Below are 288,358 nucleotides of genomic sequence, written 5' to 3' on the forward strand. Positions count from 1 at the left end.
GAGAACGAGCACCATAACATGCTGAGTCTGTGGGTAAGCAAAGATGCCCAATCTTGGTGTGTCTGTGGATAGGTTGCAGGGGGAGGGTGAAGCCCAGCAAAGTTTTCAGGGCTGGCACCTTCCTTGTGGGAGTAGAATCCAAAAGTTTGCCTTTTCAGAAAAAGGCTCTGCTGAGAACGAGCACCATGAGATGCTGAGTCTTTGGTTAAGCAAAGATGCCCAATGTTGTTTTGCTTGTGGATGTCCTGCAGGTGGCGGTGAAGCACAGCAAGAGTTTTCAGGCCTGGCACCTTCCATATGGAGAATTAGCAGTATGATTGCCTTTTCAGATAAAGGCTCTGCCGACAGCAAGCACGATGAGATGTACAGTCTGTAGGATAGCAGAGATGCCCTGTGCTGTTCTGCCTGTGATAGGCTGCAGAGAGACGGTGAAGCCCAGCAAGAGTTTTCAGGGCTGGCACCTTCCTTGTGGGAGAAGGAGCCGGATGTTTGCTTTTTCAGAAAAAGGCTCTGCAGAGAAAGAACACCGGGAGATGCTGAGTCTCTGTGTAAGCAAAGATGCCCAGCTTGTTGTGCCTGTGGATAGCCTGCGGGGGGGGTGGTTGAAGCTTATCAAGAGTTTTCAGGGCTGCCACCTTCCTTGTGGGAGGAGTAACCAGATGTTTGCCAATTTTGATAGAGGCTCTGCCGAGAAGGACGACGATGAGATGTACCGTCTGTTGGAAAGCATAGATGCCAAATGTTGATGTACCTGTGGATACGGTGCAGGGGGACAGTGAAGCCCAGCAAGGGTATTTATGGCTGGCACCTTCCTTGTGGGAGAAGGAGCCGGACGTTTGCCTTTTCAGAAAAAGAATCTTCCGAGAACGAGCACCGTAAGATGCTGAGTCTGTTGGTAAGCAAAGATGCCAAATCCTGTTGTGCGTGTGCATAGGCTGCAGGGGGAAGGTGAAGACCATCAACGTCTCTCATGTCTGCCACCTTCCGTGGGGGACAATGAGCCCAGTGTGTGCCTTTTCAGAAACATCTCTTACAAGGACTAGCACCATGAGTTATTCCTTCTCTGGTCAAGCATAGATCCCAAATCCTGTTGTGCCTGTGAATAGGCTGCACGGGGAAGGTGAAGACCAGCCACAGCTTTCAGGGCTGCCACCTTCCGTCGGGGATAAGGAGCCGGACGTGTGCTTTTTTGGAAATATCTCTGCCAAGGACGAGCACCATGAGATATTACTTGTTTTCGCAAGCACAGATCCCAAATCCTGTTGTGCCTGTGAATAGGCTGCACCGTTAAAGTGAAGACCAGCAACAGCTTTCACGGCTGCCACCTTCTGTGGGGGATAAGGAGCCGGAAGGGTGCCTTTTTGGAAACAGGTTCTGCCAAAGACTAGCAACAAGAATTATTCCTTCTCTTGGCAAGAACAGATCCCAAATCCTGTTCTCCCTGTGAATAGGCTGCACGGGGAAGGTGAAGACCAGCAACAGTTTTCAAGGCTGCCACATTCTGTGGGTGACAAGGAGCCGGACCTGTGCCTTTTCGGAAACAAGCTCTGCCGAGGATGAGAGCCATGAGATATTCCTTCTCTGGCCAAGCACAAATCCCAAATCCTGTTGTGCCTGTGAATAGGCTTCACGGGGAACATGAAGACCAGCAATAGTTTTCAGGGCTGCCACCTTCTGTGTGGGACAGGGAGCCGGACGTGTGCCTTTTCGGAAACATGTCTGCCAAGCACTAGCACCATGAGTTATTGTTTATCTGGTCAAGCACAAATTCTAATTCCTTTTGTGCCTGTGAATAGGCTGCACGAGGACGGTGAATACCAGCAAGATTTTTCATAGCTGCCACCTTCCTTGGGGGAAAAGGAGCCGGATACGTGCCTTTTCGGAAACAGGCTATGCCGAGGACGAGCACCATGAGATAGTGCTTCTCTGTGCAAGCACAGATCCCAATTCCTGTTGTGCCTGTGAATAGGCTGCACGGGGAACGTGAAGACCAGCAATAGTTTTCAGGTCTGCCACCTTCTTTGTTGGACAAGGACACGGTTATGTGCCTTTTCGGTAACAGGCTCTGCCGAGGACGAGAACCAAGACGTGTTCCTTCACTGGGCAAGAACAGATAGCAAATCCTGTTGTGCCTGTGAATAGGCTGCACGGGGAAGGTGAAGACCAGCAACAGCATTCAGGGCTGCCACCTTCCGTGGGGGACAAGGAGCCGGACCTGTGCCTTTTCAGAAACAACTCTGACGAGGACAATAGCCATGAGATGTTCCTTCTCTGGTCAAGCACAGATCCCAAATCCTGTTGTGCTTCTGAATAGGCTGCACGGGGAAGGTGAAGACCAGCCACAGCTTTCAGGGCTGCCACCTTCCGTGGGGGACAAGGATCCGGACGTGTGCCTTTTCGGAAACAGGCTCTGCCAAGGACCAGAGCCATATGTTCCTTCTCTGGTCAAGCACAGAACCGAATTCCTGTTCTGCCTGTGAATCGGCTGCACGGGGAAGGTGAAGACCAGCAACAGCGTTCAGGGCTGCCACCTTCCATGGGGGAGAAGGATCCGGAAGTGTGTGTTTCTGTAAACAGGCTCTGCTGAGGACAAGAGAAATGCGATGTTCCTTCTCTGGGAAAGCACAGATCCCAAATCCTATTGTGCCTGTGAATAGGCTGCACGGGGAAGGTGAAGACCAGCAACAGCTTTCAGGGCTGCCACCTTCCGTGGGGGACAATGAGCCTGGCGTCTGCCTTTTCAGAAGCATCTCTGCCAAGGACTAGCACCATGAGTTATTGCTTATCTGGTCAAGCAGAAATCCTAATTCCTTTTGTGCCTGTGGATAGGCTGCAAAGGGAATGTGAAAACCAGCAAGATTTTTCATGGCTGCCACCTTCCTTGGGGGAAAAGGAGCTGGACGTGTGCCTTTTCGGAAACAAGCTCTGCAGAGGTCGAGAGCAATGAGATGTTCCTTCTCTGAGCAAGTATAGATGCCAAATCCTGTTGTGCCTTTGAATAAGCTGCATGGGGAAGGTGAAGACCAGCAACAGCTTTCAGGGCTGCCACCTTCCGTGTGGGACAAGGAACTAGACGTGTGCCTTTTCGGAAACAGGCTCTGGCGGGGACGAGAGCCATGAGATGTTCCTTCTCCAGATAAGCACAGACCCCAAATCCTGTCGTGCCTGTGAGTAGGCAGCATGGGGAAGGTGAAGACCTGCAACAGCTTTCAGGGCTGCCACCTTCCGTGGGGGACAAGGAGCCGGACATGTGCCTTTTTCGAAATATCTCTGCCAATGACCAGCACCATGAGATATTGCTTGTTTTCGCAAGCACAGATCCCAACTCCTGTTGTGCCTGTGAATAGGCTGCACGGTTAAAGTGAAGACCAGCAACAGCTTTCAGGGGTGCCACCTTCCGTGGGGGACAAGGAGCCGGAAGGGTGCCTTTTCGGAAACAGGTATTGCCAAAGACTAGCAACAAGAGTTATTCCTTCTCTACGCAAGAACAGATCCCAAATCCTGTTCTGCCTGTGAATAGGCTGCACGGGGAAGGTGAAGACCAGCAACAGCTTTCAAGGCTGCCACATTCTGTGGGTGACAAGGAGCCGGACCTGTGCCTTTTCGGAAACAAGCTCTGCCGAGGATGAGAGCCATGAGATATTCCTTCTCTGGCCAAGCACAAATCCCAAATCCTGTTGTGCCTGTGAATAGGCTTCACGGGGAACATGAAGACCAGCAATAGTTTTCAGGGCTGCCACCTTCTGTGTGGGACAGGGAGCCGGACGTGTGCCTTTTCGGAAACATGTCTGCCAAGCACTAGCACCATGAGTTATTGTTTATCTGGTCAAGCACAAATTCTAATTCCTTTTGTGCCTGTGGATAGGCTGCACGAGGATGGTGAATACCAGCAAGATTTTTCATGGCTGCCACCTTCCTTGGGGGAAAAGGAGCCGGATATGTGCCTTTTCAAAAACAGGCTCTGCCGAGGACGAGAGCCATGAGATGTTCCTTCTCTGGCCAAGCACAGATCCCAAAATCCTGTTGTGCCTGCGAATAGGCTGCATGGGGAAGGTGAAGACCAGCAACAGCTTTCAGGTCTGCCACATTCTGTGGGGGACAAGGAGCCGGACGTGTGCCTTTTCGGAAACAGGCTCTGCCGAGGACGATAGCCATGAGATGTTCCTTCTCTGGTCAAGCACAGATCCCAAATCCTGTTGTGCCTGTGAATAGGCTGCACGGGGAAGGTGAAGACCAGCCACAGCTTTCAGGGCTGCCACCTTCCGTGGGGGACAAGGAGCCGGACATGTGCCTTTTTGGAAACATCTGTGCCAAGGACAAGAACCATAAGATATTGCTTGTTTTCGCAAGCACAGGTCCCAATTCCTGATCTGCCTGTGAATAGGCTGCATGGGGAAGGTTAAGGCCAGAAACAGCTTGCAAGGCTGCCACCTTCCGAGTGGGAGAAGAATCCGGACATGTGCCTTTTCTGAAACAGGATCTGCCGAGGATGAGAACCACGAGATGTTCCTTCTCTAGGCAAGTACAGATCCCAAATCCTGTTGTGCCTGTGAATAGGCTGCACGGGGAAGGTGAAGACCAGCAACAGCGTTCAGGGCTGCCACCTTCCATGGGGGAGAAGGATCCGGAAGTGTGTGTTTCTGTAAACAGGCTCTGCTGAGGACAAGAGAAATGCGATGTTCCTTCTCTGGGAAAGCACAGATCCCAAATCCTATTGTGCCTGTGAATAGGCTGCACGGGGAAGGTGAAGACCAGCAACAGCTTTCAGGGCTGCCACCTTCCGTGGGGGACAACGAGCCTGGCATCTGCCTTTTCAGAAGCATCTCTGCCAAGGACTAGCACCATGAGTTATTCCTTCTCGGGTCAAGCACAAATCCCAAATCTTGTTCTGCCTGTGAATAGGCTGCATGGGGAAGGTGAAGACCAGCAACAGCTTTCAGGGCTGCCACCTTCCATGGGGGACACGGAACCGGACGTGTGCCTTTTCGGAAACATGTCTGCCATGGACTAGCACCATGAGTTATTGCTTATCTGGTCAAGCAGAAATCCTAATTCCTTTTGTGCCTGTGGATAGGCTGCAAAGGGAATGTGAAAACCAGCAAGATTTTTCATGGCTGCCACCTTCCTTGGGGGAAAAGGAGCTGGACGTGTGCCTTTTCGGAAACAAGCTCTGCAGAGGTTGAGAGCAATGAGATGTTCCTTCTCTGAGCAAGTATAGATGCCAAATCCTGTTGTGCCTTTGAATAGGCTGCACGGGGAAGGTGAAGACCAGCAACAGCTTTCAGGGCTGCCACCTTCCATGTGGGACAAGGAACTAGACGTGTGCCTTTTCGGAAACAGGCTCTGGCGGGGACGAAAGCCATGAGATGTTCCTTCTCGGATCAAGCACAGATCCCAAATCCTGTTGTGCCTGTGAATAGGCTGCACAGAGAAGGTGAAGACCTGCAACAGCTTTCAGGGCTGCCACCTTTCCATTGGGGACAACGAGCCGGACCTGTGCCTTTTCGGAAACAAGCTCTGCCGAGGACGAGAGCCATGAGATGTTCCTTCTCTGTGGAAGCACAGATCCCAATTCCTGTTGTGCCTCTGAACAGGCTGCACGGGGAATGTGAAGACCAGCAACAGCTTTCATGGCTGCCACCTTTCCATGGGGGACAAGGAGCCGGACGTGTGCCTTTTCGGAAACAGGCTCTGCTGAGGACGAGAGCCATGAGATGTTCCTTCTCTGGGCAAGCACAGATGCCAAATCCTGTTGTGCCTGTGAATAGGCTGCACGGGGAAGGTGAAGACCTGCAACAGCTTTCAGGGCTGCCACCTTCCTCGTGGTTGAATTGGCCGGATATTTGCCAATAATGATGTGTTGTTTCATCTCTGTGAAAGCATATATCGTCCGTGCTCCTCTGGCTGTGAATAGGCTGCCATGGGAATGTATAGATCTGCAACAGCTTTCAAGGCTGGTACCTTCCTTCTCAGAGACCTAGCCTGATATCTGCAATATCGAAAGTGTCTCTGCTGAGACCTGTGTGCTGTCAGGTCTCTAGGAAAGCATGGATCCACAATGCCCTTGTGCCTGTCAGTAGGATGCCAAGGCAAGGTAAAGGACAGCAACAGCTTTCCTGGCTGACACCTTCCTTGTAGGAGAACGACCTGGAAGTGTGCAATTTCCGAAACAGGCTCTGGTGAGAATGGTGAGCTGTTCGGTCTCTGGCCCTTCTCCGCTAGTCCTTGCCAGGTGCAATCAGTTCTCTTGCCATCTTCTGGGGTTTTGCCTTTGTGTGAACCACCCAATGGAGAACACTCAGCATCCTATTATAATTCTAGAGCATAAAATGATGAGAATTTAGAAAAGTCTTCTCTTTTGTTACGTTTATTGCTCTGTGTGTAGAGCCACAGTGTGTTTTAAGCAGCTGATGAAGACCCAGTCCTTTGAGACTGGTTGTAGTATCAATTTCTTTAAACCTTGGTCTTTTTTAGGAGGAACTGCAACATTTTTCAATTTGCAATCACTATGATAGTTTTCAGTGAAACCAGTGTGAATATATTTTTTACTTTTCCTAAGTCTGCCTTCACTCCTCCTTTAGTATACACATGCCAAGAGAAGCTCTGGATGGGTTTGATACAACATTTGTTTTTCTTCTATTTACCTGTAACAGGACCAACTGATCCAACAGCCTTGATCTGCATTATTGCCAACATACGGTCTGCGAAAGGAAAGATCTGGCCAAATGATACCCTTGCACCTTCCCACTGGCAAGCTTGGTCACCAAATAACTGCTTGTTATGCCAGGTTAATTTGTTATAGATCTATGACTTTGCTTCAAAATCCTGACAAAATCCCAGTTTCTTTTACTAAACAGGCATAATTCTGTCATGCTTCAGCCTCATCCTTAGGCTAGTTGCTAAATAAATAAATAATTTAGAAAAACATGCAGAAAATTAAGCAGCATAGTAATGGTTGACATTCCCCAGCAATCTTAAATTTTTCATACCACACAGACTTTTTTGTCTTTTTTTCCCAAAGTCATCTGCCAGAACTATTTCAGACAGATGCCCCAGTAACCTTGATATTACCTACAGTTCTTTCCTTGTCATAAAGAATCCAAAAGCAGTACTCTCAGAGAAATCAGAAGCTTTGTTTTCTGTAAACGCTCACTTCTTGACCTTCTCTAAGGGAATAGAGTATAACTATGTCTCTATTCCAGATACAGCAAAGAGCAGCCACTGTGACTAGAAGGTACCAGATAAAAGAAACTTATTTTCTGCAGCACCTAATTTTATTTCTATATCTGTATATTTATAAATCCTCCCTTGTTAGTATCTGCACAATGTAAAAAGTGAATAAAAGGCATATGAGCTATATCTTGTTCTTGTCAGATTCAGTTCTGAGAAAAATGTGAGAGAGATGACACTTCACTCAATAAAAGATGAACAAGAGGCTCAAAGAAGACATTCCCTTGGATGTCTGCTGGTGGGTATCGGCTGATTCACATTGGACAACTCACCTGTGTGAACAACTTCCTTCTTGCAGCAAGTGCTTTGAGACTGTTGGTACCCACAAAGTGATCAGGAACTCAACTGTGCACCTCTTCTGAAGGATGGTCTCTTGTGTGGCATTGTAACTTCAAATGCTCTATGGAAGCATTGGTTCATAGTGCCACCTACAGAATCAATACTTCCACCTGATGGTGAATTAAGGGGACAACAAGTGAATTGCCTCTCTTTCCTTTCTCTTTTAGGACCTGTAACTTCATTTAATATTATCAAGAAATTGAGAAACAAAAGATTTTCAAGAGAGCAATGATACAATGCACCTGGGTATTTTTAAGCATCTTCCTTTAATCTGTGATGAGAACATTCCTACCCTGGAAAGCAGAATAATATTGAAAATTGAAGGTGTAAGGAAGAAAGATCGGGGACATTAATAAAAGGATAACCCTTTAAGAGTGATGTGCAGACATTGAATGACATAGGAAAACATATGTAACTTATTAGGCCTGAAAATATGGAATTATCTTTCCATATTGAAGGCAATCTTTTCTTTTAAAGACATAAATCTGATTAATATACTACATTGTTTTCAAAAAATGAAAGCAGACCTTCTATGGATGGAATCTTATCTGTACCAGTTGCTGTACACTTGGAGAGCTGCAGTCTAAAGCTACAGTCTAAACGATATCCATGACAAAAACTTCAGGAACCAGATTAGTCCTTGAAGGAGTGTGAACTGGCATTGGCATATATAACAATGAAAGCTGTAGTGGAGAAAGCTATCCAAGCAACATATTGATATGAAGATAGCCTTTTGCATGGCTTACTTTCCTTAAGGCTAATATATATAAGTGTGTGTGTATATATATATATGAAAAACAAATTAAGAGAAGTAGAGTGGACAATAAGGGGAAGTTTGGACTTCAGACATGTCTCTGGCTTCCTCTTTTATTAATGTATGCTTGCAAAATTGATGACTCTGTGGGCCACTGCTAGCAATATCAAGATCCATTAGCTGAGTCTGAGACTCACTGGCATCACGAACAGGACAGTTGTATTTATCCCTTACGTGACCTGTTTATTATGTCAAGTGGGAAAGAGATGTGGCTTTTTCAGAAGTGAGGCTAATGCATGTTAGAGAATGATTTCAGTTTCAGGCATGATCTCACAGTGGTTCTGTTTTCAGTAAAAACTTAAACCACAGGTAACTGCACAACAACAAGCACATAGAAATGATGTACAGTGAGACAACAAAAATTGCTTCTTGTTTCAGGCCAGGCCAGGTGCTGGAAAAGGGATAAGCTCTGGTTTAGCTTTATTTGCTCTTTACTTCCACACTGCACACCACATTATGGAGTTAGTCCATGTGTTGGAGAAGTCCCAGGTATCTGTCCCAAGGACATTTGCCAACTTCTAGCACCTATGAACCTACAAAACCCTGGGAAAACTGACCACCTCTAAAGAGGATTAATTGAAAACAACTACTTGTGGAGTCATAGCATACAAGAATTTGAGAGTCCCTGTTCCACCAAATGTTAGAGTTGAAGAACATTTTAAACTAATTGTGGAAGCTCTACTGGTGAATAAATCCGTGTACGATTCCTTCCCCCATAGAGACTAGTACTTTTGTGGGAAATTATTTTAAACAGGCAGATTATGTAGATGTTATCAGCCTGACTGTCATTCTGTTCAGTTTGGGGAATCTTACTAGTAGCTAAGGAAAGAGAAATCACATTCCTTGACTCGCTCTGTGCTGGTAAAGGGTGATATGTTCAAATTACTGGGAATATGTGTTGTATTGAGTAGAGAGCAGGGAGAAGGAAGAGCTCTCTTAACTAGCATCCCACTTGCTGAAGTAGGTATTGGTGCAAACTGGGCTGAAAATTTCTGAAATAGGAAGCAAAGAACAACGAACTGGGAGAGATAACATTCTCACCCCCTGCTGGGAGTAGCTACAAGCTACACTTCTACCGGGTTATGTATTCTTGCACCTTTTATGTGTGACTTTTGTAATAATAAAGGCCAAGATCAATTCCTTTGGGTTGAACTACTTGGCTTAATATATGACAAAGTGTAAAATCAAAACACAGAAGGAAAGGCTGAATTAAAAATACCCTTTTGTTGCTATAAAACAGAGCAAAGTTGTACATCTCTTCTCATGTTTGCCCTTTATTTTTTGATGCTCTTTATGTTTATGGTGGAGTTCTGAGTGAAAATGATAAATGAGATACACATACTGGAGAATGGAAATGTTGCTTGTCAGCCTGGATAATATAAGCAGCCACTGAGTCAGTGGAAATTATTCCAGTTTTAAATGTACTTTCTGATGCTTCTTCTACCCCTATACTTTTCTTGTATGCCTCTTTCTGAAATACTATCTTACTGTGGGATACGTGCTATGTATTTATGTCTATCTTTGTTGAAGGAAAAAATCTGACTGCCTGGTAGTAAGGTCTGTTGATTTCGCTTTTGACTCAATATGAAAACACTCTGTGTGACCTTTCACCAAGGAAAGTGGCACCTTTCTTTTAGTCTAACTTTCTTAACAGAACTGCAAAAAGAGTTTAAAAGAGCCTTTTCATACTAAAAGGGTGTTCTGAGGTATATAAAGGATCTCAGTTTTGTCTTGGCTAACAATGTGGCATTATACTGTGGGAAATGTCACCCAAATATGTTTGAAGCGTTCATATGTTTGAAACCTGTCAGTCATCTTGTTCTCATCACTACGGGCTAACAAACACAAACACACTTAAGCAGTGTATATTCTTCCTAATAGTATATGGGATAGATCAGAGAGAAGTTGCTGAACTATTCTGCTTTGATTTTGGATTGTAACTTTTTCTCTGCTTCTTAGCATGTAATCCAACAAATGTAGAAAGAGATCTAACTGTGATATTTTTCTTGGCCACCCATATATTGGGTGGAATTCATCTGATCAGAGGTTCATTTCTATGGGACAGGAATCTACATTTAAGTCTGAAGTATAGATTGCCTTTACTGTCAAGGGGGAAGAATGGACACCAATTTTATATAGTTTGAGTGTAACTGAGCACAATAGATGTCTAGCACCACTGGAGACACCCTAAGCAAACCTCTGTGGCCTCCAGGTGCCAGTTCATCAGGATATGTGTCCCACAGATCCTACAACACATGTGGCAGCCTATCCTGGAACATCTACAATGGTAGTAGGCATCTAGATGTAGGTCTTTATCTCATTTGATTTTAGGGAGAGCATGAAGTGGCTAAGTAGAAACGGACATTTTTAGTGAGAACAGCCTTTAATGTGATCGCCCTTGACTTATGTGAAAAGTCCAAACACATGGAGTTTCTTTCTTGTCATTTCAGTGACTGTTTACAACACTGATCCTTTCTCCTGATTATCTCTATTTGCTAGACCAGGTAACATGTGCTGGTCTTGATACTGAAATGAAAAACTGATTGCTCTTGTTGAGATGGAGCCTGTTATATAAAGTGTGCTGAGGAGAAGATATGAGCTGTGTTGCATTGTGGACAGCCAGTAAAGTGGAACAGCTTGTCAACGTTATGTGGAAAGGTACCTGGGAGAGCTCGAGAAGACAGCTTTATTCCCTGTCAAAAAGTGGTAGAGACCCAACTGCCAAGGGCCAGAGAAGAGTGACTTAAGCCAAGTGCGTGGGTAAACTTAAGTCTGAACATGGGTACAGCAATGGTAGAGGCATAGAAGTGATATAGAAGATCCTTAGTTTGATTTCCCTAAGAGGCTCAGTTTATCAAGATTTTCAGACCATGTCATTATAGATCACATCTATCAACATCATCATCCTTGCATCCTATATAAAATTCAGCAGCAGACAATATTTCCTTCTGGATCAAGGAATGGCTTTCACTTATGCAATTGCTTTCTGAATAGATCTTTTGCTCATGGTGGGGAAAGCAGAAGGGATCTCCCTGAGAGGAGTGCAATCTGCATTTTCTCCTTTGCAGGAGACTGCTCTAACTACCAGACTATACGCTCAGTTGCAGAAATTACTTTCCATTACTCCCTGCAGATGTGTACCTCCCTATAGGAAAGAACCGCAGCTTAATTGGATCAAAAGTGTGGAGCATGAAAGTAAGGATGGGTTTGTTGCTAAATAGTCAGATCATTAACAGAGAGAGGAGTCTTGAGTTATGGGTTTTTTGCACTAAGGCATGTTTGTGCCACTTACCCAGTAACTGGATATTTATTGTTGTTTACCCAGTAACTGGGTAAATGCATCATAATGTAATGTAAACTAAGAACTCCCTGATGCAAAGATTAGCACTCGCATCCCTCCAGTCCTAGGTTAACTCCCATGAAACTTTGGAGCCATGGAAATAAAATTTAGAAATTAAATTCAAACACACATCATGTAAGAACAGAGTGCCCTGATATGGCAAGGATGGCCATGGCTTCGAGTGAGGAAGCCTGGGCTCAAGTCTCTTTTCTGCTTGAGCCAGAACCCAGTTGCAGTGAAGGTCAACCACATCCTTAAGACATTTCAGTGTCAGAACTGGGGGTGGATTTTTCTCATCTGTCCTAGTGAAGCTGTTCCAATTTATGATGTCAGCACTTAAATGCTTCTGGGGCCAGAGAACAAACAAGAATATCCAACTTGCTAAACTTCATAGACAAGGTACTCAGACTGGGGGAAAGGGAATAATAACTTCTATTTACCCTGTATTCCAAGGGATCTGCCTATATACAAGACAGAACATCCCATAACATCTGTGGTTGAACATCCCATAATGTCTGTCTTCAGAAAGCTGATTCTCAGTGAAGCTGTTTCTCACAATTCATGAAGGAAGGAGTCTGGTGCTAATCTCAGCCAACAAAAAAGAGTGGGATCTGTTGTGTGAAATTCAGATAATTATACCCCAAACTTCCTGTGTATTCTAGATCCCAAAAGTCCTGAAATGTGAGGCTGTTTGTGAAAGAAAAGGGATTCTAAAAGGTTTTGTTTTGGTTTTTGGTTTGGGTTATTTTTTAAGTATTAAATCTCAACTGGTGCTCAGTTACTTACACACTCCTGGAAACCTGAAATATTTCATTTTAAAAATGCCATTTCCAAAATACGAACATTTTCAAACCATTTTGCTTCTTTTGGAGGAAAAGAGGGCATGCAGAGGGATGGAAATGTGAAGAAAATTCCACCACAACCATCCCTCAGTTTGGATATAATTCTATGTTAATGAAACCACAAAACTGCAATTTTGGTAAGTAACCTACTTATAGCCCTCCTTCTTCCCTCCCCTCCCCGCTGAATTTAAAGAATTGCACAAACTTATAGATAATATTAGAAGATAATAATCAGGAATGCCAAAGTAGGCCTAAAAATAATGACTTGACTTGCAATTAGTGCTTGATGGATTCCTCTTATTTGCCTTCAGGTTTTCTTTTGCGAGTTTCTTTACAAAGAACTTGTCTTTGCTGGGACCAAGTTGACCAATGGCTCTTCAGATCCCATAAGAGCAGCCCCAACAGCTTAAGTGAATGGAGAATTTTCATTATGTATCTCTCAAAATACCATGGTGATGAGCACTGGGGAAATGACTATTAATCATTTGTCAGCAGCAGCAACAGAATTTTTTTTCTTTTCAGGTATTTAACCATATGAGGACAAGAACACCAAAGTACAAACTTTACCTGTGTAGACTGCTCAGTCTTTTATATTGTTTCTCACACAAATGTCTTAGGTGGTCACTGCTCTGACAGAGGAGAATTTGCTTTGGGGACTCACTGGTGATGGTTGTGCCCATGTGCAAGGTGGGTTAGGAGTGAGCAGTGTCAGTGATGGAGTGAGGATGGTGGCTGGGGAACATGAGTCTTACCAGCAGGAGGGTAGCAATGACCTCTGCTTTCCAGGGGAAGGCAGGAGGAGACCAGCTGGATGGTAGGATGAATGGACAATAAGGATGAATTGTTTGGGAAACCATTGGCTTAAATGCCCTCTGAAGAAAAGGACAAAAAGAGGCAATTTGGATGTCAGTGTGTCCCAATCCAATATTGGGGAGGGTTCTTAAATGATTCCAAGAGCGAGATTAAGACACAAATGAGGTCAGATGCTGTACAACCTTCCAAGTTTTATTTCCTATAACAACTGATAACTGCGATAGGACAGAGGGAAGAAGAAAGGAAAAAGAGGCAGACCTAAGCAAGAAAATGGAAGAGAGATAGCAAGACTAGTTACCACCACCACGAAGCCAGCAACATCCCACTGAGTCGGTCCTGATGCAGGTGATGGAGGGTCGGGTTCTTCTTCTGCTGACAGTCAGGTGCCTTTCCTTCAGGTTCAGGTGTTACAGTCCTTCAGATGTCTTCCAGGTTCGGGTCTTCAGCTCTCCCTGCTTTTCAGCTTTTTGAGAGGGGAGTACGCAATTCTTTTATTGTCCTGGTCCCCATGATTTCTCTGAAAAGTCCACCCATTTCCACAGAACTCATTACCATATGTGCCGCCCCGAGTCCCTCCATGGGTGCATGCCCAGGTGTTCATGCTGGTTTCTTCACCTTGCTCGTGGGCAAGCACAGCTCGGTAGGCACGGATATGGTGGTTTCCTCAGGGACATATTGTGTGTACTCCTCCACAACAACAGGATGTTGAGGCAGCAGCAATGTCAAGACAACCAGCCAACACAGTCTCTCACATCCACCCCGTGGCTCGACATTGCTGTCCTTGTGGTGGCGTGGAAAGTAAAGGTAGAGAGAGAGAAAGAGGGGAAAAATGCATACTACAATATAATCAAGTTAACAACTTTCCATCAAAATGACTTAACATAATGCAGCAAAACAAAATCCAAAGCTCCAAATAAGATGATTTGGCTTTTCAAGGCTTATTCTATGTTACTGCAATACTTCTACATTAGGCAACAACATGGACGAACATCAGTATCATAACAATTATCTTAATCATAACATTTCTAAATAGGTTAAACAACAGCATCTAATAACTAACAACATCTACTTAACATCAACTAACCATTATAAATTTAACTAACTCTACAATGTTAAAGCATATTTCAAGGTTACAAAGAGTCAATAAAAGAACACGATGGCTGTTTACATGGTGAACAGCTACAAGGACAAATGAGAAGTATTAAAAGAACTATTAAGATAACCGTTATCAAAGCAAAGGCTATATAATAAATTGGAAACAATGCGAACACATAGTCATACTCCATCATTTTGCCGGCACTATGCCAGAAAATGGTCACAGCCCTAATGGTCCGCGCAGTCTGCCAGTGTTGGAGTCTGTATGCGCGGCAGGAAAGCTGCTATCTGTGCCCCTTTATCCTAAGGTACATGTGCCGTTTGGGCCTAGAAGCTTTTCTCCCAGATTTGAACAAAGGTAAATAAACAATAATCCTATATAACAATGATTAACCACTATTCTACCCAAACACATAATAAGATAGCAATAATGATAACAATATCTACTAAAATGTGTCCCAGGCCGGGCCTAGGAAGGTGCTCCTGGTCTTCCAGAATGGGAAGGGGAGAAGGTGGTTGTTCACATGAACAACTACAATTACAAGATGGTTTACACGGACCCTTACAAGACCAACACATGCATACCACAAAGAAAAATATAGCAAAGACCAGCAAAACAGCTGCCACGAAATTCCAAAGCCATGCATTACACTTACAAGACAAACACATACATATAACAAAAGTCAACAAAACAGCTGCCGCAAAGTTAAGTATAAAAAGGGTATACATTCTGGCTGATTGCGGAGCTAAAGATGGTGGTCTGACTAACCTGAGTGAGAGGGGGTGCCTATGCAGTTCCACGCCCCCAGCCCAGAGCGCATGTGCCTAAATAATTGATACAGTTGTGCGCCTTGATTGGTGAATGATACGAATCTGTTTTACACCATCAGGCGAGGCAGTAGATACAAATTGCATGTTCGATACGACATGTTGGATTAATTGAATAAAACAAGGAATAATACACGGCACAAACATCAAAGCAACAAATGCACAAAACAGGTAAAACAGAAGCTGTTTTACCCATGGTGCTCTGGGTAACCAAGACCATAGATCGCCGTTCCATCCATTCCATGTTTGAACGGGGACATGGGCTAGTTTCCTGATATCTGTGGTCAGTTGAAGAACTACTTCACCTACATCTTCTATTTCCAAACAACAATTAGAAACATTTAATTTCCCACATACTCCTCCCTCCCTCTTCAGCTAGTAAGTAATCCAAAACCATGCAGTGTTGAAGGATTGCAGTACACATCTGTCAAGACTGTTGAGTTAAAAGGTCTATAGCATTAGCAGTTTTATTAGTAATAATTTCTAAACCTGCTTCCAATCGAATTATGCGGTTCAAATTATAAATCGGTTCTCGTGCCCCTGCTATTGGTTCACTGGGATTCCAAGTGGCAGGCCCATAATGCTCAATTATTCTTTCGGGGGGCCACTCATTTTCCCCCCACCTTTGTGTTCCACCTATTTTAACGCCAACAGCTTGCTTGCTACGTGCAATCCTTTTGTTCCCTAAATTACCATATAGTCTCACTCCCAATCGAGGACCTCTGGAAGAAGGAAAAACAGAGGTCGGATAATCCCTATATAACAAATCCCTGACCAATTCGCTGGTAGTTTTTTGTAGGCAGTATGTCCACAAATCCAATAATGGCCCTTTCTGGCTTTGTCACTGTTGGCAAATGGTCCATCTGCAGTCTTTGGGAATTGGAAATAAGTTGTGTTCTCATTTCCCAAAGGGCTGTAAAATTCAGTTGGTCCATTGCTGTTTGTCTGGCCGGTAAAATACCAGGCACCAGTATTGTTCTTCCGCTCACATATTTGATGATAAACATGGTTTCTAGACCATCGGAAAAAGAAGGTTTCATTTTTGTTTGACCAAAACCCTTTGAATGCTTTGCTGTGTCTGGCTTCACCAAGCCACATCCGTAGGTAAACCCCTGTCTCTTCATTAACCAATCGAAGTGTGAGTGTCTTTGACACCTGCTTTCTCCGACGTTGACCCCTCTCTTCTGGGTGCGATATAAACAATATCTACCCACAGTAGGAAATTGAATTGGCCATGTTTTGCTGTTGTCCCAGGTGGTACTATCAGTTTCACTATAATTGCTTACAATTTGTGCTGCAGTGAGGGACATGGAGGTCCATGGCCAGCTTGACAACCCTAAAGGTCCTCCACACACCCAACAGTGACTCAGGTTAAAGGCTTGGCTTACAGCTTTTGCTAACAGAACAAATTCGTTATCCTTAAAGGAATCATATGGGATAAGGGGAGGTGGGGGAATTGGCTTCCCTTCACCCTCATAGGTAATTCCCCAACATAACATAAGTAAAAATAACATTGCGTCTGCTTCTCTTCTTCTGTGGGTACATCTGTGTCGCTTGCTTCTTCCTGAAAGTGAAACAAAACCAAATTCGCTTCTCGGGTTAGAAAGAGGGAACAATCCACGTAGTATGAATCTTATGAATTTTTCCACAGGCATCTTTTGCCTTCCAGGTATATTTGTTAAGGGGTGTGTCCATCACCAGTGGCACTGTGCCCACTGTGGGAAGTTTGACCAGGACAGGTTGTCCTGGGAAATGAGATGGGTTGGTGGGGTGGTCAGGACCATGCGGGGCTGGCATGATTGTTGGAGCTTTTGGACAGAATGCTGTGATCTTTGGACATCCATTTACTCTCCAGCAACTATTAACGCTGGTCACTGCATCCCACATTCTCTCAGCCGATCCTGGCTTGTGTGGTTTGAGGAAGAGTTTTAGCAGACCATTTGTTCTTTCCACAATTCCATTTGCTTGTGGGTAATACGGAGTATGAAACACCCACGAAATTCCCTCCTGGGCTGGCCATTCCTGGACCACTTTCCTCTCACATAGAGGAACCCATTAGTGAAGACTGATGTTAATGTGATAACTCTTAGTAAATGTGAAAGAAGTATGAGGGGAAGAAAAAGCAAAAATTCAAGAAAAATGAACAATTGTGTCCTACAACAGTTATCTCCATGACTTGCAGTTTGGAGGGCTGGCACCCCTACAGCCTTGCCCAAATCCCTGGCTGGACTCCATCTCCCATGGCACAGCACAGTCTTCTCCCTCACTCATGAGAGTAGCCAAGTTCCTTGCAATTTGTGACCTCCCTGGTCTACCTGTATTTACTACACCTGAAAATAAGGCTGAGCTGGTGATATTTTTCATTATATCTTCCACCATGGAGCCATCAGAAACATTCATAAATAACATGTTTCTTGTGTGACTTGATTTTCATCAAACCTCCATGGAGAAGATTGAGGTAGAAGTGCACTGAGTACAACCACATGCTCTGTCCAGCCTACATAATTGATAGGAGCAGGGATTTCTGCAGCGGTAGTTCACTGAGTTAATGAGAAGAAAGTGTGACCAAACTGTTCTGATAAGGTATTTTTGGCCACTTGGAGCATCAAGCTGAGACATTTCTTGAATATGGCCTTTTTGTACAGCAGTAATTATTTCATACAGGCAGGGTAGCAACTCTTTTTAGTAGCAGCCCTTACTGTTATTTCACAGGGATGCTCTTGTGCTCATATTCCCTTGAGGGCCTGCAGAGCTCTAAGCATCTGTGTGAGATATTTTTCTGAGTGGGATGCAATACCTCTCATGTTTTCTGAGCAGCAGCACTGTGACACAGTCAGAAAAAATACTGCTCTAAGGAAAGCTAAGAGGTCATCTGCTCCAGCCTCCTGCCTGAATGCACATCTAGCTGTGCCTAAACCCTGCCTGGCTGCTGGACATCCAACCTACCCTTAAAAATCCTCCTTGATGGAGACCCTGGAGTCTCCCTAGACAACCTATTCCAGTGCTTAAATAGAATTAGGCATTTCCTACCTTGCTTCAGCAATGGGGTCTCCGTACTCTCCCATCTGCCCCAGGTATGGTGGAGCAGCCCTCGGTGCTGGCACTCAGCCCTGTGTCTCCAGCCATAGCTCACAGACCAGTTGTGGCTTTGTGATACAGGAGTGTAAGTCTTTTTAAATGACACCTAAAAGACTCCTAATCTTCCTCTCTGAACAAATGAGTGGTTCAAGTGAGTTGCTTAGTTGCTGTGAGCTCTGTCACCTCATTCCAGCATGGATGACTAAAGAAAGAGTAAGGCAAAAATTTATACATATTAGAACATACTTGTACCCTAACGTAGGCATGAGCTCACTGTAACTCCTAGCCTGTGAGTAGCTGCTCATGTTGGGTCAAAGCACAGCAGTACTATTATTAACTGTGGTGCTGTCATTTCTGCGTTTGCATGGGAATGATCTGCAGGTTTAATGACAGACCCTCTCTCTCCCATGGGCTGAATTCACCTTGTTGCAGACCTGACTAATGCAAGGCTTGTTGGTGACTGCAGGGTGTTACCTTTTTCCTTTTCTCAGCTGCTTGTTGTCTTTAAACTTCATCCTTACAGTGAACCATGCACTTATCCTAAATTACCAGTAAATTAATTTATATGCAGACATCATAAATCACCTTTTACAGTATTTTATTAGTCAAAATATGATTAATTAGGTTTGAGTTCTTTTATTTCTGAACAGTTTAAATACTTATGAACTAAAATTTAAATAATTATAGCCTTCTCAGAATATTTTAAAGAAAGATCTATCAAGTCTAAAGTTGAATTTTCAATGCTTCACTTAGCATGCTGCAAAAAAAAAAAGAAAAAGAAAGATATTAAAATATTTTGTACTGGAGGTTTAGAATTGAAAAGAGAGACCTAGAATTCTGATTACTAATTAAGTTCACTTTTAACACAGATAAAACACGTAGGGTTATAAGAAAGTTTGACCCCCCAAAAAACCGTACAGAGATCCGTACTTTTTGTGCTATAATTATGTTAGTATTTTTATATTATTATAGTTATTATCTTGCCAATATCCATGACAAAAAATCACTATTGAATCCTCTGAAGTTGATAGTGGTTGCATCAGTAGGTCCATGTGTGTGTAAAAATGTGAAGAGTTGTAAAAATATTGAACCAGGTTCTGATTTTACGTAGTCCCAAATCCTTCAACCACTTAACCGTAGCTACTGCAGCACAAATTTCACCTTGTGTCTGTGAGCAGTTCAACAGAAGTCAACTTGAGAAAAACCTCACTCAATTAGTACCATGGCTACTTACCCTTCAGCTTGCAGGATGTCCACTGAAGTCATCTGCCAAGAGCAGGGAGGCGAATTATTGGTTGCAAATGCAAAGCCTGATACAGATATTGAATATTGTAGTTCCGTAAGGACATTGGCTTGGCTTACAGCCCTCCACCCACTGACTGTCAGCAATGTGTCTCCTAACAGATTGTTCAGCATTGCTCTTGGTTGCAGGAAATGAACAAGAGAGAATGAGGCTGGCAGAGCAAACTCCGATATTGCTCACTGTTCCTTGCTTGCAAAATGTGTCCCATCATGGGTAGGTGAAGCCTGGGGACTGCAGAAACAACCCAGTCATAACCTAGCTAGTTCCAACAGGGGTGTTCCAAGGTTACTTTCATTCAGCTGAGGTGAGAACTGATCCCAGTGTATCTTATGTGTTGCTGTTCAACAGTCTCCATCATTCTTGTTATTGTTGATTTTTGTCAGTGCAGAAATGTTTAATTTACTGAAGAGGATAAAATTGATTCTGAGGCAAAGCATGTCACCATTTTTCAGAATGGACTAACAGGAATTGTTAACAAATACACTTGGATTTTCCTAGAAAGGTCATTTTTCTATTCACATTTAGATGGTGGTATTAAAGTTCTTATTGAGAACATCACCGTGCATTTACAAAGATGCAATGACATGAATTAGGGATGAGGAACACTTTAACTGCATTAGTTGGATAGTGTTGATCAATTATTTGAACTGAAGTTAAAGGCCAACTGGAGTCCAGAAATTAATTTGGAAGTGGTCTATGTATTCTATTTCCAGGCACCTTTATGCATTTAAAGTGTGAATAAACATAGGTCAATCAAGAGGAAAAGCAGTGGTTTGGGGAAGACAATTCTTTATGATATTAAATTATAATATTAGCATTATGCTTTCAGAATGAGGCTCCTGCAGGGTGTATGCAAACCTGGTTTGTGCATTCAGGTCAAGCCAGGTTTCATTTACAGAAGATGTCCCACAGTTGCAGGCTTCATTTATTATAATTGCAGGCAGGACTCCCCCTTTGCAATCCTGCTCTATCTATCTATCATGAAGAAGGCAGCCAAGCTCTGCTGGCCTTGCTGCATATCAGGAGAGCAGGGAAGGCCTGTAATGAGGAGCCGATCAGAGTTAAAGGACCACAATACCTGTTCAATAGCTTCTGTTGCTTTAAAATATAGCTTCTTGGCAGCGAGTCTCTATAAGTAACACGCAAAATAAGTGAGACTATGTTAATGAACAGTAGTATTTTGGTTCTTTCAGTAATGGGGGCTGTCTGTTTCAGCCTGCACTTACTTCTATGCCTGTTTTGCAAACAAAAAGCAGAAAGTTCAGAAAGATCTAAGTAAGCAATGGGAGAAGCAGTGCCTACAGCAGTGCATTTGCCTGGTCTGCTTTTCACTAATGGCCCAGAAATAGCAGTTCAGACTGTCTTGGAAATAATCCTTTTATGGGAAATGGGAAAAGACAAATTTTAAAGTATATCAGCACTTTCTTACCTACGGCTTCCTGCAAATCTTCTATCCTCCATGCTCATGCCTTTCCCTGCTTGACTCTGGGGCTTACAGTTTGGTGAGACAAGGAAGCGCCTGGAAGATGCTGAGCCAGTTGGTTGGGTAGGTTGGAGTTGCAGTGATGTGGTAGCCACATATGTGTTTGCCTGGGCTGTTTTTGACAGCTCAAGGAATTGGGATTGACTTTGGGAGGGCTTTGTGGCCATGCACTAGTCCTGGTGAGCATGGAGAGAGTGGTCTAGACCACAGCTGTAAGGTTACAGACACTCAAAATTGGATTAGTTTCCAGATAAAAGTGTCTAAATGCATCTCAGCTGGCACTAGGTGTCTATATTTGGATTAATAAATTGACCTAGAGTGATATAGAGTGTGATTCAGTTCCCTAAACATAGGCAATTCAGGTAACTTAAGGTATCAGAGATATCCACGAGGCTGACAGGTTCATCATACCCTTGTAGCAATGAGCAGCGAAGGGGTAACTTTCACTCCAAACAAGCAGGTCTTGTCTGGTTCTCAGGGAACCAGCAAAGACTCCCTCCTCTACCAAATTGCCTTCTTCATGAAATCTTTGTGCCCTTTCCATTTCCTGTTTGTCTAAAATTGGCCGTTGGGTTCAGAGGTCATTGGGGAGCTCTAGGGAGGCTCACACCTTCACACAGACAGTGCAATAGTCTTGCCACACCTTCCTTGAAAATCAGGCTAACAAAATGCTATTGCTGTAACAAGCAAAGCACTCAGGCAGGTTTCCAGAGGGAAGATTCTAGTTTAAGACTTTTTCTTCCTTAGTGCTCAAATTATTGATTTTGGCAGCATGGTCTCTTTCCCAAGGTGTGAGAAGTCTGGGCAGCTCATTGGTCTAAATGTGTTTGCTACAGACTAGAACCTGCCTGCTATTAAGATTTACTCAGGAGGAGACACCAGCCCTGGTATCGCCTCTGCTCACCCATCCATCTATTCCAAACACAGCTCAGGGCATGAAGTCTTGAGGTGTTGGGCCTTTTGGTCTTGGGAAACCCAGAACAAATTCTCTTTGGCCAAGTAATGTGCTTGGAAACAACGTTCCTGTTTTTGCAGAAGTATCTCCACTTTGAAATCCACAGCATCTGCCTTCTAGTCTGATTTCATTAATCCTCTCAAAGAACCAGTGCCTGCCTGTCTGTGTGGGCAGGTAACCTTCTGTTGCAACACCACTATGGTCTGTGCTTTCTTCGCTCCTCTCTCTAAGCACCTCCTGCCCCGAGACTTGCTTTATAAAATGTTATTGAAGGGTGAATTAGCTCCAGAGCAGTTTCCATACTGGTACCAGAGCTTATGCCAGCCACAGCCCTGTGGCACCATTTGAGGTCTCTTCAGCAGAGGAAATGTGTTGTCATCCATGTTTTGCTGATGTGTCAGCACAAAAGTCAGGTAACAGCAGATGTTCAGGCACTTAAAACATCCAGAGAGAGGTGCCATTCTGGAGACTAATCCATAGCTTCATAAAAGAAAAATTAGACTGAGAGGTGAATGGTGGGCCTCAAATGCCTGGTTCCATGCTGACACAAACCACATTTTCCATCTAAAGGCCTCCTGGAGGGATCTTTGCCAAAGCCATTAGCAGCAGAAGGATACTGGCATTGCTTTGTTTCACCGAGACTGTCAGTACTTTTCATGGTGGGGGGCTTCCCTCTCGCCTTGCAGCCCTTGACAGGCAGAGTCCTCCTTCCTCCCCCTCACCAGCCTCTCTGCCCCAGCAGGCAGGGGAGAAGAGCCTGGGGTAACAGCAGGGAGTAGGGGAGCGACAGCAGGATTTTGAACAGGCAGCAGCAGCATCTCACTGCAAGGGGAGTCTGAGGTGGGAAGAGAGGGCAGGAGTGAGGGAGACAGAAAATGAGCACAGAGGAGCCTGGGGGGATCTGACAGTGAAGAGGAATTGCACAAGAGGAGGGGAAAGTGAAGAGCTGGAAGGGAAAACCACGGTGGAGAAAACATTTCATTGATTTTTGCCCAGGGAAGAAGAATTCCCCCAGCACAGAGCAAAACTGGAACAAGTGTGATGAGGAGCAGCTCATGCATGGTGGCTGGTGGGGCTGACCCAGCCTGCGGCACAGCAGTGACCACCTGCCAGCTGACCCCCGTTTAGTCTCATACTCTGTGAAATGGTACTTTAAATGTTTAGAGCAAGCCAGTGAATTATTAAAGGTTACGTGGGGGCTTTTCACACTCGGCTATGTGTACCGCAGGGGGAAGAGCTCTGCTTTCACCTGGCATACCCTTTGTCAAAAGCATGGCATCAACCTAATGCATGGTTATGAGCTGCAGGACGTCTGCCTCAATATTAGTACATTTGCTCACCTTAGCTCATTGCCAGTGTAGTTTGCTGATTGCTGGTGATGGCTGGATGGCTTTTTTTTTTTAGTAATTCTGTGACAAAAAAACAGAGAGAGGTGAAAGCTGCTGTGCAAAAAGGGGGGGGGAAAAATTGCATCTCTGCCTGGTGTCAGGGAGTTTCACTGTGATTCATTGTGCTGCTGCTGGGCTCACAGCTCTTTGCTGTTTTTTTAACTGCTGCAGGCAAAAGCAAGATCAATCTGGTTTAGATGTTTGTTTCGTTGTCGGTATTCTGCGCTCTGTCAGTCACAAAGGCAGGGAACACTCACCTAGAGACAAACAGTTGATGGCAATTTATGGTGTGTCAGATGGGAGGGTGTGATTCAAGATGGAGTGAAACCGCTAAGTAGAAAGGCCATCAGACAACACAGTATCTACATTTTCCAGATGTCAGATTTCTCCCAGCCACAGATATCCACAAGCATGCCATCACTTGCATTTTGGAGCTCTTATCTGCCCAAAGATGTACCATTTTAGACCTGAGCATTTCTTGGAGACCAGCACATGTGTTATCTGCCTGACTGAAGCATGGGGGAAAACCCAGCAGGATTTTGGCACATGTGAACAATACCTCCTGTTTTCTCCAGGAAATCATAGCTGACTAGGACAAATTAAATTTACTTCTTTATTGCAGGAATTTATGAAGTTAAAAATTACCCTTCATCTTTAAAACACTCACATACTTTGGCAAAATATTTTTTTTTACATCATAATCCTACAGTGTAAAAGTCAATCTGATTTCCTTCTAATATAGATATAATGGACTTGATTCGGTCTTCACACTATCATACAAGAGCAAGCCTACTGTTATAGAGAGATTGCCCCCAGACAACACTTGTGGAAAGGTGAAACATCTATGCCCAAAGGGTTGGAGTCAATGGGCTGCCATCATCTGAATCCTGCAAAAGACAGATCCCTTTGGTATGCCCCAACACTAAAGATGGGACGTCCTTGGTAGGGACCAGTTCTCAAGTTCTTCCACCATTATGACTGCATGACCATGACCTTCTGTGCCCTTATTGGGTCTTAGTCCAGCAGCTTTCCAGTCCAGGAAGGTGACAGGAACATGTGGTGGCTTCCACACAGCCATGGAAGCAGGTCTGGCCCTAGCATGTGTTTGAGTTGTAGCTGGGGTTTCCATCAAGTAGGAAATACTTTCAGATCTGTTAATATGAATATTATGCCACTCGCCATGGTTGTCCATGAAGGTACTTGCACTGTGTTCTATGATGCTGGAATGACAGTCTGACCAAACCTTGACTACCTTTCTACTTTTCTCATGGCAGTGGTCCCTTTGGACAATGGTTACATTATTACTTACATTAATAAGGTTTGAACCTTATGCTTGTTGGTTTGGTTTTAATTAGCCCGCAATACTGAAAGCTCTGTCTGAAGCTCTGAGATGCATCTTGGAACCTTAAATGGAAAGACATGATATATAGGTGCAAAATATTTATTTATTCTAATTCCTTTTTCATACACACTGCAAAATCGCAGATTTTAAACCTATTACTAGATTGTGGGAGTAGAAAAGAAAACCTGTGGCTCCCTCCCTGTCGTCGTCCTCCACTTGCTTCTTTGTGGCTGTTCAATTATATCACAAAATCACTCCACTGTTCAGCTTTGATGCTCACAACACTCCCGTGATCAGGTTCCTTTTGCAAACATGCTTATTTCTGGCATCGCTTTGTCTTCCACAACTCACTTTATATACATGGAGTCTGATCCAGAAGACCAGTCAAATCCATGGGAATCTTTGCTTTGGATAAATTTCTGATCAAGCTTATATCTGAGGTGGCCCAAAATGTAATGACTTCAGAGTAGAAAAGACATCGTGCCATGTGCTTATGTCATTCTAAGTGTGATGGTACAATAAAGTACCAAGGCAATAAAGCCTTGGTTAGGAACCTTACCTGGCACAACGACGGGAATCACAATAGATACACTAAGACAAAAACCCAGAAAAATATTATTTGCCCCTTCCAGTTCCCTTGAAGTTCTGTGGAAATAAAAGCATTGCTGTCAATCAGTGGCTGTGGTTTTGTTTCTGATTCTTCCCTGCCCCTGGTTTGGAAAGCAAGACTCTTCTTTCCTCCTGAGGAATAGCACTTCTATTTCCAGGGGATTCTTACTCTCTTTTTCTCCTTCTCCTGCCACCCATCTCCATTGATTTAATCTTACACGATTTGTCATGCAGCTAAATACTCCCATAGTGGAATTTTTCCTCTTGCTCACAAACCCTGCTTTCCCTTGTCTGTAAGTATTCCCTTGTTCCCACTGACATGAAGGCTGTTGCAGAACCAAGGCTTGCTTCTTTAGCTGTTTCTCTCTTTTTCTGCAGCTCCATGAGGGCTCCTTTGTGTGAGGCGAAATACCTGGCCAGAACGTTAATGTGAGCCAAGGATAAGGAATGTCCCTGACTTCAACTCAGCTGCTGGCATTGACCTGTGCTGAAGAAAGGGAGAGGAGGACCCTTTTTCCCCTTTCTTTGCCTGCTGATTCTTTGCTTGTATCCTTACCTGATATTACCTGATATACCCTGTGTTACTAGGACAAAAGAGTAAATGGGTCTTTCTCAGCCTGGGGGAAAACCTAGCAAAGAGCATCTCCACTCCAGAGAGCTCTGTGGAGCCACCTGGGAGAAGGGGAAGAGGCCAGGACACTGTGGAATGACCTGGTTTGCCAGGCTGTGGAGGTCACAGGGCTGGGGGCTACCCCAGCCTCAGCTGGCTGTCCCCAGTGTCCCCAGTGCTTGCACCACAGTGGGAGTCTGGCTGAGCGGAGCTCCTGGTGACTATCCATCCTCCTGTCCACCTGCCCTTGGGTAGCTGTGAGGGGCAGCATCAGCAACGTGATGTGGAAGTCTCTGACTCCTCGAGAGCTCCTTTTTGCCAAAGGAAGGAACTTGTGCTGTGTCCTTTCAAAGCACAAGAAAGCAGCAGAAGGGAGCAGGCAAGCTTCTCCCAGTAGCTGGCTGTGGCACCCTGACCTTTCCAAAACAAGCTGTGTGGACCTCAGACTGGCAAGGCTGAATGGTGATGATGGTATTTTGCTCCAGAGATGCTGCTTCCCACCATTTATTATCTAATGGCAAAGCAGCCTTAGATCAGTTACTGATTTGCTTTAAACGATAGGCAATACTGTCATTACCAAGTGGTATTATTTGGACAAAAGTTTTTTCCCTAGTGGTTGTTAGAACTAGAAAACAGTGGGGCTGCTGCTGTTTGAGTACTGGGCACTTCAGTAAGCACAAACTGTAGCCAAGCTTGGGAGAACCCTGGCAGCCTTCCCTTTCATACTGCTCATTGGTCTCTATATTCAAGTGTTGCTGTTAAAATGCAACATATGCCAATGGTCAAAATATTTTTCAATATTTGGTATTCTTACAAAATGTCATTGTTTTCACTTACATAGAAATTTTAAATAGGATTGTGCCACAAATCTTATCCTCTCTCAATATTGACCACGATAATTCTGTGCATTTGTAATGCTTACATTCAACTCATTACAGGTGAATTATGGGGCTTGGGTAGCTATATTTGGATTGATCTATAACATCTTCTTAGGCATTATACTCATTTTTAGATTCAATTTTAGTATCTGACTGCAGTAAATATAACTTTGTATTACCTAATAAACATACTTAATACAATCTATTTGGTAGAGGGGACAAAAAAATCAGTCTGTGAGCTGCAATAAGAATCCACAAAGGAGCTCTCACTGTCTTCATGAGTGTTGCATATAAAGATGAAGAGAAGGATCTTGTCTTTGCATAGTGGTTGGGTAGGATCATCTCATCTAATTATAGCTATCTATGGTATAAGCATTTATAATGAAACGAGTCACCTGAGGTTCCTTTCAGAGTCGATCAAGAGAAGTAGGTATTTTCAAGAAGTGATTCACTTGACCTATTTGTAGCCATCTATTTTAGGATTAAATGATTCCTCTCCCCACCCCCATTCCCTGCCAAAAGTACCTCTTTCTGTGCATTGACTGTAAAGAGCAGTGAAGGTACTAGCTGAAAGGTAAATGCCTACATTGCAGGCTTTTTCTTTTGGCCAAATGAATCAGTGGATATTTGGATTTTACCTTTACTTATTATTGTCTCAGACCCTCACATTGTAGCAAGAGGTGGTTTGGGGGCAATGCACTCATACCAAGGACTGCTCTGTTTCCGCCCATTTTATCTCTTCTGCCTGTATTTTCATTTTCTGTTTCTCTTTTCTCTTCCCTGTCTTTTTATGTCTCTTCCCTTTCTCTGCAGCAATTTCCAGTCCTTTCTTATTTCATTTCCTGAAATTATTTTAAATAAAATAACTAATATGAGTCCTTAAAATATTATTAAGACTTTGAAGGTCGTATGCCAGTAGGAGTAATGGGAAGTGGGGGAGTTCATAAGTTTCGGAACTCCTGTGTTGGTCAGGATTCAAGGTTATCTTCACAGCAGGAGGAATGGAAGTATGCATTGTAAAATAAAAACCTAAACTGTTCAGAACCTGAATGAGTCCTGTACATTACACTGAATGTGCTACATTCAGACAAATGTATTCCAGGGAAGAGCTGCTTGGTGTGTTTTCTTGTTAATGTCAATATTCTCAGTTGTAGACCATCGTATTTTACTTTTGTGTTTTTACAGTTGCTATAGTTTTTGTATGTTTCTTCATTTGCCCTTTGTTGACCTGACTGATGAGGTTATATCTTGGTCTTGCTGAAACCCCTGGGAGTTGACTCTGGACCTAGATTTTACCTGTTCTCTGCTTAGAGGAGCATATGTTTTTTAAACTCTATGGCTATGGGCTACATCGTGCCTTTTGCTGTCGTCCTCTGTGCTGAAGATTCTTGTCTGTGTGCTAAATAAGAGAGGACAGAGGACACAGCCGAGGGAAGAGGATTTAGTGGGAATGTATTTCATAGGGTAACCACGGTGTGCTGCAGCTGTGGCTCCCCCAGCCAGCGCGGGTCTTTTTTACTAACGTAACTTGCAATCTCTTTCTCTTCTCAGAAGAAAAGGTGAGGTTTGAAAAGGAGATCTCCTTTTCTGTCCAAATTAATAATGCTATCACTATAGGATCACATACAGACGTGAAAGCTGTGGGTCTCACACTGGTAGGCAGCCCTCCTGGAAGAGGTGTACAATGTACAGTGTGTGAAATTCATTTGATAGCCACGAAGGCACAAAAAAGCTACTGAGCAGGGACAGGCAGAAATCCTGATGTTTTCCCTACCCCCCCCCCCCCCCCCCCCCCGCAGAGTCAAAGTGATATCCTCTCTTTCTCTGCAGCACTGAGCCTGGCAGTGTGAACCAGCCAGCAGGACATCTGGGGCTGCTGCACCTGTGAGGGTGCTGGGTGGGTGGCTGGTGGTCACTGGGTGCTGGATGCTGGGGCAGGCAGGGATGAGTTTGCATCCCAGGAGCCCCATGAAAGCAGGAACAGCCCTGCTTCTCCCACTGAGACCTCGGTCCAAACTAGATCCCTAGACCTGGGCTGTGATGCTGAGGTGAGCAGTCCTGCTCCCTGACATTTTGGGAGAGGGATCTCCTCTCTCCACTAAGTCTACTCACTTGTCCAGGATTGAAGATGAATATTGCTGCCTCTGACTTTTTTCTTGCAAGCATAGGGGCTTGTTGCTCTTCCCATTTCCACCAAGATTATGCAAAACCTCCATAGCATTAAGATCTTTATCACCTCACCTTTTAAAATCCTGTTGCTTTCATGTTTATGGTTCAGCTGTTCCCCGTAGAGCCCGATTTTCCTTCTGTTAGTCATCTTCGTTTTCCTAACCAGAAAAAAACCCCACTCAAACCTCATAAATTCCAGTCCTCTAAAATAATAAAATTGTATTATTAGTGTTGTCTTCAATATAGAGTCTTATGCATGTATTATGCACATTGCTCTCTTATCAACAGTAAAAGAACCCAAAAGAGTTCAGAAGAAGAAATGAAGAGCACAAATCTTGTGGCCCTTCCTAAGTCAAATTTCCTTTTTAAGTCAAAGTTGATCGAAGTTTACTGTGACCCAGTTCTTTCCCAGAATTTGCTAGCAAAGTTAAGTTTATACTGTTAAATTTCTTAATGTGGAATTATATAAACAGCTACTCAGTTTCTGGTTGGGCCCATAAAAGATGATGTGTTGTTTACAGGAAGTAGAGATTTCCTTGGAGTGACTTCTCATTTCATGTAAAATCAGAATCTGGCATCTTCCAATAAAATCCAAAGAAGAGAGAAGTTAACCCGAGATTGGAAAGTTTTAACTGGCAGAACTTTCAGCTTTGATAAGTCATATCTATATTTGAATCCTTTACCTATCCATTTCTACTTTGCCCCTTGTAACATCAAATCTGTCTCTACGCCTGTCTCTAACACCTATATTTGTGTTCTACCAAATCTGAAACTTTGCTCAATACAGAGACCGCTCACAAGAACTTTCATACTATTTAAAGTCCAATCACCCTGAAAATTCTTCTTTTCTCAGATATGTTTCAAGTGTTCAGATTATGATGAAACTGCTTTGCTTGATAATAACAGGTACGCTTACCTTACTAATAGGACAATAAGACCTTTTGCTTCAGTTTTATATATCTGTACACTTATACGAGCCTGCTTGAACTGAAATTTTACTGTTTTTAATATCTAATGAGCTATATGTTGACTTTTTTTATAAATAAGGGTGAGCAGAACAGGACAGGAAAGGAAGGGAAAGAAGAAGAGAAGAAAGAATTTTGAAACTTGAGATATTTAAGAATTACTGGCAGCAGTGGACAGGAAGGAAGATAGCCCAGACAGTACCATAGTACTTTCATTACTTATTTCCCTGATTTCCTTAAAAAGTTGTTTATTTAGGAACTTATTTGGCAGTAAGATCAGTGTTTCTTATTCATGTCCCTACAATTTGCCTTAGTGTAATTTCACATTTTGTCGGGGGATGCAACAAGTCTACGGAATTCCTGACAGTTCGAGAACAGTGCGACCTTGTGCAGCTTGTAGTATATCCTTGAGAAGTCTGGAAAGATCCGAGAAGACCAGTATGAAAACAAGATAGTGATAAGAAGAACCGTCCTGACAAACTCACCAATCATGAATTGTTAGTTACTAACTAAGCCAATCATATACTAACACATACTCTGAAGAAGGGGATAAAAAGGTGTGTTAGAACAATAAAGTAGCCATTTTGCGTGATCTATTACTTGTCGTGTCTGTCTCTACCGCGACAAATGGTGACCCCGATGCGCCTGAGCGAACAGATCATCTAACGGCGATAAATCCAGCACTAGAGAGAAGTATACCAGCGGCAACGAGAGCTGCGAAAGAGTATACCGGCAGCGAGAAAAGCTGCGGAGACGGAGCCCGGTGAAGCTGAGAGCAGTGTAATCTGCCTGGTCCGGACCTGAGTCTAGACACCTAATAAGGTGAGCCACCGGGGACTAAACTGTTAGAATGGGACAGAAATTAACAAAAGAAAAGGAGATGATTTTGTCTACCTGGAAAGCCCTATTAAAAAGAAAAGGGGTTAAAACCCCAGAACAAAGCCTGAAACAGATTTTAATACGGTGTAAGGTGCAAGGCTTTACAGCCACAACAGTTACTGCATTCAGTGTGGATGCATGGCAAGCAGTGGGCTGGAAAATGTTTGATGAGATCTCTAAAGGACAGAAAGAGCTCTGTAAGTTGGCGATCGTATGGTGTCTATTACGTGAGACCCTGAAGGAATGGAAAGCAGAATGTGATGCGAAAGATCAGCAAAAGAAAGATGAGAAATCAGAAAATGTTATCAATGAAAAAGTTTCTGCTCAAGTAACAGCTGCGGCTGATGCTGCGATATCAGCAGTTGCGGGCAGAAAACCCCTCATGAGCAAAATCAGATCATACCCTTATTCACCTCCTCCTCCTACGCCATTAATTACTTTACCGGGCGATGAGGGACCCTCCTCACCTACTGGTGCAGCAGCAGAAGGGGTGACTCCATCAGCCCCCTCCGAAGAGAAAAATGTGGCGATTAACACTGAGCTGGAAAGCCAGGGCTGTAACGAAAGCCAGGGCCGTACCGAAAGTGAGGGCCGAAAGGATGGTGAGACTCAAACCGAATGTGAGGGCCGCACGGAAAATGAGAGCAAAAATGAAACTGAGGCAGAAAAATCTCTAATTGACACTATGCGATCCCTGCAGCTCGCAGATAAAACCATACCAAAAGAACCCTTGCCATGCACTCTCCCTCCGTCCACAGTAACTGTGGTCCCGAGATCCCCTGATCAATTTTGGGAGGGAGTTAGAAGATATGCTGCCAACTCTGGCAACTGGGATCTAGTAGAACGCCTCAGCCCGTGCTCTCTAACACCTGCATTTCTAAAGCCTCTAGATAACGCAGCAGAGGCTCCTGGTACATTTCCTGTTTTCAAAGCTACTGCAGGCACAAACCGGCACGATAAGCACAATCCCATAAGCTGGAGAGTAGTGCAGGGTTTGCAGAATAAAGTACAAAAATTTGGAATCAATTCTCCTGAGGTAATGCAACTTATTCGTATAATTAGCACAGATCTGCTGTGTCCATATGATATTATGCATCTAGCACAAGTGCTGTTTCAGCCCGTACAATTGCAAGTATTTCAATCCACCTGGAGGCAGATGGCACGCGTGGCAGCGCTGCATAATTCACGACTGCCACAGGGTGACCCGAGATTAGGCCTTGGAGAGGATGCTTTGCTTGGTGAAGGGCAGTATAGTAACCCTCAGCTACAGGCTACATGGCCTCTGCTGGCTCTCGAACAAGCACGAAATATAGGCCTTATGGCAATAAAGCGAACCATGGATATGGCAGCTCCGAAGCAAAAATACATCACTATCCGCCAAGGCCCCACAGAACCCTTTTTACAATTTGTAGAAAAAATATCTGCTGCCCTGGAAAAACGGGTAGAAGATGAGGTCTTAAGACAAATGCTATGCAAACAGTTGGTAAAAGATAATGCTAATGAGGACTGTCAAAAGATCATACAGGCTCTGCCAGGAGATCCTTCTGTCCCTGACATGGTAGCTGCATGTTCTAAAGTTGGGACACTGGCACACACAGTGACCACCATAGCCAATGCTATGAGAAATTCTGGAAAGTGCTCTGGGTGTGGCAGCGAAGGGCACATCATGGTAACTTCTCCACACAAAACATCACCAGGTAAACAACCAGTGCACCACTCACCGGAGATTACTTGCAAGAAATGTGGGAAATCAGGACACTTTGCAAAACAATGTCATTCCAAATTTCATGCTAATGGACAGCCGCTACAGGAAAACCACAAAATGAGTGTGAGAGGGCACGCAAGGAGAACAAATCCCCTCCCGACAGCCGGCCAATTCCTCTCTGCGAACAATTGTCAGCTGCGACAGCTGGCTTAGCAAGGTTGGATGTATCCACCGCCGACACAGTAACTCTAGCCACGAAAACCATCGTTAAGGTCCCTTTTAATGCAAGGGGTCCTATAGGACGGGGACTGAGTGCATTGCTACCGGGAAGATCAGGTAGCACGTTGAATGGAATAATCGTGCATGTGGGAGTTATTGATGCTGCTTTAACAGGTCAAATTTGCGTGATGATTTCGACCCCCTACACACCAGTACCAATCCGTAAAGGTACTCGCATTGCTCAACTTGTTCCTTTTTTGAGTTCTATTTCAAAAGCAGAACAGCAACTGCGATGCACTGGAGGCTTCAGCTCCACGGGACCCCCTCAGGTCTGCTGGTCTCAGACTGTCTCATCATCCTGACCACATATGATGTGCACACTGTCGAATCACAGAAGATCTCCGACTACAGTAAGGCTTGCAGGGCTCCTGGACACCGGAGCTGATGTGACTATTATTGCTGATTATCTGTGGCCGTCTACCTGGCCAACAGAGGAGGCTGGTATGGGAGTAGTGGGGCTGGGAGGATCCACACGTGCAAAGATAGCAGCCACTCCAGTTCCGATTGCCAATCCTGAGGGCCAACAAGCAGTTATTAAACCATATGTGATGGCAGCTCCCCTCAATTTATGGGGGAGGGATTGCTTGTCGCAGTGGGGGGTGAGAATTATCACAGATTTTTAACGGGCACCACTGTGCTGCAGGGTGTTAGAAAACCCATGCTTGTTTTAACTTGGTTAACAAATAACCCTGTGTGGGTGGATCAGTGGCCTCTACCAATTGAAAAAATTAAAGGCCCTGCAAGAATTGGTAGCAGAACAACTAGCTGCCGGACACATTGAACCATCTCACAGTCTGTGGAATGATCCAGTGTTTGTGAAAAAAAAAAAAGAAAAAAAAAAATCAGGAAAATGGCGATTTTTGCATGACCTGTGGCAAGTCAATGCTGTCATGGCCACGATGGGGGTTCTGCAACCAGGCATGCCTTCACCTGCCATGATCCCTCAAGATTGGGAAATCATTGTCATGGACCTTAAGGGTTGGGTTTTTTTACAATTCCACTAGCTTCCCAAGACAAAAAAAAAAAAAAAAAAATTAAAAAATTTTTGCATTCTCTGTGCCTTCTATCAATCATGCAGAACCAGCAAAAAGATATCAATGGAGAGTTCTGCCGCAGGGCATGAAAAATTCACCAACCACTTGTCAATCGTTTGTTGCACAAACTCTGTCACCTGTACGGGAAAAATTCACTACTAGTTATAGTTATCACTATATGGATGACATTCTGTTAGTGTCAGACAACAAGGAGCAGTTGAATGGCATGAACAATTTGGCCACAAATTTGCTACAACAATATGAGTTAGTTATTGCCCCTGAAAAAGAGCAAAAAATAGCACCCTGGAAATATTTGGGAATGACAATTACAAATAAGCAGGTTGTGCCCCAACCTGTGAAACTTAACCCTGAAGTTAAGACACTCAGTGATGTACAGAAATTAATGGGATCCTTGAACTGGATCAGGCCCTATCTTGGACTGACCAATTCGCAGTTACAACCTCTATTAGACTTATTAAAAAATTCCAATGATCCAACAGAACCCAGAATATTGAATAAGGAAGTGTTAAATGTAATTCACAGGGTGGAACAATGTATACACAAGAAATTTGTTTCTCAAATTGATCTGTCTCAATTGGTACAATTCTTTGTATTAATTGACAAAACTGTGCCATTTGGTGCTTTGGTGCAGTGGAATTCTGAGTGGGATGACCCATTACATATTTTAGAATGGATGTTTTTGTCATTTCTGGCCATGAAAAACTGCTCCTGGCTTGTTTGAACTTATTGCTGATGTAATCATAAAAGCCAGAAAATGATGTGTAGAACTAACATGACGTGATCCAGCTACTATTGTTTTACCTGTTCAAAATTGGTACTTTGAATGGTGTCTGGCAAACAATTACAAGCTGCAAGTGGCTATGGCGGGTTTTCAAGGACAGGTCTCGTATCATCTACCGTCGCACCCGCTCCTGAAATTTGCTCGAGAAATACCATTTGGTCAGAAAAGCTTAAGCCAGCCGGAACCTGTGAAAGGCCCTACTGTCTTCATAGATGGTTCTGGCAAAACAGGTAAAGCAGCAGTAGTATGGTATGAAAACAACAACTGGAACAGCAAAGTAGTGTATCAAAATGGTTCTCCACAAATAGTAGAGCTGCGTGCACGTGGCACGCTGAAGCAGCAGCTTCAAAAACAAAAAGGGGGAATGATTGGGGAACCACCACAGGCATGTTTAGATAACGTGGTTTATGTTCTTAGCTTTCTCTATTATGGGGATAATTCTTCTCTACCTCCTTTTTTCAACACTTCTCTTTTTTCAACACAGAATTTACAAAGAGGCATCAAAGTACATGTTAAAGATTTAGTTACTGGTCAGTGGAGTGGACCATGTGAGCTGTTAACCTGGGGGTGAGGTTATGCTTGTGTTTCTACAGATACAGGCCCACAATGGACTCCCGCTTGATTTGTATGACCATCATCATCTGGAACATCCCAGAGGGTGCGGCAATATGAATACCACCTCAACCAAAAACTAAGTGTAGGTCACCTTTGCCTTGACCAATATAACAGGTCAAGATTCTCTGTGCATTGCAACCGCATCACAAAGTCCATGAACCAATAGAGAGGATGACTATGACTCATGCAGCGTGCCTGGCCAGCGAGCGCATGCATCATAGGTTGCAAATGAGGCGGATTTTTGGCACCCGCTGGCCACGTGTGCTGAAATCCGTTCCTCTACAAATGTATAAATACCGGGATTTTCCGAAGAGCATCGGACTGGTGTATGGTAAGGCCATCGTTGCCTCCGTGGGGACGCCCACATAAAGCTGGCACCTACCGATTGCTGGGCTGAATTTGCGGAGCAAGACAGCACGAGAATGTACAGATGGTTCATCTACCTCACAGTCCTCGGATGGATGTAGGCATGGATACCACCGCAAACCAAAGAAAACATCGGGATGACCCTGGCTGACGTGACTGGACAAGATTTCTTATACCTTAGTACAACAACACCAAGCTATCCCTTTTTCACAGGTTTAATAGGGGGTTACACTGACATCGACAAAGTTTAAGAACTTATTGATGGAGACCCCTGTGCAGCAGGTCATGGACTCAATGGATGGGAATGCCTGGTTTTCATGGATCGGGCATTAACCCTCATTGCCACCCCAGGAATCACAAATTCTGGGGTCCCTGAATACAGACTGGTGTAGTATTATCAGATTTACTGCTAGACATTGATAGTGTCAGACATGCTACGCTATAAAATAGAGCTGCAATTGATTTCTTGCTTTTAGCACAAGGACAAAGATATTTGAGGGTTGGGGATTGTCTGGATGGTTGATATCTCTGCTCAAGACTGTGGGGGTAGTGATCTTGATTGTGATAACTATGCTTCTAATGTTGCCCTGTCTTTTCGGCCTTCTGCAAAGGGCCCTGCAGAGGGCAACCGGGATGATATTTTTTAGCACAAATACAAAAAGGGGGAATTGTCGGGGGATGCAACAAGTCTACGGAATTCCTGACAGTTCAAGAGCAGTGCGACCTTGAGCAGCTTGTAGTATATCCTTGAGAAGTCTGGAAAGATCCGAGAAGACCAGTACGAAAACAAGATAGTGATAAGAAGAACCGTCCTGACAAACTCACCAATCATGAATTGTTAGTTACTAACAAAGCCAATCATATACTAACACATACTCTGAAGAAGGGGATAAAAAGGTGTGTTAGAACAATAAAGTAGCCGTTTTGCGTGATCTATTACTTGTCGTGTCCGTCTCTACCGCGACAACGTTTTTCTCTTTCATTTTCAAATCTTGTCTGCAGTAAGCCATTTTAATGCATTTATGGTAGGCAAAAATTAATTTCAGCTATATGATGAACTGCATTGGTTAACACTGCAATGTCATAGGCTTTCTCCTACTTTTCACCTGCAATGAGTTCAAAGAGCTTCTCAAAATCTAGGCAAGTGTTCAGCATTTGAGGTAGTATGGATGTTTTCAATGTTAACCTGCCTCTTTCTGCTGCAATGCATTTGCATTGCATTGCATTTGTATCCAGCTAACAAAGAAATTTCTTTTTAACATTTTTGACACCCTGTTCATGCTGAGTCATGTAAAGCATTAAACTATTGTCAGTGAATGGAAAATATGACACTATTTGAAGACCAACCACATGCATTAAGAAAAAAGTGTGGTCAATTCAAGATGCTATAGCAGTCATACATTTCACTTCATGGTAAAAACAGGGCATGATATTTTACAGGAGCTTTGGATTGTGCACAGATTAGTACTAAAAATAGTTCAAGCCAACTATATTAGCACTTTGACTTTTCTGGAATCAAATTCTCATTGCTTTACAGAAGTTATTTTTAACTTCTGTGGTTTAGCTTTAGCTGAATCTTATTATTGGAGAGCAAAGTGAAAACCTGATATTATAGAAAACTTTACTAGTGAGTAATCTGAACTGCAGTGTTCACTCTCTTTGCAAACCCGGCACTTGGTGGCACCACTGCAGTGAGAGCTTAGATCTACCTTGTCAAGAGAAATATTCCATAAATCTAGTTTACCTATCAGCTTTAACTGCAAAATCTTAAATAACATTCTCTTAAGACTCAGTTCCATTGTTTCAGGATCTTGATGGTACTTTTCTGTAAAAATACCTTACACATCTGTTAGATTTATCTAAATAGACCAGTTTTTTAAAACACTGTTCCTTTAGCAGTGAACGTTTTCAGTAGCTAGAATTTATTTTTGCATTGCTACATGCAGTTATATTTCTATTATAGCTGTATGTTCCTTGCCTGTGGATTTTTTTTCTTGTAAAAGATTTTGAGACTGACTCACCATGGGCCTGATTCAGATATGTCCTAAGCATTTCCTGCAAGGTGCTGAGCACCCAGGCCAATATCAGTAGGGATGAAAACTACTGGATTTGGCCCACAGTGCTTTTAAATCCACCATTAAATCAAGGTTGTTTGTTCAAGCTTATTCACACTACGGACATTTGCTCTGTAATTGCTTGCAAATCGCCTGAGAAGTTTGGAATGAAACATGCTACAAAAGTGAAATATTGATGTTACGGCAAACACATTGCAACCCCCCCAAGATGTGTGATTCCCTCACAGTAACCTACTTTTGTCAGACATTTTTGCATAATATATGTTGACATGAAAGAGGACTTGAGAATCAATTAGGAGTTTTTCATAGAGAAAAGGATTGGGCTTTTTTCCCTCTATTTTCCTTTTTTTGTTTGTTTGTCCCACCCATTCTCCCCCAGACAGAACATTTTAGACAGGTTCCAACTCAAATTCTGAAGCTGAAATTACATATATATATAGATGTTTGTTTCCAGTTGTGTGACCATTATAAAACATATTTATTTAAACACCCTCAGTGCACAGCTTTCCCATTAGTATTCACAGTACTCTCTGCATAAAAATATTCCCCCAGGAAGCGATGTTCTGTTTTGCAAAGAACACAAGAAACCTTGGAATATGAAATTGTGGTATCCTGATGTGGGAACAGCAGCAAGAGTGACAGTGCTCTGAGTAACACAAGTGCTCATATTTGAAAGTTGTATTCCTTCACCAAAACAAAATGACAGTGTAGGGTTCAGTTATATGGAAGTTAGTTATTGGACCTGAAAATAGCTCATGGTCACAAGATTGTTCCAGGCGCCTTTTAGAAGGCCTTGAACAGAATAAATAAGAAGATAGAAGAAGAAAGATCCCAATTAGGAAAACACAGGTGCACATTCCACGATAAAGGGAACTTGGCACAAACAACCTCAATTCAGGGGCTTATCTTGACCAATTGGACTAAGACAAGTCTTGTATGCTCTAATTAACACAACCAATTATGTCTTATGTTTGTGCGTGTGGACAGTACCGATGTAACCAATCACCGCTTATGCTTATGCGCGTGGACAGTACCGATGTAACCAATCACCGCTTATGCTTGTGCGTGTGGACACCAAGTGCTTGCATGTAGCAGCCAATCAAAGTCTCTCAACAACTTAGAGAATTGTATAAAAATGATTAGCTAAGCTCAATAAACTGGCGACTTTAATCATCACATTGGTGTTCCGTCGTCCGGGCCCCGCACGGATTAATCCCTAAACCCTACATGACAGGAACTAAATGACAGGAAAATAATTTACCTTGGTATTTACCTGTAGCCTTGTTCTAAGGAGCCAAGTGAAAGTGAAGAATGAGGCAAAAAGAGCAATTAAGTTTCTGAGGACTAAAGATGCAAGGGAAAAATGGAAGGAACAGAGAAGTGGATTCTGAACTAATTCTAAAACTTAATGTGAGAGACTGAATTGTTATCTTGAGCTGTTTGTCTCAAAGATTGTTAGGTGTGAGAGACTGAACTGTCATCTGAAGCCATTCATCTCAAGAATTGTGAACTGCTTATCTTGAGCCCTTTGTCTCTGAGATGGCCTGTCTAAGCAGGACATTCCTCTGTCAATAAGGACAATTACTAGGCCACTGAGGCATCCAGGAGGCTGAAGCTGACAAGAATGCAAGAATGTGGAGACCACCATTCTCATGGAAACTGTAGTCTTTGAGATAAGATACTGGTTTCTGGTGTTGATCACACAAAGGTTGTAGTGTGATAGATGAAACCTGTAGCGTGTGAACAGTACGTATGTGCATGCATCATCAAAATATGCCCTATAAAAAACTGTGGAGACAAGCCGTGGTGTGCACCCTCCACTGAAGAATTGAAGACTGAGGACCAACGGGATGCTGCTGGATCCATGGTGGTGACTATCCTTGCAACTCTATCCTGACTGCTTTCTTGATTTCTGCCTTTTCTTCTATTCTATCCTATCGCTACTATTTTTTACTTTTGATACTTTTGATAATAAAAGCTCTTTTGGGTATACGGCATTTGACCTCGTTTGTGTCTTAATCTTGCTCTTGGGATCATATCGAAACCTTCCCCAACATTGGATCGGGACACTTAAGTCACTATATTTTGCAACTCCTGTAAAAATTTCTCTAGAATATGAGGGTTCTTTTTACACAAGTAGCCACAACATCAGCAGGTTAGATAGCTGAATATCTGGAAAGGTTCCTGAACACTACTAAGTACTTAAAACTGCTATGCACTACCAAGCAGAGACAGACTGAAGTTCACTTTGAAGATACATCTAGTGACGGAGGCCAGGACAGTCATACCAGCATTGCAAGGAGCTATGTACATTACATTTTCCTGCTTGCAGAAATTGCTTTCATGACAGGATCATTTGCCATCTCTGGGTGAAATAGAGTAGATTTTATTACAATAGATTTTATCTAGAAGCTCAACAGGATCTTTCATTTGGACAACATTTTGGCTGACTGTGTTCAGTGAATAATATCCTGTAGGTAGATGTTTTAGATATTTTTTATTTGTTCAGGTACTATCTTAATGGTTTCTTATTACCTATATCTGCAGGTATGAGCACACTCTCTCTCTTCTCCCCTCCCCTCTCCTGTTGCTGAAACTATATATAAGTAAAACCTTTTTATTCCTTTTTGTGCTTCAGGGCAGCACATCATTGCAGACAATTTGTTAATTAGTTAATCCATTATAGGGCGCAAAGAAGCTTCCAAGAGAAAGTGCTCCCAGTCCTTATATAATACGAGGTCTCACTTTTTAAAAAGTGTGATTTCCTGGCATTAAGATAAGAAAGATAAAGCTAACCTAATCAGACAAGACACCAGTGTGAGTTAATCTTAGGCCACTTTGCGAGAGAGCATGAATGACAATGATTTACATTTTGGATTTTTTAAATTGGAAAACATCTGGTAGAACATGTCAATTTGTGAAGACATGAACTGTAATAAAAGTGTAATGTTTGTGGAAAGAACCAGCTTGCTCAGATGACACCAAAGAAGATGCAGTACAACACTATGTAGTATGTACGCTGGCTTGACGTCCTTTGGTAGAACCTGCTGTCACACTCCCAGCCAGATTCGGGATAAGCTAGTCAAGAAAATCCTCCTCATACAAGCTCTGCTGCAGGCTGGTCATTTCCCAGATGCTGCGCAGCACTGCTTGCCTTGGCAAACTACTCCTCCATCAGGTCAGGTTCAAACCTGGTAAAACACTGTCAGTATTTTGTCACTACACTAATTTTCTCAGGACCTACGTGCTAACTCCTTGCCTTTGCTTCCAGAACTGCTTTGATGCTCTCCTGGCCCATTCCCAGCCCAGTGAACACAGCAGTGCAGCCTGGAAAATGTTATGTGCCATGTGAGAGACCACCCAGAGGTATTCCTACAAGCAAACCAGAGCACTGGGACATGAGGGGTACCCTGTCTCATGGGCATCAGCTCTGCCTTCCCTCAGGAGATGAGGCAGTCTTAGTGGCCATTTGAGAAAATGTGGGGGTCCTGGTTTAATTCAGCCTCTGCCTAGGACACAAGAAGCTCTTAAAGTCCTTGCCATCTTGGATTGATGAAAGGTGCAGGGACCTGCTCCAGAAGCCTAGAGAAATGTCTTTTTGAATGGCCACAATACAGAGAATGCTTGAAAGCAAATTGGCTTTGATATCATATGTAGCTACCATTGTATTTTCTTTGGATTAGCCTGATTCATGACATAGATATCCTTACAAAAGCTGTTCATAGCAGGAAGTCTTTCTGGGATAAATATGGTTGCAAGAGTGAAAACAAAGTGGCCTCTGCAGGGAGCTGTTCTGTATATAGTGGCTTGACTAAGCTGCAAAGAGTGCTAGGGTGAGGTAGTTCTAGACCATTTAAGATGCCCATCAGCATGTTCTTGTTTGGGTGTTTTAGATGAATCCAGATGGGGTTGACAGGGAACTCTGAGGCAGAACTCATGGGACCTCTGTTACTTGCTGTCCTCAGAGTAAAATACTCAGGATACAGAAGTGCTGATCAAGAAAAAGTTCAATTTACCTCACCCAGTGTTGAATTCAGCAAATCTGTCTCTCTGTGCAAGCCAAATGGAAATAAGAGGTTTTGAATGCTGTGTTATATTATTTCTTTTACAATTTATAATTTTTAAGTCTGAATGTTTAGCCAGCTGTGTGCTCCTTCTAGACAATTAGTTGAAGCTGTATGCCTTCAGAAGTTCTCCCTGAGATTTGCAGTCTCGGTTTGACCTAATCATCTGAGTCAAAGCACTGTTATTTGGGCATTCTTACTGTTTTTTCACTCTTCCAGCAGCTTCCTCCACCATTTTTTTATATTTTTTTTTTTTTGGTGGAATACTGATGATGTCAATATAATGTATCTCCTTCCACAGCCTTGACATCTTGTTTTGATCCTTCTTTGGCAAGCTGGTATAGTGAAATCCCTGAAATTACGAATGGATCTGATGCTGGCCATTCATGTTTCAAGCCAATTGATTCTGAATAAAGTTGTCTTGAAGTTAGATTAGTGTATTGGGTCTGGCTGAGATGGAGTTAGTACTCCCTATAGCAGCCCTCATAGCACTGTGCTCTGCATCAGTAGCTAGAAAGGTGTTGATAGCACACCAGTGTTTTGGCTACTGCTGAGCAGTGCTGGCACAGCATCAAGGCTGTCTCTCCAACATTTTTGCCCTCCCCTCAATGGCAGGCTGGGGCAGGGCAAGATCTTGGGACAGGACATAACAAGGACAGCTGACCTAAACTAACCAAACAGATATTCCATACCATATGACGTCAGCTCAGATATAAAAGCTAAGTGAAGGGAGACGGAAGGGGGGGCATTTTTGTCTTCCGGAGCAACCACTACGTGTACTGGAGCCCTGCTTCCCGAGAAGTGGCTAGACATCGCCTGCTGATGGGAAGTAGAGAGTAACATCATTTGTTTTTTTCTTTGCTTTCGCGCGCGACCTTTGCTATCATTTTATTAAACTGCCCTTATCTTGACCCACGAGCCTTTTGTTATATTTTTCTCTCCCCCGTCCAGCTGAGGAGGGGGAGTGATAGAGTGGCTTTGGTGGGCACCTGGCATCCAACCAGGGTCAACCCACCACAGTCCTTTTTTTGGCGCCCAACGTGGAGCACGACAATGGCAGTTTTGCATTAAGCATTCTATAGCTAGTTATTAAGTGGCAAGCTCCTGTGCAGGTCACAGAGCTTGTTAGCTGCTTGCTTATCTCTAGCTTGCTGAGTTTGGGAACATGTTAATGCAAATAATGGCTGTGTGCTTTGTCCTGGCACTGATGGCTTTGTTGTGCTGTGGGAGCTATCTTGTGGGGAGAATGAAGGAACGCGGGAACGTGCTAATACAAATAGTGTCTATGTGCTTTGTCCTGGCAGTGATGGCTTTGCTGTGTTGTGGGAGCTATCTTGTGGAGGAGATGAGGTAACACATCTCTCTCTCCCTACCAGGCATTGATGTGAATGGTTTTATTATGCAGGCTCCCGAGGTCCTTGTTCACCCTTATGTGAGCTGTTTAATACTAATAATTAATACTGGTGGCATATTATGGGTATTGTGGAACCTGGTCTTGTCCTGGTATAAGAGGAGGAAAGTTTTAGGTGAGGCAATATTGAAATGTGCCCTCAAGCGACCAGTCCCTGGGTGGCAGGGTATATGGAAGGATTTGGGCAGATTCCTAGGACGGTTATCACCTCCCATAATCTGGGATTTTACATCCGAACAGGCAAGTAACCCTGGCAAACTGACACGTCACCTGATAGAAGGGTGCCTTGCCTATCCCAATGAAAACCAGCAGCTTCTCGCACTGTACTGGGGCCTGGCCTATGCGTACCGAGCCACAGTTCAACACTCTCAGAGGACCATGGTTGAGGCAGGGACCCAGACTGCATCTAAGGACACGATGCTCGAGATAGGGACCCAAACAACAACAACTACAGTAATTGCCCCAATAGTGAAACGGAAACAGGGGACAAGGAGATCAACGGGCCCATACCATCGATTAGTGAGAGAAGAAGAAGAAGAGGAAAGGCTTGATTTAGAAGCTGGTCCTTCAATAAAGAAATTGGAGGAAGGAGTGAGGGAACTTAAACAATTAGGCAACAAGGAATTCCTGATTCTGCTATTGATCTGCTATGTAGTGTGAAACTCATGATATCAGTCACCGGTGTTTGCTTTTCTCATCCATGAGAACAAAACTCTTAAAAGTATGCTGAGGGTCACAGATAAATGACATTTTATGAGCATTAAGACCCAGATTCTGCTGCTTTCATTATGTAATATCTCATCTCCCTGTGCAAAGTAGATTCATTACTCCTTCGGTAATACACAGTGCAACATGATGGACTCAAACATAACCTGATTACTAGATCATCAACTTTGGCCAATGTGAATCTGCTGTATCTTGCACATAAACTTTATTTCTGAGTAGCTGAAATGTAAAATTGATCTGTTCTTTAAGCTAGTCCTAATTCAACAGATCATTAACGACAAATGGCAGAACTCCCCAGCCATACTTCCAGGCAATACTCCAGATAGAAGTCATTGGATAAAGAACAGGAAGGTTTGGCTGAATGTGAAAAAAAGAATACATTTTCTACACATCACTCATTTTGCCTGACTGCAATAAAGTAATTGTAATAAAATGTTGTCACAGGATAATGGTTTCCTGCTGCTTTAGAAATGCTTTGCAAAACAGATGTTTACTTTCTCTGTGGGAGATACTGATCCCTGGACAACAATCTTTTCTATTAAAGGAAAATTAAGTATTATAGGTTCAGCAGCACTATAAAAAGATCATTATAAAAAGCCATATAATGTAATAGGTGAAATGATATGAAATATATATATATATGTGATGTATGGGATACATGCGACTAATCCCTAAGAGGGATTAATACAAATAGTTCGTTCCAGCAGCTCTGCAACTAACATTTTCTCTACAAATGCAGATAGGAAAATGCAATGCACTATGATGAAGTTGTTTTTGTTATTTTAATCTTGCAAGGCTCTCTGAACTGCAGAAAAATAGCATTTGTAAATAAAAACAATAACATCAAAGCTCCAGCATATAATGCCTGATGAGAAATGCTTAGTTAATAACAAATGGATAAATATCATGAATAAATAACAATAAAGTGACACAAAATGAATGGAAATTAAAGACCATGCATATTCTGTCAGGGCTGAACTCTGTATTGTGAGTTTTGCTTACTAGAACCAAGACAAAAATTCAAAAACAGATAAAAATTTATAAAGCATTTGTGCATCTCAAAGTACTTTTCTTAGAAGAGCAATTATACATTAGAGATTGTAAAAGAATTTAAAATATTCATATTTTTCTCTGAACTGTCTGCAGTGCCCATGGGACACATACATAGCACTCTGTTGTAGTACGATAGAAAAGTTACATAGCCACTCTTTTGGTGAACCTTACACATTTTACAGACACTTCTACTATTCATCCAATAATGCGCAAACTGCAAATTTGGGCTGATAAGACATGTACAAAAGAAGAACATTTGCTCTCTTATGTACCATAACTGTTTATGTCTATGTGCTGTCAAAAGCATTTGACTGTCAGATGAAGCAACCCTCTGTGATATTTAGCTTTTGCCAAGGTTGTATCTGGATCAGGAGGAATAAAATGAGAAAAATTAACCACGTACTGAATGACTTGTTGGCTTACCAGGCTCACTTCCAGGACCTGCATCATCTTGGATCTTCTTCTGTCTGTTTCTCTTTAGCTCAAGACATCTTGTGGTGGTGTTTGGTACTTTTCCAGGTGGTGCCTTTATCCAATTTCATGTATTTTACATCATGAATCCCAAATAGAGTTGCAGTATGCAGACTACCGACATCTTTGTAACCAGACCAGGCAGATATCAGGCTTGCTTCCACAAGTTTTAAAGGTCACAGCTGACAGAATAGCCAGTGAACAGTGACACTGACTCCAGGTTTACTCAAGCTGCTGCTTCAGTTGGAGCAATAGAAGACTTGAAGCCCTAATTGCATTTTTTTACTCTTGAGTGGTGAACTTCACTATCTAGATGCTGAAAGAAAAATGTCTTTTACGTTCTTGAGAAAGTTGGCTTGGTATACGAGTTCATTCAGTTATGATAATCCTGACCTCAGGAAGAGTCACTGAAGCAAAGAACTTCCCTTCCCATTTCAGGGTCACCACATTACAGACATAAAAGGAGTATGGCCATGAGGGGCATGAAGAAAGTAACCTTTAATGCTGTAAGGGTAAGAGAAGAGTGCTGTTAAATGCTAATGATAAGTTGCATTGGGAAGTGCAACTTTAAACTTTAAGAAAAAGAGGAAAACGAAGACTTAAAAAGTGTCAGTTTTGTCATCTTGAAACCATTTTTCCCTAGTGCTGAACAAAATGCAAATATGCCCACAAGCAAGTTGCTTACCCTACAGCTGAAGTGCTGCATGTGGAACCAGTTGGCACTTCGGTAGTTTAGCAGTTTAGACTCATAAATATGTATTTGTATTTTCAACACTGAACTGTGTTCCTCTTACCCAGTTGTCACTGTCATTGCATCAGCTAGGAAACCAGTGGAAGTTTGCTTCACTGAGGACTGTACAATAAGGTCTACGAGAAGGAAGTAAGTTTAAAGGAAACTGAAGCATGTGAAGAAAGCTAACATCTTAACACAGAGTACCCTGTGCTAGGGATAGTGTTTAGCACCAAAGGACACCTTCCAGACCCCTTAATTTCTGAATCCCCTCAATGGCAGGAGCTTGGCCTGAGGGCAGGCAGGGGCTTGTGCAGCAAGTCTCAAAGAATCTTTTAAAATGAGGATCTCTTCAGAGGGAAGAAGGAAAAGGTAGAGTAACTGTTTCACAGCTCTGCATTCAGGTTCTGATGAATATTGTTATTCCCTAGTGGAGGAAAGACAGAGGAGGACGACGGATCTGGAGGTTCACATGTGAATTAACTTTCAGGTGAAGTCATGTCTGATTCCTGTCCTACGGCTGCTGAGGTCATCACCAGGACTGCAAAAAGCAAGTCTCTGCATCCCAAGTGCAATATTTAATAAGGCAACAGAAGGTAGTATGGACCACTCCAGCTTTATTACACATCATTTCAAGCCACAGGCTTCAAGCCACAGAAATTTAAAAAGTATGGCAAGACAAAAGGAGATTCATGGCTTCTCTTACTCCATGTATATTTCTATAGGGGACCCCCCCCCCCCCCCCAAACCCCAAAGAAATAGAAACTGGGTGAGCCAAGAGAAACAGGGATGATGACACTCAAAGCAATGCCCTGAGCAAGGGCTGGCATGCCCTAGTCAAAAGCAGCACTGGCAGCCACAGACCTGTGCCCCTTCTGAAAGCAGACACATGGTTTGTGCTGCTTAGAGCCACGCTCAAAAGCTCCTTTGTACCCGTGGAAATCTTCCCACTGTCTCTGGTTCATTCTTGTTTAGGCTGCACTCAGACATTTACCAGATAAGGTCGTGAAATCTATGTCATCACACGGGGGAAAGGTGGAGTAAAAACTATCTTAAAATCGTTGCCTTTTAAAATAAGTTTTGTTTGAACAAAGATAAAGTAATGACAAGCTGTCTTCCTTGGTGGTAGGACGAACCACTACAGCTAAGATTACATCTCCTTGGAGCCTTTCTGCCTAGAAGGACTATGTGGGGTTATCACTATTGCTGTGAAACTCTCAAGGTGTCTTTAAACTGACTGCATGGGTAGGGAAAGTTGGGAAGGAGACACCTTGTATTGTCTTCAAGGGTGTCATCCTGTGTCCAAGCTCCTCTGCTTTGTGTCCTCCACCTCCCTTCTTTCTCCTTTTGCAAGGCTGTAGCACAGGGCTGCAACAGGGGAATGAATTTAGTTTCTTCTTTTCTGGATGTGACCCGCAACGTTAGCGCGAGCAATGCTGGCACAAAGGTGAGAAGAACTTTTGCCTCTGAAAACTGATGGCAGCATCCAGCCTCCCCAGCTTTTTAAAATGCTTTCTTTCCGAAGCTTCAGCTTCCCGAATGCCATTCCGAAAAGCTCGCTGCCTGTAACCGGCTGGTGGGGAATGAGGACCCACTGCCCCCGCCGCTCTCCCCGGCCTACAGGCGCAGGGAGCTGTCCAGCACCGCAGCGGGCCGGGGGGCGGTGGCGGCGGCTGCGGCGGCGGCGGCGGCGGCGCGGGGCGGGGACGGCCGCACCGAGAGGGCCCAGGGCGCCCCCCGACCCTGCGCGGCCACGGCCGCTCCCCGCGGAGGCTTGCGGGGGGGTATGGGCCCGCTCCCCCTCCGCCTGGCTCCAAAGCGCAGGGACGAGAGCCGAGCGCCCTGCGCGCCCTCCCAGCAGCCGGCAGCGGCGGCAGCGCGGGCTGCGCGCCGGCTCCGGCCCTCGGCCCTCGGCCCGCCCGCCGGTGCTGCCGGCCGCCGGAGGCCGCGCGGGGCGGTGGCAGCGTCCCCCGCCTCCACGGCGCGAGGGAGCGGGGCCAGGCGGCGGCTGCGGGCGGCGGCGAGCGGGGCCGAGCGCCACAGGCGGCAAGCGGGGCGGGGGGAGGCGGCGAGCGGGAGGAGGAGGGGGAAAGGGCTCCGAACAACACGTGATTCCCGCGGAGCAGCGAGGGAGCCGGGGGAGGGGAGAGCGAGGGCGGGCGGCCGAGGCAGAGGAGGGCAGCCGCAGCCGCCGCCGCCGCCGCCGCCGCCGCTTTAAAGGCTCCCGGCGCCGCGCCGCGCAGCACGCCTACTCCCCCGTCCGGGCGCGGCGAAGCGCGGAGCCGGGCAGCCGCGCCGAGGGGCGCGGGCTGCCCCGGCCCCGGCCCCGGCGCGGCGCCTCCGCCGCCGCCTCCCGCCCAGGGGCACCCGCGGCCATGCGAGGCGGCCGCCCCCGCGGCCGCGCGGCTCGGCGCTGCCCGCCGCGGCTGCACACCGCCCCGCGCTGAGCCGAGCCGCCGCCGCCGCCGCCGCCGCCGCCGCCGCCGCCGCCCCGCGACACCATGTCCCGGCGCAAGATCTCCTCGGAGTCCTTCAGCTCGCTGGGGTCGGACTGCCCGGAGACCAGCCCCGAGGAGGAGGGCGAGTGTCCCCTGTCCCGCCTCTGCTGGAACGGCAGCCGCAGCCCCCCCGGCCCCGCCGACGCCCCCTTCGCCGCCGCCGCCGCGGCCAGCGCCGGGGCGCGCCGCGCGCCGCGCCGCCGGCGGGTCAACCTGGACTCGCTGGGCGAGAGCATCCGCCGCCTGACCGCCCCCGCGGTGAGTGCCCCACGGCCGCGGAGCGCCGCGCTCGGCCCCGGCCCTTCCGCCCCACGGCCGCTCCGCGGGGTCGGGTCTGTGTCGGGAAGGAGGCGGCGGTGCCCGCGCCCGCCTCCCTGTCTCCCGGGCGTCCCCTGCCTCCCGGGCGTCCCCTGCCCCCGCCGTGCCCGCCTCTGCTGCGGGTTGCCGGCCCCTCAAACCGGCGTGAGTGAAGGTCTCGGCAGCCCGGCGCTGGAGATCGGGTCGGGTGGCAGAAAGGCGCGCTGCTGCCGGTTTAGCTGGGTTTGTCGTCTCCGCCGAGTCCCTTTCTGAATTAAAAGAAAATGGTAAAATCATAAAGCGCTTATCACTGTCTCGTACTAGCAACACCTTTTCAGAAAAAGTTACTTCTGTTTGATGCTTGGCATGCACATACTTCCTTCATCGCGGAGACGATGGGAACTTCTTACATTTATAGGGCTTCTCTGTACTGAGCAAGGTAAAAAAAAAAAGTTTCGACTTTGTGTTAAGAAATATTTCGGCAACAGATTTCGCCCTGCCTCCCAGATGCACTGGCATTCCTGACAGATCAGTTTCTTTAACGTGCACTTTGAAATCCATGATTTAGGATTATCTGGATAGCTGCACCTGTAGTTGAGAATCATTGAAGCACTGAGTATGCTAAAATAAGGAGTGAATTTGGGTAGAACCTGTAACGTACGCTGCTATCGCTTTGTAAGACTGAAATCAATGTCTCAGGAGTTCTGGTAGATTCATGTAAAACAGAAGGTTCTTCTCCAGCCTTTCTGTTATGATTGTGCTATGCTCCTATAAATACCTCTGTGACCATCACTAAATTTTCCTCATAAAGTTTTAGCTGCAACTGAATGCTTTTTTGGTCTCCAAGATGTTTTAATGTGTTAAGGTATAAAACATTAATTGCAACAAGTAGCCTTAATCAGTAAGACAACTGTATCTGCTATTGTGGCATTGGATCATCTTTTTGCATATTGTTATCCAGCTTTGGAAATGACGGGTCTCAGCACCATCAGCTATGCATTTGCTTTGCTTTTAATATACTCTTTGGCGTTTCTTGAACTGGCTAGAGAGGAGTAGACAAGCTGTTTTATGGGACAATTTAGCAGTGCATTACATAGCTAATAGTCATCCAGTTTCAGTTAAGACTTTTCTTTCCCATTGATTTTTTCCCTCTCCACTGGGAATCTGGTCTTGTAATGCTGATATTAATAGATGGTATCTCAGGTGACCTGTCTTGTTTTAGTACAAAAAAGAAATGAAGCTATTTAATTTGGTAATAATGCAATGGTATAATTAGAGCATCTGTTACCCAAAATATTTGAAGTATTCTGAAGTAGCTCAGTGAATATTTTTAGATAACCTTAGTATTTGTATTTTCCCAGCTTTGATGATTACCTCCTGTACTGAGTTACTATAAAAGACAATTACAGTTTTACAGCTTTGATGAATTGTTGAATTTGTTTTCAAAATAAACACATTCTTTATGAAGATATGAGGAAAACTTTGATAGATCTTATAGTCCTCTTTCCTTCCTGCTCTCACACAAATTTCAGTTAAGAATGCAAAAATTTCATGCAGTCTGGTTCTGATGTCCCAAACAACAGCTTCCATGGTTTCCTTGGGAGATAATTATAGCAACCCTTATTGCTGAAAAACTGTGTTATTTTTAAATTTTGATATGTGATACATATTGCTTAACATTTCCCTTTTTATCTTGGCATCGTAACTAGTGCTTCACTCCCATCTTACACATTTCGGCATAAATTGATGTAATTAAATCTAAAAAGTCACGTTGTCACAATCACAGTATAAGAAAGGAATCAAGTCCCCTGTCTTTTTGTTTTTCACTCTGAGAAATCACTGTTCAGGTGCATTGTTATTTTGGTGCATTTTTTTCTTATTGAGAATCTGTTCTGTGATACTGAATATATGCTTTCTTGTAACAAGTCAAGTTACCATGTGTGTAATGCTTTGAATCTGATTATTTTTGCACATCTGCTAATATAAACCAGGAACAACTTTAATTAGAAGTAAAAAAAAAATAATACTTTGCCTATAAAATTAGTGTCAAATGGGACTAATTTCCATTATTTGTAAAATTAAAAGGCAAGTCTGAAGGGTGCATTGACATGTGTTCTTTCTTAACAAAAAGCTTTAATACATTTACTTTAGATGTACATATAACTTCATTCCATGATACTATAGCTATGTGTCTCTGTTAAGTATATAAACATGTATTTATATACATACGAGTGTGGTGAATGTATATACTGTATATATTGCCTGCAATGGTTTAATGTTTTCCTTTCCAACATGAAGGCAGCAGCAATTTGTTCCCATCCCAGTGCTGAACACTTTCAAAGTTGAAGGATGCTACAGGTTCCTGATGTTTATTTTATACTTAGCCTTAACTTTGTGCTTTCCTTCAGCAATGCCTAGGATTGAAATACCGAGTAAAATATTTTTGTGTGTTTTCACTGAGGAAAAATTCTGTGTATGTGTTTAATACTACTGTGGAATGCAGAGACATCTCTGGGGTGATGTTGTTTCAATGTGGCAGTAGCAGGGGCTACCGAGAGCTGCTCTGGGGATGTGGAGAGCCTCAAACTGAGCAAGAAGGAGCATCCAAGGGGTGAAGGAGCTGAGCAAGAGCTCTGTCTGTGGGGCAGAGCAGCAAGAAGGCTGTGCAAGCAGGCTAGGTCTTAGGAGCAGTAGCGCAAAAATGTGTGTGAAAATATTACTGTCTCCTGTGCAATGTATTTATGAGTTAGTACAACTGTACTGTCAGTGGAAAGAGATTCTGTAGAGTAAAATGCAGTAATGAAGTATTTGAGACACTTTATACTAAAATATAGTGAAAAGAGGTTAGTGCATAGTATCACTTGTAATCTTGGTCTCAAGTTTAGCTGAGTGTGACTTTGTACAAATATTACTTTTTTGTAATATTTGTGTGAACTGTGGGAAAAACTAAAAGGTGAACCGTCCTGTGTTGCAGCACTTAATCCAACCCATTCTGCTTGCTCCTGGAGAACAGCTTCTAGCGCTTTCCGGCACACATGATTTTCCAACTTTTCTCTTAAAACCAGGGTCTGATCCTCAATCGGCACAGGGCCATTTTATGTTCCTGTGGGTTCCTAAATGTTTGCTGACATGCCTGGATTGCTGAGGGATGGACGCTGTTCATCTGAAACTTCCTTAACCAAAAGCCTCTATTTTTTAACAGCCAGAACTAGGAGAATGATAGGGCTTACCTCCCACCAAAACAGCTGCGTATTTTGAAGAAAAGTATGTGGTGATGAGGAAGATGAGCAGACCTCCAAATGTACCCTACTGTTGGCATTCATGAATGGAGTGTGCTGGGGCAGGCCAGGGAAGCAGGGTGTACCAGGGAGAAAGAGAAGCAGCAATGCAAGAAAGGAGGCAGCTTTCTGTCACAGCTGTACTCAACAAACTAACTGTGCATATACTGAACATCACATCAAGTTGCTGCCCTGTTGCCCCCCGAAGTACTGTTTTGCTGAGTAAGCAGGAGCACTGACAGCAGGAGAGCTGAGGCTCTCCCAGCACTCAGGCACAGCTGGATGCTGCACCCCAAAGGGTTGGGAGAACTGTGCCCATCCGGGACTGTGCTCAGCACCTGAGTGTGAAAATGCTGTTTTGTGGGACCAAACTTAGCTGCTCTGTGCAATAAGGCCTGGGTGTTGCACACACTCAGCTCTTGTGACTCCTTTATCTTTGTGGCCAACAGTGCTCCATGATTATGGCCCCATGTCTGGCTCTGCCCTCTCACAGCCTCTGTGCCTGTGATGTCCCTGCAAAGCTGAGCCTGTAATTGTGTAGGCAGCTCCCATCCACTCTAACATGTTCCTAAATGATGTTCCTGACTGGGCAAAGATGTCCCTTCTGTCCTTCATCTGAACCACCATCAGAGGATCTTTGGTTACCTGCTCTATCAGAGAACTTTTGAGCTAGATCCAGCTGCTGTCAAACCTAATAGTGCCCTGCTCACTGGGCTGAGTTCAGGTTTTTGGAGATAAATAATAAAATGCTGGGAACCTAGTAGGGACATTGATTTAATACTTTGTTTTTAAGAAATCAACTGCAATAATTATATGTATATCACAAGCAAATTTAATGATATATTTTTCTTGTGATTCCAGCTTTGTTGTTGTGTCCCATTTTAAAGGATGAACTTTACACCCACAATGACATAAATTTTGATTAATTATAACTAGAGATGATGGTACTATGTGCTATTCATTATCAACATGATTTTTGCTGCCTTTAAGAGTTCTGCTATATGGGAATGATGTCCTGGCATCAGTAGACACAGTTTTATTCTGTAGAAATGCCATTTAGTATCTTACTGAATTCGAGTTCCTTGCAGCAGTTTTCACATTTGCTCCAGTTCTTTCTTGAGTTGTATCCAATAACAGGCTGAAAATAGAATCAAAATCAGAAAAAAAATAATTTGTCACTGATTTGAAAAGTCAAATACTCTGCTCCCATTTAAGGGGCATGGACTACCCTGAAGGAGCTGAGAGTGACTGGGTATGCATTCAGAGGAGACTGTGTACCCCAAAGCGCTGTACTGATCTATCTGGAAAGAGAATTACAGCATGACACAGCATTAAACCGACTTACATTTCCATTTGATTTTATTTTCTGAATGGCCTATGTAACACATCTCTTGAACTATAAACATTATTAAGTGAAAATCACTTCTGATATACTTTTCTGTTCATTCAGAATTATTCCTGCTAGTCTTTAAAGGCCCAGTTGAAGACACATTGAAATGAGAACATTTTTTTCCTGTTTAAGTTAGGAACCTGCTACTGGCCAAAATAGTTTGAATTTAAGAAGTGCCTTTTTGAATACGCCTTTCTCCCCAATAGTGGGAGAAAAGTGAACCTAAAGACAGTCTTTTAGGTTAGTGTACATCACAGAATTGCTGTAACCTCAAATTACTTAATTGCAAGTGTATCCTCCAGTGAGTGGAGCTGGGGTTTTGGTGGAGAAGTTGCAATACAGCAGCTCAGATTGAACATGGCTCCATCGTAAACCTCTACCACTTACTCTCAAGGAATAACTACTATTTTTAGTAGCAATAACAAGTTGTTGCTGCTAGCAAGAAAAGTAACAAATTGATTTTTACATGAGATTTTGAAAAAATTTTGCACGAGTATTCTGAGCTCCTTATGATTCCCATTAACCCATCAAGTGTATCTAAGCTCTACTGTTGCAGGAGTAACTTCTGCCTGTCTTTCTGAATGAAGTAAAGTAATGTCAAATTATAACCATATCAGCAGTGTGATGAGCTTATTCATTTAATAGCCCAGCTGGATGAGCTTTACTTGAGTAACATCCTTCTCAGGAATGAAGCTGTGAAGGAAAAAAAAGCATGAAAATGGTGAAGAAAGGCACATCCCCCGAGAGACTCCTAATTTCTAATTCCAACAGGAAAATAGGATTATTTTTTTTTTAAAGTATGATAAAATCAGACTTTTTCCTGGTATCTTTCAACTTAACAGAGAGAAAAGCCATTTATACACAAGGTCATATGAGCAGTCTGTAGCCAGTCAAACTGCTATTTCATAGCATGGAACAGAGCTGTGGTGGCTTAAACAGGAATATTCTGGAAAACCTTATCAATATGAGCATCACGGTGGGTTTTGTTTGTTTGTCTTGTCCAGTAGTTTAACATCTCATTCAAGGGAACTTCAGGCCCAGCAAATAAAATATTAAAAAAATCACTTTAGCTGCACTGGAGTGCCTGCAGCATTGTATTGATCTTGATGAAATTTTATTTTGGGTGAGTTTGAATATTTGACATCTATCTAGTGCTTAGACCGATCACAGTAATTGTTGATTTCTTAGTGTTTGTATAGTTCCAGGCTGAAACCTTGACTTACCTACAGTGCTTGGAAAAAAACGTGTCTCGGAAACATTGATACATTGCAGGCATCTTTGCTGCTTGGAAGCAGAGAGCATATCCCCGCTGGGGATCAGGCCTGCCCACAGGCAGATCTCAACCGCTGGCCGACAAACCAGAGCGTGGCAGCACCAGTGTTAATCCCACAAAATTGATCTCTGTTGTTTTGTGCTTCTCTGCCTCTCCCCAGGCCAAAGTGTCCAGGTGCATATAATAGAGAAAGACATTGCAAAGTAGAAGGGAATGTTATGATCATCAGTATATGCCCCTAAGTAGCAGTGTGCAGTCATGGCTACATCAAAATGATGGTGAACGTCTTTCATTTGCAACTGCTTGAGCAGAGACAGTTACCACTTCACAGTTGTCCAATGTACTCCTGGTGAAGCATACAATGTTAACACAGAGAAAAGCCCTCTTTCCTTCTACCTCTTGTGCTAATGTTAAAGGCTGTTACAAAACTCTTTGAGTAAAAGAAAAGATTCCATCTCATACCCAAATTCTTTCTAGATGTGTCTGCTTGCTAACTCTCAAACTAAGTTTCAAAATGAAGTCAAGAAAAATCTGTGGTTTGTCTATAGGTCTCAAAGGGATAAGCATCTTTGCAGCTCTGCATATAAAATCATGTCCAGTTATACTGAAGAAAGTGGGTTTGTTCTATCCTGGCAGAAGAAATTCCTTGAGAAGCACTGACATGAAAAGCCTTTCATTTCCTATCTGTCTGCTAGAGTAGCACTGATGATTTTATGTAGTAGATGTGAGTTGCATTAAAAGATGAAGAGGTAGCATTAGCAGTAGATCATCTATTATATTCTCACCTACTGAATACATTCTTTCTGCAGCACAGAACAGATCTGCTATCCATTCCAGACATGGCTGAAATTCAAAGATGAACAAAGTGATCCCAGCCGGTATTATAATGGATAGCATCCTGAGATATTTATCCTTCACTGTCAAGGAGTTAGACTAGATGATCTAATAGGCAATTTCCATCCATAGTGCCTGTGATTCTTCTAGTTGAAAGGCAGCTGGGGATGCAGGAGCTATATTTTCTAATTATTATTTAGCTCTGCTTTATTTCTTCAGAGTGTTTGCATTGTTATTGACATGAAATAGTACGGGGTAAAATTCTTATTCTCAAGGTTATTTATTAGATTAAGACATTTTCTCTGATGTGCACAAGTGTTTCTCTGTGAAGAGTACCCCAGTTTGCATGAACTGAGGAGCAGAATGGTCTCAGGTTTAGGTGCCAGGTGGTAGTGAGCTCAGGCGCTGCACCCTCACCCGGTCGTGTCCAGATCATCGTGGACTGTTGTAGGGCAGCTTGTTTTGCCTCCATCTGTTAGTCAGCCTGCTCTGGATCCCCAAACAGTCCTCTCCTGGGGATTCTGCACCTTCCTGTCTTGATACCAAATCTGGTGCTAGTCATCTGGTCTGCAAGCAGTTGGTGCTTTTATCTAAAACACAAACCTCTGGAATCAGGGAGCTGGTTTTCATGAAGAAAAAACACGCTTTTAGCTTGTATAGTTACAAAGAAAAAAATAAGTGCATCCTAAAGGTTCAGAAACTAGAGAGTAAAAATTTTTTTTTTTTCCTGATTATATTTTCAAAAGCACTATTAAACCCCCAATGATGATTTTTTTTAAATTTTCAAATGATTGCTTATGTTTGGTCTCTACTTCTCCATTTCTGATTTCTGTCTGTGCCCTTTCATTCTGTTCTTCAGGGAAGGGGACAGGGAGGGATCCTGGCTGTGCAGGACCTGCAAGGACCTGGTAGGGAGCTTTACTCCTTTTTCCATGATCAGAAAATCGTCAGATGCCAAAGGAGCCTTCCTTTTCTTTTTCAGCTCTTCTTTTCCCAAGTTGCAGCAATTTCAATGCTTATCTCCCCACTCCCAGCATTTGGGGATGTTGATAAATGTTTGTCTTCAGCTGGAGCCTTGATTCTTTGTTTATGGCCTCTTTAACATCAGTATTTTGGTGACCAGAAGGACAGGGAAGGAACAGTTTTCCACTTCTTTCATGATGATGGGGTAAATATTAAAAAAAAACCCCAGACTGGATGTGAGAATGACTATTTTGCCGTTTATTTCCTTCCGGATGGGCCACGTGCATACCTACATGTGTGCTTAGAGATCTATAATCACCTATGCACAAAGACTTGACTAAAATTGGTTCTGAAATACGCAAAAAGAAATGTTTTTCCATTAATGAACAGTCACCAGCAGTGAAGCTGGCAATTAAAGTCTTGCCCATCTGCTGAGTTAGTGATTGAACACTACAAATTTGAAGCATGTAAAACTTCCAACACCAAAGTGCTGATTTGGCTGCGATCTGTGGTAGCTTGCCTCTCCTGTGTGCAGAAGTGTGGATTCCTCTAGGAAGGACTTAGCAGCTCCCCAGGGCACAAGAGTCTGGAGGAGCCCCCTGACCCGATGGTCTTCCTCAAAGAAATTCTGATAGAAGCAAAGTGGTTTCTAGCTGAGCCTATTATGCTCTTCAGTGCTTCAACTTTCATGTCTAAAATTTTAAGCACTCAAGTTTTTAAGAGCATGACTGCTTGAAGCACTTCTGAGGCTCAGCTAGGAGCCACTTAGCTTTTACCAGGAAAAATCTTTGAAGCCTTGTTAGGGTTAAGGAGAAACTGCCTGTGTACCGGCTGCTCTCTTGGCTCGGACCTCCCTGTTCCATACAGTCCCTTTCTTCTCTGATTCTATGTGGTTATCTTAGGGTGCAAAAGGAATGGGATGCAGAATTTGAAACTGCATTTATGTAAATTTAGACTGAGTCATCTGGGATACTGTGTGCAGTTCTGTCATCTCAGGGTGGGGTTTGTCTGTCCTTACTTAAACATTTAAAAGATGTCTAAGTCTAAAGCAATCACTTAACATCTTTTCTAGACAAAAGGAAAAATGGGTGTTTCTAAAGGCTGAGTCCTCAGGCATGTATTTGATGCTAACTGGAGGATGAAGTGAATCACTTTGGGTGCCTGCAGTTGGGCAGATGAGCCATACTGTTTATTTCCGAAGGTGTTGCAATCAAATGAAAGACATTTTAGAGGCAACAGAAAATGGGTAAGGAATAGGCTAAAGTAACTGCCCTCTGAGAAGATTGGAAAGCTTACATTTGATTGCCTTAGGAAAGACATTTATAACAAGGGATGCAATTAAAGTGGAAGTCCTTTCCCTTTTGTCTCCAAGACTGGAGTCAATGAAGTTAGAAGAAGGGAAAATAAAATAAAAAAAAAATAAAAAAAATTGTACACAGTGTTTAAACTGCAATCCTCTTTCAAATTTGTCTGAGTTAAAAAACCTGGAATACATCAAGTTCATTTAGACAAGCATCTTCATCAGTATTTTCTCCAGTTTGTCATAAAAGTGCTTTTGAAGAGCTATTACTCCTCTAGCTTCAGGTCTTGAACCAGTTTCACACTAGTGCAGAGCAGGGTGATATCTAGCAAGAATGACAGATTTCTCTATGAGTGCATCCTGCAAACAGTGGCAGCTGGTGGAGTTACAGTGGCTGTCATGGCAGGGCTGCCACGGTCAGGATTGCTGCCTGCTGGTGTGCAACAGCAGTGTGCTCTGGTTATAGCACTGAGGTCCCAGGTGGAAGAGCTGTAGTAGATAGTGGGCAGGCTATATGCATCAGGGAGGATGGACAGGTCTTTCCAGAGGCCTTGCAGAGCCAAGAACCTGAGCCCTGTGTTGAAAGGAAGGAGGGAAAAATAGCAATAACCCTTGAGGGTCAAGGGTAGAAACTCCTGAGAAGGAGGAGGCTGGAGGTTGGTTACTTCTGACAACACAACTAAGGCCCCTTTTCCACCTGTGGTTCAGGAGTTACAGAGCAGGTACCGTGCCCTGGGAAGAGGTGGGAAAGATGACCTTCCTTGGGATGAGGCATCAGAGCCAGCTGAGCCACAACCCTTAGAGCCTTCAAGAAAAGGTGGGTGGTAGGTATCAGAAACTGTCTCCTGAGGAGACAGAGGCAGTCATCTGCCAGCCTGCCTTGCTGCCTCAGGAGGTTTGCTGCTTGCAAAGAGCTTGGACATAGTGTTGCAAAGAGGCTACCAAAGCTTGTTTACCTCTTGGACTATGACCACTGCTGCTCATCCGTGTGGGCACCAGTGATACAGCCAGGGGAGACCTTGAATATATCAGGAGTGACTACATGGCTTTGAGTGCAAGGGAAAAGGGTGTGGGTGCCCAGCTGGTGTCTCCTCGATCCTGCTGGTGAGGGGGAAAGGCTCTGGTTGGAGTAGACAAATCTAGTAAGGCAGTCTCTGACTGTGTGGCTGGTGTTGCTGGCAGGGCTTTGGTCTCCATGGGCATGGGGCTATCAGAGGAGCCAGGCCAGCTGAGCAAGAATGACATTCATCTGACAAAGTGAGGTGAGGGTATCTTTGCCAACAGGCTTCAGAACCTTGTGAGGAGGGCTTTAATGTATGCTTGTTGGGGAAGGGGTTTCATTCTCTGAAGAGAAGGGAGAGCTGTGAAGAAGTATCAGGGGATCAACAGGGTGGAAGAGGCTCTTATGCTTACCTCATGAAAGCAGCATGACTGGGAGCCCATCTCAAGTGCCTGTGCCCAAATGCAGGCAGCATGGGGAGCAAACAGGTGGTATTAGACATCCCCATGCTGCCACTGAGCTTGGACTTCCTGTGGAATTGCACACATCCTTGTGTGGAATGGCTCTCAGGACAGGAGTGCTGCAGGAGTTGCACACAGGCTCTTCAGGAAGGATGGGCTGGGACGGTGAGGAGCAGGAGCTGTGCTCTACGCAAAGAGGTGGCAGCAGTGCATGGGAAGTTCTCTTTGGACAGAGCAAGCTGGCCCAGAGTGTGAGGGTCAGGAACAGAGGACAGATGAGCAGGGGTGATGTGGTGGTATGTCTGCTACACACTGGCTGGTCAAGAAGTGAAAGCAGAGGAAGACTTTCAACAGCTGGATGAAACCTCAAAATGCAGGCATTGGTACTCGTGGGGGACTTCAGCCAACCCAAAATCCAGCAGAAGGGCAATAGGTCTGAGCACAAGCAGTGCAGGAGATTTTTGGAGTGTGCTGAAGACAATTTCTTAATGTAGGTGATCAGTAGGCTGAGATGGGGGGAATACTCGGCTGGAGCTATTGCTCACAAACAGGGAAGAACTGGTTGAAGGTATAAAGGTAGAGGGCAGCCCTGGCTACAGTGATTATGAGATGCTGGAGTTCAAAACACTGAGAGAAGTGGGAAAGACAAGTGGAATCACAACCTTGTACTTCAGGAGAACAGATTTTGGCTTCTTCATGGATCTTCTTGGCAGGTTTCAATGGGCAACTAGCCTGTAGGTAAAAGGGCACAAGAAGCTGATTGCTCTTCATGGACCCTTTGACACCCTCCTCAAAGCATAAGAAGAGTTCATTTGCTCAAATGCAAAAAAACACGTCTACAGAAGTTGGAAGTGGGGATGGGATGCTCTGGAGGGATATTGAGGCATTACCTGAGCACAAAGGGATGGAGATAGGAAAGCCTCCCAGTCATAGCAATTGGGAGGTACTTGATGACTAGAAAAAGCCAAATGTCACACCCAGCATCAAGAAGGACAAGGAGGATCCAGGCAACTACAGACCAATCAGCCTGAACTCAGTACCTGGGAAGGTTATGGAGCAAGTCCTTTTGGAAAGCTTTTCTTAGCACAGAAAAGGAAAAGATGGCAATTGGGAACAGCCAGGCCAAATTTTACCCCTTTATTCTCTTTAACACCTTTTACATACTTTTATGCCCTTTACCAAGGATGAATTGTGCCTGACCAACCTGATTGACTGCTGTAATGAGATGACTAGCTCAATGGATGAAGTGATGTTGCCTACTTTGACTTTCGGAAAGTCTTTGGCATGGTCTCCCATAGTGTCATTAGAGCCAAACTGATGAGACATGGACTGCTTAAGTGGATTATAAGGTGGGTGGAATATTGACTGGACCTTAGGGCTCAAAAAGGTGGCCATCAGAGTCACAAAGTTGAATTAGCAACCAGTTAACTTCTGCATATTCCTCAGGGGTTGATACTGGGGCCAGCAGAGGACTACCAGGATGGTCAGGGGATGGAGCACGTGACATCTGAAGAGAGGCTGGGGGAGCTGCATCTGTTCACCTTTTAAGAAGAGCCAGCTTTAGGGGTATCTTGTTGCAGTCTACAGCTACCTGATCAGGGTTTGTAGAGAAGATGGAGCCAGACTTTTCACAGGAGTGCACAGTGGAAGGATGGGACGAACAACAAAGCTCACAAATGGGAAGTTTCAAATCAGTATTAAGGAAAAAAAAAAAAATTGTGATGAGGGTGTTCAAACACTGGCACAGGTTGCCTGGAGAGGTTGTGGGATTGCCATCCTTGGAGACACTCAAACCTTGTCTGGAGAAGGACCTGAACAACCAGTCATAACTCAAATTACTTTGAGCAGGAGGTTCGACTAGAAGACCTCCAGAGGTTCCTTCAAACCTGTATGAGTCATTGATTTGGTGATTTTTTTACAGTTTATTCTGACATATTAGGGTTAGCCATGGCCTGATGTCTGGATTCAGTATTAATTCAGGGAAGTCCTGTAGCCTCTGCCATGCAAAAGATCAGTTTGAAAATCTTCAGTGTTCCCTTCTACATTATGTAGCATCATTCCAGGTGGAGCTTGGATATGATCTGGTATGGCAATTCTTGGATTAATTTACAGTTAACAGTAGCAATACTGGCATGTCTTAATTTGATTTGCCCTTAGAAACATGAACTGATGTGACTATTCCTTTTGTAATGCATACCAAATATTAGTAAATCATTATAATCAAAATGAATTGCTAACATTTACTGGTTTAGGTAATAGTTGCTATTTTACATTTATATTAAATCTTTCATTTTAAGTGGTCATGAAACTTTAAAACCTCTCCAGTAAATAAGCGCCACTGGGTACCTGCATGGCACAGACTTATATTGCGGTGGAGGAGGTGTATTGTTACAGGCAGAACTATACTTCTTGAGGGGTGATGTGTGTTATGCTACTAGGAGAACGTTTAGCTATTTTGCCTCCATCCAGTCTTGCCATCAGATGCAAAAAAGAGGTGGAAATGTTTTCCTGCCCACTCTCTCTCTCGTGGGCAATGCGTAGTCAGTAGTGGAAGAACTAGTACACCAAACTACCCTTGTAGTAGTAAGCAGATGTAAGCAGATGTCATATCTCTTCTGTTTTGTTTAGTCATGGGCATAGTTACAGAATTGCATCTATAGCAAAATGACACTCGCTAGTGATGAAATACAGCAAACTGAGAAGGTGAGCACAGTGGCTTTTTAACCATGCACAGTGACATGCTGTAATGATTCTTCTCAGAAATTAAGAAAGACTTTGTGACTCCTCAGGTCAGTTTTCATACTGGCTGTGAGCACATTACATAGAGCTCTTTTTATGACCAGCGTTTTAATCGTAAATCCTATATTTTATCTGTCCTTAATTTCTAAGATTTCATAGGAGATACCAGTGAAAAGGGATGTGAGTTCATGGGATTGTAAAAAATTGTCTGACAACAGTTAGGCAGAAGAGAGAGTTAACATGGGCTATTTTTTTTCATTCAGCACTACAGGAGAAGGGAGGTCTACTGATGAAATAAGCTCAGGACTTGGAGGTTGCTTGTATGGTCAAATCTTGAGGTACTCAAAAAGATTTTTCCCTGGGTAAGGAGTGTAACATCTGTGTGTCAGGCATGAGAAAGGCAAAGACATTCCGTGGAGGATTGCTCAGGTGTCATAAGCTGCAAAACTTCCTGAGAAGACAAAAAGCTATTTTCCTTCCTCTCTGCTGTGGTATCAGACATTGCTGCCTTCTGTACGCTTGCTGTAAAAGCACTTTGGCAGAACCAGAAGGAAGATTTTATTTAACAGTCAAACATTTCTACCGTTCCCTATTTTATATCAGAGGAGTTGCTGGTGGAGTACTAATGTTCTGTGTGTAGGGAGTGGGGCTGAGGGAAATGCTGTATGGAGATGGGAGATGGCAGCTGTCTGGACCTCTTAGCTTAAAGCCATTTTCCTTTGCTTTGTTGCTAGTGTGGGAATATACTTCTTTTCTATACGTGAAGAATGGATTTTTCTGCCTGTTGAACACAGGAAATCTCTGAATCTCTGTGAGACCATGCCATGAAATATATTTGTAGCCCATCAGGCCTAAGGACTTCAACACCTGCTCTACAACTGAGAAGGGGGTAGTTTTTTGATATGTGATGGTTTCATTCATATGGTGCTTCTGTTGTTTTTTGCGAGAACATATAACTTTTAATGCCTTTAGCACAGGAAACTTAGCTCCCACAAAGCAGAGAAGTAATAATCTGATACAGACCTAACAAAAGAACCCTCTTTCAAGGTTTACATCTATTTTGAGCTTATTTTTGCTCATAGAATGATAGAATAGTTTGGGTTGGAGGGGACCTTTAAAGGTCATCTAGTCCAAGCCCCCTGCAATAAGCAGGGACATCTTCAACTAGATCAGGTTGCTCAGAGCCTCGTCCAGCCTGGCCTTGAATGTTTCCAGGGATGGGGCATCTACTACCTCTCTGGGCAACCTGTTCCAGTGGTTCACCACCCTCATCGTAAAAAATGTCTTCCTTATATCTAGTCTGAATCTACCCTCTTTTAGTTTAAAACCATTATCCCTTGTCCTATCACAACAGACCCTGTTAAAAAGTTTGTCCCCATCTTTCTTATAAGCCCCCTTATGCACTTGTTAAGTGCATACATTTGAATTCAAAAGGGTAGACATGTTCTTACAGTTTGGTATTAAACAAGAAATTTTTACAATTGTACAAACCTAGTGCAGCCTGGTATATGCTTTTTCATTCCTGCTGTCATCAAAACAGATACCTCCTTCTGCAAACTCAGGAGTGAGAGTAGGTAGAAAGCTCAGCTCTTGAACTGCTGAATCTGTACAGCAGTAAGCAAAATCTGAGACTTTCAAAGATGATGGCAGTTTTAGAATAAAATTCCTCTAATTAAGGGGTACTATTTCAACTACTACTTTCCAAAACAATTAGATGTCTTTTCCAAGTGGTAGGGAAATAACCAAATATCTCAAAAATTTAGTGTCTGCTGCTGCAAGTCTAATGAAAATAACCCTGTGTGCTTCTGATACAGAAGGAAGGGTTATAAATCCCAATTGTGTACCTTTATCTGACCTCTGGCACCAGGACAAAATGGACAGGTGAAAAACCTCATATTTGGTACAAAGTCATTTTGGAAGAGTGATGTTTTGCCATAAGTAACTTGGAAAATTCAAAAGAGAATGACATGGATTTCACAATGCTTTATTTACCCAAAGATCTCTCATGAATTAATTCAAAATAATGAGAGTAGCCTCAGCAGCAGTAATAATAAGGAAAATAAATATATATACATATGTGTTTTGGTGAACACTGTAGTAGTAGTAATAATGCAAATAAACACATATATGCACATATGTAGTTTGGTGAACACCTATTAAAATGAAGTAGCATAGAAATGCTTGAAGCATGTCATGATTTTCTTTTGATGAACTTGAGTTTCCTGGTAATTTAAAAGATAACTGGAAAGTCATAGCTTGTCAGGAAAGTAAGCCGAAATAAATGGTGTCTTTATAATATTCTTTAGTACAAAATGCTCCAGGGAACATACAAAGTTTAAAAACACAATGCCTTTTCCTGGTGATACTTTCATCACAAAATAATAGCATTTTCATGCACTCTATTTTAAATTAATTATTTTAAACTAATAAGATAATTGGTGGGTGATAGTTTTTGAAAGCTAATAGTGAAGTAGCTCCTTTGTTATGCACAACTAGTTTTATAAGCAGTATTAATTATGTCATATTGTAAAATTCATCCCTATTTAAATGGTAAAGTAACATACAGGGAATGAATAATATTTCATATCCATTGTTGTGATGGGCATCTGGCAGGTAGAAGATGAGGAGGAGTAAAGCTGGAGAAAAATAGTGTGTTAAAAGATCTGTTAATTAAATGGTACTATACTTCCCTAATCTTACAATTATTTTTATTATTCTTCTGTAGCCTCAGACCATTCGGCAAACTCTTCAAAGGACACTACAGTATTTTGAGCATCAAGTTATTGGGTAAGTGTTAATGTGAGGTAGTGAAAGGTGCATGGTCATGTTTTGGTCTATGATTCCCAAGTCACAGCCTTGTGTGACAAGGTTTTTAATATTTCTCTCAAATTCTTAGAGATGCTCGGGAGTAACTATACATACTATGGATGTTAATGATAAACTGCTGTCCAGTCCTGCTTCCATGCAATCCCAACAGAGCACAACTGCTCCATTAACAGTAATGTTTCCTATATAAGGAGAATAGGGAATCTTTTTGTAAAAGTATTAGATCTATTCCAATTTGCTTTCCACAGAGCTGGCTGAGAATGCTGGAAAAGTTATTTGTGCTATGACCTGAGGTCCCAATGTTGCAAAATCCTGCATCACTGCTTGTTACATACATACACTGTTACATACTTCAGGTTTTTGCAGAAGCAGGGCTGAAAGCCACCACTTAAGAGTTCATTGAGAAAATTAATAGACGACTGAGGAATAAAAAGAAAGTAATAGCAAATATCATCATGAAAACCTAAGGCATTCTTCTATTGATTAAAATAATCTCCTTTCAAACTTTTTCTTACCTGCACAAGTATTTTCCTTACCTGCACAAATATTTTACTGTCACAGGTAACTTACTTTTCCTAACTGAGTCACAATACAATTGGCTGCATGTCTATAGCCATTAAATGGCTGTGCCATATGACAAAGAATGCTGTCCTCTGAATTTAATTACACAGATGTAAAGGAGGTTTTTTTTCAAGCTGTGCTGAAGGTTGTTTTAGAATTTATGACATAGTTTCAAATCTTGGTGCCCTGGAGGGAATTGTCCTTGCCTGTTTCTCAATGTTTGGTTAAAATTTACAGGGAGCCCTAGCCTGGTGGGTGATATCTGCAATATTAGCAGTGTGGCTGGCACCTAAGGGCAGTCAGGGAACCAATCTCAGCAGGTAGTTGTGATGTGCACTGTGGGGCAGGCAGGGGGAGAAGCCTTCTGGCTGCTAATTTTTTCAGTTGCTGAAAAAATAGCTTGAAATCTCACATTAGCAGACTTCAGAGGATGATACAGTGCCTTGAGGAAAACATGTGTGCAATAACGATGTGGCTTTTTATTTATGGCCACATGTGGCTTAGATGTACTTTTTTTTAATGGGCAAAGTTTAAAACTGGGACACTCTGAAAACCTGTAATTCCTGGGACTTATAATACACTGACTCAGTTTTTTGAACATCAGTGTGAGTTGGTTAATGTAGCATCGTCTCTAGTGGATGTCTTATATTTGTCCCTCCCCATGATCTTTACTGTTGGTACACACTGTGGTGGGTTGACTGTGGCCAGCTGCCAGACCCCTACACAGCTGCTGTACTCTCTTGTTCTCTCTGCTCAACAGGACAGGGGGACAAAGTATGATGAAGAAAGCTTCTGGGTTGAGATAAATACAGTCCTGACTTCTCTACCTCCTCCTGCCCTGAGTGGCACAGGGACATGGGGGCTGTGGCCAGTCCATAACAGCTCCTCTCTGCTGCTCCATCCTTCTCACGCTGTTCCCCTGCTCTGGCACAGGCTTTCCACAGGCTGCAGCTTTCTTCAGGGCACATCCACCTGCTCCAGTGTGGGGGGTCCTCCATGGGCTGCAGGTGGATATCTGCTCCACCGTGGTCCTCCATGGGCTGCAGGGCCTGCCTGACCATGGTCTTCCCCATGGGCTGCAGGGGAATCTCTGCTCCGGCGCCTGGACCACCTTCTCCCCCTCCTTGTTCACTGACCTTGGTGTTCACAGGGCTGTTTCTCTCAGTTCTTTTCCTCACGCCTCAGCTCTATGAGGTGTTTTGCCCTTTCTTAGATTCATTCTCCCTGAGGTGCTACCTGCTTGGCTGCAGGGCTCAGCTGTGCCCTGCAGTAGGTCGACTGGAGCTGGCTGGAACTGGCCGTGTGTGGTATGGGGCAGCCCTGGCCCATGCAGCCGCCTCTGCCATCGCCTTGGCACTGACACCTGGTACAACATAAATGTTCATCAAATCTCCTGTCCTGGTCAAGATAGAGTCATAGAATGATAGAATAATTTAGGTTGGAAAAGACCCTTAAGATCATCCAGTCCGACCGTTAACTTAGCACTGCCAAGTCCCACTAAACCATGTCCCTAAGCACCACATCTAAATACCTCTAGGGATGGTGACTCAACCACTTCCCTGGGCAGCCTGTTGCAATGCTTGACAACCCTTTCAGTGAAGAAATTTTTCCTAATATCCAATCTAAACCTCCCCTGGCACAGCTTGAGGCCATTTTCCTCTCGTCCTATCGCTTGCTACTTGGGAGAAGAGACCGACCCCCACCTTGCTACAACCTCCTTTCAGGTAGTTGTAGAGAGTGATAAGGTCTCCCCTCAGCCTCCTTTTCTCCACAGTAAACAACCCCAGTTCCCTCAGCCGCTCCTCATAAGACTTGTGCTCTAGACCCTTCACCAGCTTCGTTGCTCTTCTCTGAACATGCTCCAGCACCTCAATGTCTTTCTTGTAGTGAGGGGCCCAAACCTGAACACAGCATTCGAGGTGTGGCCTCACCGGTGCAGAGCACAGGGGGACGATCACTTCCCTAGTCCTGCTGGCCACTCTATTTCTGACACAAGCCAGGGTGGTATTGGCCGCCTTGGCCACCTGGGCACACTGCTGGCTCATACTCAGCTGGCTGTGAATCAGCACCCCCAGGTTCTTCTCTGCCGGGCAGCTTTCCAGTCACTCTTCCCCAAGCCTGTAGCATTGCATGGGGTTGTTGTGACCCAGGTGCAGGACCCAGCACTCAGCCTTGTTGAACCTCAAGATCAGAGGTGAGGAGTGGCCATGGTGTCATTCAGGGAGTCGGTGACACTGGTTGAAGAGGCCTGGCCTCCTGGCATGGCGGTGGGGTTGGGCTGTGACTTTGGGCTCTGGGTCAGCTCAGACAGTGTGTCAGCACATGGCCTACCGCCAGGCATGTGGCCTGGCATTTCTGGAGACCTGGAAATCTGTACAGACCATGCAGCTCACTGCAGAGCACACCAGCAGCCCCTATCTCCGGGTTTTCCTTGTTTAATATGAGCCCACTCTCCCCAATATGCTTTACTCCATGTGGAGAACCAGTTTCCCTGTTGGGGGGTAACCTGATGTGCAGCTCTGAATCCTTTCTAGTCCTTTTCCACAGGTGCTGGCAGCCCAGGTGCTGAGATTTTGCAGACCTTAACCAGATGAAGAGTCCAATCCTTAAAACTGCTCTTCACAATTTATGAAGTACAAAGCATAACAAAACTGTTCATGAAATGCTCATTAGAAAAGCTGTTCTCTGTGCATTGAGCTAAATCAATTGTATATTTTGCCAAGTACATTATCACGCTGCTGCAGTATTTTCTTCACTTGTATTCCCTCTTCTGTCCTCATCACCTGCATAAAACTTTGTTTTAAACATAGTTTCAGCTTCTCTTCTGTTTCTGTTGAATTAAGGAAAAACAATCCAGCAAAACTAAATCAAATAGAATAATTTAGATGGTAGCTGATTTCTTACTGATCAGACCGTAGCTCTGTGCCTTTCATCAGTGGTGGGATTCTTCTAAATTTTACTTTAACAGGGTATAAGAAAAAGTTTATTTTTGATAGCATAGTGAATTGCAGCTTGACATCCTTCTTTCTGCTGAGATCTTTTCAGAAGTTAATTCACAGAGAAAGCTAGGTTTTATACTTGCAGTGCTAATGTAATGTGATGTGGAAGATTTATTATTCTTAACAAATACTCACCATTGCCTCATAAACATCTTGCTTGGAGTTTACTGTACAACTTTTTTATAGACAACACCCTAGTCGTATTGATATATAAGACAGCTATGTATACCCTTCCCTCATGCCTCACCCCTTTGGTACTATTTTTTTCTTACGTCTTCATTCTCCTTACAGATAATATTGTATAATTGTTTCTTTATATAATTCATTGTATAAATGATTCTTGTATAATACTTGAGATAACCAGGCTACTAATGCAGTATCATCTGTGTGTAATAATGCACAAAGGGAAAGGGGGTGATGGAGGGGAGAAGAAGGAGGAAACAAGGGAAGCTAAAGGCATCCTTTACCACCACTTCTGAAAGACAGTTGTTGATGTTGTGTTTGTGTAAGGAGACGCTATAACTTTTTTTACTTTTTTTTACTGTAGTTACAGGGATGCAGAGAAGAACTTTCACAATATATCAAACAGATGCTCCTATACAGACTGTACTGGCAGTGAAGAAGCTGAAGATGTCTCAGGAATTCTCCAGTGCACGGCTAATGTACTTGGTATGTATTTTTTCAAGGGAATCTGTTTCCTTTATTTGGAAGGAAAGTTTATTGATGATCCTAATACCAACAATGAACCAAGGAATTTTTGCTCCAATAAAGGAAATTTAGAATGTAAGCAGCTATGTATCAGTGCACTGTTACTACATTTGTCTCCCTTTTTACATATATTTTGTGCTTTTGAGACGATCCAGACTGATTTTTCTGTGGAGTCAGTGGAGGTGTATTGTGCAATACCCACAGTGATTAGGGATTAGGGAAGTATCAAATGCTTTGAGTGCAAATGGACTTGCATCTGTGCAGGCCTTGGTCTTGGAATTATGTCAAGTGTTTTTATAGGGGTTCTACAGAACAACAGATATTCTTACCATCTATGGGTCTGGTGGATAGAGGGCCTGAGAAACACAGAGCAGGATGTACCTGAGACATGAAACATTCTGGAAACTTCCATTCATATTGAATGCTGGCTGCAATGAACTTTTAGAAATGTTTCATGTCAAGATGGCATCATCCATCACTAAAGTGCAACTGTCTCAATAGGCATCAAAATTAGATAGCTGGCTATTTGTATCCATTAGTATGATTTATCCAGCTTATTGTCCCTCCCAAGTTGTTAGTAAGCTTTACTGCTTTTCAGTCAGAACTGTATTGCTGATACAAATCAACCATAAAAGGCAAAAAAAAAAAAAGAGGCAAAAAAAAAGGTGCAGAGCTTGACACTGAAAAGTTAATTTTTGACTCAGGTTGTTTTAACTGTTCACTATGAAACTGATCATATTCTTTGTTTTAGAGTAAACTTTACAGATTGAGCTTTAACGACTGGGCAACTGCATTTTACAGGGAACTGTAAGGAGGAAAAGTAGTAACTGCTTTTAAAGGTAATGGTTTCAAAGCAGTAATTCCTGATTTATTTGTGGTAGTAATTAGTAGTGTAGCAAAGCTGATGTTACACAGCTCTACTTCCAGGATTGTAACAACTGACAATAACTCTTTAAGTAAGTTCTAAGACATGAGGTGTTCTCATATATTAATTGAATGCAATTATGCCATCTACTAACAAGAAAGTAATACCAACATGGTCATGTTGGTCAATGTGAGTTTATCAGAATTATGCATATTTGGGCTCAGTCCTGAGGTCAAGTAGCCACAGCTCACCTGCTTGCAGCACAGCGGCTGAATTGTCATAGCTGTCTGTGTGCCCACTGCTGTCTAGCATCTGCTGTGGAGCACTGTCATTTGCCATCTGCTGCTTTCATGGAGTTTGCAAATGGAGAGTTGTTGCAGTCATTTCTCTGTGGGAAAGGCCCTGGGTCTCCTGGTAGCCAGCAAATGGGACATGAGCCAGTGGTGAGTCTTGGCAGCGAAAACAGCAATGGCAGCTTAGGCTGTATGAATAGGAGCAGAGAGCCAGATCGAAGGGACTCATTATCCCCCTCTACTCAGTACTCACAGACCACATCTGGATTACTGAATCCAATGTTGGGAGCCCAAAACCATGGAGAAGTTGATAAACCAGAGGGATTTCAGTTGAGGCCACTAAGATGGTGGGGGCTGGTATACCTGCCCTGTGAGGAGAGGCTGGGAGAGCTGGGCTTGTTCAGCCTGGAGCAGAGATGGCTTTGAGGGGACCTAACAGCAGCCCCCAGTGCCTATGGGGAGGTCCTCGAGGAGACAGAGGTGGGCTCTTCACAGTGGTGCAGCATGGGAGGGCAAGAGACAGCAGGCCTAAGTTGGAACAGCAGATATTCAGACTGGGTATTTTTCCCCATAAGGACAGTCAGGCAGAGACACAGCTTGCCCAGAGAGGCAACGTGTCTGCAGTCTCTGCCCTTGGAAGTTTCTAACCCCAACTGGGTAAAGCCATGAGCAACCTGGCCTGACTGACCAGGCAACTCATGGGGTCTCTCCCAGTTTGAAACCCTTGCTGATTCTGGCCCAGCTAACGTAAAGCAGCTGTTGATACCATGATGACATTTTTGCTAGTTGAGTACGAGCTTTTTTTTCTGAACTTTTAGATAGCGCTCACTACACTCGGGGCTGTACTTTTTGTAATGCTGAAACCCTCTTTGCTCTTCTATTTGAAGTCTTGGTAGGCTGCTGATGTTGGGGTGGAAGGCATGACAGATGGCATCCAGGTTCATAGTAAGTTTCCTTTCAGCTGGTAATATATAGTATAAACCTGTGACATTTTTATGGGATTATGCAGTTAGAGAGACTTTCTTCAACAGAAGGCACAACACTGAAATCTGACCTTGTATAATAATTACAGATGTGATTTACCTTCCATGTCAGGGGAATATGGTAAGGTGATATTCTGCCCATGTTGCGGTCTGGACCATTGTATCCTGCTGACTTAAAATCCTTTTGGAGATACATGCATTGAATGTCTGTCTGTTCTATCTCAAACTGTTAAACAGACTTGGTACACTCTGTGAAACAGCTAACATATTCTAGCTGAGAGATGACTGTGTCTCAGTGACATTCCAAATGGTTTTTTTTGGTGTCAGGTGCCTTATTCTGCGAGATGCTAGGCGCTGTCAGGGAGGTTCTGAGTGCCTTTAACGGCTGCTGGGAAGAGACGGTACTTGGCACTTTGGACATTTGGTCATGGAGAGAGTTTAGAACAAATTAAACTGTAAAAACATCCAGTATTAGTTACCATTTTTTTTTGTTTGCATTTTAAAATAATTGAATGCTAACTCACAGAAACAAGTGCTATGAGTGATAAGGCAGGACTCATGCAAAGCAAAGACTTTTCATGTTATTATGTGCATAATAATATTGTAAAAAAACAAATTAGACATTCAATACTTACTTCACCATGACACAAAGTATGTGTTCTAAGAAATAGTTATGAATCCTTTTTCATCTTCAGAGTGCTTTTAAATTGGTGTTAGTCCTGGTCCCTTAGCATGGCTGAGTAATGTGCAGTCTGCTTTTTCAGTGGTATCCTCACAGGGCATGTGTGTCAGGGGCAGATCGGACTGTCAGGATCACAGTGCAGGGATAATGTCTAGATGTTACTGTCTTGGGGAATTATTAAAGAGGACTTTGTTGAAAATAAGTTTGCAGAGACTTACTCTTGGAAAAGCTCACCTTTTAAAGAATTAATTTGAGTACATAGCAAAAAAAATATTCAGTGTGAGCAGAACACTGAGATAATTTGAAAGCAGTAATTCTTTCCTTCTTATCTGGGACAGGAACATAATGGAATGAGCAGTAAACCAGCTTCTTAATTTTAATTGTAGCTCCTATCACAACAGGTAAATAATTAACGGAGGCTGTGTAATTAATTCTCACATACATGGTTATTTTTCTGATTGAATAAAGATTAGTGAGAGCCTCTTATATGCAAGAAGGGTGTAACCACTGGGATGTGTAGGTAGAGCAATTGGCATTGCTGAGACAGGAGACAAGAATGAATCTGACTGTGATGGAGGCTAGACAAACTGTTGAATCAAATCTGGTTCTCACTTTATTTATATGAGTGATAACAGGGACTTGCTGTCTAGGGCTGAAAGAAAGTGTTTTCTTAAAGGTGCTTGGAAGCAATTTCCTGCTCTCTTACCTTAGCAAATGTCAACATGATTCACCTCTCCTGACCCTCTAACTGCCTTTAAAATAGTCATTTGGCATTATTCATCAGAAGACAGCAAATGCTCAGATCATTAGTAAGCTTGGAAGATTGTGAGCAGATGCTTCGCACCACGGTCCCGGCACTTACACTGCTCACAGGAAAGTGCTGACTGCAAGCTGTATGCTTAGCTCGAGGCATGTGATTTATCATGTCTGAGTACTGGAATTTTCTTCCTGTCAAGTCACCACTGAAGTGTGACACCATCTTCCTGCAGTGGAAGGACCTGGTTCTCCTCGTCCCCTCACTGAGTTGCTCCTGCTACAACTCTAGACACCAATAGAACTCTTCCTACTTTAATCCACTGTAATTAAGGGAGCCACATTCATCATGCTCACATGCTGTAAACCATACCTGGTACCAGATCAATGGCACAGCTTTCCTTTGCAGTGACAGCTTCTAAGGCTGGAATATTTAATTTAACTTTGTATCCTTTCCAAAACAGTCCAGACAGCTTTATGATGGACTCTGCTTTCTTTAATTGGTGCAATGCACATTTTTGCAGGGTCCTTCATAAGCATATAGAATCATAGAATGATAGAATAATTTAGGTTGGAAAAGACCCTTAAGATCATCCAGTCCAACCGTTAACTTAGCACTGCCAAGTCCCACTAAACCATGTCCCTAAGCACCACATCTACATGTCTTTTAAATACCTCTAGGGATGGTGACTCAACCACTTCCCTGGGCAGCCTGTTGCAATGCTTGACAACCCTTTTGTTGCCGAAAAACTCGGAATAAAGAACTTATCAACACTAATTTAGTGTAGATAAGCAGACACTTCTTTATTGACGGCCGGGTGCGCGGGTGAGTCCTCTCACGAACCACGCACACCGAACACCAAAATCATACACCTTATATTAAACTTATTCATTCATATTCATTAGATTTCCAAGAAATGTTATACATATTCATTAGATTTCTGGGAAGTTATTAGCATATGTTAATGTCCTTTACGCATGCGCATTGAAGGTCTCTGGTGGTCTTCTATAGCCCTCTGGTGGTCTTCCACAGTCTTCCTCACTTTGTCCGATAGTTGACCTCTTAGGTGATTCTGCGCAGTACAACTTTCGCCATCATATATTTGATTACATAAAATACATTCAATGTTAATTCCCAAATTTAACCTTTTCAATGATTGGTCCTCAATCACGTCACTTTATTAATATTCTTATACTAAGACACTCATTGGCTGATTTCACCTGGTTCCACTACCTGTAATGTTGACCAAAGTGGGGTTTCATGTAACAGAACTAAGGTCCATAACGATCTCTCTCTCAGTCTCTTAAAACAAAACACTACAAAGCTAACAAATCGGTCAAAGTTTCTATGGTTAACTAATTTTAAACAATACTTATTCTTTTATTATTGTGCACAGCACATCTTGTATGTTCCTAAATTTCTATGACTATACTGTTGTTATAATCTACTCAAAATCACCTTAAATCTCAAACTTGTTAACTAAGATATATATATTTTATTACTTGTTATCTAAATCCTAAATGTTCCTACTAAATGATTTTGGCCAATTCCTCCGGCCTTGGTACAGGGTTATACAGAGGATTTCACAGCAGCTGTTGGTTGTTGGTTAAATATATAAAATGCCATAAAAATATATAATTCTATATTCCTATTAAAATTAAATATGATTAATTCTAATAATAACAAATCAATAATAAATCAGTAACATTTCCCCCTAAATCAGTAACATTTCCCCCCTTTGAAAGTGTTGAAAATTATTTCAATACTTTCACATTATCTACATAACATTTCTCTACTAGTACTTAACAAATCGTTATTTGTTTCAGCATATTGTGGTGGTGGACTGTACTCTGGTAGAACAATTGGAACCTCTCTCATGATCATGCGATTGACTGCAATTCTGTTTGTAAGTTGTCTCTTTAGACAAACATACGTCAGCATGATCATCATAAAAATAATTAGCAACAGAAACAGAGTTTTAATTATAGATTTTAACCAAGAACTCAGATTCCATCCTAACCCGCTAAAGATTTTTCCCAGCCAATCTTCTGACACATCCTCTCGAATGGCCTCGGTTTCTTTCTCAATTTTGCTCAATAGCTCCAGATCATGTTCTACGTCTTGAGTAACATTAGGAATATGAATACAACAATGGTCTAATCTATCCTTAAGGTATCCACACACTCCATGTTCTTTAAGTAAAAGTAGGTCTAGGGCCATTCTATTTTGAAGAGTCATCCTGGAAGTTGCCTGCAGTTGGATATTTAATTCCTTAAACCCTTTCTTCGTAATGTTCGCCAATTTTTCTACCTGGCCTGTTAGATGATAAAGCCATTCTCTATTTCTGTATGAAGCTATGGGGTTCAAAAGAGATTCAAGAGCCCAGCCAATTTTTACTCCTGTTGATGGTTCATTCCATATATCGTCACCTGTTTCAGACCTCTTGGTCCGTTTTAACCTTAAATTCTCCAAAGGCCCTTTGAATGGTGATTTCTTCCAAATCGGACACAATGTTGGCATGCCTAAGCTAATTTGCTTTACTGTACCATCCAGTGATAATTGAGTTGTCCAGGTTCCATCACTTAGTGCCCAAACTAAATGTCCTGGACTCTGAATGGTAATTTTTCTACAACTAAGAAAGGTTCCCCTTTTAGGTAGGAATGTTTCAGTTAGTTTGAGATCATTTTTAAGTCCTCTACACAAGCAGCCATATTTCAAGGCCGCAGCCAAAGGGGGAATTCTTTCTATTGCTGGGTCTGTAGTACTACAATCATAAACCTTTTCACATTTCCACCAAGATACCATTTTCTCTTTTATCCGCAGTGAACTCGTTCTGTCATTTATAGATGGCCAGGCTGTAACAACTAATCCATCCCAAGTAATACACCAAGAAGTTTTGGCCATATACTGAAATTGAAACATTATGGCCATAGACCATATCGAATCCCAGCTAACTGGGTTTCCTGGGATGGTCTGATTAGTCTCATTACATTTCCATTCCATAATACTCCGACTTTCGTTAGTTTTGACTTGTACATCATACGAGCACCATCCCATAGGACTACCCATAGCAAACATATCTCCTAAAGGGGAGGCCGGGGTGAATTGGTGATTCAATAATTTCAGACAATCTACTTCCCTGCCCATCCATTTCCATTGTTTTCTGATAACCTTTACCTGCTCAAACCATTGTGTCACTGGCACTTGTTTACAGTGAGTGGTTTCGTTTTTGTGTTCCAGGATGGTTAAATTCATGGTTAAAATTCCCCAAGGGATAGTTTCCCCTACTGCTCTTGGTATTGGTAAACAAGCAGTGATCTGAGTAACATTTTGTAAATGGGCAAATCCTTTAATCAATCCTAACATCAAATTTTCCTCAACCGATTTTTCTGGAATGCCAATCAATTGCTCTGTTTCTACTTGTCTCTTGTTCCTATTCATCAGTTCCGTCCAGGTTTCCACCAACACCATCTGCCAAACCACTATGAATAGAACAATCACAAACTGATATAAAAAATTAGACATGTTTTAGAGTCAGTTTCAAAGTCTTCGGGTTACGGCTGATGATCTTCCATGTAGCAGGTGCTTTCTTCACTCGAGTGTAGTGTATCCAAGCCTCTGATTCGGCAATCTTAATCGCCGTGAAGGTGGTTAACAGTACCTGGAAAGGTCCTTTCCAACGTCCTTGCAAGGGTTCAGAAGCCCACGTTTTCACGTAGACATAATCTCCTGGTTGGAAGTCATGGACCGGAGCTTCCAAGGATAATGGTCTATTCCACACTACAATCCTCCGAATCACGGCCAAAGTTTTTCCTAGGGAAAGCAAATAGTTATACACATCTTGTTTTCCTTTTACATGCATATTTGGGTTTGGTTCCGGGGACTCATAAGGTTTCCCATACAACAATTCATAAGGACTGACTGAGGTTCCACTCTTTGGTTGTACTCTGATCCTTAATAATGCCAATGGAAGTGCTTGAGGCCATTTTAAATTAGTCTCCTGACAAATTTTACTTATTTGCCTTTTTAGAGTTTGATTCATCCTCTCCACTTTCCCACTGGATTGCGGTCTCCATGGAGTATGCAGATCCCATGCTATACCCAGAATTTTACTAACATTTTGAATTACCTCCGCAACAAAGTGTGGACCTCTGTCAGAAGAAATTCCTATTGGAACTCCAAACCTTGGAATTATTTCTCGTAGTAACCACTTTACTACTTCCTTTGTTTGTGTGGAACGACAGGGAAGAGCTTCTGGCCATCCTGTAAAAGTATCAACCCCCACCAGAATGTACCGATATCCATTCTGCCTAGGTAATTCTGAAAAATCTACTTGCCAGTAATCTCCAGGCTCTGTACCAGATTTTATTCGACCCATTTGTACCTTTTTCCTGACCACTGGATTATTTTTCAAACATACTTCACATTTTGCAGTTATCATTTTTACCATTCCTAACATTTTAAGCGATACTACTTGTTTTTGTAAGGAGGATGCTAAGGCTTCTGCTCCCCAGTGACATTCCTGATGTTTCGTTTGAATTATTTCTCTCATCAGAACGGGTGGAAGTACCACCTGTCCTGTAGGTGTTACCCACCATCCGGCTTGATTTTTCTTAGCATTTAATAATTGGCCTAACTTGTCATCCTCTTCTGAATATCTTGGTTCCTCCCTGGGAAGAGTTACTGTTTTGGAGGGAATTAGTGCCATTTGCCATGCTCGTTCCTTGGCTACCTTTCTTGCTGCTCTATCGGCAAAATTATTTCCAGTAATTTCCTTTGTGTTTCCAATTTGGTGTGCTTTACAGTGCATGATTGCTACCTGATCTGGTTTTTGAACTGCCTGTAATAATTTTAAAATTTCACCTTGATGTTTAATATTTGATCCCTGAGAGGACAACAATCCTCTTTCTTTCCACAGTGCCCCATGGACATGTACCACCCCAAAGGCATACTTTGAGTCTGTCCAAATGTTCACTTTTTTGTTTTCGCTTAATTCCAAAGCTCGAATCAAAGCAATAAGTTCCGCCTTTTGAGCTGAAGTATTACTTGCCAATGCTTTTGCTTCTATAACCGTGGTATCTGTTGTTACCGCATATCCAGCGTATCGGATTCCTTGTTCCATGAAGCTGCTACCATCAGTATACAACTCCCAGTCCGGTTGCTCCAGTGGTACATCTTTCAAATCTTCACGACTGGAATAAACATATTCAATAGCAGCCAAGCAATCATGTTCCAATTGTCCTTCTTCCTGTATAGAACTTAAAAACACTGCCGGATTTACCAGGTTAGTCGTTTTCAAAATTACATCATCCTGTTGAGTTAGTATTACCTGGTATTTCATCATCCTGCTCGGAGATAACCAATATCCCCCCTTTTGTTCCAAAACAGTTTTCACCATATGTGGGACATAGACTATTATAGTTTTTCCCATCGTCAATTTCCGAGCTTCTTGTATAAGCATTACTGTTGCAGCCACCGCTCGAAGGCAATTTGGCCATCCTTTACTCACTGTGTCCAATTGTTTGGAGAAGTATCCAACCGGTCGCTTCCAGCTTCCCATCTTCTGAGTTAACACACCAAGTGCCAAGCGTTGTCTTTCATGGACGAACAACTGAAAATCCTTGGTTAAATCAGGAAGGCCTAAAGCAGGTGCAGACATTAAAGCACGTTTTAACTCCATAAAGGCCCTCTGCTGTTTTGGACCCCACACAAAGGAAGAGTTCTTTAGGGCTTCATACAACGGTTTAGCTATTAAACCGTAGTTCATAATCCAGAGACGACACCACCCGGCCATTCCCAGGACTGCTCTGAGTTCGTGGATGTTTTTCGGCTCAGGTATGCTACAAACAGTCTCTTTGCGATCTTTTCCCAATTGTCGCTGCCCTTTTGAGATCTCAAAGCCCAGATATATCACAGTCTGCCGTGCTATTTGAGCTTTCTTCCTGGATACCTTGTACCCATTTAGTCCCAGAAAGTTTAAGAGATCAATGGTTACCTGTATGCAGGTAAATCTTTCTTCCGTAGCAATCAGGATGTCATCCACATATTGCAAAAGTAGATGTTCAGGCCTTGGTTTGTCCTGTTTCCAAATTTCAAGCTCTTTTGCTAGTTGGTTCCCAAAAATTGTCGGGCTATTTTTAAATCCTTGGGGTAATCTTGTCCACGTTAACTGCATCTTTCGCCCTGTCTGTGGATTCTCCCATTCAAAAGCAAACAGCTTTCTGCTTTCTTTCTCCAAAGGTATACAAAAGAAAGCATCTTTCAAATCAAGCACTGTAAACCACTGATGAGTCTCCTTTAACGCTGTTAGCAACGTATAAGGATTTGCTACCACAGGATATATATCCTTGACTATCTGATTCACTGCTCTCAAATCTTGCACCAACCTATATCCACCTGAGGGTTTTTTGACTGGTAAAATAGGAGTATTATATTCCGATTCACATTCCTCCAAAATTTTGTACTCTATGAATTTATCAATCAATTTCTTCAGTTCCTGTCTAACTTCTGGTTTAATTGGATATTGTTTAATTTTTACTGTTCCTGCATCTTCCTTTAAATCTATTTTTACAGGTGCTGCCAATTTTGATTTACCAGGTATATCTGTTTCCCACACTGTAGGAATTACTGCGAATTCCACCTCTGGTGGAATTTCCTGTTCTTCCACTTTCTCTTGTATCATCAGGATTTCTCCGGTTTTTGACTCAGGTATTTTCAAAAAGAGTTCTCCTTCCTCAAACACAATTTGTGCATTTAACTTGGATAACAAATCCCTTCCTAATAAGGGTATCGGGCATTCTGGTACATACAAAAATTCATGTGTAATTATTTTATTTCCAAACTTCAAATCCAGGGGTTGCAAGAATGGTCTGTTTTCTTCTTTCCCTGTTGCTCCCACTATGTTCGCTGTTTTTGTTCCAATTTTTCCTTTACAAGTATTTAATACAGAAAATGTCGCTCCTGTATCCACTAAGAATTTAACTTCTTTTTCTCCCAGCTTAATTATAACCAGAGGCTCAGCTGGGTTCCCCTCCGGTCCCCTTCATTCATCCAAAACCATCATTCTAGCTACCTCCTTTTGAATATTTTGTCCCGAACACTGCTCATTTCTGGGACAATCTCTTTTCCAATGTCCTTCCTCCCTACACAAAGCACACTGATTGACTCCTAAGGGGGTGTTAAAATTTCGGTTACTAAAATTCCTAAATCCTTCCCGTCCACTGATACCTCGCCCTTTTCCTCTACCTCGTCCTCTGTCTGCTGTACCTGTCATTACTGCCAATAATCTATTTTCTCTGATTCTCCTTTCCTCCTTTTCCCTGTTATTATATACTTTCCATGCTACCTCCAGCATTTTATTCAAACTCCTTGAATCCTCTCCCTCCAGTTTCTGAAGTTTCTTTCTTATGTCTGGTGCCGATTGTCCCATGAAAATCAAAGCCAGCTGTATCTGGGCTGCCTCTGTATCTATCTTTAAATCAGTATATTTCCTGGCAGCTTCTTTCAGTCTCTCCAAAAACGCTGATGGAGACTCGTTTTTATCTTGTCTCACCTCATATATTTTAGACCAATTCAAAGATTTAGGCATAGCATGTTTAATTCCATATAAAATCCATTTCTGATACCGTCTCAACTTTTCTCTATGTTCCTCCTTATTTGGATCCCACTGCGGATCCCCAGACGGAAAATTCTGCTCTATTGTTCCACCTGTTATTCCACTTACTACAGCCACTTCTGCCTGTGCTTTGCCAGTCTTTAGTACCATCTGTTTTTCTGTATCATCCAACAAATTATCCAAGATCACCTGTAAATCACTCCAATCCGGATTTTGCGTTCTGATTATAGTATCCACCACTCTACCTACCCTCTCAGGATCTTCCCTATATACTCCAGCTGCCTGCTTCCAAGCCATCAAGTCCGTGACCGAAAAGGGCACTTTTACATACACCGGCCCGTCATTCCCAACCCCCTGACGCAAGGGAGCTATTGTCTGTGCCTGCTGTCGAGTCCTCCGAGAAATGGGGGTATGAATTACAACTTCAGATGGTCCTTCCCCCAGATCTTCTATTCCACTGCTTTCTGCTTCCATCCGTTCCCTATGCCCTTGATTCCAATTCCTTCCCCTCCTAAGAGGGGATATATCCAACTCCGGCCCTTCATCTTCTCTGGGGACAATTTTCTCCTTTACACACTCTTTTCCAGTGTCACACGCCAAACAACATTTCTTCCCTTTCCTATTGTCAGATGTTATAGCCATCACCAAATTGCCTCTACTAGTTAGCTTACATTCTTCCTGCCAATCCCGTCTCTGTCTTAAATAAAAGAATAAATCCACATATGGCATTTCATCCTGTTTCCCTTCCCTTTTACAAAACAACATTAATTGCAAGATAGTGTTATAATTCAGTGTTCCATTCATGGGCCACCTTTCCTGATCTTCTAATATATACGAAGGCCACCAATTATTACAATATTCAATCATTTGATTTTTCCGCAAATCATCCTGAAAATCTTTCCAGTGTGCTAATAAACATCCTAACGGAGAGTTTTTCGGTATCTTTGCATCAGTAGACAAATTTCCCATACTCCTACTTTTGAATATTCTGGCCAATGCCATTATGTTAATGCCCAATACTAGATAACTATTATATATCAAATATCAAATATCAATATTCAATTTTTAAATGTCCGATACCAAACCAATATCAAATGTCAGATATCAAATAAATATTGATGACAATTGTTGCCAGGTAATGGAGTCCACCTACTCGACTAGGGCACGGACAAAGCCGACTTCCCTAGGCAAGAGTCATAACCAATATCCCCTGGCAAGTTATATATCAAATACCATACAAGATATATAATTACTCAAACCCACACTTCATTCTTCCATACTCCACACTCAGTTCGTGCACGTCTTACACTTACAACACTCACACCCACACCTTTTCACAAAAATACACGTATATTCTTAAAGATTCCTTAAAAATTGGGACTCAAACCCAAAACTCCAAAATGCTTTTGAAGCTGGGACTCTAACCCAGAATCCTCAAAAGTTGTGGGACTCTAACCCACTCCAAATGCTTTTGAAGCTGGGACTCTAACCCAGAATCCTCAAAAGTTGTGGGACTCTAACCCACTCCCAAAATGCTTTTGAAGCTGGGACTCTAACCCAGAATCCTCAAAAGCTGTGGGACTCTAACCCACTCCCAAATTGTCCAACCCAGCAATAGCTTTCGCTTATGTCTTACGGGCAGACGCCTAGGCTTCCACTTCCTTCAGGATCCTTCAGTCCAACCCTGCGCAGCTTTCGCCGCGTCTGACAGGCAGACGATACGGTGGGACTCTAACCCACCGGTGGGACTCTAACCCACTTTAGTGGGACTCTAACCCACTATCCTTAATATAAAAAGAAAAGAAGTGTCTTACCAAAATCCAGGGGACGTCGCAAAGAGCCTTATGGATCGGGGATCGATGGGTATCCCCGAGAAATCCTCGGTGCCGGCTGGAACCGATCAGGTCCCCGACTCCTCCGGTCTCTCTCAGCGAGGTCCCATCTGGGTCGCCAGAAACTGTTGCCGAAAAACTCGGAATAAAGAACTTATCAACACTAATTTAGTGTAGATAAGCAGACACTTCTTTATTGACGGCCGGGTGCGCGGGTGAGTCCTCTCACGAACCACGCACACCGAACACCAAAATCATACACCTTATATTAAACTTATTCATTCATATTCATTAGATTTCCAAGAAATGTTATACATATTCATTAGATTTCTGGGAAGTTATTAGCATATGTTAATGTCCTTTACGCATGCGCATTGAAGGTCTCTGGTGGTCTTCTATAGCCCTCTGGTGGTCTTCCACAGTCTTCCTCACTTTGTCCGATAGTTGACCTCTTAGGTGATTCTGCGCAGTACAACTTTCGCCATCATATATTTGATTACATAAAATACATTCAATGTTAATTCCCAAATTTAACCTTTTCAATGATTGGTCCTCAATCACGTCACTTTATTAATATTCTTATACTAAGACACTCATTGGCTGATTTCACCTGGTTCCACTACCTGTAATGTTGACCAAAGTGGGGTTTCATGTAACAGAACTAAGGTCCATAACGATCTCTCTCTCAGTCTCTTAAAACAAAACACTACAAAGCTAACAAATCGGTCAAAGTTTCTATGGTTAACTAATTTTAAACAATACTTATTCTTTTATTATTGTGCACAGCACATCTTGTATGTTCCTAAATTTCTATGACTATACTGTTGTTATAATCTACTCAAAATCACCTTAAATCTCAAACTTGTTAACTAAGATATATATATTTTATTACTTGTTATCTAAATCCTAAATGTTCCTACTAAATGATTTTGGCCAATTCCTCCGGCCTTGGTACAGGGTTATACAGAGGATTTCACAGCAGCTGTTGGTTGTTGGTTAAATATATAAAATGCCATAAAAATATATAATTCTATATTCCTATTAAAATTAAATATGATTAATTCTAATAATAACAAATCAATAATAAATCAGTAACATTTCCCCCTAAATCAGTAACATTTAATTTGGGAATTAACATTGAATGTATTTTATGTAATCAAATATATGATGGCGAAAGTTGTACTGCGCAGAATCACCTAAGAGGTCAACTATCGGACAAAGTGAGGAAGACTGTGGAAGACCACCAGAGGGCTATAGAAGACCACCAGAGACCTTCAATGCGCATGCGTAAAGGACATTAACATATGCTAATAACTTCCCAGAAATCTAATGAATATGTATAACATTTCTTGGAAATCTAATGAATATGAATGAATAAGTTTAATATAAGGTGTATGATTTTGGTGTTCGGTGTGCGTGGTTCGTGAGAGGACTCACCCGCGCACCCGGCCGTCAATAAAGAAGTGTCTGCTTATCTACACTAAATTAGTGTTGATAAGTTCTTTATTCCGAGTTTTTCGGCAACAGTTTCAGTGAAGAAATTTTTCCTAATATCCAACCTAAATCTCCCTTGCCTCAACTTGAGGCCATTTCCTCTCGTCCTATCTCCAGCGACCTGACAGAAGAGACCAGCACCCACCTCACTACAACCTCCTTTCAGGTAGTTGTAGAGAGCGATAAGGTCTCCCCTCAGCCTCCTTTTCTCCACAGTAAACAACCCCAGTTCCCTCAGCCACTCCTCGTAAGACTTGTGCTCTAGACCCTTCACCAGCTTCGTTGCTCTTCTCTGAACATGCTCCAGCACCTCAATGTCTTTCTTGTAGTGAGGGGCCCAAACCTGAACACAGCATTGAGGTGCGGCCTCACCGGTGCGGAGTACAGGGGGACAATCACTGCCGTAGTCCTGTCATCCAAAGGAAAAACAAGTGATGATGTGTTGGGATTTAGGAAAAGAGAAGAGAAATCCTAGCTTGTAAAGGGAGCCTTTATAAAGTTCCTAGTTGGAAATAAAGTATTTTGAAGAATAAGCACTGGTATGTTTTATCTTGTTGATACAGATAATGCTTTTAGCTGGCTAGCTAAACTGTGTTCAGAGCAGATTGGTGGTGTTAACTTGAACTTATCTTAGAAATAATAAGTGTAAGATTCCTGTGATGAAGTATATTATGTGGATGACTACCACGTTTCTTTATTAGGTGACTATAGTCATGTTAGGTATGTTAGGGAGAGAGATTGTATCTGAAGAGATCTCTTATTTGACCTTGGGCAAGTTTTTATGCTTTCCATGCCTCAGTTTCCCATCTGTATAATGGAGATAACAGGGTTTTTTTAATCCTTTAAACCATATGTCAGTGCTGTTCAGATTTTAACCTTCTAAAAGCAAAGATGTTTTCATACCATTTGTACATTCAGCATTTTGAGCAATGACAGCCAAATCTTGTTTGGGACTGCTTTTGTCCCCATAATTTGATTTCAAGTAAGATTAGAGTGTGCATTTTTACTTTATTGCAACTAGTCAGAATAAAGCAGAAGACTTCTAGGTAGTTTCAAATTAAAACTTTGGCAACAGGAAAATAAGGATGAAAACTTTTTTTGTTAGTCTGTAATTCCTACTGTAAGGAGTTTATTTTGGGACATAAAGACATCATGACGTGTCTCCTGCTTATCTTTTGGGCAGATATTCCAAGCAGGTCTGTGCTACTGAGCACAGAAGCACATTATTACGAAGCAATACAGAAATGCCCGGTTTACATTTTTCAACCCCACTGTGTACTTCTGATGTATTACATGATGTTTCTCACATCCCAAATGCACAAACTAGATAAAAATTGTACAGCCTTCACCTCACCTCCTCCAAACACTCTTTTCAAACACTGTACACAATTAATGGACTATGAACTTGGACATGAACTATTTTTCACTCTTACTTCAATCAAAAAAAAGAAAGGGAGTTTTGTAAAGGGAGTTACCTGTTTGTTTCCTTTGGAACCTCTTTGCATCTTGCTGAGGTACTCTGTAATCTGTCATAACTTTGACAGTAAAACTAATGAAAAGTAACCTAAATTCATAAATACCTATAAAAAAATCTGTTGTGCAAAATTTGCAAAAGCAGAAGTAGGTGTTCATACCCAATCTTTAAGGACATGGAAGAAATGTTGTCTTTGAAAGCCTATTCATGTATTAGACAATATCTAAATTGCATGTACTGCAGCACCATGCTACATATACTGCATGAATAACACTTGCAACACCTTGGGCTCATGGCCCAAAGTTACAAATGCACTTGTATCAGATAGTTGTTTCAGCAAGGAGGCCTGGAGAAATAATTGCACCTATTTGACTTTCTATTGCTTAAGATACAGAAATCACTCTCTTTTTTTTATTCAAGTAATTAATTTATACAACATAATTCTTTTTAATCTGTTATAAAAATTTGGCCCCTAAAATCTTACTACAATTACTCGTTTTCCTTAAAAAATGCACAGCATACGTCAATGGTTGCTAAGTCAGCTCCGCATGTGGATTCAAATGTGTTGCAAGGATTTTTCCTTTTATGCATTCTTAATTTATAGGTTAATAATAATGCTTGTCCTCTTGATTTTACTTCTGAAAGTGGTATGAGGACTTTGCTTCTCTGACATTTCTAAATGAATATCTTTCTGGGCATCTTCCATTTGGAGAATGATATGGCACAGTGGCAAGGATTTCCAAATCCACTGGTGATAAGATGTGTGGAATCCCAGCCCAGAGCCCTATCCTGTCAGGGAAATAGATCATGCTTCTGGATTCAGCCTCCGCAAGACACTGAGGAGGAGTTGCATTCCATGGTTGGTGTAGGGGTTTAGAGAGCTCTTGCTCTCGGTGACATTTGCTTGTCATCACTGAAGAAGATATGTGCTGTAGGCTCCTTTGTATAGAGCAAATCGCTTCATACCTAAATATACCTTGCAGGGCTGTTCCTTCATTCAGTGCAAAGAGCATAATTCTATAAAAGTAATCTGTCAAAGCTGAAGATCTGTGTTTCCTTTATGAAACTAAGAAAATATCAGCTCTTACCCATATTCTGTAGTTAAAGAGCAATAAATTTGGGATCATTCTGGTAACTATTAAATAATAACAGCACATCACTGCTGAGAAATAGTACAAAGGCAGGAAATACACTGAAAAGGAGATGCCAGAACAGATCTTAGCCTACCGTGAGATTATAACAGGTGATGTAATTGGAAAAGATGGACAAAGGTTTGACACAGTGACTGCTTGGCAGGTGTCTGAAAACTGTAAATGCTTATATATTGAAAGTACATAAATTACTATCACTTTCCTTTTCCTTTGAGCTAAGATCTGCAGATAGTCATTAGGATGCAACTAATTTAGGATACACAGCCTGATTTATAATTAAAATTGTTGGTTTACAAATGGTGTAAAAGGAAACGTTACATGGCCCAGAGGACTGGTGATACTAATGGATTTTAGTAATACTTGGAACTCTGTCCAGGGGGAGTCTAAGCTATACACACAGGATTCCTATTATTTAGCAGATGTTACAGCTCACTAGTAATACAAAAGTAATCTAAACAAAAATCACATAATTCATGTGATTTTAAAACTGAGATGAATACATCTAAATTAGAAAAGGACAAATGTTTATACCAAATGGCCTTAGACGTCCCACTCTTCTCAAATCAGAGCTATTTATTGTTAGAAAGCAGATGAACTACCAGTAGATAGTCAGCAGTTTGAGGTTATGATGTACAGTAACATCTTGCAGAAGTCTATTAATAAAATAGAAGACATTCTGGCCATGATTCATTGACTAAATGTAGGTGTTTGCCATTATTTTAGGTGCTGTGGGGTATCTTGTGTGACCTCTGTCAAACCTTCAAAAATGCGTAGGTCTCCCTTAAGTTCCATATCCTGGTAGATGTAACTATCTGTTATTTCTTTTGTAGATGACTTGGATGCCTTATGAAGACTCAAGTAGAATTAGATTTCTATATTCAAGCAGCTGAATTGAGCCCTTTATGTATGTGAGGAATTACGAGAGATGATTTTTCATTTATATGGGAGAAGTTTTTAGATTTCATTACAATTTTATTCTGTCCAAGAAGTGAAGTTCTGCTCCCTATGTCAATTCAAAGTTATATATGCTTATTTTAATGCAAAAGCAAATTTAAAAACTGTTCCTATTGCTGTTTGATCTCTAGAGTTAACATGAAACAAACTGGATCTGCCTTATTTTTAGGAATCACTAATCGAGTGATTGCAGTTTTCATTTAATAAACCCTGTGCAAATCTAAGAAGTGAGGTTTCCAAGCTGTGAAGCTGTGATGTGGGAAATAAAATGATGATAGCCTTGCTTCAGACAGCTTGGCTTTCCCTGAAGAATTGGCTGCTACTGGAAGTGCTATATGGGGAAAAAAAAAAAAGAACGTTGCCTGTTTTTAAGATCTCATCTGAGCTTCCTGTGTCAGCAGTTTGGAGCAGAATCTTTCACATGTATGCTGAGCACAGGTGATCAGGTCCTCACCAAGAGGTGGTAATTACAACAATATTTCTAAGCATTTTTTGTGATAGACCCCACTTAAACAAAGAAAGAACACACCTCATTAAAATTGGATAAAATAAGTGAAGAAGTGTGAGGAATTCTTTTTAACAACAATTGTCATTTTTATTTTATGAAATCTTGAAAGATATGCAGGCCCTGTATGGCACTGTAAGAGAAGTGTAGTACAAATTTTACAGTTGTGTCAAAACCATATATAAAGGCATAAAATGATGTTATTGTATTTATATAAAAACCACTAAAAAGGGTAATATAAAAATACTATCTGGATTCCCAGGATGATAAAAGTTCATCATCATAATGAAGTAAGATCAAAGTCCTTTATACAGTAACCTTTATACAGTAATTAGATGCTGGTACTAGGCTCACTTACAAGCCAAATGATTCATCTAATGTACCTTCAGCATTAGCCTGTACACATCAAAACCTTTTTTATTGAAGGAATAAATGATGCTTTCCATACCATCTTAAATTATGCTTTGGAATTCTGAACTGCCACCTGGCTTTCTGTCCAAAAGGCTTTTTAAGGAAAAGATCTTATGCCAAAAATCTGATAATCCAAAAACATTTAAGAGATATTTGCTATAATTTAAAGTGGCAAATCCTGCTTACATTCACAATTCATATTTAATTGTGCCATTCCCTTAATGTTTGACGTTTACAAGTTCTTAATGGGTCTCCCAGAAACAAAAAGGTATTTTTCTATGCCAAAGGAATCAGATGCTGGCCACTCTGCAACCATTGTAACCATGATTTACTTTAAGGAAGAACTGGTTGGCTTGTAACTGCTCTGGAAGTTAATGGATTACTTTGACATTTTTATCACATCATTCATCTTCTATTTGTTTCTGAAGAGCCTATGATTTGTGATTTTCTTTAGGGGAACAGATTCCTATCTAATTTCTCCAATTAGTAATATACAAAATACTTAGAAATACTGTATTAGTTCCTTGATGTTTTGTAGTGGATTTGCAGTTTACAGGAATTGCTGAAAAGAAAATGAAGAAATACCTTTTACTAGTGTGTTATTACAGGATGAAGTCATCTATTTCTGCTCCAGTTCAGTGAAATACTTAATTTGTACTTCGAGCCTATGCTTAAAGACTTTGGTAATTTTGGATCTGGCTCACAAGTATAGGATGTCTTCTCTAAGTGTCTTTGAGACACATTTTCGAAGGATAATAATAGATCTTACATAGTACTGTTGTTATAGATCCCAAAGCGCTTTCTAATGGAGGCCCATAGCAATATTTTCATTCTGCGGTTGCTTTGCCTCAATTCCCTTCTATGATGTGTATATTTAATTCCTCTCCAGTATAGGCTACAATAAAAATAACATTGTAAGAAAAAGAAACAAGAAGAAACTACTGAGGGAAAAAAACTGTATTGGAGTTAAGAAATGTGATTTGTCTTCTCAAAGAAGTGGATTAAGTGATAGGAACACAGTAGATCACTTTCCAGGAGGAAAGCAAATTGAGACTGATGAATTTTTAGAATTTCATTCAGTGTACTAGTAGAAAGTTGGTAAATACCAGAATCTCTAAATAACAGATGACTTGGGCAACAGCAGAGAGTGTTGGGATAAATTTTGGTTTATTTTGTATCATTACCATTTAGTGAAGTGTCTTGGTGAAACTAAGGAAGACTTTTTCCTACTTACTGATTGCAAGCTAGTGCCTATTAGGAAGCCCTATCTATGGTTGTCAGTCATGCATAAGGTGATATGGGAGTGCAGTGGCCTCTGCATTTGGAAGTGATGGGCACGCATACAGATCTCAAATATTATTTTTTTCTTCTGAGCAGCTGAATGAACATTTTGATAAAAGGTCCATAGTGAAAAAGCAAGAATGGAAATGCCAGCTTTTCAGAAAGGAATAGCAAATAATTGTTTATGATAAACAGAAGTTGACTCACATTTTCAGTGCCATCTTCAATTTGAATTATTCAGCTACAAAATCAAAATGAAAACAAAATGAAGATGCAGAGAAAGAGTTTAATGTGAGATGAGTTTGAAAAGATTAGACTGTTTATGCAGATGTATAACCTGAAGGTTACAAAGAAGATTATTTTGAAGATTTTATTTGTCTTTTCTCAAAATAAAAAACAAAGGAAATACTGAATACTTTGGAATTGGAAATCATACTGAATGTAATTTTTAAGGATAATAATTAGCCGTGGAAGCCTCCAAATGTAGTAAAATATGCAGTATAGAGACAAAGAGTTCTGGGAACTTTTTTAACAAGCAGGGTTTTCTATATGTAATAAAACTATCTCCCAATCTGGTACTTCCATCCATTTCAGTGAATAAGCCAAACATTTACTGTAGCAGTTAGGGAGGAGCTTCCTCAAAACTGTATTTTTTTCACAATTTTCCATTAGATTTTACAGTTTTTCTATAGCATCTGATACTAATAACTCCTGAGACAAGATTTCAGAGCAGCTGAATAGCGATCTGATGCAGTCTGATATTTTCTCTCCTTGTGATGATGATGGTCATTTCTACTGTCTCTTGAAAGCTAAACAGATACAGGTATAGAGAAGGGGGTAGGGAGAAACTCCACAGAATATATATCATTTATACAGGTAGTAAATGAAAAGGTTATGATGAAATTTATACAGAGTTAATGTTAGGTAAGTGTTTGCTTCTGTTCATCATTTGTTTCAATAGCAGAGGCAGGAATAAGTCAGTAAAAATACAGGTTAAGTATTTTGTGCAGCTTCATACATCACTAAAGCCAAGAGCTTTGTAGAAATACGGAAAAAAATAGTTTGTGTGTGTTTGTATAATAGGAGTTTAAATAAAGACTTTTGATTTAAAGAAAAAACATCGTGCTTTAAGCAAAAACGGACCTTTTATTGGTGAGGCTTAGGAAGAAACTTCCCTGATATGTACATTATACTTGTTTGTTTTAGAAAATTGTCTGACTTTTTGTTTAATTTTCTCAGTATCTCATAGTCTCTTATTATTGTAGAGAAAATTCCTGACTAAGACAGACAAGCAGTTTGGTTGAGCTTGGGCATATCCATTTTGCTCTTCTGAGCTAATCTAATTTTTTGCTGGTAGTGTGTGTAACTCAATTCAAAGCTAAAATGTTTTTAAAAGTAGTGGCATGTCCCCGAGCTAGGTTGTTGACCTGAATTTCATAGTATAATTCGTATTGCTTGGAGTCAGTATGTTGCATCCAGATTGAACAGCCAGTCCTCCAGGGTGAATGACAAGACCAGTCTAAGACAATCAGCAAAACCTTAGGCCGAATATTAAGTTACAACTCCTGTTAATGATAATGAGACAAGGCTTAGACATATAGCAGTGAAGTACACGAGTGATCAATTCTGCATACCGTATTTTCAGTTAGTGGTGCCAGGGCAACTGATTGTTACTGTAATTTTATAATACACTTTAAAGACAGCTCACCTATGCTTTTGTTTCGGGCAGCTTTGTGGGATGTTACATAGTTCTGTAACAGTATTTGGTCATTTGTATGAATAGTCCAGGGGTTTCTGATGCTGTCCTGTTCTCCTGCCTTCAGGGCCTCTACAATCTTACAGTCTTGGGTGCCCCTGCTGGAGTGCTCACTTTTACAGACAGACTTCTAAAGCTACCACAGTTCGCTCTACAGAACAATAAGATTTAAAAGTATGCATATATGTTTGTGTACAGATATGAATATGATCATTTCTTAGCTCCTTGCTATTAATCCAATTATGACAATGTTATTGGTAAAGGTTAGAATTTAATTCTTTTTGGGTTATAGTCAGTATTTTTATGGAAGATATTACAATACTATGTTATGCAGATGTAGTGGTAATGAGTCAGGAATTGGCACACTGTCCTCCGAGTCAGCATATTAGGGGGCATTGTGTACCAGAGGTACTTTCTTTTGGCTTGGGTGCAGATCTGACCATCTGTGGTCATAAAAGATCCTGGGAATATTTTTTTAATAACCTAGTTTAGTGACCAAATTTGATTATGAGTAATGGCATTTGAATGAACTTTCCCAAATTATTACTATTACTTCTTTTATAAAATATGCTTTGTCATGTTGTCATGTTGTCCTGTTTATGTATGTAATTTTATGTATTTTATCCTGCTATTAATCATATTGAAGGTCCAAACAAAACTATTGTTGCAGATAGTTTGGAAAGCTGTGGAATGCTCAGACTTGTCAATATTGATTGTTATAACTATGCCTGTGCGTGTAGGCAGTTCAGACACTGCCTTGAGATGATCAAAGGTTATTGTCCACAAACAACAGATGCATGACTTCTTCTGTCCCCTGTTATACCTCTTGGGCATGGAAGTCACTAATCACAGTGTTGTTCCAAATTTAAAAGCCTACAGGCAATCTAAACAAACAATGAGAAGTTTAGTAATCTACTGGGATCTTATCAATGTTATAAAGCATGCTGAATACACATTAAAATAAAGGGCCTGTTGGGCCCTTAGGAAATAAATAACTGACCTTCATTTCTGTTAGAATGCAAGATAGATTTTAAGGTATTGGGCTAGTTGACTGAAATGTGATTGATTTGATTTGATTTCAATACATTGAAGGAACTATGTTGTTAATTCCTATATTAATTTCCTTTGAAAACTCTTGCTGGATATTTGTAATTCACATCATAGAGCTGATTCATACTTCTTTTTCTTCTATTACAACTTAGAAAAATACAAACATATCTGATTAATTTTGTAACTCGACTAAGTGATACAGGGATTATATACAGATGAAACTTAACAGAGTATGTCTTCCCTAAAATAAGACAGAGAAAAATGTTTAATAACCATCTCAAAATTACTTTTTTTTAGGTTATCCTTAAAACGGTAAATAACAAACCGGAATAGGATTTGATACACATTTGTATCCAAGGGCTTCCATCACTGTTATTTTTTCATCTCTTCAGCAATACCAGCCTTATCACCTCTGTAAATCAAAACTTTTTGAATTTCTGTGATGGAGACTTGAATTGACATTGTGAGATGTCACAGAGCTCTCCCATCTACTAGCAGTTTAGATTGCTCTAAGAGGCAGGGTTTTTTTTACAGATGGGTAAGAGTAGAAGCCTAAACTGGAAAGGCTTTGCTCTCCTTTGCAGGCAACAAAAAAGACATAATTATTCCTTTGTATCTTCTGGCAGTGCCCAATAGCTATAATGAGAAAGTATTTTCTCTGGAAAAAAACCCCAAACCCACAACTCCCTTCTCCCAGCTACTAAACTGTCATGTGAGTGCAGGGCTTTACATTGCTTGTTGAAAGCCAAAGGCCTGACTTGAGTCCCAGTAGCTTATTCTTCAAGCTTGTAAGAGCTCATAGAGGCAGTGAACAGAGGGGCTATAAAAGCAGAAACCTCATTAGTGCTGAGGTCAGCAATGGAGGGGATGTACCTGTGGCTGGGTGCATTCACACAGCACACTGCATGTGACATGCAAAACTCAGGGAAATTATAATGTATCCTGGCTTCCAGAAGGAAAAAGGAGACAGGCAAGTGTAAATCCCACAAGTAGCTGGCTGTGACAGCAAACTGAAAGCATGAGGACTTAAGGTGACAGGCAAAAATGGCTTCTAGGGTTATTCCCAACCACCAGAGAAGACAGAAGTCCTATGGCTAGGTATCCAGTGAAAAAGCCACTCTCACAGACTCGGAAAAATACTGGGCAAGTAGAGAACAAAGTGGAAATGTGACACAGTAGCATACTATGTTGTTGATATTAATGTCTCATTGTCCTATAGGTTTGAAGTTTGAGGAAATGCAAGAAAAGTTTGGGGAGGAATTCTTCAATATCTGCTTTGATGAGAATGAAAGAGTTCTTCGAGCTGTAGGTGGGACCCTTCAAGACTTCTTCAATGGCTTTGATGCTTTGCTGGAGCACATTAGAACTTCATTTGGAAGACAGGCTACGCTGGAATCCCCTTCTTTCCTATGCAAAGAGCTCCCTGAAGGCAATCTCATGCTTCATTACTTTCACCCACATCAGATTGTGGGATTTGCGATGATGGGAATGATAAAGGCAGCAGCAAAGAAGATTTACCGCTTAGAAGTGGAAGTAGAACAGGTCACTAATGATAACTTGTGTTCAGAGGGGACGAACCCAGGTAACTGCAGTTGTCTGACTTTCCTTATCAAAGAACATGAAAATGCAAATATCACAAAAGCACTTCCACATGGAACTTCTCAGTCCCCCTTAGACCTGAGGATTAGCATCAGCACCTTCTGCAGAGCTTTCCCCTTTCATCTGATGTTTGATCCAAACATGCTGGTTCTCCAGCTTGGAGAAGGTCTTAGAAAGCAGCTCAGATGTGACACTCATAAAACTCTGAAATTCCAAGACTGCTTCGACATAGTTTCTCCTAAAATCAGTGCCACATTTGAACGGGTTCTCCTGAGGTTATCTACTCCCTTTGTCATTCGCACCAAACTTGAGGATTCTGGCTCTGAAAATAAAGATAAGGTAAGAACATTAATTTGGAAGGGGATGTGTGTATATGTGTGTGATGGGAGAGGATTATTTATTCAGGGAGAAGCAGCTCAAGTCCTGTGTACTCTGGAAAGCTCACTTATGCCTTGTAAACAGGGGCTAAGTGGTATTCCCCAGCCAAATGAATATTTTCCTAAATTATTTATAAGCTTTGCCTGTGATGTTGTAGAAAATCGTGACGCTGCCGTTCAGAAAATTCTGTGCTGTGGAGTTGAATAGTGCAGCTTAAATCAAAAGGGTGAGAAATTTTACAAAATGCCCATATCTAATCCTTAATTTCATTCCAGCTATATTATGACAGTAATAATAGTTATTAAGCCATTTACTAGGGAATAGCTTTCAGTATGTTTTCTGAAAGACTCTCACTGCAGGGTTCACACTTCCACTTTATTATATCCTACTTCCCTATTTGGAAATGCTGCTTTCCTCTGTGTTTCTTCTTATCTTTCACCCTGCACTCAAGGAAACCAGAGCTATAAGTGGTACCAGGTATCACTTATGCCAGTTTTAATGCTTTCCAGTCATTTAAATAAGCACTTGTCCTCCTACACTGCCTCTTCTCTCAGTGTTTTAGAAGAGAGCTACCTTAACTAGTAGCCCTATGTTGAGTTCACTGCATCCAAGGTAAGTTAGGTGAGAACATGTTTTCTGGAGTGGACCTCTCCAAAGGTTGAATGGAGTTTGTCTCATTGCATATTGTTGAATTATGGGAAAGCTTTTTGGTGTGATGTTGGATTCCAGCTTTATGCACCAAAGCACTTGTACTTAATGCTTACATTGAAAGCTTGTGTGTGGGTGCCTTGGAAATACTGCTGCCCTTAGTAAAGGAATTATTGATTTTCAGGGGTTTTAAGAGATAGCACCCAAGAACAGTCAATCTCAATCACACTGGATACTTAGACACCTAAGTTCTGCCTATGGGTGCCACATTTGCAGTTTAGGTGGTTTGGATATGGCTTGAGAAACTCCACCTGTGTTTTGCTACCCACAGTGGGCCAGTTTCAGAAAGACTCCTGTGGTAACTGCATATTGAGTTCTCAGTTCTTTTCAAAATATAGCCACTTCTGACAGCAGCAATGTTTCCAGCTCCCCTTTGGCACTGCTCTTTGGCACCAATAAACAAGTTTCTGCTGCGTTTTCCCCTGGAAACAACATGTTCCCCCAAGAGAGGCAAACTTGTGTTCATTTTGTATGAATTGATGTAATTCAACCTATTTAAAACCAAAAAGGAGTTTATTTTTCAGAATCTGTCCTCAAAGTCATCCTAGCTTTTAGTTATGAAAAGGCAATGTATGAAAAGTTTGGAGGTTTTGGCTCTGAGCTACCTTTCAGCACAATTGTTTCTCTTTTGAAAGAGGCTTGTGCTGTGCTCCTTCCTCCCTCAGAGCCTGCCCATCCCTGTCAGGCACCTTCCCCTGCCCTGGGACAGAATCATAGCCGTTCAACTGTCTTCTGCTCTTCATGAATCTGCTGTAAATCACTCTGAAGAGGAAGAAGGTTTTGGGGGGGGGGGGGAGGAGCTTTTAAAACTTTTAAAACTTTTTTCCCTATCTAATTACAAGTTAAACAAAACATTCTTTTACCTGGGCAGGTTTCATACACTTGTGGCTTGCTCACAGGAGAGGTGGCAGGGAGTGGACCTTGCTGGAGGCAGGTTTTAGCAGCCAGTTTGGGAAGCAACTCTGATTTCAAAAGCTTGTTCTGTACCATCAAGCTATGCAGGTCTGAGTACATCCTTGTGTCACTGCTGTAGTTTGTACCATGTGTCATTACAGGTGGGTAATGAGTCAATGGTGGGCCCAGCTACCACTCGGGAGACCGACCCTCTCTGGGTTAAGGTCATGTGTAGAGTCAGATCCTGGACAGCAAGTGTCAGAACTAGTGCCATAGTAGCAATTCAGATTTTCTTGAGAAGCACGTAAAAGGGAATGGCAGTAAAGGAAATCCCTTGTCTGTCAGGAGTTAGGAGAAAGATTGTGTCTTGGACAGTAAGGTGTAAATGAGAGAGAAAAGGGTGATGGTAAGGTGCAGGGGACCTGACGTAAATGTTGTGCTGCAGGCATGGGGATTAATTTGAGTACATCAATTTAGCTGAAGAGGTATTTTCTTCTGACTCACTTGTTTTATAAGCACTTTCAGAAGGTTTCTGTTTGTGAGTAGTTAAACGAAACTTTGTGAGTAGTTAAACGAAGCTGAGGGTGTGATGCATTTTGCTAGATATTCCTTTTTTTTCCAAAATGAAAGGTTGCACAGATTCAGAGGTTGTGGTTGTCTTGCTTACATAGATTTTGAGAGGATTGACATGGAAATACTGTTATGTCATGCTCAAGTCCTTAATATCTCCTGGATAAAAAAAAAAATAGACTGAGCCTTGGGAACTGCATGCTGTATTATTTTCCCACAGCTCGTGACACTCGTAGCTCATTTTGGAATTCTTTTCAATTTGCCAACACTTGTTTGGAAGTTGAATATTGGGCAGGTAGATCAGTGGCTGTAAGCATGACCCTGCTTAAAAGTTGGCTGTAACTGAGTTAGGTATTTTCCTATTTCTCTGCCACACACCTCTATTCAGTTCAGACTGGAATTGCATCCCACTTATAGCTATGTATCTCAGTTGAGATTGGAATTGCATCCCATTTATAGCTATTTATCTTTTTTTAGAAAATTCTGACTCTGCAGTAACCTCAACACGTTTCAGACTTGGTTACTTTAAATGGCAGTTGAAGGGATGCAACCCAGACAACTCTGCAGTAGTTTTGAAGCTGTTCAGATGTCTCAGTGGTTCCTCAGGAAATAAAAACATGTTTTAAAAGGCTTTACGATGAGCAGAGGACCTTTCAGCCTCTCTTCAAAGAACTTTTATCTTCATTTCAATACATAAATTAGATCTTCTTTCAGGCTTGCATTGAGAAATGCAAAATAACAAAACAGTTTTCATGTAGTCCTGATACAAGCTCTGTGTCCAGATGAAAGTATGTCACAAATCATGATCTTTCCCTAACTCAGCACCCAGAAGCAAATTAATAAAAACACCTATCCTGACTTTCAGGGTGCTTAGTGCTTGTCCCATTTATGCAGAGGCTCATTTGTGTGCTTCGATTTACTGGGATATGAACCACTGGAATAAATGACTCGATTCTATAAAAATATCCTAAATTTCTGATCTAAGGCCTATGAGGTGTGAGGGGTAGGTAGCACTTCCTGCGGAGATGTATGTACACCTTTGCAGAAGCACAGCCTCATGCATCAGTGCATCAATACCTCAGCAAAGTTTTGTTAATTTGATACGTCACCAGCTGTTCCTTGGAGCTCTGAGCATTTACAGGATCCCATTGTTGTAGGGATGAAACAGGAAAAAGAACTCCCTACCCGAAGAACATGGACTCTATAGCTTTAACTCCAATTTTCAACACCATTCGTACTCCTGGGTCATAACTCTAATGTTTTGATGTTTGCTTGGCTGAAATTTCAGTCTCCGTTATACAATGGACACGTGTGGACAATGCAAGCATTTATTCCTCAAAATAATAATCAATTGTATAAATTTATTAGGTCAGCAGTCTCACTGACTTTACCTGAAGTTATCATGAGTTTGCAACTAAACACACTTGTAAGTCTGTGGAGAATAAGAACCAAATTGTACAAACCAATCCATAATAAGACAGGGTGTGATGGTTTACTTCCATCCTTTCTTCCCTCCCTCCTGTCATTGCACTTTATTTTCTGCAGAGATGAAGTTATCCACACTGATGCTTTGGGTTTTTTCTTGATTATTCTGCACATTCAAAATTGTCTATATGAACAATTACGACTGTCTTTAGATCAGATTTCCTAGTATACATACAGCTCTTTAGATGTATAAAAGCTGAATGTGATAGGCCTCTGAGGTTTCTAAGTTTTCCCATGCAGCTAAATTCTTGTTACTGTTTGTTGTTTATAGTATGGTACTACCCAGATGCTGAAGGGAGTATTAGGGCCCTGTTGCTCTACTTCTTGTACAAACATTCTGTTGTTTTTCACATTTCACACTAATTTTTATTCAGGGTTTTTTTGTGTTTAACTGGAGACCCTCACTTGCATGCAATCAGATTTTCCAAATTTCAGGTATTCTCCCTAAATAATAAGATCACAAATATTGCTGTTTCACCTCTCTAGGAAAACTCATTCTACACCTCTCTTTCTGGGAGCAATTATTTATTGCAACAATCAAAAATACATTTATTGTGGCAATTAACCATTTGGGATTGATTGTTTATAGCTTCACACATGGTTAATACAGCTGTACGCCACAAGAGTACAGCTCTTTAATGATGGAATCACATATGGAATAAGATACAATTTGAATTGGGAAGACTGGGTCTGAACTTGTCTGCTGAAGTATTCTGAAGCCCTTGTCAAGCCCATCCACTGAGGTTTCCTTTCCACGAAGGTGCTGGCATGCGAGAGAACTGATGGTTGTGCACTGCCACACAGGGGGACAGGAGCTGCCTTCCTCTAGGCACCCCACAGGCCTTGGTGGTGCTTGTCCTCCTGGCCAAGTGACCTTCTGGGAAGCACCACTGCTCCCTCCCTGGCAGCACGTCCAGGTGTTTGCGCAAAGCAGGTGCGGTGTTTGCACACAAGTCTCTCCCTGACTCTCAGCTGTGCAGAAAGTGTGTTGATATGACTTTGAAAGTTTTACTTGTGAGCACTGCACTTAGACATGTGTGGTATTAACATTGCTGCCTCCCATCTGAGCTTCTGTAGTATTTCCCCTTCCATATTTTTCCAATAGAAGTCAATTCCTCATCTCTGTGAGTCACTTGTTTTTAAGGCAGATCATCTTTTACCATGTCTCTCTGTATATGCTGATTGTTTTCACAGTCTCCCCAGTGAATATTACCTGATTCTGCTGCCTCAATGACTTTGCCTTTCTCGAGCAGCCTGATAACTCCCCCCTCACCTTAATGGTGAGACCTTGCACAAATTTTTCTTTTAGTTGCCACCAAGGCCAAAATTCAACTTTTAATTGAAAGTGCATCGTAGGAATTTTCCACTTTGTCTTTTTTTGCAGAGAACAAGACAAAATGAAGCTGATGATAACCTAGAAGTAAGTTGTACATGTAGCATAAGTGCAGGTGGGCTGCCCTCCCACCATTTCTTGACCAGACAGGGGCTGGAAGCTCCTGATGGGTACTTCCTGAGTGCAGTCATTTTCTGACTATACAAATGAACAAGGCCATCTGTGACATGATGTAAATACTTGCCTCCTTGACAGTACAGTGACATGGCTGGACCTGCTTCACTTTTCGGCTGAATGGGAAGACAAGGACTGACTGTCCTGGTTTTCCTCTCCTGGCTAATGTCCTCCTCATATGCCACTCTTGTGCCATCACCACTGGGCAGATCGAGAGGAGACGGGGCTGCCCTCGCAGGGACCCAGTGCGTCCCTCGGGCCTCGATCCAGACCCAGTCCTCTTGGTGCACAGTTTGACAGCATGAGCCCTGCCAGCACTGGTTTGTGGGTGCCTTTCTGAAACTGTGACTTGGCATGCAGTTGGCAAGAGAGTTGAAAGTGAGTCATGAAAGAAATTATTTGCTTCCCTGCCAGATACTGTGCAGCTGTATTTTCCTTGTACTACTGCTCTCCTGCTCAGACTAACAGCCCTTTTCCACCTTTGAAATAAATCATTTTTTATAGGGATACTCACTGTCCTTTGACTTCCTCTTAGGCCTGTGAACACTTTAATTTAGAGAACTTGTCTACGAATAAAGCTGGCACCTTAAACTGCATTACTGAAGCTGGCCAGAATTTTTCTGGTGGAATGAATCTCTTTGAATATGCCATTTTATTAAAATCACAACTTCCCCAGGAGTTTGGCAAAATGTGTTCTCGAAAATAATTTACTTTTATTGTGTTAAAATGTTTTGGTCAATAATTTTAGATATAAAATTCTTTTTATTAGGAAAAAGTTTCACATTATAAATTATAATACAACATTTAAAATTCAAAACATTGGGTTTGACAAAAAGAATCCTCTGAAAATTTTATATTGCAAGAAGTTCCAAATACCACATAAAATTCAGATTTTCAAGAAACACCAACTCTGTAATGATAAAATGTCCAGCCAAATGATAGTGTCAGCTTTTTATAGCTCTACTGATTGTGCAGGCGGTCTGAGCCAATGCCTTATCTGTTGTCAGTGGGGAGGAGAGGTTTGTGGTAGATGAGCTAGACTCACCAGCAGGAATTTGTCCCAGTGTACTGATTTAGATAAATGCAAAATAAATAAAAATAAACCAGTCCAGAGCCAAGATTAAAAAAAATCTGTATCTGGAAAGTTAGATTCTAAAGTGTATAACAGACATGTAGTAAATGGCCAGATTTTTAAAAATGCTGAGTAATAAAAACCTGTTCATTTTAAAATGTAGGCTGATTTTCAGTGGAAGCCAGTGGGAATTTCCCCTGTCCCCTTCCATTGTTTTGTTTAACTGTGGAGTTATTCGTCTAGTCCTTCTTCCATGGTATGAGGAAGCACCATCTCTAGGTCAAATTTCACTCAGCTGTGTATTTGCCATGTATGATCAAATCAAAAGTCCATCTGGTCCAGCATGCTGACTCTCACAGTGACCAACAGACAATGCTTAACGAAAAATACAAGAAAAAGTTTAAGCCTGCGGTGTTCTTTTCTGTAATAAACCCTCCCAGCTTTTAGCTCTCGCAGGATGAAAGCGCATCCTCTTGCAGTGGCATCCAGGGTGTGGCACCTGATAACCGCCGCAGGAACATAACGTCCCCTGTGTACTGGAAACTGAAGATGAGACCTCTCTGGTTGGTGACCACTTGCACCACTTTCAGCCAGGTCTGTGGGGACATTGTGCGCAGAGTGGAGCAGTGGGTGAGGAAGCCTGCGTACCCCTTGCTTCAGCCAGCACTTTCCCATTGTGTTTGTTGACCATTGGAAACTGTATGAAAATAACCGTTTTTAAAATCCAGGAAGTACATTGTCCCCTTTTTTAATACTCAGAGTCTATTTTTTATCTGCTAGTTTTTATTTTTATTCTGGACCAACTGAATGAAATGAGCAGTCCTGACACTGGCAGACTAATTTAAAAGCCACCACACACAATCTTGAAGTGTTTCGCTTTTGCTCTGTAACTGTGTTTTTCCTCCTCTCCTAATACAATTCAAATGAAGTGGCCTGAAAGTCATTCTAGCATGAGGGACATCTGTCACTTATGATCTAAGAATTCTAATTTTTCTAAGAGCTGATTTATTCACAGTCAGTCAGCCTTTGACACTAAGCTCCCATTGCTTTGCAGGCTCCTGATGCTCTCAGAATCAAATTGTGTCTTCTGTTTCTGCTAATGCTAATATCCCACCTGTTTGCTTGTCAAAATGTGTTTGGACTTTGATGGTTTTCAAGATGAATTGGATTGGCTGGCTTGACTGCTTCTAGAGACTGTGATGGGTTCTAAGAAACAATAGTTGACATGACTTTCTTATCTCACTAGTGGTTGTGCATCAGAGAACTTTAATAACACTATAAAAGTGGCCCAGAAATTTTAATATTTCTTCTTTAAGACAGGCCAATGAAAATGTAATTTTTAAAATGTTTTCAGTGATAGGACTGAAGAAGTGTAACAATCTAAAGATAAAATACTCCCTTCCCTTTTCCATTAGGTGAAAACCAAAGAAGCTGTTTGGAAATTATTTTGTTGAGTCAAGTGGCTATTAAAACAATTTGACTCCATGGTGAACTCTCTCTTCTTATGATTTGTATAATTTCTTATGATAAGGAAGTTGCTTGCACATGAAAATGTCCATCTTTCTCTATTTGATTGAGAGCTTTTGAACGGGTTTCTAAATTACACTATGTCATAACTGGATCAAAAAAGCTCATTTCATTAATTTTTACTTTACATAATGAGAATACTCAGGCACAATTCAGTTTGATTTTCAAGAATGCATTTTTTTCTACCTCAGTCTTCTAGTGACTAAAATTAAGTATTGGTTATTCACAATACATATTTATCCTTTTCCTCATTTGCTCATGTGAGTTCTTGAGTACTGTGCTTTTCATAGCATCACAATCCTCTAATGTGAATAGGTGTGATGTCAATAAAAAGCCATTTTCCTTGGGATGGTTGAACTGAAGTAGGAACATTCAGTCTCTACTTTCCTCCCTCCCATCCTGGCACTTGCAAATAGGCAATGCATGTAGTTGAGCTTAGGCTTCTTTTCTGTGTCTCTGCAGAGGCTGAAGTGGCCTTAGAAAGAAGGGGGAAAGCCCAAGTGTCTCCCTGTGGATTGAGTGGGTTTCGTGCATGAGCTCTCACAAGTGCATGAGTGGGAAGTCAGAGGCTGAGGGAACAGAACACCTGGGTGTGCCTCTGAGCACAGACACTAAGCTTACTGCTCTGAGGGGCAGCAAATGCAAGGCCTGGCACTACCTGTGTTGGCAGCTCTCAGTTGTAAGGTCACTTCTACTTGGAAAATGGCAAAACCTCCTGCTAATCCTGCATCTGGAGCATGCTCCTTGCCTGAGAGCAAGCCTGAGTTACTCCAGGTTAATTGCAGAGTGGTCCTGCATGGCCAAATTGCCCAGGGAGTGGAAAGGAATTTTTCATCTTTTTCCCTCCAGCTTAAATTTTGTCTTGAAACCTCAAATTAGGACCATGGGATTCCCTTCCTGTTTGGTTTTGAGTGTAGCTTAGTAGTTTTGGACCAGTTTTCGACTACTTGGCTTTGGTCCTCCAATCCTGTCTCATAAATATCTGGTCTTTTGAGTTTATACTGTAGTTGACACCATGGATTGACTCTAAATACGTTTGTTTATTCATGCTCACTGTGCATGCATCTTGTCCTGGATTCTTCATGCTTTATTTCCACAGAGGCAAAGCTCTGATGTTCTGAAACTCTCCATGAAATAAGAACTTTGCTGATGTTTTGCTGGGCTGTGGACCTAGGCAGAGTAGAGAGCTGACAGCAAATTACTTTGCCTGTCATTTGTACCTGGTTTTGACCACTTTTATATTCTGGGAATGTAGCTGAATCAGACATCATGAATTTTGTAGGTCATAAGACTTGAATGAAAAGCAATACTACTAAGAGGTAACACCTAGCTTATTTTGCATTAGGAATAATTAGCAATAGTATGAAAGAGTAAGATAATAGTGATTTGCAAAAGTCAAGACTTTGAAAAGTGAACTGCAAAAGCCAGGTGCTGATTTGCTAATATGTAGATGCAGTGTTTCTATTATCTTTGAGTAGCAATGGATGTAGAGTGGAAAATAGCATGATGTGAGTAAGTTCATCTAGGCAATGTTTTGCTGCCTTTACTCTTTGCCAAGGATGTGTGATATTTACACTGCTCTTTTCTCCAGAGTCTTCTAAGGGCAGTGACTGACAGTTTCAATAACAGCAGATCACCTATTGCCAGGCAGGCGGTCCATGCCAGCAGTTCTAATCATCATTTTAGCATGTGTTTTGCAATGGTGAAATGGCTTGTTGAGGAGCCAGGAGTACTCACTCAGGAAGGATGAGCCTTTCCTTTGCAGTTCTTCACATGACTGAGGATGGAGTCATCACTCAAGCATACAGCCCATCCAGGCAGACCAGTGGTTGGATAACTGTGGATTTGCTACTCTGTGAATATTCCTTTATCACGTGTGGGGTTTTAGGACGTGCTAAGACAGAAGTTATCTCAGTAACCAACATGTTAGACTTAGAAGTTATGTAAACCACAAAAGTAGTGCTTAGAGGGAACACAGGGATGTCCCCAGGTTCTTCTGCCTGTGCTAAGCCATCATAAGGAAAAAAATAATACAGAGTTTTGTAATGTGCTGTCTTGAGGATTCCTCAGATTTTGTAGTTTGTCCTGTTCGTTGTTTTTTTGACTATGCCTTTTATAACTGTATATATTCACATTCTATCCAGATAAAACTATCTATGATACACTTCCTTTTAAAAAGTATATACAGCCCTCTTGTATCATCATGATTAAAGAAAGTGAAATTAGTTAACCCATAAAATAATATTTATATTATTTGTTCCTGTCACTAACCTTTGGCTTTTATAAGTGAGAACTTAGAATGAGTATCTGAAAAGAGAATTAAATGTTCTTTTTCCACCGAACTGGGACAGGCATGTAAGATATTCCTGACATAATTTTCTTCCTGTAATGGTGCAAAACAGAATAAACTTGTTCCTCTTTGCAGATTGCAAACAAATAATAAATATCTGGTACTTCAACACCTCAGAAAGAGCTAAACATTTTAAAATTCAGTCCTGGATGAAGACACATTTAAATATTATTTTGAACATTTTGACCAATGTAGTTTCTATCTGCCTTGTGAGTTTTATGTATTTCGTAATACTTGTTACTCTACTTCTTTCTTTCTAAGAACTGGAATTCATCTTGTTCGCACTGGATGCAGCTTCTTCTGTAATGACTCTTACTCTACTGTAGAACCACTAGCAGAACAGGGTCTATGCAAATCTTTGAGGATTATAAACATAATTCATTTTCACTTTTGCATCACCTTTCTTTTACTGTGAAAATTTAGAGATTGAATCTTTTTTCTCCTGTGCCTAGAAGGGACTGTTATGAACTATCGTTCATAAGGATTTTATGCTATGTCTTTTCGACAGCATCTTCCTAGGAATATTCCAGTGGCCACTAAAGTGGATTGCTGTTGTGACTGGAGTTGGTAGGGTCTGACTACGTCACATCTCAGTACTTCAGCCTAGTACTTCCCTCCTCAAATGTTGAACTGGTAGCTTTAAAAATGTCTGTTCTGATGAAAAAATAGTTCTAGGGGACCCTCCTTAAGACAGTACAGATAATATTATCGAAGTGTTTAAAAAAGATGGCTTACATTGACAGGTTACAAAGAGAACTGCTTCTGAAAATTCATAAAATAAAAGCTTAGAGCATAAAAATGTTTGGCCTGTGCTGTGCTTGGGAGGATTTGAAGAATGACCCCAAATTTGCAAGCAATCTATTAATAAATCCATTCCTTAAGCAGGTATTTTAATGGGTAAATATATTCAAACTGGGATAACTTTGGAGGCCTTCAGTCGTGGCTGTTGAAGGGCCAATACATCTGTCACCAAACAAAAGCAAAGTCATGCGCAATGGCTTGAGGAAGAAAGAAAAAACTGGGCAGACTAACTTCTTTTTCATTCTGTGTGTGATTGGGGGTATGCTCCTCTGCAATACCTCTGCACATTCTGCTGCTTTGATTCTGTTTGGGAAGGGAAGATCAGAGACACTGAAACATGTGCCCCAGAATAGACATAAGGTGTCAATCAGGGGACTCAGTTATGTCCCTTCCTTCCACTGATGCCAAGGATCTTTGCAGCTTACATTCATCTTTTTAATCCTTCTCCTCATAAAGAGTGTGGGATGATTTCAGTCATCAAGTAGTTTCTCCTGATCTGCATGACTTCGTTTAGAAAGGGATGATATTAAAACTGATCTTATACAATAGAGCACAGACTGATTTCTTCTATTAGTGTAAAACTTTCATGGGGAATGCCCAACGAATTCTAAATTAATTATATTTTAAATGTTTAACTTAAATATAAAAGAATTGTTGCAATTTTTTGTAAAATGCTCAGTGCTTTCTGCTTTGTTGCCTCAAAGGCATCCAGCAGAGGGAATGTTTGAATGGATTAACAGAGCCTGGGGTTTACTCTTGGCTGTGCTTGTCGTGGCTCAGAGTCCTTTGCAGTGCAGGCTTCTGGATGACTCCCCTGCAAAAGTACTTTCTGCCTCCATGGACATTGCACCTGGTAAAAGTCAGGCAAAAGGAACGAAGAGATCCCCTGTTCCGGAGTTCTGTTATGCCAATAAAGGAGAGCTACCAAGAAAAGAACAGAAGAGGCTATGTTTATTTCAGCTCCACTGAAACCCAAGGGGAAAATACCAGTGCTTGGCAAGTATTAAAGGAGATATTTCATGTTGAAAGAACTTTGATTTTTCAGCTTCATTGAATTGTATTTAGTTTTTAATTTTGAAGAAAAAATATGCTATAAAAATACTGTCTACGGCAATGATGTGAGTGCTGTGCAGACAGGCAGTGTTGTTTAATTTCCATGTGAAAGAAGCATGGAACATAATCATTAAAAGGGCATCAGATTTTCTCACTCATCTCAGTGGACTGCTGATACAGTCTATTTCCTTTTTTCTCAGGAAGGCTTCAGATTCAGCTACTGGATAACTTCTGTTCTGTGTCTTGAACATTCAGTTTCTGGCATTTGTTCCTGGGAATATGGGGATAAAATAGCTGAGAATATTTTCTGTCAGCCAAAAATGCAGAAACATCTGAGAGGTTTCCTAGCTGTGTTCAGCAGCATCAGAGGGTCCTGAAAGGCTTTTGGAGCCATTTTGGGTGATGGGGAACTCCACAGAGGGTTCTGAGGACATGGGAATAACACTGACAAATCCATAAACAGTATTTAAAAATAACTGACTTGTTTGCTCTGATCTGTTTTTTCCCATGGTGTCATATAATCATATGTTGGCTCACTGAATGTGATGAATGCACCAGGGTACCATACCGGACTAGCGGGACTTGAAGGACCATCCTAGCAGCCCAGTGCTTGCACTGTCCAGAAATTCCAGATTTTTTTTAGCACAATATTCTGTGAAACAACTGTAACAATAAAAAAAACATTAGTTCTGTGAGTATTGGTGTAGTGAGGTGTGCCTGAGAGTATAAAAGCAAAGAGAAGTGCCAGCGGATGTGGTCAGGATCTCCTGACCCCTAACTGACAATATAAATCAAGTTACAATTCTAAACTAAGTATATCATCCTGATACTGTGGGACCAAAATATGGTACCTTTGCTCAGGATAAATAAGCTGTTACTTCTTGATTTGTCTTACTAGTTATCATCAGCCCAGTTTCAATAAGGTTACTTTGGGAGAAGGTACTTATTTTGAGTAAGGATAGAAAAATAGTCTAATTTGACATTAAATGCAGAAAATATATTTGGTGACTGCTCCTACAAATGTCTTGAGCATGAAACTCTTGGTAACAGAAGCTGTCCATATGGCATGTTCATGGAATTAGACTTATTTCTAAATAGGAGTTAACTTCGTCAATACTGTATTGCTGTATTATTTTTTTAGTTTAAAAAAGATGCAATCATAAATAATTAAATTTTTTTAAGAAAAAAAAAATCCTTTTTCTCTCTAAAATTAATTTACCATTCAATAAATTGTGACAAAAACCTGTATAGGCTTTATCTTTTTGTATGTGTTAATTTGATTGACATTTTTAAGACTTGTTTTTATAGTCACTACAGACATAGAGATTGTAGTATTCATTATGGAAAATGTCCACGAAATTACCAATGAATTAATAACAATAAGTGACTAGCACATTGTTTTCCACCTATGCCAAAGTACAGCTCTACAAAATTATGGGGTGAAAGAACTGACTGACCACTCGCCCAAGTGTTTACTTCTGGATTTGTTTTCACCTACAAATGACTATTTGTAGGCCAAATGCTAGGCTCTTTTCACTGGCAGATCTTACAGTGAAGTTGTCAGATGCTGGTCTGAGTAACTACTAGGTAAGGATATAAATTCTGTGTGAAGTCAAGGAGAATTTGACCAAGAAATGGCTTAACTAAGAAAATAGGACAGATCCAAGATTTTATCTTAAGATTTTTCAATCAAAATAGATACATTAAAATTAATGTTAATATTATCTTAATGCAGGTGTTATTTTACAAAATCAGTATATGCAGGGAATTAACCTGCAATCTGCCAAGGGAAGCAACACCCGAGTGAGGTGTCTGAGGTCATGAAATGATACAAAAAGTTTGATCTGTTGGTTTTTTTGTAGCACAGATAAAAATATTGTCTATAAAATACACTATCACCAAAGCTCTTGGTATTGAATCTTCACTGAAAAAAGGTGTCTGTATGGTAATAGACTTGCTGGGTGACACTTTGAAGGATATCTTAGCCCATTGCTCCTGTGTATTGCACTCTGCACTGGCAGGACTGGCCAGGAACATAGCGGATGCACAGATAACTCTAAAATAGACTGTGTGGTATTTTGCTGGAAAATGGGGACAAGCTCCACCTCTAAACTCATCCAGCCTGGCCAGCTGTGAATGAGCAGCCAAGTCATGGCTGCTAGTGTGACTTGATGCCTGAGCCATGCTGGCACCAGTTGCTGTTTGGCCGAACAGTGCTGCAGCTTTCCTTAGCAGCAGGTTGACAGCCTATGCAATATAAGCAGGAAAGCAACCTCCCAAGGGTCCCTGGGCATGGAAATTATCTAAAATTCTCACAGAGCATGAGCAGCTGTTTAAGAGCTAATGACCTTACAGAAGTGTTGCTGCCTCCAGACTGATTACGTTGGGAAGGGATGTTGTAGACCTGGGTGAGCTCTTGTTTCTCAGCTTACAGCTCCATTTCAGAGCTCAGGTTTCTTTGGTATCTCATAGAATCATAGAATGGTTTGTGTTGGAAGGGACCTTAAAGATCATCTAGTTCAACCCCCTTGCCATAGGCAGGGACACCTTCCACTGGACCAGGGTGCTCAAAGCCCCATCCAACCTGGCCTTGAACACTTCCAGGGAGAGGGCATCCACAACCTCTCTGGGTAACCTCTTCCAGTGCCTCACCACCCTCATAGTGAAGAATTTCTTCCTTACATCTAATCTAAATCTACCCTCTTTCAGCTTAAAGCCATTAGCCCTTGTCCTATCACTACATGCCCTTGTAAAAAGTCCTTCTTTGGCTTTCTTGTAGGCCCCCTTTAGGTATTGGAAGGCTGCTGTAAGGTCTCCCTTGGAGCCTCCTCTTCTTGAGGCTGAACAACCCCAACTCTCTCAGCCTGTCCTCATAGGAGAGGTGCCCCAGCCCTCTGATCATCTTCATGGCCCTCCTCTGGAATTGCTCCAACAGGTCCATGTTCTTCTTATGTTGCGGGCCCCAGAGCTGAATGCAGTACTCCAGGTGGGGTCTCACAAGAGCAGAGGGGGAGAATCCCCTCCCTCGACCTGCTGGTCATGCTTCTTTTGATGCAGCCCAGGATATGGTTGGCTTCCTGGGCTGCAAATGCACATTGCTGGGTCATGTTGATCTTCTTGTCAACCAACACCCCAAGTCTTTCTCATCAGGCTGCTCTCAGTCCTCTCATCGCCCATTGTATTGGGCCTCTGTAACGACCCTGTAAATGAGCCTCTATTTGTGCTTGGGACTGCCCCAAGCCATGTACAGGACCTAGCACTTAGCCTTGTTGAACTTCACGATGTTTGCACAGGCCCACTTCTCAAGCCTGTCAAGGTCCCTCTGGATGGCTTCCCTCCCCTCCAGTGTGTCGACCACACCACACAGCTTGGTGTTGCGTCATTGGCAAACTTGCCAAGGGTGTACTCAATTCCACCATCCATGTTGCTGACAAAGATACTGAACAGTGTTGGTCCCAATATTGAGCACTGAGGAATGCCACTCATCACTGGTCTCCATTTGGACATCGAGCCATTGACCACAACGCTTTGAGTGTGACCGTCCAGCCAATTCCTTACCCACTGAATGGATCTCAACTGAGTAAGGACCACTGCTGCATGCCTAAGTCTTGCAGCAGTGCGGTTCTTTTTGAAATGGTTATATAAATGCTTTTGTTCAGTTCAGCTGGTCCCAACCTTGTTGCAGCTGAGCATCACTGAGGCAAATCAGCGATATTCTGTATTAGCAAACAGCTAACATTACTTTTGCTCAAAAGAAAGAGCTGTGATGGAGAAGAAATACATGTTTTTAAATAATGTTACAAATGAACTGTATCAATCAGTATATGAGCTGACTACATGCAAAGCAAACATCATGTCTGTCTTGTCCCCTGTGCCCTTTCTCTCACCAATTTTCATACTCTCCTCTCCTGTATGACCACCTCTTTAAACCAGGACCCTGACTCTTCACTTGCTGTCTGTTTTCCACATCTGGTCCACTGCAACCCCATTCCCAGGCCCACAGCTGGAGTGTGGAGATCATACCACATTATCACTGACCATGTGTGGACTAGTGGCCTGAGCACTGACAGGAAACATTCGGAGGCTCTGCAAAGCAATTGTTTGTACTCTTAAATGGTGAGATGCTTCTTGGCATGATTTTGGCTAGTAGCAGTTAGGAATCTCCAAAACATTTCCTGGCCCAGGGTCAAGAGTTTCCCAGGGGGAATCTGGATGTGACCACTCTGTTTGTGAGGGTGAAGGAGGTCAGTCGTGTGGACCCACACAATTCCTTGCCTGTTGGTTGCCACACCAGAGGACAGTCCTGGACATTTTTACTTTATTTACAGAGTTCAGAGTGCAGGAGTTCTTGCAGAAGCAGGAGATGGTCACCCCAGAAGACTGTGATCTGCAGCTCCCACTGTGCTCCTCCAGATGCAATAGGCAACCTGCCCTTGTGCAGGCAGGAATGCTTTTTCCATATGTCTGCCTCCCTGCAGGCATGCTCGATGACCCTGGCACTGTACCTGCTGAGGACAACTGAACCAGTGAGTTACCTTTTCTCCCAGACCACTTTTAGCTACTACACTGTGTGACTGTTGTTCTTGCTGCATTTCATATTCTAATTCCTTTCTTCCCAAACCATCCCACCTCTCTCCCTGTGCTGCAGCTAGGCAGTGCTGGTTCTTATCCAGAGTTACAGACGTCCATTATGGTAGCACCATTTTCCCATCACAGTACTATGTTTTTTCCTAACCAAAAAAGTTTTAAAAGTGCATAAAATGTTGATTGGTTGTGGACTTGTGTCCTGTTTTGGATCCAATACCTGATTACTTTTCTCTAAGTCAGCAGTGAAACACCGTTAAATCATTTGTGGCATTCTCCAGGGTTTGATTTGATCAATTAGTCTCTGACAATCTGTGTGCTGGAAACTTTATCTAAGATAAGGTTTTCAGTTTAAAACTGTGGTCTGAAGGTAAGATCTTAATGTGAATGCAAGTGGACATGATGTTATGTGGGAGAGGCCCAAACAGTCCTCCAGCTAAGGTCCCCTATGTATCTTTTATATTTGCCTTTATTATTTATACTTGTGCATTACGCAAAAGGGTCTATAGTTCATGCCTGTATGTAGATATGTAGGGTCATACAGTCTCTGCATCAGATTGCTCAGATTGTAAGCAGATAGGTATTACATAGGAAAAAATACAAGAACATCCTAATATAACATGGTTGAGCACAGATATATGATCAGTTTGCTACGATCCTGTATATAATATAGCCATTTACAATCAAATTTCTGACATACGCTTTGTTACTGTTACCTTATTTTAATGAATGTCACTGTCCTTACTTTCTGAGTAATTTTTACCTGATCTTGTCAGTGAGAGAAACCCCCAGAACTTATGCCTGAGCCACCTTGCTCCCTCCTGGTGCTTACCTCTATGCTGAAGAGGCCCATAAGATGTAGGTCCTCTGGGCTTATGGTTTAATGCCTTTAGCAAGGATGTGACAGAATTGCAAGGAACATAAGCACAAGGATTTCTCAAGACAAGGACCTTCTTTTTTTATATCACTTATGACTACTGGATGTTTTTGAACAAAATATTGTAGGACATGTTTCTCTCTCTTTGTTTGACCACCTTCTAATCCCTTTGTCTATAACCACCTTCAGCTTATCTGTGTTTCATGAGCAATTTGGAGCAAGGGGAGTCCTCCTTCCCTGTCTGTGGGCAAGGCTTTCTTGCATAATGTGCTTCTCCTTGAACAAAGCACAGCTCTGGTTCTTCAGGGTCTCCAGGTCCTTGCCTGGTGCACCCACTGAGAAGCCTCAACCCTTTAGCTGTGTTAGCCCTGGTACTTTAAAAGAATTGTGGCAGTGAGTCATCCAAATTAATGGGCACATCACTGCAAATTTTTACCCCTTTGAATAGTCTTCAGAGTAGTGGATACTGAGGAGGCTTCTTTAAGCAGATGCATGGGTACTTTCCTACTTAGGGTCCTTTTCTGAAAGGAGAATTTATTGTAATGCTTTCCTGGCTAAGCAATATTCAAACTTATGTCAGAAATAGTTAGCTGCCAGATTAGAGATGGCCTTATGCTTCCCTCTGTTAATTGCTTTCTATGGTGTATTATACAGCAAACATTAGTGGTTGCTGTTCAAACTGAGCTTTTGAACATGACTGGGGAAGCAGAAGGATTACACATGGGGGAAAAACAGATTCCATTTTCTAACAAGCTGAAGAGTTATTAACGTTTTTAGGGTATCTGCATGTGTTTGCAAATTGTGTCTGCCGAAGTGAAAATTACACAAATGATCAGTATTCAGTAATGTGTTACGGAATTAAAAAAAGAGAAACAGTTTCCGATCCCCCCATAGATTAAAAAGCATGAGGCTTACTTCTTGAAGGAAGTGCTGTATGTGTCATAAAAAAATGCCTTGGGAGTTTAAGCTTAACAGATCTTTCCCTGGTGTAATTCTTCAAGCATTTGTATTTGTAGGTAGTAATCTACCTAAAGGCTGCCTGGTGCTTTCCCACTTGAGTTAGAGAAAATGAACAGAAATAAGGCATTCTCCTGAGCAGGACTGATATCCCAGTACAGATTATAAAGGACTTGAGTAAACCTGTCTTCCCTTTAGCAGAAGTAAGACTGAGAAATTAGTTTAATTTGTAGGTCTATTCCCGTTGAAGAAATGTGTCAGTAAAAGATATTTGTCAATCTGCTACTGCAGATCTGTGAGAAGAACCTAATAATATAACTCTCTGTTCTTGTTCATGGAAGTGATCTAGATTTAAAATAACCTCTCCCAAAGGAGTGGGAGGGGAAGGATTTTTTTAAACTGGGATCAGAAACATCCTAAAAAGTTTACCTGAGTGCCCTAGTTACTGGCACCCATTTAGTGTTAATATGTTTGTTATACATGTATTTTTGTAAAACATTTGGGTTTGGGAAAAGCAAAAAAACTATAGGAAACAAATGAGTTCTTATATAGACAAACGAGGTTGAGAGCGCAAGACAGAATCTTGTACTTGACACACGGCACTTGCACAAGAGCTTGGTGCACAAATGTTTACCTAATGCTTATCTTCGTTGGAAGAGGAGTCCTGTCTCCACTAAATTCAACAGGATTTGTGCAAATTACTATGAAAGAGGCAGGATTTTGGCTAAGATGAAAATAGACAAAAATGTATTCCTTTAAGTAGCCTATTGCTGGAATTACAGAAGCACCATATTCTAAAACTAAAATCAAATTGTAATTCAGAAAGTCTGATTTCTGTTATCTCACATTTTGTTTAAGAGAAAGAACAGTTATATGGTAACTTGTCTTATCTGCTTTGCACAGGAGTCTGAAAAGGTGAAAAAATATCTTTTTACTTATGCAATGTAATGCTGTTGATAATCCACCAATGTACTTACTTTTAAGAGTACCAGTTTGCTTGATTTTCTTTTTTTATTTCTCATTTAAGGGTTTTTATTTTCTACTTTAAAGATTTCTGCTAAGTAAATAGGAACACATGAATAAAGTCATCAGTGCATATTTTGATTATACCATTGTTGCTATTTGGAAATTCAGAATTTTCCTACTTTTGAATTTATTAATAATAATACAATATTTTAAAATGATCTCTTAATTGATCTAAAATATGGCATGTGGCCATGTTTACTTTTAGAAAAGCGTAACATCTGTAATCATTGTTTATACTATGCTCTTTAGGTAATCATCACAACACAGTGCACCTTCTGTAGTTATTCTGGTAATACATGGACAAACTGCACACTGGACAGTGAGACCATATATATAATTATTTACATATGTTTCTATGGGAAAAGCACTGATAAATGAAAAATAAACACAGGTTTTAGGAGTTCACATTGCAAGGGTGTGTAGTGTACCTGTGTCCTGTTAGGCATTTGCAAAATTTTACTTTTGAAGTGTTTGCCTGTCAGTGTCAAATGAAACAATTCCTTTCTCTGAATCCATATTGCTAAATAAAACCACATTTATTTCCTATACATTTAGAACATGAAAAGCAATATGAGATAGACTGAATTAAAAGTGTTCTTCAGATGAAAGAAGATGTTACCTCCCAGTAATTTAGATTTTTGTTCAGGACAGTAGGCCTTGGAGGAAGCACCCTTGAAATCTAGAATTGCACTTGAAGTTCCATCATTACCTGGCAAATGAGACTGGTTTGTAATACTATTATTATTGGCTGGCAATTTTCCCTAATGGTTTTACTAGATAGTTTTAATTAGAGATTTAAAATGTTTTCTTCTCTGTTATTTTTGAAAATATGAGTCTCTTAAGTCATATATATTCCATTTAGTGTGTGATTTTTTTGTAAAATGAAGTGTTTAAAATCTTCTTAGAATTATGCATAAACCAGTAAGAGGCTGTATATATTAGACACTGAACAGTACTAAGTCAAGTGGAGCTATTCTATCTTCAGATCTAAACCAAGATACAAACAAATGTTGTTTGTATGAAAAGCAAGTCCTGAATCCTTGTTATACATCTGAGTGGTGATCCTGCTATCTTCTGAACGAGGACTGGTGAGAAAAGAGCTCTAGCCCTTTGGGCTCGCTTGCTCATGAAGCTGAGCACCTGGGCTCCTCTGGGGGATCCCTGTTCTGTAAGGCAGTAGGTGGGACAAGTTGTTGAGATTTCAGTGATAACTTCAGTCTGCATGGCTACAGGTACTTGCTAGTGCACCACAAATTAGAAAGCTGAGGCTTTTGAATGTGAAATGTTTTTCTTTTAGCTCATTTATGTCCATATTACAGGCCTGCTGCAAGCTGCCTCATTGTGCTATGTATCTTAGAAGTGTCACTGACTCTTTAAGTAAAAAAAAACCATTGATGCTGTAAGCTGTAAGTAGGGAGGGAAGAAGAAACAGAAAAAATACTTTAAAAGCACAAAGTTTTTCTCATCTATCTTGATGACTGGAGTGAAGTGAAAACATTTGATGTTTTATGTGTGTTTTCAGTTATGATGTGACTGTCCAAGTATTATTTGTTTATTAATGGACTCTTTCACAGGGAAGATAAGCTATAGTAATAAATAAGTTACTGGGGTTCGAGCAAATTGATGTGTTTGGCCATTTCAGATATCCAATAAGAACAAAATGTTTTCTTTGTTTTGGTATGAAATTGTTGGCTAAATACAACATCACATGATAAGCCATGCTATGTGTTGACATACGGCCAAGCCAGCAGCCCTGATATCATTTTCACAGTCCAAACCATTTATAGTTTGTTCTCAGATCTAGTCAACAAGGACCTTGAACTGAATCCATCTGCTGGGACATTAGAAAGTCCTTTCAATAAAAAGCCCTTACAAATATCTAAGAAAATATTATCATATTAAAAGCAGTAAGATTTATATATATATATTTAAATCTGTAAGACTTAATGACAAATGAGTATCAACCCCCCCCCCCCCCCGTTGTTAGACAACGCAAGAATTAGGAAGCACAAGTGTAAAGCAGTAACACAGAGAAGCGCTTCAGCCAAAGACAATGGCAGAATACTTTTTGAAGAGTAAGTGTAGCAGTGATGGCCATCCAGAGTCATTCTTCAGAGCTGAATCTCTCAAAAGAAAAGGCCATAGAAAACTAAATAAAAATATATCATAAAATTGTATCTAATGTTTTTGAAATCCAAAGCAGAAACAGGTTTTGTATTTTGCATTTGCAGGTTTGTCTGCAAGAGCAAGCCTTTGAAACCAGAAATGGCACCTGAAATCATGTTCAGCATAGCAGTGTGCTATGCTGTGTTCTTGTTTTAGGGTGAGGCACTGAATATGTAGCGTGGCACATACGTGCATCTTTTTTTGTCCCCTTTGACAATTTAGTTCGTAATCCACTGTCTAGTTTTACCATTTCTGCATTATAAAACTATTACCTTTACCCATGCTTAGATTGTCTGGATCTTGGAATTTTCTTAAAATATTGTATCTTTTGGTGGGGATGAAGAAGATGAGGAAACAGAAGTAACTTTTTGCTCATGGATTGAGGTAGCTCAGCTTTGAGTTTACACTGAGGATGCAAAGGGTGTGGGCTAATTCCAGCTCCTGCAGACTATACAGGAAGGGACCTGCTGAGATATAGCCCCCATCTGCTACTCCTCAGGTGGGTCTGTGTTGTTCTCACAGTGAAGTTGAGTCTTAGAGGCACAAAACCAAATTCTGCTTATAGCTATTACCAGGGTAACTCTGAAGTGCTGGAACTGAAATCTCTCCTTTAATTCTTTGTTCAAGTTGAAGTGCTTTAATGAAATAAAGAATATTTGTGAATGTTAATTAGTGACTGCATGGAGCATGATCTATTTCAGTCAGAGTACAAAGGAACAAATGGAATTTAACATAAAAGTCTGACCTTCATATTTGATGGAGAAAAAAACCCTCACCTTAGTATGGACTTTTTATCTATTGAGGCAGGATCATCTTTTCCTCTGTTATATACCACAACAAAGTATCAGCCTAATTAATTAGCTTCCTAGCGCACTAAAGTATTAAAATAATAAACTTAATGGATAAATCCACATCTCTACCAGAATCAAGGAAGGTATAATTCATGGACTTTGTTCTTCAGAATTTCCATCTTCATATCAAAATTTATAAATACTAGCAACACAAGCTGTTTCTTGACTGCTTCTATCATGAAGCAGCATTCTGGGGAGCTGAGTGAAGTGGCTCTCATTGGGGATGCCCATGAGGGTGGTGCTACTCTACTGAAGGCACCCATTCTGATTTCATTTTACCCCACATGCACCTGCATTTGAATCTGTTTTCAGAGAAGTATTTATGGCTCTCTTATGCCCTCATCTCAGGAGCTATACAGCCTGACAACATTTAAAAAAAAAGTCTTAGTTTTCCTGCTCATCCCTTTGCATTTTCAGAGTGCTATCTTGCTCTTAGTAGTATCAGTTGATGTAGTAAGTGTTTTCCCTGTCTTCTTTCCAGGAGGTAAAACAGTCAGCACCCTTTTCATGGAAATCTTTATGATTTAAATTGTATTTAATATTTTAGTAATGTCATTGTATTTCTCTTTTTAAGGGGAAAAAGCAGCTTTTAAAAAAACTCAGAACTAATACTACTTCCTTTTCAAACCTGGAGTTTTGGTTTAGAGTCTCTCTGTAGCAAATTAGAGACTGATGGGACACATCAGAGACATTAGCTACTTTTCACATCAGCTCTGTCTAGTAAAACAGGCATTGGTCCCATTTATACCTAACAAGGAAGTAATTTGGAAAGAGTAAATTAGTTGCTCATAGCTATGAGGTGAGTAAGTAACGTATCTAAAAGATTGTAGCACTGTGTTCAGTTAATTTCTTCATCCTTTTGGCTATATTCAACTATTTTAGTACTTCTAAGTAGTCTTCCTATTACACCAATCTGTAATTTACTCCTTCCTTCTCCAATGATCCAGGTATTTTCATTTTCCATTTCATCCTCTGTAACAGTTCTTTCTGTTTCTTCAGTGCTTCTGACTTTGCTAGAATGAATTTCTCATTTTGTGTTGACTGTTTTTCATTATAATCCCAGTAAGAGTGCATATTTTTAGGACCCTAAAGGGTGCAATTTCCTGTGTTGTGGAGAACTTTTTCATAAAATGATGAAGCGCCATTTTAAATCAGTTAGATTCTATTTTGCCATCAGCTCTCCTATTTGCAAGACTTTCCCAATACTTTACTCCCCTGATAGTTGGATACATTCTCTAATTTTCTGTTTAAATGTATTTGTTTTTAGCTTGCATTCATTTATTGTTGTGCAGAGAGTGTTGAAGGTACTCCTAAACCACAGTAATCTAAGTCCTGATGGTTAAGGAACTCTCTTACAAGATATGAAAGGTGAATGGCCATGCCCTAGGCAGAGGAAGATTTCATTAATGTAAAAGACTTGGCAGATGACATTTGAGACCAATGGAAATGGTCGGGTTTTTTCTCCTCTTCTGTTTAATCATAGCTTAGCCTACACTGTTTTTTATATCACAACCCATAAAGCCTGTTGAAAGCTCAAAGCTTTGAGATGACATATATGGAAGCTGAGGTTCACTACATGAGTTTGCCTTTCTAGATGCTTTGCTTTAAGTATGTGACTGATTATGTTGTTTCATTGGCTGCTACTGCTGTGCTCTTTAAAAGCTGTATTCCATGCATAGGTTTTTTTATTGATAGGAGTTAGCTTAAACATTTTGCCCTGACATTTTAAGTCTATGAGATTCCGCGTAGCTCAGAACCAAAAAAGATTTGATTTGACCTGCTGTATATATGTGCTGAAAATCCCAGTTTGGATTTGTGATATAATTATCCACAAAATCTAAGGATTGGAATAGACCCATTTTCAAAAATCAAATAATAATGAAAATAAATATTTGTGAATAAAACTAATTCCATATTTACAATCTTAAGAACAAGGTTTTTATTTTATATTGATTTTATACGAGAATGACTCTGGTCATTTCAGAGCAAGTACTCTGGTTTACATAAAATGTACATAATACTAAGATCAAGCCTTTAATGTAGGTCCTACTGCTGTTTCAGAAAATATTGCTGACTGAAAATCACGTAACTTTTGTTTTGACATTTCCGAGGAAACACAGCTTGCTTCCACTGCCAGTTGGTTTCACTATGTGTGGAAGATAGGTACTTTTTCTCATTATGTAGTCCTCTAGATTGCTTTAAAATTTCCTTCTGTGATGACTGCATATTTCACTCTGCATCTGCAGTGTCTTTGCATTGAATTGAATCACGTTTTCATTGTAATCTTGATTTACCCATGTATCGGGCACCACACAGATTCAGCTGTCTTCCAGTCACAGTACATTGTAGCTGATTTTACATTTCAGGGTTTTGTTACTGTTTGGTGTTTTTTGGTTTTTTTTTCCACTAAATGCTTCCATCACTCAGGCTCTTTTGCTCCTACATGCTTCTGCAAAATGGTTCCTATGGTGACACTGCTGAATATCTTTCTGTGTGCCTTGCATTGCCCTCTGTCATCTTTGCCTTCAGGTGAAAAGGTGGTATCATGACATCCCATCCACACAGCTTTTATAATAAAGCTAAACCAACTTTTTTGGTATATAGTTGTTTTACAAAGCGTTTTCAGAACATTTTTTTACTTATAGAGGGTCTTAATGAAATAGCAGTATGCATGAATTTTCAATTCTTGTTCACTTTCTGTTGCTCTGCTCATATTTGTTCACCTCTGTAGAACTTGCTTTCATAACTGCTCTCTGCTTGCAACGCCTGATACCTCTAATGCAAAGGGCACCCTCTAGAAGGTGGTCATGCTCCTGACTTTTAAAGTGGTTTCAAGGCTTTATTACAATTTGAGTAAATGGCTTCATGTTTGTGAGTGTTGCACTCGTGTATTTATGTTACTTTAGAGACCACAGTAAAAAGGTACAGGGATCAGCTACATGATGTCATGAATCAGCTTCATGAAAATATTTCCAGAAGGCATCCAGTATTATTTATAGAGCATACGCTATGCTAACCCAACAGTTTACCTGCATACTCTTACTCTTTGAGAAATATAAAGTAGCTTGGATGGCTTTTACTGAGTGTGATACCTTGGAATCATTGCAAGGTAAAAAATGTCCTGCAGCATAGGTTATGGCATGTCAGCTGCTTTCTTCATGGTAATTTTTTATTATAGCCATTCCTATACCTGACTTGCCTCCAAATCTAATGTTTCTGTGACTTCATGATGCATTTTAAAAGATAGAATGAATATTCCTCCAGCAGGATTATACCATGTCAGTTTTGTCTACCTATAAATTGTTAAATACAAGTGTGCTGTAGCCCTGTGAAGTATTACAGGCTACTTTGGTTTCTCAGATGGAGAAGTTAATCTTTGCTGTATTTACACCAGTTTGAGATTTTCCATTTTCTTTTCATTTGTTCTTTTCAAAGCAAAAAATTCTGGCAAGGTCTTCTTTATTTAGCCATCTTTCGTACATGATTTCTATTAAAGATGTATTGTGGTGCTAATAGCATTGCACATGTAAATCATTAATCCTATTGACTCCTGCATAAAAGCTTTGGAATAGTTTAAGTGCAGTTAACTTTTCAGTGAAAATTCTGTCTTGATTTGCAAGTGAGAGGAATTTTTTCAGTTTTATTTGTGTGTGTTTGTTGAAACTCAATACAGTAGATGAAATACAGAGAAGAATCTTAAAAATAATGTGCAGATTATGCATTATAGAAATGAGTGATTAAGTTGTGGTCTAGTTGGAATAAGAGACTCTTTTGAACTCAGGAGTTTTAAACTGTTAGTGGCTTTAGTAGATCAGTTGGAAAAGGTGACTTCCTATCTCGCTACATAATTGACAGTTTGCAATCAATGTAAGGCTGATATTTTGTATTATTTCTGTGGTTCAGGTGTGAGAATTTAGTACAAAGAGGCACAATGTCTATCTGTAACACAGGGAAAATCTCCAAAAATGCAGGGGAGTTGTCAAAATTCTCAAAGATTGTCATTGATTTGGTGTTTTCATCTGGATCTTTGCTGTAAATGAAGTCTATTAGCTTAACTTCTTTGAAAATTGGAGTCAAAAGCTTGGAAGTAACATAGATCCTTACTACATCTTCAATAATATTCTTAACAGCTCTTCATTTTTAACTTTGTACTGCTAGCAAGTCTTGCATATTTTTCCCTATAAAGGTTGTCAATAAATGACTCTGGTCTGAAATGCTTTTGTCTGTGGTATGACAGAAAATTGAAAGCTAGAGCTTTGCACTGTTAACTACCAAAAATATAAAAAATATTTGTATATTTTAAGAACTGTAGCTTGCTGTTGAGCAAATCCAAGATAACTATGCTCCCTAAAAGTTAGAAATATACCTAAAAACATCTCCTTGGGAAGAGGTAGATTGTATCTTATCTATATGCTGATAAAATAGATTCTGTTTTCATTTTGCCTCTTTTTTTTGTCCAGAAAGGTGGGTAATGATGGTACAAGGTAAGCGATCTCTTCACGCTCAGTTCCTGTGTTTTCAGCCAGCAGTGTGTGTGGTACCCCAGATCTGGAATTGCAGGAAAATGACTGTTCAGCCCTGGACTATAGCACACACAGGGCATATATCTGCTGAAATCTGCTACTAGCTGTCTGGTAAACACATTTTTAAAGGGTCTCTGCATTTGTTAATTTGGATGAGTTGACAGAATGGCATAACCACATGCCTGCTACAGATGCTGAATTTCAAATTTGTGCTCCTGTGCACAAAAATACTAGAAATCACCAATGTAAGGGTCGTTATTTCCTACTTTATTTGGATTGGTTTGCTTTAACCATGGGGACTTTTTATTTGTTTGGAGGTTTTTTTTTTAAATGGCCCCAAACAATTTTGGTCCAAATTGTCTAATGCCATGACAGCCTGAGGGAAACACTGGAAATGGAAAATTTCAGCCTGAGTGGTTCAAATATGACGAAGTTATGATCAATGGAACATGAGATCTGTTAATGGGAAATGTTTGTCACCTTTAGTAGTAAAAGAGGCTTGTAATATTGCTTATGATGCAGACAGAACAGCTTTTAATTACAGTGTTTTTTAACTTTCTCAGGATATGAAGGGTAATGCTACTGAAATGCTTAGATGGTATTGGCTTATGACAAGTCCTTTACAGGTGTAATTAATAAAGTAGATTATGGCCTTTGCCATCTGCTTAAGTTACTTTTATGAGAAAAACGATTTCCCCATGGTGTAAGGACACAGATAATTATGTGTTGATAGCTCAATTACCTGTGAACATTCATACTTAAAATTTGTGACTTAAAAAAAAAAAGGCACCAGCAAAACAGCATATGCATGTATATGTAGTATATTCACTGTAATGCCTTAATTCTCTGAAGATACTCAGTGACACCCATACCTGAGCCTGGTGGCTTTGCCAGTGCTTCTGACCTTAGCTTAAAATGCCTGTCTGGAGTGGGAAGATGGCTTAGAAAGTGATACTGGGGAGAAAAGAAGGCAAAAAAATTGAGGCCAAAGGTGGTGACTCCATCCCTATTGCTCTCTTCCTGTGGCATTGTTTTTAGGACAGACCCAAGACCCAGAGGCAGTTAAGTCTGTTGTCTAATGCTAAGCCATGTTATGGGGTGCCTAGTGTGAGGTGGGATGCACATTCTTTGAGCCGCTCTGAATTATGCAGTTATCACGCAGGTCTCTGTGGTTGCGAGGTCTAGATTCCTGACAGTCCTTTCCAATCTGAGGTTCCTGGGATTCCTCCCCTCCAAATGAGGATAATGCCAAAGTTGCCTTAAATCTATCTTCTAACTACCAAGAAGATACCAGAAGATGTCTGAGTTATTGGAACATAAAGAGTACCAGGCATTTGTATTTTTGGGTTGCATTACCCATTTTTCAGGGGAATAGAATGGTCTGAAGAACAGCAACAGGTGTATTTCTGAATCCTTTGTCTGTACCATATGACTGATTGATTGAATCTAGGATCTCATCTCTCTCCATGACTGGCAGAATAAAACTGGAGGCAGTTAAAAGGTGGAACACACATTAACATATTTGCTGGGGAAATTTTTTCTGACTGTCTATCTAGTGTGAGGTGTTAAGGCTATCTTTTATGGATTAACTTTGGATATCTTCATTATCCATATAAAGGACTAAATATTTTCTAACTCTTACTAAATCCTTTGCTTGGATGTGTCTTTTCAATAGTTGAACAGGGTTATTTTTCAGTGTTAAATAAGAATAATATTCCCTCTCCTGCTTTAATTCTCTTTCTTCTTGCATTGAATGTTGCATTCCTCCATTATGAGAGAGGATCGTTAAACTTACAAGTTCAATACTTTTAATATCTATATTACACATCCCCTCCAGCTTTTCTGGCTGCTTACTTTATAGCTGTTAGCTATGCCGTCTCAATATCACTGTGGGTTTTTTGGTGTTTTTTTTTTTTAAATCATTAAGGAAAAACGAAATGCAATTCCTTTCAATATCCTCATCTTAACAGCCCTCCTTTGAAAAACTGGTCACTCCTGTTCTCCGTTTCTTCCCTTACCCTACTTGTGAACTGACAGAATATTATCCTATCCAACAGTTATATTTCCTTATTATCTTCTTATGAAAAACTTTGCCAAGGGCTTTCTAAATGTTATACATGCTCTCACCTTTTGCTGAGTGTTCCTTTCAAAAGGATGCCATTTTCCTTTGGAAAAGTTGTCCTTTTTACTTTCTGTTATGCCTCTCCAGGTGTGCAATAATTCTATTTCAGTCACTCTATTATGAATGAAATGGTTAGGACTGAGTAAAAGTTCTACTCACCTACAACTCATATGGTTAAACACAAAGCTTTTTAGCTGACTGAGCTGCTAACAAAAAAGGAAAAAAACCACCCCAATGCAGTGTCTTCTTGAACTCAGCTGAAAGTTGGTATTTTAAGAGCTTATAGACCCCCTGACCTTCCCAGGCTGCTGGCTGTGGCTATTTAATCACCTATTTTTTTCCAGTATCAGCTTTTCTGATATATCTTTCTCAGACTGTACCTCTTCAGTCAGAGCTTCTTAGCATCCTTTGTGTGAAGAAAATTACTACAAAGACATGTCACCTCCCTGAAAATGTCCTTACTCTCCTTGGTGAAGAGTTTATATGTTTTACACCACATGCTGGTGTGGTAGACCTATGAATTCATTGCCCCTTCCACAAATAGAAGTGTGAGAGGATGAAGAAACTCACCTGGGTGATTTGGAAAGCTGCCTACCATCTGGTGTGGGCATACCTGGCTGTTGGTATGATGGTGGGAAGAAGCTTTATCGTGTCTTAGCTCGCCTGGGTCTCCTATGGGGCTGCAGCAGGTGGAGCTGACGTGCAGCATGTGTTCAAAAAACTAACTGCTTCAAAAATGGTAGTTCATACATTGAGGAAAATGAGCTATGTGATGTGATTGTCTCCGGCAGCAGGGAACTGGGCAAAATTAAGTGGCAGATCTTTAATGACTTGGGAAGCAAACTAATGAAAGGGACTAAAAAGTGCACACAAAATGCCATGAGTATTTTATATCCAGTCTGCCTTAGTGAATGCACAGTGAGAATTAGTCTTGGTTTAATTCTCAGTCTTCATAATCATGCAAAAAAGCATATGAGACTGATGACAAATTATAACCTTTGTTCTATAAATACATTTTTAAAAACTTAGATTATGATTACTAAAAAATAAACCTGTATGCGGTCTGGAAAAAATATTCTGGTATGTCTCAACTTAATGCCTTGCCAAAGGGCTGCAATATTAAATACTGAATACCAGATTTATAATGGACTTCATTTTAATTCATGAATTGCAGAGCTAGCTGGCTTTGAGGAGGTAATACCAACTACTTTTGTTATTTGCAACCATAGAACATGTTGTGACAAACTGATACTTGAGCTAAGGACCAAAACCTACATGCTGTATGGCAATGCAACAGCATTTTCAGAAGCTGTTAAGAGCCAAGACCAGACTGATATTTAATAAGACTTGTACTCCTAAACAATTTAGATGGTTCTGAAAATCCTACCTGTAGTCTATGTTGTAAAACAAATAGAAATCTGTGATCACAGAAATTAAGTGTCTTCTGAAGCAATTACATATTTGTGATAGATAAGCAGCACTTGCTAATTGCAAATGACAACATGATTATTTGACAAACAGAAACGATGCAGGGCCTGATTCTCCACAGCTGCAGATCACTCATGGACATTCAAACCTGAGTAAAGTGACATTCAGTCTGTCAGGAGCGTGCTGCATTCATTTAGCATTTGAATGAGATGACTGCTTGAGTTTGTAGGCAAGGAAGAATTGGGGTTGTGACATTTTCATAGCTGGTTTCCAAGTTTAGCTTTAAGTACATATGCTAGCAGGTTGGCATAAATTTAAGCTAGCATAACTCAGGAGTCCCGAATTGCCTGCCAAAAAGGGCATGTCAGACAGATTGGCATACATGAAATTAGCTCCCAAGATTATTCATGAATTTTACTTTAGATAAACATTGGCTTAGAAACAGACCCAGGCATGAGAGATTACTGTATCTAGACCAGGAAGCATTGTGGAGCACTAGGAACAGGCCTGGGGGCAAAACAGTAACTGTTAAGTACTCAGCACCTACATTATTTGTATTTCTGTGGGGTTTAGTGCAGACAGGCTCTAGTCTGGTCCAGTGGGCTGGCTGCCCTTTGGAACATGGAGTTCAGCAGGGAAACTCCTGGAGAGCAGTCTGCTTTCTGAGGCTGCTCTGCCAGGCTTTGCTTCTGAAGTGCGATCCTGATCCACATCACATGTCTCATCTGAATCTACTATTTTACTTAAACAATTAAATGATTCAATCAATTTGTTCTTAATTATTGTGCTATGAGCTATATGAACCTTTCATTCTTTTCTGTACAGGCTCCAATGCCAATGTGAAAGGTGCACCAAGTTAGTTCAAATGAACACTGATCTTAAAGGAAAATCTGTGAGTAGTTAGTTTTGAATCTTGAAAACACCTTGCTGGAGTATCTGCAAATAGGAGAAATCTTAAATATCAAATATATCACTGTTCTAGCAGTCTGCCTACATGCTGAACTTACAGGTTTTTCAATTACCTTCTTGAGGTATATGCATCTCCCCAGGTAGTATACAGGAAAACAGGCACCCAGGGCTCAATTCAGTTGTCTACACTGTGTCATCTGGTATGACTGAGATGCCCTAAAGCACAAAAGAAGCCCTTGTACAGCTGGCAGGAAGTGTGGGAGACCTGTGCTCTTTTGGAGCTGCAGTAGGAAGCCAAGAGTGATACCACCGAGCACCTCAAATGTCATTAATACCAATGTGTCAGCTGGTGAATGTAATACCTACACAAATGCTTTGTGGCACCATTCTTATTAGATGTATAAATCCTTATTTGTATGTAACCCCAAAATTCATATAATTAGCAATGCTGAAAACAGTGGTGCTCCAATATGAAATAATAAGAGGGCACACTACTGTAAAACAAAATAACACCTCATGATGATGATGGTTCACCATGCATTCGAATGAGTAGTTAACAGGGATTTGTCCTATTCATGACTGTTGAAGTGTCCGGTTTACTCCTTTTTCATCCTCTTTTGGTGGCCGTTAGCTGTTTTTTGTTTTTGTTTTTGTTTTAAAAGGAAATCTCTTCTCCCTCAGTTTGTTATCCCTTCACTAAGCTATAAGTTTACAAAGTCTTATTTCTTCACAGTAACATAGTTTTAGTGCAAGATTCTGAGCCTCATTTACATCTTTTTTTCCTGCTTGGCAGCAGCTAAGTATTTTAAGAAAAGGGTTTATTCCATGATAAATCTATTTTTTAACATAATAACATTAGTATTCTGTTAAAATTAGAGTACATGTGTTCCCTTTCTATGACATTTGTTTCATAATTCAACTGATAAGATACTGAGTAATGGCTTTTCAATGTTTGTGATCATCTAAAATTCAAGTATGAGCATCATGAAAATTGAAGACTTGCTTGATGCTCTTTGAATATACTTTAGTGATAGAAGAAGGCTGTACAAAGTCTTTTAAACATGCTGGATCTTTAAAATCTATTTTCTAAGAGTAGAACATCCATTCATTGGTTTCAGTAGGCTTTTCCTCAGTCTAGTATTGATTTTAGTCAAGTACTGCCACCCATCAGTAGACCAGTTATATTTAAGTGCATTCTTGAAGCTTGGCATATGCTTAAATGGTTCTCTGAAAAGGGATGAATCATCATGAATGCACCAAAACTCAAGGATTTGACCACAGATAATATTCTTTCCTCTCCAAATATATATTCAGTACAGAAAGGAGGTGTGTTGACTCTTTCATCAGCTGGACAGATCAGAACATGTTTAAATTATTTCCTACAGAAAAAATAATACAATTTTTGTTATGAGTAGCAAATGATGGGCTACAATCACTAGTCAATCTTTGTTATTAATGACAGAATCAAATAGTGCAGCATGTTTGGAAAGTGTCAGCCTGGCATGTTGCATGCTTTGTAAAGAGCAAATAGAATGAGACACTTATTTGCAGCATACTTCACTTCCACAGCAAGTCCTAATAATGGTGACATTTAAAAAATATATTTTTGCAATAAAACCATTACAAAAACATATAGGCTTGATATGAGTAGCAGAGGTCATAATGAATCCATATTGTTATCTGTAAGAATATCAGATTTCTTTTAGAGGAGATAAACTGAAATACATTTGTTAAATGTACCATAAAAGCACTGTTACCCAAGGTTTTTAATTTTCCTTTGTAAGAGCCCAGTTTGATGAATTGTCCTGATTAGCCCTGGAGAAATTCATATTAAAACTAGGAGGGACTCAAGTGGTAAAAAAAATTAGTGACGTGCTTGGGAGTCATTACAGGTTGATTCATATGAGGAATTAGCAGATCTATCAGCTAGGAACAGGTGTCATTTATTTATTTTATTTTATTTACCTCACACCCAGGATCATGATAACTGGCTCGTTAGCAAGTTTAAAGAGAGCATATCCTTGCCAAAACCATGTAATGACCCAAACCTCCCTTGGCTGTGTTGCGTGTCCCATGCTTGTGGTGTGTTTCCTCAGCTGTACGCCCATGCGAGAGCAGTGCCAGCACCCAGAGCACGTTTCCTCGCATCCTGCAGTGTCTGTCATGGGAGTGGGCTGGCTGCACACGCAGGGAGATAGCAAAGTGGGGTCTGCCAACCCTGACCTGCTCTGAGCTGCTGAAGAGGACTAAAAACCTAGGCCCGATCTGAAAAGAGAAAGAGGCAGTAAAGCATCTAACTTTTAAGTAGTACATCCCTCTCTTCTTGAAGGGGACTGAGAGCAGACCTGGGAGAGGTGCCTGGGCTCCCAGGAGGAGGCAGCAGAGAGGAGTCCAGAATGACACCTTCATTGCTGTGAAGTAATAGGAAATGCAGAGTGCAAGGGTATTGTTGGAAATGCCTCATCTTTCTGGAAAAGAAGGCATAAATCAGGGAAAGAAGAGGAGAGCTGGAGCCTGAATAGGATTTAGAAAACAGAATCTTGTCCCAAAGACAGATGTGAATGTAATACCTATGGGCCGATGAGAGCTTCGGCCCGCATCTCTTCTTCTGGCAAGTGTATTTACAGCTAGACTACTATGCAAACCACTGCTACCTTTTTAAGTAGGGGTGCCGGTGAATGAGAAATCAGTGCTGCCCATGACAGCAGGGTACCTGAAGAGCACTCACCCTATAAGACTCTGAAGGGACAGAGGCTGGGCTTTGCTGCTTTGTTGCCTTACGCTATACCTCAGGCGGGAGGCTGGCTGCTACAGGCCTCGACAGAGCACCTCTGGGACATGTATGCAGGCACCTACAGTGTGTTTAGGGGCAGCAGGGTGGTGCTTAGGGAGCTTTCGTGTCTCTCACCACTGTGTGAGACCTTTCAGGTTGCAGTTTAGGACTTGTGCCAAATGCTGCTGAAGTTCTGTTTTAGGTGTCAAAATCTTTGGAGCTGGCTTTTAGTTCTCTCTGGTTACTAAACAATAATAATTGAGATAACAGAGATAATAATTTTGTGTAGATCACTTCTCAAGCTACACTTTTTGTAGAATGGAGGGAAAACGTATGCTGATGAAAACCAACTTCCTGGTTCAGTTCTGTAAATCAGTAACAACAGAATGACTAAGGGATGTTACAATAAAATCGGAATGTACATTTTAATATAGTTCCCTTCATGCAGTCTGTACTATAAATGGCAGGCTACTAAAAGACATTCTCCATGTTGTCATGCATTTTAACTCCCTAATTTGGCTATTCAATTTGAACTACAAATGCAACAGTCTCTGGATTTTTAAACCTCTTGGCTAATGGAATAGATGGCTTCAGCATTGTCCTATGAGAAAAAGACATTCTACAGGTTGTGCCAAATTAACTTAATTTCTTTAATTTAAGGGGCACATACTTGCTGCTGGATAGAAACTAGTATGAAATTGGACATGGTTGGCTAACAGTAATGATATAATTTCTCATTTTTGCTTTGTTATATCTGCTAAGTACAAATTTACCTTCAGAGTTCAGCCAAGAGGAAAACTATCAACAATATTAGCATCTGACAGAAAGTATATTTGTTCTTTTAGCAGTTCTTTTTCTTCATTAGTGGTTTTTAAAGTGACTTAGTTTAAAGAAAATTTATTTCTATGGCTACAGAGATTATATTTTATAATATTCCTTGGAACATTTATAATCTTTTAATAACTGGCTTTTTCCAGACAACATGACAATAATTACTAGATGAAAAAAAGAGCAGTTTGATCGAGCACGAATGCTGGCTTGATCCTATTTCCACTGAAGTCAGAGAGACTTCTCCAGTAAGAAGACAGCTGGAATTGCTTCATGATTGTTTCTTTTCTCCTGCCAAATCCTCTTTCACTCATCCAAGACAGTGAAGAGTTCTGTTTTCAATCACAGTGCTGTAAATCTGGTCTAACTGCATTGACTCAGTGGGCTTATTTTTGTAGAGATCAGTATAAATGAGAGAAGGATTTATCCCAGTTGGATTCATGCTTCTTGTTAGTGAGGCAATGTACTATATAATTGGCTCTATCAATAAGACTTTCCCAGTATTAACTCCTTTTTCAGTCTATGTATGGAAGCAGATGGAATATATCATAATCTCTAATAGATATGAAAGGTACAGTATCCCAGAAAAAAAAGAAGTTTTTATTTGGCTGGGGCTTTTCATCTTTTATCCTGAAATTTTAAAATAGCAACAAAGTGACATGTATTGCTCTCCATTGCTCATTTTTTGTGGCTTAACTGTCCTAGATGTTGTGACTGCTGACAGAATCGTAACTGTTTGAAGGGTTGGATCCTAAAGTTAGAAGCACACAAGGGACTGTTTATTAGTTATAGCACCAACAAGGTGCTATAGATAGAAGACCTAGAAACATATAATTTGAATCTTAGACAACTCATGGTTAATGAAAGTGAAGAATATGAAGATAACAGATTGAAGAAATGCAAAATCTGAAAAAATTCCCATGCTTATAGTTGCATTGAGGGTGGGATTTTAGCTTGAAAAACTTGTAGTTGAGATAACAAATGTTCTCTGCTATAGTTATAAGAAAACAGGACAGGAGAGGGTCTTTTCTAGACAGAGGGGAGAGTCTTAATACAAAATCTTGGAAGGAGTCTTTATATTGTTTAACTTTATGGAAAAACAATTTTGAGAGGGTGCTGTGATAATCTGGGAGCTCTGAGGTGATCTGAGTTATTACATTTTAGAGCCAAGAACGGACTTGGCATGGATTTTTTATATGACCCTTGGCATACTTATTTTTGCTGCGGTTTTTCCAAACAAGAAGGGACCATGCTTAGACTGTGCTTAGAAATCTGGAATATATTAAAACAATAAAAGAGGAAAAAATGTAATTTTGTTCTCATAAGTTCTGATATGCAAAATAGCTAAAGGGGGCATTGATTTATGTGCTTGGCTCCTCTTTTATATTTTGGCAGCTTTCTATATATATATATATATATTTATATATATAAAATCTGTCTGTTTTTCACCTATATACATGTGTCCCAAGAATTCATGCAACATAAATTAAGCATGTATGTCCCACCTCATATGTTATTTGTGAGGCAAGAGCCATTACAACTTGTCATTTAGAGATTATAACACTTTCAGGAAGTTTAAATTATTCATGTTTAAAAAAGGAATACAAAATTTAATTCTGATTTGAACATGCCATTTCAAACCACCTTGGTTCTCATTAGAGTTCTGATAATCTAATGTTAGATTCATTACCATCTAAAATTATTGCAATCTGCTGCCTTTTGTTTTGATTCAAAGTCCATAATTGTGCCACATGATGTCAGTAATTACTGAGGCTGCTTTAGGAAGATACGCAAACATATAGCAAGAAAAGATGATCAAGCCAAGTTTAGATTTGCTATGTGGTTGTACATGTGCGTCAGAAACTACATTTTAGTAGTGTATCTGTTTACACTTGATACTGCGTAGGTTCCAGAAAAGGAGGAATTATGCTGGAAGATTAGGAAAACAAATTAAATATAGTCTTGAATCATCCAAGATTGAAAGGAAGGGACTCCTAGCCACATGAGGATGAAGCTTCTATTGTATTTAATCCTTTATTACTCAAATTTCTTTTAAAGACTATATATGCTCTTCTCTTTGTAGAAGCTGCTCCTCTTCCATGCAAAACAGAATAAAACAGTCATACTTGCTGAAAATGAATAAATGTTACTGACTCCAAATTACATTAGAGATCATATAATTTAAAACACAGAAAAATATTTACTCTTTCTAAATAGTGATCCATTTTATTAATTTTGTCTTCTCTTTGTAAATGAATAACACAGTCTTTCCAGACCCAAGAGGAAGGATGAAGTGAATTTTATTTCTGGTCTTTGTTTTCATATACCTTATTATGAACATTTCACTAATGAGATGAGATTCGAATCCACTCATAGGACACAACATTGTGGGTAATGTTTTGTTTCTGTTGTTTTCTATAAGGTTAAAAAGAAGTGGATATGGGAACCAAGATATGCTGGTGTGATGGTGGGTGCTGAATGTGAAGTATTTGAAAGGCCCTAATTTTCATCGCATGAAATTTTATTTCTTTTAAAAAGTTCCAGTCTCAGTGGCCAGAAGCAGTTGCTTTTGAGAATTTGGTAATTTTCTCACTTTTTTTTTTTTTTTTTTTTTTTTTGCATTCTAGTACTTGTGACCACCTTTCTTTTAGAAGCCTGTATCCACTTGGAGGCAGATAAGACTTTTTTTTTAGAGTAAATGAAAACAGAATCTCTGGCTAGAGAAGCAATAGATCTTGTGTGGTTTAGTTGATGATCCATCAAATTAAAGAACTTTCCATGTTCTGCAATTGGATTTAGAAAGAAATAGGAGAATCCTGTAAAATGTCAGAGTTCTGAAATAGATGTATATTTATTGAAGCACTTAAAATTAAGAAAGATTAAAGAAAATCAAACTGAAACTTGGCAAAAAAAGCTTTTTCTTTTGCATTTTGCATTAAGGAAAGAAAAAGCATCAAGTTTGATGGCAGTTAACAAGGCCAATTTGTGGAAGCAGCTATAAATCAAGTGCTGCTTTATTACACTGCTGCACATTTGGAATAAATTGGGTTACTGCAGTGGGCATTATTTTGAATTTGTACTACTGAAAATGAGAATATGATGTTTCCTGAAATCACTAGCCAAACTTTAAGAGGAAAACCAGAAATTAGTAAGAAGAAGAAAAAAAGGAAGAGAGAAAAAATCATGTTAAAATCAAATGTCAAGAGATTACAGTAAATAAACTAGGATTACTATTCTTATTTAGTCCTTAGTCTTATTTCATTAGGTTTAAGTTCTGCCATTTATTGTGAATGATATGAAAGAAGGAAAAAAGAATCAAAGCAGGCTGGAGAAAAGTGTAATGACTGAACAGCGTTAGAAAAGCAAGCTCCTTTTCCAGATTAAAGATGTTTTTACCAGATGATACAGACAGCAGATTGTTGTTGATTACCAGTATAATGAGAGAGAAGATATTTGGAAATTTGCCTTGGATGACTTGGAGGATTCAGTAACCAAAGAGATGAAACTAGATTCTCTGAAGGCATTAGGAAACCCCTAATGCTATGGGCCAGAGTAAAAACTCTTCACTCCCACAGCTGAACAAAGGCTAACACCAGTAATCCCACTAAGGAGTTCTCTATCTGTTTTTATAAGAAAGGGAAAGCAATTAGTGGCTAAATCACAACCAGATTACAGAATACCAAAAATTAGCTGCATTGAAGCAAAGTTGAGAACCTCTCACAGCAAAGCTGCTTAAATGGGAGAGAAGTTCTGGTTTTGCTGTCTTAGAGCTCCCAGTGTGACTTTGTCATTAGCATCCCGTATTGGGGTATTTGGCATTCTAGCTAGATCATTTTGAAGTCCTGATCTCTTCCTCCTCACCTGAAGCAGCAGCTTTTTAGCCTTCCTCAAGATAGCTCTCAGAAGAAACAAACAGTAACAAAACCACCACCCCCACCCCCCCCAAAAAAAAAAACCACCTCCAAAAAAACCATAAAACCAAGCACCTCTCCTCACCCACAAAATACATCAGCAGCCTTAGCAACTTAGTCTGGGGTGTCTGGTATTGGTCAGTAGCAGACAGTGGGCAGGAGAGTAGGACCATGGATTAGTCTAATACATTAAATTTAGTACTGTAATTGTAGTGTTACCACAGTGCCAGTACCAAATACATTATCAATCTCTTTTTAAAAATAATACATTGTATTCCAAGGTTGATGCATGAATAAGCATAGGAAAATCATTACTTCTGTGTTAGGAATTCAGACTGGCTCATCAGAACATGTGTAAAGCTGATACAGCTTGCCAAAGACAGGCTGTTCCTGGAATTGCCTGTTTAACGAGAGTAATAGCACAGCAGCATCAGCATGAGAAAGTGTGGCACGTAACATTTGCTGGTCTAACTAAGAAAAATATGGTCTGATATTACCTGTGTAGATGTACAGCAGTCAAAATAAAAACAAAGAGGGGGAAATCACTTTAGTGTTGTATCACATACCCACCTTTTTTTGAATATAACTGCTGAAGAGGAAATTGTTTCTGTTAATTACAGCTCAGGGTATAGTAACCCATACTGACAACTTCCTTAATCTGAGAGAATTTTGACATTTCACAAATTTTTTCAAAATTCTGAGACAAACATAGATTTTAGAATATAGTATTTTTCTTTCAATAAGATCGAAAGTGTTTGTTTCAGAAAAACCATTCGTTTTATATTTTATCACTTTATTTATACTCATGATGGAATTGAAGAGTCTTGAATTTGAGTCCATATTTTGTTTTATCCTTTGGTTTAATTAATGTATAACCATTGTTATAGACGCTCGTGACAAATTGGAGGAGCCAATTTGTATTAAATAAAGGATTGAATTTATTAGCAAGTGATAAGAGAGCAAAACAGCGCTGGGCGGCCGGGGAGGCAGTGCTACGCCAAAAGCTCGCAACTTTCTGTTATAGTTACATTCTTTTTATACAGTTTATGCACCCCTCCCTTGTCAATCTTCACCTTGTCTTGTTTCTCCCTTTTTTTATCTTTGCTCGTGTAGGTTCATTATTGGGCGGATTCGGTCCATCTTCTCAAGGGGAAGTGTCTTTTTGATGTAGAATGTCTTTTGTTGTGGAGATATGTAGTCGTGGTAGAGTTAATCCCCTTATCTAGTAAATTATAGCTGTTGTCTTTCTCTTCCTTATCTAGTAAGTTATATTTGTTATTTTCCTCGTGACTTTTACGCAACAGTTAAGCACTTGGGTTTTCTTTTTTTTTTATACAAAGCATTCGTTTAATCACAATGTGTGTCTTCCCCCTTCCCAATTAGTATGTAAGTAAATTATCATATTGTTGTTTTAACACCATTAGCCGAATTGATTCTATTCTGCTTTGAACAAGGGCTACAACTTTTATCTAAAATACACGGACCAAAGGTCAAGATTAGCAGTAAGACTTTTAGGGGTAATTGTGGAGAATGTCTCTACCCCCATGTGCGATTTCATGAACAAAGTTAACCCGTTCATTACAAACCATGAAATGTTTTGCTTTCCTTGAATCATCATTTCCTGACACAAAAAGATATTTTGCCAGGATATTTCTGACTAGCTACTGTCACTCTTTAAGTATTAAGGATACATCTATTAGTCTTATCTCAGGGGGGACTGTATTTGAGGGTGGCTGAACAGCTTGCTAAAGTTAGCATTGTTGGAACTGTGTGGCTACAACAGCTTTGAATATGAAACTGTCACCAAATATGAAACATTGTGAAGTTTAAAATATATTCCTCAGATATATTGCCAGATTTCAATTCTCACTCCGGAGGAATTAATTTGTGGGTTGTTTTACTAATGAACTTCAATGTTACAGTTGCTTCTGGAAGATTTATTCTGTTACAAACTAAAATATCTGGAACAATCTTGCATCTCTAAAGTTTTTCATTTCTTGTGTGATCTGATTTTAATACAAAATCAGGAATTTTAACCTGTGCAACAAGAATGTCCTGATGTAACATGTTAAATGTTTAGGCACTGTGAAACGGCAATGCTGTTGTTATTTCTTCTTGTGTGAATCCAAGACAATTCTCCTGACCTCAGTGGTTTACATAGATGAAACTCTCAGATGTGACCAAGCTCTGCAGAATTTAGGCTTCTGGTGATCTAAAGTGGGCGAGACAGTTCTGGGCATATGGAAACTGATCTCTGGAAAGCTTTCACAAAATAAGCCTTGATTGAATTTTTATATTGACTTCAATTGTTAACTGCTTTTGTGAAATACGAGCATTAAGATGTTGTGAACCTTTGGAGTAAGCAGGGATGGTGTATTTTATATAAGGTCATCAAGATTCAAATAGTATATAATTTCATAGCATAGAAAAGAAGCTGCAGTGTAGTTCTCTACGTCGTAAAGTTGGCTGTTTAGCCATTTATTTCACTAGGTCAGGATTTTTACTCTGGGGACTTAAATGTAATTGAAGTGCCTTGGTAATTTGTGGTCATTTAACATATTTCAGTTGGGTTATTGTGTGTGAAATACAAAGGTGTTTTAGACTGACTGAGGGGCCATCGACCAAAGCAGAAAGGAGAGAAAGAGATTTCATTCTTCCATCTTTACACAAGTCACTAATACATTAAAATGAGTTTTGGTAAACAATGCCTTATTTTCTTGCCTGTTGAGCAAAGGGTGTTATTTCCTTTCACAAACGTGTGTGGGAAGAAATTGGGGAAAATGGCTAGTTACACTGTTTAGCTATGATTGACAAATCATAAATGTCATCAGAGAGTTGTTTATGCCAGACTGTTCCCATTTATTATAATAAACTGATGCAATTTATACTGGTAGTATATGTTGGTAGATATAACCTGGAATCTTTTGTTTCCTCCAATAAGAGGTGAATGTATTTTGATCATTTGAGAAAGGAGGGATTTTCCACTCATTTGCCACCCTCTGTCCTGGAGCATGCTGCTGTCAGAAACAGCAGCCCCATTAACTTCATACGAGTTCAGATTAGGCCTTTTCATTGCTACAGCTCGGGACCATCCTTCCTGGAGAGCCATGCATTTTTAAAGCAGTTGGAAAACTTCTTTGAACAAAAGGTAACGTACTGTCTTGTAAAAGAATTTGTGTCTTAACACAGAAATAGGCAGTCATCAGTCTGCTTTTCTGTGCCATTTTCTCTTACCTGAAGCTGGGTAATCATTTTCTCTCATTTCCTCGGTGAATACAAGAATATTTTCTCCTTTTCTTTTAAAGAAATCAACTGATCTGTGAATAATCCCATTGATTTAAATCAAAAGACTGTTGCAGTATGATTAAGAACTGCTAAATTTTACTGTCCCTTTTTTGAGGGGTGATTATTGTTCTGATGGAATACTGTGCAAGAAAAGATTATTTGGGAGAACTGGCTTATTTTTACTTGTTTTAATGTTGTAAACAAATCATATGATTATGCATGAGAATCTGAGGTCCTATATTCTGTTTTCCTAGCACATCAACCAGTGTAATTTTGATGGTTAGAGTTTTATTTCATAGAATTGTCACCTTGATAGTGCAATAACATTTAATATTCCTTCAAGTTCTCTATATACTCTTAATACCTTTGTAAGTGATTATGAAACATAATAAAATAATAAAAATGAAACATTCTGGAGGACACCATGTCTAGCCAAATATTGCAAATTATATTTGAAAACTAGGGAAAGGTTTCTGGGGTTTATGTTTGTGTTAGTTCAAGTACCACAAAACATAAAAGAACAATGCTCAGAACAGTGGATGGGATTTCCGGTGTAAATGTGTAGGAAAAATCTACATATTACAGTGCACTGCAGCACTCTAGCAATATCTGGTATCAGTGCAAAATAATTTAAGACAAAACTGTGTATTACTAGGCCCAACATTGGCCTCATTGCTTGTTGAATCCAAGTAGATCATGACTTGTGCTGAAGGAAGTGGGTATTTAAGTGTGTCTGTGCATGTAAGTGAAATAAGCCTATACCATGTAAGTTTACATGAGTCAAAGACAGGCCATGTAAAGCAAAACCCAAATAAATAATGAAAATGCACTGCAACTAATGAAAACACATGTGGCAGAGAAAGTAGGTACTACAGATGCTTAATAAAACTTAGCCTTATGGTGAATCATCACCACAGAAAGCTGCAGATTTTCAGGTGAAAACTGGATAAACTGAGGTAAACTAATTTCCATTAAGAGAATCTGTTTTCTTTTAGGCTTTTCTCATGGGGTCTTTTTCATGAGAGATTCTAGGCAGGGTCCTTTTTCTTTCAGGTTCTACTGAAGGAAGATCATCAAGGAGCCCCCCTGCTCCTATGACCAAGGGTCAGGCAGGGTCCTTAACAAACTCAGCAGGGACTGAGAAGAGGAGGGGACAGTCCCTGGGGAAAGCTTCCTGATGATGCTGCAAAAGTTGAATTACAGCTAAGGACAGTGTTAGGGGTCTGTATTTCTACAATAACACCCTTGGATGTCGTGGCGCATTGACCTGGGCTGGACACCAGGTTCCCACCAAAGCTGCTCTATCACTCCCCTCCTCAGCTGGACAGGGGAGAGAAAATACAGTGAAAGACCCATGGATCAAGATAAGGACAGGGAGATCACTCAGCAATTACCATCATGGGCAAAACAGACTCCACTTGGGGAAATTAGTTTAATTTATTACCAGTCAATTCAGAGCAGGACAATGAGAAATAAAACCAAATCTTAAAAACACCTTCCCCCCACCCCTCCCTTCTTCCTAGGCTTAACTCCACTCCCAACTTTCTCTACCTCCTCCCCCCAAGCAACACAGGGGGACAGGGAATGGGGGTTGCGGTCAGTTCATCACACATTGTCTCTGCCACTCCTTCTTCCTCAGGGGCAGGACTCCTCACACTCTTCCCCTGCTCCAGTGTGGGGTCCCTCCCACAGGAGACAGTCCTTCACAAACTTCTTCAACATGAGTCCTTCCCATGGGCTACAAATTCTTCACGAACTGCTCCAGCATGGGTCCCTTCCACAGGCTGCAGTCCTTCAGGCATAGACTGCTCCAGCGTGGGTCCCCCGTGGGGTCACAAGTCCTGCCAGCAAACCTGCTCCAGTGTGGGCTCCTTGCTCCATGAGGCCACAGGTCCTGCAAGGAGCCTGCTCCAGCACAGACTTCCCGTGGAGACACAGACTCCTTCGGGCATCCACCTGCTCCAGCGTGGGGTCCTCCCCAGGCTGCAGTTGGATATCTGCTCCACCATGGACCCCATACCTCCATGGGCTGCAGGTGGATAACTGCACCACCATGGACCTCCCTGGGCTGCAGGGGGACAGCCTGCCTCACCATGGTCTACCCCATGGGTTGCAGGGGAATCTCTGCTCTGGCGCCTGGAGCACCTCCTCCCCCTCCTTTTTCACTGACCTGGGTGTCTGCAGGGCTGTTTCTTTCACATATTCTCAGTCCTCTTTTTGGCTTCGGTTGCTGTTCCACAGGCTTTTTCCCCTTCTTAAATATGTTATCCCAGAGGCACTACCACCATTGCTGATGGGCTTGGCCTTGGTCAGTGGTGGGTCCATCTTGGAGCTGGCTGGCATTGGCTCTGTTGGACATAGGGGAAGCTTCTAGCAGCTTCTCACAGAAGCCACCCCTGTAGTCCCCACTGCTACCAAAATCTTGCCACACAAACCCAATACAGATGTGGTGTTGGTTTCAAACAATGTGATGAGCGGGAGGGCCATCAGCCCCTTCCATTTGCAGTAACAGCACTGCATCTAGCCTGAATATGTCTGGAAAACTTTTGTCAAAGCCCCTTCCTGGCTAATGCATGCCATGTAAATATCTACTGCCTTTGAAAATATAGCACACAGTTTCATATTTCTATCAGATGGCACAGTGTACTGTTGGGTTTAATCGCCTTTGTTGAGATGTGATACAAGTTGATGCTGCTGAATGTGGAGCAGAAATATAATCATTGCCCTGCTCTCAGCAGTGGCAGGATCACTTTAGCTCCTGAAGGAATTCCTTTTCGATTTTTCACACACTTAGACTCAGCAGCATCTCCTTATAATGTTTTTGGTTTGGTGTTTGTTTTTGGTTTTGGTGGTGGTGGTTTTTTATATTTACAACACAATACTCCAGGAACTGTTTAAAAACTTCCCAGTCAGTAGTATGGGGGACTCAGCAGTCATGAATGTGAAGGAAAGTGCTTCTTACTCTTCCAAAGGGAAGAGATACACAAAGTGTGAAATTTTGAAAGGCATCTAGATCTTATTCTTAAAACTTACTTTTGAAATCAGGATTTTAGGCTTAAAGGCTTTAATATTCAAAGAATCATAGGAGTCAAAAAGCTGAAGACTGCGGAGCTGATCAAATGCTCTGCCCTTTAGGGAATTCACAGCTCCAAATTAGCTGCAGGTCACTATTTGCATAAATTGGATGAAGTTGGTCCTGTCGATGTGTGTACAGACAGCTTTTCATTAGCTCCGCTCAGTCTCTTGGCCTATCCTGGGTAAGCTGGCCCTTATCCAAAAGCAAGGTAGTTGTGTTAGCATCATGCTGTGCCTGAGCAAATATTTTCTGCTTCTCAGCAGGGTGCTTCAGCCAAGGCAGAGCACTGTGCTGGGAGGGTCCTGTGATTTCTGGGGCTGGGCTGGCTCCTGGCTCCACAGCAAGTACTGAGCAGTTGTGCAAACCTCCCCTGAGGTACCCCATGACAGAAATCCGCAAGTTGAGTGAGGCACTTCCTAAGGCAGTTCTCAACATTTTTAGACTGATCACTTCCCTTTTCCTTCTTTGCTGTAACAGCTGGGCCTCCCATTTGCATCACACTCACACTTGCCCCATCCCACCAACCTCCTCCAGGCTTTGGTGGCCCCAAGGCAACAATGCTGAGCAGCTAAAGCCTTGGGGACAACTTCGTATTTCTCTCCTGTTGTTGGCCTGGGTCATTGAAACAACTTGCTTTAACTGCATTCTTTAATTTGTGCTAGGATGATCAGGGCAACAGAGACCATGTTTTGGTTTTAAAATAGCACCTTCTACCTAATGATTTTAATTTCCTTTGTTATCATTTCAAGGAAAAATGAATTAATCGCAGTGAACAAAAATGGAAGCTAAACATATTTTAACGCATAGAGAAGTGTGAATATTCAGTGTATCTGGCTGTTCCCTCTCACATTCTATATATGTTCTATTTATAATTAAGTTAAAGGCATTTTGTTGGTTTGTTCGCTTTTCATTTCTTGATGGGTTGTAAAATAAATACCTTGTAGAATTTCTTAAAAATGACACCCTTAACCTGGAACTACTAAGCCAGGCCAATGCATTCTTCCCAAATTCAGGTCTTTAACATGGCCTGTAAGAGACTCCACATAAAGATTGTCTTTTACTGGTACATGTCAAATATGGTAGCTAATAGAAAGTTACGGATGAAAGGTCTCCTAATGCAGTAATGTAGTGTCTTGAACACACTGAAAAAAATTAAACCTTTTAAAGAAAAATACAGAAAATTTAATTTTAAAGGCCTGGTACAGTTCCCACTAAAACCAGTTGGGTATATTTACAATTACTTTGGTGAGAGGTATAATGGTTCTTTCTAATATCTAACTTCAGAATGATTGGACTGGGAAAAGAAGAAATTTCTTCTCCTGGTGTTCTGAAAATTTATACTGCACAAAGAGATCAGAATTGATTATTCTCATTATCAAATTCTAATGATAGACTCTTTTATCAAAGATGCAAAAGTACTTGATATATGGGATAATAAAGAGAAAAACAAAGTTAAAATACCAACAGAAGACTGCACATCTAATCAGTTTCCTTGGTGTGGTGCTGGCAGGAATTTGGAGTTGATTTATATACTTAAGATGAAATAGTGAAAGAGTTGGAGCCTTCAAGTCCTAAAGGAGAAAAATGTCTGCAAGCTAGTTAGTGCATGGGCTAAGAGATCTTTTAATCACAGGAATTTTAACATACCTAGGTTGGTGATGAAATGTCACATCTCCTAATGGTTGCTATATGTATGTTCCACACAGATCAAAGGGGAAAGCTGTTTCTGCTGCTCTTTGCCTGCTTTTCTCTTGAATAAATATATATTCTCATTTAACCATTTCATTGCATTTCGGCAAATACCATTTCCACAAAAAAACAAACTGACCTGGATCTGAGAAAGAGAAATATTTATCAAGAAATATCACAGAATGAGTAAGAGTACTTCCTGCTAGCAGGTCATCTCAGGCAGCTGAGGTGGATCATGTTCAAACAAGAAGCTTTTGCTAGGAGCTGAATACTGCTAGTGGAAGGACTGGGTGCAACACTGATTTGTGCACCTGCACAAATCTTGTGGTGACAACAGTAGGAACTAGTTAAAAAAGTAACAACACTGTGGAAAATGCAAGCCTTTCCACTGCCTTCAGTGTACTGGCACATTTATCTGTAATCTTGCTTCGTTGACATTGATAGAAATAAAAAAAAAATTGGTCTTTAACAAACTAACAAATAATATTTGTCAATTATAAAGGTTTTTACAGGCATGGGATAGAGATTTGATCATGTAAGTATATAGACCGTTTATGTTTAACCAGATAGATAGTCTTGGTGATCTTAGTTCTGTCATTATCCTGAGTGTTAAGTCGAGAATATTGCAGTATAAGCTTAGTAGAAAAGCAAAGGTGTGATTTGGTGTGTTCACACAACGTACAGAAAAAAAGGGCCCAGTTCAGAGTAGGGTCTCCAGGGGAGTTTCAGCCCCTGGTATTTTTTTAGCTTTGGCATGACTTCACACTGCTGTATGGCAGCTGTACCAAAAAAAAAAAAAAAAGAGGTCTAGATGTATGGAGCAGGATGAACTTTCAGGTGTTATAAAGACTGAGCCCATCTTTAGTGTCTTTCAGTCAGCTACTACTGTTGTGCATAACTCAGCTGTTCTAAAATAATTCAAAACAAATCAGAAGTGATGTAAACAAAAGGTAAAAATAAAACAAAATATTTGTTTTAAACCAACAAAATGTCCTAACTTAAAGATTATCTTAAATTATTCTTATTAATTCACATTAGACATGTTATAAAAAGATTTCCCTGCAGATGCTTTGACTTTTTGTGAAATTGGGTCTAGTGGAATGCACTGAGCATTATCTTGCTCTGGGTGCTGGTCATTATGATGTTTCTAAAAAAGAAAGAGTGATACAAGGTTTCAAAGAAGCATTCGAGCAGACAAAGGTACTTAATGATGGTACACTATCTTTTATTCAGAAGTGGAATTTTCTGCTTGTAATTCAGCACGTTCGGAGCTGTCTGTGTAAAGGCTAACATGGTAAGGACCAGCGTGGGAACCATTAAAGCCAGTGGCAAACCAGAGACTTGCCATTATGTGTGTTGAGCTTACCCCCACGAACACCCACCTAGCTGGGGGCCAGGCTGCAGTACAGACCCTTGGACCTGCTTTTGGGGCAGGAGCTGTGGGCTTTTCACATTGTCTCCAGGAATCAAGAACTGAAACCACAATTTCATCTTTTTTCACAGATTCTTTCTTCCCTCTGTCCCCACCCCACCAAAAGCAAAATATGTTGTTTTGAGGCTCATAACTTTGTTACAGGATTTACAAGATTTTCTTTTGACTAAGTACATTGTAAGAGGTGTGCACAGAAGAAACCTTTGGAAGTCAAGGAATAACTATTAATAAATGATATGATAATGCATATGAATGTTCTTAAAATATAAGTAGGTGCAGAAAAAGACATCAAAACTATTGTATTAGAGACTATACCTATTAATTGGGCATAATTATTTCAGGTAACTTAATTGTAACAAGCATGATTTTTACCTCTGTGAAGTTGGCAAACTGAATGTGCATTTGTGTCACCGTCCACCCTCACTGCCTTGTCAGAGTAATGGAGATTCGTTTGAACTGAAGAACCAACTCTTCAGAAGGCTTTAATGACTTTCTCAAATGTTACATTCTTGTTTTCTCATTCACCATCTGTTTTTTAAAATGGAAAGAAAAATGCAACAAAAAGAATCCATTTATTTTTCCCAGGAAAGACTTAAAATAAGAAGTAGTGTTTTAACATACATGCACTGAAAATGTAGTGTAGTTCTCTTCCATTTGTCTTTCATAAACACAGGGAGAATATTAAATATGGGAAGTTTCCCTTACGCTTTGATTATTTGTTGTAATCAAACTGTGTGGGATCGTAAGCACAAAAAAATTCATTTTTCTTTATTTCAAATGCAAAATTAATGCAAGTGTGTGGCTTGGGGACCTCCTGTTTGGAGCATGTTTATTGCTACCACCATTCTCACATTTCTGTCAAGTAGCAAGGCTTCTGGTTTTCAGGAGTTTTTTAAAACAGGCTCTTGGCTGACTCAAAGTTATGTGAAAAAATGGTGAAATATCCCATAAGCTGGAACATTCTCAGAATCTGCAGCTTCTCAGAGCAGTTAATCCTCCTGTCCATTTCAAACTTTATGTCAAGAATATGAATCTCACTAAGAAGTTGCATGAGGCTCCTACAGTCTGTAACTTCAGGTGCTGTGTACTGAGAGAGAACAGAAATCCTAGAGTTTCGAAACCCCACCATCCATGAAGAGCCAGGCCAGCTCCACCCGATTGCCAGAAGCAATCTAATTAGAGCATTGGAGAGAAAGATCTTAGGCTAAACAAATGGGCATTTCCCCAAAAATTGTTTTCACTGCTCTGCTCCTGACAAATACAAACTTTTTTTTAACCCTGATGCTGTAAATTTGTAACTCTGTGTTGTTGGAGTAAGGTGACAGCTGTATATCTGTATAGGGTATCCTGGCTTTTAATAAAGCAGCAGAGAGATGTATTATCGATACCTAAAAATCTACAGCACTAATGAAAGTGTGTGCAACCTGAAAGCAGTCTTAAGGGATTAAATAGATGTTGCAGTGAAAAGAAGAACATAGAATCACAGAATATCTTGAGTTGAAAGGGACCCATAAGGATCATATCGAGTCCAACTCCCTGCTTGTCACAGGACTAGCTAAACTAAACCATATGACTAAAAGCATCGTCCAGATGCTCCTTGAACTCTGACAGGCGTTTTAGGTAAAATCTTTTCTGGGATGCTGTCAGGGTACAGCTGGGGCCAGGGCTCCCTGGGTGCCGGGAGCCATGGGGGTCCCCAGGGTGGACAGGCAGGGCCTGGCAGCCAGTGCATGTCCCAGCTGCCCAAGCCAGGAGTGGGACAGCCTGGGGGCAGTCCCAGCACCAGGCATTGGCACCTCCCTGAGGATGTGGAAGGGGAAAGGCCAAGACTGGGCTGGGCCTTGGGCCCACAGGGGTGGGCCTATGGCCGGGCAGGGCAGGGCTGCGAGAGCTGGAGATCCGTCCTACTGCAGCATCACTGAGGCAAGGTCTGACAGCCCCTGGTGGCTGACATGGGGTCCTGGGCTGTGGGCAGGGTGGGGAAAGCCCTGGGGGACTGGGCAGGGACAGTCAGGCCAATCATGCCTTCAGGACCCTGACAGATCGTTTTTAAGTATATGAAAGTATTTATTAATGAAAAAAAATCCAATCTCATCTCAGTGTGTTGACTTTAAAAGGGATTTTGAAATGATCTTGGAAACACTGGTGAGTTTCTTCCTCTTGTTTTAGCAACTGCCTTTTGTTCCTCCGTGCCATGCAGCCTGGCACCAGCACCTCGTCAGGCTGCTCTCCCCATCTGCCGTGTTGCGTTCACCCACTCGTCTGCTTGGGAGCATCCATGAGGGAAACTGACTCAGGCATACATAGGGTTGAGTTACGGCTCTCTGCTACATTGTGAAGAAAGGGGTTCCTTTGAACAAATCATTTTCCCATGTTTTTTATGCCTTGGGGCTAGATTTATCTTGGACTAATCCAAGGAGCAGTATGGAGTACCATCTTAAAAGCAATTTCTATGTCTTGAAGCAAGAAAGGAGACATTTTAAATCATCACGATCTTTTCAGGTGTAATCCACAATTTCCTTTTGTTTATCTAGTTGCTTTGACAGACTAATGTGCTAAGGATAGAGCCATCTCCTTTACCTCTTCCCCTTTCACATTTACCTACAGATGACTCCATGCTTTGTTTTGCCATGCATACCTATGCTTCATGTGGAGAAGGTCCTATCTAACCCTAATTTGTTTGCTTTTAATCTGCCACACCCTTACTCTTTTGATATCAGGAAATCCCTTTGGAGGTCCAAGTTTACAACTGAAAGGTTTTAATGGTTCTCTCATTGTCACTCTCTCTCTTTTATGTTATAGAACATGAATGTATTCCCACCAAAGTTCTGGATTTCCTAAGGGTGGGTTCCCTGCAATATTCATGCTGCCATTCTGTGTTTACAAGGTGTCTACAATGTACAGAAAATGTTAAATTTGGTCACTTTGGTCTGGAGACTGTTGCACATTATGTAACACCCCAGGGGTTTCTATAAATAACCAGAAATTTGTAAGTCACTTTGCTGCTGTGTGGAATAATGTTCTTTTGACAATGCATTGAGCTGGAAATCCAAACCTGTAAGCAAATGCTGAGAATTATACATTTGTAAGAACCCAAGCATATCCTGAGTTGTGCTGAGCAAATGCTGACTAGTTCATTCAATTGCATTAGGCATCGATTGAAAAAATTCATTTTTGTGGAGATGATATATATTTCTCTTAGCTTTTTCAATAAAACATAGGTGTAATGGAAGCTGGTGTTTTGTTATGATTTTTATATTGAATTTAGATACTTTTTTATTTGTCTACAGGTAAGATAGTGAATCAGGGCTTCATTTGAATATGAATTTTTCTTATGTGCATGAATCTTTCTCCACAGTTAGTTCTGCTGGCTGTGGCTCTGACTTATCCCACTCCACAAGCAGAGCTGGTGTATTGGAGAGGTTGTAATGGCTGTTCCTTTTTCTCTGTTTAAGGTCAGGTGTTCTGCCTGTGTTGGTGGTCAGCCAACCACAGAGCAGGGTTAACTTTACAGGCATACCAAGTTTTTGTTTAACTAATTTAATTGAGATTTGGAGCATTTAAAATACAAATCTGTTAGACCAGTAGAGGACTTACACTTGTACTACCCCTAATGTAGTTATATAATGGCATTTAGGTGTCTTTAAATACACAGGAATATCTTTACTGCTGTGAAGTAAGTTTATTCTGATAGGGTGAAGACTCATCTGACCAGCGTAGGCATCTATGTCCAAGCCTTGTGCTCCCTTTACAACAGAGAAATGTAGGTATTTCTACACATCGGACATGATTCATTTAACCCTGGCTTAGACGTCTTACACAGATTACATGAATTTTATTCCAGAAGCACCTGTTTCTGTTGTAGACTGTAAAAAGAGGAGTAACTAGTTGTAAACTGAGTGAAGCCAAGAATTCCACACTATCCACACTTGCACTACATTAATTGTCCCACAAATAAGTTGTGTAGTTTCTGTTTGAAGATAAAGTGATAACCTCCTACCTCTCTCCTTCCTGTTTCCACCTAGATTTCTGTTAAGTCACGGGTTCATTCTTCTGCTTCCCAGCAAGACTGATCACCTTTGGCAGGTCTCACAAATCTCTAGTAATGGAGAGTCCAGCTCTTCACCTCTTGATGTTTCCATTCTCACTGTCCCTATGAATAAAAGAATATCCCACGTGAAACTAATTTTTTTTCTAGTTTGAGCCCTTTAGTTCTTGTCCATTTCACAGTCACAGAAGGTTGAGTTTGGAAGGGTCCTCTACAGATCATCTGGTTCAACCCCGTGCTCAAGCAGGGCCACTTAGAGCCAGTTACCCAGGACTGCGTCCAGACGGCTTTTAGGTATCTGCAAGGATGGACACTCCACAGCCTCCCTCAGCAACCTGTGCCAGTGCTTGGTCACCCTCTGTAAAAAAAGTGTTTCCTGATGTTCAGAGGGAACCTCCTGTGTGTCAGTTCGTGCCCATTGCCTCTGGTCCTGGGCATCACTGAAAAGAGCCTCACTCCGTCATCTTTGCACACCCCCTTCAGGTATTTATGTGCATGGATAAGATCCTCCTGAGCCTCTCTCTCCTCCAGGCCAAACAGTCCCAACTCTCTCAGCTTTTCCTCATAGGAGAGATGCCCCAGTCCCTTAATTACCTTTGTGGCCCTTTGCTAGACTCTCTCCAGCATGTCCATGTCTCTCTTGTACTGGGGAGCCCAGCAATGAACACAGCACTCCATGTGTGGCCTCACTAGTGCTGAGCAGAGGGAAAGGATCACCTCCCTCGACCTGCTGCAGCACTCCTCCTAATGGAGCCCAGAGTACTGTTAGCCTTAGACACAAGGGACCATTGCTGGCTCATGTTCAACTTGGTGTCCACCATGACCGCCAGGTCCTTTTCTGCAAAGCTTTTCCCACTGGGTTTGTAGAACAGTCTGACCTCTTTGCATCAGCTCTTAGTGTATTTGAAGAGTTTCATATCCCCACCCCGAGATTTTTCTTCTTTGGGGTAAACCATCAATTTTTTTCAGATTTTTTTGTAGGTCATATTTTCTAGACCTTTCATCACATTCATTGCTCTTCACCAGCCTCTCCAATTGATCCACCTCTTTGTTATACCAAAGAGGAACAGATTTGCCCATCTGGGGCCTGAATACTAGTGATCAGAGCATAAGGGTTACTTCCTGTGTTTTGCAAGCTATATTCTTGTTTACGTAGTCCTGTATAGTGTTTTCTTTCTTTCTTAATGACAGCATGACTTGTTGGCTCACATTCATCTGTTCCACTATGTAGACTCTGGGCCATCTTCTTAGGAATTGTTAGCCTGCCTATTTTTTGCATCTGATTATTTCTGCCTGAGCATATTCATTGCCCTTGTTTTGAATTCTGTTTTTAGCCCATTTCTCTAATTTAAGAGATTTTTTTTTAATTCCAATGTTGTCCTTCACACCTGCAGCCCTTTTTCTAGATGTGTCACCTAGAAACATGACAAGCAGAGTCATTACATTTCTTTCTTGAAGTGTCCTGTTCCCTTGTCCAGTGCTAACAAAATGCCCTAAGCCCCTGACTGCTCAAATACTTGGGAATATCTTGCTGAGACAGTGCCATATATCCTACAGGACAGTCAGAGAAGTGAATCCAGCTGTTTTAAAATCTAGGCTAGCAGCTGACTGGAGACTATGTCTGCAAAAGTTTCCAAAAATGCTCTAAAACCCCTCAACCATGTTGAAGCAGAGGCTCAGTTCTCTTGGGCAGAACAACAGGTTATTATTAGTTAGGCATTTTACAGGATTGTCTGTGTCTTCTATTGCTTCTCACACATAAGTCTCAAAGTGTGTTACAGGGTGGTCAATATCATTGTTCCTGCTGTGCTGAAATGCCAAATAAGCACTCAGAGTTGATAATTTGCCTGCGGTTACCCAGAAGCAGAGCAGAGGACTCCAGAGTGGCTGTTTAGTACGTTATTCACTCAATCAGTGTTTGCTGAGAAGACTCCACCAGGGGAAGGTTGACACAATATATTCACAAGGACAGAGATCACATCAAAGAGTTTAACACCTCAAATTGACAAAGGCAAAGCAGGAGCACAGAGGGATGCATTAATTTTCTTCCAGTCTCACAGCAGGTTAATGGAAGAAACATGGCTCCAAGCCAGGTGCCTGGCCTTGCTGACAATCAGCCCACCCCCAGGCTAGGCTGGCTCAGCAAGGGTCTGTGGTCACACTTTCTCCTCCTGAGCTGACACCCTGTTTTCACCTGACAGTGGAAGAGAGAAGTGATAATATGAGATACATTTATTTTGCACACCAGTGAAGTTCTAGGCACAGAACTCTCTGGCAAAGGGGAACAAAATAAGAAGAGAATTTAAAAATGCTGTACCATGTATTTCACATTTGACAATTTGTACTTCAGAGTTAAAACAATTTCATATGTGGCCTTTGAAAGCGTGAGGCTGCATGCATGAAGAAAGTACCTATTTCCCTTATGTTTTGAGCAGGGAGCTATATGTTTTAAAAATTAAAAAGAACAATTAGTCTTGGAGCATTAAATCTGCCCATCTAGGTAGCTGACTAGCTTTCTTACAGAGATGGCTGTCCCAGAAAGAAGCTGAGGAAATCAGGCTTAGAAATGTAGATATTAGTAGGTGTGCGGGAACATAAATTAGGAAAATTGACAACCTTAATTACTTTCATTTACTTTCATTTGCTGAGTTCTCAGGCTGACATCAGAAGTTACATCTGTCAGGTTGTTAGCAGGGTGGGGTATGGAGGCAGAGGGGCATGGGGACAGGATAGGCTCAGTTCCCATTTTGACAGTAGGATCTGCAACGACAGCGTATTATCTGATGTAAGAAATCCTTAATAGAAACAGGAGCTTCCCAACATCTCCCCCAAATATGGAAAGTACCATGTAGGGGTAGCTGTTAGCTCAGCAGCAGCATGTTCCAGGAATCAGGGTGCTTAAATCACATCATTAGTACAGACACCTCTGGATTTTCTGATTGAGGTTTTCCTATTTTACTTGGAAGGATAATGGATGAAAGGAGGATTAAATGATAAAGTGAATCATGTGAGAGTGAGGGAATGCCTACACAATGAAAGAAAGGGTGACTGGAGGAGACTGGAGATTGTGTGGAATAGAAAAATACAGATTTAAGGCATTATGGTGCCTAACACTGTGCTAAGATGCACAATGTTTTTGTATTGTGCCTTTTTTGACTACGAGATCCTTGGGATAAGGACTGTGGTTTCTTTAGATCACCTAGCACAGTATTGCCCTGGTCTTTGTGCATTCCTGGAATGAAAACATTGACAAAGTTTTTCATGGCAGAGGTCATGGCAGGCTGTATTTACAAAGACATCCAGTTTATCCAATTGAATTATTTTCTGCTCAAACAAAACATGTTCATCTTAGCTTTCTGTTTGGTTGGTTTTGGTTTTTAAATGCTATATTCAGGTGAGAAATGTCCTGCTGCAGTATTTGACAGTCACTTTTGTGTGACCTGAGTAAGTTACAAATCAGACTGTATGTAGCCCCAAATGTTCAGTCTGGTAGTTTTGTGCTTGACTGCCATCATGGAGCAAGAGGTAACAAGCCAGGGCCTCATGGAGCCAGAGGTAACAGCCACTGGACAGCACTCAAAACATCTAGCCATTTAAGAGGCAAATGCAAAATCTATAAACCAGTGTGACGAACCACCTGCTGCTCCTTTCCTACTGTTCCTTCTTCTATTCTGCAAATAGGAATTACATGAATCTATATCACCAAGAAATCTGCAGACTCTAACAGAATGTCAGCCTTCAACTCTGCTGCATGTATGAGAAGGCAAATAGGAAATAGGAGCACTGGTACACTTTTCCCATGCCATTCATTACTTTATGGAGTTCTTTCTCATATCTGTTCTTATTTGATTCCTCTATAACATGGCCACATTTGACTTAGTAGCTGTTTTTGCTGAAAAAGAATGGAAGCTACTTCACCATTTCACTAACTGGCTTTCACATAGTTGTCATTTCCCTTTAAGTTTTTGCTTTTTATAATTTATAGCTAAGTAACAGACCTGCCCTGGAATTTTCTTTTAAGGCCAGGTACCTTCCAGGAGCAAGATTTAGAAGCATTATTTACACACCATTCTGAGAAATACATGTTATTGTGGTTGCTTTCTTATTTAATTGGGTTGAAATAGAATCCAACATCTGATTTGGGAGTACTTTTGTATCAGTACAGGCTATTTTCAGACTCACCTTGGTGAGTAGACTGTGTGAGTCTCATTGCTTGAATAGGTGAGTGTAAGAGGCTTCTGTATAAAAGGCTACAGTTTATTATTTTAGCTGAGGGAGGAAAGATGGGGAAAGTAGGATGGGGATCCACACTTATCAGCTCATTTTTCCTTTTCTAAATTCTATTTTTATTTTGCAGGTCATGGAAATCAAAGGACAAATGATTCATGTGCCAGAATCAAATTCAATTTTGTTTCTGGGTTCCCCCTGTGTGGACAAACTCGATGAACTGATGGGGCGAGGCCTCCATCTTTCGGACATACCTATCCATGATGCTACTCGCGATGTCATATTGGTTGGGGAGCAGGCAAAGGCCCAAGATGGCTTGAAAAAGCGAATGGATAAGCTGAAGGCAACGCTAGAATGCACACACCAAGCCCTGGAAGAGGAGAAAAAGAAAACAGTAGATCTTCTTATTTCTATTTTCCCTGAAGAAGTGGCTCAGCAGTTGTGGCAGGGGCAGCAGGTTCAGGCCAGGAAGTTTGATGATGTCACCATGCTTTTCTCGGACATTGTTGGCTTCACTGCTATCTGTGCGCAGTGCACGCCCATGCAGGTTATCAGCATGCTGAACGAACTCTACACACGGTTTGACCATCAGTGTGGATTCCTGGACATCTACAAGGTAACAGCCTAAGTCCTAAGTTAGCAAAATCTAATTGAAACTAAGATAGAAAAAAATCCCAGTAACCATATTCCTAAATTACAGACTTTCCCTATAAAAAAGGAAAGGCAATATTTTTGTTCTGTGTGAAAAAAATCTGAAATATGCCCATTGAAAATCAAATACTTTGATGCTGAGCTGTCATCATGGTTCCCCCATATGCCTCATATTCCCATTTTCCTATAGGAATGTACACCTCTTGTATTATAGCTTGGTTTCCTTTAGGTGACACATCAGCCACAGTGTCCTAGGGATGATGAAATGCACAGTGATAATCCTAAGCCAAGCTGCAGCACCTGGAAGGCACTCAAATAGTTTCTGTTTCAGCTGAAACTTGAATGGTTTAGGGTTTAGCCACTTACCTTTCCCCTGAAAGAATTTAAATTTTCCATAAAGAGCAGAGCATTCACTAAAAAAATGTTGTGAAAGTTTTAAACTTCCACTGAAAAATGAGAACAGGACAGCATATGTCCATTCATAGTAAATGGAATGAGTGGACATGGCACTGGGCTGCCATGCTCCTTTACTGCTCTGTGGAAAAGGAGATGTCACATGTGTTGGTCCTCTTACAGCCCATCACCTTCACTTCTTTTCAGTGGATTTGGTGTCCAGTATTTATATTCTTATAACTGAATGCACCCAAGAAAAAAAATGTAGTTGTAAAATTATATATTGATTTCATTTTCTGCCTGAGGCTTGCAAACTGAATCACCAGTTTTCAAACTGTTTCAAATAGTATTTGTTGATAGGCTATAGAGAAAAGGTCTTCACAACAGTGCTGTCCATTTCATTTTTAGCCTGCAATACACTTTAAAAGGCATCTCAAAATATTATTTACCCACCTAAATAATAATTGTGGCTGAAAAGTTACAATACATACCACAGATAGAACTGAACATGGTATAGATTTAGGTTGGTAGGACAGTATACCAAGGTAAAAGATCACACTTAAATTTAAGTTTTGTGCTCCTGGGCTAGGCGTTTGTATTACTAATGCTCAGAAGCCAAAGGCCATGCTGGGAGAGGACTGCAATGGAAGGTACCAACCTTTTGAAAATTGTTACAATCTGAAAATTGTTCTGATATAGTCAGAAAAGATTGGAAGTTTGATCTTTGTTTGTATTAATCTGATGTTGCTGCACTGGATCTCGAGCCAGCTCTGAGAACAGGATTTGAGGAACTTCTGACCTACAGTCAAGAGTGATATCTAATGACCTTGTTTTACATGCTGTATCTGGTCCATGGGTGTAGTTAGTGTTTTCCCAGATGATTAAATTTTAGTTAGCTGTTTTGAGGCATTCAGGACATTCTTTGTTGAAAACTATGGTTGCATGGGAATAGGAAATAAAGTATGTAAAACTCTATGACCTGTTTGGAAGGAAGGTTGGTTGAGTCCTGTGAGAACACTAAGAAGAAATATTTATACATATATCATTAATATTATATCATTTAGACCACAGCTTTCTGCCTTTCACCTCGCTTTTTGCCACTTTAGATAGAAAGATGTTGCTGTATGAAAATAGTCTCCTGACCAGTGAAATAAGATGACAGCTGCTGAGATAGGCAAGATAAGATTTATGCATTCAGAAAAGGAATAAACACTCCAAAAAGTTAAGACCCCTATGTAATTCTATGAAGAGGGAAAAAACAAACCTATTTTTCCATGGAAGGATGTCTTACACCTCTAACACCCTTTCTCCACTGTTACTGCCTTAATATAGCCAGTTCTTTCTCAGATCCTTTCATCCTGGGTTTTTCTCCATCTCTGTAGTCCCCATGTCCCCTGAGCCTCCCTACACGTCCCCTGCTTCCTTCCACAGCCCACCAGTGAGCAAGAAGGTGTGCACTGTGGCTATTTTGGAGCTGTATGTACCTTTTTCTCCCCCCCCCCCCCCCCCCAGATCTTTTTTTCGTTTGTTTTTTAAACAGAAGTCTAAAAAAGTTACTGTGAAGTTAAGTGAAAATGACTCAGTTGAGCATTACAGAAAGACAAAATTTGGGCAATGAACCCTTTTCCTTAGAGAATCAGGCTTAAAAGAAAATGATAATTCTTTTGAAAAAGTATTTCCATTTTAAAATAAAAATAGCTCGTATGTTTATATCTTTTTCATTTGTTTCAGATGATATTCTGCAAGCTAAGTTTATTGCTAGGAATGATCACCACCACAACAACTATAATTTTAGAAATTATTGTCAGGCAGTGAATTTTAGATCTGTAATCACCAGTATTTGTAACCACAGCCTGCCTCTAAGATATACTCCTGTAACTAGGCTACTGAGGTTTATCATGTGACCTATATATATACATCAAAACAGATCAATTTTCAGATTTGCTTGTTTTTAAGCAACATGGCATAAATAATTTGCAAAGATTGTTTGGTGAGTCGTTCTGAATACCAAATTCACTGATTTGTAAACAGAAAATTAAGCAAAATTAATTAAATAAATTCCATGCTGTAAATTATTCACTCAGCTTTACTGTTACAGCATTTTGAATTCAGAACCTTGGTGCTTCTAATCTTGGACTCAGACAATGAACGTAATATTTTCAATTGTCTCAAACTATTCATTCAAGGATGTTTACAGAGAAGTATGGCACAGAAAGAAGAACAAAGATCCTTGCGTTTAACAAGTCAGACATAGAGGGCAAGCATAATGAGCTGTTGGATACAGAATAAGAAATTCTTGGAGAGGGCTGCAGGGGTATGAATTAGACTGAAATATCTTGGAAATGAAAGTAAGTAGCTATAACTGATGAGATAGGGAAAGGATATCCAATGGATGGATGCGTAGGTAAGAATGACACAGGCAGATGATGGGCTCAGAAAATGAACTTCACAGCAGCATTTTGAATGGATACCAAAGGCGACAGATTACATTTGTCCAGGCTGAAGGAGAACATTGCAGTAATTGAGATGCACAGTGATACGAGTCTGGGTGACAGTTTTAGCAATCTGGAAGAATCTGTGTTTTACAGAGTGAAACTTTAGAAGGAATCTGCTTACATATAGCCTTGATGAAAGATCAAGAGGGACACTCTCGGGGTAATCACAGAAGGGAGAGGATGTGAGAGAACTGAGACCTGGCAATGCATTTGGAAACTGGTGCTGCTGTCTATTTGGGCGAATTATATTTTGCTTGGAATTGAGGAATGGGAGAAAAAGATGCTGTTAAGCAGGGAGTGTGAATCAAAACAATGTAGATGCAGATGCTTGGTAAACTAGTGTCTGTGGCCATGCAAGTAGAAACATGGGCTCCAGGAGTAGAAGTAACGGGAGAGAGAAGATCTCAGTAAATTTTGAAAGCAATTGCTGTGAGTAAAGTATATACTGGTTGGCCTGACTGTTTGTGTCTTTGTTTTGACCTTTTTTGCTCTGTATCTGAGTTCCCGTTGTTTATGAGCCAAGTACTGGGAAATGATGCTTCAGCTAAATCATCTCTTTATCAAATAAGCTATTTAGATATGCTGCAGCCATGGCTACTGGCATTTAAAACTTAACCCTGGAGACTGAAATTTTCCCTGCTTAAGATTCCTGTAGCTTCTGTTTCTCCCTCCAAGTAATATGTCTTTGATACAGGATAATTTTAAATATTTTTTTCTTGTTGAGTCCTTTTGCCTGTGTAGGCCTGCTTTCTCAGCTCTTTTCCCCTCAGTTTCCTTTCTGAAACAACCCCATTCTCCTCCCTTGCCCTTTAACTACTGTGTGGATTAAAGGCAGCATGTACTGTGGCTGGTTTTTTGGCCATGCCTGCACTGGCTGGGTGGCTATATATGCTGGCTGGGTAACACAGTAACGCCAAGCCAAGTAGAGCAGAATCAGGCCTGCTCCTATAGGTGTTAGTTTCTTTGTCCTTTCTCTGGACAGTGCAGCATTTGTCCTTGAAGATGCTTGCAGATTTCCCCCTAACACTAAACTTCACTTTCTGTGAAGTACTGAGTCCCACTTTCCATGTCTAAGCAGGGAGTCCTAAGTATTTTCATCAATGAACTGTTGTCAGCTGCCAAAATTTCTTTGCTATACCTCTTTATTGTCAAAATTTTAATTGAAAGTTTATTGAATATTTATTGAATAAGACAATGTAATTCCACAGGTTAATTTTATAGTTAGAATTCACAACTTCATTATGTGAACTTCTGCTTTCTTTTTGGTTCCATTATTTGGCTAAACTGATGCTTTCTCTGAGTGGTGCCACACACATGCCTCAAAGTCCTTTAGCAGCTTCCTTGGGGTTCTCTTTGGGTATTATTCCTGGCAACATTATTTCACTCACTTTACACTGAATGATACTATTTTATTTTTTTCTGAATGATACAGTTAGTATGTCAGATCTTCATTTTCTGATTTCACACACCTAACTCTGGCTATAGCCTTTATTTTTGCTCATTGTAAAGACTTGAGACTAAAAAAGGGTGGAAGTCTGGACTGTTCTGCAATCATTTGAGACTGCTATTCACCAGTTCTGAAGAATGTTGTTTATATTGAGGTTGTGATACAATGCTTTTAGGAACGTAATTTAAGCTTGTGTTTTTTAAATATATCACTTTACATTTTTATATTGGTAGTTTAAGTTGCAGAAATCAGTATTTGTTTTACAGAAAATACCAGTATTTTCTCAGTGCCATGACTATCCCTCTGAAATTTGTACGTATTCATATGAATGTTCATAAGCTTACTATCAGTGCAATAATGACTAAAGAATACTGCAATGGCAGGGGTCATGAGCTTCAGACTGTTCTGACTTTATGTTTCATAAGTTAAAAACCCTAATCTCCAAGTTTTCCAGTAAAAACTATGGCCGCTGTTTTTGTCTTCTTTCTTCTTGGCCTCTGGCTCTGCATGAACTTGCTGGCACACAGGTGTTTCTCACTCCAGTATGAAGTCAGGGGCACCTATGTTTTTGGGGAACTCAGGATTGTTCTTGGGTTAAGTTAGAAAAAAAAAAAGAAACACGAAAGATTCCTTGGGCTTTCCCTGCAGATCTGGTGTATCACCACCCAAGAGCTCCATGATATTTTCAGACTTCCCATTACTTTAAGCATGTATTTTTCTGCAGCCTTTTGGAGGATTTACATTTTTTGTCTTTAGGAAGATGTGCAAATAAAGCAGGCAGACAGGTAGGCTTCAGAAGAGTTACTCTTTACTTTATAAACATACAGACCTACACAAAGCACTAAAACACCTGTGCATGTTCCCCTGCTTTAGGCCATTCATCACCCAAGAATCCTCTAAAGCGTCTAGGACTTCTGCTTCTGTATGTCATTTCTTCTTCAAGAATACCATGCTTGTATATATTTCCTTCTCTTTTTCTCTTTTGTCTCTCTCCTTCCACTTTCTCTTATCTGAAAAGAACACATTTGTTTATAAGTGTCCCACTCCACTTCTCTCAAGCTGCTTGGGAGCCTTGAAGTCTGTGTCCAACTTGCAGGTCCTGGGAGTGCTTCCCAAGTCCTAAGTTTGTGTGAACCCTGGCCATATCCTGACTTTTTATTTGGACAGGACTAAAAAGGGTATCCTCCTTTGGGGCTCTCTGCTCCATATTGAGGAGCAAACCCAGACATAGCAGCTGGACAGGAACCATGGCTAAGACCATGCCCTGTTGCAGCATACATGCTGTGTTTCGTAAAACGCACCCTTAATACTTAAATCCTTTGTTTTCTTGTGTCAAGTTTTTCCACCGTCTAAATTTTAGTCCCTCTGAGGGACTAGAGGCAATTGATTTCACCTTCCATCAGCCTAGGCTATTTCCATTTAAACACCCAGTACTGTGTCAGAAGTAGAGGACACATAGCACAAGTGTGACAACATATGGCTGGCCCTTCATATACCTGAGCGTGCCAAGATGCAGCATTTTCATTCATGCAAATAGCATTCATAACTGTACCTTAATTTCTTAAATGATTTAAATTAATATGGGGGATACTTAGGTAAGTTAAAAGAAACTAGCTAATGTATGAATTTCAAGACAGATAAATTAAAGAATATGTAACTTTTAGGAAGATGTTGTCAGTAGTAGTTTTAATACCAGGGATACCTATAGCAAATTAATGCCACTCTTACATCTGGAGAAGGGCAGTCACATTAAACTGAAATGTGTGTCTTAAGTTATGCATGATTATTTTAATATTTGTTTATTTTGTTAAACAGTTCTTTACTTTGACATTGTGACTACCTCCCGTAAGGCAGAATGCCAGCCAGGACATTTTCTATTCATCAGACGTATTTGGTCTGATTTTTGCAATTTCATACTTGCCTACAGAAGAGAGAAATAATTTATGCACTATGACTTTTGTATTCTATGACTGCTGTGTGCAAACCTGATGCTGACATCATCTAAACTCTTAAGTCTCCTAGCATGCCTCTATTTTAACTAGTCAAAACAACAAAAAAAATCCCTTTTAAAATACTAGATAAGAATTCTACAAGGCAAGTACTATTTGCCACTTTTCCTTTTGTGAAGAAAACAGCGTTCTGAATTAAAGTGTAGATGAAAGAGTTGCTCCATATATTGGATACTGAAAGATTTATGCGTAAGACTGATAAGTAGATGCTATAGAAAGAGTTTGAATACAGCTCTTCCTCCAAAATGTTCCTGAACTTGCCAGCATGTAGCATCATTAAGCTCACTAAAAATAAAATGCCCTCAGGCCTGGTAAGAGCAATTGCTTCATAATTAGGCTCTCAGGAAAGGAGCTGGATTTTATAGTAAGACGTTTCTTTTAAGAAATTAGCTTTACCAGATGAACAGATTTCTGAACTTCATAAGTGGACACTTGGAATCCATTCCTGCTCACATGGGAGGGGTTTTCCATACACTAAACTATTTCCAAAAGCAGAATGCAGTGTCATAAAAGCATTGCAGTTACCTCAAAACTTAGGCACAAGATTTCACTGCTTAGGAATTAATTTTGAATAGTTGAGAGACAGAAGCTAAGAGGACCAAACACTAAGGCAGAAACTGAAGGAGATTCTTGGGTCCATTTGCAGATAGACTTATTCTCAAATCCTATCTTGAGAACTTTTAAAACCTTTAAAAAACAGGAGGTTTTTTATAGTATCCCAGAATTTTTGGAATCTGTAAATAATATTGTATCCAAAATGTAGAATTAATTTCAGCAAAAAACCCCAGACCTAAGTAATATAAGCTGATAGATGTTAAGCTTCACAGCGTTGCAGAATTCAACTGTGTTTCAAAGCTTTTCTGCCAAATCTGTGCACTGGGAAAACATACAGAATACTTCAAAATGCAAACAGAAATAGGCTTTAATTTATATTCATGCAACATCAAGAAAACAAACAGGTTTTGATTAATTTGAAAAAGGTCAATATTCACTCTTTGATACGTAGATCTAGAAGCTACATCAGGATCAAGTATACTTAGGCCATGCTCAGAAGAGGCTTTTCTGAACTGCACTTACAACAGCTCCAGAGAAAGAGCACACATACTTCACCTCTCAGTGGAATAACCTACCTAGTTTCTCTCCAGCATGTTTCTTTGACATTTCTTTCCTTAGAATCTGTATTTTAGATTAAGTGACTTGTTCAAGTCTTTCTACCATAAGCTGCCCCAAATACTTCACATCTGCCCTCCTTCCACTTAGTGATTAATAACATCTCTGACCTGCATGCCAAAATATGCATGCCAAGACACAGGATTTTTTGAGCTACACAGGATCTTGCTGTTGTGCTGACAAATAGTATCTTGCCACTAGCAGTCAACACACTCATGCAATCTTTTTTCCTGTTTTGGGGTACTTTATGGATATCAAATAAATTGTTCCTTGTGATGAGTTCTGAGGTTGCTGACTTAAAACTACAGTGGAGAGAATCTCCCTTTTCTTCAGTCTTTGTCCCATACCAGTTAAAAAGGTATCCTGTTTGCTGCTGAACTAGAAGTCACAGACAGGAATAATGAAGCCCAAATGATGTCTGAAGCACCACTTTGCCATATACCATAGACTGTTCCTAATTTCCCTTCTGTACCACTTAGGGCAGAAAACAGATGAAAGAAAAGCCCATTGGGAGATACTAATAACTTCAAAGGTTTCTTACAGAGTTGTACTTCCAGGAATTTCATCTTAAGGCTGAAGTTTGCTATACTCCTTTGGAGGGAAGATGTTTCAGCTTTCATAAAAGAAATATATAGTGTTCAGGTAGTATGTAGTTCAGTCTTGCAGATAGAATGAAATATGGATAAACAGGATAATGACAATTTTGGGAAGGTATCGGTCTTTACTGCAGTACCTGAGAACATTTTCCGGCTGCCAATTCCAGGTGTGTTCCCATCCTGAATCCTGGCTTCATGCTGGGATGAGATTTAAGAAAGCACCTCCTTATATATATTAATATATATTGTTTAATACATAGAGTGTATTTTAATTAAGTAAAATGAAGTTTCACTGCATTTTAATTTCTCTCATACCCAAGTTATTTCTTTCCTAATTTCATTGCTTTTTATTATATTGGCGCTGGAATAACTCCCATCACCACTGAGCATGAGTATTGTGCTGTCTCTCAATAAGGTCCCTTAGAAAACTTTACTGATTAATTCAAAGCTTGACTTTCTATGACTTTTACAAATGGATATGATGATTGTCATCCAAAAAACTATGTGTTGCTCATCCCATTGAAACAATCAGTAATGTGGGATTGACTGTAAGAGGGAATGGAGTATTCAAGGGTCCTTAACATTAGTGCTGATTCTGTTCACTTTTAGCTAAGAAGAGAAATACTAACAGCATTTCATCAAGGAAAATAAGGTGCTAATTTTACTGGTGATCACTACAGAAGGTTAAAGGCTGATATTCTGGAAAATAGTAATCTGCTGGGCAATCACCAGGGAAACTGTAGTGTTGCAGCTCCAAACAATGCAACTGTGTGTCTCAACTGGACAGTAAAGTTATCTATGATAAAACACATGGAAAAAAGGGTGCTTTTTTTTCAAAAATTGTTTCCTTGCTTCCTGCCTTCCTTCCTTCTCTCTGTCTCCCTCCTCTCCCTTCTCGCCTTGCCTCGCCTCACCTCCATAGCAATAAAGGTCACAAATCAGAAAAAAAGAAAACATTTCATTATTGCCAGTGGAGGAAAAATGATAATTGTAAAAAAATTGCCATTACTTTAATATTTCCTTGGGTAGTTTAAATATTACATCATGAAAAGTTCAGAAAGCATGGATAATTTTCGGCTTTAATTTTTCCAGTGTAACAGAATTTTCTTCTTGGAATTAAAAGATACAGTATTAAAATGAAAAATCAGTGGCTGCAGTATAACCTCAATTATTTAAATGTCAGGGGAGATAGAAAACATTTGGACGACTGAAGTTTCAGATAATTATCAATATAGCTAATAGATATATTGGGAGACAGGGTGTACCATATAGTTCAAGTCTGGATTACAGTAGAAACTGCCATAACTAGTGCATTATAATGGTCCATGTTTGACAGTATTGAACATGGGTACTTGAAGAAGCCCCATGAGCTACTTATGAAATGTCAGGTATATATGGCAGACTTCTTTCCAGCATTTTCATTTTGAGATTTATGCCCTAAAATACAAGTATTATGTTCTTTATCCCTGTGTTTGCTGAAGCATCTATTAAAATCCTTACTGTCTGCATAACTGTTTGATTGTTCTTTAAAAAACTTGAAAAATTCTTTTTATCTGAGTACGATCTTGTGGTCAATAGGTTTCATAGGCTTCCCTCTTTCTTAATCCATAAGGGTGCTGATGTCATTGTTGTCTCTTACCCTCCTACACTGCACCACTGTGAAAAGCCCACCTCTGTCCCTCGAGGACATCCCACAGGCACTGGGGGCTGCTCTTAGGTCCCCCCAAAGCCATCTCTGCTCCAGGCTGAACAAGCTCAGCTCCCCCAGCCTCTCCTCACAGAGCAGGTGCTCCAGCTCCTACCATCTTGGTGGACCGCCACTGAGCTGGATCCATTTTATCAATCTCTGTCTTGTACTGAGGGGCCCAAAACTGGATGCAATATCTAGGTGTGGTCTAGTGACTGCGGAGTAGAGGGTAATAACCAGTTTCCACAGTCTCTGTTCATGGAGCCAAGGCTATAATCGGCCATCTTGCTCCCAGGACTCACTGCTGGCCCATGTGCCACTTGCTGCCCACCAGGACCCCAAGGGTCTTTCCCAAAGAGCTGCTTCTCAGGAAGTTGGCCCCAGGCTGTATCAGTTCCAGGGAAATTCCTCCCCAGGGACAGGACTTTGCACATGTTCTTGTTGAATTTCAGGAGTTTCCTGCCAGCCAATTTCTCCCACCTGTCCACGTCCCTCAGGATGACAGCCTTGCCTTAGAGCAAACTGACTCATCCCCCCAGTTTGGTATCAACTGCAGGATTTATGAGAGTGCAAATAATGTTATTATCAGGAAAAGAAGCATAGATTTGTCAGAAAAGGCAGATATATTTACTCAGTAATATTCTAGATAGTTTTTTTTTTACATACTGTATTTTGAAAGCTGTTAACTAATCAGTACACATTGCATTCGCCTAGAACAATGTCTCTGTATTTGGGTAGGAGAGGGGGAACATGCATAGGCAACAGGTGAAAGGAGAGGCAGGTATTTTAAGATGGAGAATAATGCTCTTCTGTGCAGGGAAAAAACCCACACCCAAAACAGAAAAGCTAGTTTTCTCGGTGAGAAAAGTGAGGAAAGTGAAGAGCATTAAACTGTGATTAGCTAAGCCATTACCCCTTTCCCTGCTGCTTATTTCTATTTTTTTCACTCTCAAGCTCTTTAAGATGAGATTGATATCATTGCAACTGCTGTTTGTTATTATTTCAGTATTATAAAATGAAATTTTATAGAATATCTCTCAGCAGTACATGAGTTTCAGGCTATTGGCAGATTACTCATAAGTGATGAGAAACAATTTAGTAATAAGCTCCTCTTCAGCTAAATATAGCATATACATTTTATATACTGTGGCTGTAAACAGCATGTGGAGCGTAGAAAAACTGTTTAATATTCCAAATTTTCCTGCCAACTTAAAATTACAATGATTATGAACACATATTTACTTAAGCGGAAATAAATATTTCTGGTGATTGAAGTAACAGAAACATGTGAGACCATGAGCAGGTTTTGATGCATGTGGAAACTCAACTGAATTTGAAGAATTATCTGTTACTCTATAAAAGGAGGATAAGATATCAAGACATGGAAAGGGCTGAAGAATATCTATGTTTAGTTACCCTATCTGAAGTCTGTATGTGTGATACAGTTATATAGATAAGCTATATATGTTAATAGAATAAACCAAATAAACTTTGAACAGCATAATATTTTTTTCTTCTTACATGTACCACTGAAAAGTTTTCTTTTCTCAAGGAAGAGCATCCTTGAGCAAAAGATGGTTATGCAATACTTAGGTATTTACTTTCCAAAGTAATCCTGTATTCACTTCATCACCTGTGTATAACATCAAAGTATCCAGAAGTGTCCCATAGTTCTTCATCCTGAATTGCACTGTAAATTTTTTTTCCCATGCCTTGTGAGGAAAAAAAAAATAAAATCTCTTCTTGTTATATATATATATCTGAAGAAGATGCTGAAGGATGAATGTTCCCTGATGGATTTGGCTTGAGAAGGGCTCCATTAGCAGTTAATTTTATCTCAGCAGGACAGCCAACTCAAACTAAAATCACCAGTGCAACCTGCATTAAGGGCTTTTATTTATGGATGACAATTTGAGTTAGAGACAATACTTCAACCGTGTTTATCTCTATAGTGAAGGCAATCCAACTTTTTATTTCAAATTTATTTATTTATTTTGCAAAAGAGCATTGAGCAGTCCATAGAGACAGTGTCATAGATTATTTTAGGGTGAATGGTACTAAATATTACAACCCTTAGGAGTGAGATAATAAATAACTATGCAACCCTGTAAGTATTTTGGAGATGGGAACAATAGTACACAAGTAGCCTTCAGAGGAAGGTGAAGGATGTACAAGGGATTGCTGTTAAGAGCGGAAAGAAGACAGCAATTTTTGAATTTTCAGACCCTTTTTTTTTTAATGTATTTAGTTTTGATTGTAAGCAAAGAAGCCTTCTTGATATGAGTATCATTTAACCCATTAAAAAGGAACAAACGGCACAAAGACTTATTTATGGCTCTTATGTGAAAAAAATTAGTAATTTTTTACACTGTAACAATGAAAATAAAAATTATCTATTAGGCTTTTACTAGAAACCTGCTGAGAGAGACAGGACTAAAAATAGAGCCAATTCTCCCTCCAGTGATTTCTTTCAGTGGATTTAGGTGACCCGCCTAGTGGATGAGGGAAAGGCTGTGGATGTTATCTACCTTGACTTCAGCAAGGCCTTTGACTCTGTCTCTCATGGCATACTCCTTGAGAAGCTGGCATCTCATGGCTTGGACAGGTGTACTCTTTGCTGGGTGAAAAACTGGCTGGATGGACGAGCCCAGAGGGTTGTCATGAATGGGATGAAATCCAGTTGGTGGCTGGAACAAGTGGTGTTCCCCAGGGCTCAGTGTTGGGCCCCATTCTGTTTAATATCTTTATCAATGATTTGGACAGTGGGATTGAGTGCACCCTCAGCAAGTTTGCAGACGACACCAAGTTGGGAGGCAGGGTCAATCTGCTTGAGGGTAGCAAGGTTCTACAGAGAGATCTGGACAGGCTGGATCGATGGGCCGAGGCCAATCGTGTGAGGTTCAACAAGGCCAAGTGCCAGGTCCTGCATTTGTGTCACAGCAACCCCATGCAGCACTACAGGCTTGGGGAAGAGTGGCTGGAAAGCTGCCCGGCAGAGAAATACCTGGGGGTGCTGGTTGACAGCCGGCTGAATATGAGCCAGCAGTGTGCCCAGGTGGCCAAGAAGGCCAATGGCATCTTGGCTTGTATCAGAAAAAGTGTGGCCAGCAGGAGCAGGGAGGTGGTTGTTCCCCTGTGTTCGGCACTGGTGAGGCCGCACCTCGAGTCCTGTGTTCAGTTTTGGGTCTCTCACTACAGGAAAGATATGGAGGTGCTGGAACGTGTCCAGAGAAGGGCAACCAAGTTGGTGAGGGGCCTGGAGCACAAGTCTTAACGAGGAGTGGCTGAGGGAGCTGGGGCTGTTTAGTCTGGAGAAAAAGAGGCTGAGGGGAGACCTGATCACTCTCCACAACTACCTGAAAGGGGGTTGTACTGAGGTGGGTGCTGGTCTCTTCTGTCAGGTGGCTGATGATAGGACGAGAGGAAATGGCCTCAAGTTGCAGCAAGGGAGATTTAGGTTGGATATTAGGAAAAATTTTTTTACTGAGGGGGTTGTCAGACATAGGTATAGGCTGCCCAGGGAAGTGGTTGAGTCACCATCCCTGGAGGTATTCAAAAAGCATGTAGACAAAGTACTCCAGAACATGGTTTAGTGGGCATGGTTGATGGTTGAACTCGATGATCTTGAAGGTCTTTTCCAACCTAAATGATTCTATGACTCTATGATTATATGATTCAATATTTCTGATTGCTGTAGGAATTTCAAGTTAGAATTGCCACAAGAGTGCCCCCCCCTCCCATGATTACATTTTTTATGTTTATTTCCAAGCTGTGCTTTGAAAAAGGTGCTAGTAAGATTCCTTAGGCTCTTGGGTTTCCTGAATATTTTAGATGAAAATCTTTAAATTTGCCATTGCAGGTTTCACTTACTTACAAGATGATACTTCCCCCTGTGTTTGTAACCCTGGGAAATGAAGTGTGACACTTCAGTTCCTTCATTACTTCTAGAAGTTCATCTATGTAATGACTGGTGCATATTCATGCATTCACTAGGAAGAGTACAGAAGCAGGGATGGTCCTTCACTACACCACATTTTCCCTTCTAAACTGTCACTGATTCAACACCCTGACTTTATACCTAGGGAACATCATTCAGCTACAACTTCCAGTTTCTCAGGTAAGTAATGTAACACAACACAAGGTTAAGCTACTGGTAGTTAGAAGACACCTATTGGAGCTGCCCAGGGGACAGTTTATTAACCTCCGTTCTCTGGACACATCAGAATTGGAGAAATTATATTCTGTCTGCTAGGCTACCAGATTCATCTGCATGTCATATTCCACCTAAAATTGGCATGAATTAAAAATAAGTGACTAGAAGACAATTACTGTAGAGCTCAACTTCTATAAAAAGTACTGTTCATGACTAAAACAGACATACGGTATCTACAAAGGACTAACAGACGCTGGGTACATAGAAAATGACATCCCAAGACAAGAAGATATTTTTGTTTGCTTCCCGATGCAAGTCTTACGCATTGCCACTCTACAGTATTCAGCAGTCTCAGGATAGCTACCAAGAAGTATTTTCTGAATTGTAGAGTACACACAACTACTTCAGTTAATTATGAACTTTAGTCTTTGATTTGTTGAGGGCCTGACTGAAAATCTTTTGGACATTTCCAATGACTCGATGCAGAGTTATAGACGGCTTTAGCGATGGCCTTTGTATAGCATTGTAAGTAGCTGCAGTGGTTCCTGGCTTCTTTGTTTGTTAATGAAGAATAAAAATTGTATCCTACTTTTTTAATATATTTGTCTAATTTTGAAATCTAAGTTCAACCTCACTTCTCTTCTATGGTGCTATATATTAATTCCCAATTAATGAAAGCTCTAGTGAAGCTGGCCATGGCTAATGTAGGTCAGGCTATCAGTGAGTGGCTAGAAATATCAAGAGGAGTAAAAAATAATTATTTAACTAGAACAAAAATGTACTAAATCTTAGTAAAGGTAAAACTCAGTCATATGCAAAAATGGCTGAAATATTCAAAACAATATATTTGGGGTTTTAAAAGAAGCAGGATAATGTATTCCAGTCTTACAGCAAAATACCTTTTCCTGCATATATATCTAGGAAGGATATAAAAATCAAATGTACTACTAATAATGCACTATCATAGTCACATTATGAAGTAAAAAACTGAGAAGTAAGTTTATCACATGGTAGCAATTTTCTCTGGAGTTTCATTACTGTATATCATCATCTTGAAGAGCATCAAACAGATCTGAGTGCTGCTATTTTAGCCACCTTGAGTAGCACCTTCCTTTGCTCTTAATCCTATTGACATTTACTTGAATATTTATGGAGTAAGTTGCTCTCTGGTGTGCACAGTGATTTCAGGATCTACCCGGCAGATAGTGTGGAGCAAGCTATTAGCAGTGGTTGTTTTTCTGGTACAGTTCTTGCTCCTCAGCTGAAACAAGAGAAATCCCCTTCTTCCCCATGCGTGTCTGACTCACTGACAGGCCCAGCCTGAAATTCTGAGGTGTGGTGTATTGGTCTCATTGGAATTTCTATTTTAATGACTTCACACAACCTGCTGAAGTTCAACAAGGCCAAGTGCAAGGTCCTGCACCTGGATCAGGGTAATCCCCAATATTAATACAGACTGAGGGATGAAGGAATTGAGAGCAGAGAAGGACTTGGGGATATTGGGACATGAAAAATTAGACATGACCCAGCAGTGTGCACTCTCAGCCCAGAAAGCCAACCATATCTTGGGCTGCATAAAAAGAAGCATGACCAGCAGGTCGAGGGAGGTGATTCTAACCCTCCACTCTACTCTTGTGAGACCTCACCTGTAGTATTGTGTCCAGCTCTGGGGCCCCCAGTACAAGAAGGACATGGACCTGTTGGAGCGAGTCCAGAGGAGAGTCACAAAATTGATCAGAGGGATGGAACACCTCTCCTATGAAGAAAGGCTGAGAGAGCTGGGATTGTTAAGCCTGGAGAACAGAAGGCTCCCTTACTGTGGCCTTTCAATATAATAAAGGGGACTTATAAGAAGGATGCAGAGAGTCATTTTACCAAGGCCTGTAGTTACAGGACAAGGTGCAATGGTTATAAGCTGGAAGAGGGTGGATTGGTCATAAGGAAGAAATTTTTTACTGTAAAGGTGATGAAGCACTGGAACAGGTTGCCCAGAGAAGCTGTGGATGCCCCATCCCTGGAAGTGTTCTAGGTTAGGGTGGATGGGGCTTTGAGCAACTTGATCTAGTGAAAGATGTCCCTGCCCATGACAGGGGGGTTGGACTAGGTGATCTTTGAAAGTCCCTTCCAACCCAAACCATTCTATGATTCTATGACTCCGTACGAGAGGACCAAATCAAAGTGGCATAAACAACCTGAATTATAAGAGCTCCTGGAGCTTTTTAGAAAAAGGAGTTGGGGGAAAAAAACACAGATAACTGGAAAATTTGTCAAATCTGATTTTGAAGGAGGACTGAACCAAGGTTAAAGTTTGATGGAGGTACTCAGCATGTAAATTTCAGCTTAAATGCTTAGTTGGGAAATCTTTGTAGTGACTGAAAACAGGGTCACAGATGGTAAATCATTAGACAACCTTATCCGTACTTAGCACATCCAGTTTCAACTGCCAGGTCAGTCTCAACAGTCCTAATCATTCCCCTGGTTCTCCACTATTACTGTCAGAGGAACTTCATGGGGATAAGCACTTTAAAGAGTATCCTACAATGGTATTGTTATAATTTTTATTTTCAGAGTAAGATTAACATGAGGCAGCTTCAGTCCTATTTTTCTGGTAGTACACAGGCATGTACAATGCAGCTCTGATGGTGCTACTCTTTCCGTGAGTGCAATTTAGCTGTCAAATTAGTTCGCACAAGTATGGAAATTTCCAAAGGGGAAGAAGGTAACAAAAGAAGTAGGTTTGCCTGAACATTGCAGGAATAGTATATGGTCCCAGATCTATATTTGCTTTCAGTAGTGTAATGCAACTAAATTTAGTGGAAGGGTCATTCTGAAATTAAGTCATTCAATAAAGAGCAGGATTTTTATGTCATTTTTGTATTTGACAGCATAGACTCAACTCTTTTTGTAATTACTCCTTTATTTCTATTCAAACTGGTTATGTTCATCCACAATTTTTTAAGAATGGCAGTGTGCAGTTATTTGGATTTCTGCTAATTCTTCCTTCTGATTTAGAGAATTTTTTACCATCTATTTCTTAGCCATCCAGAGTGTCTTTTCAACTTCTGATATTTTTTCTCATTATGCTTGTGTGTTTTCTTCCCTAGTTTCTACATTTTTCAGCAGCCATTGCAATATACTTGCCCATCCATTTGTCTTTGGAAAGATGACCTCCTAAACTGCAGGGAGTTGTTAGTCTCTGCTTCTTGTGGACAGAGATCCTGAGATATGGCTTGGGGAAAATAGGCAGGCAGACAGCAGTAGTGATTGCTTCTATTTTTTTATTTTTTCTATATACAAGCACTATTACGAGCTTCCAAAAGTGACAAGGGAGCTCTAGCAGCTGTCTCAGCTCATGAGAAACCCTCAGCTTCTTATATATATCCTCCTGCATGATCAGTAGGAAAGGCTAAGGTGTGAAACTTGGCAACGGGCTTGTAGCAGCTTCTGTAAATTTGATGGTGGGAAGTATTTGCCCATACTGCTGTTCTAGATTCATATTCTGGGTACATTTACATGTAATGCTTACTTTTTGAGGTACTATTTCCAATTCTGTTTATCAGGACTGGAAATTAATCTGAGAAGGTCCAGGTCTACTAATATTAGCAGGACCCCTGCAAAGAGAAGAATCAGCTGTATTTATTCCCTGAATAACTCTTTGCTCAGTGCATGCTTTCTTCTCACCTTAGTCTTTGCTGAAACCTTTCCTGGCATTCCTGTAGTGTTATAGGCAAGGGTGAAAGCCAGATTAATTATGTAGCAAAAGCCAAACTAATCCTTGAGGGCCAAGTCTGCTTGGGCATGTGTTAATAGACTGTGTACATAGCATGTTGCATACGTGTGGGGAAGCAGACTGCAAAACACAATGCTGTCGATAAAGCTGCAGAACTTGAGGGCTTCAGTGTTTCTCAGGCTTCTGCAATTTATTTTGCTCCCACTTCCTCCTGAGGGACAACTTTCTTTAAAGAAAATCAAGGATAAGAGAGAGGTAAGGCCTCTCTGAAGAGACCAGAGGGATCAGTCTGCTCAACTTGATGCCTGAAGGTAGGGAATTCACAGTCAGGTAGCCTGCATAGTAGAGAGGCAATAATTCTTATTTGAAAATAACAGAGACAGGTGCAGTCAAATGTCTGTAGCAATAGCATCTATTTGTAAATTATCCCTATACCTATACCTGCTAATGAGAAGTTGCAGACTCTTCACTGTTTTTTATGGTGATGTTTTGCTTTTTCTAATTCTCTACCTGATATACTTTTCTGGTAGAGCAAATAATAATTATGAATTATAATCATGTAACACTATTCTTACCCAACAGCAAACACGACCAGGATAGTGTCAAACAAAGCTGCAAGCAATTTCTCATTTAGGAAAATAGAGTTTTCTGTATTACTGCTGTGGGAAAATGTTGTCATCTCTCAGCTAATGGCATACACTGTTCTAGATGTAATGATCTTCTTTGGTTATAATGGTGATGAACCACTATGCAATTGCATGTCAGGTTTTGACTGCACCCGTTTGCAAACTCAGGTAATTATGCTCCGTTGTCTAATTGCTTATTTTATGGATGTTTTGTGCACATGTTTTAAGCAATGCTGTTTGATTGCAGATAACTAATGGTAGGGTTGTCTTCTCATTATCATACATTTGATTTGTCTGATTGCTGCAGGTGGAAACAATAGGTGATGCATACTGTGTTGCAGCAGGGCTCCATAAGAAAAGCCTTAGTCATGCTAAAGCCATTGCCCTGATGGCACTGAAGATGATGGAGCTATCAGAAGAGGTTCTGACTCCAGATGGGAGCCCTATTAAGGTAATCCCTTTGCTCTTTATTCTCAGCTAGTCAGTGGTATGTGGACCTGATTAATTCCATTGTGTTCTGTCAGTAGCAATCTGTTTATTGCTAGGAGAATTTAAAATCACATCAATATATCATAGTCTTTTTTGTGGACATATATTTCACTGGTGCCCATCAACAAACATGTAAGCAATGCCTTACTTTAATAAGCACAATAGACCACACAGACTAGCTGTCGCGTTGTCATATGCATTGAATGCCTGTTTGTGGCTGGAGGGCATTAGATGCACTGCTGCAGCCCTTCTTCCAATTCAGTTTAGTCTGAGAAGACAATTCATATGATCCAGCACTGTCCCATGCTAAAAGCCAAAGCAGAGTATGCGATGGCAATAGGGAAATTCAGAAGTAGGCTCCTGATGTGAACTTCAGCACTAGTGTAGTGGTACTCAGAGAGTTCTGTGGCTCTAAGGGGCCACGTGCCTGTTTTCTAAATAGTTGTTGACCTGTATAAAAGAAGAATGTGTACACTGCCTGCTCTTTCTCCATGTTAATGTGCATCCTTCCCACACTATTCCAGTTCCTTCTCCTAGATTGGTGCAGGGGGTAGCAGGAGGTGGAAAACCACATGTCCTTTTATACCACTTTAAAGTTCCACTGCTGTTCTGCTTCTTTTGATCTTATACCAACCTTGTAGCTACTGGCATTTGGAACTGGTAATGTTTAGGTAGGAGATGGAGATTCAGCAGGGAAGAATATAGATGTGCCTTTCTTTTTCAAGGGTCAGATTACACATTGTTTTCATTATGTCTACTCATTCCGGTTTCTGGTTAAATTGTTCTTCCCATAATACAGACCTTTTGTTTTCAAAGAAAATGGGGGTATTATGTAGAACAATTATTCAACACTGTCTAAAACCTATAACAAAAGCCATATGTAGCTAGATGAGAAGGCCAGACAGACTTCCCATGGGGTGATTTACATCATGGTTGAAATGCACTTTGTAAACTGCAATTTCTCCTGTCTGATAAAAAATGAGGGTTCCATCCAAAATGCCTTTTTTTTTTTTTTTTTTTTTTTTCAAAATTTGAAAGACTGTTTTGAAGGTTTAAAACTTGACAGAAAGGACGTGAAATTTTAAAAAATTTATTCAGGGATGTTGCTGTGATGCTCCTTGAACAATACAATTGTATACTTGGGAGTTCCAACTCTTCTCTATCTATTAGTTAGGTTATATCTTGAACTATATTCCTTGAACTCTGTGCGTGGTGAATCAAGAGAGACTTAATCCAAAGGAATTTTTCTGCCCAGAAAGGAGAGTGTGGATACAAGGCAACCAAGCTAGAAATTCCATGACATAAGGCAACACAATATTCAAATGAAAATATATTGAGTTCTGGTTGAAATATTTTTATTTTTAGATATCAGTGCTGCTGATGAATTTTTTTAAATGTCAAAATAAGATACTTATTTGATTATTGAAAAATGTCCACATATTCAAAAGAATAACTTTCTGAAAAAAATCTCTTGAACTATGGATCTTGAAAAAAATTTTCTTAAAGTCTCATGTGGACATTCATCAAACACAGAATAAGCATTAAAAGACAAATGGTATCTGAAGATAACTGGAAGACAGCGTTTTCAGTTTTGATATAAGACTGTTTCAAACGTGTTAATTTAATCTTATTAAAATAGATTTTCTAGATTGTTTGTTGATTTCTCTATTTTTCCAATGACTATAGGTGATTAATACATTCTAGCTACACTGTCACATGCTGGGAGAGCTGTCTTCCAGATCCTCTCCATCTTTTCACCTTCTTTTGAGTGATTGCTGCAATTGTAGGGAAATTTTGAAGGTGTATGTTTTACCCTGAGAGTCACAGTTTGTGACTGTTTTCATTATCACTCACTATTTTTCTGAAAATTCCTCATGATTTCAGTGGCTGCATAAGAAAACCGATAAAAGAAAGACTATAAAGACAGTGCAGAGCAAAAATGCTTGCATAGAATAAAATGCTAGGAATAACCAAATAGTTTCTAAAAGTGCTAATAAACATCCTTTAGAATTCAGAAGAAAAGAGTCAGTTCATCATACTTAAACTGAAAGTAGAGGTACTGAGAAGCTCCTCAGTGGGTGTTAGTTGTCCTGTCTTCAGTTTTAGGTGTAATAGCTTTCAGGGCATGAGGGATCGTGATATCGTAAAATGATGTTTTTACCTTTGTACCTAACCTGGTAAATTATGTTTAAAAAAGCTTATCTTGCATAGAGGTATTTTGATTTGATTTTAAATATATTAAGGTTAAGATTCCTCTCACATGGATGTCTACCCTGTAAAATTATTGAAATAAGGACTTTTGGAGAAGTCTACTTTAATTTGTCCTAGTTTAGGTATCTACTCTAGGATGAGATGAATCACACTTTAAAAATGTGTATTTTCTCAGTTGTCTGTAAGGGAAGTCTATGGACTTAGCCTAAATGTGGATGTCTGTACTGTAAGCTTCTACACTCTGTCAGATGAGTCCTCCTACAAATGGCAAAGAACACATAGTTTTTCCTCAGTGGTTATGTCAGTGATCGTCACAGTTAAAAACATATGCATTATTTCTAAATTGAGTTGGCATGACTTTACCTTGCAGCCAATGTTGAATTGGCTAGTGATCCGTATTTTGGTTAGCTGCCAGTTTTTCACTTTAAAAAATGTGCAGGTGCTCATCATGCCACAGATTCCCACTAATAAATACTTTGTATGCCTAATAATGTCTTAAAGCTGCATCAGGGGAAGTTCAGATTGGATATTTGGAAAAAGTGGTCAAGCACTGGAACAAGCTCCCCAGGGAAGTGGTCATGGCCCCGAGCCAGTCAGTGTTCAAGGATTTGGACAATGCTCTTAGATACATGGTTTAACTTTTAGGTTACCCCATGTGGAGTCAGGAGTTGGAATTGGTTCTATAATCTACCTGAAGTTTAAAGAACCCCTAGGTATGTGTAACAGTTACTATTGACTGAGCTCAGAACCATTAATAGGAGACTTACTGCATGACACATTTTACAATTAAGCCATTAACATATTTAAATATTCATGAACATTAGATACAAAGTACATAATGTAGGCTGTAAGACATTTATAAGTGGCCTGACTTCTAAACAGTGAATTGAATTGTACTATAATGTGGTTACTTTGAGCTGGTCCTGTTGATATGGATGGTAAAAGAAGTGCAGTATTTTGACCTTAATTCTTACCTGTGATTCATGTTAACAAGCACAAGTCACATTTCCTGAGTCGTTGCCAAGCATGCTGAATATAGAATGCTGACGCAGTTTTTGTTTTCTTTTATCAAAAAACCTACATCAGTATTTGGGTATTTGAAAAGAACTTGATATCAGAGGGCAGTTTTCCTCATGCCCAATGTTTGATATCTTTTGACAGATTCCATGAGTTGCTGTGACTAAATTCTGACTTTATTCCTCAGGATAGTCTAGTAGCTATTTTGAAAAAGTAAGATAATTACTTCACTAAGTCCAAGACAATTTTCCAAAATGTAATTCCTAAAAATAAGAGACCTTCTGATCTCAGGAGTAAACAACAGTGTTCTGTTTTCTCCCGCCCCCCCTCTAAAACTGGCTGACAAGCCTTGATTAAATAGGAAGAAATAATTCTCAGCCATTTTATATAATACATGACACCACAGTTATTTGAAGTTCAACTTCTGTTGGTAGGTTAACAATTACAGCACAGTTACTCTGTTCTGATTGTGTTTTCTAGTAAGAAGGAAACATGCTAAAGTCTCCTTTGTTGTTTGCAGGGGCTTTCTCTTCCAGAGGTTTATCTTTTTTTAAGCTCTCTGAGGTCACTACTGGAAACTCTGAGTTCAGAAGTTATTCCCCAGGTTTGTGGGGTGTGACTGATACAATGCACGTTTAAGAGGCTAATTACTTAGGGGGCAAAATTTTTTTTAGACTGAGCTTTATGAATCTGTTTGGGTTGTCCTGGTTGTAGAGATTTCAGCTCTAGGGAAACGTAAGTGCAATTATGAAATGTAGTGCTTTTTATTTGATGATTACTCAATTAGATATGTCTTATGATTATGTTTTATGGAATATATGTATTTTCTAAATTACTTGGATGGATATATTATGTTGTTATCTCAGGACTGAACTTACCAGAATGCAAATATTTACTTTTTGTAGTGCTTGAAATATTCATCCCTGTGAGAGCAGCAGATATCTTATTAAATGACACTTAGAATCTCAGAAAGCTAGAAAGAAAAAATAAATGAATGAATGAAAAAATACCATATTGCATAAATGGGAATTTAGAATAAGATTTTCACCTATAAAGAGCATTGGTGGACAATCAAATGAAGTTTATCTGGGTACACAGTTATCATTTGAAAGTATTCATTGTAGTGATCACAAAAATAACTTGTTTGTATAACCACATATATTATGGAAAATCTGCCCCTTAGAGCAAAGCTCATGTGGACCTCAGGACGGTGACACGGTGTATGAAGCAGGTCTGGTTTATATCTGGATGATGCTCCCACCCCAGAGTAAGAGCTGATGAGAGCACCATGGTGTGCAGCTGACACATACTTAGGCATTTGACACTTCCAGCAGACCCAAAGGTAGCAAAAATGCATAAGGAGAATGGAGACCCTGAGCCTGCACTCCTTATACCTGTGTGAATAGCCTGTGATTTGCAGGGTAATGAAAAAATGTTGTTTTGCAGAAAGAGAGAGCAAGCTATATTATAGCAGCCTCCACAAATCCTATCATCGGTGTTGTAACACAGTCCGCTCTTTCCAAAATAAATATTTGTAACAGAAAATGGGCTGATCATTCTACTCGGAGTGATGGAGAAGGCTTCAGGTCCCTGTATGATTTATTTATTTTAAATCAGTTCTATTTGAGGCAAAATCCCGTTACTTTAGGATGAGCTACAACCTTAGTACAAAAGAAGGACTGTTGGCTCAGACACTGCATGTAGAATTGGATATACATTTATATCTTTCAGCAAAACACTTTGTAGTCCAGAAGCACTTGTTTGATTTAGGATCTGTACAACTAATTATAGATAGTGCTCTATGACTGTAGTCTGAAAATATTGATTTAAAATTGCCTCCTACCTTTAAGTGAGTGTTACTTGAATTTAGGATACACTTCATATTTTACTACAGTTTTTTAGATGAAGTGGAAGTACATTGATTTTAATAGCTAGAGATAATGCTGTAAGAAAAATTCTCCAGAGCATTAACATTTACAGATAAAAGTCACAATGCAGATCTCATTTGATGTGTTAAAACCCATAGGATATTATTGGTGGCATCACTTTTTATCATGCTTCAAATCTTGCCTAATTAATTAATGTGCAGTGTATATCCTAAAGAAACAGAAAGGCATCCTTTTCAGTTTATTGTTAAAAGGGCTGCTCTGGCAGAACATACTTAGTTTTTAATAAGTTTTTTAAGATGTCCCAAGAGGTTATCCTCTAAGATTATCTGCTTATTTTTATAGTGTTTGAAGGTGGTCCTAATAGGGTTGTGAAGAGATACAGAACTGGGAACACACAGAGGAAAAGTAAATGATTTACATGAAGCTGCTGAAATTAACTACAATTATGTAGATTTGTTGTGTACAGGTGTTCCTGTCTAAAACATAAGGATCTGGCCCTACCACATTAATTCAAAACATGTTTTGAAATATGTCCCTCTACAGCAGAAAAATGTCACGTATCTTTCAAATGATTATGTTACAATAACATGAGAATTAGTCCTGTAAATACTGTAATCACAAACTGAAGAAAATACATACCTTCACCTTTCTTTTTGCTCACTCGCTAATGACTAGTTCATGCAATAATCTAAATAGAGTAGTGCAGAAAATTTCTAGCTGATATTGGCTTCAATTCAATTAATTTATTCTCAGGTGAGGTAGATGGGTCCTTGTATTTGTAAGGCTCAGTCTGGTCCTCGGCTTATTTGTTTCTTTGTTATCAAGTGCTTGAAGCACTTGCAGCTTCTAACTTTCAGATGTTCATTGCCAAACCTATTTTATTATTGGATTTATAAGCTGCACTTGAACAGTATAGTCTGGTATTAGCACTGTCAACACAAAAGCTGGTCTTCATCTATAAGCTAGAGAAAGAAGAACAGCATGGCAGAGGGACCGTTTCATGTGAAGGGTGGGATTAACCTCATCTAACTTCAAACAATGACAGTATGAACAGCTACATCTAAACTTGTTACTGTAGCTCCATCTTTAAATGGAGAGAGTAAAGCTATTTTAGTCTATTCATCAGACATGCTTTCAGTGTCTACTTTTTAAGGAAATATTTGAATGAATGTTTGTCAGATAAATTCTACCTCAAGGGTGAACAGGCTAATGAGCTCTCAGAAGGATGGACGATCACACTGGAAGGAGCTGAACTGAAACACAGGTTTGAATCTTTGTTCAGTCACAGCCTTTCCATTTGAATTTTAGATGTTATCCAGACTTTGTATACTTCAACTTCCCATATATAGGTGACAAATAATGTTTTACAAGTAGAACCGTTTCTGTAGCATGTCTAAGCTGTGTGAGTTTGTGGCCGTGCAGCTGCATTAGTTTTGGTTTGTGTTGTCTATTTAAATACCTGTGGCTGTGATGACTGGAACAATGAAAGCCTGAGTTTGATAAACCTCTAACCTCTGCTTGCCAAGTGGTAAATTTTAATAAGCATAAACTCTACCTCATGAGTAAGGGTACAGAAGAGACAAAAGGGCTCTGTGGATTGTAATGGCTCATGTCCACAGTGAGAGTGACACACTTTTCTAATAACATGGAAATGGGCAATGAATTTTAGTGTGCGTAGCATCTTCTGCTGCCTCATTAAGTATTCCCCTTTGCATTACGATAACATGGCACTTGGGCCCAGAACACAAGTAGAGTGAAAGTGCCAACATTTGCTTGGATATATGCTTTTTTAAAGTTTCTAAATGAAGGGGCCATTCCCAAACATAGAAAGAGGGAGAGTAGTTTAGTGAGTGTTGTCTGTGTAATGCTTTTCAGTGTTTCTTGCCTTTCTTTTAATTCAGATTGTGGTGTGCTAGTTTTATAACAATTTAGTGGTCGTCACCAAATGTACATCTTTACATAAGCAGTAAAAGGTTGTCTGGTTTCTTTTAAATTGTGAAAGGCTGACTGCTGATGCAGGCATTCTCATCAGCCCTGTGTGAAAAGCTGCTGTGTTATTGTGATGCTCCTTGCTCCATCTGTGGTCTCCTAGCAACTTTGCCTTGTACCTAATGTCTACATCAGACTCTGGAACGTATATAATACCCTATTTCAGGCTGCATAACTTCAAATTAGAAATTGCATTGTGTTAAAAGAAAAAATCAGAAACAGTTCCAGAAAAGAAACACCTGCATTAAGAGACATTTTTACTAAAAATTACTAATGAGCCAGTATAAGAGTTCTTAGTTTCACAGGCTTTCCAACATCAGGGCAGCAGAACTCCTTTGGGGAGCATTCAGAGCTGCACGTCTTGGGGGAAGCTTGGTACTTTTTCTTGCAAGCATGCTTGGGTGATGGTGAGCCAAAGTCAGCCCTGGTGCCGGTTCCCTGGGCTTGAGGAGAGTTCACGATGCCATACCTTAGTCTGGTACCTTTGGAAATGTGAAACAAGAGGAGCTGATCCGTATCAAAGTGCATCTCCCCTGGCATCTGGAAAATTGCAAGTTTTGTTAGGCTACCCTAAGGGAAAATTCACTTTCCTCACCCCCCAGTCATTTTCACTCAAGTGCTTCCTTTTGTCTGATTTTAATAATTATCAATTGCTTTTAAAAAACAAAACCACACCCATTATTTGCAACTTGCACCCACTGTATGACAGTTGAACTGTATATGTCTTGCAATAACAAGGGTAAGTGGGGTTTAATATGACTAGTGGGTGCACAGCAGCTTTGTGGAAGAGGTTGGTCTGAAAACTTAGATTGATATTTTATCCTGCTGAAGAAGGAAATTTCCCAAAGGGTTGGTTATTCTTTTGGGTGGCATGAATTTCTTGTTTTTATCAGGTACTTAGGTAAAGTCTGCAGTAGGTGATAAAGGTAGATTTTCAAAGCTACCAGGGCTTGCTCCTGCACAATGTAAGGGTCAGCCTGCTGTGCATGCAATTGCAGGGCAGATGCATGGTATCAGGATTGGCAACCCAGTGTAAGCCCAACGTGAATTAATTAGAAGGCTGTGAAGATACTCTTTTTATGACTGCTGAGAGAAAGAGACCTGAAAGATGAGCAGAGAGCTAATTAATAACATGAGGATCAGTGAGAAGGCATTTCATCTTTGGACCTGACCATTCTGCTCTCATGCCATGTTTTCTCTGACATTATTGTCCTGCAAGTAAGAAGCACAAGAGCCTTTCTAGATATACTTGTCTCTATGGCAGATAGAGCATACTTGTAGAAACCAGGGTAGTTACCCAGGGCACCTTGTGGACTTCTTCATTGTTTATTAGTCCACAGTGACTATTAAATGTTCACAACTCTTTGTGACTCACAGTATTTAGATTTAGCTGAGTATAGAAATGGCTGTGTAATTCAGTCATATGTCATGTTCCCTAAGGCAGACAAAACCTTACTATGATGGTTGCTCCTAGCTTGTAACTTTGTCCTAGTGCCTTACAGTGAGCAGATATTTAATTTCTTTCTCCAGGTCATGCAAGTCCATGCACAGGGAAAACCAGCAATGGTTTCAAGATCTGGATTCCTGCAGTGGACTTGTGGCCACAGGATGTGCATCTGGATTCTGGGGTTAGGTTTAAGGTCACAGTGTGACATCTCTTACTGGTCTGATTCTCAGGGTTTAGCAGTTGTTCCAGACACAAACGCCTCCAAATAATACTCCAGATGTCTGGCTAGTAGTAGAGGTGGTTGGAAATTTTCCATGGAAAACACTTTTTGGCTGAAAACACGGAATGATCAAACCCCAAAACTTCCATAGAAATGTCTTGCCACATTTTCATCAGGCAAATTTACCAGATCAAATTTCTGATGAGAGAAAAACTTGCTCCAGGATAGTAAATAGATTAGTTAGTAGGACAATCATCTGGGAAAAAAAGACTTTAAACAGAGTAATGTCTTGAAGTTGTGTCCTTTATGAAAAAAACCCACCCGCATCTTAGTTATCTAGGATGGAAGATATCCTAAGATACTGTTTTGCCCCTGGGCTTGAGTTGGGGCATTTTGTGCAGCTGCCAAAACTTCACATTCTAGTTTTGACTGTTCTAGTCAGTGGAGAACTTCCATGCTGAAGCTGAAATTTTCTATTGTTATTATTGTCACTGACTCTTTATTCAAGCAAAAAGCAAGCAGTAATAACAAGAACAACAGCAACACCCAGGTGAATAATAATTAAATCTCGTGTACACTGAGTTTCAGGAGGTTGACAAAGGGAACGATAGACAAAAATCCTTAGAATGTGAGAATTGCTACAGGTATAGTGATGTTATATATTTATATTAAAAAGACATATAACCACGTAATATAAAATTATTCATGACTATTTAAAGAATTGGTTTATGGAACTCATGGTAGCTGAGTGCTGAACTTCTATTTCTCCTAAGTCCTAAATACCTGTTCTGTTCTTCCCTCAGTGTGTCTTCCTGTCATATAAAAATTGATAGTCAAGTTTCCACTATCAACTACAAGGCTATTTTTCTTATCTCCTGAGGTGGGGAAAAGATGGAAAACATTACACAAAAACTAAATAAAAGTCGTGATATAATATGCAAACCTACAAGGACTCATAGAAGATAAGCAGTAATACACTGAGAAACAAGCACAAATTCTGCATAAAAATAGTGCTTTATTGACTTTTATGCAGTCTGACCACATAAGCATGAACAGTAAACGTGCTAGGCTTGAATTGCCACCTCACTGTGTTGATAGGCACGGATGATCCTAGAGGCCTCTGAGTGGGACATAGAAGGGAAAATGCCTTGCCCTTTGCAGCTGTAGAGGTGGTTGCTACCTGAGTGTCTGTGTTTCCAGCTGCTGAGATGCTGTCAGGCAGCTGCTGTCCTGTGCTGCATTGCTACAGCATCTGCCTCTCCCTTCAGTGACTGAGCTGTCTGCATCTGCTTTTTGGTCTGCCTGCTTTAAAATGAAGAAAGCCTCTTCTGTCCAGAGCTGGTGATATTTATTTATTATTGTAATCTCAATTATGTACATTGTCTTTTCTAAAATTGGCAATATTTTTGTTTCAGAACCACCATTACATCACTGATGTCCCTTCATTTTCTGTCTCTCTTCCAAAGGTCCAAACAGTGAAGTGCCCTAATCCAAATGTTTTACTTTATCTGGGGCCATAACGTGCCACAAATTGCAGCGTTTGGCAGCAAATAGGGCAAATCTGCCTCTTCCTTTGATCTGACCCTCCCCCAGAAGAAAGAGATGGTGTTATGCCTCCAGGAGCTCTCCAGCGTGCAGAAGTAATGCATCCTCCCGAATAATGCAACTCAGGCACTCATGCTAGGTGACAGTGCTAGCATAGCTCCCTCTTCTCTTCACCCTGATGCAGACTGGAGAAAAAGATTCAAGAAAAGGCCTCTTTCCATCTCCTCCTTCTCCCCTCTTCCTTGTCTCCTACTGCATGAATAGTTTTGGATAAGGTGCACTGGAAATAACAAAAAAATGGAGCTGAGCCACATGCACTTTTTTATACTGCATACCTTCTGTTACGCATTTAAAGGGCATAGCTCTCCTCTCCATGACCTATTAGTTACCTTGCCCCTTTAATATAATGTTGCTGGGAGGATTATGCTCACTGCAGGAAAGATCCCCCTTGACACAAAGATTTTTCATGTTGCAAGGAAGAGCACCTCAGTAGTTCTTGTTTTTTCTGACCCTGAATTGCAAGCAGAGCCTTGCACAGAGTCCCAGAAGAGCTGCCTCTGGGTTGTCTCATGGAGAACAGTGTCTTTCTCAGCCCCACTGGGTAATCCTGTAGATATGTTAACATTTATGCAGATCTGGCTTCATACACTGGTATCCACAGTTACGGGATTTTTAGAAGCAGCCTCCAGCATCTCCTCTGCAAGATTAAGATGAAAAAAGTATGTTTGTTAATGGCAATTCTCTACTTTTATTCCCTCATTCCCTCCAACACACCTGCTTCTGAGAAGAAAAGTCAAAGTCTGCAGTTTTAAGCACTGGTTAAAAACTCTATCGCATAACTGTTGTCATTATTCTGTGCTAAACACTGAGTCATTACACTGTACTATATTTGAGTGAACAGTTCAGATGCGGGGGTGGATGCTGGAGGATTATACTTGGCCTTCTGTTTGAAGCTGACAAGTTCAGCAACATTGTTCAACTGTTTCAGAAGTTTAGTTCCCTAAGGAAGAATGCATTTCCTGTCATAAATAAATCCATAAACTACACTTTTAATGGTATTTCAGCTTCCTTTCATATGAGACATAAGAGTATTTTGGAAAAAATGCCAATACTTCAGAGGAACTTGCGACAGCCTCTTTTGTTCAAATATCTTCCTTAAACTAGGGTAAAAGTCATTCAATGTAAATAATAATCTTCAGAGACTTCGTACTGAATAACCTGAACTTTTTTTAAAAAAACAAACCAATCTCTATATTTTGGTATATCTCATATTTGGGTTTTGGTTTTGCTTTAATATTTTAGAAAGAGAGGAGAGGAGAGCAAGGACATTAGTTTTGAATAGAGAAGAAGGGAAAACAAGGCACAAATATTCTAAGAATGCTCAGTTAATTAAAGGGCTCTTTGGCTTCATCCTATTTGCATGTGACCTATTTGATTAGGTCAATAAAAAGAAAGGAGAAAGTGGTATAAAAACAAAGTGGATTAGGATGTACTGGGATTTCTCCTAGCTGGCAGAACTTGGAGTGGCCCAAGTGATAATTATCCTGAAGGAAGACCTGATTTTTGTCTAGGGTTGAAGCTTTGTTACAGGAAAAAGAATCAACTCTGAGGAAGAAGATGGAAAGTGGTGTATTTCTGAGATCCCATTTTTCCTTCTTGCAAAACCTCCACACCAGGAAACACAAGGCCCTGGATAATTTCTTACTGGGATATAGTTTTCCTAGAGTGAGCAAGATAATTCTTGACATTTAGCTAAATATTCTAATACTGGTTAAAGCCTTCACCATTATCTTAATATCTGAAATGACAGAAACGGATTAAAACAAAGCTTATCAAAAGTCATAAAATCATAGAACAGCCCAGGTGGGAAGGGATCTTGAATGACCAGCTGGTCCAGCTTTTTGTGGGAGAAGAAGCCTAGCTGAGATTATCTAGCACCCTGTCTAATCACATCTTGAAAACCTCCAGCAACGGGACTCCACCACGTCCCTGGGGAAGTTGTTCCAGTGATTGATTGTTCTCAATGTAAAACATTGTCTCTTATGTTGAGATGAAACCTCTCCCATTCAAACTGTACCTGTTGCCCCTTGTCATCTCCATGTGGCTTCTTGTGGAGAGCCTCTGTCCTCTTTGTAGCTGCCCTTTAAGTACTGGAATACTGGGATGAGGTGCCCCCAAGCCTTCTCTTCTCCAGGCAGAAAAGACCTAACTCCCTTCAGCTTTTCCTCACAGGGCAGGTTCTCCAGCCCACTGATCATCTTTGTGGCTTTCTTGTGGACATTCTTCAGTTTGTGAGCATCTTTCTTGAATAGTGGGGGCCAGCACTGGACACAATACTCCAGGCACGGCCTGACAAGCACCGAGTAGAGTGGGATGATCACATCTCTATCCCTGCTAGTGATGCCCATGCAAATGCAGCCAGGATCCAATTTACCTTTGTTGCTCCAGCAGTGCACTGCTGACCCCTGTGCAGCTGGTTGTCCACCAGGACCCCCAGGTCCTAGCCTGTACCAGGCTCTTTGGTTATTCTGTACCAGGTAATGTGATGATATATTTATACTGTTAAAATCTGATGTTCATCTGGGAGACATAACATGTTCTTTACAAAAGAGTAAATTTTCAGTGGTCTGTGGAAGTAGTGACACCTCTTACATTATTTTTAATAGGAAGTGAGTAACTGAATCCCTATGTGCATTTTTAAAAATACATCTTTTCTATCATCTTTCTGTAGATTACCTGTTTTTCTTTCCATGACAGCTTACTTTGTAGTAGGACCATTTGTGCTACATTTTGAAAGTGGATGAAAAGAAGTAATAAAAACCTTTACCAGAAGAAAAAGAATCCTAAAAATAGGGAGATTTTTAACTACCATTCAGTTCTAAAGTTCTTTGGGAGAGGAAGTAACTGCTGTTGTTACTGCTTTACTACTATTATTTCTGCAGGGTGGTCCTTTAGGAATCACTCTGTAGCCACAAACAACACTTTGCAGAATTAGAGTCATCACTTCTGTTGGGAGCATCAATGTGATTTACTTAAGTGAAGCAGACTGTTACTAAACATTATCTTAAAGAATTCTTTTCTGATTTTTGACTAATCTATGACAGTGACAATGACAAATACATAACATTAAATGACACAAATATTTCCCTGTTATTCCAATAAGTATTTCTGTTTTTTTCTGAAAAAAATGCTGTCATCTGAAGGTGGCCTGATTGTCAGAAAATAATTGAGCTTTGTGGTCTTAAGATTAGGCCACTGTGGGGCATCTCAGGTAGGACAATTAAAATCACTGCTCACTCCAAACTTTAAAGTAGGTAGTCTATTCAAAAAGCTGGTTTTATGATCTCTGGTTATAGGAGTTTGTCTTTTATTTATTTGTGATTTTTGTTTGCATTTTGTGTTTGTCTTTTTATCTTTTCCAGTTTATAGAGCTGGTTGTATAGGCCAGCTTCAGTAACTGGTTATTGCACTTTCTTTCCAATATTATGAAAAGGTCATCATCTCACAACACACTGATGGCTTGAACTTAGAAAACAGCTTCATTATTCAGAAGTGGTTTTGACCAAAACTCCTATTCATTTGATCAAAAATAGTCCAGGGTTTTTTGATCATGGAAACATTTCAAACTTGATTAACTAACTATACCTTTGTACATCTAAGTGGTTTGGGAGCTGAGCTCATGTCCTTTGACTTGAGTAGAAAATAATTTGCATTTAGCTACCTTTGTTCAGCCTTTGATTTTCTGAGATGAGATTGTCATTTATGACTATCAGTTTATAGAGACTGGAAGGGATATATATAGAATGATTGAACAGTTTCTTCTCTATATTACAAATCTACCTGTCTTCAAGAATTTGCTCAAAGTGGTACAACTGTACCATCTTGTAAAACCAGAAGTGTGTGGAATGTCTCTGAGGCATTAAAATCGATATGAGCCATAATTGCTCAGCAGCTCTCTGCATTTCTCTTTTTATATTTTACTTCATGGAATGAATTTTCTGAAGAATGGAGGGTTCTGAAGGTCTAATCCGATCTGTGAGAGCTTTTTTTTATAGGACACTTGGCTTCCTGAAGTATTATGTATGTTTTTAAAAAAAAATTATATTTAAGTAGCAGCTGTTTCTTCAATTATTAATGCATGTAAGGAATCTGTATTATATAAGAACTGGTTCTACCTTAGTTGTGTTGAATCACGAAGTGCAGGACTCGCAACTACCAAATTACTGCAGGTCTTCAAATTTCTATGCATTTAGCTGATGCTCACAAGCTGTGAATTGGTCTAATTTTGATTCTCTAGAAAACTATATCTGTCTGGACTTACTGAAATGAATACTAACAGGTATTCACCTTGGAAAATCAGTTAATAACCAAGTTCACGTCCCCCACACAATTATATTTAGGTTCCAGCAATAATAACAACAAAACCTCTGAATCATCAGAACAAACTGAAATAATTCCTTAAATATATGTACATATTCCATACGTATGTGTGTGTGTGTATACAGACACATATTTTTGTGAAAGGCCAGATTCAGCAAACCCATGTGTGACTGATCTGCATACACAAGCGGTTTGTAGCTTTACAGACTACTGTTATAGCTAAAGGTAAGAAGGGTAATTTTGCCTTTTTTCAATAGTTCAGGTGTTTTATGATTAAAAGATCATTATAAAAAAAGTTAATTCTGAAATATGTTAGTGGACCTACTTTTTTGAAAGAAGAACCAATAACAAAAGTGTTCAAGAGAATGTGACTTTAGGTAGTGATTTTATTTTTTAACCTAGCTTTTGCAAAAATCATAATTTTAACTTTAAACCTGTGGAAGCCCGAGAAATGCATAGTTTCTGTAAATACACTGATGGATATTTTCTAAGGACATCACTTTACATTCTTAGCTTATATGCACCAAGACAACATGAAAATGTCTCCCAAATTAATGACTAAGTCTTTCCCTTTTCCTATATAAAATCTCAAACACTAATTAATTTAATTTCAACACATACTAATTTTAGCATGGACAATGTATTGTAAGCCCTGAAATTTTGTAGTGGGATGAAGGCAGTTCCATTATTTCTAACTCCAAAATACCAGTCTCCATTTCACTGGGCTATCTGTGAATAAGAACCTTGTCAAAAGTGAAAATTAAAAGAAGATGATGTGGAGTTCAGACTTCATTGGTTTGGGTTTTTTTATTTCTGTATGTGTTTATCACAAAACCTCACATCTCCTAGGAAGCTATTTGATATTCAAATTTTCAGTCTCACTTTTCTTAAACTTCCAGTGAAAAGAAAGCATGATTACATTCTGTTTGGCACTCTCTGAAACCTTTTCTCTACCATAATTAGAATAAAATTTTCACAGGCTTCAGTGAATCCTTCATTTAACCCCATTTGTCTCCAGGGCACCATCCCTTGCATACTGGGCTCTGTGTTCAAACATTATGTCTGCTTTCAGGGTGACAGTACTGGACTAGATTGTCTTTTGGTCTGATACTGTACATTTGTTCTTACATTCTTACCTAATTTATTGCCTGTTCCTAGTCACAGACGTCTGCAGCTAAATGTCAACTTCTTTTTCTGAAGGAATGACACATTTAATAGCTAGGATAGCTCAGATAACAAAAACAACAAAGAGAGTGCAAAACTTCTGTCTGCTATGACTGAGGTCATGGTATCTATTTCGGTCTGATTTACCCTACAACACTTTATGGTTGCTTACACGCTGTCATTTCCTCCCCAAAGGACTCATAGGGAGCTCGTAAAATTGCTAGTTATAAACATATTGAGGAGACTACAACATCCTTCTTCTGTTCTCAGAGCTTTCATTATTTCTGAGCATTTGCCAAAGAATTTTTAGCCCTTTTGTTTTTTACGAGCTCTTCCTTGATTTTTTCCATTTGTTGCATTGTGTGTATTGGTTACCTAAATTATGTCACATTCTTGCTCCCTGGACAGAAGAAAAACTTTTAATGCATGAAGATGAATGAAAAATAGCTAAATAATAAAGCCTGCTCTTGTTCATACATGAGGACTATTGTTCACAGGAGATGAGGTTAACTGTGCAAAGATCTGTTCCCCAGTGAACACAGTGAGTAAGTTTTTTGGTCTAATTGTTCATGACCAGAAAGAAATGAACAGCTATTCAGAATCAAAATGATTGTTTGCAAATGTATCTTTTGCAGAACAAAGAAAGGTTATTCTCATAGGAGAACTGTCTCTGCAGTTAGGCCTACACAAACTGATGGAGCCACACTCTACAAACTGCAATCTATAAGACAGTGCAGAGTTTCCAATCTAGTTTTCAGTGAGACTAGCCATTGCATCCTGCATAGTGGTAGTACAGGGCTTAACTTATCTTGCCTTAGAAGTGTGAGTCACATATATCATACTTTTTGCTGTGTTTGACAGCTCTGTAAGCAGAGCCATCTGAGATTTCTTTTTTCTTTTTTTGGTGAAATGTTTTGCACATATGAAAACACAGATTCTTTTAAACCAATACTTCTTATGAAATGCATTAGTTTTAATGATTTTTTTAATAGAACAAAAAGTTCTGTGGTTTAGGATGGCATTTCTGGAAAGATAAAAAGGCGTTAAGAGCAGCCAGTGGTTAAGTGGAATGTAGAAAACCAAGCTTAGTCTCCATGGCTTATATTAGACAAAGGTGAATGTCCCACACTCCAGGTGAGTGAGTACTATTAAGCCCAAAATAGCAAAATGACTGTTCTTGAACCTGTCATTTTCACATTTCATATTTGGAAGGACCTCAGTTTTGTTTCACAGAAAAGATGCTTAAAAACTGCAATTTATACAGATCTGAAAGTTTTTCTTGCTAACCCTAACAAGCATCACTTTGCACAGCCCACATAACACTAACACTAAAATGAAATCTAAGCTCTAAACAATGTTTTGCAAGAAGAATCAAAAGTTTTTTTCAGGAAAGTAGAAAGTGAGAAATAAATGTATGTTTTAGAACCTCATCTATGCTTAGTAGACATCTCAACACCCCCTCCCCCCAATTACTTTATAAATACCTCTGGAGATATGACCAAATTGCAACAGATGACTACTTTAGTTTGGTCTTCTGAAGACAGGAAAGCAGTACGGAACCCTAAGAGCTTCCTAAAAATTCTTCTCTATACCCTCATCTCCTCCTCTCCAAAAAAGGAGAAGGAGAAAAAAGCCAGTGGGAAAAACTTGGTAGAGGTGATTGCTCACCTCTGAACAGTAAATCTGTGTGCATGAGAACCAAACAGCATGTTTACAGGCTGTAGAAAGCACTGAGATTTGTGGAAATTTCTGTGAGAGGGGTCTGTGCTACCAGTCTTTCTGTTGCTTCCTTTTGAAGAACACCAGCAAAGAGCAAATCTTCAGCTGGACTTGTGGATTCCTCAGCAGGATGTGGGGATTATGCAGATGTGAATGTAGTTTATTTTGCCATCTAGGTAAAGCATTTATTTTAATTCATTCTGTTTGCAAACATTTCTAAGTCCATCTCCTGATGTGTTTTGCACAGTAATGACAGTTATGAATAATGCCCTCACATCCTGATGCAACTACTTCCTGAGCATATTACCAATTTAGTGGGACAAGGTTCCAAAATGAGAATGTGACTCGTGCTCTCATTACTTTGGGCTAACTGAAGATGATACCTTTGTAGCCCAATGCCATTGCAGGAATTATAGTTTTCCCACGCTTGGTGTGATGCATCTGTAATTCTTACTGGTGCATGAAAAACAGGTATTGCCTGTTGCTGGTGTGTCTTGCTATGGGCTTAGCTTATCAAAACTTACCTTACACTGGTCCTCCCTCTTCACACTCCTCCTCTCTTGCTCCTTTGTTTTGTCTTGTATTGGAATTTTAATTTTAAGGCATTTTCTATAAGCAAGATTCTCTTGTAGTCCATGTGATTGTCAGGCATATTGGTTATAATCTTTAGAGGATTTGGTAGTTACAGCATTTAAAACCCCCATAGATTAATATGGATAAACAGGCATTGTCATCCTTCCCATGAATGCCCTGAAAGAGGCCTGTGTTTTATCTTGTAACATGCCCTTAACTGCTACAGCACACTGCCCACTCATGTTTTGCATTGCCCTCTGCTGTCCTACCTTGCTTTTGACCCAAATCCTTTTTCAAGCAGCCTTTGAGTCAGTGAGAGTTCATTAAAAAGATTCAAACACTGTTCTGGGTGTAATCCAGGCCTGCTGCAGCGTGTTGTCAGCTACCAGTGTTGGCACAGGGCTAACTGGGTGGAAATGCAGTGAGCCAAATCATGTTCTTTGATGGTACCTTCTGTTTTGAACTCTATTGGGCTAGACTGAGGTGACATCAGAAGCACTACTTGTGATCTCCACAGAAATGACATATTATCAGAAATGTTCCTTTTAGAATCATTTTTGGGGAGGGTTTCCAGATGTCTCCAGGCTAAGCAGAACTGGTTCCATTCCTATGAAAAATATTTTAAAATCCATTGTATGGCAATTTTCTAATGAATTAGTTTTTTTAAATAAAGTCAAGGATATGTAGAGGGGAACAGGGAATTTTGCTGCTGAGCCAGAGACAATTTTATCATTGCTTTGTTCTTACAGCCAGGATGGCAGACCAGGCAAAAAGGAGCTGCAGTGAAGTAAGCTGTCATTAATTAGTGCCTAAGGGCTACAACAGAAGCCTCTCTTCAGTCCAATGAATGTTTGAGGAACCCACCCACTGCATAGCTTTGACAAATCTAGCAAAGAAAGAAGACCAGAAATACAGTGGCAATTAAGGGAGAGGCAAGTATTGGAGTTACCTGTTCCGGGTTTACACCAGTTAGTTCAAGCAGCTGTAACAGTATAGTAAGGGCATCACAGGACATGGGGCTCAGCAGAAAGTGAGCCTTAGAAGACCCAGAGTCACAACTGGTCAGAAGCAAGGAAAGCTGGAAAGGTATCACTCTGCACTTGTCATGTTCTGATAATTTTTCATAGGTGTTGACAACTACCATGGTTTAAGTCAGGACAGTAGTCTTCATGGCCCCTTGTGCTGACCCAATAGCAGTGCTGTGCTTCTACAGCTATATTGGGTCAGGTCTGAACAAGCTCATCTTAACATAGCTTGGAGTCTGTATGCCTCACAGAAATTTATGGTGCAGGTAGTAGCTTTAAAGATATTTCAAATAGAAAAATAGCCTTTCTTGGTTTGACAAAAATTAGAATAAGAACTTGTGTTTGCTTGGCATCATTTCCTCATGATTAATATGAAAGTGTACTTCATTGTTATCAGCTTTTTCACACTTAGGCATAATTTTTAAGAAATCTACTTTCTGAGGTGCACTGTTCTGTGATTTACGCAAACATTAATGAAATGTATGCTTTAAAGGAAAAGATTTGCTTCCGTTTGCTCAGATTCACATATTAAGTTCAGCTACATGAATTTGGATGGTTGCTGATGTGAAGAAAGCCCCTGTTTATTTTTATAGAAAATAATTAATTGACTTCAGAGAAGAGGAAAGGGGTTTTCATTATTCTTCCCACATTTCTATAATGGGGAATGGTGTCTGTGGAACACATAGTCTGAACATTATTCATCTTTCCCATGGGGAATATTAGAAGTGCATTAGGATTCTCTGAATTTGCTTACAAACCAAGATCAATTTCTAAGTAAGACTAAATGAAGAAAAATTGTGGTGCGTTAACAGACACAGTCCACTGTAGTAGCTGCTTTATAAGGAGCTTTGAGACACACCATAATGCAGTCTATTGTTCCAAGTATCTTTTATACGCACGCTGCCTACCTTTTATGAAGTAATTGGAATTTAACGTGCTACAGCTTTGAAATGTATGAAGCCAAACCCTTAATGTGGGAAGCTTCTGGGATTAAACAGTTTTGCAATGAGAAATCTTAAATGTGTTTTGACTAATTTCATTCAAGGTTCATCTACAGTGTTTTTGTATAAGTGAATCTCTTAATTTTATGGGCCTTATCACTCTAATTAGAGATGTCATTGTTTTCATTTTATATTTCAGTCCTGAACATTTCTAATACAGCCATAACATTTTTACTTAGTAATGAACTTATTGTTATAAAATGTCAATTGCTGATTAGAATTTTAGAAATTAAATTTTTAAATGCATGATCACAGGTTTGGCTAGCTGATGTTAGGTAATTAGTTTTGCTGTCTTCCCCCTTTTGCTGAATATCCAATAGGTATGCCTGCTCATCAAGTAGATCAGTACAACAGAAAAGAATCAGTGGATTGATGGAGTTGGTGCGGAGGGCCTTACATGTACACTCAATGCATTCTGAGGTTTCCACTTGGGCTGATTTTGTTCCTCAGACTGAATGCCTCAACCATATGTGATCTGAAAGACCAAATGTTGATTTGGACCCTGATATGCCCAGCAGAGCCTGTCTTGACTTTAGTGCACATCTTGAGCACAGCTACTACTATTTTGATAGCTATCCACATAAAGCTTAACGGTGATCATCTGTAGTGAGGAATAGACCAATGCCAAAATAACATGACTAGTTCAATGTATGATTGCAGTGTATTGACAGAACTGACAGTCACATTCCTAAAGGATGACTGTCTAAAAAATCATATTACTTTTTCGCCCTGTCAAGATTGCACTGATTTGCTATGCACGGTGTACTTGATACTGCCAAGTATGTTGTTAGACATAGATCTTCATGTTATTATAAAAAAAAAAGAGTTAAAAATCTGAGTTTATATTGTAAGTAAAATTGGTTCAACATAGTTGCTGTACTCTTCATTTTGATCTCTAGCAACTAGATTATCTTACACCTTGATCTGATTGGAAGTTTTCTGCCAAAACAGGTTTTCAATTCCATGACACCAAAGATGTTTTCCACAAATGGAGGTTTTGAGAACTATAATGACAGCTTGCTTGATGACCAGTGGAGACCATGTGTTTTCTAAGATTTCATACCCTTTGATCATCCCCACTTCACCTATCAGGTCTGGAGTCTGCAAATCCCCTGTTCATATGAGGAAGTTTTAGGCCTCAAGTCTCCCTGATGTGCTCCCAGGTTCTTAGACCCAGCTCAGATGCTCCCTAGTGTCTCTGGAGCCACCCTTTTTGCCCTTTTGAGGACCTGAGAAGGTACAAATCTTGTGAGGCCTGGTTCTGCTGAAGCTTCTGAGTTTGGGATCCCAGTCTCATCTGCTTTCCAAAATACTTAAATCATTATTTCTTAATCAATATTTTCCAACCTGGATTCTGCTAAAAATGATAAATTTCTTTCCTCAAAAGGAATGTGTTTCTCTTCTTATTCTCATACCACCTAGTACCATAGAAATATATGTTCCAATATTGGACACAACTCTGTATCTCAGTGGCTCTTTTCAATCATTTTTGAGTCTTGCATGTATTAGGTGCAGAGTACTAACTTCATTTTACATAGATTTGTTCAAGGAGATAAAGCAGATTCTCAAGGTTCTTTTAGGTATTTCCAAAATGCTAAACCCTAGTTCAGCCCAAGATTTTGGATGAAGTTTTAGGGAAATTCTAAAGAGAATGTGAACCGAGTTACACTTAATTTAAAACTGAAGTTCAAAATTCTGTTTCTTTAAGTTTCAGGAATTTACAAAATATTTCTACTACTCCATCTGTTATTAATGTTGACAGAAAGACAGACTTTTCGGCAGTCATTTGAAACCCTCAGACATATCACCACTTTCTAATTAGTTGTCTGTAAAGGCAGTATGATGTTAGAGTTAAAAAAGACATACAGGTATTAATGCATCCTGTCCATCTTCCTGTTGACATCCTTACAATGTATTTTCAAGTGTTTTACTAGTGCCTTAAAGAAAAGACTTACACGAGGTAGCTCACCACACTTGCCTCAGGAGTCTGTTGCTGCCATTAATATAGCCTGTTTAGGCCTAGGGAAACTGGATATTTATCTATGTCTTCATTTCCATTTTATTATTTCTGGTTGTGTCCCCATCTGCCTTATCACCCTCTTTGACATTAACACCTTGTAGATATTTGTAGATGATTATCATGTTTTCCTTATTGAGTAATACTTAGCCAAGCTTTGACTATTTATGGGGGTTTTGCTTTTCTTCCTTAAACAAATCCTTTCAAGGGTCTGAACAGATTGTTGATCTTTTCAGAAATCACTCCTGTTGACAGCGCCTAGGTTCTAGCTTAATATTCTTGGTGTGGTTGAACTAGAATTCTGTAGGAAGAAACTATTTAGAATGTCATAAGATGTTCATAGCCCCAAATTACTTTTTTTATATGACCAGATTGCATGTTAACTCAAGTTCATTTTGGTCTTCACTCAGGAGACCTTACACAGGATTTTCCAATTTTCTTTCTTGAATTGTGTATTTTTAGTTTGGAGTATTTTGCTAGATGCATTCAGTTTGTGTGATCAGCTAACTTCAAATGTGTGTTGTTTATTATAGATCATTAACAAACACAGTAAACAAAATTCAGCGTAATTTATTTTTATTTACTGGGCACAATTACAAGTTCAAGCATATTTCATCTACTTTATTTCATTTATCCACTAATTTCAACTCAAGTTAAATACAAATAAAAATTATTAAATTGACATGATTTAATCTTCACAAAACTACAGCTAGAGTCTCTGAAATGTCTAGTGATTTCTTTCTCTCCAACAATTTTCCCTTAATTTATTAAGGCTAAAAGATAGAATTTGAAGCAATAATATCAAGAATAATTTTCTTTTTTTTTTCTCTTATAGATAATCATAGCTATATTTAGCTTTCCAGTGTCATTTCTGTTGTTTCCTGATTTTAAAAGAACTGTTATTTTATTAGTAAGGTTGGTAGCTAACTTGTTTGCTTGTGTTGCCTGCATGCTCTCCACAGATGACCTACTAAATAAGTACTATCTTACAAAAAAGTCCTTATCAATGTCAGAAATTTTAATGGTTATTTTAACAAACCCATTAATGTAAAGATCACTTTCTACTCATCCTTTTTTCCTCTGTTTTTCTGCTGTGGGGATAACACATATTTTAGGTGATTCAAATGGTTGCTGCTTCTTTCTGCTTTTCTCACATTGACTTGATTATATATCACTGTCCCATTCTGAAGGTACGGAAGGGGGAATGAGAGTGGGATAGTCTTTTACAATCATCTGATAAAAGTTGAATTAATTTTTAAAGGCAAATATGGGGTTTTTTTGGTTAGCAATTTAAGGGAGAAGGGTTGTCAAGTTGGTTGCCCTTTTTCTTTGTGGGAGAATTTGTATATTTTACTCCTGTTTTTCAGTGACACCAGTTACATATATGACATGTATGTAGGGTATGAAAAATATGGTGCACCAGAGAATAAAGGGACTCCTTCCATGAAAGCACATCTTGCATGCATTTGGGAGGAAAGGAGTAAAGAATGGGACTAAAAGGTAAAGGAGTTGTTAGCTCTTGTCAGCAAAGGTTGAACCAAAAGAGATGGCTTTGGATGAAGAAGTTGACTGGAAAAGTTCCAAATAAAGCACAATCAGACAAGAGCAACAGCAGGAAAGAAGCAAGTGATGATAATGCTGGATAAGCAAAATCCAGGGCTAGGTATCTGTGTGCTTCAGCTGCCAAATTCACCCAATTAGTGGTGTTAAAGGTTGTCTGGGCAGCAGTGACAAACAATGACGTTCTAGATATGCCATGCTATCATCTGCTACTGCATCCAAAACTAAATTAGTGTTTAACTTGTCTAGTGATTTTCAAAAGAACGTGCAAGGATAATTGAGGCTTAAAGTCTCTTTGTCTTTCTTTTTTGGTCTTTCTTGCTCACACAAATAAAAGCAGAAATATGCTTTTATTTGTGTGTACGTTTGTGGATTATAGAAAAATAAATTAGCTGATAAAAGCTTGTGAAGATGGGCAGAGGTAATCTTAACTAAGCATATTAACATGTTTGAATTTTGGAATTTGCAAAACTAATAATATGTATAAAAGGAATTATTATAATATATGTATTATGATTGGGATTTTTTACAGAATGCACAAGCTAAAAACACATATATGTGTTCCCATGATTTGTTCTTTATCGGTATGTCTCTGACGAGGGGGGATGAGTGTGAGACACAGAGGAAGAGACCACTGAATGAAGTAAAGGAAAGTCATTAGACTGAACATGGAAGTCTTTGCTTCCCCTAACTGATTAACCTTCATTTGAGAGCAATTTGTCTCCATCTGTTTGGATTTGTCATGTTCTTGACATCATCAAGTCTTCATTTGCTCATTGCTTTGAAAATAAGGTTGAAATCTTTCTAGTCATGAAAACACTGGAACATTCATATTTATCCTAACTATTCTCTTAAAATTGCAGTGCAGTTAACAATTTTATCTGAAGCAGTTGAAACAAACAATAAAATAGTATCACATTTCCATTCATGGCAAATCTGACATGCAATAATCATCAGATATTGCTTGTAGATTTGCAGCTTAAATCTAGGAATAGAAGATGTTACATTTTACATGAGTTACAGAGTGATTTTGTCATTGATTTCATTAACTGTGAAGATTTTCAGTGAAGGTAACAGAGCTGTATAAAATACTCTCTGAGTTCTGATGCTAGCTTTTGTTATACTTCTTTTGTGGTCTCAAGGAAGTTTGATTGGCTTGCTGAAGTGCTGGCTATACATAAGTCTGTTTTGCTAAAAACCTCAGTTCAGTGCAAAACAGCACCCTTTCTCTTCATGCTTATTCTTTTTGTTGTATGAAATAGTTTTTCTCAACTCAGTGTATTTGCTTGTCTGAAAGACTTAAAAAAAATCATTATATGTGAATGTGTGTTTTGATTTTACTGAGGGGGAAATTCACTTTCCCTGCATAAATTGGAAGTTCTGTGATGGTGAAATACAAAGGCCAATAAGGAGTGTTAATAAACCCCTTCCCAATTATAGCCAAGGTGACGTCTTAGTCTCTTGTTTATAGGATCCACACAATCATATAGCCTCTTTTCTTTTTGTATGCAACCGCCATTGACTGTTAGACTAATCATTACCTGCCAGCTGTGAAGACTTGCTCCAGGCTTAAGAGGAAGGTAAATTCTACAAAAAATAATTGTCGTCATCTAGCTCTTATGTTGTCTTGCATTAAGTCTATAGAAATTGAAGTTCTTAAAAATGAACTGAAGAACAAGCAAAGGAACACAGCATCATTATCATTTTAATGATGAGTGAGATGTGCAAGAATGGTCTAATACTGTGAGCTGTTTTAACATTGGAACGTATATGGTATAAAGTATCTGTACACCCCAGCTCTCACATGGAAATTTTCTGTGCTTTTCAAACTAATTTATTCTTTAGTTAAGCATGAGAGAGAGCGGTCATGTTGCACATTTAGTATTTATATCTCTATGATAATGGCAGTGCCCAAAGTTTCTTCACTAGGAAGCAAACTATTTTTTAGCTATTATAACTTGCAACACTAAGCATTCCTTATGCACAGGTTGGGATGTTATTAGCCTTTTATCTTTCCACGTGGTCATTCTTTGATTTACTGTATTTCAAAAGAGGGCACATGTTGACTTCTTTCTGGTATTTGTCTATATTTAATTGGATAAATTGTTTGTTAGATTGAGAGGTGCTAAAGGAACTAGTCTCTCCACTTTCCCCAACTTATGAACATGCATATTTGCAAAACCTGGCCCATTGATGTTTTTGTCATGTCTGTGTCCATATGGAGGAGGGGGGTTAATCAATTTTTTATCTTGATTATGTTTACCTTGGTGCTGATTGCAAGAAGCAGGGGATCCAGTAGAAACTACACACTTAAAATGTATCTCCAGTTTGTGCAAAAATTATTAAAACATCTTGCAGTGGTAAAGGCTTAAATGACATAGGCAACAATTTAGGTCTCTTTAACAGTGTACAAGTCTTTGGAAAGAATCTTGATACAGATACATCATTAGGCTAGATAAGGTTGCTTCTATTAGTAAAACTGTAGGATTCTTATATGTCAATGGTTTATGTAGATTTTAAAGTTGTTATGCAGCAGATCCTTGTTGATTAGTTCCAAGCTCTTCCCAAAGCAGATCAACATGAATTTCATCTATGCATAAAAGCACATACTATGATCAAAAGACAAAGCATGACTTTTCCATTGAAAGGTCATTTCATTTAACAATTTCAAAGATTGCAGGCTAGATTCAAAGAACATTATGTTAAAATAGCTGAAAAAAATTCTGCTGTTCTACAAATAGAATGATCTTCTGACAGCGTCCTATCCATCAACACCTGTTTCTTTGATCCTTTATGCACAGGAGTGTAGCTCATTTTATGCAAAAAAATATGAAAGTGTGTGAACTTTTCCAATCTGAGTGTTGGCTTCATCTCGCTTACCTTTAGCATGAGGTGTCTAAGCTAAACTTACCATTAACTGTCCCTCTTTGTTCCACCGAGAGTTAGACACCTTTGGGAGTGATTGATCCAGCCCCTCCTAGGTGCCAGTTTTGGAATGTGAAGAATTGCAGCCTTGAGGTTATTTACCTCCTTGGTTTAGAAGGAGTCCAGAAATCTAACTTAAATGAGCTGCCTGACTTCCAGGTGGTTGAAATTAAGTGAAATCTACCTTAAATGACTAAATTAGCAAAAGTATTGAAGACTGTTTCTTAAGGTTAAAACCCTTACACCGGACTTTTTTTTTTTAGCATACAGTTTTTTTGTTCCCTTAAATATTTTGAGCATGTGTCATTTATCCTTGTTAAAATATCACCCAAGCCGTTCAGTATATGTCATATGATGGCACTGTGAGACAAAGATGTCCTCCTACACTAAGGATCAAACAGAAATTTCTGACGATTTTTTTTTTCTTTTTTGGGTGTCAGTGGAGATGAGCCTGGGAAAAATCCTGCAGTGCTATGTGGGCTTGCTTGAATGATTAGCTCTTTTTTAAGTGCCTGAACACACAGATTCACATAGTAATTAAATTCCTGCTGTGGAAATTACTATTCAAAGAAAACAATAAAAATGTTTTTTATTAAACACTATATCAGCAATGAAATGCAACATTTTATTGGTGAGGGAGAAGCAGCTTATGAAGAAGCACATTAACATTAATGTCTCTTCTTTGGAATCTTAGGGGAAGGGATATAGGACTTATTTTTCTGTTCAGCAACTCTAGAAATTCTCATTTACATGGTTTATACTCCTCCCCAGTAAATAATTTCAGGTCAGGTGTTTTCTTACAGATGACCCACATCCTCTTCTAACCTAGACCCTGAGGAGTGCCATAGTGAATTCACATGATGCCTCAGGACAGAATTTGGCCCAAAACCCCTTGCCCCAGTATAAACTTTCCTTTGGTGTTAGAACTAATGAGGCCCCAAAACTAGTCTGAATCTTTGGTTTTGATTTTTACTTCATCTAATTCTACTTTGTACTGCTAATGAAGACTCACAGGGGTATAATTTTTCATCATAGGGTATGAAATATAGAATCATGGAGTAAAGGAAGTTGGAAGGAACCCCTGGATGTCATCTAATCCAACCACTATTCAAAGCAGGGTTAACGTAGATAATAGTGGAAGAACTTAAGGGGAAAGAGAAAAGGAATTTCATCCTGCAAGTCTGGGGCTTCTTTATGTAGAAATGCTTCATAGCACCTTGTTTCACATGCAATAGAGACGACTGTAGGCCAAGACCATAGTCCAGGGTTGTACATATGCAATGTGCATCACATTGGTTATAATTTAATTGTTTGTCTTTTACACAAACCACATGACTGCTCTACACAATAACTATATTAAATGGATTTATTGATCCCAAGGAATTCAATCTCTGTTAGTTTATTACTGTATTTTTCACTGAACTTGTATCATTTTCTCTGGCTTTTGCTTCAGACAGGTTGAATAATTCTAAGTCTATGAGTAAGAAATCTTGGAAATTCTCATTAGAAAAAAGCTAAGTGTTCATTTCTCCAAATGTTGTTCAAACATCGGGGAAATGTATCCTGTAGTTTAGTTCTATAGAACACCTTGTGAAATTCAAAATGATCTAAATTTTCCTCTGAGCAGGTCTGTTTCTTGGCAACAATTCTGTAGTGAGCTGTACTGTCATATGTCCCTTTCCAGAAAGACACTGTGATATTTATAAATCTATCTAAGAATACAGATAACCCACACACTAAAGCATATGCCAGGGCATAGCTGTCAGTCCTGTCAACTTGCAGTTCTTTGAAGGAGCAGAAAGGCACATTGACTCACCAATGTATGGCCCTGATTTTAGACCTCTGAGATCTGTAGAGTCTATTTTGCATTAATATATTTTACAAATAAATGTCCTTGTGTAAGGCATATGTTGAGATTTAGAGATACCACTGTTGTAGAAGCTGCTACAAAATATCAGATCAGAAAACTTCTTAGGAATTTGGCACATTCTGTTTGAAAAGATCTGGCAAAATGCATCATGGACTAATAGCTAAGATACTCTGGGAGAGGTGACTTTTTCCTTTCTGAAGGACACTGCAAGAACAGAAGACAGAAGGTCGTTACTGAAACACAGAGTATCCCTTGGTATGTTAGGGCAGAAAGTGAGGAGTGCTTTGTCTTAGAAATGATAGTTTACAGATATCCACATATATTATTGAAAGATATTGGAAGTCCTGATCCAGCAGAACACTTCCTATTTATTTAAATGCTTTGTTGGCTTGGGACATCCATGTGCCTGGAAGTATTGCCATACAGCTACTGGCCTTGTATCAGCCCTAAGCTCTGCTACCAGCTCAGCACAAAGTCTTGAGCAGCTGCCAGTCAGTCACATTATTAAGGCTTGAAATGCTCCAGGCTGGCTGAGTCAAGGATTACTTCTGCCCATGGTTGCTTTCCAAACTGTGTCACCTACTTCCCAGCCTGCCCTCACTTCTTCAGTTCAGTGCCTGTGTAAGGCAGGCAGTTCTGTGAAAATGAATTTTGAGTCCTTCTGGATGCAGTTAACCTGTGAGGCAATCTGAGACTTCTCTTTCTAGCATGGGAGTATGTTTTTCAGAGTGTGAGAACTGTTTATTAAGGTCCCTCTCTCTGTGTGTGCGGTAGGAAGAATGTGTACAGCTACCACTCCCATGAAATATTATCGTAGTTCATATTTGAGGAGGAACTGTGAACAACAAACACCTTTCCTCTACAGAAAGGATTTCTTTTGGCTCAGGAAATCCCTGAACTAAAAATTACTAAAAATGAGCAGGTATTTTTGCCCTGTGCTTATCACAAGACAGTTTACATGTACCTTTGGTTTGAATTGGAAAGTCTGCTTGCGTGTTATAACATCAACTACTCTTTACTGGCCAACAAAAAGAAAGGTACCCACAGATTCTTTCCTTTCAATACTGTCCACAAAGAGCTGCTTCTTTTCAATTCAGAAGTCATTCTTCACTGTCATGTCCTTATGCAATTCTTCCAGCTGTTGCCTGTCAGGGAAGATGTCTCTGATGTCTCCTTTCTCTTCTTCTGAATTAAGCACAGGTCATGCTTTTTAAAATAGATTTGTAAGCCCTTAACCAAGACTGCAGATACTTCTGCTAAGCACCCTGTACATAAGAAGCTCAAAGAATAATTAAAAAAGCAGTTAATTTTCCTTTCAGGCATCATTACAGCTTGAACCATTGTTTTGTGGTCTAATTAATAAAGGAAGTATTTTTAAGTGTCATAATGCAATGTCTCAGTTTTGACTGAAGGGAAATATGGGTTCTAATGTGTTCTATTGGTTATCAATATGCAGACATATACTGGTCAGAAATCTTAGGTTTGAGGAGGTTTTCTAAAATGTTCTTGTGGAGACAAGTACTACTTCTCAGACTGTAGAGTGGTGTCTTTCCACTTGCATTTTAATGTCAGAGTTTTTTCCTGGAAAATTATGCAGGGCAATGAGGAGAGGGAAAGGAGAACACATTTTTCAACAGGGTTTCAAAAGAGAAAAAGCTCAAGAGCTTTGAACATAAAGCAGATAACTGGATTTGCTTATTGTGAACATACTGATTAAAGAAAACCAAAATATTTTTATGCTTATCATCCCTGTTCCTGTTTGTTCTTGACTTTTCTCTCTCAGTCCAGCCTGGACTATCAGTTCTCATTGATACCACTTCTGGCACATTTCCCCATCAGAGGATGACTATAGCTCCAGTGCTTCTTATCTTTGCTTATGAACTTTCTTTATCTATCACTATTATACAAAACCACTATCACTCAGGTATTATCCACTATTGCTCCCTGTGCCTTACCCTGTAGGCAATATCCAAATACTGCTACATTTTTCTTTAGAGTTTTTGGAAGCTTCTCTTCCTTTCCACATAGCTATGTTTTTCCTCTTGTCCTCCATTGATCAATGCAGGATGCTTTTCGTTTACGCCTCTGACACTCACCTCAGCTTTTCTCTACCTCACTATTACCACAGCTGCTGCAAAGATCAAATTAATTAATCTTTCTTCTCTCTGTCATTTTCCACTTTAAATCTTTCCATTGCAGCCAGTTCAATTTGGTCCTCTTTATCTAAAAGGCCTCTCACAGGTCTCTCGCTCTTTTTCACACCTGTTCATGTTTCATTCCCCATTGTGCCTTCCAATATTCTCCTCCAGAAATATCTTTTGTGTTTGTCCATCTCTTCACTGTTCCTTAATTATGGGGGTCTGGTATTTTCTCGGGTTTTTTTCAGGGCTGTCTTCTCTTTGTGATAGTTTCCAAAGAGTTATCTTGCTGTTTGTATGCATAATGCCTCTGAACTTTCGGTCTCAGTTATATGCTGTCTTTTTAACATTAGCCAAATAATTAAGGACAGATAAAGGAGCAGTCAGTACAGATGAAGAGCATGCATTTTATTAAAAATGCTCTATTTAAGTATAAGATAGTTCATATACGTATAATGTATATTACACGTGTATTTAAAGGACATAAATGAATAAATATAGTTATGATAGACAAATAATGCATCCTAGTGTTGCCACCTAATTTGCATTTCATATGTTATTAATAATCTTTAATGGTAACTGTTCTGGGAAGGCACTGATAAGGGCTGCATATACAATATAGCTTGGGAACTATAACTATATAACTTCCCAAGCAAGTTTTGCATATACTGAAAAAGTAACTTTTAATTTCTTAGTGCATTTTTTGCTACCAGATTTTCCTTCCACGCTAATGTATACTCTCATTTCCACTTTCCAACAGCAAAACAAAGCTAGTGCTTTTTCTTATAGTTTCAATCTGGCTTTCACATTTGATTAAATGCACCCTAGAAGAGGTCACAGCAAGTGGTTTGTGATTCTTAAATAAATGTGCGGAGTAGTATTGGAACAAATAGGTAGCATTAGCTCTGTTCTTAAAATTGTGTACAAAAATAACTAATCCTTTTTCCATCTCACAAAACCAAGACATTGTAAGTTCATTATTTATTGAAAGCTGACAGCATAATTGCTGTTGTGTAAGCAGACTTTCTGCTTGTAATCTTTTGCTGAGGGCAGGTACTGACCTCACTAATATGCAGAAGGGCTGTTTTCTCACTTCTTGACTGCAGGAGCACTTTTTTCACTGGAAGTGAACAGTGAAGTTTAAATATATGCTGTGGCAAAAGCAGGAAATCTTCATGCCAAATATGACCAAAGTAATGTAGGTGTGATGGGTTTGCACAGATGTTCACAGCCAAAGCAAGTTTGTGGGTGCTTCCCAGCCCAATAGGGTAAGAGTATTCAAAGGATTTCAGTAGCTGCCTTCCAAACTGTAGTAACGGTTTGAAAGCTCAATCAAATTTGAGTGCTATTTATTCACAGATTATTTTTTTAAAAAAATCCTAGTCTGTAATTAACAGCCTCATTGTGAAGATTGAAGGTTTTATGTTGCCTGTGAAAATGTTGTAATCCGTATCACATTGAATGCAGAACGACATGTTCTTAACTTACACATGGGCTTAGTGGGCTTAGCAGATAAAATGCTACACCCATTGTCTGTGACATATAAGAGAACAACAAAATGAAAAGGGTGCTTAGCTGCATGGTAAAAGTCTTGGACACATGGGAAGAACTATAGTCACTGAAATAATGTGGGGTCCCACAAGTTCATAGAACTTCATGGACACCAAGGTTATAAAATGCTGGCATTTGTCTTAACATAAAAAAGTGCTAACAATGATTTTTTATTTGTATTTGAGTAAATATATATTGTGTTATTAAAAAAATAGGGATTGACAGACAAAAGCACAGTGTGATAACTGTGAATTGAGTAAGTCAAAGGACCATACTGAGTATAGTATTAGTTAAGTGACTCATTCAGACACCATCAGACCCTCTGTTTTAGTAGCTGCTATTTATTTTGTCCATGTTATCTCTTATTTTGCAGCAGTCCAGTTCCTATGAGTAAGAGTATCTTCAGAAGATATCAATAGTTTCTTTTCATTTTTTAATGTAATAAAGTTAACAACAGAAAAAGACTTTCCTATATGTAAAAATTATTTTCTTGGCAAACATGATTGCTAAAATGTATGCAGAATAAATCTCTGTTTGATTATTCACTCTGAAAGAAACTTAGATGTTGACTCCAAGCTTTACAGATCAACATAATCGCCACATCTCAGTTACATGGGATGATTGCTAGAATAGTCACATAGATTTTTTTTTTTCTTTGATGGGGATTTATTCCTCCTTATTTTGAGGGGGATACAATTATTTTTAAAATCATGGGTGCCTTAATCTTCAGCATCTTCACTGGTGCAGTATCTCTCAAGTCTGACAAAGTGAGAAAGACCTTAGACCTTGAGGAGTTTGGAAGGAAAAAAACACAAAGAAGATAAAAACACTATATTCATTCACTCCACTTTATTACTCTTCGCCAGTTTGAGAAAATTTGGGTCTTACTTTAAAGCCTGTGTTAAAAGTGGTGCCAAAAATAACTCTCTGTAATGTATCTATTTGTGTAATTCGATGGCTGATATTGCAGTAACTCTTGGTGATCCCATCCTATTCTGTTCATGATCCCTGTTTTGACTGTTGTAGTCTCCAGCAAACATGCACAAAAGAAGAAAATAGTTTTAGTAAAAAGATAACCACGTTTTTGTTCTTTTTTTAACTGCATCTGATTTACACTAGAGGAATGGGAGAGCCTGTTTTCTTCCAGTTCACTCTTTATTCTTTGGTTTATTATTTCTTTGAAAGGGTAGCTGTGACTGGCTTGTAAATAAGTGTTAATGACATTATCATGGGCAGCACAAGAGAGACAGACTGACATGGATCTCATGTTTTTCCAGATGAGGATAGGCATTCACTCAGGATCGGTGCTGGCTGGCGTCGTTGGTGTAAGAATGCCGCGTTATTGTCTCTTTGGGAACAATGTCACCCTTGCAAGCAAGTTCGAGTCAGGAAGTCACCCACGCCGCATCAATGTCAGTCCAACCACATACCAGTAAGTTCTCTTAGCCTTTTCATTCTGTTTTCATTTCAGCCTGTTTTGAGTTTGATCTTGTAACATGTTCTGTCCTCAACACGTGAACTTCAACAGAAAGTCAGCAGGGCACCAGGCCAACTGGAAAGAGTTGTTGCATTGGACTGTCAGTCTTGCTTTTGTAGGTTTGCATCAGAATGAATAAAGAAGTCAGGCAGTGGAGGCAAGGAAGCACAACAGGACGGCCAACAATTACTGCCTAAAATAACATGTAACAGAAGAAATGGGAGATGTCTCCCAAAGCACTGTATTTTTATGCGCTATTACATCTCTAGGCTAAGGACTTGGGTTCCACCTGCTAGACACAGTTTGTGGAGAAAAGCATATTCCCATTGGCTCAGAAGAAAGTCTAATTTTGCCAGTGAGGCCAAGCTTTCAAAGAGTTTTTATGCTTTCTTGAAGACAAAATTTCTTATATAGCACTGTAAAGAGACACTTGATAGAAGCATTTTCTTAATGTAGGAAAAAAGATTGAAAATGGCAAAGCATTATCCCAAGCTCTTTGAAGAAATTATGCAAATAGAGAAGGCTTGATTAAATGTGGTTATGAGGAACAGCTCCTAAATAAAAAAGGTGTTCCTTTTTGTTCAAATTTGACAGCTTGACTATTAGAATTTCTGCTGCTTGGATTAATACTGATGTATTCACTTTTTTGGCAGGAGATCTCACTCTTTTTCCAGTGTTCTGTATCTGCAGTAATTTTCTGAAGTACGGTTTTGCTCAGATTTTGGGACTGTTTCTCTGTGGCAAATCTGTATACAATTGCTCAAACAATACTGCTTTTCTTTCTTTTTTTCTTTGTACAGAACTGTGAATCTCAATATTTATTTTTTCCCCATAACTATCTATGTAAATTAAAGTTTTAAATGGAATTTCTTCATCCAAGAATTGAAGCATCTGATATGCTAAAATATAAATCAGTCAGAAATTAAAGTTAAAAGTAATTAAAACCAGTGAATAAAATTATATTCTTCTGAACAGCCCATTCATTCAAGATCAGATTTGCAGAATGGGGCAAGTGTAGCTAATTGAACAAGAGGCAGAAAAACTGAATAGACTTCTGATCATAAAGTGAGGAGAAGCAGATTCATACAATTGTCTGGTAACATGCAAGAGAAACACAGACCCAACCTACTATTGGGTATAGAAAATCTGTTCATTTAAATTAAAATAATTTCAATAAATATATATGAAATTGCTGTTTGGAACTTGGTGTCACTTGAAAAGAAATTGTCTTTGGGACCTTCCAGATACAGTGTTCTAGTGGCTTTGCTTCCTGGTCTTCTACTGTGAGTAGGAGAAACCCTCTAAGATGTTATTTGAAAAGTGAACACAAGATTGTTCACCAGTTGTGTCCCAGTTTTGAAAACATAATCAGTAGCAGGGCCTTTGGTGTTAATTTTATACAAATGGAGGTAAGTGATTCTGGCAAAAAGTGACCAAGGCCCTATGACAGGGACCTGAACTTTCCTTGTACAGGAACAGTCCTTACAAAGGGATGTTCTTCAACCCGAGAATGTCTTCAAGATATTCTGAAAGTGCAGTCTGTTCTCTTTCAGAAGAGAGATCTTAGTGCTTCACAAATGTGGTTCGGGGATGTGATTCCACTCAGGCCTGTGGTGTTGTTCAAGTTTGTGTCCCAGAGAGCAGAAATTGGTGAGCTAGAGTGTTACATATTTTAAGAAAAATACAGTTGGAAATATAAGTAGTGAGTATTTGTGGGGCCAGTGATGCACGAAACTCTTTTCTTGGCTTGCTGAAGCCAGAGTTACTTTTCGAGTACCAGTGCCAGTTCTGTTGGGTTTGGTTATGAGAGTGATATGGCACTTCCTCTGTGAGACAACAGATTTGTGGTTATTGTTGTGCAACCTGATCTAGTTGAAGAAGTCTGCTCATGGCAGGGAGGTTTGACTAGATGACCTCCAAAGGTCCCTTCCAACCAAACCATTCTATGATTGTATGTTTTCTTTTCATCATATTGCTGGTAAAAAGTCTGTTCTGAAAGCCAGTTTGAGGACTTGTATATGGAATTTGTTAGAAATCCATGTTTTTGTGCTGCCCTTTATCTGATTGTACATCGTAGCACAGAGAAGATAGCTTCTGTTTGTCTGTGTCTCCCCTCTACCTGGCTGCCATTGGTCATACCATACTGTACCAAGTCCAATGTGAGTAACCTGGGTTTGGAGAGCATTCTTACTAAGACCTAGCTAGCGTAATGTGAGTCAGAGTTTCTCACCCTCTATGTCCTCCAGGTTCTATCAAAGGGGGAGCTACATTTTTTTTCACTTCCCTTTAATCCTAGAAATCCAGTAGGAATAGGACCATTTGTTTCAGGATGGCCAAACTTTTACTTTGTATGATCATCATGTCTGGGCTTATCTTCCAGAAAGTTACAAATTTAGACTGTTACTTTCAAAAAGGGAAGCTGGTAGAAAAGTGACTGATGATGCAGTAATACTATAACATAAAATTACAAAACAAAACACAACACAACAAAATACAGAACTATTGATATTTATCTGCATTATTGTACTATGTAAAAAATCTGCTGTTATGTCCTGCACAAATTCAGTGCTCAATTCAGAGAACTTTAAGTGCAAGTAAAAGGCTAGACATATGGTTACAGGTAAAGTAGAAATGGCAAGAAAATATATGTTTGAATGAGGCAGTTATCATTCAAGATGAATGGCTAAAAGTAATGATGAAAAGGCTAGGAATGAGTTTATTTTACATACTTCAGAAATTATATGAGAAAATAAAATGAATGTGCATGGGGCAACTTAGAAAGGCTATTTGATTGAAAGCATGAGAACAGACAGGGGAGAAGTCAAGACATGACACTGCTGACACAGTGGCCAGGAGACACTTCAGTTGCAAAATACTCTATAGGGCAGAATTATTCAGAGCTTCTGAAGGTGATCTAGGAGGTTTGAACATAATATACTGTGCTATCCAAACAAACAAGTAGTGTTCTGATGGATCTGTATATAACTTTTCTTAAATATTATTTGCATGAGTATATAGTTTGCTGTGTACAAGTGATTTCATCGCAAACTAAAATGTCTTTATAGTTGACCTTATATTCCACCAAATGCTTCTATTTGATCACACTGTGCTGCTGTATACTCGGTTAATATTTTAATTATCTAAGAAGCAATGTTTTCCAAATCAGATATTTCTGCAATCAGTGTGAAAAAAACCAGAATTTTCAATTAATTAAAACTACTGGCATTTATCATTACATGTTTGTGTCTACCATGCCCCCGATGAAAATTCTGATACAAGTTTTGTGCTTACAAAGCATGAAGATACTGGAAACATGTCTAATACTTATCACCTTTCATTTTACAGTACACATTATGCATTACAAAGCGTCATCAGCATTCAAATTATAATCACACTTCAGAATGTCTATTATTGGTTTCAGACACTTCCCTGTGAGCCCGTAATCTGCCTATATAAGAATCAGAGTCTAAAATAATAAATACAAGATGTGGTGTTGCCTAGAAGCATCAGTGAACCTGGGGCAGCCTTGCTCCAGTTACACCTGACTGGGCAGAGCTTTGCGGTGTGAAACAGCACCTTTTACAAAGGTGACCTTTGAATCTGTTGGGGATAAGAACTCACTTCTGTTCAAAATATCTTGTTCTCTTGACTCAACAGGTCTTTTGACTGAAGGATTACAGAGCCCCGTTTGCTTTGAAACACTGAGCATTGTAAAATGAAAGCACTGGAATAGCACTGGTAAAACTTCCAGTGAAACGTGGAAACTGGAGAGGGAGTAGAGGATCCTAGACTGGTCCCTGTTTAAACATGTGGCCAGGAAGGAATAGGAGAAGTATAACGCATTCTCTGTTCCATTAGTAAACAAGCAAATCCAGCTCAAGGTTTATTTAATTCATCTACATTATCCTGAATGGAATAAAATTACCCTATTTTCAATCCTCAGGAAGGAAGCATAATGAGATTTCTGAGTCTTTTCTTCAGCACAGAAGAGATTAAATATTTTTTAATTCTTTGTTTCAGCATTGAATAATGATGTTTATCAGATATTAATATAATATACCCACATTCATCCTGTTCCCTAATAGTATTACAATGTAATGCCTTGGGATCTCTAAGCAGTTATGAGAAGCAGGTAAACATAATTGTTGCTATTTGTCAAGTAACTGCATTTAGAAATGAATTCTCTTTTTCCTGTTCTTTCTACCCATGGTCTTTTCCAGCATGTATTTCCCTTGCGGAGAAGGTGCTTCTGGCATCAAGTGTTGGGTATAGATACTTTCCATTATCACATGCTGGGGAATACATCTGGGACCTGAGCTTAGGCAATGATGAATAGCCTATATCCCACATCCTTATCTGATTTAGGAGAGAGAGCAACCAAGAGTACCTCCTTACTGAGCTGGGTAAGGTCACTGCTGGTTCACCTGCCTAAATTGCCCCTCAGCCTTTAAAATTCATCAAAACCTGCAGATTTATCTCACAGAATGTTGCATGGAAGAAGTTTCACTTTTAGGTAATTAAGAAGGATGTATATACATCTGTCTCTATTGGGATTTTAAATTAGAATGATGCATTTGTATAAACTCCTTACAAATTTTTATTTTAATAAAATTCTTTTTCCTACCAGTTATATCTATATATATTATTTTTCCTACAGGTTATATCTATATCTATGTCTGTATCTCTATCTCTATCTCAATCTCCATGTATATCTATATCTACATCTGTATTTTTCTGCCTCATATGGACAAACAAATGGATTTGCTCTCCAAGAGCCTATTCAGATTATTTTAAATCTTATTTCTGAGGATTATTTAAATAACTGTTTCTTTTTATATTGGTCAATTCACTGTGTACGCTTTCATGAGATGTATTGGTGGACAGGCAATTTAGTGATGGACAGAAGGGGAACATAGCTTATACAAGGACACAAAAAATTATTGTTAGCCTAATTAAAGTATTAAAATTCTAGTCAAAATGCACTGGTTTATTCTTGGTTTTCTGTTCCCAGTGTCATCTGTTTCCATGAGGCTGCAGTCCTGTAGTCACTGTGATTTGTGATTACAGTCCTGGGCCCTCTGCCGTCCGCCCGTGCTTGTGCTTCATGACACTGCATTTTTATTCAAGGTTCATAGGTAGCTCACTCTACACAGAATAACTCTGTGTTAGATCACTGTTCATTAGTTAACAGTGTATTTTACACCACAGTTGCACACAGCTAAACTAAAGCTAAAACATATTTAAGCAATATTCATCTAACTGCTAGACAACTGCTAAAACTACAAAAAGCTCAAGCCTAGACAAATCCAAACAAGTCCTGAGGCCAGCCCTGTTAGATCAATGCAAAGCCTGGGGCCTTTTACTAGTGATGGCACAGTCCTATTCACTGACCATAATTCTCTAATGTCCCAAAGAGAGCAGAGACCCAGTATTCCTTCTGCTTAGGTGTGTGAGAAATGAAAGTATTAAAGGTCAGTGACAGACACTCACTGTGCTGAGCTGCATGTGATATACAATATATTGCATTAAAAAATCATGGCTAGTCCTTTCATAATCTTATTATTATTACAATTGATCTGTATGAAGGAAAAACATCAATACACAAACTTCCATAGTTTGAAAAATAATATAGTACAATGTGAAATGCATTGGATCCAGACATAGTCAGGGTTTTTCTCAGTCTCCTGGTCTTTCTAGCATGTATAGAAACTGAGGGAGAAATTCAAAGCCACTAAAATTTAGAACCAAGTGCACTGATTTTTGGTGTTACAATAGCAAATTCATATCTTTATACAGTGTATTTTATGAGCAACCTACCAATATTTCTGATGCCTACCATAATAATTTATCACCTGAATTCATATGGAAACAAATAAACTGGCATATGTTATCAAGCCAGATGCACAGCTGGTGAACTGACCAACACTTGTTGCTGCAGAGGAAGGGCTCAGCAATCCAGCAGGAGACAGTCTTCTGATAATCTGTTTGGAAAGCCAACAATTACATTTTCCTAAATGTACCAATTAGGAGGTGGATGTGAACAAGGTTAACTATAGTTTTTACAGTTCTTTAAGAGTCAGGGCAAAAAGAACTTTTTCTTTTGTTGATAGCTATCCCTGTGAAAGGTAACATTTATGGAAGATTGACCTGGCTACTTTGCTTTTCTTGGTGCATACTATTTTTAGGAAGGCAGTGCATATTCTCCTTTATTGTAGTGCATTGTATTTGTTTTAAAAATATTGTTCAACTTTTGGTCTACACAAAACAACTTTCCTAAAAGAAGTTTACATTGAAGTTCAGTTCTGAGTGGGTGCTTTTTTAACTCTGATTCAGCAAATTGCCAAACCCTATCCTAACATGACTTTTATTTAGGGTACATGGAAATTCATTATACAGAGGTTAAAATGTATATATATGAAAAACCAAAGCTGAATAAATATTTAGCTGTTGTTAATACCTTACTGGAATATTACATTCCTGTTACATAAATTATTGAAGCAGCAAATACTATAATTAGTGTCATATCTAATGAGATATGAACATGTGTTTGAACATTATTATGTAATGCATATTTTATATACATATATATATCAGTTTATGGCACTTATTTCAGGAACTCTGATGTAAACTATATCCACTGTACATTTTGTGGAGGGCCTGAGGAAGACAGAGGGGAGCAAACCATGCAGCCAGGTGGAGATGCTGTACTTTGTTCTGGGGGGGCTGATACTCCTGAGCTGCTCCTGCAGTCAGGGGACAGCAAGTGGCAAGCATGTCAAGCAAGAGGAGGAGCCTGGCTGAGGACTGCCTGCATCACCACCGGGATCGCTTTCTTGCTTCTTACAGTCTGTTGACTCTGGAAGGATTTGGCCTGACTGCATGGCGTGAAGGTGGCTTTTAAGACAAGCCTGGTGTAAAGGGTGAGAGAAAAGACAGACCCCTGAGTGCTACAAACTATGCAGTGTGCCGGGCTCCTGCAGCCAAACAAACCTGCTGGCATTTTCTGGGATTTGCAAAGTTTGCTGGGATGTGGCAACCTGTGCTACCCATGTCCAGCAAGCACTAGTGATAGTGGGGTGGAGTTTTCAAAGGTTTCCAGAGTCTGTATAGGCAATGTGTCCTCTGAAACTCTCATGGTGGAACTCAAAATATTAGAGCATGCTGGAGCTGGGCAAGTGCTTCCTCAGCACTGCTGTTTTCTCAAAGCAGCTAGAGTTGAGTTAGCATATGTGGTAAACATTTATTCCTTTAGCTGTGGAAATACAGTTCTCAAAGAAGATCGTCTTTTGTGTTTCTGAAGGAGTTGCTCTTTCATATTTCCAAAAGAGTTGCTACTCCAGGCTGCTAAGTGGCTGCTCCCCTCACCATCTTATTCCTCCCTTTGGTCAGATCCTTCAATTTGTCATTGTATCTTGTTTGGGAAAGAATGGAGCAAGTTAACCCACTTTTCACAAAAAAATAAAAAAATATTTGTAGCCATTCTTCCTGCTGAGCCTGAGGGCAAGCAGAGGTACTTTTTTTGTGTGAGTATTAATTAATCTCCACAGCATCCAGTGATAAGTACAAAGGTCTGACATCTCTGAGAGATGGAGAGATAAAGAGGTGATATTGCTTTCCAATGGGCATGGAGAGAGTAAGAATCATTGTGGAAAGCATGCACTCAGCATAGAGGGCCTTGCAACAAATAATTCTGTAGTAACAAATCTTTGTTACTTCATTTTCTGAATATAAGAACCCACTGATACAGATGTGACTGTTTCTTGCCAAAATAGTTTGAAATATAAATACTCTGTCATTTCCTCTATGCAAAAAAGAGCTACAGCTTTTAAAAGCTGCTTTGAGGTTCCCGCTAAGTATGATCCCAGTTTTCATTCACACACAGACTTCCTGACCTCAAAATGCTTTGTGTTTCCACTAGAAAATAACCACATTTTCTGTTTCCATACTGACACTTTTTTTTTTTTAAATGAAGGAACTGAAAATTAAAAAATAAATGGGATAATTCTCAGATAACATCTCTTTTTGTCTGAAAGCAACAGCATTTCACCAGGGAGGGACAGAACAAGAATTTAAACAGTTCTGGAAGATTTCAGGTTAGGAGGGGAAGCTGTCAAAGTTAATAAACTACAAATCAGTTTTTAAGAAATTCTTCCTCCACTGAAATATCAACAAAGACGATAAGCTGAGGGCAGACCTCAGTTCAATTTAGAGGAATGCTTGAGTAGCCTGACCATAACAATTTAAGCACTGAATTGTAAGTTGTAAATCCAACCACTTGAGTGGAACCCAGAATTTTGAACCTGTGAATAATCTACTCTAAAAATATCCTTTGCAATAGTTCTTTTAAGGGAAATACACAGAAGTGATGCGGGAACTACAGCTGAGAGAAATGCTTTGGAATATTTTCAGACTATTTGTTATATGCATATTCCTGAACTGCAGAGGTTGTGTAACTTAAGCTCTGTGACTATGGGACAATCTGGGGACATTTTATGTAGAGCTTCGGCTGCCATATAATTTCTTGAAGGTGAAGGATAGATTGTGCTCTCAGGACAGACTGTGCTCTCAGACTTTCAGAACAGGCAGTGTGACCTGGTCACAATAAAATGCTCTGAGAATTGTCCACAAGGTGAGACAAACAACCAGAACTGGGTGCCACCACCCAGGAAGCCTTCCAGACCAGAAGGTTTTACACTGGCTCTTCCCCTGAGCCAGTGGGGAAATGCAAAAACTGATTGTCTGGCTTGGTCTTGCCCTCGCTGAGGATCTGCACTATGTATTCAGCTGCCTGGCAGAAATATGTCTTGGGGTTCTTTGTACCTATGAAAAGGAAGACAAAAAACTTAGAAAGGGCTGTAGATCTGGGTGGGGCATGGCCATCAGCTGCTACTGTTTTCTTTTTAACATCACGAATGGCCTAAATACAGGAGGAAAGATTCCTGCAGAAAAATGTCCTCACTGCTAAGCACTGAGGATTAGCAGATAACTTACTTCTTTAGTGTATATACAAAGCTATAAGAAATCAGAAGCAATTTCTGAACCATGATCTCATTCAGGACCAATATATTTAAGGAATCTGAAGAACCTGTTCTTTAGGAAAATGCTAACAAGAGGCCATTTTTGTCCTGATTAAAGTCTTTGTAATAGTATTATTACAAGAGCCAGCAAAAATTTTTTAAAGTATAAACTGAAGTAGGATAGAATATGATCATAAGTAGCTTCCATTAGCATTTGGTAAAGAAGGTTTCCTGCCGTGCTTGCTTGGGAGCTGAAATGTTATCTCAATAAATGTCAGCTAGACAATTTCTGAGGGTGAGAAGGTGATTCAAATAGTGCACCTAATATAGGGATGTGGAGTCTATCACAAGCCACAGCAGTGCATGAATTTCCAAAGGACTAATTGGTTAGTCACCCATCATTCCTGGAGCATTTAATTGCAACCAAGTTACAATTCACAAAACAAGTGAAAATAAAGCCTTTAATTAATAACTTGCACTTTTGTTCTATGAGGAAAATAGTGTGAAATATCAACTAAACTCAGTGCCAGCCCTGAACTGAATCAAAGAATATATACATTTTATAACTTCAAACTTGTATGACTGTCATTACAATTAGATAATATTAGGCTCTGAGAAGGAAACCATTGATTTTTAGCAAGGCCAGATCCTCCATAGTGAATAGTCAGTTTGGGGAAGAATGATGCCAGCAAAAGCTTACAGATTTAGCTCAGAAAGTTCTAAGAGTTCAACTGTAGCTTGCAGAAATCTAGTCTGGGAAGCAGCGAAGAGTTATTTCAGTGTATTAAGCCTGTAGTTTTAAAACACAAAATATTTACTGCAAGCATTGCAGAGATGAAAAGAGAGAAGCTTCTCTGTAGAGTCATCTCCAAACTCTCATGTAATTCAGAAAATATTACAGTTTATTGATCATAAAATTGGCAGTCTAGAAAATAGATTATGACATTCAAACTGCATGCTAAACAAAGACCACCACAGACATTCAAAGGCAAAAACATCGTTGGATTTATAACCAACTGATTATTTAAAAGCTGGGAAGAAAATGCATGTATATTTCAGTGAGCTCACACAAATTTTCTCAGCCAAAACTCACAAAAAATACTCAGTAAAGGAAGTGCCATAATGTGTGCTGAGAATCCTGGAAAACTCTCCTGGCAACAGGATTCATTCAGTCATTTACTTCTCAAAAACCAGCTTTAGAGACATTAAATAAAGAACCTATTACAAAATCCACTGGAGCTAATAAAGTTCTTCCCACTGATGTTTTTGAGCTTCAAATTGAATGAGAGAAAGAATAAATATCTTGGGAGGTGAAAAGACGAAGACCACTTTTGTATATCCAGCTGTGCTCAGAATTTACTATTGCCTCAAAACTGCTCTTTTCAATGCTGGAAGGGACTGAATACCCCTAACTTAATTTACTGGAAACAAAACATATAGAGTTATATTGGTTTTTTCAGAAGTCCAACTAGTTTCAGGGAAGATACTTGATAAAGAGGCCCTAAACTTTTAGATCTAGCCAGACAGAGAGTTCTTCACTATGGAAGAAGACGACAAATGCCAAAAGGCAGTATAGTCAGGTCTGTGATGTACCAGTTGTGTGGACATGCCTGGAGGATGGCTTTATGGCTCCTGTGACCCTATATCCTTTTGACCACAACCAGGTGACCCAGATTAAACCCATAGGTACTTTTGATGAATAGTGTCAGATTTGATTCTGTTTTTTGTTGAAGCTGGACATGCTGTATTTGAACCTAGTTTATGAAATACAACACTACTGAGAAGGGTACAAAGTGACCACCCTGCTTCCAACTGTGATTGCTCCCATGCACTGCCACCTTCATATCTACTTTCCAGCAGAAGACCTAGTGGTAGACATCACTCTGAAATGTTAATTTCTGCAAAACTGGCCAGACTGGAGTGTTTTAAGTGAGCCAAATGATATGTTATGGATAACGATCATTATGAATTTGGTTCCCTTTGTAGTACATGACTTTCTGAATCCTGACACTGATTTTCAGAGAATGTGTTTATTTGGGCCATCTCTTCAGCTGATCTAGTCAACAGACCTCCTTGAAGTTGATGATGCTAAATTAACATACATTAGCTGAGGATCCTGGCTTAGGATTTTTTTAGATGTTACGTAATACTTTTAAGTAATTTTTTATTTAGGACTGCATAGGATCAGTCTCTTCCAAAAAGATGTTTCTGGACTCTGTTTTACAGGTTTTTATATCCCTCTGTTTTGGTTTTTTTTTCCTAGGCTTTTGAAAAAGGAAGAAAATTTTATTTTTATCCCTCGTTCCCGTGAAGAGCTTCCAGAAAACTTTCCAAAGGAAATTCCTGGGATCTGTTACTTCCTTGAAGTCAGAAGTAGTCAGAAGCCGCCAAAACCCTCCATCACATCTGCCAGAGTAAGAAAGGTTTCTTACAACATTGGCACCATGTTCCTCCGGGAGACTAGCCTATGAGGCCTGCTGCAGATCAAAGACTCGTCAAAAAAGCACAAGCCCAGAACTGGGTCATGGCAGGGGAGTTGGAGTTTCTTTCTATTTCACTGCCTTGTTCTGAACAAGCAGTAAAAGCTCCATGTAATGTCAGGCAATAATAATTTTAAAAGGTGGGTGACTGCTGTCAGTAAACAAAGTGGAGATAGGGAAAAAAAAGAACAAAAAAACCCAACAAAGTACTTCCAGAGGAATTTCTTTCATAAACTTCAGTCTGGCCCCTCTATGACAAACAAAACCAAACCAAACAAAAAAAACCCAACTCTCAAATTAGAGGTTGTTTTTGTTTTGTGCAGAAAGGATGATGGTTCTATGTAGATTTGCACCAGCTAAGCAGAATTGAGTCAGTTCTGATTATGCATTCCTACATTTAATGCATTCTTCAGTAAGGTAATGATGTTTTTTAACTTTATGAACAAACATTTCATACATACACTGTAGACCTGTTTAACCTTCCTGGCAGGAGGAATTATAATTCAATACAAATATTGTAGGAATTTTACATATTTTTATACATATTTCACTTTCTGGATAGTTACATTCCACATACTGTAAGCTGAATGAGTTTAGATCGCTTTTCAGAAGAAGCTACTGTATATTTCTTACATTCTACCTATCAAACCTTATTGTTATACAAGTGGGAAGAAGTAATTTTTTGACTTTTTTTGGCAACAAAAATATCAACATTTTACAGAAAAAAAAACTTTGGTAAATCTCTTTAACTGATGTTTATGCTAAAGCTTTAGATGAGCATTGTCTTGCTTATATAAAATAATGTTCAGTATTTGTCCTACAGTGCTGTATGTCCAGTCCTTCCAGAACAATGCAAACAAAATGTAGAAGATCAATGTGTTGACAAACAGAAAAGTTCTGCTCAGTGAGGCTTGTTTCCCACTAAATTGTCAACCAAACTGATTTTTGACAGAAGTCCTGGAGTTTTTTAAAAAATTTGATCTTGTGAAAACTTATTCTAAGGAATTCCAGCAGACACTGGAAGCTCTGAGTACTGGTTTTCCACATTTTTTTAATAGGACTTGTGCTCCTACTCCAGTTCGATTATTGAAAATCCCATCTGTTATTAATGATGCTTATCTGGAAATTTCCTCTATTGCTGGATTGGCTGAAAGATCCCCTGCTTTATCTAATCTAGACAAAAAAAACACTGAAAAGGGGTAGGCAATACTTTCCCAGGTTTAATGCAAATGGCAGTTCAAGATTTAGATGAGTCCATGTCAGTTTTTAAAAAAAGGCCAATTCTTTGCTGTTAAAAATTAATATAGCTTTTTTGTCTTCAAGGGATCCAATTGTAACAAGATGTGGATCTGTCCCGTAATAGGCACATTTTCAGGCATTGTTTATTTCTCAGGTTTTCCTTTTCAAAAATAATGGCAGTCAGTTTTCCTTTGCAGGTGTACTCTTTTTAGGGTCATACTGAAGTGGGCTGGTGTTGTTCTGCTCTTGCAAATTGTTAGTTAACAGTTGTGCAGTGATTCTGAAGTGGCTTAGCTTTACATGGGGCTGATCAAAGCTCACTGAAATCAAAGAGAAGTCTTTCAACAGCACTAGGGGAAGCTCTGCATTTCTACAATCCAGAGAAGAAATTAGAGTTTACTTATGGGTTTAGTAGTCATAACTTGAGGCACATTTTGAAAATAAGTAAATAACTTTAACCACACATCCAGATTATCCAGTTAGATCTTTCTGTGGAGGGAATGACAGTGCTGTATTTCTCCGCTGTGACCAGTAGTGAGCGTCGCACCACTAGCCTGTGCTGAACATGTTTCAGGTTTCCTTTCCATGAAGACTTTCTGGATGAGAAAGGACTATCTTGAACCTACACAGACTTCAGCATGTAAAGGACATCTGAAGTTATTATGTAGGGGTGTTGTTTTTCTTGTCTGAAGAGGGTAGATGCATGGGAATTAGCCCAAAAAACTTACTTAAATGGAAATTCCCTCACGTTCTAGAGGAACACTGATGTTAAAGATTTCTTCCATTGATATTAGAGCATCCTTAGGATTGGAGGAGTTAATGTTTTATCTACCTTGATAAACAGTATCTGCAGCAATACTGCCTATCTGAAAAATGACTTAACAAGAAGTGTTTGAGCTTGAGGTTGCAGAATCTCCATCCAAACTACAGATCTAAGAGTTTTCTGTGTAGGATGACAAGTTTTAGCCTATAGCCGTTAGTTTGCACATACACAGGATGTACCATGTATTTTTTTCCTGGAAACACCAGTGAGACATGCAAGAATCATAAATGGAGTAAAGTTCATGTTTCACCACTGGAGGAGGAACACCACTTCCTAGCTAATAAAGCTGTGGTTTTGATGTCAAAATAGTACCCTAGAGGGAAAATTTTTCAAATGGCTATTGATAGATTGAGATTTCATTCTGACTTCACTGGCACATCCTTATTGTTCTGTAGGTGCTGATGTCAGAGCACCAACATCTCTGGCCAAACTCTTTTCTCTTTTCACTGCCTGTAGTCTTGTATGAAGAGAACAAACATAGAGGTTAAGACCAAAAGCTTGTAGCTCAATAACTTGCCTCTCACAGTTGCCAATAGGAAATGTCTAGGTTAATTCTGTGGCTGATCGTGATAGATCTATGGAAACATTTTCATGAGAAATGATGGATAAATGCTAATTCTACAAGCAAATTGGAGAAGCAATCTAAAAAATTTTGTATCACCATCCTCACCTTCTCAGAGAGTGTTTATTCTATAAGGAAATTTATAATCGCAGAGATCAGTGCAAAACCTGAAAATTGGTGTTGGCATCACCATGGAGACAATGACAGTGTTTGCAAATAAATAATCTAGCTCCCCAAATTAGAATAGATTTACTGTATAAGAATATACAATCTCTGCTTTTTATAAGCTTGTGTAAAGGTAATGTGTCCAGAACTTCAGCACTGATGCTAAGTATTGTGTTAATTGTTTCAGTGTTATGACAAGGGAAGTTAATAAAAAAGTGTGGGCTCTCTAGGGACTTTTTTCTATCTCAGTGTGAGAAATGTGTAAAACAAATTTTCAACACTCTTTAACTTAGTAGTTGCATCTGTTGCCTTTAATATTAGGTTGCAAATTTATTTTGTTGGACACCTTTATGATGTGAAATTAAATTTATTATCAAGGTGGATGCCGTGAAGTCAATTAGGTGGTAGACAGACTCAACATTTCTTCAACAACACTTCCTTTTAGCAACAGGTAAAACTTTCTCATTTGCTTGGTGTTGTCTTCATAAATAAAAAGGTTCTCAGAGTTTTTGTACCTTGGGATGATGAGGTGAAGCGTTTAGAGGTGCTGAAATGGATGCAGAAATTACATCCTATAGTTGGAATTTTCTTCTAGTATTTTCCTTCCTATAAAACAGATGATCTTTTGTTCCTCTGATTAAGAATTTACATGCCTATGTTTCTTCACATAGCTGCAAGTAGCAACATCTGCTGTCTTGAGCTTCTGTACAAAACAAATCCACCCTCTCTGAAGATAGAGGGAGGAGATCTACTGCATATTGCCTGTACAAGGCAAAGGAAGGATGATGTGAGGACGCTAGCTGGTGTCATCAGTCTCTTTGCAGCAAAGTTGTTCTGTGCAACTTCCCTCTGCTCCAGGCTCAGAGGGACCAGAAACTGTGGACTGACCACAGAGGCAGACTGGTGGGCAACTTCTTGTACAGAAGTCATAAGGCCAAAGTAAACAGAGGCAACAGTCATTCCCCCAGAGCACTTCTTACAGATCTTGTGTCAGATTTTTTTGTCTGCTTAAAGCTCCCTATCACACAGGCTCTTCTGTGATGCAGTGCATAGAGGTCAGGAACTCAGAGCAAGAAGGAAATAGTGATGGAAGTGGCAGAGTGGTAGATAAATTTTGTTCTACCATCACTCTGGTAATATCTGCCAATCAAAGACAAAAGCCTCTGCATGGGAGAATTGCTGCTCTGCCAGGACTCTCAAAGTGTGGTTTTCTTGCAGGATCCCACAGGATATTTCTTTTTTAATTCCAAAGAACCAATAGTCATTAACTGTGGTTGTGGTTTTGGCTTCACTGCTCATTCCCACATCCAGTTGCAGATCTGAGTCTGTTTGGAAAGGCATTTTGGAGCCTGGAAACATGCCTCTGCAAACAGAAAACCAAAGCTTTTAAAACCTTGGAAATCTTGTATGGGAATTGCCTATTCCAAAGAAGAAATCCTTGTAGTTGAGTTGTTAGCATGTCCTACTGCAGTTCATGTGTGTGCATATATGCCATTTCACAATGCTGACTCCTCCTGTGTTTACGGTGTTCCCTACAAAGCCCAACAGCAGTATCAGGTGTGTAACCAGCTTTTCTCTGTTTCCCATTAACATCCCTCTTTAATATTTTTCTGTATAAACCAAGCAGTGCAGAACCATGACATGTTGCATGCATTTAAAATTATCATAGCACTGCACTGAGGCTTAAACTCTGCTGACCGATTTCACATTGTGTATTTCTTCCTCTGAATAGATCCTTATTCCAGATGATTTAAAAATTAAGAAAAAAAAAAAATACCACCCAAAACTGCTGTGTTGAATTAAAAATGGTATGAAACCTGCATCAGTTGTTGGGGCAGGTTTAACTGCTGGACAGCTTTCAGATTCTTCAGCTGCCACAAGCTGTCACACTTGCATGCTTCATGTAAAGTGTCCTGCCAAAAAGTCTGTAATCCAACAGCAGCATTGCAAATTTACGACATTTTCTGGATTTTCCTCTTCCAGTCTCAGGCCACTACCTCAGCTCTGCTGAGTGCTCAGAGCTCACTGAGGTGAGCTAATTCCCTATCCTAATGCAGTCTCAGAGCTTCTGCCTTTCATTTTGGGTTCTGGTGATCTTTTGCAAAATTATACATGTGAAATGTTGGAAATAGCAACATGCTTGAATTAGCAACAAAACAAGAAGCATAAAAAAGCTTGTGAAATTCAGAAACAGTTGGTTCCTTCCTTGAAGGTAATACGTTATTCATAGCACTTTACTGGGATTGAGGTTGCATCCACAGTAGAGGATGTGGATGAATTGAAGATGCTGAGTGTGCAGGAGGCTCAACAGGCAGGAATTGAAGCTCCTGCTACTGTTCATAATTTCATCACCTTGCATGCTATTTCCTGCTCTCAGTCAGGCTTCTGCCTTTCAGAAGACCTCCACTTTCCTTCCTTTAACATCCTGTATGTGTAATACCTATTATTGTTCTCATTAGCATCTGTTGTTGACATGGCTGCTTATATCTAAACAATAACTGTGATTAAAGGGCTGATCTTACTCTTTGCAGCAAAGACAAAACTGCTACGGTGACACAGCAGGCTCTCACATCCTTAGAGAGGGAGATGACTGCAGTGCAAGTTGTCACTGGTGCATTTGGGTAAAGTCAGTACATTAACAGTCCATGGCACGTTTTTAACTTTCCCAAGCACTAAGTTTATCCATGCAGCTAGGAGCTACTCCTTAACAATGTTATTAATTTGCAATGCATGAGCAGACTTACAACAAAAATCTGTAAACTGTTTAACCTCATATACATGATTGATCTTTCGTGGCTTGGCTATTAGTCATGCGTGAAAACAAGCAGAACAGTGAAACAGGGGAATGTAACAATTTAGTCATAGGCAACAGGTCATTCACCTCTGCAGATGCTGACTTGTTCCTGTGGCTTAGAAACGTTGATCTCCAGTTATCCGTGGTCCAAGTTGTTATCACTATGTCACTATAGCAACAAAATGGCCTCTGAAAAAAAGCATGAGGCATCTCAGTCTGCTTCCCTGTGGGCTGGAGTTCACATTAGAGAGGCCAATACAGTAAGTGATGCAAAATGGCAACTTTGCTGGCAGCCTTAACAAAAGGATCAGTGGAGGCAGATGTTAAACTGGCTGTTTGCTCCTGGGATTTTAGTTTCCAAAGGCAGAGTGATGCTGAACATGTTCTATTTTGGACAAAAAGAGAAGACACAGGATTTCAGAGAAACAAGTTTCTTCCCTGCTTTATGGCTAGCAGGGAGGCAGCGGAGTGAAAGGGATTCGAGAGGGGCATGCTGGCTGCCTTGGCTACAGCCGTGCTCGCTTCTGTCTTCATCTCTCTGGCCCACTTTGGCTTTAGCAATCCAAGAATCAAGTTTCCTCTGAAGAGTGGGGGACAGGTAAGTGCTCTAGGCACTTGTCCCCTCTGCATGAGGCTGCTTAAATCCCTGAGTGTGCTTAACTTTCTCAGTGACCACAGATGGCAAACTTAAACTAGACATCTATTTTTTAAGACAGCCAAGATGAGTAAGATTGATCCCACTGAATTAAGCTCTTTCCCTGTGTCTCAAATCTTTTAGTCTTGCTGCTTTTCAGAGTTTTCATTGGCCAAAATAAATTGAATCAAGCTAAGTGGCAGAGGGATAGATAAGCATATTCCAGGATAAATGAAGGGTTGATATGGTACCCATGGTGACTGTCAAGAAGAAGGGCTACTGCAGTTCTGGAAATCTCTTCCTTCTGAACCCTTTACATATGATATCACACTGCTTTAGAAAAGCTTTTGAGCTTTGAGATCCTAGCCCAATTATGCAAAACCTCCATGCCACCTTCACCAGAACCATGTGCCAGAATACCTACATAAACCTTGTTAATTATCCTGTAGTAAAGATAGCAATAAGATATATAAATTTTAAAGAGCAGAGAGATAGTTGCCAGGTTATCATTAACATACATTTTTTTCATTTTTATGAATTCGTAGGCCCAACATTAACTTCCCATTAGCAGGAGGTCTCACATTGAGCTATTTGTTTTCTAGGTAATTATTCCCTAGCAATACTCTCTAATGACTACTCTTGAAGCAATAAGTAAAGCCATGCTCATCTGTTCTGTGTACATTCTTGTACAACACCTATCACCTTAACATTTCGCCTTTTAGCAGAACATTAAATGGCAGAATAACACCCTGTCACATATTGTTTGTCCTTCCATCCTCTTCCCCAGGGGAGAAGAGTATGTAGTGGAATCATTTGATTTTGTGAGGTGTTGTCTTTTTGTTAGTTTTCTAAAAATATATGTTGCTACTTACTTAAATAAGGAAGAGCAGAATCAGAACTATAGACTAGGATTAGAAAAGAGTTTTAGTTGTAAACAGAGTGTTTTAAAGACTTCCTATGGAGTAGGACTGGTCTCTCATCCTAGAAACAGCAGTACCAGTAATATATGTAAGATATACCAAGGAATGATAAATATGAGCAATAAAACAGGCAGGTATATATAATGGATAACTTCTGCTTTATACACAACAGTAAATAGAAGCTAAAACTGTTTAATACCCAGAGAGGAGGAATACTGTTTAATCCACTTTTTATTACCAGTATACCTCTACGGTATTATGTTTTTCTTTCCCTAATGAGACTAGAACATACTGTTAAATCAATATCGGAGTTTCTGAACTTATTGCAGAAAAACATGGTCAGGAATAAATAACTATCAAGAGTTTTTTCAAGTGAGACAACAGATCATATAGAGAAGAGGTATGGACAGGTATATTTATTTTAAAAGTTTCTGTGGCATTTCTGATTGGTTGAAATAATTCTGAAACTGTACACTTAAAGCACAGCTGCCTGGTTCAGGTTATTTCCATTTGCTAAGAAGGAGGAAGTAAAATTTTCAAAGTCACTCAATCCCATTTTCTGTGATTAAACACAATCTCTTTCTGAAGGTTGAACCTAACTTTTCTAAATGATCCTGAGCTTCTGAATGCCTAAATAAGTTTTGGAAATGTGGGTTATAAATCCATATCATTTATGTTCCTTTGAAATATTGTTCGTAATGATGTATGAAAGCAAATTCTAAAATTCCAGCCAGCAGCAAAGGTGCATTTTCCTAGTGCTAACCTGAGGTGGACGATGAAATGTGAAATTGTTTCTAATCTATGCAGTTTCTTACACCTTTTTTCAAGATGATGCTCCCAGATGTGTTGCTGTGAGCATATGAATGTTCTGGTATTCAGTGGGGATGAGGCTCGTTACTGACCTTCATAAAGTTCTGAGGGATCCTAAGGAAGAAAGCACTGCCCAGCCAACTCCATACAATTTAGCTCATCTACTGAGGGAGTGTCAAGCTGAGTGTAAGATTTACTTTCTCATTACATCTCTCAGTCAAGTTCCATGTGCTTGCTAGTGTTTAAATCTGTAAGCATTCCTCTCTGGAAACTTCTCACAGGTCCTGCAAGTGTATAGGTAAGAAGCCAACAGAGAGAAAACATCTGAACAAAGTAAGGTATGTGTGTAGGGGAGAGCTGCTGTACGTAGATGTGCTGCAGATTCTCAGCTTTCATGTATTTGGAAATTGGATGACCCAGAGAATATTCTGGGCATGATGCAAAATGCAAGAAAGTGCTTTACATAATGTCATGAACTCTCAAGGCATTAGGATGAGTTTCAGAGTCCATAATCCTCAGAGTTTTAGTGGAATTGCATGAGGAATGCACTGTTTTTGGAGGAGAGAAAGTTGCTTAGTATTTTAAATAAGAGTTGAATCTTTAGTTACAGAGAAAAAGTGCGTGGGAAAAAGAAAGTCTAAAAATTATAAATGCAAAATGCAAAGAAGAATGTCCTACTTTTTTGTATCATTTGACTTTTCTGGAGGTAAGACCCAGAATTTCTCCATGAGTTTCGATACTGAATGCAAAACTAGATGTGAAATAGTACAAGTGAGGTACTTCACCAACTGGTAGAAATTTGGAGGTGATAGTAAGAATGCCTTTTAAAAGGCGTGTAGGGATACGGTACTTAAATGTTAGCACTTTAAAAAAATGGAACGTCTGCTTTGTAAGTAAATATTGTTTAGAAATGCCTGAACTGAAAGAACGCTTGGAAGATTGTTGTATCATAACGAAAAGATACAAAGTCTATGACATAATCTACAATTCACACCATTCCTTCAGAAGTAGTCCTATATTTGGGGTTTCCAGAAGCACATTCAACCAACAGTTGTTTATAGTTAATTTCAAAAAGAGCAGTATTTCACCAAGCACCTTCTGCAAAAATGCAAAGTAGATCATGTTAGGTAAGGCCTACATTTAACTCAGTTAGTTTAGAGCATATTAAGAGATATGGTGCATCCCAAAGTAAGGCTTTAAATGTGCTTCCTAACATGTGTCAGCATTGTGTCCTTTTACTGAAGTCTAAACAAAGCCCAGTCTAGACAAAATTCCCATCCCAATACATGGCGTTTATATTGCCTTGCTAGAAAATTAGCACTTCACTAAGTTGCAGCCATTAATGTCTTTGATGCTGGAATATTGCTAAATTTTCTTATGTCTTACTCTGCCCAAGTTGCACTGGGGCCTATCACACTCTGGAGCACCAAGGGTTTGGGGAATTGCTGTAAGATTGAGTGAAATTCAGCTAACCTAAATTTAGGTATTTAAAAATTATGTTTGGTCTGACCTAGTTGGGTCAGCTCCCTCTACAGTCAGTGCAGACATCCTGGCATCTCAAAGAATGATTGTTCCAGGAGGAAATGTTAAGGATGAGATAAACCACTGCCTTAGATGTGCTCTTCTCTCTCTCCCCGGTGACTACAGTGTGGAGGTGCAGGACTAGTTCAGATTAACTGTCATACTGTAGGTTAGATGAATTCCACTGCTGATAAGAATGAGAGGATGTAATAGGATAGAACAGCAAATATACATGGAGAGAAACACAACAGGGGCAAGGGCCAGGCTCCAACCAGAGATTCAAAGGGGTGTGGGGATAAAATTATTAATATTTGAGAGGTCTGGCTAGGAAGTTTATCATAATTAAAAGAACATTCCTTTCAACTAAAACCAAACAATCTGTGACTGTTTCCAGCTGCCCACTTCTGATCAAAGATAATACTGGTGGTGTGCCGCTCCTATAGGCTCCACCAAGAGCCATCTCTCCATATCATTGTGTAATTTACTGCTTGATTCCTTCTTAGAACAGTGGCAGTTAGCAAGCTACTTAAGGAGTCCATCCCTCACAGGAGTGGATATCTAGTTTTCTTAACATTTAAATGATTGTTTTTCCTTACCTATTTCTTTTTTTCTGAAACAGTATGTAGGCTGGTCTCTGCAATCACTCAGGAAAGAAGAGGGGAGCAGAGGGGGAGGTGCTGGCCAAATGTTCTCTCACTAGGATCATAGTTACTAAAGCTTCTGTCTGACCTGTCCTAAATTCTACTTGTGTTTTTACGCCCTTGGACTACCCAGATTCTCCAACAGGATCTTGGGTCAGGCTCTGAACCAGAGGCGAGTGGGAAGGACCAGGGCTGCCACTCTGCTGTACCGCTCCCATGCTTCTCTCTTCCGTTTGCAATTGCCACTTTGATCCTTTGACATCTGTGGCAATTTTCACTGCAGTCATGGTTAGGGAAGCCGTGGGAAAGTCCTTCTTGTGAAGAAGCAATAGTATGCAGTTCTCCACACTGTGAACTGTCACTCTCTCCAGAGAAAAGGAATTAGAAATAGTGTTGTCCTCAAGAGCTGAGAAAACTTGCAGATTTTCCATGTACAGTAAACAGTTGCTATAATTATGAGGAAAACAAAACAGAGAGGCAAAGTTGTGTAGCAGGGGCATCCTGTCTCATAGACACTGCTGTGATAATGAAATCCAAACCCTGTGGAATTGCAGGCACATTATTCTCACTTGCTTTAAAGGTCAGCTAAGAAGCTAATTTCTCAAATGGGCTCATAGCTCTGAGACAATGTGACACTACTCATTTCTTCCAACAAATTGCAGTTGTCAGAGAAACTGGATTAGTAGCTCACGGAGCTAAAAATAGACATTATGCACTTGCCAGAGAAGGATGAATTCAGTAACAGAGGTGAAGGTATATCAAAATACCATAACATCTGGAGAAAAAGCAACAAAAAAATGCTCAACTCAAAGCAAGTTAGACATAAAATTACATTAAAAATAGTCTTCATTCTGTTTTATTCACCTTCCAGATACACCTTGCGGTTGCTGCTTTATCAGCTGAATCAGTTTGGCCACAATGTCAATGTCATGTACCTCAAGTCAGGCAATGAAAGTCATTATGTTTAAGCCATTATTTGAATACTGAAAAAGAAGAGTCTTTGGCTTAACATTTTTATCTTCTTTGGGGGGGGGGGGGGGGGGGGGGGGGGGGGAGATAATTTACCGCTAAACTTATTCAACTGAAAAATAAAAACTAAACTCCCAAAGCCCAAATCTAATATCTAATAACAGAGCTACAGTGAAAGCAACTTTCCAAACCTCAGCATATCTTTACTAAAAAGGGGATAATTATTTTTCATTACATCAAACATTTGCATTTTAAAGAATTCTCTTTTATGCCGTGATTTTGCAAATTTGTACTACTACTTGCCTGGATTTAAAAAAAACAAACAAAACTCTTCTTTATTCTTCATTCTTCTTCAGTTATTTATTATTTTCCATAGCAGAACAATTCCACCATACTGTGTATGACCCTGAAAAAGCAGCAATCCACTGCAGATAGGGAGCCTCAACCTGTCTGGTGAAGGTGAAAATTTCCCCAAGGTACAGGCTGGGTCTCAGCTGAAGACAGGGCTGGCAGAAGTTGCATGCAGTTTGTACTATGACTTAAGTAATTCTTTTTACTTTTATGTTCAGAAACAGACCTATGTACAGCTCAGGAATAATCTTCGCCACTTTCTTTAGAAATTCTTTCTGTAGTATGTGTCTTTAATGTGCACCTTTTATAAAATCTCTGCATTTCAGATCTGAGGCATTGACAAGTGTAGGGTATAAATAATAACTTAGGTCAACAACTCAAATCACTGTGAAAAATATTTGTAAAGTATTTATGCTCATTGTCTATTAGATATCTTATAAGCTAGAGTTCTTTTTGCAAATTCTGTTCTTCCAGAAGCCTTTGGTCATCATGCCTGGAGAGGTTAAGAGTAATCTTGATTTTGGGATTCAGTTAGCATCAATACCACTTATCTGGCATTCACTGTGTACCATTATTACTGCAGTGCTAAGGTTCAGTTGTGAAATTGAAATGTCAGGATAAGCAGCACCAGCAGTTAATTGCATTGCACATCCTACACATGTACATATTTCATGGCATACTTTGTATTTTCTAGAACATTATATCACTGGTTAAATATGTAGAAAAATAGTTAGGAATAAAAAATACAAAATATGTGGACTCTGCTGTGTCTGATTGATAGCTGTCTTGAGATATTATCGCATACCCTTGGGATTGCTCTGAACCAAATCATGCATCTTTGGCATCCATCCTTGCTTTTGTGAGAAGTATGGTCATCATCATCCCTTAAGTTGTTAACATTCAGTTACATTAGAGCTCAGAGATTAATAACACAGGAATTTTTCAACCTACTATTTTAAGAGAACTAATACTGTTTGTTTGTTTTTTTTAATATAGTGGGCTTCACTGCTAGGGTTGACTTTACATCCCTTCTTGATTTGTTTTTAACCTTTCCCAGTTTACTAAAATTCTTCAGTTCCTCTTTCCAGGATTCCATAGTGTTTTGAAGAGTGTGTGTAGTCTGGTTGTGCAATCCACTGGTGTAACACACGAATGTTAAGCTGTTTCAGACCACCATACTGGAGACTCCAACCAATGTTTCACAGCTACAAATAATCCCCTCATTCTCTTTGCCACTTTGCTCTGCCTGTATGGCCAGCTTTAGAGAAGGAACTGAATGCCACTAAAAATCTTCTGTTGGTTTATATTTGTTTCAGTGAGATAAATTAATGATTAGGAGAAACTTTTGCAAAACAAGCTAATGTTATTGGCATGCACTTCACAGCCTGAGCCCATCAAATCATAGTTCAGCTTCTACCAAAAGCCTTTGAAAACAAATTGAACTTCACATGCTGTATCTTGCCCAGAAGAACTGATAACAATTTTCCAGTTGTCTGTCACTGTAATGCTGACTCTCCCACCTAACGGAAAACCCATGAAATTCATGAAACCATGAATAGAAAATCTCATACTTCTGATACTTGTTTAAACCTTTCTTCCAGGACCCTACTGTAATTCTGAAATTGGTGATTTAATTGGCAGTTCATTCAGGCTCATCTTCATTTCCTCTGCAGGTAACTCTAGAGGATGATTAATCTTTGATGCCTTAAAGTTGTATGTTTCTACTTTTCCCTTTGATTTCAGTGTTGCCAAAGTAAAATCTGAGGGCTAATTCCTGTCTAAGATGGTCACAAACAGCTCCAATAACAGGGCCAGACTTATGTGAAGGTAAGTTGTAGGTATGAGTAAAGAACTTGGATTATTGTAGGAAGATGGGTGTTCACTCACGTTCATGATGCTCAGTTTTAGGAGTGGGAATTTTTAGTAAGAGTTATGAGTTGCATATTGGTGGTCTGTCATTTACTAAGAGCAGAACAAAGGGAAGGAGCACTTCAGTGCAATGCAGTTTTAATTTCAGCTTTATGAATGCTCAGAATTGCTGCTCATCTTGTTTCAAACATCTTTGTTTTGCAAGCTGGATAAAAATACTTGGTACTCCTAAAATGTGAAGGTTGACGACCTCAAAGTCTGCACTCCTGTAGAAATGGACCAATCTCCCCTGGGTGCAAATGCTTTTTGTGTAATTCTGTAATACTGTTTTAGTCTGTTCTATAAAGCTTCTCTGAAGAGACTTGTACAAGCATTCTGCACCAGGTAACAAGATTACAACCTTGCACTATCAACAAAGGATGCTTAGCATTAAAATAATATTCGATGCCATTAAATAATATTAGAACTCTATCAGGGTTTAGAGCACTGTGATGTTTGTGCACTGAAGCAGTTTGTATAAAATTTCTTACAGACACAAGGATAATCTAATTAATGACAGTATTTCCATTTTAGTAACATGCAGAGGAGGTAAGGTGGTGTCCCTAGACATTTCTGTCAACTTAATGGTTAAGAGATTAATTTTAGTACTATGTAAATCTGAACATTATTTTAAAACATCAGCCTGCAATCTACTGGGAAGGGATGTTGCAGGTTAGAGTTTTACTGTGAGCTAGCATGGACAGAAAAGCTCAGCAAAGCATATAAGCCAAGACCTTCCCACACTGAAACCAAGGGAGTAATTGCAAAATCGAGTCTAGCTACTTGTTCTAGCTGTTCAGCAAAGGAATCCACCTGCCAGTAGAAGCAGAGTCCATACAAACTATCGCATGCTGTATTTCAGGTTTTTTTTATTGGGATTCATTTGGAAGTCTTAGTGGTCTGGAAGTTACAGCAAGTACCTCTGGTTGAAAATTACTATTTCAGTTATGATTGCTTCCCCAAACCAACTGAATTTACTACTAACCAAAGACTTACCTACTTGAAAACAAAACAGTGAAGTTTGGTTCTGTCATATATGTCTTTGACTGCGAGCAGTTGAAGTGCATAATATATGTATTAACCAGGCCTGTATTGTGTCATTGACCAAGTTATTCAAGGCCGCAGCACCAGTATACACAGCAGAATTCAGCATTAATCCCTCTATGGGAACATGAATCTATGTAATAAATTGATGTGCCATATGTGTAGGCCATGGGAAAATTGTGTGTGCAGTGAACTACATACGGTCTTAAAAGCTTTAACATTTGTACTGCTTTTCCTATAACAGAATGTATATCTTGATAGCTGTGACCCTATGAGCTTCTGAAAAAAATGTAATCTAAAGTTTATTCTTCTTGTTTTAAAATCACTGTTTTGTGAGTAACTGTTTACACAGGCCTCCATACAGCAAGGGGTCTTTCTCCAAGTGTTGCTGGGAAATGGAAAAGCAGATGCTATCTGTAATCTTGCAGGCTAGAGAGATCAGTGAATGCCTTTCCTGAATCTCCTCCTGATAAGCCACTTCTTTTTTCTAACAAATGCAGACAGTGCCAATAGCCTGGGCCTTGTTTAGAAGAAACAAATAATTTCTTAAACAACGGCCTTGTTCTGTTCAGCTTCTATTGATATGTCTTCATTTTCTCTTTCTGCCTCTTTTCTGAGTAGGCTTTGGTGATGATTCTTGCAAAATGTCATTGAGGGCAAACAGTTTGCCTTTTTTACCCTTCCTCTGTTCAAAGCCATGAAGGCCTCAAACAAGAAGAAAAAAACTTTACAAAACTCATGCAGGCATGTTGTTAACAGATAGCAGAAGGATAAAACAGCCTTCTAAGAGTACTCCAAATTATCTTTTAATGGCATGCCTGCACTGTGTTGTGACTTGACATCTTGCTTTCATAGTGTGACCTGCTATAATGGTGTTCGTTACAATGAGGTCCTTTTAGTTTGTCCTGAAAGATTTTACTTGTTTGTCACCATATTAGAAACAAAAGGTATACTCTATAAGAAAAGCAATATACAATATACTATACAGCTTCTATTTCAATGCCTCTAGTTTTAGGCTAGTATTCACATAAATGTTTATAATAAAAATACAAGTTTTATTGTTCTTCACAGGACCAAGCTAAGAAGTTTTGCCTTGTCTAAATACTAACAGTAACATTTCTTGTCAACAAATACTCTTTTCTCTTGCTTCTAGTTAACTTGTAGTGGGCTCCATCCTACTCTGATTCCCCATTAATGCATTCGAAAGGGAAAAGTAATGAGCTATTTCAGTGCATGACCTTTGCGCAGTACCTGATTCATAAAGATAAATAGATCCAAAATCTCATTTATTAGTTATTAGTGATCAGTAAAACAACAAAAACCCTTTGAAGTTCAGCTGAGTAAGTTCTGAAGATCTTGCATTGCTTATTCAGTTTAGCAAAGTTTCTTGAGTCATTGTAACAGACATATTTGATTAAGCCTCTGCCATGGACACTGGCACCAGCCTTCATCAAAAATTGTTCTAATTTCTGCTTCCCCTTTTATCTGGAAGTCTGCTGTAATGGAGAAATTATCTGGATATAACAAAAAGAAAAATCATACAGGTTTCCCGTGTTTGACCTAGTCCTCTGGTAGATAGGTCACATTAATTAATTTTTGTCATATTAGTAAGTAGTAGTATAAGTCACTGAAGAGGTGTTCAAAGAAGACAGAACATTAAGACAAATCCAGAATTTTTACACACAAGAAATGTGTGCAGTTTGCTAAAAAAAGTAGAACAATAGGAAAGTTACTGAGTTCTCTTTTTTTCCTCATTAAACTTTGCTGATACACATAACAGTTGCTCATAAAATATTTATTTCTTCCCTCACATTCTTTCATTTGAAGCCAGTAGAGCTTCAAAGCAAAAAGAGTTACCTGGTTACTTTGTCTGAATTACTTAGTAAATGCAGTCCAGCTGCCAAGTTCATGCAGACTGACTTTCCATGTCACAAATGTAGCTAATTTGCTGGAAGTCATTGACAGAGCTTGGTTTTCTAAGCACTGCAATAACATGATATGAAATGTACCAGTTTAGTTACAGTGCCGGGTGTTCAAGATACCATCCAGACTGTATTTATTATTCTTCTCGCATCATTTATTAAGGCAAAAAATAAATTTAAGTCTGTGTCTTTGCATCATTCGAGTTCTCATATGTGAAGACTGCATCTGGTAGTATGTTGCTGACTTGCTTTCCCATGAAAGAGTAGCTGGTTTATCTCTTTTGTGATACCCTTTTTGTCTGTCTGGAATATTTCGACATCTCTTCAACCATGTCAATAGCTTGAGTTGGGCTGCCTGATGTCTGGAAATCCTGGATAAAAGGCCACACTAAACATGTGCAGAACAATTCTGTATCTTGGTGAGAAGAATTTTGTATGGATATGTTGGGTTTACTGCTAGGGGCAGACCAACTTTGCAAGTGTACTGGACTCATCTCACGCTGTAGAATTGATGTGTATAGGCACAGCACATGTTGACACATTGCTCAGCTAGTGCAGACTGGTCATGTATTTCAGTCTGGCAAGTCTTGAGGAAAAACACCGAAGTTGCAGCATTTGGAATTTCAGATGTTGGCAGGAGTACATGATTTGTACCACCTACTCTGTCTTGTGTCATGAAAACTATCATCTGGAACAATAAGTAAAGAAGAAAAAAAAAAGAAAGAGAAGTGAGGGGGATCGTGAGGTAGAGCTCATTTATCAAACTTCATGTTCTCTTAAACCTCCTTCTTTGCCATCACCGCATGTGGAACTAAAACCATTCAAATACAGTGGTCAACCCTGATGATCCGTCTCATAGGAGCTATATCTGAGTTTCCATAGGTAAATTTTATGCTGAGTAGCTATAATACTGCCATGGGGCCGAAGGTGACTGTCATTTTTAATAACCATTATTTAAAGATTCATTGCTGAAATGGTCAATACCCAAATACCTGTCAGGACTTGGCAAGTAGGGTTCACTTTCCAGCAAGATTTTGTGGTAGGAACTTTGAATGTTATTGTGAATTAGGACTGATCTGTGGTGGTCCTAAGCCTTCACAAATAAAGCAGATTATTGCAGCACAGTCAAAACCTTGGTCAGTACTGCCATGCCAGAAACCCCCTGTTCTGAACAATTGCAGGCTTCCTACCTCCTGATAATCCTTGCAAAGCAAACCCGTGTGACTCCTATTATACCCAGTAGGAGTCCTTGTTTGGGCTAAAGTCTGCGAAGAGCATTGAAACCATACTCTACACTCCTTGCTATACAAAACCATCCGTGGTCTGATACTGCAACTGTTATATTTGCTAGGTAATGCTCAGCCTGTAAACAGAACCATAGTCCGGCACATCAATGTGTAACACATTCCACGTAGCAGCAAGACAGCACTTTCCCCTGACCTGCATTTGGATTTAAAGCTTAGTTACATGGGCCATTTAGGCCGCAGTCCTGTGTGTGCTCAGGTGGACAGGTAACTGAAAGGACGTGGAGGCCTCATGCAGTGTGTGCTTTGGCCAAGCCTTCTACAAATGTTGTGAGCAAAGGTGGCGGGACTGCGGCCATACCTCATCGTGTGGTTGTAGATGGGAGTTGCACACCCAGTATCTAATGCAGCATTTCAGATATCTAAGGACTTATTTTTCCATACATTCTACACACATTCGTACATATTTTATGAATCAGGTCTGTGATCGATGTTTTGAACAATTTGTTTGCTGTGGTTTCATGGGGTTACTATCTCTTTGGTTTGCAATGTAAATAATGTTATACATCTGCTATTTTATGATACAAATGCCATGTGAGTTGCTTATTTTTAAAATGTTATAGCTCTGTTATGGTTTATTTACAATGCCATCTTACAGTATTGGTTTAATATACAATGTATGTGTATTGCATGAATTAAATTGCTTATATTTTACAATGTCAAATATTTTATTTTTGTTTTCTAAAATGACTACATTTCATCCTATGCAGTTTCATAAATGTTTCTTAAGTGGCTCATTACGTCTGGAAATATTGCTTCCTCTCCAGTAGTGCAGGCATCAGAACGAATATTCCTGATCAAAATCATCGGATATATCATCTAGCAATTTCAGATTAGAAATATATGTACAAAAATGTAAGCATTTATAGTTAATCAGAACATCTACTATATCTTCCTTGCTTTTCATGTAATGATATATTTTAATCATTTTGAATACTTTTTATTTGTAATTATTTGTGAGTCGTACACAGTGTAAATAACATGTTTCATTATGCAAGATTTCTAGGTATTCAAGATTACAAAAAAGTTGAATTTGTATATGAAAAGAAATTGACAGTAGATTGGAATGACATAAAATAAAGTGGTGATGACTACGTTCTATTTATAATTTCCAAATTGTCTGTTAAAGATAAAACATATCATTTGCCCTTTAGTGTCCAACTAGTTATTTACAGTATAATTACATCAATAAATCATGCAAAAGCCTATTAAAAGTCATGATGAATCATTGAAAGTTGCCTTTTTTCTGTTGACAGCTTACCTATGGAGAGCAGAATTAAAATATACTAAAACCCAATTCACTGGAAACAGTCCAAAAAGTCAATGAAGATATTTGTGGAAAAGAACCTCTTTTCACTCCTAGCTCTCAAACCTCACCTTATACCACAAATCTAAATGTATTGTTGAGAAATAAACTAGTAAAATATGTTACAACAAAATGCTAGATGCTTAGATACACATTGCATATATCCCTTAATATGTAAGCTTTGGTTTTCATGGACGTTGCCATGTAAAAACCTTACCAAAGCCTTTTTTCTTAACTGAACTTTTGGAGTTTTGAGGCAGAGCTGCTTAAGAAATTTAGCAGATTGTTGGAAAGAAAATGTCTGGTTTGGGTGATACTATAATGGCTAATTTCTTCCAGTGATTGTTCAGTTCTTGGTTCTGTAGAACAACAGAGCAGAACTAGATTTCAGTCGTGGAGAAAAGAGTTAGAAAATGGGTGGCATTACAATGAAATATTGACACTAGACCATTGCTACCAACACAAGAACAAAGGAAGCTGGCACGCTGTAACGTCATCAGCCTTGCAAATGCTGCTCATGTTGCCCATTTTTTCATTCCTTCTTCATCTTTTCTATATCCTCAACTGAGAACATGACTCATTCTGCTCTGCTGTTTTTTACAGAAGGCCATTAACTAGAATTGGTCGTAATATTTTTCTGTGGAATGTGTTACTGGGAGAAAATGAATTTCAATTAATTCAGAATGTTGGCAGGGAAGTTTGACATTTCAGTACCAAATGTGCTTGGCTTTTATGTGGCTAAAGCTAAAGCTAAGGAAGGTCTAACCTCTCTAAAATTTCAAGGATATTTGCCTATTCCTGTCTTAAAAAATATTCCAGAATTTTTTTCCGGAATATTTAGATGGGAATTTGAGTAACTCTGGTATGTGAGAGTCAGTTCTGCTCCACAATAGATTTGGTAATACTGTGTGTCAACCAGAAAATTATGATAAAGACAATTCTCAGAGTCTTTTTAGCTGGGAGAGTTACTCTTCTCTTAATTTTACACTGCATTTTGAGATCTCACTTTGTCCAATAAAGCTCATTTATGTGACTCTATGAATGTAAGGAATGCCTTCAGTTTAACGCCCATATGCAGTCCAGATAATTCCAGCACAGAAGGATAAAATAGAAATAAAAAAAGCTACAGACAAGGGCATAACAATTATGAAAGCTGTTGCATATCTTCCTGAAATTAAATAGGCAAGAATTGCCCAGGTCTGAAAAGACATGACTGTGATAAAGATCTCTGAATACTATGGTGAAAGGATATACAAAATTATTATTCTCTGTTTCTTACAATGCCAGAATTAGAGGGCATTTAATGAGGCAGCAGATTAAAAACAAGTAATGCAAGAGAAAGTACTTTCTTTCATAGTGTGTGTAATCAAATTGTGGCTCTCAGTGCCAGTAGAACATTTCAGACTAATATAGAAGCAATTAGGAAAAGCTCATGGAGGGTAGATTCATCAGCTGATTTTAAACATATACTGCATGCTATTGTCAGCTCAGGAAGCCACTAATCCTTTGTTGCAGGAGTCCAGGAAAGTATAGCAGCCACAGGTCTCGTAATGCTTTTTTATGCTCTTCTTTGTGTAATATTCCCTGTGGATATTATTGCAGGCAAGTTGTTGTGTAGATGGATCTTTAAAGAAAAAGTCTGGGTTTATATTCTTATATGGGAGACACTGGAAGAAGAGAGTCCAGAATGATCTGCAGTCTGATGGAAGAATGGGAGGAAGAGAATTTAAAAGTCATACCAGCATCAGGAGGAGGTAGTGTAATGCACTGGAAACTTATTAATACATGGACTGGACATCAGAGTTGGTCTACGGGAAAAGAGGTGGGCTATCTTCTAGGAGCAAGCATACAAGGTAAGGATTTTAGACTGAACAGGATATTGGCTGGAGCAGGAAAGGCCATCTGGTTATTCTTCATTGGGGGCCAAATCAAAAAGGTAGATTTCTACTGAAATGTCTCAGCACAAACAAGTTTCATGGGATCTTTCACAGAACTTTCCCTACTCCTAGGAAAAAAAGGAACATGTGGACCAAGGAAATGAAGACCCAATGATGGGCCAAGATTAGTGCTGCAAGAAAGACTTGGCATTTTTTCATCATCTTGATAGGGAAAGCACTCTGTCCTGTGTTGACTCCACCCTAGTACCTGGAGCATAGGCATTGCGTGATTAAATCTGAAACTTTAATAACAGCTTTAAGCAAAAATGATTGTTTAAGTCATCTTACATGCAATCCCTCCTTGATTTCAGTACAGAGGCAGAGAAAATTTGATAATAGTACTGAATAAAGGAATTATTCCTGTAGGTCTACACAGACAAATTATTTTTTTCACTCTATATATGAGCATATCACATACTTTAATTCTGTTTTACTAGCCTCCTAAGATGTAGACATGTGTGAGATAAACAGCCTAAGTGGAACATAAACTGAAGTTGAGGACCACTTTGATTCAATATTTTCATTAAAGACCTTAGTACAGAGGAGAAGAAATGGTATCTGTTGATGGCACAAAACTGGGAGTTGTTATCAACACAGCAAGAGCCAAATGAAATAAGGGAAGAATGGAGTGGCCTTCAGACCACGTAAAATAGAAGTAGGATGAAAGGATAAGTAATGTGTGCCAGGATTAATTGTGGGTACTCCTGTAATAACTGGAAGCTCATAATTTAGAAATGACAGAAGAAGAAAAAGAGATAGAAGGGTACTGACTGAGAAGTGTATGATTATAGCCACTAATGTCATATGAAAAAATCAAATGTAACCACAAGAGAGATGTTTCTGATAGATACAGGGAAATATCAATGTCATTGCATAAGGTACTTGTGGGATCATATCTGGAATACTGTGTGTAATTCTGGTTATTTGCATTCAGGGAATTAGTGTATTCCTGTGAGTGACAGCAGGTAAAGCCTCAGGGAAATATAATTATTTAATTAACTTGATTCTTTTCCAGTGGACCATGTATTTTTTAAAAAGCATCTATATAAAGCATTTTAAGTGTGCCTGATGCAATAGTGTGTCTTTAAGTAGAGAATATCACACCATCAAAAACATTCAAAGTGCTCACATTGCTTGCTGCTCTGTTAGGCTAAGGGGGCAGAAAGTGATGCAGCTTAAGAATATAGCTAAGAGATAGAAAAGGCTGAGTTGCCATCTAGTGTATCTCTCAACAGATCCAGTTTGTGATTCTCTGTACCTTTTCCTGTTTCATGTGGTGCTAGAATCAACAGGTGAAGGACCTTCAGCCATTGCCTGTACTCCTGACTTGTCTTAAAAATGTGAGAAAGTTAGTTAAATATCAATATTTGTGCAAGTCATCTTGGTTCAGCTTCCTAAACATATACCTCTTCTGCATTTGAGATGCCCTAGTTCACCTTGCTTGGCCTCTAGCTCCTCAGTGGCCAAATGAGTTCTGTAGATCCTGGGCTGTATTTACCAATGCCACATCAATCTCTTCGATGCCATAAAATGACACTGTATTCAGGCAACTGAATTAATTACATCATGCTGAAGTTATCATTGATTTCCCTGACAAAAACATCACACTGTTTGAAGGGAAAACTAGCTAAACAGACTAAGATCAGAGGTCTTCTTTTTATCAGTGTACAAGATTTCTTTTGCCAGAGTACATTCAAAATGATAAAATAAAGCTTTGCATATGGTCCAGAGAAATATTAAAAGAAATTTGAATAATGTACCTGACACGGTAATACAATTATTTGAGTACTTGTACGAGCAAGCAAAACAGAACTGTGATATGATTTATTTCATTTGACCCTGAAAATGTCTCCTTAAGTCCATGGAAATAGACATAATTTGCATTTTTTCCTGCCATGTCAGTTATTTTCTGCTAATAGTAGTCCCTTGCTCTGGCTGTTATTTCTTGTATAACATGCTTTATTGTAATTACTTGCAGAAAATCAATATAATCCTGCAGTGCACAGATCCAGACAGACTGCTTGTCCTATGGTGGCAGAGAAAGAACAAATACTGCTTTTATTTCAGTTGTCAATCTGTCAGAGTTTATTACGCTGCACATGAAAATGGTGGTATTCAGAAATGCTTGTAGTGGTATGGGAAGCTGAGTGCAGTGCTCTTCAGCCAAAAAGACTCTTGATTATATTATTGGCAATGTTCAGTTCCCTGTCAGAAAGTCCTGTGACTGGCAGCGTGTGGCTGCTCAGCTCTGAGTTGCATAAACCTTAGATGGTCCCTCCGCAGTGACAGCAGCCTGGTGATGTGTCAGGTAAGAACTAGACCTGTTGTCACACACCTGAGTCGTTACAGGGCAGGTCGTACAGGTTGTTACTGATATTATTTACTTTGTTCCAATACACCTATAAATACTTCCCAGTTTTAGGACTAAATATTACATATTTCTTTCTTTCTTTGCTTTTTCTTTCCTGTCAGGTATTTGCCTTGGGAAATGCTAAGCTGGATAATGAGTTATGACAAAGTGCTTAGCTTCATTTCTCACCTCTCTTTCTTGAGTGCCGGATGCATTTACAATTTCTGGCCCATGCAGTTCTTTCAGGTCTGAAGACAGCAGAGTGTTAGAGATGTTGGTTCAATTTTCCATTTACATTACTAAGCACTCTATTATCAGAATAGTAACAAGACATCTTGTGCTAGATATCCCAGACTCTAATAGATTCTTCCCCTAAATGGACTCAGAGCTTCTCCATCGCTAACACAGAGAAACATTCAAAAATGCTCATTGCATTGAGAAAATGCACTGAAACTTCACACTGCTTCTTCTCCAGCAATAGAAACGTCACCATCTGAGGTAAGAGCACCCAGTTTGGAGTCAGAGCCACATCTTCCTCTTCTATTAATTAATACCTTTATAGATCACAGGCTGATCGCCCCTTCCATACTCTTGAGTTGCCTCCTTCATTACAAACTTGTGGTCAGCTGACAGTATTTGTAAAAGGATGTTTCATAAGGACTTAATATATTGCACATGGCTATTATGATGAACAAGAGACTTCCCATTAAGATCTTTGACTGTGTTCAAAACTGCAGCTGTCATGTTTTGGATGACATGGACACTTGTATTTTTACAGGTTATGTTAAGCCTTTGTTTTTGTAAGCATATTATCAAACGGAGCTGTATTTTGCTCTTATTCTGTATTTTTTCAACAGCATTATTTCCAAATGAGATATTCTTACAAGTGGTACATAAGCAGTAAGTTGTCCATGGAAGAGTTTCGGGTCTTCATTTATATAATCTTCAGTATACTGAAGCCATGGGCAGTACAAATACTAAATATCTCCATTTCACAGGACTTTAGAAAACACTGGGATAGCTGAAGTCTTTGAGAAGCCTACACAGTAAATTTTGGCTATGCAATGCAAACATGCAAATGTGTCAAATTTAAAGTTGTGTGTGTTGTATTACATACAAGGCTTGTTTTATTGCTGATTATGTCTATGAACAAAGCAGTACATGGCTGAGTAATGATGTCTTCCAAGAAAGATGCATGAAATCAGGCTTAAAGTAGAATCTAGAACTGAGCTCAAACTGAAATGAGCACAAATCCATCTGAAATAGCAGTCTTGTGAAAAATGGAAGATGGAAGAAGGAGATGGAGTATAAGCTAGGCTAGGTAGGACTTCCTAAGGGCAAAAGAAGAAGAGAGATGCTGTTGTTATCTGGAGAAAACTGTTCAGAAGTCTTCTGGCTAAATCATGAAAGAATAATATTGCAGCCCATTATATAAATCTGCTGCTGAAACCCCATCAATAGCAGTAATAATAATAATGCTCTTGAATTCCAGGATAAGCAGGGGTTTAAAATTAGCTTGAACATTGGAGACTGTAGTTTATAAGGAAGAAAGAATTATCTCTTGATATCTGTGCTGGCATTCAAGGGAGGAAGACATTTTTTTCTGCCAGTAAAGAGAAGATTATTGGTAGAAAAAGGAAGGATCATTCTTTGTTTTAGGCTCAGATTTATTTTATATTGGAATCAAGCAAAAATCTTCTCTATCTCAGAAAAAGCTATGAATTTCTCAAATACTCTGGAAAATCAAGACCCAATCAATTTTAATTGTATATAGCAGATAACTACCTCCAGGAACTGTAATATAGATTAGCTGTGAAACTTGGCTGAGTATTTGCTGCATGCTCCAGGTCAAAAGGAGCTTGGGACAATGTCAGTGGCATAACTGATCTGTGATACTGGAAGTGTGTGGTAAATCAATATTGTCTTAATTACAGTTTCTTGAGGCAAATATATAGTAGTCAGAGAAGGATGGCATATTTAGCTTTAGCATAATTTATAAAAGCTTAACTAGTCCTTTAATAAATTCATTGTCTGAAAATTGTTAAAAAAGCCACTCAAGGTTTTCCCATACTACTAATCTGACTAGGACATTCCTGTTGGAGACTGCATAATGGGCTTTGGTCAGCCCCACGAGTCACCACGCTTAAGTGTTAATATTGCAGAGACCCAGAGAGATCATGGCATTAGGGGTCACCATCCCTGTATGGTGTCCAGCAGCCACAACCAGGTGGAGGGCGCAGGCATAAGTGCTGCTAGTTTGCAAAGTGCTGTCTCCCCTTCTCTTGGCCACTGGAGTGTATCTTTGTGGTAACCACTGTTCATGGTCACACATCACATCAAAGTAGTGAATGAATTGCAATGGTTTCACAAGGTGATTTGGAAGCAGAGAACACAACTCTTTTTGCACCACTTGAGGCATTTTCCTGACCACGAGTAACATGTCGGTTTGGCGCAGATGGTGCTGCTCTAGCGACTGCAGTGCCTAGAGTCACTTGCCTGCTGAGGCAGCACCTCCACAGAAAGGGTGAGCAAGCCCATCAGCCTCCTGCTTGCAGCCTCAGAGTAAGAGTGGCTGAAGAAATGCAGCAGATGTAGTGTGATTGCAGGAAGGTTTCAGCATCGCTGCTTATGCCGTGAGCTAGTGTGAGGGCAGACTGTTGCAAAGGAATACATGCAGCTGCCTTCAGCCAAGCCTGTGGGGTATTTGCAGCATGAATAGTGTCATGTCACCTTTTCTAAAACAGGCGATGCCAAGGCTCTTCCGGCTTTGTAACAGCTGGCAACACCATTCAATCAATACCCCCATCCCTGAAGACATGGCAGTTTCCTTGCAGAACAAAACCTGCAAGAGAAAATGCTTGCTGAATCTTAAAAATGACCAGCTCATTGCCAATGGGAGCTTTCGTTAATGGCCGCACACAGTGTTCACCTACTGATGGGTGGCTTCACTGCATGTTGCTGTACATTTACATGGCAAGGGCAGGCTTCTCTGTGTGGCATGGTGAAGGAGGAGGTGGTTGGTAGTATGAGAAGTTGAAAGAGTGATCAGCATCAATAAGATAAATCCCCTACGGAATGTCAAAGCCAGTAATGTGGTTATAACTTCACCCCAGAGAGAGGGTAGGCAGCAGGCTGTGGCAGTCCCCACTCAGGCTCTCATTTCCCTGTGGCAGTGGTGGGCTATGGCTAGTGCTTGTTTCTACATCAGGGGACCAGCTGGATTTATGTTTTTCTTCTTTATTTATCTGGTTTAGGGCTCTTTACAATATTTTGAGGTGTGGAGCGGCCCCAAAAGAGAGAACTTATGATGCTTAAACTACCCAATTCACTTTAAAAATAAGTTCCATACTTCCGTTAAGAGAGTTTTAATTGCCACAGCTGCTGTAGTTTCTTGTGCATTTCCAAACACTACATGAAGGATGCTGAGACTGGTTAGCACTTCATCTTCCCTTTCCATTTTGATGGCTCTTCCTGGGCATTATAGCAAAGATCATGTATCACAGAAATAAGTCAGGATAGGCAGATGCTTGCATAAAACACTGACTTTTCTTTCAAACTTTATTCTGCTGTGCACACAGCATTACTGCCCACAGGAACCTTCAGGCTGACCCAGCAAAGCTGTTCATGCATGCCTGCCCAGAGACCCCATCAGAGACCTGAGCCTCACAGGCCCCAGAGACCTGTTGAGGCTTTGGAAGGACCTCAAGGACATTGCAGCACATACCAACAAGACAGGTGAGCAACGCCAGAGGAGCAGAGGCAACGCAATGGCTCACCTGCTCCCAGGGAGCACTCTGCTGTGCTGCTCCTCCTGGGTACAAAAGCAATCATTTAAAATAAATACTGAGATAAAGCCAAACCATTTTCTCCTGAAAGCCACTTTTCACTCCACTGTCCCGCCTCTTTAATAAATGGTTAACACTACAGCATTCATTTGATTAAAAAAGGATTCAAGGAGCTACTATGCAGAGGTCACTGCAAAACACAGTGGTGGATTTCATTACTATTCATGCATGAAGAGTGCAAGATATTCTTTACAAACTCTGTTGTTAGTGAGTGTAGGCAGCTCAGCTCACTGCCCATCTCGCTGTCCAGTGAGAACTTTTCTGCACTAATCATGGCAGTACCTTTGTTCATTTTCTTGCCTTATGTAAATAATTAATGCCATGAAAATGCATTCCTTCTTCAATCTCTGTGCAGCAATTTTCAGTGTCACTCAGTACAGTTGGGAACTTAATTCCTTAATTAGGCTCTAAAGTAGTAAATTTTGAAAAATATGGGATCTCACTCAGAAACGAATAGACAAGTGAAATGACTCACTGATTGCACTTTAGGCATGCTTGCAAATTCCTCCTCCCTCCCTACACACCTCAGTAGATGGTGTGGTGTAAATGGAGAAGTGGACCTAGAAGAAAATGGTCTTAGAAGGAGAAATGTGGTGGAGAAATGTGGTAAGAAGTAAGTATTTATGTGAAGGCTACAAAAACAAAATAATGAAAAAAAAGGAGAGAAGGATTCAATTAACCAAGGTTAAAGGGTAAAGAACTATTTTAATAGCATCTACTGCAGAGGTTAGGAAAGCAAACAGGTGACAAGGGAAAGTACAGGCAGTAAGTGAGAAAAAGCCTGTTCCACGAGGAGACTATTCCATACTCACATCAGGTTGAGGAAAAGTAATGGGGAGGATGACATAAAGACAGGGAAGGCTGCCCTCCTGCTGAAAGGAAACTGGTGCTCTTATCTTTTGTGCAGATTCATTATTTTTTAATGCAGCTTTATTTGCCATGTCACACAGAAAAATGCTGTTCATAATTTATTTTTTTTTTCTTTTCTGTGCATGGTGCTGATTGGGTTGAGCTGAATTTTCTTCAAATTTCTCTGCAGCAACTTCCAGCAAATATAGACTTTATTTTTATTATTATTTAAATGTTGACTTCTTGATTATTTACTGAAAAAATCAGATCAAGACAAACCCTGATTATTATTTTTAAATGGCTCATGACTACACAGATTTTTTCAGTTTGGCACATTTGGTGACCATTTCTGCTACAAAGAAAGTTTATTATAGATAATTCATTTTCACAGTGGTGAAAACATAAAGATTGGTTTCTTGGCATACTCAGAGACTGAAAAAAGAGATGCTGGGGAAGTACTTGGGTGAAATACTAGAGAGAGAATAGAGCTAGAGAAGAAAAAGGGCTAGAGAATAAGATCCAAACAGATGTGGCTTCAGCCAGTGAAAAATGTAAGTGTAATATACCATGAGCCCCCACAGATAATAGAGCAATGAGGAGCAAACCACATCAGTATGTGAAGAGAAAACGAGGACAACAGAATTCCCATCACAACTGGCTGCTTTCAAAATGGTATGGCAAGTTAGGAGGTGTCAAAGAGGCAATTGGTTTATAAAGGCTTTGCTTGTGATTTGGAGAGTTTGATGCAGCACTTCATGAAATCTTGTACAAAGAGCTGACTTGCATAATGGCAAAAATATCTTAAGCAAAATAAGGTCCAGAATACGAATTCACTTGCTAATGTATAGCAAGAGGTGTCAGAAGATTTGGTGCCTTGAGAACAGACTCATTTTTCCCTCTGGCTTTGCCAGTAGACCAGCAGGGAAGTTACCTGCGATGAGAACCATATCTGGGTTCTTTGCAATTCCTTACCCTGCCTGTTTACTGCCTGCTCATTGCCCAGACACAAAGAAGCAGCCCTGGCTGGCTCAGTGGCTGCAGCAGCAGGTGATGTGAACACAGCCCAAAGACAGAACATGCTTTGACAAACTCATTGATGCTTGCCCCAGGAGAATCCATATCACTTATTCTGATCTTCAAAACTCTGTACAAAAATCCTTATCTAATAATTTTTCATCAAGACTGTATTTCTCTTCTCAGTAGAAAATGCCTTACAGAAAGAAAACCAGGCTTGGTTTAAAGCCTTTGGCATGGAGCTCTGCAGGTTCAATTTAATTTTTCTAGAAAGCACCCGCATAAACATGCTAATCCAAAACCTGTAGTCCAGCCGGATAATTTCTGCATTAGATTAACTGCAAGATGAAACTAGATCTTTGGGGAAAAAAAAAAAAAAAGAAAGAGAAAATGCGGCCAGTCTGTGGTCTCAACACAGGGAACAGCACTCAGATCTGTCAGGTGTTAAACTGGAACATTTAATTGTCCTTCCATGCAGGACCAGAGTAAATCTAGGCACAGCCTGAAACCCTGGTAGGGAAATGATGTTTCAGGGGTTTACTGCAAAAAAACCTAAAATAATAAATAATGGAATATTAAAACCATGTACCAGACACTGTTACATTAACAGCTTTAATAACTTTCCTCAGATATTACTTTGTTGTAATTCATAAAATGACCATGACTACCTCAGCAGTGTGGGTGACTACTGTGTTGGTGAGATATAGCTATTGCAGTGCACATTTGCTGTCACCATGGGCTCACAGATAATAAACATAATTACCTCCAGGGTACCAGCCAGTGCTTCTCCTTGCATAAATTATTTTGCAATGGTGTGACCTATCCTCATGTGGAGTGCTTGCTGCTATTTGTATGTCATGATCCTATTTCAGCATGGTATTAGCTGCACTGTATCAAAGCTGTGAAACTGTTGAACACAGCTCCTAGAAGATTTCAGCCATTTATTGAATTCCTAAGAAGGAAAGTTTCATTTCTTACTGGCGCTTCAAGAGGGTCCTTGGGGTTTTGTCTTAGTAATGTGTAATTTTTTCCCTATACCACATTGCATAAGCAAGCTTATAGAATCTGATTTACACTTCTAGATTTACACATATATCTGATTTGCATTTCCACCCCCTCTCCTGGGACAGTCTAGACAGCTTTACAAGATTGATAGACAGGAGAGTATCTCAAAGGCTGCACTTCTCTGTCCAAAACTTCTCAGATGTTTAACACCCTTTGGCAATAGCCCTGAATGCGGGGGAGTAAACTCAGTTCTTTGAGATGGCACAAACCCTTGGAGAAACATCACTGCATCAAACATACTCAGCTGGAAATTGAAGAACATGGTCTTGTACGCAATGTATTATGTCAGCAAGCTGTTAGGCAGATGTCAGCTTAGCTGATCTCTGGGAGCACGGCTGCTTTTTGGAGCATCCTTTCTTCCCTGCTTCCTAGTATTACTTTCCTGCTTCAGACCACTCCTCCCCTAGAACCAGCGGCAATATCATTTTCCAGCACTGAGATGGACAGATGCACCCTGTATTCAGACTGGGGAGAAGCCTGTTTCTAGCAACATGATCCTTATTTCTCATAAAGGGAAGGTAATAACACATGTCTGACTCTCTATATCTATGTAATATTAAATCTTTGGAGAGACTGCAGGGCTGCCTTGTTCATTCTCTGTGAGTGAAAGATCTGTCTCCTTTCGATCTCCAGTCTGACAACCATCTATTTCCTATCAGCAGCACTGCATGTGCACCAGGACTTACTTGCCAGTGGCATGAGACACAGGGAAAGCTTGTCTTCCATGTCTGGATGCTGACTGCCTTCCCAAAGAACTGCTACCAGGCGTCTTGGTAGGATCCGATCAGGAAGGTTTGCATATAACCTGTGCTGTGCCTGACTGGTCACCAAGTCTGTACAGTGTACAGACATGAATAGAGAAAACAGACATCGCTCTTACTCTTGAAAAATTTCTAACAAGCCCCCTTTGCTTCACACTGCCTGGTATTCATCACAGGACACACTCTCAGTTTGTGATTCTCTAGTGAATTAAATTCTTTGTACTCTTCATCTTATCTCTCATGGGGTTTATACACTTGATTTTTTCCTTGTAAGTCTTTTAACATTATTATTAAGAGTACAAGGCTTCTCAGCAGGCTGCAAAAAGGAAAATTCCGCTGGTATAAACAGCCCAGAACCCTTCAGTTCAGCCTGTGAAATGACTGTCTGCATGTTTCTTTGAGTGATCCATCTTTAAAATTGATAAGCAAAATCCTAGTTCTTCAGAAATTATGCAGGTGTGAAATTATGCATGAGCTATAGAACAAAAGACACAGGGCAAATAAAAGTGGAGGGGGAAGAAGCAGTGGTTTAATATGCAGGGAAATAAATGGCATTTTACATTGTCATGAAAAGCATGAGATAGTTATTTGATTTTCCTTTGTATCAGCATAAGCAAATACATATTCTCTGACCAGTAACAATGGGCTCATGGTGGGGTCACATCTTTTCTGCATTTCATCATGACAGGAAAATTAAAAAATAAACCTGAAGAGAACCTGAGACATCAAAGCATCCTGAGAAGGACTGAACACCATTGTAATACTGAAATGTGAAATTTGTGCTATAACTACAGTAATTCAGTTGACTGTGTCTGACAAAAGACTCAGATATTGATCTTAGTCCTTCCTTTGAAGTTCTGGTTACCAGATATATCTGCTGTGGCAAGGGTTACAGAATTTAACTTGTAAGTCTGATATAAAAATGAAATTGGAGTTTGCCCTGTAGTTATAACTGTGATAGTAGGGATTTGCCTGTGCGTGCTCCCAGTGCACTTAGTCACTCGTTCCCTGTGGGGTTCCAGAAACTCCCCAGCCAGTCTCTGCATAGGTGAGACATGGGACCTTTTTGCTTCAATGGACTGATGCGCCACAAAGTGCTCTGCTGAGCTCCTACTGGCTTCGCTATGAAGTGTTTGACCAATTTCATCAGCTGCTCTCCAGGGGGGAATTTCAAACAGCCCTGCAGATTCCCCCTGGGCAGCTGCTGCTGCGCATAGACCAACTGATAGACACTGCTGCTCTGCCTTGGTGTGCTCAGTAACATCCCAGGTAGTGACTCTGGCCTTCTTAGAGACGCCCTTAGGCTGTTCCCGCAGCGGAGTTGACCTACCTGTACATAAATAGGACACCTGTATGGTCAGTAGAATCTGTTTCTGCAGATGCAGGAATGATCACATAGGAAAGTACTTTGTACATACTTCAGATAGGAAAAGCTTTTACATAGGTGAATAAAATCAGTAGCAATGCATCTTGCTTGTGTGGGTGCGATCAGGTAGCTCATCTGGATACAAAAAAAATCCCTGTGTCTATAGTTTGGGGTGTCTCACCTGATCCAGCTGAAGATGCTGCTGCAATGACCTTTTCAGACCCCCATCACCAAGCAGACAGCAGCTGATCATCCTGTCTGAGAGATTCAATTTCCCTTGTAAGTATTAACCTATGCAGAGATCTCAATAAATCAGTTTATCTAACAAACATTCTCTCTGAGTGTCTGCACCACTATGGCAGAAGCCTTGTCTTCACATGTAGAAAACTGATAAAGTCTTTATGGTAGAGCCCTGAAAATAACGAGTATCTTTCAGAGATGCAATATTCATCTTAAAATAATTCATTTTATAAGCTGAAGTAAACAATAGTGGACACTTTTCTTCCTCACAGGTTGTTAAGCAATCCTGTAGAGTTTTACAGCACAGACATAGTTACCTAGTAAGTATAACTATTAATGATACATTCTCTATAATTTCTTCTCACATGAAACTTCACAGTATCTTCCCATACGGTTGGGGTGAAATTCATGTGCTACCATTCTTTCAGCTCTCAGGAAACTGTTACTACTTTAAGGTTTATCACCCCTCCGGCTGAAGAAAGGCTAGAGGCCTGACCATAAAGGATAAAACGAGTTTGTATGAAAATAGTATAGTAGATATTCGCTGTTGTGCCACAGATGTACATTATTTCTGTATTAGTAGCAATAAATATTGACATACTGCATTGTCTTAGAATCCCGCCAGTTGGAACAATGCTAAGGGAAGGGGTATATTGAATTTAAAAATACACAATCATAGAGGTCTTAATTTGGAAGAAGAATGAAATATAAGAAAGAGAACTAGCATGGAATCAGCTGCAAAAATTTTGCTTTATAATATGTTTGCAGAATTTTAATGTACAGCCAATCTTAATAGATATGAAAAACCTGTACAGGCGTTTGTGGTGAAAAACAGTTGCCCATGACCATGTCCAGATGGCTTTTGAATATCTCCCAGGTGGGTGACTGATACACATTGATAAGGTCCCCCTGAGCCTTCTCTTCTCTAGGCTAAACAGTCCTGGCTCTCTCGGACTTTCCTCATGCGTCATACGCTCCAGTCCCCTAATCACCTTGGGGGCCTTTCATTGGAGTCTCTCCAGCATGTCCATCTCTCTGTTGTACTGAGGATCTCAGCACTGGTCACAGAACTCCAGGTGTGGCCTCACCAGTGCTGAATGAAAGGGGAAGGATCACTTCATTCCTGGCAATATTGTGTCTAATGCAGCTGAGGATAACATTAGCCTCCTTTGCAGCAAGGGCCCATTTCTGGCTCATGTTCAACCTGGTGTCCACCAGAACCTGCAGTGCCTTTTCTGCAGAGCTGCTTTCCAGGCAGGTGGCCCCCAGTGTATACATCTGCCATGGGGTTATTCCTCTCCAAGTGCAGGACTTTGGACTTCTTGTTGATCTTCATGAGGTTCATGTCAGCCCATTTTTCCAGCCTGTTGAGGTTCCTCTCGATGGCAGCACAACCTTCTGGCATATCAACCACTCCTTCCAGCTTTGTGTCACCAGAAAACTTGCTAAGGGTACATGCTGTCCCACCATCCAGGTCATCAATGAAAATGTTAAACAAGACTAGATGCAGTCTTGATCCCTGGGGTACCCTGCTAGTTACTGGCCTCCAACTAGACTTCATGCCATGATCACCACTCTGTGGGCCCAGATGTGCAGCCAGTTTTCAATTCACCTCACTGTCTGCTTATCCAGCCCATCAGTTGCTTCTCTGTGAGGATCTTATGGGAGACAGTGTCAAAGGCCTTACTGAAGTTTGAGTAGACAATATCCACTGCTCTCCTTTCATCTGCCAAACCAGTCATTTAATCATAAAAGTTTGTCAAGTTGGTCAAGCATTAATTCCCCTTGGTGAAGCCATGCTGAGTCCTGGCAGCAAAGACAGCCAACAACAGCCTGGGCTGTGTGAACAGGGGCAGAAGCAGAGGATGAAGGGGGTGGTTATACCCCTCTACTCAGTACTTGTTAGATGACATCTGGATTACTGAATCCAGTGCTGGGTCCCCCAATACAAGACAGACTGAAAAATGGGAGGGAGGGAGTTCTAGGGGGACCACCAAGATGGTGGGGACTGGAGCACTTGTCCTGTATGGAAAGCCTGGGGGAGCTGGGCTTGTTCAGTCTGGAGCAGAGATGGCTTTGAGGGAACCTAACAGTTACCCCCCATGTGTAGGAGGAGGTCATTGAGGAGATGAAGCCAGGCTTTTCACAGTGGTGCAGGGTGGGAGGCTGACAAACAACGAGCATAAAGTGAAAGAGGGGAGGGTCAGATTGGATCTAGGGAGACATTTCTTCCCCATGAGGACAGTCTGTCAGTGGCATGGGTTGCCCAAAGAGGTTGTGCAGCCTCTGTCCTCAGAGGTTTTTAAGTCCCAACTGGATGAAACCCCGAGCAGCCTGGTCGGACCTCACAGCCAACCTGCTTGTGAGCAGGAGGTTGGACCAGAGAACCCTGAGCTTCCTCCCTGCCTGAATCATCTTGTGATCCTGTGGTCCTCTAAGAACTGTGGCTAACCTCTGCATGGCTGCTTTCTGTCTCCAAGGAACCTTTTTCTCATTCCTTCACTTACCAACCTTTTCTTCTTCTATCCACTTTACCATAATCCGGTGTTGCACTGTTGTACCCATCTGGGTACTCTGAGCTACATCTGTTTGACAGAGCTCTTGCTAAATTTGCGAGTGGTTAAGTTTGGGCTGAAACCTGAGTTTTATCAATACAGAGAAGGTCTCTGCTGTAATTTTTTTTCACTGTGAGCATATACATAGAAGTTTGTAGAGCTTGATGTTCATACAAATACATTTACCTGTGGGAGGGGAATGACTCATCTCTGGATTTTGAAAATGGAAGTGATGACTGGATTGTTTTTTGGAGATAGGCTTTTACACCATCTGCAGTGCTGTCATGTTACTGTGAACAGACCCAAAATGCAATCAGAACAACACTGTAAAATAGACTTATGTGAGAAATTCCATTGGCCATACTGTGGGAATCTTACTAATAGCAGTGAGAAATGCAGTTTGTATGAAAAATAAAGCAGCCTGGTACTGAGAGCTTTCTATGTGTTCCTAGAAGTTAGAGACGGTTTAGCCCTGAAAACTGAGGCTTTATCTTCTTTCTGAAATTCTTGCTGGCATTAATTCATGTAACCATTGTAATTTCATTCAATGTTGCAGATTCCTTGACCTCAATTGCACCTCTATCAATGTATTTGCTCCACAGTCTAATTATCTGCTGTAGGGAATGGAGTTTATAATTTTTCATTCTGCCAGCTTTCAGTTTTGTTAGCATATCTTTTTGTTCTTGCATTGCAAGAGAGAGGAAGCAGAAGTTCCCCATCTACCTTTTCTATCACTTCCCTTTATTTAGTATAGTTATTTCTCATCTCCTTTTATTAATCTCCTTTCTAAAGGAAACAATTTTACTCTTTTCAATCTCCCTTTAAATATTTTTTGTGTTCTTAATAATTATGCTCTTCTCTCAAGCTCTCTATAATTCTGTGCAATTTTTCTCAAAAAATTGTGGTTGATATAGTAGAACTAGCAACATGATTGCATTAATTTTGCAATATTCTTCCCCAGCCCATTTTTTTATGCAGTCTGACATGTCATTTGCTTTTTTTCCTGTGATGCATTAAGTAGAGGTTCCAGTGATCTATCTGTAATGATATGCAGCTTCTTTTCCTTAGGTGATAAAGCCAACAGACTTCTAATTCAACTGTTGAAGGAAAAGTAGTTTGTGGGTTTTTTTGTACTTAGCAATTTCATATTTCACTTGTCTGTATACTATCTGTTCTGCATTCTAAAGTTCTTTCTCCTATTTTCATGTTCTGAATAGCCTAAATAACTTTATCAGATTTCAGATTTTGTGGACAGATTCTGTAGGTAGAATTCTGCCAGTTCTTTTGTATCATTCTTGTTCAGTGGTAATGCTTTTTTCTTATGGAGAGTGAGACTTCAATTTTGGTTTTCTTGTGCTGGGAATGTTACATTCCTCCTAAAGCAAGCATACCTACCAACGTCCCCCAGTTCCTATTTTCCACAGATTCATCCACAAATCATACAACTTAGAGAAAGAGAAAGGAATAAAGAAAAGGAGCCAAATGGATTTCCAGCTCAGTCCCCTGCATTTTCAGATTATCATGTAGAAGGCATTAATTCAGGAGTTGTCTATAAAAGCATCTGTTCTCCATTCCTTCTTCCATCCCACCACACAAAAAAACAGCAAAGACCAAATTTAAGTTTGTAAAGCTTTTTAGAGTTTGGAATTTTACCTAAAGCCTAAATAAAAATTCTGAAAACCATTCAAATAGTGGGCAGTCCCTTTCAAAGGCATTGCTAGCACACTGGCACATCATTAATAATTTCAAAGTACAACTTACAAAGTGAAATTTATTTTTTTTTTTTAATTGATAGCTGTAAATCACTAGGAAAAGAAACAAGAACTCACCTGCTAGTTGTGGAGGGTTCCTGCTCCATATGCCTAATAATGTGGGAGATTCACTGAGAAACTTCCTTTTCTTCCTTCTCCCATGCTCATAGATATGGGAGCAGAAATATATGGCAATGTGGCAGTGTATTGTCTTGATAATGGAACTAGCTCATTGCTGAAAGCAGGACAAGAGCATTAATGCCATATTCCTCTCAGACTGGGAAGCAGGACCTCATAGCAAAACATCATGCTACCATGGCTCTATCATTTCTCATATCTAAGTTTGCATGTATAGGGATAATGCCTAAAAGCCATTGTGCAGCACTATGCAGACATCACTGCACATCACTGCAAAACTTGAGTTCAGAAGCTCCAGCCTGGGGGAGTCTGGGCTCTCTTTGAACCCATACAGTGTATCCCAATCCTGCTGCAATAAGTACTGTATTGTCTCTTCTAGCAGGCATGGTGTAGCTAGCTTTCAGAAAAAAAACAACCTGTTCACCATCCCTATGGTCCTCTGTACAGAAGGAGGCTTGAAGTAGATGGGGAGCCACAATGCTGTCCTGAAAATGTAGGCAATGTCAACTGCCAGTTAGGTCTGAGGATCTTGTACACAGTGCAGAAGATTTCTCAAGCACTGTGTTCAACTGCTTGTACTTTCTGACTTATTAATCTGTACAAGTACAGCATAAGCTCATCAATATGGCCTTAAGAGAAGGAGGGAAAGAGAAAAGAACAATTATTTTTAAAACACTTAATAGTTACAGTTATGAGATTTTTGTATGTAGTACTATGTAGTATTTTAAGATCATAAAACTCCAGTTGTATATTTTTTAGAACAAAATAGTGGAAAGGTTTTGAAATTACCCCACGTAGGTCCATGGTGGAGCAGATATCCACCTGCAGCCCATGGAGGACCCCACGCCAGAGCAGGTGGGTGCCCGAAGGAGGCTGTGACCACGTGGGCAGCCCGTGCTGGAGCGGGCTCCTGGAAGGACCTGTGGCCCCGTGGAGAGAGGAGCCCACCATGGAGCAGGTTTGCTGGCAGGACTTGTGACCTATTATTAATTGGCAATAAATTAAATTAATTTCCCCAAATCAAGTCTGTTTTGCCTATGACAGTAATCAGTAAGGGATCTCCCTGTTTTTATTTTGACCCACAAGCTTTATTCATCTATTTTCTCCTCCTGTCCTGTTGAGGAGTGGGAGTGATAGAGCAGGTGGGTGGGGGCCTGGCAGCCAACCAAGGTCAAACCCACCACAGAGCCCCTCTCTGTAACCTCAACAAACTTGACATCTACCAAATACATACTTGCCAATGGAGAATATTTTTCACTATATACATGGTCTCCAGTTCACTCAGGGATTGTATTCAAATGGAAAAATCACCATGCATAACCTCTTCCATAAATAAAGGTATAATCTTCCATATATTGTACTTTGCTTCTGAGTCCCCAGTGCCTGGCGCCAGGTATCACAGGCCTTTGTGTAGAGACATTATTAAAAGTTTCTAGTCATGGATATACTGGAGGAGGTAAGAGGGGTTTATCTTTTGATATGACTAGTGTGTCATGAGCAAGGTGTGCAACCATTTCTATTTCGAAGTTGTATCTGTCCCAGAAGTTGCCAACCCACAAAAATAGCAGGAGCAGAGGGACCGAATGATTGGCCCCATTAGTCAGTCTGAGAGAAACTTAACTTACAAGGCTCCTGGATGTGACTCTCTTAATGCAAAAGTGACAGAAAGACTTTTCTTTAGATGAATTCCTACTGAAATTGGCTGCTACTAGACTGACCTGATGATACTCAGTTTAGGATTTTTAGCACCTTCTAGAAGCACCTTTAAAAAACACCTTTTTTGTTTGTTGGTTTTTTTTTTTTTTTTTTTTTTTTTACCTTGATCAGACTGTTTATAAGCTCCAGACACTGAAGAGTTCGAGGAGCTGGACGTGCTGATTGAGGAAGACAGGAAAGTGTCTTTGTTTTACCCTCATTTATGTGGACAAGCTGACAGAGTTGAAAGCATACTTTCAATAACAAATACTAAAACCTGAGCATGGAGACTTGACCCTCCTATAAGGAGCAGAAGCTCCATCTCTTCTGCCTTAAAATGGCATGGACTGGCAATTTGGGATCCAAACATTTGGAAGTCCTGACTTCCTCTGTTGCCCTTTTTTGCTCATACTCATTTTTTCAAAGCCCCTTGAAAGTCACAAAGCAGCATGGCAGAATCAATCTTCCACCAAGAGAACCTGACATTAGATTACCCTAGCTACAAAGAAGAGTGGTAAAGCAGAGAAAATCAAATCACAGAGATCCATCCGAGAAAGAGGCAATGTGTGGTGTGAAGTGTACACAGCTAGCAGAACAAAAAGGGCATTCCAACTGAAAACAAAACCTCTAAGGTGTGTAGAACCTGTGATTGCTGCTGAAGGAGCTATGTTATACTGGTACTGAAATAAGGAAGTTTTAAAAAGCAATAAAACAGCCAAGGCTGATGGCAGTAAGCAGTGAACGGGAAAATCACTTTCTGTGCTATAGGCTGCTGAGAAAAAAATGAAAACAAGGCCAGAGAAAGAAGGAGAGTTTAGATTAGTTTCCTAGAAAATATTTCTTTCTAAGTGAAATATTAACGGTGGGGAAGATACATGAACTGCCCTGCAATGGCTGCTTGTATTGAAAAAAATTGTGTGTAGATTTTATTGGGTCGTCACTGGAAAATAACATATTTTTTTTTTTCTTTTGCATGCATTGCATAAATTAGATTCCAGCTTCTGAGCCATGAAAAGCAAAAGCCTGTTTAATATCATACTTGTTCTGAGAGGAACAAGCCTCCTGCCATATTGTATAGCAAGCAGGAGACCATAGGAATGTATAGGAGACTAGTGGAATGTATAATTACAACAGGCATGAAATCTCAAGATAACTGAGAAGTTTTCCACATGTGACTGAATTTGCCTCTTCGTTCACTCTATGTGTACTTATCCTCTGGAGGGACTTTAAAACCATAGAAAATTTCCTTTTGCACTTAACACCACACATTTTATAGACATTGATTTTGTTGCATAGAGACATCCCTCATAATCTCTTTCCTCACTCTCAGGAATCATTTGTCTTTCTGTACTAGAGCCCAAAAGTCACTCTGTGAGTGTGCTGGAAAGTATTTGGGAATATTAAAAGTAGAGATGACTTTAGCTAATGAAGAATGTAGAAGCTCTACACAATTTTTCTATTTGGAGGAGAAATCTGGCTTTAGATCTATACATACTAGGTTTCCAGCATGCCTACACTTATGACCATTTGTTGGGTGGCACCATGCCCATTCTCAGACACGTAATACAAGTTTCATGGAGGAACAGGCACCAGCCAAAGTGGAGCTGACAAGGAGAGCCTTCACATCAGGAGGCAGCTCTCACAACAAGCTGTGTTGATTAGGACTATACACCTCTGCAAGATGGTACCTCTGTGATCGGTCAAGACTTTTTTCTATGGGTCAGAGGTAGAGGCTGACAGTAGTTACTGGAGGCATAGTGGGCACCTCCCTCCAATGCCTTCTGATGATTCCTTCTGAACTAGTTTCTCTCTGGTGCCCCACTATCCCTTGTTTTCTCTTGGATATCTTGTAAACAGCAGGGAAATTGGTGAAAACCTGTTTTGCTTGGAAGTAAGAAAGTTGCAGCCCATTTTGTCGTAACTCTGCTCTTGGACTATTTCTGAGTTCTTCCTAAGACTCCCTACAAATAAACAACCTATGGAAATGCTTGCAGCATGGATAAGAAAGTACTGTTTCATACATATGGAAAGGCAACCTGATTCCCTAAAGCTTGGAAAGAAGAACTAATGAGTCATGCTTTAGGAATCTTTTGAGTTGGCTACCAGCAACAGAGCTGCCTCCTATGTATCTCACACACAGGAGACACGAGTTGCACACTTGGGAGGCTCCCTGGCTGAGGGTTTATTGGGAAGGCAATGCCAGCTGACCAGACCCGAGGTTACTCCAGAATAACATATGTGGATTGTTTTGAAAATAGCAAACTAGACGTCCAGCTACATTAGCTGAGAAATCAGATTTTCTTTAACATTGAAGCATTATTGATTTGTTTACTTAATTTTTGCTCTGAAAAGGTTACTTTACCTTAAGTTGGAAAAAAATGTACATGGTAACAAGAGTAAACTTTTTTATGGCTGCATGGGTTTTTTATGACAAGGAGGCTGTGGACTCAGTAAAAAATGGAAATGCCAACACTAAAAGGTTTGTCTTTCTGAAGATAAGATAAAGAAAGTGTGCCAATAGGTCAGTATCACAAAGCTCAGGCACCTTATCCATTTGGGTTTGGAAGTTGATGTCTTCTGAGTGCTTATTCTATTGGTTTGAAACTTACAGACCTGCTGAGCTGGGAGAACTTTTTTCCATTGACTCCTAGGATTTTCTGGTTCTGTCTTAAACAGTTTCCAGAATTATGTGAGTTCTTCCATTATTGGGAGGAACACAGAAGACAGACATATAAAGAAAGACACAGAATAATACCCTTTGAATTGAGTTCTCATGATAACATTTATGCTTTCAATGTAGAATCATAGAATCATAGCATCAGTTAGGTTGGAAAAGACCTTTAAGATCATTAAGTCCAACTGTTAACCTAGCACTGCCAAGCCCACTAAACCATGTCTCTGATGTAGTTATGCTCGATGGGGATTTTTTTCTGAAGTATTTCCTTTAACTTTCAAAATAGGGTGTCTTTATATCCAGAAGTATCAGTCAGGAGGTCCAAATATTTCTGCGATTCTCTTTGATTCTGATTTGCTGCATGAACCCAGGAAAGAGACTACTTTCTGGGAGTAATATCTTGACTCTCATATGGCAAACCATAGACTCCAATAACCTGATTCATTTCTGGGCAGAGGGACTTCTGCCATCATACTGACTTTTAAACCTTTGGTATGCAAGCTGGACCTTGATCTCACTGTACTCATATTAAAAACAAAACCCCTAAATAAATAATTTGCTGCTTCACTCCAGAGCTGTTGCAAGGCTGAGTTTAAAAAGCTTATGCAAAGTATAAAAGTATCATACTTTTTTTTACTGTCAATGTAACCTTGCTTCCCAGATGAGTGGCTGCCTCATCTACCTACCTACCTACCTACCCACCCACCTTCCCTCTATCTCAAAATATGCTGGAAATAATATTTTGAAACTTCTTAAGGTATCTGATCAAGAAAGAAAACAGTATTCTGGGTAGTGAACACAACTTGACAAAATTCAACTCAACATGACAGGCAGTCCTTTCCCTAAAATAACAATTCCTTGACATGATTACAATTATGTCACAGCTGTGATGTACTATGTTCACTACCATGTGGTATCACATCATCTAATTTTATTCTCATACCTGGTTAGGTCTGATGACCAGCATGTCTTTTGATGATGCTGGGTCTGACTCAAATACCACCCAGCTTGTGATGGGCCAGGGAAAAGACTGACACTTAGACCCTTGTGTTTTCACACCAGTCATAAATACTTAGAGCCCACCACACTCATATATTCTACTTTTTGGCAAATGAATATTCTTGATTGCTCACACCTGATTAACATGCAGTGCCTACTGGAGCACTAAGCCTTTTAGGGAGAAAGGAGGAAAAAAAAAAAAAATCATGAGCTGCCAGAACTAACAATGCACTTATGAATTTATAATTGAAATGATGAAAGGCATCAGAAAGGAATTTTCAATTATTTACTAATTGTTGCAACTAGAAAAATAATTATAGCAATTTATTGAAGGTTGCTTTAAAGCAGAGATTGCTTTAAAAAAGTTTTCCAGTGACTAAGAGTAACTTGAAAGAAACTCACAGCAGTCTTTGCATTACAATTAAGGAAGGAGACACTCTACAGCATGGCAAAAATGGACTGTTCTGAGTTGCTTTAATAGCTTTTCTGAAGTGGTTTGCAGCTGGACTGGCATTGTGTGGGTTTTGTGTCTGGTTTACATGTATGCTTTTGCTGAGCTCTAATCAAACTATGCTGTCAGTCAAACCTATAGCTCATCAGCAAAATTATGCCCTTTACTAGCATCTTGTGGTATTGACAGCTTCATATCAGGTCCTGGTTAGGAGACACATACACAAATGAATAAACTGGAGAATTACAAAAAAAAACCCCACAAACAAACCAACAAAATCCACACAGAAGGATGATTTTGTCTTACCAAGTCTGATAATAGCCTTGGATCTAGAAAGGTCTTTCTTTTTTACACTTCATTTTCCCTTTCCCCTTCTCCTTCTGTGAGAAGTCCTTACTGTTAGTTGTGATTGTAATTAGTTGGAGGTGTGTTCTTTGACTTGACTTTTAAATTCTTAGATTTTATTTTTTTTTTAAATGAGGAATTGAGCAATGTTCTCATTCACTTCTGGATTTAAGGGTAGGATTCAGATAAAGGTTCAGACATCTACAGATACGTGACATAGTGCCAGTCCAGCTGGGGGCCATTTTAGAAAAGCCATTAAAGCAACTTAGAATATTCCATTTCTGCCACATACAGGGCTGCTTTCTCTCAAATTATAATATGAGGACTGCTATTAACAGCTTTAACCTCTGAGCCAGGCATCTAAGCTCCCATTATAATCAAGGGAGATTTAATCAAGTCAGCCAATGGAGTACAGAGAGCTATTTACCTGACCAAATGAAGGTGTTTGCTTTTAGAGGAGACAAATAACTCTCCAGAGTCCATATCTATACTGGCCAGATCTTCGTTGGCTACCATCAAAGGTTAAATTTCTGGCTTATTCAGATACCTAAATTTATGTGCCTAAATCTTCAGATAAATTGTCTGAATTTGGTAAGCTGCAATGTGTTTGACATTTATTTATGCAATAGATATGCTGACATAAAGCATTCTAAAAATCAGTTTTCCCTGCAGTACACACCATTTTTTCTGAGCATAAGCAAAGGGGTTTTTTGGTCACATCGGAGAGTTCCAGGCAGAGAACAGAAGCTGTTGTGCTCAGCAATGTTTGTAGACATTACAGAAGAGTCACAATTTCAGACAGCTATCACCTACATAAACCAGTGCTATAAGTAGATCTGTATATATACAAAACTGAAGAGTCAACAAAAAAAAGGGAAACAAATCTTAAATACTTCTTTCATACTTGCAAAATTTTATTTATTCTTTGCACTTGTATTTATCTGAACAGTCTGCTGTCTTGTGACTTTTTAAAGGTGGCAAAATGTACATTTGTGGAAATGTCCTGCTTTGCCTCTGTTCTTCCTCCAGAGCTCTTCTTCCACAGGTGAATAAATTATGTCTTATTTGCCCATTTCTTATTTTTGTCCTTTCTGCCTTCCAATTGTAGAGCATTCAGTCACTTCTTTTTTCTGTTTTCCTTTTTAACCTGATTCTTACTGGTCTGTTCCTTGGTCTCTTTTTTCTCCATCTACCCACAGGGCTCACTTTGCTTCTCCCAAAAGCAGAAGTGTATCAGTTTGAATGCCAACAGCTATTTCCTAAAAGTGAACTTTGCTTACAGATTTAAATTCCCCTCTCAGATCTGTGATGTATCTAAATTATTTTTTTAGAAAACTAGAAATTTCCACTGTGTTTTAAAAACAATGTCTGCACTATCTGCAGAAAAGCAATAGGAGTTTTTTCTAGGCTGCCACCTTGTATTTTCAACTCCCTATTGCAGCAGTTCTTTTTTATTGGATTGCAGTGTAATTGTTCTTCACTAGTACAGTGGAATGTGAAAGTATAATCATCCTGCTGGCATTTCTTTTTTGGCTGTTTATTAAATAATAATGCAAAATGTTGGTAATATGATGCAACATGTCTATTACAGTTAAGGACACTTAAATACATGACAACAAAAAGAATAAGTGCAACCTTGTAAAACTCTGAAGAACACTGTAATGGATATTATTGCTCAAATGCCTGAAAAAAGCCCATTGTATTATACATCCGCAGAAATACCATTGTCAAATATGCTATTGGACTTAGAATGAAACACTGGGACATTTTCCTAGGTATTACATGAGTACATGATCAGATTCTGTATTTATTTTCCAAAGAGCTCAGTAAACCTGATCAGACATGACTGAATTGCTAAGTCCCTAGGAAATTATGACTCTCTGAGTTCAGTTTTTATGCTTAGCTGCACATAACTACTGGGATGAATGGCTGCAGCCCTGTGTCTTTCTCTAGCAGGAGAAATAGAGGTTGAGGGGGATGATATTACACTGGCCATCAAGCTAGACAAGTCTAGCTGCTCTTTACCCAGCTTGGGTGCAGTATCTCCAAGGTGAAAGTAAGATGTAGATCCAAATGAGACAAACATTCAAAATTAAAAGAAACAAAGAGGGAAGCATAGTTCAGGTAGCAAAATTGTGTAATTTGTCAAACATAAATGTACAAAATACTTTTCTGAAAGCAGAGATATACTCCCTGTTTTAAAAAGAAAATCTGTTTTTATGAACCTTTGTTCATACAAACAACCTTCTTCATTTGAGTATTCCCACTGGAACCAGTGCAGCTTTTATCAATAGTGAGCAGAGCTAGTTTTAGGTGTGACAGCTGCAAGCAGAGCTGGCAGTCAAGAAAAGAGAAGGTGGAAACTTTATTGTGGTCTCAGTCTGGCAGTGTTCTTCAAAGTGTAATGAACTTAATATTTATGCACACACCTGAGACAAGTTTTATGCCTCATGTCCTTATGGCCAAGGATATTATTGCATCTTTATCTAATGCAGCCTTAGTTATCTTGGTGACCAGTTCAGCTTTAATTCAACTAAGTTCTTTCTCACAAAATATTTCAGATTCAGCCTTTCCTGATTATGTCATAATGATCTCTTTCAGAAAATGACAGGAAAACTGGTAGCCCTTTTAATAGGTAAATGAGACAAATGACCAATAGAACATGTTTTATAAGATGTCTTTTGAAGCTTTTATTAGCTAAACTATTTGCATGTCTGGAGGGCACTTGTAGTCTGCTTGTTCTAAGTGCAGGAGGCTGAAGGGAGCTTGTTTCATTCTGCAAGATGTTATCTGTGAGTTAATATTTTAGACGTCACACTAGAGGGAGGCCATATAGCTCCTTGGATATGGTACTGCGATATCTGTTGAGATAACAGTAAGAACTTGATATAAAGGATCTGTCAGGTTTGTCCCCTCCAAAATGAATATGAACCAAAAGCAGCACCCTAACCTGCCACCTTACTTCCTTTTTATAGCAATTTAAATATGTGTACATCAGTCATACTGTAAGGTAGATGTTGCTCTTCTGTACAGCTTTTCTTTCCCTCTCCCATCCATGCAGTAGCTCTGTGTGACTCTGTGGCAGAAATCAAATTTGAATTTTAGCTGGAATAATGCATTTATATCATAGGTCCTTCCTATGCATCAGCACCAGAAGAACAGACAGGGACTGGAACAAATGGTGTCTATGGGTCAAGTTTAGAGGGCAGAGTAACATGGGTGATAGTGTGGTGGAAATCCACTACAGACTGCCTGAACAAGAAGTAGATGGGGCCTCATGTTTGCAGGGCCTGGTTCTCATGGGGGCTTTAAACATCCCATTATCTGCTGGAGGGACAACACAGCAGCGCACAAACAATGCAGGAACTTGCTGGACAGCACTGATGACAACTTCCTGACACAGTTGGTCAAGGAGCCAATGAGAGGAGATGGGCCTCGTGCTCACAAACAAGGCAGGACTAGTCAGGAATGTGAAGGTCGGAGGCAGCCTTGGTTGCAGTGACCATGAGTAGTGGAGTTCAGGAGTCTGAGAGGAAGAAACAAACCAAAGAGCAGGATCACAACCCTGGACTTCAGGAGAGCAGACTTAGGCCTGTTTGGGGATCTGCTTGGAAGAATCCCATGGGATATGACCCTGGGGTGAAGACAGTCCTGAACAGCTGGTTGATTTTCAAAGACTGTTTTCTCCAGGCTCAAGTTTGGTCCATCCCAATGTGTACAAAGTCAGGCAAAGACAACAGCAGGTCTGCATGCGTGAATGGGATCTCTTGACAAAACCCAAACACAAAAAAGAAAGCATACAAGATGTGGAAGCAGGAAAAGGTGACCCAGAAGGGATATAAAGACACTGTCCAAGAGTGCACAGACAAGGTTAGGAAAGCCCAAGACCACCAGCAGTTGAAACTGTAAGGGACATGAAGGTCAGCAAGAAAAGTTTCTACAGGTACTTCAGGAGCAAAAGGAAGATGAGGAAAAATGTGAACCTTCTGCTGAATGGGGCAGAAGACCAGAGGCCAAAGGACACGGAAAATGCCAAGGCACTCAATGCCTTGTTTGCTTTGGTCTTCACTGGTAAGGTTTGCCTTCAGGAACCCCAGACCCCTGAAACCCAGGGGGAAGTCTGAAGCAAGAGATCAGGTTGGGGAACATTCAAACAAAACTGGACTTGTGCAAGTCACTGAGACCTGATGGGATGGATACAGTCGAAAGTGCTGTAGGAGCTGACTGATGTCATTGTGAAGCTGCTCTCAATTATCTTTGAAAGATTGTGGTGATCAGGGGAGATTTTGGGGGATGGGCAGAAAGCAAATAATACTGCTACCTTCAAGAAAGGCAAGGAGGAGAATCCAGGGAACTACAGATGGACCAGCCTCACCTCAGTCCTGAAATAATCCTGGAAACTGTTTCCAAACATATGAAAGACAGGAAGGTGATTGTGAGCAGTGAGTATGGAGACACAGGAGAAATCAGGCCTTAGCAACGCAATCACTTCCATATGGCGAAATGACTAGCTTGGTGGATGAGGGGAAGGCAGTGGATATTGTTTGTCTTGACACTAGCAAGACTTTTGACTGTTTCCTGTAACATCCTCACAAACCAACTGATTCTGTGATATGTGTGGAATAGACAGATTTTAACCTTTACTGAATGGAGTTTGGTTTATGTGCTTCTTACTGGGTGTGTTCCCACTTAATGGTTCTCAGGCTAGGAAAAGATGTAACACTTTTCTCTCTCTTCTGATGAAAAGCAAAGGGATGACACCAGGGTTCCATGTGTCAGGACCTGCCAAATTAGCTCAGGAAAGGATTCTGATCCCAAATCAGATTGCTTTCCTTCCATTAAATTTGCAGATGTGAGGGTCTGGAGTAGTCTGGATTTGCCAGCTCTTTTGAAAACTGATTCATTTGAGAAAATGATTAGTTACAGATTTCAGGGCCTAAATGTAGGCACCCATCTTTTTAGTCTTGGCCATGGATTAGGCTTCTACTCATGCTTAATTCTTGTCTCTCTCATAGTATTTTAAAGCATATGGCTGAAGTTATTCTACGTCTTGCTAAATGTGTCATCCAAGAAACTCTGACACTTAAAATGTTAATCAGATGGTAGTCTTCCATTTGACAAGTAGGAATATGACATCATGAAACTCTTGGTTTCTTAGATGCTGCTAAGTATATGCAAAGTATTGAGATTTGATGGGAATTTTGATTTGCCATAACCATGCATTGTGTGAAAAAATATAAACAGATGGGTCACCTTGTGATAACAAGGAATAAAATAACAAATGGGAGAGTTTGTTGGGAGGACTTTTATAGCACTATAACTGAGAGCAGAAACTGTAATAGTTTAGGGCATTTGCTGTAAGGCTGAAGCCTGGCCAATGACATTTCAGTTCCTGACTGTATGAGGTACTGTGCAGATCAGTATGTGGAGATACTGAAACTCACTTCTCATAGATTATGTCTTACATCCATCCCCACCTGCTCCCTCTGCAGTATCCTCAGGTTATCTGTGTTCCCTGAATTCCCATGATACCATCTAGTTTATCACATGCTCAATATCCCTCTTTGTCCCCTTACCCTCATATCATGCCCTTACTACTGTGTTCCCTGCCTGTTTTCTGTTTTCAAGGCAAGAAACAATCATGTCTGGTAGCTAGGTTGGAATGATGAGTCTGCTGACCAGCCATCTGGTACTCACGGCAGGTTGGTCAGTTGTCTATTACTTCTCAAAATGGATAAACACTGAATTCTGCTCTCCTTGTCCTCATTATCAACCACCTATTGATTTTCACAAAACTTGTTGGTGCTGGGTTCTCATGTGATGCCTCTCCCAGTTTAACTCTGGTTGAAATTAGCCAACAGGTTTAGAAGTTACAAGTGGAGTGGGATAAGATATTGTATCCCGTTAGCACAAGGGATCCTATAAAGATGGTTTCCATGAGTAGAGAAGATAAGCAAAGCATAGCAAAGCAAAGAAAAAAGCAGAATAGCTGCATATTTTGAATCCTAGCTACTGGAAATTGTTCTTTTCAACCCAGAGGGCTAGAGAAAAAAAGTAGCATTTTTTTGTTGTTGTTGTTTGGGTCTTTATTCTTTTTCACTTTTAACTTTTTGTGGTACTATGGAAGAAAAATGACCACTGGTAGGATTCATGTCATCTGAATTAGATGTTTTATCTCATCTGTCTAGGCCACTCCATAATGAGTGGAAAGAAGGATATTTGAAAGAAGATTAATTTTATTTTGAGGTAGGTCAAATGAATCTTGCGTTGATGTTCAACTCTCACAGAGTACAATTAGCTAAGAAGAATCATATCAAGTAAGACTAAAGATAGTTCAACCTGATTTTTTCATTTAAACATAAGAAAAAGCTCTTTTACTCTGAGGGTGATCAAACAGTGGAACAGGCTTTCCAGAGAGGTTGTAGAGTCTCCATCCTTGGACATATTCAAGAGATGACTGGACCTAGCCCTGAGCAACCTGCTTTAAGAGACTCTACTTTGAGCAGGGTGGTTGGGCTAGATCATCTCCAGAAGGCCCTTTCAATTTCAACCATTCTGTGATTCTATGATTCTGATTTCTTTTTCTACAACATGTGTATCTAAGAAGATGGATTATACTAACTGATGTACCTGCACCTTGCAACTCTTCCTTTAAACTCATTATCTATTCTCCTGCTGGCTTAGTGCTCAGGTAGTGAAAAAATCTATATAATTTGTATGCATAAACTAACATCATACAAAGGTTATTGTCTTGAAAAGATGATGTTTACTGATGATCATAGAATGAATCATAGAATCATAGAACAGTTTGGGTTGGAGGGGACCTTAAAGATTATCTAGTTCCAACCCCTCTGCCATGGGCAGGGACAGCTTCTGCTAGACCAGGTTGCTCAAGTGTTTCCTAAGTGTTGTCACAACTAACAGGAATGTGTAGTGGAGCACACCACAACCTCGCAGTAGGCTTTTAAACAACTTTTTAAAGATGAAGTACTCAATGTTTTCTTTGCCTCAGCTTCTCCAAGGCCTCCTGTGAAGGGGTTTCAGGGAGGAGGAGAATGACCAGCAGCAGATGAAGACTGAGTCAGGGAATGCTTGCAAGGACTTGACCCATGTGGACTACATCCAATAGGCTACATCCAAGGGTGCTGAGAAAGCTGATAAAGTCCTGGCAAGGCTGCTCTTTATCATCTCTGAAAGATCATGGAGGTGGGAGAAGGTTCCCTAATGACCAGAGGAAGGCAGATATTGCACTTATATTCAGAATAGGCCAACATATCAACCTCAGGAACTACAGTTTGGTCTGCCTCACTTCAGCCCATGGGAAAAATCATAGAGTGAGCCCTCCTGGAGGACATTGCTGGGCACATGGAGGACAAGAAGGTAACAGGGAACAGTCAGCATGGATATACCAAGGATAAATCATGCCTAACCAATCTTATTGCCTTCGACAATAAAATGATTCTATGATCAGTGGATCACTATGAAAACACTAGCACACAGCCTACTCTGCCAGCAGTAATAAAATAGAGGTTCTGATTATTTATTTGGATAAATTTCAACTCAAATAATGATGAGGTTGCTGAAGAGCTTGTTGTTTATTTGGAGACACTTTTTGGAGCACATCCATGTTTCATTATGGAATCTATATCTTCACGTAACTATGACATGAGGCAGTCTGGTAAAGATATGCTACTTTTTTTTTTTTTTTTTTTGAGAATAGGAACTGTTTGAGTTCTTTTGTGCTTAATTCTAAGTATACTGATATAGTTTGAATACCAGCATTTTTATTGCAGGTAATAGAAAACACTGAACCCTGAGGTGAACAACAGATGAGGACCAAATTGCCATAATCTAAATCCAGCAGATCTGCTTCTTTTCCTATCTCCTCCTGACATGCCCACAAAGAGTGGGCTCTCACCTCTCCAGGTCAAAGGCTTGGAAGCAGAGACAAAACTTCTCCTCTACTCATCCTCTCTCCTCTTCCTCTTCATATAATGAGCATACCTAACTACCTAAACCCAGATAAATTGCTTATCTACATTTTCCATTCTCCATTTAAGTCTTGTGGTTGAGATGTACATACACATTAAACACTTTCAAGATCCATTCCTTCAGGGAAACAGACAGAATGGGAAAACATTATTCTTTGTTTTTCTAAGCAGATTGGAATAACTTGCATGTAATGTAGCTTGAAACCTTTCTCTAACTCTCAAAGGGAAGCACTGAATTAAGCCTCTGATCTTTGCTCATCACATTAAGTCCATGTGTTTATCAAAACTGGACCAACTAATTTGTCCTTAATTCAATTTTATTTTCCTCCTAGATCTTTCTACAAGATCCATTATTCCATTCTCATTTTAATATTATTTCTAGTGGGACTCAATATGAAAGCAATTATTCTGAAATTAAAACCTCTGCAGCAAAATTCTTTCCCAGTGTAACTATTTCATTTGCAATGGATTCCTTTGGTCTCACTTTAAAAACTCTTCCATTACTCAGGTATTCATTTTATATCTATACATATGTATATCTAAAATACCAGGAAAATTAAAAAAAGCTATTAGATCCATGATAAAAAACAGCCAAAGAATTAACAGCTGAAGTAGAGGATGGTGCAATTATGTGAAATGCCAAACAAAGGCTGGGAGACCCACCATGAAGTGACATCATGATTGTCTCATCTGTAGCCTAGGAATACAATACTGCCATTACTAGCAACAAGTCACAGGGTTTGCACTGAGTTGGCAAGGCTTTGTCTGAACTTTTCTTTACCTGCCTAGAGCTTTGTTTTCATTTAATCACAACAGCAATTTTTCCAATTATCAACTAGTTATGTCTAACTTGCTTTACTGTTGCTTACCTGTATATGGTACAACTATAATGTTTATACAGATGGTAGTAGCAAGTAGGCATTCTATGTAGAATGAAGTATTTACAATTGTGACTTAATAATGTGTTGTGGAGAAATTCCCACCTGTCAGATAGCAGAGACCTGGAAGAATGGGTCTGCAGGGTGCAGTGGAGAGGACTGCAAGCAAGAGATGATAAGAGATGGGGTACAGGCCTTGCCCTAGAGACCTCATGGATCTAGTTCAGTGGGGTCTCTCACCAATGGTTATTTAAAGAAATGTAGATGTAGACCTGGACAAAACTGGGTTTAGGGGTAACAAAGAACAAATACCTAACATACGTAAAATGTACCACATACAGTAAATTCACATGTAACATAGCATTGTAGAGCAATGAAGAAAAAGAAGTGTATAGGTGAGCTAACAATCATATGAAAAGGACGCCAAGTTTATCCTACAGTGAAGAAAGAGAAACCATCACTGCTTCTCCTGGTAAAGGACACCAGGTGCTGACAACTTGCTAAACCCTCTCCACCCCCACCAGACTGAAGCCATCAACCTATGAGTCAGAAGGGCAGTGGCAGCATGACCATAGCACCAGGAAAAGGGCTGCTGTATACACACTTGGAAATATATGGATAACAATTGCAACTGAATTATTATTGTTACTGAGATCTTTTTCTTGTGTAATAATATGCGCTTTTTTTAATTTCTAAAAGTTATCTTTTTTGTTGGAACTTGCAGCCTATCTCTTCACTACTTTATGTTAAGACAGAACAGATCATCTAAACTCTCATCTGCAAAAATAGGAGACTAGATTCAGTGGTCCCCTAAGTCTAATCTAGTTTGTTGTTCTCCTTTGTTCAATTTAATATAATGTTATGAAAGGAGCTTCTAGGTGATGATGATTCATATCACTCAAAGTCTTTTGTGTAGAAAGTGAACTTCAGCCAAACTATGACAAAATCTTAGTATGGTGATGCTGTGGGCTCTGAGGCAAATCACAGGAAACATAAAAGGTGGCCTCCCTCAGCCTTAATATCTTCATTTGGGTAGCAAATGTTTAATTATTGCTTTAACACTGTTTTTAACTATTACCATTCCAGGAAAAGTGTATGACTCTAAATAAACTAATTTGAATTAGGAACTAACTTCAGTGCTATCACTGCACTGCCTTTGGGAACATGGTCCAGACAGAACTTACTCCACATCTTAGCATGTTCCCAAACACAGACTCATGAATCCTTGGTACCTGCACCACCAATCACTCCCTTACCACAGTGTCTAAAGATCAAGCTGTCTACAAACCCTAGGTAGCCCTGTGGCATGCACCTTTAGGGCCATGTGAGAAAGGAGCCTGGATTGTCTTGTTTGCCTGACAGCCGTGTGACAATGCGATGGAGGCAGGTGGGATATCTGGTGGACAGACTGAGCACAGTTGTCCCAGACAAACTCTAGGAGAGTACTTGCTTCTGTCTGCATTAATGGCTAATGCAGACCCAAGGTTTCTCTTCTAGTGTTTCTCAGAGAATATCTGGGTGCCTGGGCAGAGTTTCTGTCCCCACCGCAGCTGAATAGCATCTCTGGACTTCAGTGTAGGCTGTACTGAGAGTATACGTGTGCCTGAGTCACTGATTTTTCCTGTAGCTGGACACTAACAGTTCAGGCCATGACATCTGGTGTGGGTTGTCAGGAATACCTTTTACCTTCAGTGAAGCTTCTTTGCTTTGATTTCAGGAAAAAAGATCAGAAGTCTTAGGGGACACTTCTGTATACACTTGCTCATTTGCATTTCTTTGTTGCTTATGTCAGTTTTGCAGCAAAAACAACCTTGGGAAAATGCTTGCATCTTTGCTTGGATGGAGTCAACTTTGTACTTTTAAGTTGCAGAAATTAGAATCATTTTGTGTGTGAGAGGGGGGTAGAAGGAGGAATGAAATACAGCATGTTTCTAATGAATGAAGCCACTTCAGAACTAAACCCACTGTGAAATAATACAGAAGTTGCATTTAACATTCCTTTAAGGCTGCGGACATAATCTGTGCTACTGAAAGATGGGATTCAGCAATATGAAGCAGCATGATTTCCTAGAGGGAATGAACTACTGTAGAACAGGATATCTGTACTCTCTGTTGTGACTGGTTTATGCAAATCTTCCCACCTTCTGCCCGACATTTATCTATTTATTCATCTGCCTGACATTATCACCTGCCAGCACTCTAGGTGGCAGGACTGCCAGTGCGGCTTTTTCCTCTGGTGTCTAGTACAGTAGCTTTTGTTTGTCTAAAACAGTAGTCCTTGTTTAACATTCCTGGCTACCACTGAAAAGAGAAATATTCATGTATTATTTATAATAAGAGTGTGATGGGTTGGCCTGGGCTGGACACCAGGTGCCCATCAAAGCTGCTCTATCACTCCCCTCCTCAGCTGGACAGAGGAGAGAAAATATAATGAAAGGCTTGTGGGTTGAGATGAGGACAGGGAGAGATCACTCACTAATTACCGTCACAGGCAAAACAGACTCGACTTGGGGAAATTAGTTTCATTTATTACCAATCAAATCAAAGTAGGATAATGAGAAATAAAACCAAATCTTAAAACAACTTACCACCACCACTCCCTTCTTCCAGGGCTCAACTCCACTCCCAATTTTCTCTACCTCCTGCCACCTCAGCAGCACAGGGGGACAGGGAATGGGGGTTGCTGTCAGTTCATCACACATTGTCTCTGCCACTCCTTCCTCCTCAGGGGCAGGACTCCTCACTCTTCCCCTGCTCCAGTGTGGGGTCCCTCCCATGGGAGACAGTCCTCCATGAACTTCTCCAATGTGAGTCTTTCCCATGGGCTACAATTCTTCACGAACTGCTCCAGTGTGGGTCCCTTCTGTGGGCTGCAGTCCTTCAGGCACAGACTGCTCCAGCATGGGTCCCCCTCTCCATGGGGCACAGGTCCTGCCAGGAGCCTGCTCCAGTGCGGGCTTCCCACGATGCTCACAGACTCCTTTGAGCATCCACCTGCTCCAGCATGGGGTCCTCCCCAGGCTGCAGCTGGATATCTGCTCCACCATGGTCCTCCCCAGGCTGCAGGTGGATATCTGCTCCACTGTGGATCTCCATGGGCTTCAGGGGGACAGCCTGCCTCACCATGGTCTTCCCCATGGGCTGCAGGGGAATCTCTGCTCTGGCGCCTGGAGCATCTCCTCCCCCTCCTTCTTCACTGACCTGGGCGTCTGCAGGGTTGTTTCTCTCACATGATCTCCTTCCTCTTTGTGGCTGAAATTGTGCAGGGTTTTTCCCCCATTCTTAAATCTGTTATCCCAGAGGTGCTACCACTGTTGCTGATGGTCTTGGACTTGGCCAGCATTGGATCCATCTTGGAGCTGGCTGGCATTAGCTCTATCAGACGTAGGGGAAGTTTCTAGCAGCTTCTCACAGAAGCCACCCCTGTAACCCCCCTTCTACCAAAACCTTGCCATGCAAACCCAATACAAGGAATTAGGAATCTTGAATAGTAGTAGTATTTAACTTTGGCCAGCCACTGAACTAAACACTTTATGCCCTGACAAGTTACGATGTGGTGGTACAGAGATTCAGATGGGAGGAAAAAAAGGCAGAGAGGCTGTGAAAATCTGTTAGACTAGTATACAAATGTCAGAAGTTAAGGCTGGGGTTTTTTTTCAGTGCTGTTGAATGCCAGTTGAGAGATAGAGTTATGTTTTTCATAGGACAAATTCATGACAAAAATCATTCTTCCCTCCTGAATTACACTGTAATGACTGTGCCAGACAGGTATGCTGTAAGAAATGAATTACTATTTCCTTATGCTGATCAGTACAACGAGGGCTGAGGGATCAGTGTGTGATACCTAGGAGATGGTATGTGATATCTAGGAAGTGGGTATTGCAGGACCTGTTTCTGTGAGGGTACAGCCCAAGGTCTCTGCTCAGAGGCACACCTCTAAAAGTGCCTCATTCCAGGTCAAATTTCCTCCTATCTTTTGTGGATCATGATATTATTTCACACACTCACTGGTATCAAGGTCAGACATCCAGAAGAAGTCTTTTTTTAACATCCTGCAAGCTCTTGGCTTTGCATGCTCTTGTACTCCCATCTGAAAACAAACCTCACCTTTCTGGTCCTCAGCTTTTGTGGTGAATTCCTAAAAGCCTGCTTTCTTCTGCCTGGTGTAGGTGCTTCCAAAAGGATCCAGTTCTGCAGCTAGAATAAGCTTGTAGCTTATTAAAAGTGCTTGAGATGACTCTTGAATTCTCTTTTTCTTTTTCCCTGCACTTCTCTTGGAGAGAAACTGAAAGGACTCTGGAAGCCAACCCATCATGTCCAGTTGCCAAAATCCAGGCAGAAGTTTTGAGAGGTGGAAGTCTAAAGCAATGAACACTTACTGTATTTTGAAAGAGAAAGCTCCTTACTGGCCAGGAGAGAAGAAAAAGAAAAAAAAAGATTTTCCAGGCCTCCTGCTCACAATTATTTTTGGGTGAGCTGGAGCTAAAAGCATGGGTCAACTGGTGGGTGTCTAATCCCAGGGTAGAGCCCCATGATTCATACCACAAATTAGACTTTGAACTCACCCAGAAACAATTATAATTTCTATGCTGCTGGTAGGTGAACCTTTTCCTCTTTCTTTTCAGTTCTTCCCTTGACACTGAAAAGTCCCTCGTATAGACATTTGGCAGCTAAAGCTGTATGATAAAGCTACAGTGAACCAATATGATAGGAGGCAGATGGTTTCCTTAGCAACTTTAAATCAAATTTTAGAGCAATTTCTCCCTGCTCTGGTACATTTCAGTATAACAGTCAGCACCTACTGGCTGGAAAACTCTGTATTTATGGCCACTTGAACTGACTAGGCATGATCAGAAGAAAAAATAAAGGTGACCCAAACTGACTCCTTCAGTCAACAAGCTCATGCATGGATGTACCCCAGACATAACCTCGGAACTCCCCTAATCTCCAGTTCTCTGATGTTTTCTGATGAAGCATTTCTCAGACTGAAGGGATGTCAAACCCGGCTGTCACATCCTTGGTTGTGGCTGCAGTGGAAGATTTTTCTGACCAGAATTTTGTGTTTGGTCCTCTACTTCCTGAAAGTCAAAAGGAATTTAAAGGCAGCAGAAGTTTCATTGCCTTTTGTCCATATATCATGGCTGAAACATCAAAGTAAGCTTATCTAATAGCATTTCAGTAAAGACGTGAAGTCAAGCAAAACCATCAAACTTTTATCTGCAACATGTACAGGTAAAATGAAAGAATCATTTGGACTTCAAGGAGCTTCTAATAAAGCCTGGTATTCCAAAATTGCCCATACAGCCTGGATATAAAATATGCTATGTCTTTGTTTGTAGGAAAAATTTGGAAGCATAGCCACTACATGAATTTTATATCAATCTGTCTGCAGGCATATTAGCAAACCGGCCTTCTCAGATATGAATTAGTACAATGACAGAAAATGATGCTTGTCATGATGCTTGATAAGGTCAATGAATGTTGTAAATGTAAAAGGCATGAGGTATGCTTGACAATATAAATGAGATCAACAAGGAAATCTTCCTATTGAAATTCCCTGTACAATGTTGCATTTAGTATTGATAAAATGACTTCTGAAGCCAGAAAATACTTAGGAAAGATACTTGTAAAGCACTAACAAATATCCTTCTTGAAAGTGTACAGCTAAACATGATCATGGATATCCATTTTAGTTAAAATTTTTAATTAACAATAATTAAGTATGTGTAATATAATTTATGCAACAAATATAATAATATTCAAACAAGAATTATTCCTTCCATTTTTACTTGATTAAAAAGTGTAAACCTCTGTAGTGTCCAGGTCTCCTATTTATGTACAAGAGAGAAATAGTCCATATGATCTAGCATGGGAAAAGAAGCCAATAGATAAAGCTCTGGCCTGTGCATAAAGTAACCTTGTAATGACCTCTCACTGCTGAAAAAAATATTTATAAATTCTGTAAAACATTCATTTGGATTTTTTGTGCTTTTCCTCAGGATTTCACTCTGTCTGTTAATCAGAATCTGACAGAATTGCATTGGAGAAAACAAACATCCAGTGCTGCCAGGGCTGGGGTACTGAGCTAAGTTAAACATATCTTGTGAGGTGCTAAAGATAGGATTATTTTTTCCCCTTTAAAACACAAACAAACATCACTGGAAACCCTGGGTGCCATATGCCAACAGCTGGGTAACTAAGTGACATATCCAAATGTGCATGCATGTGGCTCTGAAATTTTAACTAATCTGCTCCAGAGAGCACTCTCACTTGGAAGATTCAGAGAACAAAAGGCAAAGTTGTGGTACAGATTTGAATTTGTCTATTCAGTTTAATGTGACATCCAGAGCCCTCTCTGCTTTTCTTACTTGCACTTTTTTATTTTTCTACAGAGTGAGAAAGATATTTACAAATAGCTTTCTTTCACAGTCTTGGCTAGCCTGATGCTACCAAGGAAGTGGGATAAAAAATTAGCTCTGGTACAAACTATTCAGAGGAAACCTACCTATACCAGCTACTCTTGTTTAGATATATTTTGGAGAAAACTTAATTTTGTTGTTCTCTTTTGTATAGGAAAATGCTATATCAGAATGCAAACATAAGCTAGCATGTATTTTTTTTTAAGAAGATTGGAAAGTTACTATTGAATACAGAGGGGTCAACAGTGGAGGTACAGAAGGATATAATTAATAAGGAGTTTACTAGGTAGTTAACAGTTTGTCCTTGAAAGAGCATAGGAAGAAAAGTTGGGTGGGAAAAAGGTCCGACTTGATAATGACCACCTATTTCTCTATTAATAATCAAGTGATTGCACAGAAGACATCTAATTCTCTGGCTATATATTGCAGTCTTTGTTGAAGGATTTATGCCCTGGTCTTCTCTGGGATAACAGCCCCCTTATATTACTTTGCTCGATTCCTTGTCTTCAGTCCTGCCATTTTGCTTCTCTAACATGTAATTTCTATCAAAACACATCTGACACTCACTTGGACTGATTTACAGCAGTATAATTTAAACCACTTCTGAATGTTGACCTTACAGTTGACAATGTAACAACCATTATTTTTGTTGCCATCAAAGACTGAAACAGGAATGTCCAGAGAAGAGCACAAGCCTCTGCAGAGGAAAAGATAATTCCCTGGGCTAGGTCTGCAGCAGGTCAGTCCTGTCTGTGGAAGAGTCACACAGCCCACAGTGACGCTTAGATTGCATTGGGCCAAGAAATTGCGTTGCGCTATGAAAAATCTCAAGGACTACTTGGGGGTATTATTTATTTAAGGGGGACTTCCCTGTTCTCAGCAGCACCAGTAACATTAGCAGTGTTCAAACCCCTTCTGTAGACTGATGTGGAGCTGCTGCTGGTATTTAACAACATGCCAAATACCTACGTGCGAAACATGGCTAATTGCCACTGACAGCACATTCATCCCTGGGTACTCCATCAAGCTAACTGTAGTGAAATGTTAATATGCTGGTGTCAGTAGGAAATGCATACATGTCCTCAAAGGCTGTGTCTTTTTAGACAGTGCTGGTGCCCCAAGTCATGCAAATGAGGTGGCATGTATGAGTGCACCACCAGTACCCTTCTGCCTGGCAGGACATATCTAAGCCTCACAGTGGCATGAACTCTGGATGTCATCAAAGCACACAGTCATAGCTGGGAGCTGGGGAATGCTCCAGGTCCTCTCAGATTTGAGTTAGCCATCGGAGAACCATGCCTGAAGGCACCTAATAGGCAAAAAACTAGGATAAGTCTTCAGGAGCAAGCTTGCCCCCTTGGTTTTAAACTTTTCTTCCCCTCCCTGCCAAAAGGAGTACTCCTTCAGGCTCTTTAAGATTCTGGAAGTTGTCAAAAGCCAAGCTGACGCTGGGAAGTGGTGCAGCATAATGGAGAACCATTTGGAGAACCAAACAGATTTGAGGACCCAAAGTTTGCACTGTCTGTGTATTTCCAAGGCAGTTTCACCTGGACTAACTAGCTCTGCTCTGGCCCTGAGAGTTCAGGACCCACCAGTGGCCACAGCACCAAGGTGGGTTCCTCTTCTGGTTTAGCTTCAGCTGGAAGAACCCATTTGTGTGCTGTGAGGTCACTCCACGGTATAAACCGAAGTGGGAAAAAAAGGCTATTTGCTTCCAGACCACACTCATGATCCAAATTGCAATGCTGCTGTAGACCTACTCAAAGTTAGATCATATTTCAGAGCTGCTCTTCTGAAGGTTCCTACTTGGGGTAACCTAGAGAAGACTAGTTTTCAGTGGGTGAATTAACTAATATCCTGAGATGATCAGAGCACTTTAAAGCATTTCTGGTGAGACAGTTAAATGTGGATTTTACCTGAAATCATCGCTCACATATGACAGCCATGACTGCAAGCTAAGAGAAATTTAGATATAGGTGAGAAACAGTCATGCCTCTTTTGCTTTTCTTTTCCAGGGAAATATTGCTCACCAGCAATAGTCTGTTCAGCTTTCTAGTCAGAGTAATATTCTTCAAGACAACAAAGAGTGTATTTTCAAATTTATAAGCCAATGCAAACTTGAGACATAAGGGAGTCTTGAGAATCAACTCAAAAGCTGTAAGTTGTCAGGTGCAAGAAGGCTGAATGTTAATGAGCTGCCTGAGCATAAAGTAAACGCCAGAAAAAAACTGCAACTGGCTGCAGTGAGGAAGAATTAATAAAATGGTCAGTCCCTGCAGGGAAGTATTTGCTAGGCATTGCACATTTCAGCTGGTTGGCAGGCTCCTGATCTGGGGACCATCAGATGTTAAGAGGAATGTCCCTTTTATTCTTATGGTTACTGACGTGCCATAGCTGCTGCGACTTCTGGGGATATATCTGTTGTGCTTTTGAATACTTGGATCAGAAGGGGCGGTGCTTTGGTGATGAAGAAGAAAGGAAACCAGGGACAGTCAGGGGAAACATAGAAAGAAAAATTTCCCCTATTCAGCTTTATTGACATTTTTGCTTTTGTGGTGGGCTGACTTTGGTGTTATCAACACCCTTCTAGCTACCAATAGAGAGCACAGCACTGTAAGGGCTGCTATGGGGAAAATTAAGTCCATCTCAGCCAGACCCAATACAGCTGTATATAGCTACAGCAAGATTGATCAGTGTCTAGCTTTTCTGAGATTAGCATCTATGATATACTTTTTTGTTTGTTTCCAGTGCTTTCATCCACACTCAGGTTTTGCCTGTTGTTCATGTAAAATTACCGTTTCAGATGGACTCTTGTTCCCTATGGCCTTATTTACACCTAAGAGCAATAGATTTTGTTGGCTTGACACGATCCTTGTTGTGTATTCTATTTTCATACAAGGGCTCCTGATACTGCTTCTGTTGAAGCTTAGCCATCAGCTGTGGGAAAAATTAAATCTATCTTATTTAATCCATTGCAGTCATCTGACATAGGCAATGCTATTTCTTTCACATCCACAGTCACATGCCTGAAATACACTCTGATTCTTCTGCTAGCTGGAGCTACTGCCAAAGTAATGGAAGTAATGAAAAAATCTGATAAGATTTTCAATAAACTACATCTTATATATGGGGAATATAAGGCATGTCAGCAAGCATGGAGTTCAAGAAAATAAGTCTTATTGAGCAAACAGGTGGAGGGGTTTTTTTTTGGTGCAGTTTCAGATTTAGTCAGTAAAAACTGAGAAAATATGATAAACTTACTGGAGTTTGATTTGACATAATGCAAGATTTTATAAAAAGCTTAGTATCAAGAACCAAGCATTAAATGTTCAGAAATGTTAATGAGAAGGTGCCAAAGGATGGAAGTTTATGAAAATTTTTTTTTTTAAATTGAACAGAGGTTTTTTTCTAGTGAAGGTGTGCAAGTCTAAAGATAAAGTCTCATGATACTCAGCATATTTACCAGGAATTAGGAAATAAATATGCATGATGCATGAAATCTCAGATGGCAAAAAGTGATAAGAAAAGCCCTTGTCATCTAGAAGAAATAGCTCCAATCTCCTGAGATGAGAGAGATCTCTGAATTACCAGTCTTACCAAAAGGCTAAGCTAATAGACTGTGTGAGCATGGGGGTAAACTAAATATATCTCACTAATCTGCTAGATCAGGGCAGGATACTTGTGATCAATCAGTACATCACCAGCATGGTGACTCTTTTCACTACTTGTGCACAGCAAAAAAAATAGACTGTAGGTTTGGCATTTATCCTTGCAGTTTTTCATTAGCAGGTGAGTGTTCCCACTGTCCAATTTCTAATGCCCAAGCTTAGAGACTGGTCTTTCTCTCATTATATAGCATTCATGCAGGATTAATTTGGTAAAGAAACATCAAAGATTTTTACCTCCTTTTGCAGGTTCCTGAATACACTGGCAACACAGGTTATGGATGATTTTCCTGCATTATTCTTCTAAAATTAGTAACTTAAATTTTAACCTTCATCTCATTTTGATGCTTGAAAAATCTATTACATGCCAGTCCACAAGAAAAAAGGATATCCCTAGAAGGAGCAGCTTCTCTCCAAGCAGCTGGGAGACCAAAAAACTACCTGCAGCTCTGTTTGTGGGGAAATGAACAAAAAGATCTGTAGATTTGGCTAAACTGTAAACCTGCTAAGAATTCTTTTTAAAGGGTCTGAAGTTACTTTTGTCTTATTAAGCCAGCTCCAGACACAGAATAAAGCTCTTGTTATTTTTGGCAAGCCATTTCTTAGTTTTCCTGCAAAGGAGCATAATTTGGTGCATACTGTTTCAGAGGCTTAAATTACATTCCTGATTATTTTTAAATAAGTTTTAAATCAGTTTACCAAGTATTGAACAGTAGAGATCAGTGATGTCAAAAAATAAAAAAGCTTTTTCTGCTTGAGATGTGATTTGCCTCTTGATTAATAAATGTTACTATATCTTGCACACTTTGGAAAATAATTTCTTCACTGGTAAGATGTAAAAAAATAAATAGAAAAGCTCCTGTGCCTGGATCACAATCTTCCTGTTGAAAATAGGAGTTTGTCCCTGACAATCTAAGTCATGAAAAGGATGGAGACGTCTTCATATATTTCTGAAGAGCACATTGCTTTCACTTTGAGAGATGTATTTTTCTGTACCCGACTGGACAGGGACAGATGGGATTTTTTTAATAGAAACTCAGCCCTTCACCAGGTCACCAAATAGAAAGCAGAACAGATGCTTTTAAGAAGCAGAAAGATGAGTCTTAAGCATGGCTTTTCTAAGGACTGGAACACTTCATTGGACAGCTGGGACCTGCCAAGGTGTGAGGTCTCTGACTTCCTCAAATAATATATGAAATCAATTGCCAGACTGGCAAAATGTAACATTCCTGCCCTGAATCTATCATCATTACTTACACTGAGTTGCATTTTACTATTGACTTCCTCCACAGGGTGAGTGCGGGGAAAGTTCCTACTCATTGTAAGTGCTGGGAGCTGCATCTAGTCCTTGGATGCTAAACCATAAATTTGTATCAATATCATGTTCAAATACTCTATAGGGTGCTTCCACAGAGAAAGTAAAATGTCTGTGTCTTTCTCTTTAAGAATGCATTAAGAATACAAGATCCCACACATAGACCTCTTTTCATATCTAAATAAAGGTTCTTTAGCCTTTTTGATAGGCAGTCTTAAATTACATTAAAGGCAAAGATGGAAAACTCTTAGATCTTTTGGGGATGGAGACAAGTCAGAATGACTTCTAGAAGGTAAGATAGTCCAAGAGACTACTCTGCCAATTTATTCTGCCAGAAGTCTGCAGTAGACCACAGAAAGTTGTTAAAACTCACACTTTATTTGAACACACAATAGCAAAAGATCAAATGATCTGAAAGTGACTGTTAAGGAAATTTAATAGTCATGGGGTAGTAGAGTGCAGTCATAGATTGGACTCTTGTCTACGAAGACAGACAAAAATAGAAATAGGTGACTAATTGCCAAGATTGGTGACTGACAGTATGATAGCAGACAAAATTCAACCTTGGCAAAGGACACATCATTGGACTGTGTAAACTGAAAAGTTCATGCTCATTACAAGGTTCTGGATGAACTGATTAGTTGTAGCTATAAATATGTATATAGTTACATACATATACATGCATATACGCACTTCAATATTTTAACTTCCTATCCATCACAGTACTCTGCAGTTTCCATGATGCTGTTGCCCTTTCCAAAGATCATTCTTAATTCTGAATGGTGTTATTGTCTTGTTTCTGTTTCTTATTCCTATAAAATTCTTCATCCTTCTAGTAGGGAGAAGTGTCAGACCCATCTATAATTACTTCTACCCTGAATGCCAGGGCATGAGGGGAATGTGACAGTCAGCCAAAGCGGAACATACATACTTGTCTATTTTTTTCTGCAGGTTTATTTATTAAATAAGTGTCGTAGAAATAGTGTGTCATGGTTTCTTTCACAGTTCTCCACTCCCATTAGCTGTAAATACAAAACTTTTTATGAATTTGGCTTTGTGCTTCATAGGATTTTAATGTCCATTAACATGAAAACAAAATGCACTGGTTATTATCCATCTTCCTTGATGTAACTCTCATGAGCACACTGGAGCTATATGAGGAATAATTTTGTTGTCTTCTATCTTCTTAAAAATACATGGAAACTATTCTATTCTATTCTATTCTATTCTATTTTCTTCTATAAATCTCAGTGCAAAACTAACTCTCTGTTGTATTCACAAACAGCTTGTTTCTCAGTTCAGGAGGAAAAAGTGTCTTTTAAAGTTACCAGAGCAACCAGCTCTGAATTGCAGAACATTTTCTAGACAGGACAGATAGTCTTTATTTATATTCTTTCTATTTTTATAAAACAATATATCTTTTAAAATGTAGACCTATTTTCTCTCATTAATTATGTGTAATTTTAAATAAATTTTAACTAGCGTGACAAAGAAGACAAGCGAGACTGTTGACACAAACAAAAGCAGGGTCCAGAATATCGAAACACACACTCTGTGGAAGGGGTAGGACTGCAATTTGCATTAATTAAACACGCATCTATGGCTGCCTTGTCAACTGGTCTTGATCACCCCGCGCCTGGCTCACACTGTTTGATATTGCTCTTTTCAACCCCATACCTCTTCCCAGCTCATCACTTTTGCTGCACAACCCCTCCACCAATGCACCCCTGTCCTTTCCCCCCTGCCCCAGGTGTTTCCTGGTCCCTCCACCATCTCAGGGTTCTTATTCAAGTCCCAGCTCCTTGTCCATCCCTCTGCTGAGCCAGCTCTGAATGCCTCCCCTCTTCCAACATGTTAAATCTTGCCCCTGGTCCTTTTCTTTCTCTTCTCTTCACATGAAAACCTTACTTTTACCCTCTTCCCATCTCAGTCTTTCATCTGAGTTGCCATTGCCCCACAGCATCTTTGGGTCTGAGCTGACAATTAAAATCCATCTTCCAACTGATTTTTTACTACCATTTCTCCCTAATCTCTCTTTCCATCCATGATCCCAACCTCCCTTGTCCTCTGCTTCTCTTTCCCTTTCCATTCTCTCCAGTCTTCATGTGACAAACTACTCCCTTTCCTCCTCGCAGTCTGTTTTTTATTCCTTCTGCTAGCCTGGCCTAAACCAGTAGACATCCTTCCCTTAGGTAATATTCCCAGAGAGCTTCAGTGAGAAGGGAAGCCTGAAGATGTGTAGTCCATTAAAATCTGGTGGAAAGAAGAAGAGATAAAGGAAACAAACCAACAAGCAGGCTGAAAAGATATTTTTTAATCAACTTTGAATTACATTTCTGTTGAAAGGGCAAATGTGTCATAAAATGGAGCAAAGTTTATACCTTACGGATGTTTTAGAGTCTGGCACCAATTAACCATGTCTAAGTCTGGCTAGGATGTTTGGTCATCTTTGCCTAAAGCAACAGTTTGCAGTCTTGTGGTACAAAAGTCATACGCAGTAAATGGGAGAGGACAGTTTATCTAAGGACTGTTTGCTTTTTCTTAAATATGTATGAAGGTTTATATTGTTCTTCATGTTACATGTTCTTTTCTTTTCAGAGCATGTGGGAAATACTGATGCTACAGCAGCAATGAGTGATGGTGTGATGGCAACAGCTCCAGCAGCCAGTGCTGCTTGAAGACAGCAGAAGTAGAAGGCAGGACAAGAACTAGTGCACTGAGGTCTCCCAGGTGCCTTACGAAAGCAGCTTTTCCTCTAAAAACTCCTCACTTTATTCAGATGCCAAATGTGGGTACAGTACTATTTCAGGTCACACATTGGACAAGCCCTACTAAGCCATTCCTCCTCACAGAGCTGAAGCATTGCCAGGACTGAAGTCTGTCTCCTGATACACTCTGGAGCAGAAGGAACAAGACACCAATCCAAATGTCAACTTTTTCACTGGCTGCAAGATGTTTTGAATCTGGTCCTGAGTCAGCATTTTGATGAAGTGATAAACTGAAAAGAGGAGGAACAGATGTCATTTAGTTCTCTTTCCATATCACCTGGTACCCATACATGCCACAGGGCTGGGGCATAGAAGGTATTTCTCCTTGTCAGACTCACAGAAGCAAGTGCGACTCTGCACAGAGGATTTATTAGCAAATGAGCAGGGTTGGGATCACAGAACAATTAGGCTGGAAAGGACCTCAGGAGGCCTCTTGTCCAACCTTCTGCTCACAGCACGGTCAGCTTCAGGTTGAACTAGACTGCTCAGGGCTTCATCCAGTCTGGGCTTGAAAACCGCCAAGCATGGAGATTGCACAACCTCCTTAAGCAATCTTCTCCGTTGCTTGACTTATTGTGCATACAGGTCTCATTACTGGAGCACTTTGAGAAGAAACCCTTTTTATCTGCACAGCAGGGACATGAGCTACCAAGCAATGCTACTGCCATATGGGAACATGCAAAAAAAGGATGACTTTTGGTTTCAATGTGATCAGCACTTTTGCCATCTGGCACCAAGCTGAACACCAGCATTTTTCATGCATCTAAATAATTCCTTACTCCAAGCAGCAAGCACATATTATAATCTCCAGCTAAACTAAGGAAAAATAGCATTAAATATTAGAATGCATAAACTTGAACAGAAAATATTCTCAGTTTCAGTGCCTTCCACTTTATTCTGCCATATCTCTGGGTTTCAGTTTTTAAATGATAGGTGACCTCTGAACTTTCCCCTTCCACCCCATCCAGGCACAATAGAAGGTAATGAAGGCCAATATATTGTGTATGGTTTTGAGAAGTCTAGTGAAAGACTGGAGGAAAAGAGGCTGAAATAACAGAGCAATATTATAACCTAGCCATCATCTGATGTGGTATGATGCACCACAACATGGGGATATGCTAGAGTGTGGGGGACAATTCCTACAGCATTCAGCCCTGATCTCCCAGCAGTGCTCACTACCCTGCTGAGGCTGGGTTTGCAGCCCAGTGCTTTCTGCACTGGGAACTGATTTTATCCCCTTCTAACCTAGGATAGTTTTCTCTGAGGGAGGATCTGGTCATTCTTTGACATTTAATTTGTTTATTCATATATGTGTTTCCTTTAATTTCTTGCTTTTTCTTCTTCTATAATTCCTGTCTTCAGATAATTTGGATCTAATTAAACTCAGTTATGCCATAGTAAAAGGGTTATTTCTTCAAGCTGATCCTTTCTGGCTCCACTTCAGATCTTACAGGGACTGTACGTTAACCCACTCATCCACCATTAAACAAAAGGCACCATGCATTCAAACAAGTGAGTTCTAGCAAATGAAAACCCTCCATAAATTAACTTAGAGCACATTAATTCAAGTACAGCAATTGGAAAATACTGGGGTGTTTGCTGTACCACATTTGTTTATTCACCTTAGTGACATCTCATCAGCTCAAAATGCACTAACAGCAAGAAGAAAAAAATTAAAAAGTTAGATGTTTGCTAGAAATGTTTGGGGTTTATTTTGGGTTTGGTACTGAGGACGGGAAGTATAAATTGGTATCAGTTGCAAAGCTAACTGCACTAAACAGTGTAATTAAACAATATAATAGTAATAACAATGAATGATGCCAGAGTAATTTGCTGATGTAGAACAGACACAAATCTAAAGGCAAGATAGAAATAGCATTGGAAGAACTGGACATGTATAGAGGAGTAAATAACCAAATACAATATAGCAGGTGTATGAAAACTTAATATGCATAAAACGGAGCAGGCAAAATGAAGTGTGAGAACTATTTAAGGATTAATTCTCATGTTGAGATTTTTATGCATAAAACAGAGCAGGTACAATAGAGTGTGAGAACTATTCAAGGATTAATTCTCATGTTGAGATTTTCTAGAGGAGGTGAGCAGAGGCAGCAGGGAGAGAGAGCTCTGTGATTGGGTAGAACTGAGGGATCCCTTCTTCCATGGTAATAAAGGAAAACCATAACCAGGTGGTGCTATGCCAGTGCACCTGCAGTCTGCACAAAGAATTCAGGCTGGCTAGAAGAAGATGAAATGAAACAACTATTACCTAATTACATCTAACAAACCAACAATGTTACCTTTTTTCTTCCATCTGCTGTTAAGGATTTGCTATCTTTCTTCAAAAATATTTGCCATTAAGTGAATTTTTGTGGCCATCTTTAACATTCCTCATTAGGAGAATATCCACATCCAACTATTTATATATGTATCTGACATGTACACTTTCTTCAGCTTATGTAGAATTACCCTTTTGAAATCTGGGAGCATCATAGAGATTAGATTAATTTTAATGGCAGGGCCAGAGTACGCCTTACATTTTAGATACTGCTGATAGAATAATTCACTAAAGAAAACCCAAATCGACTCAAGCTAGGATTTTTTTTTTTATTATTTTTATTTGTGTGTATGTGTGTGATGGCATATTATTCACAAAATTCAGCCTATGGAAGGCTTTTTCCTTTTTTTTTTTTTTTAAATGCTTCATTGTGACTACTTGCTACCTGCTGATTGTGATTTGCTCTTTGAATTGCAGAGAATTGCTGCTTATGATTGGTGAGTGACATTTTTTAAAGATGAGACTAGTGCATGAAAAATAGTGAATTACTTCCAGCCATCTCTCAGTGTAAATAATCATCCATGCTAAGCTTCATGAAATGTTTAGTAGTCATGTAAGCATTTATAAATAAATTGGTGGCCATCTGACCACTGGAAGAAAAAAAAAAAAAGAAAAAAAATTACTATCACACCATGAAAAACTATGCACAGAACTCAGTATGCTCAATTAAGAGAATATTAGAACAATAGTGTTTGCATTGTCTGATTAGCTCCAAAACCAGAAAATGGAAATCGGCATTTCCAAATTTATGTTTTCTGTCATCATCCTTCTTTCATAGATGTCTAGTCAATGGGTGTCCTTTAAATTTCAATGTCACATTTTGACAAGAAAATGCAAGGAAGGCATGTTTTGCAAGTGCTTTTTGCAAGTAAATGGTATAACACAATGTTCTATAGTTTTGCCCAGTGTTAGAAATGCTTTGTCAAAATACTGCTTCAGTGAAATCTAAGGTTTTATTTTAAGGTAATACTGAAATATTTAAGCAAACAAGTAGGCCACTGTTCTAAGAAATACATTTTCTGATTTGCAGAACTGTGCAACGCAATGAGTATTACTCATTATCCCTGATTTATTCATTACAGTTAGTTATTAGCCAGCTCTATTGAATTTCCTAGCAGGATACCATTCTATTTTAAAGGCATATGTGTGTTATAGCAACCCTTAATTTATTGCTCTTTTACAATATAAAAGCCCTATTTGTTGATTAACAAAGCTGTAATCATGCTACACTTTGTTATTTTACTGGCTTTCATTGAATGTCTTGTGAGTGACACCTTCAATACAATGTCATCCTTAACCTTATTAATGAATCAGACCAACCTATAGCTTTGAATAGTCTTCTCAAACTTTAAGAGATGTCTTTCTTATTTCACTTCTAAGAACAAAGATGACTATAGCACTAGTGCTCTGTGGTTTTGCATGAAAAATTGCTCTGCTGAACACTCTGTGAATAGCTGGGTATTCAGAGGTTCAAAATGCTCTTTTTGGTGTTTTGAGGAATGAAATCTATATCTGAGTTTTATCAAAAATTCTTGCTTTCCTACCACATTTCTTTTAACGAGCCACAGCTAAAAAACAACTCGTTGTGAATAACTTAAGAAAACATGGTTCTCACTTAATCTCATTTAAAATATCCTTGGGATTTCCAAGGGCCAGAAAAGCAGATTAAAAATTCTTTTACAGATCATATGATATATTGCTTATTAAAACACAGATTAATTACTTCTGTGTTGATAAATTATTTCTGACACATGTAATTAAAGCAGAAGATTCAATGATTAAATTCAATCAGTGTGAAAGTACACTTAAAAAGAGCAAACTAATGCACAAAGAGTAATAGCTTAATGGTACACTCCAAGTTTTATATTTTAAAATATCTTTTACTGGAAAATGTTTATTAAAAAGTCATTGTATATATCTGATTTTTCATACTTCTAAATCCATAAATCACTATAACAACATGAAAGCAAAAAAAAAGGCTTGCAACATAGATTAAAAAAAAGCTTTGGAGGGAGAACTGTTTGATATTATAATCATGGTATGGTATCTTTACGTAGCACACATCTATGATGTTTCATAAATGCAAATAGGCTGGTGTCTGACATTGCTAGTTATTGTATAAACATGAAGAAAAATGCAGTCTCTGACTCAGAGAAAGGTTTGTGACATTAATAACTGCATCACTGTGTGGTTTCATCACACTGCAAGGAGAAAAATGCTATGCTTACTTCAGAGAAAGGCCAATGCCTCTTAGCCTGGTTAAATGCCTCACTAATGCAAAAAATGCAGTGATTTTCAGTGAAATGACTGTCTTCAAGTATCTCAAGCACTGACTAATTCTAGTGAAGTGGTTTTTACTTCGAAGTGACTGGTAGGAACCAACTGTATGTCCCTTCCAATCCAGATTTCAATGGTGTTACTACATTTCTCTAGGATACTAGTTATCATCTGAATATGGTGCCATTGACCAGACTTATTAGTATTCAGCCCAGTAGTCCAGATGATTTTCAACCCACCCAAGAGTCTGTTTGTCCAGTGCACACTTATTTAGCTTCTAGATTGTACTCAGAGTATATTATATTTTATTATATCAAGTTCTAAATGTCTCCAAGGATGGAAATTCCACAGCCTCCCTGGGAAAACTGTGACAGTGTTTGACCACCCCCATTGCAAAGATTTTTTTTCCCTTGTACCTAACTGGAATTTCTCTTTTCACAACCTGTTTCTGCTGTCTCTCCTCCTTCATGTTGAGGAGCTTTCTCTGTACCTTCCCTTCCTTTTTTCCAATTCTCATACTATTTTTTTTTAAATTTTATTTTATTTCATGAAGAAAGTCTTCAACCAAATTTTCTGGGTTGCTCCTGCTCTCTCAGTAAGGTGTTATTTATTTATTTGTTTTAAATCAGCCAGCTCTTCCGGGCACCATTCCTCTGATGGCAGCTTCCCAAGGGATTCTGTCTAGCAAAGACTTAAACAAGCTGAGGTCTGTTTTAAGGACATCGGAGTCCTACCTCTGCTGCTTATTTTCACAGCTTTCCTCCACATCCTGAACTCAGTCACACTGTGGTCACTGCAGCCCAAATTGCTGTCTGTGGCCACACTGTTCAAAGCTGTCCCTTGCTTATCAGCAGTGGTCAAGTACAGCATTAGCCCTGAATGTCCCCTCTGGCATTTGCATCATGAAAAACATAACAACATCCTGGGTTGCTTGCACAATTCTGTGTTGCCCTCTCTATAGATGTCTGTATCATTGAGGACCAGAGCCTGCAACTGGGAAAATTCTCCAAGAGATTTGTGGAAAAGCTTCACCCACTTCATCCTTTACATCAGGCACTCTGTAACAGACCCCCAGCAGATTGTGCCCAGTATTTCTTTGCCTTCTGTTCTGGACACTCAGGCTCTCAGCAGGGAAAGGACAACATGAATTTGTGTCTCCTTTGTTGATGTCTGATACACAGAAAGGGAGAAAAATCTGAAGAACCAGTGGTCAGGCCTGATAGATGTTTATTCTGTGAGAGTGTTGCTGTGTTTGACAGGTGTTTTTCTATTAAATTAGGAATAGTATATATATAAAGGGGGCTTATAAGAAAGATGGGGACAGATTTTTTAGTAGGGGCTGTTGTGATAGGACATGGGGTAATGGTTTTAAACTAGAACAGGGTAGATTCAGACTAGATATAAAGGAATAATTTCTTCATGATAAGGGTGGTGAAACACTGGAACAGGTTGCCCGGAGAGGTGATAGATGCCCCATCCCTGGAAACATTCAAGGCCAGGTTGGACAGGGCTCTGAGCAACCTGATCTAGTTGAAGATGTCCCCACTCATTGCAGAGGGATTAGACTAGATGACCTTTAAAGGTCTCTTCCGACCCAAACTATTCTATCATTCTATGATTTGATTCTAAAGTGGAGAAACGTTCTGACTGTAATGGTGTTTTGAAGTCTAAGCCTAACCATTCCTAAAAGTGTCTGGTGTAAGGTAACACTTTCAGAAGGCAAAAGCTGGAGCCTGGGCACTAAGGACAGGAGAATCCAGTGGGAAAGCCGTTAGAAGATATCCTGTGTGCTGAGAAACAGAAGAAGCTGGAAACTCATTTAACTCAGTGCTACCAGCATTCTCGCTAAGAACTGGAACATCAGTGAGAGGAACGGCTGGCAGAGAGGCCACATCACCCAGGAACCTGTGGTGTGAGTATTTGG

General features: G+C 40.0%; 1 protein-coding gene across 1 annotated transcript; it reads left to right on the forward strand.

The window, feature by feature from the left end:
* Positions 1 to 48,792: 48,792 nt before the first annotated feature.
* Positions 48,793 to 216,247, forward strand: GUCY1A2 (guanylate cyclase 1 soluble subunit alpha 2). The gene is made up of 8 exons (XM_049823385.1): positions 48,793 to 49,047; positions 65,050 to 65,111; positions 69,258 to 69,379; positions 93,738 to 94,456; positions 151,305 to 151,790; positions 170,439 to 170,582; positions 204,139 to 204,293; positions 215,619 to 216,247. Exons 1-8 carry the CDS (start codon positions 48,793 to 48,795, stop codon positions 215,824 to 215,826), a joined length of 2,151 nt encoding a protein of 716 aa, XP_049679342.1. The 3' UTR covers positions 215,827 to 216,247.
* Positions 216,248 to 288,358: the final 72,111 nt, after the last annotated feature.

This window comes from Accipiter gentilis, chromosome 19 (genome assembly GCF_929443795.1).
Source record: "Accipiter gentilis chromosome 19, bAccGen1.1, whole genome shotgun sequence".
NCBI classification, from domain to species: domain Eukaryota; kingdom Metazoa; phylum Chordata; class Aves; order Accipitriformes; family Accipitridae; genus Astur; species Astur gentilis.

Excerpts from the sequence above, each read along its gene's own strand:
- GUCY1A2 (XM_049823385.1), top strand. The coding sequence starts at position 48,793 with ATGTCCCGGCGCAAGATCTCCTCGGAGTCCTTCAGCTCGCTGGGGTCG. Across the intron at positions 49,048-65,049 it reads GCCGCCTGACCGCCCCCGCG|CCTCAGACCATTCGGCAAAC; the intron begins GTGAGTGCCCCA and ends ATTCTTCTGTAG. Across the intron at positions 151,791-170,438 it reads GATTCCTGGACATCTACAAG|GTGGAAACAATAGGTGATGC; the intron begins GTAACAGCCTAA and ends TGATTGCTGCAG.